General features: G+C 39.1%; 7 protein-coding genes across 14 annotated transcripts; 3 read left to right on the top strand and 4 right to left on the bottom strand.

Annotated features, from left to right (window-relative positions):
• Nucleotides 1-27818: 27818 nt before the first annotated feature.
• On the top strand, nt 27819-37466 carry CSTA (cystatin A). Its single transcript, XM_036883478.2, has 3 exons — nt 27819-28054; nt 34438-34539; nt 37239-37466. Exons 1-3 carry the CDS (start codon nt 27989-27991, stop codon nt 37365-37367), a joined length of 297 nt encoding a protein of 98 aa, XP_036739373.1. The 5' UTR covers nt 27819-27988; the 3' UTR covers nt 37368-37466.
• An 11336-nt stretch (nt 37467-48802) lies between these two features.
• MIX23 (mitochondrial matrix import factor 23) lies at nt 48803-66495 on the bottom strand. 3 transcript variants are annotated; one of them, XM_036883470.2, is made up of 5 exons: nt 66367-66495; nt 60823-60948; nt 55900-56046; nt 51271-51330; nt 48803-49096 (listed from the first exon to the last, which is right to left on the bottom strand). In XM_036883470.2, the coding sequence occupies exons 1-5, from the start codon at nt 66415-66417 to the stop codon at nt 49046-49048; spliced, it is 435 nt and encodes a 144-aa protein (XP_036739365.1). In that variant the 5' UTR covers nt 66418-66495; the 3' UTR covers nt 48803-49045. The 3 variants fall into 3 exon arrangements, with proteins under 3 accessions (XP_036739365.1, XP_036739366.1, XP_036739367.1); XM_036883471.2 differs by lacking the exon at nt 66367-66495 and adding an exon at nt 66082-66326; XM_036883472.2 differs by lacking the exon at nt 60823-60948 and having other exon boundaries at nt 66367-66450.
• A 780-nt stretch (nt 66496-67275) lies between these two features.
• On the top strand, nt 67276-95680 carry FAM162A (family with sequence similarity 162 member A). The gene is made up of 5 exons (XM_036883398.2): nt 67276-67515; nt 87575-87697; nt 90093-90201; nt 92895-93003; nt 95419-95680. The coding sequence occupies exons 1-5, from the start codon at nt 67482-67484 to the stop codon at nt 95509-95511; spliced, it is 468 nt and encodes a 155-aa protein (XP_036739293.1). The 5' UTR covers nt 67276-67481; the 3' UTR covers nt 95512-95680.
• A 2085-nt stretch (nt 95681-97765) lies between these two features.
• On the bottom strand, nt 97766-99192 carry WDR5B (WD repeat domain 5B). The gene has a single exon (XM_036883397.2). It carries the CDS (start codon nt 99190-99192, stop codon nt 98203-98205), a length of 990 nt encoding a protein of 329 aa, XP_036739292.2. The 3' UTR covers nt 97766-98202.
• Nucleotides 99193-105868: 6676 nt separating this feature from the next.
• On the bottom strand, nt 105869-196436 carry KPNA1 (karyopherin subunit alpha 1). Of its 3 annotated transcripts, XM_036883352.2 has the most exons (15): nt 196249-196436; nt 188965-189020; nt 172773-172906; nt 136541-136648; nt 133898-133997; nt 132038-132132; nt 126197-126328; nt 125141-125229; nt 124668-124767; nt 122996-123159; nt 121487-121565; nt 117545-117670; nt 115793-115920; nt 110638-110816; nt 105869-109235 (listed from the first exon to the last, which is right to left on the bottom strand). In XM_036883352.2, the coding sequence occupies exons 3-15, from the start codon at nt 172899-172901 to the stop codon at nt 109048-109050; spliced, it is 1617 nt and encodes a 538-aa protein (XP_036739247.1). In that variant the 5' UTR covers nt 172902-172906; nt 188965-189020; nt 196249-196436; the 3' UTR covers nt 105869-109047. The 3 variants fall into 3 exon arrangements, with proteins under 3 accessions (XP_036739247.1, XP_036739246.1, XP_036739248.1); XM_036883351.2 differs by lacking the exon at nt 188965-189020 and having other exon boundaries at nt 196249-196435; XM_036883353.2 differs by lacking the exon at nt 188965-189020 and having other exon boundaries at nt 196368-196396.
• A 15431-nt stretch (nt 196437-211867) lies between these two features.
• PARP9 (poly(ADP-ribose) polymerase family member 9) lies at nt 211868-246330 on the bottom strand. Of its 4 annotated transcripts, none has more exons than XM_036883510.2 (11): nt 246188-246330; nt 242671-242723; nt 235546-235576; nt 232892-233739; nt 230487-230714; nt 229154-229372; nt 225157-225217; nt 221459-221848; nt 217572-217708; nt 216795-216969; nt 211868-212646 (listed from the first exon to the last, which is right to left on the bottom strand). In XM_036883510.2, exons 2-11 carry the CDS (start codon nt 242683-242685, stop codon nt 212270-212272), a joined length of 2481 nt encoding a protein of 826 aa, XP_036739405.2. In that variant the 5' UTR covers nt 242686-242723; nt 246188-246330; the 3' UTR covers nt 211868-212269. The 4 variants fall into 4 exon arrangements, with proteins under 4 accessions (XP_036739405.2, XP_057359262.1, XP_036739404.2 ...); XM_057503279.1 differs by lacking the exon at nt 246188-246330 and adding an exon at nt 245972-246180 and having other exon boundaries at nt 221459-221839; XM_036883509.2 differs by lacking the exon at nt 246188-246330 and adding an exon at nt 245972-246180.
• Nucleotides 246331-246355: 25 nt separating this feature from the next.
• DTX3L (deltex E3 ubiquitin ligase 3L) lies at nt 246356-252776 on the top strand. The gene is made up of 5 exons (XM_036883513.2): nt 246356-246539; nt 247304-247482; nt 248283-249806; nt 250225-250442; nt 251006-252776. The coding sequence occupies exons 1-5, from the start codon at nt 246356-246358 to the stop codon at nt 251073-251075; spliced, it is 2175 nt and encodes a 724-aa protein (XP_036739408.2). The 3' UTR covers nt 251076-252776.
• The last annotated feature ends 35582 nt before the right edge of the window (nt 252777-288358 follow it).

The raw sequence follows: 288358 nt of genomic DNA on the forward strand, positions 1-288358 counted from the left end.
CGCGAGGGCACATGCGTCAGCGTTGTCCATCAGCATCTTCCATCTGTGCCTAGCCGTCCAGGCAGCTACACCTGTGCTCCCAGTGGGCATCCCATCCGAGGGCCACCTCGTGTGTTCCCTGGAGGAGGATCTTCTGGCCAGAGCCCCCAGGACGGCCACCGTCATCTCCCACAAGCCTGAGACCAAGAAGACCCGAGTGAAGCTGCCCTCGGGCTCCAAGAGGTCATTTCTTCAGCCAGCAGAGCTGTAGTCGGTGCAGAGGCCGCAGGAGCTGCACTGACAAGCCCATCCTGAAGGCCGGGGTGCCTACCACAAGTATAAGGCAAAGACGTCATGCGTGCAGGGTATGGCCATGAACCCTGTGGAGCATCCCATAGGAGATGGCAACCACCAGCACCTTGGCAAACCCTCTGCCATCCTTCGAGCCATCCCTGAGCTGCTGAGACTTGAAAATTCCCAGTTGGAAAGCCCCCCAAAACTTCTCCTTTCTGCCGAAACTTCTCCATTTGTCCATGATCCACTGGTAACATGATCTGGCCGCAAACTGGGGCTCAACACAGCCCGCCGCTCTGGGCACCTCCAGGAAACTAAGACTCGCAGAAGAAAATTGGGAATGGTGGTCTCAGTAAGTTTGTCCTCCTGCCACTTAAAAAATAAAAAATAGCACACACAGAGGAAACAAAACCTTATAGAAGGAAATAAGGATTATAAAATGACCAATCTCCATAAATATGTTTTTCCTATTAAAGAGCCTCACCAGAAGAGAGAATGACCCTGGGGGCATGAACACCAAGAGCCCAGGTGAGCCAGGGCCCTTGCTGCCTTCTGTCACATCACCTCTCAAGGGACCATCCGCCATGTGAAGACTAGCACCCTTGGCACACGTGAGGATTCAGGTGTAGAGGTTTAACCCACTTACCTCAGGTCACGGAAGTGCCAAGAAAGAGTTAAGACTCTTAATTCACACCTCCCCAGAAAAGAAGTTATCCTTTCATTGCATTTGTCTCTATCATATCTATTAATCTATCTACCTATCTCATAGCCACATCTCTTCCTTATAAAGCATTAGGTCACCTATGTTTGAATAATTAAAGTCCCCTGAGAGTTAGTTGGCCAACCAAATCAGGTTAAGACTTCAAATCAAAGTCACCCACTGGGAACTTACCAGGCAATATAACCTGCAATGTTCTCTGTCCAGATTTTATCACAAATCTGGTTATGAGAAATGCTATTTTAGCATGATACTCAGAGAAAATAGAGCTTGTACTCTGAATACTCCCAAGCATGACTCAAATCGAGCCAGAACATTAGAGACCTTGATAAACCACTATTTGACTTTACCGAATTATAAAACATGTAACATCATTAACCTTCACTGAAAGTTAATATGAAAACTAAGATATACTTCTAAAGTTCTAAAGCAAAAATTCTGAAGTGTCTGAATATTATAAATTGATTCTTAAAATGCCCAAATTATTACTTCATTTCTTTGATATAGTGTGAAGGAAATGTCATATATTTTTAAATAACTTATGATATATCAGAATTTGCATCGATTATGTCCCACAACTCTGCCCCATAAAGCTTTCACGCCCTGTAAAAATATGCTTAGATTTGAAGCCACATAGGTGAGAATGAGACTGAATCCCATTAATATTCCTGTTAGGGTTTTCTGAGCATTTCATTAATTTCTACAGAAAATAAAAAAGTGAATTATAGTGAATATAAATCTCAAACCATAAGCCCAAGTATCAAAGACATATAACTTAATTTTCTGTATTTCTGTTTTGAGCTCTCATCTCACAGGGAAACAGCCTTAATTCTATGGCCTAATTCTTCCCCCTCACTCTTTTTGGGTTGCGCCATTCTTCGGAACATTACACGGTGCAAAGATGGGGTCACAGTCTGGTTGCAAGTCTCAACTGTATCCAGTTTGCAGTGGAGAATGTCCACCATTCCAGTCAGCATGCCGTCTGCTCCCACCCTACGCCTGGGCACAGGAATCTCTGTGAGGCTGCCTAGGATCCCATATGTTTGGATGCACCTTGAAGCTACTTCCTGTTAAGGTTTTGCTATCACCCTCCTTTGCTCCAAGCCCCAGAGATCTCTGTGCATTCATCATTTCCCTTGCCCTTACCTGGAACAATATTTTCAAGTCTCACTTCCCTACTCTAGAATTTAACCTCTAGAAATAGAAGCCAGAAAGTCTTGCAGACTTCTGCTAACATGCAACATCCCTCCCTTGAAGGATGGACAAGGATAAGGTGACCACTAGCTCAAATGGGCAGGGGAAAAATCCAATAAGAGTAAAAATATCTGAAATATTATCTGGCCACACTTTTATTTTTCAGTATTTACATGGGTTCTTAGATATATTGCTTGCTTAATTTTGTATCTATTATTATTCCTGCTAAAAAAAAAAATAGTTTTACTTTCTACTTCTAACCCCAATTTCCTCAATTGAGTATTTCTCTCTGCTGTGGCCCTGTGTTTCTGTGATAACAAGGATCCTGAACTTGAAAGTACAAAATCTGACCACAAAATCAGGGCATCTGATCATCTTCACTAAGGAAATTGGGAATATGAGTCCCTATGATAGTACCATCCTCTAATCAATAAACATATGTGGGCAGCAGTTTATATAGAACAATATTTATGGAGCATTATTTATATTAGCAAAAGATTGGAAACAACCTGAATTGTTGAATAATTGTTTAAGTAAAGATTGCATGTTAAAATTCTATGCAGCTGTTAAATGTCAAGTTGTAGAAGAACATGTGATATAGGAAACTACAATAAAAATAAGGCAGTAGCAACTGTACAATCACAATTTTATAAAGCACATATTTGAATAGAACCTTTAGAACTTGGAAGTTCTTCACCAGAATGTAGAAGGTATCTCTGCATGGTGAGAGTATGAGTGGAATTGTTCATGATAATTATTTTCCTTCCATATTTTCAAATATTTCTCCAATATGCTTGTTTCATTTTCATAATCAGAGAAATAATGTTTTTTTAGATGAATAAGAGCAAGGATCTTTAGCAACAAGGAAGAAAAGAAACATCTCTTGAGATCATCTAAGCCCTGGTTATCTTTCCTTGCTCACTCTCCGGAAAATGTGCTGATTGTTTTTAATTCTCAGATATTAATTTGCTCAACGAGAGTATTTTACAAATCACATGTATTTGAATTGCTGATCCAAAATGGAGATTTTGTACTATAATTGTACTATCGCTGCCGGAGTCCAGCTTCAGCAGGGGGGTGTGAAGCCCAAAAGGATGAGACGGAGTTGGCGCACGGAGAGACAGGACACAGAGTTAGATGGAGGTGGTCTCTCGACAAAGTGCCGATGACAGCTTTATTTATACCATTTTGCACAAGGATATGATTATTTTTTATTGTTCTGATGATTAATTAGTATAGGCAGTTGATTAATAAGTATAGGCAAGCTTTTTCTTTCTTCTTCTTTCTAATCTATTCATGGTTGGTCAAGTGTTAGACAGGTGAATGTTTTTCTGTTCCTTGACCGAAACTTTTCCTATCAACATGGACTCTATTGTGTTTTACGTTTCTATGCAACGCAGTTTCTAAGTAGTGCATGTGACCGTAGGAACGTGCAGTATGTAGCAGCGACTATGGAGTCTATCAGCTCAGGGTGAAATAAGGTCACCTAGTGCCACAGTTAGCTAGGATTCTTTCCCACAAAAATATTCTTAGAAGCTTTAATAAATTTATAAGCAATCTAAAATCATAAACTCATATTTTCACCTTATACCCCTTTATAGGGCACAGTAGACAGCAAACTAAATTTCCCCTTCTTATCTACATTTTTCTTTTTCTGTGTGGATACCAAAATCTCCCTGACATATGCTACACAGGTCTCCATGACTCCACTACTGCAGGGACTAAACAAGTTCTTACCTGGTGAACAATGCAAGGGCATTCATATCATAGAAACTGTTTCTGTTTTAACTACAAACCTTAAACTATAAACAATCAAGTCAAATATGATGTATGATTATTCATTTGATTTTTATACTTTATATGTGAATCCCACATTATCTCCTTTATGTTTCTAGTAAAATGCTGAAGTAGTAGGTAGATGCAAGATATAGATAGAAAGCATGATTTAGTGCTGTAAGAAGGCAAGTGTAGATGATCAGGTCTGTGCCTATAGACTAGGTATTAATCCAAGCCGAACAAGGGCAACAAAACATCCACGGATGTAGACAATTTCTCTCAAAACTGGGGGGATGAGGTTCTAAGCCTCACCTCTGTTGACCCCCATTTTCTCACCTAATGGCCCCCCTGTGACTGTGCTTGTCTTAGGTTGTTCCTCCCTTGAGGAATCATACCCATCTCTGTCTAACCAGCCATCTTATGGTGCCATACAGGGAGATGTAAAGCTGGTAAGTGAGAGAGAAGTAATATTCTTTGCAAAGGTTAGTTTTTCACTTCTTTGCAGATTTATGCCCCATGGCTTCTATGCCCAGCACTTGTCTTGAGGTATCTTTACTTCCTGGAAAATTATGGTATTTGGTAATCTCACATATAAGGCACACAGTTTAGTAAATGGCTGTAATTAGGAAAGAAGAAAAAAAAACTATAGAAGTAGCAGAGGGAAGAAAACATGAGAAGATTAATTAAGTGTCAGACAGGGTTATTCTATTCAACATTCTCTCATAACTCTATTTCTAGAAAACTTTCCATCACTAGTTTCACTAGCATTGTAATAATAAAAAAGGGGGGTAATCTCAGTGGAAATGGGGTGGTCAATGTTTGACTAACTAACAGTAGGTTTCGGTACTTCATGCCAAGATCGCCATTTGGCCCCTGCGTGTTCCATTCTTCAGGAGCACTGTCCTGAAAAGCTCCTGGGAAACTTATGTTCTCATCCTTTCCACACTGCTCAGCAAAGGTTAGTTAACCCTTAGCAAAAAATGCAGGTAAAAGCAAAGCCAATAGTATAATAGAAAAAGCAAAATCAAGGTGGGTAATAGGGGGAGCCAGTCGCGAAAGCCCCTCCTTTGTGGGGGTCTTCTTCCAGTTTGAGCTTCGCTACACAGCTTGAGTAGCATGGCTCCCGGAATATCGCCCCACAGCTGATTGCAGAACCAGGAAGTAACTTGAATATAGTATACAGATATTGAATGTACAGTTCACAGGCTAAATGAATCATCTAGAATGTATTGGGTAAAAATCTGGTGTGACTACTTGTTCTGCGCTTCAAAACTCCTGACCCCGCCCTCTGTCTCCAGGCTCTGCTCTGGCTGACAGCCCCACCTACTTGCATCCACTTGCAGGTAAGATGAGGTAGAGCAGTGGTATGCAGAAGGAAGAATGGCGCTTGACCCAGGCATGTCTGGTGAAGAATTATGAACGTAAAGGCTAAAACCCACTTGCCAATGCTCAATCCAGACCTGACGTCAACTATAGCTACTTAATTTTTCTTCCTATATCTGAATAAATTATCTGTAGCTCCATTTGGAGTTACAGAGTGTTTGTGCCAATCAATGAAGCCCTCCTCTGCTGTGTTCTGTTTGGTTTCAGGGTTGCTTTCTAACCAGAGTGATAGAAGGGAGATGATTTCTATGATTTGTGCTGAGAACTATAGCTGGTTAACATTCTTTTAACAGATCTCTAACACTGGAAATTATATCCTGGTCTCTAAGTGACTTGTGATTGACATTAGTTTAACCTCCAGACTTTTTACCATCCTGCATTCATTCATTCATTCATTCATTCATGCAACTATTTATTGAACATGTAAGACACCTATGCAAGGCACTGGGAATAAAATGATAGCAAAACACACATAGCCCCTGCCCATGAAGCCTATGGTTTAGATAGGAATTCAAACCAAAAAAAAATAAGCAAAATAAACATTTTTTTTTTAAGAAAAAGCAAAACAGGCAATTGCAATACACTGTGGTAAAAGCTCTGATAGAAAAATAGTTAGAAAGTGCTACAGGAGTATGCAGCAGAGGCACATGATGTCACAGGTGGGATGGCATGAGAAACAACATCTCAGCTTAGGCCTTGTATTATTTTGCTAGGGCTGCCAGAATAAAGTGCCACAACTAGGTGGCTTAACCAACAGAAATTTGTTTTCTCACAATTTTGGAGTCTGGAAGTCTGAGATCAGAGTTGGTTTCTTCTAAGGCCTCTGTCCTTGGCTCTCATGTGGTCATCTTCTCCTTTCTTCTTGACAGGGTCTTCCCTCCTTATGTTTGCATCCTGACTTCATCTTATAAGAATACCAGTCATTGGATGAAGGCTCATCCTAGGGACCTCATTTCAATTCAATTGCATCTTTAAAGGCCCTATCTCCAAATAGAGTCACATTCTGAGGTCCTGGAGGTTAGGACTTCAACATATGAATGTTGGAGGGACACAAAGAGGAAACAGACAGGCAAATGGAAGCACAGAAAAAGGTTTCCAGCATGAGCAGAGAGGCAAAGAGAAAGGCTCCCCAGGAGAGCTCAGCAAGAACCCAGTCCGCAAGGGCTTGTAAGCCATATTGAAGAGTGAGTACTGTTTCCTGAGGATAATAGAATGTTACTGAAGGCTTTTAATTGGGGAAACAATATTACAAGATACACATTTTAGAAGATATATTCGGCTGTTGGATTGAAAAGGAGCATGATCAAAGGGAGAGACCAGGGGAAGCTACTGCTGTTATTCAGGAAGGGATATCATGGCCTGAGCAAGGGTGCTGCAAGCTAAATGGAAAGATGTTGATGGAGTCCACCATAACTGACAGCAGCTGGGGATCCTGGAAGAGGGGGCTGGGAGTGGGTGACAAGTGGAGGATAACATCCATCTTTCTATGGGTGAGAAATGGGGGGAGGCCAAGGCATGGAACACAGAAGAGAACCAGAAGGTGAAAGGGTTGGTCAGAAGTAGACCCTGGAACCGAGACCATCCAGCACTACCCACCCAATATCGCCACTGAGGACCACACTTTATATCAGGAAAAGAAAGAAGAAAAGATGTACTTAGATACCCAGCCTGGTTTGGTTGTAATAATGAGACTTTTTAGCTCACTTATTTCAAATATTAAAAATTAATCCAAAAATCCAAATGCATTTTTCTATCCTGTTTCATTTTCTTCGTCTCTCTCTACTTTTATAGATCCTTCAAGATGCAAGTGAGGATGCAAAACCTAAGAATGTTTACAAGGTTTTCTGGAAACAAAAGCTCAACTAGTTTCCACTTATGAAACAATAAGTATACATATGCCAGACAATGAGTGAAATACTCTACAGACATTTTCCATCTAATCCTCACAGTCTTGTGAGGTAGTTTTGATGTCAGATTCTTGATCCCAGCCATCTCTGACTCCAAAGCCCATGATATTAATCACCATGCTATTCTTCTCCAGCTAGCCTGTCTTTTACAACTAGGGTGAATTTAAACCCATCCCATTAAAGCCTTCTTTCCCTTTACATATATTTTTACTGCAAAAATAAGAAAATGCCCTTGGTAAAACATCCACAAACTTGAGCTCCATTTTAGAATACTGTATGAATGATGCTCTTGAAATTGTGCAACCTAGTAGCCCTGTAACCATACTGGCATGGATCAAACTACTAGGCCTTAAGCTTAAATTCAGACCAGGCATACAGACTGCCAAACATCCCATTTATAAGGACAGATTAGTGGAATGAGAGATTAAACTGTCAGCCCTTGGTCAACAGTGTGGGAAACCTGAAGCCCAGCTAATAGTCAAAGGGTATATAACCTTGAATCCTGGATGCCCATCTGTAGGAAATGATGTTTATGGAAGGCTGCCTAAAGAGATCCAGCGAATCCGTTTATCTGGATACTTTAGATTTCATCCTTGAATTAAGTGAGCTTAAGAGATTTTTTACACTGTTCATTTTACCACTCAAAATTGCTTTGTCTGAACTGTCCTTCAGTCAGTGAGAAACAGAATTTCTAAGTCTTCTGGAGCTTGCATGTACAGTGAGGATGTGTTGAAGACAGTCCTCACTGCTTTGCATATGTCCTCTTTGCAGGACAGAGGAAGAAATGTCCACCAGGCCTTTATCTCAGGGAATAGCTGTGTTTATCATAAGAAACTAGTTTGTTTTTATTTTCTCTTTTCTAGGAATTGTGTAAATAAACTTGATTCCTTCTTTGCTTTGGCTCCAAGGACCTTAAAAGTCAAATTTTTAGCTTGCCTCTGGCAAGTCACCCTACCTTAAAAAGGCCAACATGGAGTGTAATAACCTCACATTGACTTCAATTTTTATTTCTTCTTACTTTTCTTTTCTTTCCCTCCTCTATTTCCAATTTCCTCAACTACATATGGTACAGGTTTATATTGTTGCTGTGTTTTAAGCACCTAGGCATGCTGATTCAAATCCTTTTTAGAATATTGCAGAATAGGAATAGATAATCAATTCAAATCAGAAAACTGAAGGTTGTGATTAGGGTTGTGTGAATTATATTTAAACCCAGATATGTAAGGAATGATAACCACGACTGAGGAAGGAGTACATCTGCCATTCCAAAACCCACTCCAGGTGTTCCATGGGTTTCTCAGTTCTGGCCTGCTCCCTGGCTTGTCCTCAGTCACTGCCCGTGACCGAGACCGCCAAGGCTCTGGCTACCCACAGCTGGCAGGGGTGCTCTGCTTCTCCTGAGAGTAAGCTATTTGTCTTTCCAGAGCACAGCCATTTTTACATGAAAATACAGAAAATATTTTCCATCTGGAAAATATAAGCCCAGCTTATCTGTATGAAGAAAAAAAAAGAAGTTTGCCTTTACCATTCTGGAATACACAGAACTATGTTTTATCATTAGAGAGACACAAATAGGCAGAAGGACACCAGAAGGTATAACAACTTGCTAGCAAAGTGATTGACCAGAACCTATTTTGGATTCCTAAGAAAAGACCACTTAACAGGTAATTTAGTCCCAGTCCTATGATTAACAAACACCATGAACCCAAATTCATCCTCAGTTCCTCAACAACAAAATGGAAAACTTGACCAAGATGTCTTCAGCCAATTACCTTCAAAGACTCCAGAAATCTACATAGGCTAGTTGTCCCCTACTCCCAATAAGAAAGGGTATGATCCTATGAATTCACTCACACATTTGCCAGGCAGCTGCTCGGTTTGATGGTCAAGGAGATCTGAGGGGTAACAGCCAAGACAATAGTCTCTACCCTGGAAGAAATTACAATCAGATCATGGAGAAGACAAACAGAATGCAAGTGCAGAGACAACAGGAATACGCAGTGCAAACCAAGAGCTAAGAGAAAGCACAGAAGGCCCTGGGCAGGGTGGTTTTGTAGCAGTACAGAAGGCAGATCGATGGAGGAGACAAGGGGCTACAACCCTGTCAAGGGGCATTGGATGTGCAGGAGGACAGAGGCAAAAATGGGAATGAGGAAGAAGTGTGAGAGACGCTAAGGAGACCCAGCTGGAGGGGAGCTGTGAGAGAGAAGGATGGCTCGGGAAGAAACTGGGGTCTTTGGGAGCTATTGCTAAGAATTTAGAATGAATTTGATAAATGACAGGATGTTCCCAAAGTATGCAGCACCAGTTTTTAAAAGTGTATGAGAAAGAGTTTGGCTTTCAGAAGGAACAAGGAGGGTGGGACCCAGTCAGGAATTGTCAGCAATAATCCCAGAAAGGGATGATGAAAGCCTTGACTGGCCTCTGTGAAAACAGCAAGGAAGGGTGAATTTGAGAGACCTTGTGAAATCCTAGTTCCCAGTGTATTTTAGTAATCCCCAGCAATATTGCCCCTGGGTTTCTGTGCAATGAGCTTTTAAGTTGGAAGTTTCCTGAATCTCAGGAGTACTATGCCAAGATCTCACTTATTTGGTTTAATGTAAGGTTTGGTTTGCTTACTTGAATATTCTCAGTCTTTATAAAGCCCTTTATAAGAATACAGTATTTCTAAATATTAACAGATATAAAATAAAAGAAGTTTTAAAGATTAACTCTGCCTTCCCTTCTTTCCCAGGGTAGCTGGACCTGTGCAAGGGAAAAGGAACAGAAGAAAAGTTAAAACAGTGTAGTATAAGCCCTGACAGTAGGTTTTTCTTCTTTTTTGTAATTCAGATGTCTGACTTAACTTTGATTACCAGGCATCCACTTAAAAAAGCATCCACTTCAAAGATGGCTAACTCAAATAAACACATTGCCGGCCACTTGACTACATGAAGTGCACTCCGTCCCCCTTCTGTTTTAGAGAGCTTGGTTGATTTCAATAACTGACTGTTTATGCTGCATTGTTTTTTCTCTTCCAATGCTTTAAATGCTTGCTCTGTGTTACAAACTCACCAATAAAGAGTGAGCCTGAGAAACCACCATCTACCACAATAAAAGCAGAAACCCTGGCCTGCTCACTCTTTCTCTCTCCACCTGCAACCTTGCTGTTTGGCCCTCAATGTGCCATGTAACTTCCAGGACTTGTAAGTAATAAACCATTTCTTTTCCTGAGGGCTATTGCTGAGGGTGTCCTGCAATCATAATAAGAACCACAGGGGCCAATCCAGCCACAATAAAGGTGATCAGTAGGCTGAGTCTGGTACAAAACAAAGGGAGACAACACCAAATGCAAGGGACCACACAAGTTGAGGAGAAATATTGATCAGTTTGGCTTTTGACTGACCATGTGGTGGTGCTGTGGCTATCACCTGTCCTCTGCTAATTAATGAGTTCCATCTTCCTAGGCCCAGGACTCACAGCTAGGAAAGGGCCAGGGCTTGCGGAGCACATTACATGCCCCCAGCTGCATGTTCTACAACATGAACCAACTTGCATCTATATGAATACATATTACCAGTATTTGTTTTAATTCTTTCCTTAGGCTGTTTTCATTTGTTTTCTCTTCTTGTAAAAATGGCTTCCATCCAGCAATGGACTTCTCTTCCACTTTTTCACCTTTTCACCTCCCAACTGCATCTCTAAACTTAAGATACCAACCTTGTAAATTGCTAGGCCTCTAAATTAAATGCACACAAGAATCATCTAGAAAGCATTTTTAAGATGCAGATTATAGGGCTCCCTCCCATAGGATTTTAGTTTAATACATGTGGCTAGGACTCAGGAATCTGCATTGAACAAGCATCCTGGGGTGGGGGAATTTTTTTGTTTTTTAGGTTAACATCTTACACTTTATAACACACTCCCATTTTTGCACAAATTTCATGTTTACAAGTACAAAATAACAAAGAACCTCAAAGAATCAAAGTAACTGCAACATTAACTACATTCAATAGAGTTGCCCCCATTCTCCATTTTCTAATCCAGGAGGACACAGTAAATGCTGCCCAATGTGTGGCCTCCTCCACTTCTAGAAATTGGAGACTGTGTAGTTCCACACAGGTCTGGGTTCCTACAGAGCTGAACTGAGATTCCATAGTGTTCAAGGCCAAATGGTCAGAAGAAAGTCATCCATTTCTCTCTGAGTTTCATTGGTGGTGAAGAACAAACTGCCCAGGGTTTCAAAGACAGAATTTATGGTCTGCGCTTCTATACTTTCAACTGAACTTGGCTCTTCTACAGCAGGAATGTTTTTAGCAGCAGAGATTCCTTCAGTTCAGGCCTTCTGTGTCAGAAGAAGCAGTACTCATGGAAAAGCTGCAGTGTTTCAGAATACTTCCCAGAGGTAGATGAGGGCTACTGTCTAAAAGGAAGTTTAAGTCTGTCTGTGTGCATCAAACATTTCAAGGCCTTAGACGTTAGAATTTCCCTGACAACTGTAGGACTGGGCAGAGGTGTCTGCAAATAAGGACTTGGTTTGGGTCTTTATGGCCAGCGAATCCAAGACTGGCCCTGTGATCTTGGGGCTTAGCTCACTCTCTTCAGTTTGAGCCTGCATATTTGAGGCAGAAAAGGCCTTTTTGATATCCAAATTGACTGTGGGATTCTGGGTTGGGCCAGATGGGAGCTGGATGTCAGGTACAGCATATGTGTCAGAAAAAAGACTACGACTGTCCAGTGTCCCAGCAGGCAGATTACTGGAAAAGATGCTTCCTAAATCACTTAATAAGTCTGTGGTTTGAGTCTAATTATTTGTCATGTTCTGTGAAGAAAGCATACTATTCTGTGCACTCACATTCATAATGGGTGCAGATTTCTCATTTTCTTGATTGAAAGTCTTAGAGTGGCTCTGAGGTAACAAGCTACAATTTACCGTCTCTGCTACTAAACTGCTGTTTATAATATTGTCTGTAGAAACACCATATGATGAATGGACATTCTCAAAAATGTCTCCACACGTTACAGCTTGGTGTGGGTGGTGCCCAGGACATGGTTGGGAAGCTCTGCTAAAGAGAACCAGCAACACAGTTAATCCATACCAAAGCCAAACTCAAAAATTGAGATTTATCAAGAAGCCTCTGAGAGCAGGGACCTATGTTTATGCTTGAGCTCGTTTTTCCCAGGGTATATCCTCACACAAAGTCATGCTGGGAGATGCCAGTGATCCCAGTGTTTGTTTCGGGCAGAAACAGAATTTCCTCCCTAGGGAGAAGTGCAGTAACTTGATTGCATAATATTACTCCGCCCTGGCATTTATTATTAGTCAAAGAAACTGACTGAGTCAATTCCAGTGTTGCCAGGTCATCTGATGAGAAATCAGGGTGGATAGACCCCTACAGCAACTTTTCCTCTTCCCTCAAAGGGCAAAAGTGCACCCTCAACTCACAGACCAGGCTACTGAGCAAAAGTCTGAATGGTGCCTGAGGTCATAAGAGCTTTTCTACTGTGTTCTGAGAGTACCCAAAATTCTTCGGGGTTGTTGAGGCCATCAGCTCCTCTATCCGGTGGAGTAGGGGTAGGGAAATGATTGCTGCTACACTTACTTTTGAGATGAGAAAAGCTGCAAGTTGATGAAGGTTTATTTGTGAAAGATGTTTGACAACCTTGTTGTTTCTACAACCCTCCAAACTATGTTCCCACCCTCACTCTTCCCATCCTGGCACCCAGAGGGTGCCCTGGGACTGGCATGGCACCCAGACTTGGTGGCTTGAACTGCATTAGTCCCACCTTCAGTGTTAGCATATCTGTATAAGCCTCTTTGAGGTTAGCCAAGTCATGGACCATAGAGCAGATATGGCTCAAACAGCCACCTTACATTCCAACCTCAACCTTTACCACCACCACCCCTCATTGATTCTCCATCCCTAACCCACTGCAAGATACTAACCTCTATGGAGGCTCAGAAATCACCTTTTGGGGATCTCCTTGGGGCCTCACACTCTGCTTGTTACTGGCAACCACCCCCAATGGAAAGTAAGAGCCCTCTGTGGCCAGAACTTACTTTTCTTTGCCTTGCCTTCGCTAGAATTTTTGTGACCTTTTGCAATGGAAAAGTTTTTCTTGCAGTTTCAAGAAATTTCCATGGCCAGAGAAGTCAGGGATGTCCAGGAAACCAAGTGGCTGGGATGCCATGTGCCAAATAATTAGGATATAGTTGACTTAGAAATATAAATAGAAAAAAAACTTTTCTACTTTAAAAAAAACTGGCTTCAGCTCAATTAATTATAATCATTGAACATCATACTCATTGGTGAAAAGCTGAAAACTTTTCCTCTACAATTAGGAAGAAGACAAGGATGCCCACACTCACTACTTTCATTCAATACAGTACTAGAAGTCCTAGCCAGAGCAATTAGGCAAAAAATAAAAGGCATCCAAATTGGAAAGGAAGAAGTAAAATTGTCTCTGTTTGCAGATGACATGATATATATATAGAAAATCCTAAAGGTTCCATCCGAAAACTGTTAGAACTAACTCTACTGAATTAGTTGCAGGATTCAACATCAATAAGCAAAAATCAGTTGCATTTTAGTACACTAAAAACAAACTCTTTGGAAAAGAAATTAAGAAAACAATCCTATTAATAGTATCATCAAAAAGAATAAAGTACTTAGGTATAAATTTAACCAAAGAGGTGAAATATCTGCACACTGAAAACTATAAAACCCTGAGGGAAGAAATTGAGGAAGACACAAATAAATGGAAAGATAACCCATTTTCATAGATTGGAAGAATTAATATTGTTCAACTGTCCATGTTACCCAAAGTAACCTACATAGGCAATACAATCCTTGTCAAAAGTTCAATAGCATTTTTCACAGAAATTTAAAAGGCACTCATGATCACAAATCATCAGAGAAATGCAAATCAAAACTATAATGAGATATCACCTCACACTTGTAAGGATGTCTACTATCAAAAAGACAAGAGATACAATGGAATATTATTCAGCCATTAAAAAGAAGTAAATCCTGCTGTTATGACAATATGACGGACTTCTAGGGCATTATGCTAAATGAAAATAAGTCAGTCAGAAAAAGACAATCTATGTGGAATCTAAGAAAAAAAGGAACTCATACAAACAATAAAATTAGTGGTTGCTCGGGGAGATTGGCGGGAGCAATGGGTGAAGGTAGTCAAAAGATACAAACTTCTAGTTATAAAATGAATCAGCTCTGGGAATATAATGTACAGTATGGTGACTATAGTTAACAACACTGTAGTGCATACTTGAAAGTTGTTAAAAGAGTAAATCTTTAAAGTTCTGACCATACACACACACACACACACAGAGGTGATGGTTGTATTAACTAACCTGATTGTGAGAATCATTTCATAATACATATGTATATCAGGTCATTACATTGTACTTCTTAAAGTCATACAATATTAAATGTCAATAATATCTCAATAAATCTGGGAGAAAGAAAAGACAAGAGATAACAAATGCTGGAGAGGATGTGGAGAAAAGGGAATCCTATACACTGTTGGTAGGAATGTAAACTGATATAGCCATTATGGAAAACATTATAGAAGTTCCACAAGAAATTAAAAATAGAACTACCATATAATCCTGTAATCCTACTTCTGGGTATATATTCAAAGTAAAAAAAAATCTCTATCTCAAAGACATACCTCTAGTCCTATGTTCACTGTAGCAATAGTCACAATAGCCAAAGTATAGAAACAGTCTAAGTATCCATTAACAGATGAATGGATAAAGAAAAGCTCATTTAATAAAAAATCATCAAAGAAAATAAAATGCAGACACTTACCAACCACTAAATTGTATATTTAAACAGAGTTTATATAAATTTAAGAAAATATAAACACCTGGGCATGATTAGACACTTCTTTTGTAAAGTTTTCAACTCTTCAATAAAGTGATCCAATCCAACATCATTTTCCACATATTGTGAAACTACCTCCTCTCTTGTGAGCAACTTGGGCCAACTTTAGACTGTTGGGCTGGAGAGAGGTGGGGCCCTGGAGAAGGATGGAGATAGAAGAGATGCTTGTGATCTAATAGTCAGAACAAGTTTTTGAATCGAGGAAACACCAACATGTAAAAAAGGGAGGTGATCACTAAACTGAAGTGATTAATAGATACTATCAATGCTCTACTTCCCACAATGTATTTGCTCATCTCATGCATAAAATTTCACCATGGGATTTCTTCATCTCAAAGCACTTAATGCCAGCCACATGTTGATACGCTGGAAGATCTTGGTTAGTCATTTGTGCTTTTTTGTGAAAGATTTGCAGATTCTTTCCTAAGAGTACATTATAATAGATGAGTCAAGGAAGTAGGCAAGTACAGTAACACCTAAGGGGATTGGGGAAGGGGCAGAAATCTGAGAGCCTCACAATTTTGACTATAGCACCCCCTAAATCCACATAACTTGGTTACAAGCCTGGCATTTAATGCCTTTGTCAACAGAAGATCTATAATACAATAGGAATATTGTTCTTAGGGGCCAGGGAAGGATAAAGTTAACAACCATATATACCATTTCCTTCCACATGTCTTATTCTTTAGATCTAGACTTCCTTGGCAAGATACCTAATATTTGCTGCCTTTTTCCCCTTTCTTGTGGCTTATCAGGCCCTGGGGGGAAAATGCACTTAATAAGTGCATAGGCCCACATTTATACAGTCAATTTATTTTCAACAGAGATATCTACCAATAAAATTCAGTACTACTTACTGGAAAATAATTTTCTTTCACTATTGATTTTTATTGAAAAACAAAAGAAATTTAACCTCCCTCCCTCACATACCATACAAAAAAAAACCCCACCATACATTGAAATGTAAAAGCTAAAACCATATAGTATCACAAAGAAAATGTAGGAAGATATATTCCTGAATTTTAAGGTAGGCAAATATTTTTAAAACATGTCACAGGCAACAACCATGAAAGAAAAAAAATGGACTTCATCAAAATAAAAATTTCTGCTCATCAAAAAACAGCCATTATGAAAATAAAAAGACATAAGCTACAGATGGGAGAAAGTATTATGTGAATAGATCTGATGAAGAACTCACATCTAGAACAGATAAAGAACTTTTCCAATATAGAAAAAGAAATGTGTGGGGCAAGATTTGAATAGGCACCTCATGAAAGAAAATCATCCAAATGATTTGTAAGTACATGAAAAGGTGCTAAAAGTTATTACTCATCAGGGAACACCAAATTAAAATCACATTGAGATACACTATACACCCACAAGAATGACTAAAATTAAAAGGACTAACACCACCAACTATCAGTATGGATGGAGCAACTAAAATTCTCATGAGTTGTGAATGGAGTTTAAAATGGTACAACCACACTGAAAATATTTGGCAGTTTCTAATAAAGTTAAGCATACACCTTCCCTATATATTCCAGGATTTCCACTCCTGGGTATATCCCCAAGAGAAATGACTTATTCATAGCAGATTTATTCAACATAGCCAAAGACTAAAACCAACCCAAATGCCCATGAGCAGGAGACTGATTAAACAAACATGATATATTCATGGAAATGGAATACCACCCAGCAATAAAAAAAGAACAAGCTTGATAAAAGTAACAACATGTGTGAAACCTCTAAATCATGCTGAGTAAAAGATGCCAACCACAAAAGGACATCTATGTATGATTCTGCTTATTTGAAGTTTAAAAACAGGCAAAACTAGTGGTTGAGCAGAACGGAGTGATTGGGAAGGAACATGAGGAAACTTTCTGGAACGATGGAAATATTCTGTAACTTAAATAGGTCTCTACAACTGTAAAAATTTAAGCACAGAGGCTGTGCACTTAAATAAAATGTGTTCATCTTGCCAGTACAAGTTATGCTTCAATTTTTAAAAAGAGAAAAAAATCCCACCTGGAACCCCAAAAGATGTGTAAACCAGATGGGAACTGGGAACTCCCCAGCCAAAGAGATCGGGATAGGACTGCCACAATCTCCAGTTTGGAGATGGGAAGCTCTATGCTTCCCTAGGAATTTGGCGGAGCCCTAGGACCTTACCTACTGATTCCCTTCTGTTCAGTCTGTTTTACTCAACAGCAATCCAGGCATGAAACTCAGACAGTGCACCCCTGCTCAAAAAGGGGTGGGGGGAAGAAATCCACTCATGCCAAGCATTTTGCAAGTTTAGTCAACTTTCTTTAGGTTTGCAGTCACAGGAAAGGGGTGTCACCATGGAGCACAGGCTGCCCTTCCTGCCACCTAGCTATCTGAAATGTCTCCCCTCCCTCTAAATGCAGAAAAGTGCTTTTCTCAAGCCTTAAAGCCAGCCAACACCTAGGAGAAGTGGTCTCAGCTTGCTGGCTGAGGAGGCTTGACAAGAATATTCTTTTGTAAGAATAGAGCGGTCCTTCTAAAGGAATTCTGGGAAATATAGAATTTCCCCCATCTCCTCTGTGTGCAGCCAAGCCACCTGGGGTTGAAAGCAAGGAGCCAAAGCACAGCCTCTGTGGGCAGCTAACTCCATTTCCCCTCCTGTATATCCTCTTACCCTTCACCTCCAGGACACAGGGGAGCTCTAAGAAAGCTTTAGAGTCCCTGCAGGGGAATCTGTAAACCACTGTACTAAGGTTTTGGAGAGAAAAGACCATGGCAGAAATGGAGTTTGAATGGAGTCGAGAGCAGCTGGAGCCATAGTAACTGTAGTTACTGAGTGTACTTGATGATATTGCATGCTTGGGATCTGCTAAGGTCGCAGAGAGCCACCCACTAACCGCCTCAACAGCCCATGTGCATATCTGACTTACAGAGACAGGGACCATGGGCTTAGAGTAGAGTGAGGAAAAAACAAAGCAAGATAATCCATTGTGAAATTTGCTTTGGCCTGCTGGAGGGGCCAAGCTTACTTATCTCACTTTACCCAGGTGCTGCTTTTCTTCCTCCAGCCCTAATCAAGTGATTTGCAACCTGGGCAATTTAACAAGGAAGCCCAAAACAACATAGTAAAAACAGGAGGATTCCATCTTGAAAATAAGATTGCATTTTAAAACCCAATTAGTTAAAAAATAAATTACTTAACATACTCTTAAACAAACAGACAATAACTCAGCCCACCTTGGGAGCAAAGCAGGCAGTCTTGAATGATATGCTCCCAGACCAGGAAGCTGCTATCCTGGGAGGAAATCAGAGCAGTAAATTTCTTGTTAAAAATCCAGAAGACTAATAAGAAACTTAATGTCTCTTCAAAGATAAACATTTTGGGACCACTTAGCAGGTGTGCATCCCTAGCTCTTTGTCTCTCAACCTCCTATAAAACTCTTAGACAATGCAACACCCTGGGACTCTCCTGTCCCCTCCTGGCATGAGCCAGGAGCTCTGTCCTCTTGCTTTATCTCTAAATAAAAGCCTCTGCCTTGCTCTCCTACCTTGGGTGTTTGCGAAGTACATTCTTTGACTCTGCAAACAAGAACCCGGGCATCAAAACGTCCAGCAGGAAGGGGCTGCTGGCTCAGGAACTCCCCTTCCCCTCCACTGAGGGCCCCCCTTACCTTCCTCTCTTCCCTTCTTCCCATGGTCACAGCTTTCCTAATTTAGAGTCTCAGTGGCAAAATGGAAGAGGGAAACATAAGGAAGAAATTGTTGGGGGAAAAACTTTATTGTCGATGTCTATGATTATGAGCCAATTTTTTAAAACCTAAAACTATAAACATAAGAACAGAGGTAAACCTTTAGGCAAACATTTCTTAGATATGATACTGTTGTTGGGCAGCTTCATCTGGGGAGGTCTCTCCCTGCCCACTAGGTGAAACTTCAGCTTGAATGGGGGTCTTGACTCTGATCAGGAAAGCATTCATGAACAGGCCGGATGAGTGTAGGTAAGGAAGGAATTCATTAAAGCAAGAATGAATGGCAGCAGCCATACAGGTTGTAGAGAGCAAGGAAGAACAGAGGGAGGAAAGGGAAGTTCATTGAACTCCTGCTTGGCCTTGAGCAAATCCCTTGGTAATTCCTGAAGCCAGCAACTCATAGTGTCCAGTGTCCTCTTGAATCTGCATGGCCTGGGAAGTAAGCCCCTACGGCCCCAGGATTTGGGGTAGCCACAGAGCACTGGATGGAGTGAGCTTATGTTCTGAGAACTTCCCAATGGCAAAGAAAGGAGATTTCAGGCAGGCTAGGAAAGAGCATGACTGTGCAACTGCAATGCTGTCCAGGTCACCCAGGTAATGGGAACTTTCAACCCCAAATCAGAGATCACAGTAGCCCTTACGTACGTGGTTTAAGTAGAACAGGGAGAATGGAGACTTCTGCTTAAGTCTCAAAAAATTGACTGAAATAGCACAAAGTAACAAAGACCCTTACCACTGGGAAAAAGGTCTCTTTTTAACCTCCCAAGAGGCTTGGAAGAGTGCAGAGACAAAACGGAGTAAGTTGAGCAGCAAGAAGTCTTTATTTAAGGCAAATTGCATACTTGAAGAAAGGGGAGTGCAGGCAACCTCAGAGAGGATGCACCCTTAAAGGCTTAGGATTAGTGTCTTTCAAGGATTTCAAGAACAGGGCAAAGGGCCAGGGGACATAGGCTTGACTTTTGGTCTGTCTCTGATGAGAGACAATCTGTCACCATCCATAAAAACTACCGTAGGTAGTTTTTAAAATAAATTTAACACGAATTTATTGATCCTGTTCTCCAAGATAGTGGTTACCCTCAAGTAGTGGAAACACTATTTAGGACTGCTCGCCATGCCTTAAGATAAAATATGTTAGGAATCTTACCTCCTAACTCCCTGGTTTTTAAAATGGAATCTTAGCCTTAAGATGGAGTCCCTCCTGGTCTTATTATACTATTTATATCTTGGCATTTTTTATCATAGGCAGAAAAATTTAATCATGATGCTTGTCCCATGTCCCTGCTCTACCTCAATACCAATAGCAGGAGACATAAAAAAAATTGATCAATTAAACTTCATCAAAATTAAAAATGTCAAAAGACACTATTAAGACAATTTTTGAAAAGACTAGTCATAGAGTGAGAGAAAACATTTCATAATCACATATCTGGAAAAAGACTTGTATCCAGAATACATAAAGAACTCTCAAAATTCAGTAGAAAGAAAATAAATGCCACCCCCTACCCCTAAAAATGGGCAAAATATTTTAACAGACCTGTCATCAAAGAAGATACATGGGTGATAAAGAAGTAAGTAACAAGGTACTAAACTAGTCATTAGGGAAATGCAAATTAAACCACATTGAGATATTACTCAAAAAAGAACATACTGTATGATTCTATTTATATAAAACTAATTCATGGAAACTAATCTGCAGGGAGAAGTAAACTAGTGTTTGCTTACAGAGAGACATGGGACAGAGGGATGGGCACAAGGAAACTTTTGGGTAATGATTTTGGTATATATATGTGTATGTATATATATTGATATACATATATACATCAAAAGTTACCAAATTGAACATTTTAAATAAGTACAATTGATTGTAAGTCAATCATACTTCAATAAAACTGTTAAATTTAAAAAATTTTAGATAACAGCTAGAGAATCTCAGAACTGGATACCAATAAGGCTCAGATCAAGTGTCTTCTCTTCTTAAGTACCTTCCTCAACCCTTCAGGCAGGGTTAGTCCCAGTTAAGGCACTAATTGTGCTACAATTGTAGGCATTTTTCATATGTCCATCTTCCTCTCTGAACTATGAGATCTATCTGGAACAGAGTGGGAAAAACAACCAATAAGTGTGTTTTTTCAATGATATTTGTCTGCACAAGGCAGACACATTGTGAGTTAAATGGGTTTGACAGGCCAGCTTAGAGGTCACCAGACAGAAGGCATTTCTACGGGAAATGCCAAGTTCCATACAAATGACTTACAAGCAAACTTTATCACCAGTTGAAAACAACCTAGTTTTGAATATATGCATTGGTCCAACAATTAAGTTAGAGCACGCAGAGCTGCTGGTCATCCTCTTACAGCGAATTCCCCAGCCAGACCCTATCAGTGCAGATGAAAACCACCACACTACACATCAGTTACTCTCCAGATATGCTCACCCTGGGCCCTGTGTGTACAATGAGGCTCATTCCTGCTGAGTAGAGCAGCAGCTCAGGGCTCTGTCTCAGCTGGTGCCCAGCCTCTAATGCTGGTTGATGGACAAAGGGATGGTTTGAGTTCAACAGAGTCTATCTATGCCCCAAAATCACTCCAGAAGGGTAATTACCCTTCTGTCTTCATGTGTACACACAAAACCAAACCTTCCTCTAAGCCCACATTTCAAGGTTACAGGTCATAGCCAATAACCCTCAGGACAGGACAGAGAGTAGTACCATGAGAGATGAGGAGGTCCAGTCGGGAGACCACTGAATAGGAATCAGTTGACCTGGACACTCCAGCCCAGATCTGTCACTGACGAGTATTGACCTTGACTTTGCCTCTCCTGGCTTCAGTATCCTCATGTGTAAAAAGAAGGGCTTTGTTTGGATTGTGGTTTATAAAAAAAAAAAAAAAAAAAAACAGAGAGGCTGGAGACCTCCTAGCTTATTTTTATGCAGAACCATAGTGTATATAAGGCAAATAAGAGTTGCTCCAGTTGAAATAGGGATGCGGATCCAGAGCCCCACTTCTCTGCCTCTTTGCTCCATCTTCTCCCAGGCGGACTCTGGAAAATCTAGTTTCCACTCTCCAAATTAGATAAAGATTCATTGGATAGACCCAAGAACAATCCATATGGAGAGCCTGAATGCCATTCATTCAACAAATATTTATTGAACATTTACTGTGAGCTGGGCTTTCTTCTAGGCAGCAGGATGACAAGGAAACAGCCAGCCAGGGATCCTGCCCCCGCATAATGCTTACAATGGAGGAGAAAGACAATTAAATAGGCAACAATTTATTCATTGAATAGACATTTATTGAACACCTACAGTCTGCCAAGCATTGTTCTAGGCTCTGAGGTCTGGGTATGTGGTGGTTATTCCAGGCATCAAAGAGTACAGAAATAACCAAAATAAGCACAAACTGTGAATAATGCTGTCAACAAAGAAGATGATATAATAGAAACTAGTGGGAGATGAGAGACGCCTCTGTTAGAATATGACATTACTGCTGAGATGTGATGGGGAAGACTCAGTGCAGAACCTGGGAAAGAGCATTCCTCACTCACAGAACATAAGTGCCCAGAGGCATGGGTGGGGAAGAGCTTGGCATATTCTGGAAACCAAATGAAGCCAGTGCATCCAGAAAGCATCAGGTATCATGAGATGAAGTTGGAAAATTGGGCAGAATTAATTATGCAAGGCCTAGTGGTCCATGGTAAGGAGTTTGTATTTTTCTTTTTTTTTCTTAATTCAGTGGGAAGATTAAAGGAATTTATCCAGGGGAGTAACACCATTTAACTTGGGTTCACATCACTCTGTCGTGTAGAGAAAAAAACAGCATATAGTGTATTTTGTGCAAGAAATTTTTTTTGTGCAGAATTTTCTGATGGATTGTATTTGGAAATAAGGAAATGAAGCATGTGTTCACAGCTTCTGAACTGAGCAGCTGGGTGGGTGGCAGTGCCCTTTATAGGAAGGCAGAAGATGCAGGGAGGAGGCCTCAGCTGCCATGCAGGGTGATGGCTACACTACAGCCCTGACCAAACAGAAAATGATTCACAGCCAAAGCCACTGCCTGTGGCCAGATCTTGGTGACCTTAGACCTAAAGTACTCCAGGAAACTCCTGACTATAAGGCTTGCTAACATAAGCTCCCTGCCTCTCCCCACCGTGGTCCTCCATGATTTTAATTTTAATTTTCGATTGTGATACAATAAAAACATACACACATGTATAAAATGTATCATTTTAACCATTTTTAAGTATACAGTTCAGTGGTATTAAGTACATGCACATTGCGGTGCGACGGATTTTTATTTTTGGCATTTCATGATCGTCATCCACTTCCGCCCTGCCAATCTCGGAAAAAACTGCAGCTTGGATCCTACTCCACTTACTGTCTTACTTGTATGACAAACTACAGGGAAACAAAAGTTGATATTGAAAGTTTGTCAAACAGGCACTTAAAACTTTTACCCAGGAAGGGAAAAGGGAATAATCAAATCCTTACAATTTGTAGTACAGAGGTTTACAAAAACAAATCACCACAAGATAGCAGTTATTATCATTTGATTTAGCAGAACATACAATTTTACATTTTTATAATTTTTAAGATCTTATTGGAAAAGTAATAATTCACCATATCCATAATCAGTGTAGACATTTTAAGCAGTTCAAGTTAATCAGGCTTTTTATAAGAAAGTAACTAGTTATTTTATGAGAAAATAACTAGGTTCGCAGAACAAGTCTTAATCCTATTACAGTTCATCAGAAAACTGGTTAAATATTTTATCAAGAAAGCTAATTTCTTCCCAGGAATAGTTTATGAGTTTCAGCATACAAAAGGGTTCTGTCCTAGACCATATTTGGAAAAGAAATTATATTTTATAGTAGGTAACATTTGTCTGTTACAGGAGAAATTCTTGCACTTTTTAGTAACAAGACACAAATTTAAACTATTGATGACATACAAAGATGGAATCCATTCCAATTAAGCAAGACCTTGACGTATCCATCATTGCTTTCTGCTCTGTGCCCCAAAGTTCTTTGGTATGTTAATGTTCTCCTGCCTTCTCTCCTTCCTCATTTTTACCTAAGATGATAATAGCTAATCTAGCATTTTTTATTTCACAAGACATTTTATGAAATATGATTGAAAATTACATTTCTGTAACTAAGGCCACTGAACTATCAAGGCCATTATTTCTGATTTCATCATTACATTAGTAGGGCCTTGATTAAATTGTTTTGCTGAAGTCTTCATTCTCCCCAGGATTTGCCTGGAAAAAAAAGGGAGTCGTGGTTTTCTTTTCCCACTTATATCTTTATATTTTCAATATTGAACAACTCGTTTAAACATGCTCTTCCTCCTGTAATCCCAAATCCTATTAATAAATTATCTTCCTAATCATTCAAACAGAACACCTCCCTCAGCCACCTAAGTTCCTTTTCTTTGTCCTGCCCTCCCTGCTAATACTGTCGTTATTAAGTTGTCATACGTGCCCCATTCCTTTCCAGTCCATTTGATACACATTGGATCAGGATTAACTTTTTATTGTTCCATTGTTATAAGTTCCTAATCAATCTTTCCGTCTCTAGGATCTTTTCCTCCAGTCCAGCCTACACATGGCTTCCAGTTTTATCTTCCTAAAGCACAAATGGTTTCTGTGCAGCTCAAAATTTTTAGTGACCTCTATTACCTAACAATTAAAGTAAAAAATCTTCTGCCTGCTCTCCATGACCTGTCCTTCCTTCCTACTTTCCCCCCCACCATAAGCATAGCCAAGAGAAGAGCTTTGTCCTCCCTTTGTGGACACACTTCAAATGGGACCTTTCCAACCATTTTTAAGGCAACACATTGATGCAGTGATAGTTAAGACTCAAATGAAAAACATTAATGGAAGTTATATAAAAGTAAGATCAAGAGACACATAAAGAAGGTGTTTACAAGGTAGTTTATCCCAGTTTTTTGGGGGTGTAACTTACATACAATAAGGCTCACCCATTTTAAGTGTACAATTTGATGAGTTTCGGTAATTGCATACCATTGTGTAACCATGACCACAGCCCAGATATAAGAGTTCCATCTCCCGGAAACATTTCCTTGCAGCCCCCTTTGCGGGCAATCCTGCCTCCCACCCTCAGCCCCAGGTGATCTCTGCTCTGTTCTGTCACTATAATTTTGCCTCTTCTAGAGTTTCATATGAATGGCATAACATAGTACATAGTCTTTTGTGTTTGACTTCTTTTACTTGACTTCTTTCCCACTGACTTGTTTATGAGATTCACCTATGTTATTGAATAGATTACTATTTTCTTCCTTTTTGTCATTGAGTAGTACTTGATAGTATAGATATACAATTTTTAAAATTTACTCCTCAGTTGATGGATGCTGGGTCATTTTTAGTTTGGACTATTATGAATAATGCAGCTATGAGCATTTGTACATAAGTCTTTATGTATACATATATTTTCACTTCTCTTGAGTAAATACCTAGGAGTGGAAACAATGGGATGTCTAGTAAGTGAGCATATCCATATATTTACCCCAGCCATAGGTGAAATCAGTTAGCTAGGGAAGTCTAGCGCCCCCGACTTGTGCCAAAATCTGGAAATAAACCCAGATTCTGAGCATCTTCATAACTCAAGAGTCCTAAGCCAACAGCAAACTAAGATCTAGTTTGGGGCCTGTGCATCAATCTATATAGCCCAGTAGAGGCAACCACTCCATAGGAAGGCCCACACCCTACCTCCCTACAAGGGAAATCTCTCATAAAAAATAATTCCTATGAAAGATGAGGTCACAGACAAAAAATATAAAACATATGAGAATGTTCAGTTCCATATAAATAGCCTAGATAATTGATACCAAAACAACAATATCTAGTAGAGCAATCTTAAAGGTACTTAAAAATAAATGTGCATTTAATTGTGTGTTTAATTAATTAAATAATTAACACTGAAGTATTCAGTGTTGAGCCTTTCTTTCCTCCACTCTCTTGTATGTGCCTCTTCCCTTGTCAGTCAGAGGCATTCATGCTACCTTGAGAAGAACTAGGATATTTTAGTAGGAATGCAAAGACAAAAGCAGTATTTGCTGTGGAGCAGTTTTTGCTTTTAAAAGAAATGATTGAGAATCGAGAGGGAATACCTGAGAAGATCAGGGCATAGACTCTAGAAAGAGAAAGAAGATACGCTGCTCAGCCTCTGCCTCACCATGTGGGAGATTGGATAAGGATCACAGGGACTCAGTGAACAGAGAGGTAGAAATGGAATGTTCCTTGAGAAAAGTTGGAGGTCTGGCTCTGAGAGAACCTGACTTGGGAAAGTCACAAGACATCAAGGATTATCTGTGGCCAGAGCTGAGTCAAAGTCTTAAAAGGACTTGTGGCCTCTTGAGTGAGTATCACTTCTCAAGTGAGCACATGTGCTCTCTTCTCAATACCTGGTGAAGGCATGCCATGGGCAGCCATCTGCATAGATTATCCAGGAAGACACTGGCCTATTTCTAAGAATTTGTCAAGCACCTTCCAAGCCTTATAAGGAATGAAGCACCTTTCTGTGTAATAATATAGAATGATCTCCAAAATACATTGTTAAGGCAAAGTGTATAGTAGTTTACATGGTAGGGTACCATTTGTACCATTTATAAAAGAAAAATATATACACATGTACATGCATGTATGTGTGTAGTTAATTATATGCTTATATCTATAAGGAATATCTCTGAGGGATTTAAGGAGTTGGTGACCCTAGTTTTCTCCAGAGATTAGAAGGATGGCTGAGGAATACAATGGGTGAAGAGTCCTTATATTGTAAATTCTTTTGTTCCTTTTGAACATTTTTATCATGTGTATATATTACATATTGTAAAAATTGAATAAAATAATACAAATGCAAAAATATTCACACAAAGCAGCAATTTTGCTTGTGGATAATTTGCCTGCCAAAGCCCCAACACATGTTCAAAAAGAAACAATGCAATATTGTTTATATGGGCAAAATCTAGGAACAACCAAATTTTTCATCAGTATAGGAATAAGTTTGTAAAATATGATATAGCATATAACAGGTAGAGAGGAGAAATGGAGAGATAGATGACAGATGATAGATACAGATAGATGATAGATATAGATAGATAGATAGATAGATAGATAGATAGATAGATAGATAGATAGTAGATGATAGATAAATAGATAGATGATAGATAGATATAGAAGGTAGATGATAGATACAGATCTATTCTAGAAAAGCAGTTAAAGGAAATGAACTAGATTTGTCTATCTGTGTATCAACATGGAATGATTCAAAAACATGTTCAGTAGGGAAAAGGTATAATATAGAATATATGTTCAGCATACAATTTCAGTAGATTTTTTAAAACACACAAAGTAAATGTATAAAAATGGGCTAGAAGGATACCAAACTCACAATGTAGTTTACCTCTATGGGGAGCAACATTGTGGGGGTCTGAGTCAGGCAGGGGGGCCTATACTATTTTATTTCTTGAAAATAACTACAAAAGAAAAAGTTGGAAAGCAAAAATGACAAAATGTGAAAAGTTTTTGTTCTGGGTGATAGGAATATAGATGTTTGTTGTTTTATTCTTTGTGTTTTTCTGTATTTTACACAGTTCTAGAACCATAAATGAAAGTAAAATACAAATACCCAGCCAAGGTTCTCCAGACAGAACCTTCTACTTTCTTCATAAAGTCAAGTAAATTCTAAACAATCAGCCTTAACATTATTAGTAAATATACCTTTAAAAATAAAATTTTGTGTAAGTGGTTTTGAAACATTGGGAAACCAGTTGTGGCTTCAGAGTTCATCCTTCAGATGAAACGGGTGGAACCATCGTCCAAGAGAACACAGAGAAGTTTGACTCCGGCGACAGCAGGATTCCTCATGCATATCCAGTTACTCAGCACCAGCCCTCATTCTTCCAAATTCCTGTAGCATATTCTGTTGAGGAATCAAAAGGCTTGCCTCAAGGCATACTCGTTTTCCCGGTTCCTTTTTGCTTTGTGGAAATAAAACATTCTGTAGGCGGAGCTTGTGACCAACATCCTTTAAAAACCGGAGTCTCCACGCTTCCCTGATCACTTCAGTTCCAGCATCTTGCCCAGCAAATTAGCCAAAATGATGCCCGGAGGTTTAACTGATGCCCGACCTGCCACTCCAGAAATCCAGAAGATTGCTGATGAGGTGAGTGGATGCATCCCATGAGAAGGTTTGATCCCGAATCTTGGTTCCTAGGTTGGCCCCGTGTGAGGTGTGTGGGTGAATATGAAACCAGGACACTGGGGAAGGTGTGGCTTTGCTCAGGCTTATTGCCAACTAAAAATCTTTTCAGACAAAACTTCTAATAATCCCCACTATGAGAGTGATCTTGAGCAAGTCACATTTCTTCCTGGAGCCCCAGTTTCCCCATTTGTAAAAGAAAAGTTTGAATTGGATCATCTCTAAAGCTCATACAATGTATGGTTCTAGGATTACTAATTCAGTTTCTGGTGAAACTTTTCTCATCTTACCAAGTGGAGCCAACATATAATTAAAGACTGAAGTTGTTAACAATTTGACAAACCAGACTTCAAGTGCACTACAAGGAAATTTATTTTAGTGGGTTGAATGAAGAACAAGAACAGCAATCTACTTACAAACGTCCTACAAATTTGACTAATTAGATGGTATTTGAGTCTTTTAGAATTTAGAAGATGATTAAACTAGTAGAGAAGAAAAGTGGCATAGTCTGTGGTGATTCCAAAATTGATTACAGTGAAAATAGAATTCGTCATGTTTTTAGCAAGTTAATACATTTTTCTAAGTGTTGTTTTATTAGCTATCAACTATATAATAAAAGTTATATTGCATATTTTATGAAAAGAAAATATATATAAATTACTTTTAAGTTTGTACCTTGTTGCCCTATTTTCTCTTATCATTCCTTCTTGTTTTTTCTCTGAAACTTCATTCTGAGGCACTGCTTGGCAAATAAGATCAGCTTCTTGTATAAGGGGAAGAGATGAGATCCTCTCTATATTAGAACACTGGAGAGCTTTGTAAGAGATCAGATGCCTAGAATTCTACCATTCATTCTTTGGTAAATAAAAAGCCAGATATTTATTTCTCTTTCAAGAGTTCTAAAAAATAAGTATCTTGGAGCTTTTCTCTTGGATGAATAATATTAAGTCATTAATACCTTCATTTGAATCCTTGTGTCAGGTTCTTAAACTTGAATATCACCAAGAATCACCTGGGGGTCTTGTTAAAATGCAGATTCCGACTCAGCAGGCCTGGGGTGGGCCTGAGATTCTACATTTCTAACCATCACTCAGGCTGCTGTCCAGGACCTCACAGGCCTACATGACAGGAGATACATAATATCCTAGGAGGCTTATGGGAGATGGGCTTTCTGAGATCAGAGTGCTGCAAGCAATACTCAATTTCATTTGTAAAATGAGCAAAACACCTCTTGCCCTGCCCATCTCAGAGCTGTAAGGACTAAATGAGATAATATGCACAAAACGACTTGAAAATGAGAAATTAATATGTATAGGTGAGGCATCACAGTTGTTTGCTTCAACCTTTTGCCTGAAATCATCCCTGACCCTAGAAAATCCCTGAGACTCTTCAGGGACCAGAACTGTAAAGGGGTTTGGGAGAAACAGAGATTGGAAGTACAGAGGGTGCAGAAAAGTTTAATGATTTTTTTAAAAGGCTATCTCAGCAAGAATAATTTTTTTTAAATAAGATGCTTCAAAAAGGCCTTGCTTTATTAATAACACCCATCTATGAAACACATCTTTAATTACAAATTTAATTTAAAAGTCTTTTCTTGCTGCTTACCTCAGGTTCCAACTCTGTCAAAGAGGTAGAATGAGCGACAGGTTTTAGCAGGAGTTACCTCACCCCTGTCCTCCACAGGACCTGAACACGTGGAGGAGACAGGGAGGCAGACTTGTCTTCTCTGCAAGCAGCCGGCCTCAGATTTAAATCAGTATGAGAAATGAATATCAGTGAATCATTATCTGAATATCTCTTAGGTGTCCAGCACTGTGTCAAATATTATAGAAAGTATATAAGGACTATATGACATGGCCCCTGCCCTTGAGGAGTTTGCGGTCCATTGAGGGAAGTCAAGATAATCTGGAACATAATATAAAATGATCTCCAATTAAGCAGTTTTTCATAATCATAGGTTTTGGATCAGGATGGACATTGGAGGTAGCTTGTCAAACCTCTTACTTGCAACTGAACCATTTCTGTGGTAGAACAGCTTCTCCAGTGTTAAACTCCCTATTATTATTTATCTCCTCTTTCTCACAGGGGAGAACCTCAGGGGACAGTGCCCCTTAAGTGTTAGAAAACAGAGCGATGGTCAGTTTAGGAAGTACTTTCCCATCAATTGTATCATTTATTCTGCCAAAAACAATCCCAAGAGACAGATACTCACTTTTAGGTGAGGAAATTTAATGAATGCCTCCAAGATTATAGAATTAGTCCCCAGGCAAGGCCCGGCAAGTGGGTAAATCATCACACACCTACTATGATTTGAGGGGGTCCAGGGAGGACCACCACCACCCGCCACTAACCTTGTAGTTTTATTTCTTTGATTCTTTGCTATATTTCTCATTTTAAAAATCACCTGTTAAAATGCAGGTGTTCTTAAAGGAGCTGACATTTATCAGCCTTCCCTGTCCTTATCCAAGAGATTCTTAGTGGAATGCCAACCGAGGGAAAAGCTACGTTAGGGAGGGAGGAGAAGGAAGGAGAAGGTAACCCCATGGAAAGGGTAAAGCATCAAAGGAAAATAACTACAGGTTCAAGACCAGAAAGAGAAGGAAGTCAAACAAAGGCCTTGCAGTCGAGAAGACGAACATTTTTGAAGACAGTAGAGTTTTCCCATTCTGAAAATAACAGACTGAATACTAACTACGGTACCAGGTACTGAAGGATGTAATGGTGCATGTGTTCAAAGTACACATGAAAGAAACCTTCTTCTCCAAGACTTCCTACATTAATTGAGTGTTTTTGCTAAACCCCTCTTCTCTCCTCTCTCCTATCTGGGGAGACAAGTTGTCACGAAGAAAAACAACCCTGGACTTTTCATTCAGAAAACATTATGTACCCAGTACTGTGTGAGTTGCTATAGCAAGAGAAGGGACATAAAAATGGTCCCTGTCCCTTAGGAATTTTTCAAATTAGATTGGAGAGAAGAGATACACACAAGGAAATAGAGAGCCATACATGGCCCCATCCATGAAAAGTCAAAATAGTGTAAATAAGAACCAAAGGAGTGGCCCTACCAGCAAAAGCCTCTGGATCATTACTGCCGATCCATTATCTTTTATCATATATAACAAACCACTGGATGGGAATTCTGAATATGTTTATGGGCAAGAAAGAAATATTATCTCAATAATTTTAGAAATAAGGGTTATTATTACATGTGCACAGGGACACACACACACCCCTAAGTCACACCTGATTGCTGACTACCATTTCTGGCATACACACAGGTCATGAATATTGTCTGCCAGGACACCGTACAAACACCCCTCCACATACCACCATGGACACTCCTGGGGCTTAGCATTTCCTGGCTCTCACTCACACACAGCTTTGCGTTCACCTCTCCCACCGTCCCACACCCAGGGAACCTGCCACTCAGCCACACCGGAATCCTTCAGGCACTCACCCGCCCGTCTTCATCAGAGCATGCCTAGGCCCACTCCATCTCTCATCTCTCCCTCCAGTCTAAGACTGTCCTCCTTTCTTCAGCCAGCCCCTCCTCTCTTAGGCCAGGTGCCATCATTTCTTGCATACTGGGTGCCTTACCCCATACTTCCCTCTTCTGCAAAACAAAGACCACAAATGTCCTTAAGTCACCTCTCACCAGCTCTGCTGTACTTTCATGCTACTACCCAAACTCTCCTTCCTTACTCTGTAAAACTTCCCTAATATGGCCTATCCATTAGCTTTCTCTCCATTCGTTCCTAAATTACACACAGCCCAGTGTTTCTGCAGAGTGATTACAAATAAGGGAATGCCTGATTGTTAGGTGCAGTATGGCTCAAATCCTTAGATTCCAGAGAGCTAACAACTCACCAAGATTCATGCCCTGCAGCCATAGGAAAAGGTTGAACAGCTGTGGGGTAAATGTATTTTACCAGGTGCTCCTCCCTGGTAGCATCCTTCCCCTGGCTGGGGCCCAAGTGACAAACCGCATTATTTCTAACAGCGCTTCAGCCACCACCATGCATGGCAGGCTGAGGAAGGTGAACGTCAACTCTGTTCAGCTGAGGGTCTGTCTGTTTACCTCCAAACTCCAAATGATCACGCCCAGCTGGCCTGCACCCTCGTAGGACCCAACCTGGAGGGTCTTTCAGCACCAAGCTGCCTTCTGAAAGTTAAGGTTTCCCTGATCAACTCCCTTCTCCTCCGTCCCTTTTCCTGCTTCTCAGCTTAAATCTCAACACCAGGTTCATAGCATCCAACATTAAGGCAGTACAAGTCTGCTTCTATAGCAAGGCCACAGGTTATAAGGATGGTGAATCTGAAATCAGGGCACATAGTCTGAAATCAGGTACAAGTATACATACAGAAACAAACAGGACAGTTGAAATCATCTCATGGAAAATTCTGGACCTGTGGATTGCATAGATACAATGGAACGATTACAAATTTGGATCTCTTTCCAGGACAGATAGAAATAAAAACTTATGTTTCATGGTTAAACAAGAAAAAAAACGACCAAAAGACTGGAAACCAGAAGGAGTACAGATCACTGCAACCAATAAACCAGATACTGATCAGGCAAGGCATTTAAAACTTCAAATAACTATAATTCATCATTGTTCAGCCTTATATTCTCCTCACAGCCTCCACTTCCTCATTTATAAATTGAGGTTTAAATAGATAATTTGGGGTTTAGTGTAGAGATGAACCCTTTCCAACTTAGCTTCTAGCTTGACTGGTACCCAGTGTTGGCCTAAAAGGGTTAGGACGGGGGAACAATAAGTCAGTAATCCCTTTCCTTACCCAACGCCTCTGCACGCTCATCCACTTTTCTCTTCTCTTCCCATTTCTGGCTTTTTTCCCCTTACTCTTGTCTTCTCCCTTCCTTCACTTTGGAGCTTCATTTTCTGTCTCAAGAAAGCAACTGCATTTTTCCCATCTATTGTAAAGTTATAGGAGAAATGGATGGTGGTCCATGAAGTGTTCACTCCTCGAAAGCGTCCTAAGAACTCACAAGAGTCTGCGCAGGCCTGTGTCTTTGAGAACAGCTCTGGTGCCCAAGCTGGAGCACCGAGAGCAGAGGGTGCACTGTCTCTTCCTACCTGGGGGGACTGGATGGCCAGGGGGACCCGACGTACACCAGAAGCCTGGCGGCAGCTGTATATACATATGACATGCTTTAGTGAAAGGCAGGGAGGCAGCTTCTCTATGAACAAAACATATCAAGCACATACATTTATTTCCTTTTCCCTCTAAATAACAGGAAAAGACTGGGGGGGAAAGGGGGCACAAACCCACAAATACAAAGACAACCAGAGATAAGCAAACACCACCTCAGAGATATTAACAAAACTTCGGGAACATGGAAAACAGATGAATGATGGACAATGGCAGCCATCTGGACAGAGCCTAAGCCACAGAGGGGAATGCAGAGCCAGAAGTAAGCAGATTCACTCTGTGGACCTCCACAGTGGCTCACGCACCAGCCGCACCAAACCAGGGCAGACGAGAGTGAGGAGACAGCGGGCTAGAACCTGAGGAGTGACGGAAGATCGGTGTGAGGAGCAGCGGGCTGTCTATCCTCCAGCCAGGCAGACTTCTGGGGCTCTGCTCTCAGCGGACATTGAGTCAGAGAGAACTAAGTGGACACTAGGGTCTCAGGCCTAGCTGAAGGCAGGAATGAAAGACCTGTATTGAAAACTGGTGGATTCAGTAAAAGTGTACATATTGAATTTGAGTCTCTCTTGCTCCCTGGTCATGTTTGGTTTGTGAATGCTGGCATCCAAGTGGTATTATCCCTCTGAGGTAGACAGAATGCGGGCCCTCCAAACAGATCCACATCCTAATCCCTGAATCCAGTAAATACGTTACTTTACATGGTAAAGAGATTTGCAGATGTGATTAAATTAAGGATCTTGAGACATTCTCTTTGCAACTTTGAGTCTGAAATCATCTCAAAACTTTAAAAAATTTAAATGAAATAAATTATTGCTCCCCCATTTTTATCAACCAGACTGTTATAGTATTAAATATTAATCATAATATTAAATATTAATATACTATGAAATAACTATTAGAGCTTTACCAGTCAAAATGTGACTATATTGCCATATTACCATATTACACTGACTTGATGTAAATTCAGCCTAAGGCCACAAAACTTGACATTTTACCTAGCCCATATAATCTTAATAAAGATAGATTTTCCATTCTTTGAAATACTGAAAATAGCTTGCAGATCTCATTTATCACCTTTGAGGACTTTAAGGAACATGAGGTTCTCAGATTTGTAAATCACATAAAAGGAGTCTAATATAAGCTTTGATAATTTGTTTCTCTTTTCTCTTAAGGTTAAACCCCAGCTTGAAAGTAAAACAAACAGGACCTATGAAGAATTCAAAGCGGTAGAATATAAAACTCAAGTGGTTGCTGGAACCAATTACTACATTAAGGTTAGAGTTAAACATTCGCTTGGGCACTAAAAGATACTGTAGTTCTCGCTTTATGGGATGTTCCCAGTCACACCTACCATATCATTTGTTCCATCCAGTCGTCCTAAATGCCTATCTTGCATGCTGCTTCCCAAGTCCCAAATTTGGCAGATGATGGTATATTTATACCATCTTTTTCTTGTGAATTTAGAAAGCTTTCTTATGTTGATTCTTACCTTAATTTTTGGATTTTGTATAGAAAAAGATTTCATAATGGTTCTAAGCATGTTTAATTTGTGGCTATGGCTGCTTCTTGTGTGAAGTAGGAGGGTGATCTCTCAGTTGCCTGAAAGTGTGGGGCTGGACCAGACCAGATGCTATCTTGAAGCTTACTATGAAACCTCAAAGTTTTGTGATTCTGTGTGTCTATATTAAATGAAGTTAAGGAATGATTTAATTCATTAGCTGTGAAAATAACTTAAATCACTTTTGCCGCTTAAATAAACATTTTGATTAATACAATTTAAGTAATTACTTTTGCAGTTGAAATAAGTCGATTCAACTGGGGCACTGTAGATGTAATTTAAAGCAATGGAGCATTTTAAATATTTTTAAAATTAATTTTATAACTGAAAAAATTAAATGATGCACTATCCAGCTCTAATTGAAGAAAATGGTTGTGAAGTTACTGAGAGGGAACCAATTCAAAAAGTCAACCATGAATATTTGGGAGCCATTTTTGTCATTTCATATTGAGAAGACAATAATTATGATGTAATGCATAACAACAGATATTCAAATGTATTCACTTAATCCTTACTAAACCATTTGACCAAGGCACGGTCCTGCTTATTTCTCTTTAACAAATAATTACTGAAGATATAAAATTGCAATGTTTTCAGCAAAAAAATAAATAAAGCGGTGTAACCAGCTTAGCATGAGAAAATTACAAACTGGGTTATGTAAGTGTATGTAAGGTTATGTCAGCTCTGTCCTACCAAACTTGAGCTCCTAGTGTATGCCAAGCCCTGGGGACGCACGAATGAGATCCCTCCTGACCTTTGGCAATGGCTATTTCCTCATTTCTCAATCTGCTTTCTTTATAGCTGGAAAAGAATGATTTCCAGTTAAAAATGATTTTGTTCAAAAATAAGAAACATTCCATTATAATTGGGATCATTATTTTAATAATTTAGGATTAATCCAAGTACGTAAATTTCACATGTTAACCAGCTTGTGTATATCTTAAAAAGTTCATCAGAAAACTGTCTTGAAAACTTCTGCCCTTAAGACCACCTAGCTGATTTTAACCACAGTTTCTTCTCTCCTTCCTTCTGCTATCAGATTTCTCCTATTGAACTACAGCCACTGACCCCAGTTGCCTCATTACTTCCTGGTGGTCTTTGCTCTGAACCTCTCTCTACATTTAAGGTCTTTCTTACTGTTGGCCTAAAGTTTTGGTCTTGACTTCTGTTTTCTTTCTCAAGTATCTCTCAAGAGGCAGATGGTGGAATGCAAGGATCCCTTGCAGGCTTTGCTGTCAGACAGTCTTGGATCTGAATGCTTGTTGGACTTGTTCTACTAGTTAAAACCTGTGTGATCACAGCTCTTCATCTTCTCTGAGTCTTGATTCCCTTATATGCACAATGTGGGTATTAACCTATTTTTCAAGGTGTGTGGAATAAAATGAACTAGAAATTTACTGTGCACTTACAACATGCCAGGCACTGTTCTAATGGCTAGGCATGTATTATCTCATTTAATTCTCTCAACAAATCTGTAAAATAAGTATGATCATTTCCCTTGTGTTAGAGAGGAGAAAATGAGCACCAGGATGTAAAGTAACTAGTAAGTTCACATAATTATAAGATTTAAACCCAAGAAGTCTGATGCTCAACTACTGGCTCTGCTGCCTCTAATAATGTAAGCAAAGGCTGGTGCACTGAATAAATGCTATTAAAAGGTTACACCATAGAGTGAAAAGAATATAGATTGATGGAGGCTATATTTGCATTTTGGCTCTGTCACTTATTAGCTGAGCAATGTATCAAAAATTACTTAATATCTCTTAATATGCTTCTGCATCTGTAAAATCATCATTGTTCTACCTTTAGGCCTAATAAAGGCCTATTAAGTAAACATAATCATATATATAAAATGTTAATCATAGTATCTGACTCATACATAGTTATATGATAAATGGCACTTGTTAAAATTAGTTTTGAAAGGGACATCAGAACACAGTAAATATTATTCTAAGGCGTAACTTTCATTGTCTCAAACAAGAACAAAAGTAGAAGTTCTTACCATGATTTTCTAGGCGCCAAATTCATCCCCAAACTACCATTACAATCAATCAATAAAGTGTCTCAATTTCCCAATTTCCCAAATTTCTCAATTTCCCAAATCTCCCAACAGGAGCAACTGAAAGGCTTTGTTTTCTTGCTCTTGTGCATCTTTGAAAATGAAATGCAACCCCAGATTTTGATTTGTGGTCAGATCATAGCAAAATGTAAAATGAAATAAACCTAGGACCTATGCCTCTGCCCTTTCTCTCATAAAATGAGGTGGTAGATTTATGAAAGCCAAGGGCTAAGGATACTGGTCTAGGAATACTCTTCCAGAAAAACTTATGCAATAAAATATTTACGGGTCTGTAGATCTTTCATGTGACGTAGATCGATGTGAATAAATTTCTTTTCCCTTTTTTCACCTTTTAGGTGCAAGTAGGTGATAACAGTTACATTCACATCAAAGTATTTAAAAGTCTTCCTGCAGAACATCAGACTCTGACACTTACTGGTTACCAAGTGGGCAAAAGCAAGGACGATGAGCTGAGTGGCTTTTAGTAGCAAGTTCCAGAAGTGGTCTGCTATCTTCTTCTGGCACCTGATGAATGATTCCTGCTCATAAATGTAACTATCAATAAAGAATCCCTTATGAAATAAGTTGATGTCTTCAACTATTTCTTGTCTATTGTGTTAGAGTCATTGCCTTTTCTTTCTCAAAATTGATGTTACTGCTTTAGAGTAGAAATTCCACACAAATCGTCAATTGGATATTTTGAAAAAATTAGTCAGGCATAATGCAACTAGCTAAAGGGTAATACCACCACCACCACCACGACTCCCCCTACAGGCAGGCTAGATCATGGGCCATCAGTGCTCTGCAGTTGAGGAAAATCTAGTATTCCAGCTCTACCCACACACTTTGCAATTAAATCAGGTATTTTACAAAATAAATTTATATTTTGAAACAGTCTCAAATTTACAGATTAGTCACTAAAAACTTTTTTCCTGGACATTTGAGAGTACCTACAGCGATACCCCAACACCAGCACTTTGGTGTGTGTTTCCTAGAACAAGTGTATTCTCCTGAATATATGAAATACAACCATCAAAATCAAGAAATTTTCATTGATACATTTGCTAGCATCTAATCCCCAGACATTAAAATTTCTCCAGTCATTCAAAAAATGTTCTTTACTGCAAAAAGATCCAATCCAAAACCATGTGTCTGACTTAACTGCCATTTTTCTCTTTAACACCTTCATTGAGATATAATTTACATATCATATAATTTTCACCCAATTAAAGTATACAATTCAATAGTTTTTAGTATATTCACCAAAGCCAATTTTAGAACATTTTCACCTTAAAAAGAAACCCCATATACTTTAGCTGTCAATCCCCATCCTCCTCCACACCTCTACCCCTAAGCGACCATTAATGACTTACTTTCTGTCTCTATAGATTTGCCTATTCTAGACATTCTATATATATAGAATCATATCATATACATTTTTTTAATTGGCTTCTTTCACTTACCACAGTTTTCAAGGTTTATCCATATTGTAGCATGTACCAATATTCATTCTTTTTTATAGCCAAATAATATTCCATTTTATAAATATACTACATTTTGTTTAGTCATTCATTAGTTGATGGATATTTGACTTGCTTTCACCTTTTGTCCATTACGAACAACGTATAAACATTTGTGCACAAGTTTTTGTGTGTACATATGTTTTAGTTTCTCCTAGGTATATATCTAAGAGTGAAATTGCTGGTTCATATGGTAATTCTATATTTAATGGATCAAGAACTTACAGACTGTTTTCCAAAATAGCTGCAGCATTTTGTCTAACTCAAAGAGAAAGACAGAAAATACACTCTTGTCTTGCAAGGGTGAAGCAATCAACCCTAGCTCTCTGTCAGGGTACTTCCAGAGTCCTCTGCCACAGACCTTGTGCTTAAATGACCAGTATTGGGCCAAGAGAAGATTCAGAAGGCATGATTCTGACCAAGGTTGTAGGCAAAGCCTACTCTGTTCTGTTTTGGGAAACAGGTTTCTTCACTTACCTGAGGGAGTGGATTGACCATTTTCTGTCTGGTTTCTTTATTTAGAAGAAACCCTCGGAGGTTTCCCTTGCTGAAATTTGAAGTTCAGATGCAGGTTATCCATCTCAGGCACTGAGATCCACAGCACCAGGCCTCAAACATTGGTTGGGGAGAGATAAACAGGCAACCAAACAGTGTCATAAAAATCATGACAGAGGGATTGATCGTGGGAATACATAAAAGGGACACCTCATTTGTATTTGAGAAGCCAGGAGAGGCTTGCTAACAGAAGTGGGCTGAGACATGAAGCATAGGAATTGGCCAGGGAAGAGTGAGCATATAATGAAGTTCCGAGGTGGGACTGGGTCTTTTCTGGGAACAGAAAGTAGGTCCCTATTGGTGGAAAAAGGAGTGTACTGTAGAGAGAGAAGGTGGAGGTAAGCAAGAGCCAGAGAACAAAGGACCTCACAAACCCTTGTGCCCACCACCACCACATCTTGGTACTTAACCATCAAGGCAATGAGAATCACTGAGGAATTTTAAGCAGGAAACAGATTTTGCTTGGCAGTTTTAAAAATTGGAGGGGAAAAGTCATTCATTTATAGCAATTATGCACCAGTGGATCTGCTGCCCCTTCTTAATGCACCGTTAGACCCACAAATTCACATAGGCCAAGCCCATTCTCATTTTACAGAGGTACTCCAGCTGGCCACTGCATTCAGAAGCTGGGAGATGTTTCTGCTTTAACCCCTTACTAGCATCTTGGGTTTCCTCCCCAACATAATGCTTTGGGGTAAATTAGGTTTCTTCTGGAAATACTCCCCCTACTAGGAGTAATCACTTTTTGACTATTCCTCAATGTTTATGCCCAGGTATGGTTTCTGTTTTTTGTTTTTTACAATTTACTTTTTTATTTTTGTGTCATTAATATACACTTACATGAGCAACATTGTGGTTACTAGATTCCCCCCATTATCAAGTCCCTCCCACATACCCCATTACAGTCACGGCCCATCAGTGTAGTAAGATGTTATAGAGTCACTACTTGTCTTCTCTGTCCTATACTGCCTTCCCCATGCCCCACCAGCACCACATTATGTGTGCTAATCATAATGCCCCTTATTCCCCCTTCCCACCCACTTTCCCCAGTCCCTTTCCCTTTGGTAACTGTTAGTCCATTCTTGGGTTCTGTGAGTCTGCTGCTGTTTTGTTACTTCAGTTTTTGCTTTGTTCTTATACTCCACAGATGAGTGAAATCATTTGATACCAGGTATGTATTTTTAAGAGTCAATTAAAGCTTAACACTAAGTACACATAGAAATCATGTCACCTAAGTAATCACTAACATAATTGATTAGATCATGTAAGCCTAGGGAATAACATTCATTTTTCTTGATTTGAAATGAGTCCACACATTAGACTAATATCCCAGTTTATGCATTATTCCTGGATGGTTTTAAATAGAACACTTGGCCCATAAGCAGAGACCCCTGCAGCAGCACGAGGCACATTATCTCTCTGTTTCCCAAACTGGTGTCTTTAGAGCTAAACTTAGTAGAATATTTCCTTTTTATTACTGCAGTTATTTGGTTTATTTCAGTCCCTATTTAAATTGGCTTTTGAAAAACAAGGCCATTATAATATTCTCTAAGAGCTGGGAACAGTCCTTTGCCACCCTCTCCACTCCCCATTCCTGATTCCCTGCTTTCCTTTGGGCACAGAACTTCATCACCACTTAGCATACTACATAATTTATTTCTTTGCCATTGTCTGTCTCCCCTCACTACATGTCAATAATTTTTCTTTTTGTTCAGTGATGTATTAATAGTGGCTATGAGTGCCTAGAATACAGAAAACTTTCAAATACTTATTAAAAGAATTTATAAATAGATCATCAGTGTTTCTTCTATTGACTATTTTCTGTCCTGCTAAGAAAAGGCCAAACTCATCCCTGAACCTTTGCACATTGTTTCTTCTCTTTTTTGGTTAAATCCTCCCTATCCTCAACAATGAATTGTTAAGGCAGCAATTACATGCAAGACATTAGGAGGCAAATCAACTTTCAGGAGCAATGAGCCATCCATTTCTTCATATTTGAGGCTTTAAGTGCCATTGACCACAAACTAAACATACTAATATTCATTTATATTAAAAGTCACTCCTCATTCCCAGAATTGCACATTTTTAATAGTATGTTATATTGAGATGATTCAGGCATCCTGTTAACATAATTGGGTTGGACAGTGTAATAGCAGACCTGTATTTCTGGAAAGGCTATGAATCCTTTCCAAGGATTGTTTCTGAATTCCCTCCTGAGCCTCAGGAAGATCTTTGTTGAGTCTTACTCTTATTCTTACATGTATCCTTTCAATTCACTCATCCATCCAATAATTATTAAACATCAATTTCCTGCCAGGCACCATTCATTAATAGGCAAATCCTATACAGAATCTTTACTGCTGGCCCTAGGAAATTTTTCTTATTGATAAGACTAAATTATCATCTCCACTAAAGCAGGTCATGTTTATTGATATGCCCAACAACTAAAACAGTATCTGAACCAGTTAAGTGCTCAAAAGTTGTGTTTAAAGATTAGTGAATACTTCATACTTTACTGCTCGCTACCCAGTGTGTTAAGTCTGATGCAGGTCAACATATTGAACACATAGGCCTACCCACGACCCAGTCAATCTAACTTTGCCAGAGCCAGATGGCTTATGTTTGAAGCATCATGATAGAATCCTAAACTGACTTTCCAAGAAGCCCACTCTAATCCACCAGACTGTGAATAAGAGACATTCCATCTGTGATGTTACATTACCTGGCAAGAGATTTGCAGATGTAAAATGGAATTAAGGATATAATCAGCTGACTTTGATTTATTCAAATATTAAAGACTTAAGCACACAAGATCCTTTAAAAGCACTTTGGCTGATAGCAGAAAAGGAAGTCAGAACCCAAGAATGAGGATTCGATGCACCACTCACTGCTAGTCTGAAGAGGGAAGGAGTCTGTGTCAAAAAGTGCGGTGGCAGATTAAGATTAAAGAGACGTGAGACAGAAACCTCCTCCCAAAACCACATATAATGGGAAAATATAGCGAATACATCAAATCCTGAAAGGGTAACAGGAAAGAAGGCTGCAGCAGACTGTCTACACCTGGGTAAACCAGCAGACCTCAAGGAAAATGGTAAAGTACTAAAGCTGTGATGTGGAGGAACCCATGCCCTTCCCCCACCCCAGCTCACAGGACAGAGGAAGAGAAATGGACCGGGGAGGGGGTGGAGGCCTAGGATTGCTGAACACCCAGCCCTGGAGATCTGCTCTGGGAACACGAACCTACATTACATGGTGCTCTGGAGATTAGTGGGATTGGAAAGCTAAAACAGGTGGAATATCCAGAGAGAATGAGATTCCAGCTGCTTGTGGAAAACGAGGATCCATATCCAACTGCTAGGAGACAAAAGAAAGGCAGGCAGTCTGAGAGACTACCTAACAGCGAGAGGGCTGCTAAAGGGACAAGGATTTCATAGAGCTGGTTGCTCAGAAGAAAGAACGATTGGACAAAATTGTCCTGGTGCACTCTGCCCAGTGGGTTGGGAACTTTCAGGAGCTTCAGGCACTCCCTTCCCCTGGCTGGCTACGCAGCTCCGAGGCCCCTTACCATGATTCACAGCCTGCTACACCTTCATCCCAGCTGGCACCTGCTCGCAAATCAGCTGCCCCCACCATTGCACCAGACCAGCCAGAGGGCAGCCCCACCTACAGCAGCTACAAGTACAAAACAGAGAGGCTTCTCCCTGCACGCTTGGCCCAATGGCCCTGGCAGTGGAGACAGGTACTGCAGCCGGGAAACAGGAAAGACCTCTTTCTTCCCAACAGGCACTAGTGCCGCTCGCCTGCAACCCCATCCAGGGACTGAGCAGCTCCAGAGAGTAGAGCTTCTGGGCACTAGAGGGTGCCACATACAAATATGAAATGTCAAAGGAACCTGGTTCAAACCAAAATCCCACAAACATCAGAAAGAGGGCCAAGTGAAACTGAACTCATCAATCTTCCTGAGATTTCAAAATAAAAATCATAAACATGACCACAGAACTACAGAAAAACATTCAGTAACTCAAGGAGGAATTCAGGAATGAGATAAATATGTTGAAGAATACAGTATCTGAAATGAAACACACAATAGAGGAATTTAAAAGCAGATTCGATGAAGTAGAGGAGATGCTAAATGAAATAGAAATTAGAGAACATGAATAAAAAGAAGCTGAGGCACAGAGAAAAAAGGATCTCTAGGAATGAAACAATATTGAGAGAATTGAGAGGACAAATCCAGACAGAACAATATTTGCATTATAGAGGTACAAGAAGAAGTGAGAGAAAAAGTGATAGAAAGGGTCTTTGAGGAAGTAATTGCTGAAAACGTCCCCAATCTGGGGAAGGAGATAGTCTCTCAGGCCATAGAGGTGCACAAATATTCCAAAACAAGGGACCCAAGGAAGACAACACCAAGACATATAATAATTAAAATGGTAAAGATCAAGGATAAAAGAGAACTGAAAGCAGCCAGAAAGAGAAATAAGATCACATACAAAGGCAAACCCATTAGGCTATCATTAGACTTCTCAACACAAACCTTACAGGCCAGAAGGAGTGGCATGATATATTTAATGCAATGAAGGAGAAAAGCTGAGAACCAAGAATACCCGGCAAGATTATCAGTTAAATTTGAAGGAGGGATTAAACAATTTTCAGATAAGCAAAAGCTGAGATAATTTACCTCCCACAAACCATCTCTACAGTGTATTTTGGAGAGACTGCTATAGATAAAAGTATTCATAAGGCTAGACAACTATCACCAGAGGAAATAAGACCACAGTAAAGAAAGTAGACCAAATAATTACTAAGCAGATGCAAAATCAAACCAACCACCCACAAAGTCAGTCAAGGGATAGATAAACAGTACAGAATATGATACCTAATATATAAAGAATGGAGGAGTAACAAAAAGGAGGGGGAAAAAAAACTTTAGATTGTGTTTCTAATAGCAGACTAAGTGAGTTAAATTAGACTGTTAGATAGTAAAGAAGTTACCCTTGAACCTTTGGTAACCACGAACCTAAAGCCTGCAATGGCAATTAAGAACATACCTATCGATAATCACCCTAAATGTAAATGGCCTGAATGCACCAATCAAAAGACATAGAGTCCCTGAATGGATAAAAAAAATAACAAGACCTGTCTATATGCTGCCTACAAGAGACTAACTTCAAACCCAGACATACACAGACTGAAAGTGAAGGGATAGAAAAAGATATTTCATGCAAGTAACAAGGAGAAAAAAGCAAGAGCTGCAGTACTTGTATCAGACAAAACAGACTTCAAAACAAAGAAAGTAACAAGGGACAAGGAAGGACGTTACATAATGATAAAGGGGTCAGTCCAACAAGAGGATATAACCATTATAAATACATATGCACCCAACACAGGAGCACCTACATATGTGAAACAAATACTAACAGAATCAAAGGAGGAAATAGAAGGCAATGCATTCATTTTAGGAGACTTCAACACACCACTCACTCCAAAGTACAGATCAACCAGACAGAAAATAAGTAATGACACAGAGGCACTGACAACACATTTGAACAGATGGATCTAACAGACATCTACAGAACTCTACACCCAAAAGCAGCAGGATACACATTCTTCTCAAGAGCACATGGAACATTTTCAAGAATAGACCACATACTAGGCCACAAAAAGAGCCTCAGTAAATTCAAAAAGATTGAAATTGTACACAAAGGTATAAAACTCAGATCACAAGGTATAAAACTAGAAATAAATTGTACAAAGAAAACAAAAAGGCTCACAAACACATGGAGGCTTAACAACATGCTCCTAAACAATCAATGGATCACTGACTAAATTAAAACAGAGATCAGGCACTTTATGGAAACAAATGAAAACAACAGCACAATGCCCGAACTTCTGTGGAACGCAGTGAAGGCAGTTCTAAGAAGAAAGTATATACCAATCCAGGCCTATTTAAAGGAAGAACAATCCCAAATGAATAGTCTAAATTCACAATTAGTGAAACTGGAAAAAGAACAACAAATAAGGCCCAAAGTCAGCAGGGGGGACATAATAAAGATCAGAGAATAAATAAATAAAATTGAGAATAAAACAACAGAAAAAATTAATGAAACCAAGAACTGGTTCTTTGAGAAAATAAACATAATAGATTTACCCCTAGCTAGAATTACCAAGAAAAAGAGAGAATCTACACACATAAACAGAATCAGAAATGAGAAAGGAAAAATCATGACAGACACCACAGAAATACTAAGAATTATTAGAGAATACTATGAAAATCTATATGCTTACAGCTGGATAACGTAGAAGAAATGGACAACTTTCTAGAAAAATACAACCTTCCAAGACTGACCCAGGAAGAAACAAAAAATCTAAACAGACCAATTACCAGCAATAAAATTCAATCAGTAATCAAAAAACTACCAAGAACAAAGCCCCTGGACCAGATGGATTCACAGCTAAATTTTATCAGAAATGTATAGAAGACATAATACCCATTCTCCTTAAAGCTTTCCAAAAAACAGAAGAGGAGGGAATACTTCCAAACTCATTCTGTGAAGCCAGCATCACTCTAATACCAAAACCAGGTAAATACACCACAAAAAAAGAAAACTACAGACCAATCCCCCTGATGAACATAGATGCAAAAATACTCAACAAAATACTAGCAAACTGAATTCAAAAATAAATCAAGAGGATCATACACCATGACCAAGTGGGATTCATCACAGGGATGCAAGGTTGGTATAACTTTTGAAAATCCGTCGACATCATCCACATCAACTAAAAGGACAAAAAACCACATGATCATTTCCACAGATGAAGGAAAAGCATTTGACAAAATTCAACATCCATTCATCTTAAAACCTCTCAACAAAATGGATATAGAGGGCAAGTATCTCAACATAATAAAGGCCATATATGACAAACCCATAGCCAACATCATACTTAGATGTGAGAAGCTGAAAGTTTTTCCTTTAAGATCAGAAAAAAGACAAGGATGCCCACTCTCCCCACTTTTATTCAACATAGTTCTGGAGGTCCTAAACATGGCAATCAGACAAGACAAAAAATAAAAGGCATCCAGATTGGTAAAGAAGTTAAACTGTCACTGTTTGTAAATGACATGATATTGTACATAAAAAAACCCTGAAGAATCCACTCCAAAACTACTAGGTCTAATATCTGACTTCAGCAAACTTGCAGGATACAAAATTAACACACAGAAATTTATTGCATTCCTATACACTAACGATGAACTAGCAGAAAGAGAAATCAGGAAAACAATTCCATTCACATTTGCATCAAAAAGAATAAAATACCTAGGAATAAACCTAACCAAGAAAGTGAAAGACCTATACTCTGAAAACTACAAGGCACTCATGAGAGCAATTAAAGAAGACACCAATAAATAGAAACATCCTGTACTCATGGATAGGAAGAATTAGTATTGTCAAAATGGCCTAAAGCAATCTACAGATTCAATGCAATCCCTATCAAAATACCAACAGCATTCTTCAACAAACTAGAGAAAATTGTTCTAAAATTCATATGGAACCACAAAAGACCCAGAATAGCCAAAGCAATCCTGAGAAAGAATAAAGTGGGGGAGATTATTCTCCCCCACTTCAAGCTCTACTACAAAGCCACAGTAATCAAGACAATTTGGTACTGGCACAAGAACAGACCCATAGGCCAATGGAACAGACTAGAGAGCCCAAATATAAACCCAAGCATATAGGTCAATTAATACATGATAAAGGACCCATAGATATACAATGGGGAAATGACAGCCTCTTCAACAACTGGTGTTGGCAAAACTGGACAGCTACATGTAAGAGAATGAAACTGGATTATTGTTTAACTTCATACACAAAAGTAAACTCAAAATGGATCAAAGACCTGACTGTAAATCATGAAACCACAAACTCTCAAAAGAAAACATAGGCAGGTATCTCCTGAATATAAATACGAGCAATTTTTTACTGAACCCGTTCTCCTTGGGCAAGGGAAACAAAAGCAAAAATGAACAAACGGGACTACATCAAGCTAAAAAGCCTCTGTACAGCAAATGACACCGTCAATAGAAAAAAAAGGCATCCTACAGTATGGGAGAATACATTTGTAAACAACATATCTAACAAGGGCTTAACATCCAAAATAAAGAACTCACATGCCTCAACACCCAAAAAACAAATAACCCTATTAAAAAATGGGCAGAGGATATGAACAGACAATTCTCCAAAGAAGAAATTCAGATGGCCAGTAGGTACATGAAAGATGCTCCACATGGCTAATTATCAGGGAAATGCAAATTAAAATCACAATGTGATTATCACCTCACACCAGTTAGGATGACAAACATTGAAAAGACAAGAAACAACCAATGCTGGTGAGGATGCGGAGAAAGGGGAACCCTCCTACACTGTTTCTGGGAATGTAAATTAGTTCAACCATTGTGGAAAGCAATATGGAGGTTCCTCAAAAAACTAAATATTGAAACAGCATTTCACCCGGAAATTCCACTCTTTGGAATTTACTCAAAGAAAACAAAATCTCAGATTCAAAGACCTATGCACCCCTTGTTTATTGCAGCACTATTTACAATAGCCAAGATTTGAAAGCAACCTAAGTGTTCATCAGTAGATGAATGGATAACGAAGGTGTGATACATATACACAACGGAATACTATTCAGCCATGAGAAGAAAACAAATCCTACCATTTGCAACAACATGGATGGAGCTAGAGGGTATTATGCTCAATGAAATAAGCCAGGCAGAGAAAGACAAGTACCAAATGATTTCACTCATTTGCGGAGTATAAGAATGATGCAAAACTGAAGGAACAAAACAGCAACACACTCAAGAGACTCCAAGAAGGGACTAGCAGTTACCAAAGGGGATTGAAGGGTATTATGATTGGCACACAGGGTGTGGGGGGACCATGGGGTGTAGCACAGAGAAGACAAGTAGTGACTGTGTGGCACCTTACTACACTGATGGACAGTGACTTCAATGGGGTATGGGCGGGACTTGATGATGTGGGTGAATGTAGTAACCACAGTATTTTTCATGTGAAACCTTCATAAGTGTGTATATCAATACCTTAAAAAAAAAGTGTGGTGGCTTTGAGTAGTTTTAAAGTGGTCCATAACAGCAGCCAAGGAAAGGGGGACTTGTCCTACAACTGCAACGACCTGACAAACTGGTGAACTTTGAAGCTGATTCCTCCCCTGAGACTTCAGAAGAGACCAGCCTGATGGACTTGGTTTCAGCCTGTGAGACCACATGCAGAGAACCCAGCCGAGCCTGCCTGGACTTCTGACCTGCAGAACTGTAAAATAATAAATAGGCATGATCTGAAGCTGTTACATTGTGATAGTTCATTAAGTATCAATAGAAAACTAATACAATCATCTTATAGTAGAAAGTGCTTTTTTACAGTTACCAAATCCTGGAATTACAGCAGGTTTTTTATTGACTCATTTGAATACTATCACAGAGGCCTTCCTCAGGTTTTCTCAGATTTGTTCTACTGCTGTCCTTTCCTTGCCCATGGAAATATTGCCCAGGAAAAAAACTGCACTCAAAATGAGTTATTGTATATGAAAACAAGATAAGGTACCCAGAGAAAGCTCCTTTGGATAGCACCCAGCCTATAATTCTGCCCTTTTACTTAGGAGCAATAAACCCACAAGGATAAATGGGTAAAATCATCAGTGACCAAAAAACTTGTAAAAATCAAAAAGGTATAATACAAATCAAATCAAATACTGAAACTGAATAAAGATTCTCTTACAAGAACTGACTGTAGAGACTTGGAAAACAAGTAAATATGTACACTGAGTCAGAAAATTATTTTAATAGTTATAAAACATTTTTTTTTTATAGAATCAGTATAAAACAGCAGTTGATTTCTCCATAATTATCAGAATTATTTATATTTGAGGTCTTGGCTAAGTTGGGCTGAAATCAACAAAAGGTCTTGGACTGTTGGCTCAGAAATCATCCTAGGAAGCCCGCCTTGTTGATATCTGTCATGCTTAGCTCTTACGAGATGTCCCAGTCCTTTTAAAAAAAATTAATCTTTTTATTCATTCTTTGGAGGCTTGAAGTGAATTCGGCAGCGTTCATTAAACACCTAAGATATTTAAACAGAAATGAAAGTCACTGAGTCTTCCTATATAAATCAGGGCTGGAACTAAGTTAAATTTGACATGGTTCAGGAGTAACTGTTTTTGTCCCAGGTCAACAGATTTAGGAAACAGGAATTTCCTCAACCAGTTCAAACTGACTACCAGGTGCTAAGGGCATGCAAGGCCTTAACATCCACGTATAAGAAAATTTTGATATTCTAATAAAATTTAAATTACTCAAAGAAAAAATAATCACAAACTAGCTTATTTAGATTAACTACATTTTAGTTCTATATTCTGAACATAGTTTGGACAGTTAGACAAAAATATCTAAAATAAGTTTATGAGAAAGCTCTTTTCCTCTTTTTATAACATAAATTTTATTTAGCTATCTGCTGTGCTTTGCTTTCCAAGGAGTGCCAGGTCCTTCTCACAAGCAGATATATACTTGAAAGGAGGCCAGTCTTTTGCTAAATTGTGTAAATTTACATGTTTTGTTCTATTTACCTCGCTTCCTAAAAACCTGAACAAACAATATATAAATGTTAAAAGAACATTCTATGACTAAGTGTCTGTCAATACGAGATTCCTAAAATAAAAATTTTGGTATAGCCATTCCATGGAATAAAATGCAAGCATAGAAAAAAATAAGGAAGCTCTTTATGTTCTGATTTGTAAAGATCTTCGAGCTATATTAAGTGGACAGTTCACTTCCACTTCTGTGACAAAGGAGGAAATGTGTGCATACACAAAGAAAAATCTACAAAGAAGCTTTTTAGGTACAAGTACTACTCAATTTCATAAGTTGGGTGGTAGATAAATGTTCATTTTATTAATATTCTTTAAATTCTACATGTTACATATTCTTTGACATATGTATCTCACAATTAAAAGAAAACATGTAGAATATATAGACTCTTTCTGGTCCTTTCATCTTGTAGTTCATTCCATGTCAGGTTCCCAGGCCTGACATTTTCCTGAAGTTTCCACTGCTCAGATCAAAGGAGGCTTCAGATTAGGGGGCCAAGACCCAGTGGTTGGGATGGGATTTAAGACTTGGCAGAGCATTTCCAAGTCCTTTTCCTAAATGACTTCCTAGTAACTTTTGCTAGTGTACTGCACCGTAGCTACATTTTGTTCTTTTTAAAACAAGTGGGGAACCTTGCTTTCCACAGAGTGGATGGAGCATATTTTCTTTAAAACTAGTATCAAATCCAAAAATGTCTCACTCTCACTCATTTTTCATACATCAACTTCTGCACTGGGTTTTTCAAACAAGATATTCATTGTAGCCTTTCCAAACCTAATTCCAACAGTAAATATTATCTCTCCAGAGAATATAAATGGACAAATACTGCCAAAATCTTTCAAGCTGCAATCATCTTACCACCTTTATTCAAGGCTCTGCAAGTTGGTACATTCTAATTTTTGGTTCAGTTAACATCTCTGGATTTATCCCCATTCCACTGGTTAATTTCAAAGGATTTTCAGTTCAGTCTTTCAGATTTAATAGATTTGCCCTTTAGAAATCTCTGAAGTTTAAAAGGGGTATATAATATACCTTTTCAAAAACTAGTGAGAATTCTGTCATTTTTGACTACATATAAAGTCCTGGGATCTTGGTCCCCCCATCTAATTCCTATTTAGAATTATGCAGGTAGCAATAAGAAGGATGTAAATCTAGAAGCTGTAAAATAGCCCTATTATCAGATACCAGTAAAGCTATGTAGAAAAACAGTTTCATGAGCAGATATGTTAGACAATAAAAAACTGTGAAGGGTAGCTAATGATGTGGAAATTTATGCAAAGTAACTGGGCTCAGAAAGGCTAATTTTAAAAAATAACTTACTTGAAGATTCTGAGTAATCAGTAAAAACTCTAGGAATCAAATATGTCCATAATTAGTATTAGGAAACATAGAGAATATTTCCAATTCTGTTATCATGATAGGTCATAAAATTTCACTATATGACTGTAAAGCTAATTTTTAGAAGAAGGCTCCACATCTGGGTACTATCCCCACCTCTATGTCAAAAAAGTAAAAACCTTTATTTGCTTATAAAGGAAGGACCTCTATTCTTCAGAAGAGCCCCAAGGCACTCCTTACTCTCCCTCCCTTACTTTCCCTTTGTTAGTTCAGTTTCCCTCCTCGTTCCCTCTAAGAAACAGCATTTTATACCTTCCAGCTCCTGTCATTTACCACTTCTTCAACATTCAGTTCTGACTGCATCCATTTCAACTGCAAGAAAGTGGGGGAAAAAAACAAATAAACTGAGGTTATGAAAACTGAAATTAAAGAACTAAAATCAAACTCTATGTTTTCCCAACAAAACCAGCTGCTGCCTCTGCAATCTCTACCAGTGGTTATTACCTAGAGTTTGGAGCCTTCTTTGACACAGCCCATCCTCCCCATATTTAACCAATTATTAAATCTTATACAGCCATGGTCTGCAAGCTTTGCTGCATACTAGTCACCTCGAGAGCTATAAAAAAAATTTTTTTTAAACTCAAATGCCCAGATGGTCCACCTAAGTATAAATGGCCAATAAACATATTTCATAAATGCACAATCTTAACTTGTGAATAAAGAAAGGCAAATTAAGTCATAATATGACAAAAATGTTTTCAAATGAAGTCTGTGAGTCTGATAGAACCTAGTATTACTGAGGGTATGGGAAGAGAAACACACATTGTGAGTATGAGTACAAACTTGCAACTTCTATGGAGGGCGATTTGGCAAGACTTATTAAAAAGGTAAAATCACATGTCCTTGAACTCAGTAATTCTACTTTTAGTTATTGATCCTACAATACACATTTGCAAAGACAGCACAAGGAATAAAAGAAAGAAAAGGAGGTGACAAACTGATTTGGATAATGAAAAAAGAATCAGGAAGAAAACAGAGAGATGGGAAGGGGAATATATAAGGCCCAAGGGGTCTAGAAGGGCATGAGTGTTCCACACCTTGACCGCACAGCCAGAGATCTGAGGTTGAATATGCTAATGTCTTTCCAGCTTTCTTTATAACTGCCAGCCTAATGACTTCATCAGAAAAGCAGCCAATTCCATCAAAGGCCCAAACAGCAGTGCCCATCATACTCCTAACTACCTCTGTTCAGAGAGACTTGATAGGAAAGAAGCGAGCTAGTTTGAGGAAGAGGGCTTGAAAATATTCAGCAAACTTAAAGAGAAAAAGCATGAACTATAGGTTGAGGCAGACAAGAGGTTAAAACCAGGATGATTTCTTTAAGCCAAAGTCAAGAACCAGGCCAGAAGATTTGGGAACAAAATGCCAGTGAGCTAGCCAAGATCTGGGCAACGATGAGTCGGGCATCCAGGCCAAAGAACCTGACCAATTAGTAGTACAGTTTAGGCAGGAGGTTTGAGAAATGTGCATGTAACATTATTAAGACTGGAACCTGTCACGATCCAATGGTTCCTTGTAAACTCCCTTCTTAGATGCAGAACTGATGTCAGAGTGTAGACAGGCCCACAGGACTCCCTCTGTGGGAAAGGAAGGACTGCCCTTCTGACGGCTGGTACTGTGCTTGGCACTAAGTCGTGACAGGCCTAAAGATGCCCGCCTGCCTACACCAAAGTAACTTTGGTCTCAGACTTTGATCAGCTCTGTAGACCAGAAACCATTAAAGCTTCATTGCTTTAATCTAGAAGGGCATGAGTGTCAGAGCCGGGCCTGACTGCCAAAGAGGTAACAGCTTCAGTCAAAGAACAGTGTCACAACATGCCACAAAAGTCTTCATAATTGCCCTCAAATATTTAAAGGGATGTCATGTACAGACATGTCCTATATAGACTTATCTTATATAGCTCTAGAGGGAAGATTTAAGGAGCAGTAATTACACATTACAAAAAGGCAGATTTTCACAATGTGTAAGAAAATCTTGGAACGATTACGACTGTCCAAAAAGAGAATGCACTACCACAGAAGACTGTGAGTCCCCCTGCCCCCGTAAGTAATGGTTAAACAAAAGGTGGACACCAGTAATTGGGGGATACTGTAAAGATTAATGCAATAAATATGTGATCCCAGAGACTCAAAAGAAAAGAAACTACTACTTCATATCAGCCAATATGCTAGCTCTACACACATTAGAGAATTTAATCCTCACCAGAAAGAAAACATAAGTTATTAACATATCAACTCCATTTTACAAACTAAAACTCAAAAGTTTTAGAACAGTTAATTTACAAGGTTACAAAGCCACCAAGTGGTAAATGGATTTATTTCCTTGCAGCTACCTGCCTTTAGAATCCACATTTTTTGCTTCCTGAGCACTGCAGGTGTTATTACAGCCAACTTCTAGTATAATTTCAGTGCTACCAACAAAATGCTGCTGTTGAGATGATTGTTTTTGAGGCTCTGGGTCTTAAACAGGTAAATTTCCTCTCAAAGGCTACTAACAGGTGACAGCAGTTATATAGTTCCAGGAGGAAATGTGCTTTTTTCTAAGTTAAGCATTCAGGTAAAGAAGTGGGGACTTTCAGACTGCCATCTGTGTATATAAAAATAAGTTCAATAAAGTAATCAGAATTTGAATATTAGTCACAGCTTAATGTGAAAACACTGAATACAGAGTCAGAAGAGAGGAGTTAAAATCCCAGTTGACCGGTTACCAGCTTGTGACTTTGGGGATGTCAGCTTCTCTGGGTCTCAGTTTCCTCGTATAGAAAATGAAGAGGTAGAGCTGGAACAGCTCCAAGAGCTGTCTTTATGATTCCACAATCTTTATAGGAAACTTGAAAAAAAAAAAATTCAAAGTTCCTTATTTGCTTAAGTACAACTCATGGATATGCTCTAGTCCTATAAGCTATAAGCTTGGCAGCTACCCGTCCCAGCCACTGACTGCTTTCTCAACCTCCTCCTGTGGCAGTCGTCCTGGTGAGTCTCTCTGGGCCCTAAAGGCTTGGGGCAGAAATGAGGGAGGACTCAATCGCCTGCCGTAGTCATTCCTACTCAGCACTCTCTGGACGTCACTCTCCTTTAACAAGAGTCACTCTCTTCTTTGTTTGACTTAATTTGCAAATAGTGATTTTTCAGTCTGATTTAACAGCCCTGCCCTGTAGTTTCCTTTGTCAATAACTTTAAGAGTCTTTTAAAATACAAAATCCCAAAATACTAGATTTTAACCAGCTTTACATAAATGATCTATCAGCTTTCATAAACGGTGAGGGTAGGATAAGATGACCATTAGAGCATAAGTTCACCATCTAAGAAACCCACCACTGCCTGATGAATAGGCAGGCACAGAATACAGGGCTGAAGCAGGAGTCACTGAGAGAGAGCAGCAAAGACAGTGGACGAGCCCTCTACCCAGCGGGACATACTGTGTCAGTGGGACAACTGAGAAAGTACACACACTCATCTGTGTGCAGCTGTAAGAACAAAGGCTTGCAAGATGACAAGGGCCCCTTTTCAAAGTTTGGCTGCATCTACTAAACAAAGGGCAAACTTCACAACTGTTCAGTATGAAAAATAGGATTCCATCCCACAAAGGATTTTCAGTCACTTGGCATGCAAGGATCAGTAAAGTCACCCACTGTGCCATCTTAAAATACAGGTGTGATTTTAGTAACTGTATGGTAGTCATGTAGAAGAGCCCCCTGTTCTTAGGAAGTAACCAACATACTTGGGGGTAAAGGGGCACAATGTGCCCAATATACTCTCAAAATGGTTCAGGGTAAAAACAGTGTGTTGTGGGGGCACAGAAGAAGTCAGGCAACGAGAGAGGGAGGGGGGTTAGAAGAGAGGGTGGGAAGAGTGACTGGCAAAGCAGGTGGGGCAGAATGTAAACAAGAGGTGAATACAGGTAAAGGGTACACAGGAGTTCCTTGTACTATTACAGAAACTTTTCTGTAAGTCTGAAATTATATCAAAATAAAAAGTTACCCATTAAGCACCCACTGCTCAAGAAAGAATATAGCAAGCAATGCATTCCACATAATAAAATATGGTGCATGGATCAACTGTTTTCTTGACATACCGCATTTAAGGGCTATAAAGAAACAGTTCTGCTTCATTAACTGTACTCAGAGGTCCACACCCTATCTACATTACAGCTGACTTTGTGAAAATAAGGAGAATCAGTCAGTGGACACTTGCTGTTTTCTTAAAAGCAAAAACTGTAGGGATGGGAGATGAAGTGGAAACAAAGGAATGCACAAAACGAGCCAAAGACCCACAGTGACTTCCATCAGAGAGAAATAAGTTATAATGAGGTTCCAGTGTCTCTGGTTATATTAAATAGTACTCTATTTTTTATGGCTGATGAGCGTAATATCCTGAATTTAAATATCTATATTACACTTCAGCAGATTTCTACAGATGAAAATATTTACTTCCACAGGAATGTAAACATAGTTTTTAAATGTAAGTATGTAAATATATTAAAAATGTAAGTTATTTTTTAAATGTAATATATTAAAAAATATATTAGAAATGTTTCTTCCCAAGTTAAGCTTCACAACATAGATGTGACTTTCTGATGTGATATTAATCTATATTAATCCTTTCATCAGTAGAATACATAAAGGAATAGAAATATGATTACATGATTCTTTTAGCTAAAGCTACTATTGTTCTTTTGTTCATGAAATGCACATTAGTGTACCAATGAATATCTAAAAGTAATAAAATAAAGCCCACTATAAATGAGTATTTATCTCCTGGTCACTATTCTTTAAAGTGATGATAATATCTTACTCTAAATTTTTCATATTAAATACTGCCTTTATTTTCAAGGCAAAGTATGGAAAAACTTTGGCTCAGAAATGTAAATCTTCAACTTACCTTTGTCTGTTCTTTTCTAAGTTGCTTTAATAACGTTAAATCATCCAAATTCTTTTCTCTCTCTTCTCGGAGGTGTTTTACTACTGATGAGGTCTGAGCTATACAATTTTTTATGACTCTGTCCCTACTGGCATGAGCCTCCATCAACTAAAAGAACAAAAGAATGAAAAGAAAAGTCATACTAATTTATTGCACTTTAGTGTTTTAAAAAAATCCTTAGACTACAGAAATGTAACAATTTCTAAAACATTTTTTATTTCAATCTACAGAAGATTGTGTTGAATCAGCTACATCACCTGAAAACAGATCAAACAGATGCACCTCCTCCGACCAGGGAAGGTAAGAGGTCAGGGTCGTCTTTCTCCCAGGAGTGCCCACTCCTCCTGCATTCCCTGCCCTGGGCTTTTCATTTCAGTCTCCTCCCTACATCCCTTTCCCTCCCACTATTTCACCCATATGTTCTTCTACCCTATACCCAGCCTCACACACCTTCTGGGTCACTTCCTATGGCTATTCTTCCTCTCTTTTTCTGTACTTTCATGTTGCAACCAAGTGCAAGAAGATAAGCCCTTCAATACAATGAAGAAAAACAAAGAATGGTAAATTTACCTATGTAAGACAGAGCCCTTTTCAAGATTTTACAGTTGAAGTATTAAGGAAAAATCACGTATGAAGTACAGATTATTGATTCCATCAGTAGTGTGTGCTGACTGAAAGGCTATCCAACAAACAATTCTCTACTAAACTTCATCTTAATGCAACAAGTCCAATATAATAATTCGCATCTATTTTCTGCCTTGATTCACAAGGTCTGATGGCCATGTTCCAAACTCCCATGATCATAGCCAAACTGTGATGACACCCCAGAAATTTTGGGAAGAGGAAAAGCAAAACACTAAAATAGTATGTAACTGCCATTATATAACAGCACATAAACAATGGTGGTCCACTTCCAACTAAAATTTAACTGTTACTTGCTCTGTGTAATCACGTTAGTATTCCTTCTTCCCTCTAGAGACTATCCTACTATTATGTGTGGTCTTTATAAGAGACCTAACCTAACCATTATACTTATATTCACATAAAATGCAGGACTAACTTAAACGTTCTATAAGCATTCTTCATAAGTTATTTGAAATATCTCTCTTAAATGATTATATCAGGACGCTATGGTTAAGAACTACTGGTCTACTTACTATATGCCAGGAAAGAAAAAAACCTTTGCATTACTAGAGTGTGATACTAAAGGTGCATCAGTTATAAATCTTACCTATGTGAACAGAAAGAAATTAAACTGCCTAATAGACATTAACCCCACCTATAGTAAATTTCTCCAATATGATAATTTTTTTCAGGATTCACAAGAACAGCCTCAAGGCCCATATTTCATTGGCTAATATGCTGCTTCAGTTATAACTACAAAGAATTAAAGGAGCCACTGAGGGCAGGGATTTACGCAAATCTCTTTGTTTACCCAAAACAGAGTAAGAACAGAACCATCCTTAGAATTAAGAGGCTCTCCTGTAGCTGTATGAGACTGGCTAAATAATGAGCATCAACTTTTGTAAAACTATGGATTATGAGAAAATATCCCTGATAGCCTCCCTAGATATCTAAAATCTAGGGGCAACATAACTCAATACACGGCTCAGATGTCAGATGCTATTCAGTCACTTTGATATTTTTTCTAACCACCCCCAACCCCCAGCCCAGCAACTGATTAAACAGCATTAGCAGCAACTAGAAATCTATCACAACATTCTCATTTTTCTATCTACATTTTAAAATCAAACTCAAATTGTGTACATTTTATGAAAATGTTTGGTATTTTCCTTTCAGTCTCTCACCAGTTTCCTTCCTTGGTTGGACTTTCCTCCACTAGTTCCCTCTTTAACTTGGCCCCCTTCGCGTGGATGCACTTCTAGCTGCAGACCACCCTCCTGCCCTTAAACTTGCTTTCCTTTCCTTCAGATTAGCCCCACTATGAACCCATTCTCATGTGGACAGAAATTACTCCACAAATTGTCTTGTAGTCTGTATTATCAATTACTGTAGTTGGGTTTTCATGGCCATCCTTCAGTAAAATTCAGAATTAAGAGCCATATGCAAGAGGAGTATGTATAGATTTCTGTACATGTATGTCAAAGAAATGAGGACGCTTGATAACTAGCAATAGATAACTGTGTGTGACATGAGCTTATCAGAGAAAAATAAAGCACTAAACCAGGTGTATTAGCTCATTAGTAGTTCAGATCTTAAAGACTTGCTCACATGAGAACTGTTTCTGATACATAAAGTGCTATCAAAGGAACTAAGATAAAATTCATTAAGAAACTAGGTAAGGTAAAAGGCAAGGCTTTTGGTTAGAGAAGAAAAATTGTGAATGACAACTATATCATAACCATACTTCCTTTGATTTGGGGCAAGCACTTTTGAAATGAAAGCATTTGGAATGTGGAAGGGAATGACTGAAACTAGTCTCAAGGGGGCATATCTAAGACTTTCCAGTTTTTTTTTACCAGAACTTTGAGAACTTTTTAGTCTAAAATTTTCACCTACTATCTTTTAGTCATTATTTTAAAACAATGCTTTTTTGCCTTTAAGGGAAATATAATGCCAACAGTTTTCCTGATTACAGATTTTTGGTGTTTTCGTTCTAGAACAGGGTTGCTTCTAAATTAAACTAAACTCTAATTTCCCAACGATCATTTGAGAATCCTGACAATGACCCTTCATTTAACTATCATTAAAAAAACAAAACTTGTTCATCACTGCATGATTTGTTTTAAATCTTCCTGTAGAACTTCTGATAAAAAGATACAAGGTGAAGCATACTATTTAAACATACAGTCCAGAAGTTCATTATATTAAAGAGATACCTCTAAGAATTACCCAAAAGCACTATGACACTAATAAGAGCTTTGCATTTGTAAAGCACTGTCCCAAGTTCACAGACTTTTTATTGTTCAGTATTGACTTTTATGTTAGAGAATAAACAATATAAAGCTAGAAAAACTTTGGATTGAAAGCACGTGCTCTAATAAGGGTATCTTGCTAAAATTAATTTTTATGAAGAGTATACTTTTAAAATTTAGAAATTCTGAAATCAGTGCTCCATATAATTTGCTGATCATCTGCTATGATTTGTACTCCTATCATTAAGAGAGTACAAATATTCCTTCATTGGTTATGGAAGGAAAGGGGCTAAATAAGTCACAGTGACCATACACAACTTGGGTATTTCAGAGTTCCACTTCCTAACTGAGACAGTTTTTAAGGGGACTCAGTGGTACTCAATAGCATGGGCACTCTTCCGCAGGCCAGATCCTTGGCACAAAGCTACTGGATGAACAATCCTTTACATGATGTTCACATTGCTGCATCCCTACAGGATACAGACCAAAACACCCAAGCAGATACACTAGAATATACCAAACTGAAAGGTTCCAAATTACTATGCAAGGTTATCCTGGCTTAACAAAGGGATAAATAGTAACAACAGTAAGAGAAGCAGCAAGCATTTATATTAAATCATTTAGTATAGCAAGCCCAGCCCTCTGTATTAACTCAGTATTGACTTTTATGTTAGAGAATAAACAATATAAAGCTAGAAAAACTTTAGATTGAAAGCACGTGCTCTAATAAGGGTATCTTGCTAAGATCCTAACTAAGTCCTCTAACAAACCTGTGAAGTAAGTACTATTATGATTCCACTTTACAAATAAGGAAACTGAGGCAAAAGGTTATATAACATGTTCAACATTACCCAGCTAGGAAGTAGCAGAGGTGGGATTTAATCTAGATCTAAATCCATGTCCTTAAGCACTATAAACCTTTAGCTTCATAAAGACTGTAAATGGAAACAATTGAACAGATTACAGAGATTATATGGACAGCGGCGGGGGTGGGGGGAGTGGTCACTAATATGATCAGAAATTTCTAGTTCTTTAAATGGAGCTACCCAAAGAAACTTCATGAAATGTCAAAACAACCTCACAATATTTTAGGACTTGGACCCATGCTACCTACTTCCAATACTGGATTCTACTCATTAAAGCCCACAACAATTTTCTCAAGCCACAAGAATTACCTTACCATTCAATAAAATACTGTACTTTCACATAAAAGCAGAACACAAATATCAGAAATTAATGCTTTCAATTTAATTGATATGAATAAGCACATCCAAAACTGTTTTTCATAACTTTGGGTTTTGTAATACCTTCTTTATAAGACTATAAATACAAATAGCAATCTTGTGGCAGATCCTAAAAAAGCAAATGCCATTTTGAACAGTAGCTTCCAAGTTCATGAAAAGATACAAGTAAACTATAAAAAATACTTAGCTACATCAATATTTCCCTTCTTCTGGAAATTAAGAAAAATAAAGGGCATCTTTAAGAGGCAATGACAAAATATACACTTGAGAAACCAAAGCCTCAGGAAAAGACTATTTGTGGCTTTCTTTCTCTCCCAACTGCCTGATGCTTTTTTCCCCTTCCTGATGAGTGAGGGAAAAAAGATGGAGTAAGTGTGAAGGGTTTTATCTTCCTTATGTCTGCTGTCTGGCTTCCCAGGGTTATTCATTCAAAGCCCTTGTTTCACTCCATTCCTTGACTATTTCGCTCTCTCCTTCATTCCTTGGTGCATAAAGTTTCCTCAAGTTAAAGGCTGCCAGTAAGGGCGACAAAACAACAACTGCTCTTGTTCTCAGAACTGTCTCTTTGCAGCCATGTGCATACGATCTTACATTTTCTTTAATTTGTAGAAACCAGATCAAAACTTACACACACACTCAGGAGTGGGCAAGAAAACATGGAGATATTCTTTTATCTGCAGCTTAATTGTATGTCCATTTCTTTCTTATTTTGCCTGCAAAGAAAGGCATAAAAGAAGCACAAAAGACTCAAAAGATACACTTACAGACTCATAAAGTTGTTTACAGGTTTGGCTGGCATCAATTTTCCCTGCAAAGGAAGCTGTTGGAACCGTAGTGTTTAATTCATGTACTATTCTGTCATCAATCGTCCTCATCACCTTGAGTAATTCCTATATATATTTAAAATAAAAGAATAATAACCTGAATGGAAAGTTACGTGACAAAAAGAAGCATTTAAACAAAAAATAAATAAATGAAGAAAAGAAAACAACCAAAAGAAAAGTAATACCAAAGGGCAGGGGACTTAGAAAGACTGATGGATCCACCCACACAGCAGGACCCCTTCCGCCCACTCTGATTAGGGTACTTCCTTCACCAGTCCCAGAGAGAAAGGCTGGGCATCAGCTACATTGTCTCGACATAACATAAACTCTAGAAATTATTCCTGGCAGTATACCTTTCTCTTTCTTTTTTAAGTGTTTCTTAAATTCTCTCCCCCTAACCTCTGCCCCACCAAACAAAACATGACCACTGCAAAATCATCAAGAAAATAAAAGTATGGAATACTAGGAATATGATTACTGAAAACATCCAACAAGTTAACATTCAATATTAATTGATAGCAAAAGCAACTTTGTTTGATCCTCTATCTCCCTCAACATACCAACCTATTTCTTTCCTTTTTGGCAGATTGAAATCCGTCACTGTAACCAACTCCTTCATTTCTTTCTTCATCCATTTGTTAAAATAAAAACTTTTATTATAATTAAAGCACTACATAATCACTTTAGAAATTAGAAAAGGACTTTAAGTAAAAATCATCCATAGTTAACCATTATTAATATAAGATGCCCCTTTGGTTTTTTTCTATACACATCTATGAATATTTTTACAAAATCAAAGTACTATACAACATTGTGAAGTCCTGCTTTAGGACAATACTATCATGAGCAGTTTGCCCTTGTTACTAAAAATACCTTTAAGACATTTTTAATATTTGCATAAATATTCTATCCTGTGGGGGTATCACAACTTATTTGGTCACTTCCCCAGGCATGAACATTTAGGTGTTTCCAAGTAGAACCATTTAGGCCATTCAGTCTAAGTCTGCAGTCTGGGTTCTGTTTCTATCTATTGATCTTCCTGAGTAACGTAATGGCCTTTTCTAGATCTTAATCTAGAAATAAAACAGCTTATGGAAGGATATAGTCTAATAAAACACACAGGCAAATGGCAGGCTTAAAATCAACTTCATTATCTTGTTCCCTCTTCTTGTTTTTGTCAGTAGTATCATCATTCTCTGTAAACTGGAATTCTTAGGGTATAATCCCAACACATTCACTAGGCAACCACCAATAATATTTTGTGAACAGTGGTGAATACAATGGTAATAAGTGGCAAATTACAAACAAATAGTGGCAGCATGATTTAGAGTCAAAAAGAGCAGACAAGGGCCTTTCTTGCCAACTTTACCTCACAACTTGTCCATTAAAAAATTTTTTAAGCCTCTTTTAAAATCTTAGTCTTCTTTTTCCTTATCCAAAGCAAACTGATCTTTTGAGGCCAAGTATGAAGTTATACCTTTTAGATAAAGCTCTCTTTGGCTGAGTAGAGTCCTCCGCAATCTTTCTTTAAGCATAGGCAGCACTTAGAGTACCACCCAGTTCACTCATTGATTAACTCAGTTCACTCACTGATTAACTCACTCTTCATTCACAAAATATTTAGTAATGTCTAGTATGTGTCAGGCACCATTCTAAACACCAAGGCTACAGTGGTGAGTAAAACTGAAAAGGTCCTTGCTCTTATGGAGCAAAATTCTACAAGGGAAGACAGACAAAAAACAAGTACCCCCAATAAACCAAGATGATTTCAGTCCTGAAAAGTATCATGAAAAAGACAACAAACTAGAGTAACGGGATGAACAGTGACTAGGTGTGGCCGAGGGACTTATACTTCAGATAGTATATGAGCCAACTAAAAGAACATCTGGGGGAATAAGTCAAAAATAATGAGGCAAAAATAAACTTTGGGGTTTTTGAAGAACTAAAAGAAGGCAAGTGGGCTGGGAGTGAATAAGGGGAAAAGTGGTATCAGGTGAGTCACAGGAAACAAGAGAGCAAAGGACAATAGAGACCATGAGGACAACTAAGGACTCAACTCTAAAGGAGAATGATAGAACACGATTAGCTTTTTAAATGGTAACTTCAGCTGCTAAATGAAGAATGGACTATAGTGAGGAGAATGCAAACAGGTGACCATTTAGCAGACTACTATGGTGGTCTAGGCAAGATATAGGTTGAGAGGTAGCAGTACAATTAGGAGAAGTTAGCTGGGTTCAGGATATATTTTGAAGACAGAGCTGATAGAATTTGCTGATGAACTGGTGGGGTGAGGGGGAATGACAGGAAAATAGGATGACTTTTAGGTGTGAGGCCTGAGCAATGGAATGGATGATAAAGCCAATAATTAATGGTGGGGAGAGACTGTGGAAGGAAAACAACTGGAAGGAGTGGGAAGATTAAGAGTTTTATTCTGATTCACAGGATGTTTGGTGACATTTAGGGTTATTGTTAATTTTATGTGATACTGGTACTGTGTTTAAAATTGTAATATTTTAGGGATACAGATTGACATATTTACTAAAAAAATATCTGGGACGTGCTTCAAAATAATCTGGTTAGGAAGGGGTGAATGGTAGTATATAAATGAAACAAGAGTGTCCATGAATTGATTGCAGAGCTGAGGGATGGGTATATGCGGACTCGTGGTACTGTCTCTTCTTTTGTGAATATTTGAAATTTTGCATAATGAAAAGTTTTCTGGGTTTTTTTTTTAAGTTCTGTTTGGGATACATTAAGTTTGAGATACATATCAGATGTCTAAGTAGAAAGTTGAATATACCAGTCTGACACTGAACTGGGCTAGATTTGTATTAACAAATTGATGTTACTGGAAGCCAGAAACAGCGATCAAGGTGACTGTAAATGAGGGAGCTTAATGACCAAAAAGGAACTCTAGCATCTAAAAGTATAGGAGGAAGACTGTGATGTCAGACATCAGAAGAAAGGTTTCAAGGAGGAAACAGTCAACTGTGTTGAATGTTACTGGGAAGTCAAGTGGGCAAAAATAACTTTGAGATTTAGCAGGATGGAAATTATGGGTGCTCCTGACAAGACTCATTTAAATCCAGTTTAATGGACTGAAAAGTTAAAATGGCTTAAATACAGAGTAAGAGAAAACAGTGTACCATGAGACCCTCATTTTAGGATTTTTGTCTTTTTCCTGAGGGCAGTGGAGAATTAATGAATTGTTTAAGTACAGTGGGGTTACATGATCAGATTTGTATTCTGAAATGATTGCTTAGTATATTAAAATGTGGAAAATGGATTAGAAAGGAACAAGAGTAGATGCAAAGAGATCAGTCAGGAGAGATTGATACAGCAATCCAGATGGAAGATTATGTAGTTTGACATTCTCTGCTTTTTATTTATTCTGAACTTTAAACAGTTTGGAGTTTGATCATTAACTATATAGCCAAATATCCCTCCAATAAAACAATTTGAACATATGGTTAAGTTCCTTACAGTTATCTGCATTAACTAGGTAATGAATCAATCAGTTTCAATCTTACCAATGGAACCTACAAATGTGGATATTCAAATACATCAATTCTTCTCTGTGTACTACAGAATTACCAGTATCTGATTTAGAACCTGGCTTTTAATATGGTAGACACTAGCCATATGAGGTTATTTTAATTAAAATTCATTAAAATTTAAAACTTAGTTCTTCAGCTGCACCAGCCACATTTCAAATGTTTAAGAGCCACATGTTGCTAGTGGCTACCATATTGGACAGCATAAATTTCCACCATCACAGAAAGTTCTATTGGGCAGTGCTGAATTTGAGAAAATATGGTAGTCTCCAAACTGATCATGTACTTACTTGTTCAGGGATTGCTGAGAACAATAAACTATTTTTAAATGTCACCGAAAAGATACTAGAAAAGCTAAAGATAAGTGGGGAAAGGAGGGAAAGATCCAGAAAGGAATTTCTTTCAAGACTGCAAAGGAAGAGGAAAAACACTATAAATCACCTCACTAGGCACACATTTCCTTACAGTGCAAAAAGTGCCAGAGCTCTTTAAACTACTCCGAGAGACTCTTACAGAAAGCGCTGGGCAACCCTCCCAGACTGAGAGCAAATGAAGGTTAATGCAGGCACGAAAAGTGCTGCCATTAAATCATGTGTATCATCCACAAAGCGTAACTGACTGCCTATCTGATGACTAGCTACAATGGCATACGCTCTCTCTCACAAACTGACCAAGAAAACATACAGATTCAAAAGTCAATTCAAAAGGAGTTATGTGATTAGCTTAAAGCTCCAAAGCATTAATGCCAGAAGCAGTACTAGAACCCAGAACAGCTAAATTCCCTGGCCAGGCCTCTTTTCAATAAACCTTAAGGCTATCACTGTTCAATTATCCGAGCTCATTAACTCAAGTTAAATCATAGTACTACTGTGACAAAACCATGACCACCAATGGGCCAGTAAACCTTAAACAGGCCATATTCTTTAGAATCCAAGTCTTTTTTCTTTCTTAAGACTTCTGCAAGTATTTGAATTTGTTGGGCACTTTGCTCACATTTGAAGTTGGCTGCTGTCATGCTGATCTAACCTGAGGAGCAGCAGAAGTGAAGAGTACAAGTAATAGTGGCAAGATCCCACGTAAACATCTTCCACATCACGTTTGTCAAATAATTCAGTCTGTTGAGGTTATCTTCAAGAACACCACTCCTTAAAAGATGTCTCAAAGCACAAAGCTTATGCCAGTTAGATTAATGATAGATGAAATGATTTTTCAAATCTTTAGTTAAAAATACATTTGTAAAGTCATTATATTTAAATTCAACTCGACCTAGACAGCAGCACATTTATGCCTACATTGGAACAGATAACTTTCATAGCAACTTGGTCAAAATCCAAACCCTTGTTCTTTATGTGCTGATAAACTAGTCTTAGACCTCTGGTATTTGAATATATAAAAGATACAGCCTTTTTCATAACTGCTACATTTTCTCTAATGGTTTGGAAGGCAGTAGCAAGAGCATTAATCGCCCCTCCAAGGGTACAAACATTTCGCCCCATCAAATAGTAAAACTTGTGCCAAATTTTTTATCAAGTAAATACACTCTTCCTCACTTTCTTCTCTCCTACAAATGCTCAACTTAGAGAAGGAGGGGAATGGTAGAGGCTGCGAACTGAGTTCAGGAGAGGTAGTTACAATCCCTACTCACCAGGCCCGAGCTCGGGTTCGCCACCGCAGGGACACCCGACTTTCCCGGTGCGGGTACTCACGGCCCGGGCAGCGGCGGCAACGGCGGGGGCACCGTGACCCCCACTAAGAGCCTTGCTCCCTAAGGCCACGCCTGCGCCCCCATGACCTCCAATGGCTCGAAAATGGAGCCTTGAAGTGCCCGCTTCATCCACAACTGGTCCGCACTCCCTCCCAGACCAGAGAAGGAACAGGGTCCAGGGACAAAGGGAGGGTCACGCCTGCTATATGAGGAAAACCCCATCACCTGGAACTCTGCGAACTCCTCACAGCTCACACCGCCACTGGGCGCCGCCATATTGGACAAGCACGAGGCCCCCACCACGAGCCAATCACCGCGGAGCAAAGGTGTCCGAGGCGCCGCCTAACCAAGAATTTTCGGAGAAGAATCTGAAAAGGCTTGAGTGCGGGGTCCGTGTTTTCGTTGGTCTTCATCCACACAGGAGCGTTTATCCTGCTATCCTTTTCATTCCTACCCCTTTAACATCTGGAACTTGCTCAGATGCGTGGGTCGAAATGTCGGAACTTAAAAGAGATCGTTTTGCCCCAATCCCATTTTCTTACAAAAAGGGAAGCGATCCTCAGTAGTCGCATCAACCATATCGTTCAAGAAGGAAATTTAAGAGAAGTGAGGTTTTCTTAACGCTCCCACTCCATTATTTACCTCGTCCTTTGTTCGTGAAGAGGGGCCTTTGTTCGTGAAGAATTTGGGACCACGAAGAAATGTCAAGAAAAGACATTTTTGGCAGTGTGGGTTAAGTGTTGACTAAGGTGTTAAGGTGTAAAAAATAACATGTTTAGTTTTATAAAAATGGACAAATGGAAGACAAAATAGGAAGCATATATGTGAGTTTCTCGGGCACCTTGATACTCCCAAAGCCAGTAAGATAGAGGGCCACTTGTCAATGTGTTTTTTTATAAAGCGTAAATTCATTGCAAATCTGGAAAAACAGCGTATTGAAATCTGGTTTTTCTAAGCAGTGTCATTTCGGGGTCTACAGTTCACAAAAACTCTACAATGAGCACATTGCTTTTGTAGTTTAAACGGGCACCTCCTTACGTGCAGGCAACCATACAGCAAAGGGCTACGGTGCCCACACCCACAGGGGCAGCCTTAACTAGGGACGCCTCCGCGACGCGGCCCCCTCCGGGCGAGCGGGCACGGCGCCCGCGCATCCGCCCGTCACGCACGTCCCACACGCCCGCGCGCCCCGCACGACGCGCCCGCCCCGGCCGCAGGGCCCGCAAGCCCCGCCCTCTAGGGCGGCCTTCGCCCTTCCCCTTGCTGCGCCCGGTGACATTAGGCGCCCTCGCGCCGTCGCCGCATCGGTGGCGCTGTGCTGGTCGGCGGAGAACGCGGCCATGGGAAGACTCCGTGGCCTGCGCCTGGCGGCGGGTGAGACGCGGGCCAGGCTGGGGGAGGGCGGGAAGCCAGCGTGGCTGCGGGAAGTGGAGGAATCCTGCAGCCTCCCCGGGCCTGGTGGTTGCTCAGTTCCATCACGCACTCCCCTCAGGTTGCTCTAATCCTACCCCCAAGGTAGAGCAAGGGCTGAGTGAGCAAGTATTCTCAGACACAGGGGCCGGCCCGGAGTGAACCTCGCACCCAGCTCCCACCGACTTAACGACCTCCTGCTCGCCGACCCCTCGCCCCAACCCCATTCCCAGCCTCCTCTGAGCTCAGTTCTTAAGGCACCTGCCATCCTTAAAACTCTCCCATTGCCAGACTCAGCTTTGCACCCTAACCTCTCCCGTCGTTACTCTACTTGAGAACTGAGTCTCCGCCCGCGGCCCCCACGTCTCCCCTGCTCTCAGAAAGCCTCGAGTGTGAGGTTTCCTACCTATTTAGTTTCTGATTAGGAAAGGGATTTAGTATCCCACAGAATAGTAGTAGTTGTTTTCTTAAGAAGGGGGGTGCATTTAAACAGTTCTGCAATGAAGTGCTTTGAATTTCTTGGAGAAAAGTGTTAGGTAAATACAGAATCTGCTGTTTGTTTTCCTAGTAGACGTTTGTGTTGTGCCTATTTGGAGTCAGCTTAATTCCCCTCTTGGAGAACTAGTAGAGCCTTTGCTCATAGGGGCTGAGAAATGAGGCTGTTTGCCTCTTGGCTCTTTTCTAGGCACAAGGGCAAATCACTCTTTTGGTCACCTTTATGAGTTTTGATAGGATGTAATGATCTTTTTATTCCTTGGTTTCAAATTACCAATAAGTTGTTCGATTCAAATTTTAAAAGAAGAATCGGCCCAAACTTGCCTACTGAAATAATATAAATATACATTGCAAATGTAAATGAAGTAATGTGTAAAAAAAAAGTTCTTTTACATGGCTTATTTTGAGTTCTAGTGGAGAATGGACTGGAAAATGTGTTTCCTACTGAAGAATATTATTTGCTTCCTTTAAAACAAACACCACCTCCACTAAGAGAGATTGATTTCACTGATTTGTTCAGCTTTGTTAAACCAGTTCACCTAAAATCTTTTGTTAACCTTTTCAGCAAGGTAAGTGAAAGAATCCTTGGTCTGTAAAAAAGAACAGACTGCGTGAAAGGGACTTTGACTACATAAGAATGAAGACTGAGTATTTTGTAAGTAGTTATCCTTTTGCCATGAGAATATATTTATGCATTATAAAGATTCCAAAGCCTGTCTGTAGACTTTGGTGTTTAAGAACTTCACTGTTGGGTGTTCAATCAAAGCAAAACTCCTTGAGCAATTTAAGAACAACTAATTTTACTAGGTAGAACCACTAAAGACGTTATATGAGCAACTCTTTCCAAAGAACCTTCTCTGAATGTCTTGATGTTTTGTGAGCAACTTGAAGCAGTCTGCTCTCTCACCCACTTTTGCCCATTTTATAGCTAAATACTTGGGCCTAAATTATTTTACTTGGTTGATTTCTCATAGTAGCCCCCTTAGGAAAGTCTTACCATCCCCTCTCCATGTTACAAATGAATAAACATAGGTCAGAGGGTTAAATGACTTGTCCAAGCTCACTTTGCCATAAAATGTTAGAGCCAGCAGATGAATCAGGGCCCCCTAATTCTGGAACCTCTGCTCTTTGCTGTGTTCAAGCTGCTTATTGAGGCTATGTGTGTATTGTATGTGTATTTGTCAGGGCTCATTTGGGTCTCTGATGTGATTGAAATGCATGAAATGCAGATGTACTTGTGAAATGGAAGCACACATTCACGTGCAGATGGATTTTCAACTGTGAATACTGATTTTAACAGTCAGTCTTAACCAAAGGAATAGTAGCTTAAATAGGAACATAATCTAGGCTTACCTCACTTATCCAAAATATTATTTTGAATAAGATGCTCCAGATGAGTGAAATTTCAAGCAGCCAAAGCTTTTCCTTTAAATGATGGACATTTATTTTTTAATTGTTTCTTTTTGAAATCTTTGCTATACTCCCTTAACAAACAAAGCATAGGCTTTTATGAACTCGTTCTTTATTGTTTTGCAGATGTAGCTGTAGCTAAGGTCATGGTTGGTAACTTGCCATTCTTGGATCCTTTCACAGAGGAGAGGTCCTGTGAACCTCTGAAACTATATTCAAATTCTTATGATTATATATACCTGTGTTGGGAAGAGAGGGTTCGTAGCTTTTATCCATTATTCAGAGCAGTCTATGCTAACTTTAAAAGCACTGATACAGTGATTTGAAACTAAATGGCTGCTGTGGGTTCCATGAGGGTGAAGCCTGAGTCTATTTTGTTCTAACTAATTCCTCAGCACTTAGCAGTGTCTAGCTTATGGTTTAACAGATGATAGATATGTTTGGAGTAATTACTTTTAATTATTTTAATAATTACTTTTAGAAATCATTATTTTAAATTATTTTTAATAATTCTACAGAATAATTACTAGGTCAAAGGAATGGAATGGCTTTCCATTACACCTTCAGGATAGTTTTACTGCCCTAAACTCCTTTGACTTACCAGCAGATTTTTAAATGAATTTATTATTATCATTAGTATACAAAGGCAGTGGACCATGGGCGGCCTCCTTGTTAGTTTAACACACATTCCATAACATAATCATTAGAAGTCCTATAGTCCAGGCTTCTGACTCTACAGATAAGGAAACTCAAGGCCCCAGAAGGGAACTAACTTGGTTAGGGCCACACAGGCACAAAGCTGGGCATAACTGCTCTCTCCTGGCTACTATTTTGGTTTTATTTCCACTGCATTCTGTGCCTTCATTGTTCCTTTTGTTTGTTCTTGCTAAAAAGTTTGTGGTATCAACAAGGTAAAGTATTATCTGATTATGAAAAATGTGTATGTTGTATATGAATATAGGAAAAGGTCTGGGACAAAATATACCTAAATGTTATCCTTGGATAGTGTGATCATAAGTGCTTTTATTTTTCTTCATACATTGTTTTAGCTTCCAAATTTTCTGTAATGAGCAAGTGTTACTTCTATTACGTAAAGTTTTTTTTTTTTTTAAGAATGGGGAGACGTCGTTTGGCAAGAAAAGGGCAGTGAAAGGAAGAATCTAGAGGATGTGAATTAAGTTTGGTACAACATCCCTCAGTAAGAGGGACCACAGACGAAACTGGTCACTAAGTTCAGAATGAAAAAAACACTAATATTGTTCCAAGCCTATGGGGAAGGATGAGAAAACAGATGGGGAGGTAGGGAATCTTTTTCTGTCACAGAGCCAATTTAGGTCAACAGCTAAGGCTGAGAGAGTTGCAAGTTTCCATTCCGCAAAACGGGAATGGGCTGAATGTTGATGGAAGGAAAAAAATACCAAGTAGTAGCCCCATCTCATTGAAGTTTGGCCGCCAGATACATAGAATTGCAAGACTTTTTTCCATAGTTCTCCCGCATTTTAAAAACTGGCCAGGTTCCAAAGGTTTATTTGGAGATCTATTTTTTGAACTCTAAAATTTTTTTCCCATAGAAATAATTCTGAAAATGGTGATTAGGGTTTTAGCCAGCTCAGAAAGCTCATAATGTCAATCTGTCTTGCCCGTTTTTCCTCCCTAGTATTTTTCACATGTCAGGTCTCTCCATTAGGAGCCCACTTAAACTAAGTGTGGCACTGCCTAAACGGAGGTTTCCATATTCATGTCTTCCCACTCCCCCTCCCTTCACCCTCTTCTACCTGCACTCAGGTGATAAAATCACTATTGTTATTGTTGTTTTCCTGCTTAAAACTTCTATCCCTGTTTCCCAAATCCGTTTTGGAGTGTGGCAGACAAAAGGAATCTTACTGTGGAGGAGCATGGGTAAGCACAATACCAGCGCCAGAGTGAGAGCCAGTAGGCAATATCATCACTTAAATCCTGCGCCCTAGAATGTCAGCATGGGCCTCATGAACTAGGCAGTTAGGCTTGTGGGCACTGCTGGCCTGGCTGGCAGATTCAGAGGGCTATGTCACGTACCAGAGCTGGGCAAATCAGTTTGAAGCCAGAAAAAAATCCATCCCTTCTCAGAATAGTTGCAGACAAGGGAGTATCCCTGTCCAGTCTAATCATTGAAAAAAGCTCAGAGCAAGTTAATATTTGAGTTTTTTTGTTTGTTTTGTCACCATCAGCCTTTAGGGCAGCCTAGCTTTGTTTCTAATGTGGAAACTAAATCAGTGGTTCCCTCTTCTAAATGAACTATGGAGGGAAATGAGTTCTAACTTAGGTGACATGGTAACCCTAATTTAGTCATTCTTCTTTCTGTAAGGTCTACTGAGCAGCTATAAACATTGGACATACTATTCCACTGTGATTATAAACCACAGTATTGCTTAGACAGTGTATGTGTATGGACTTTGCCATCCTGGAAATAATCATACATTTACTGATTCACAAAACAAACTTCTTTCAGTGTTCCTTTCTCTGACTTGCCCTTTCTTACCACAGCAAACAGGTTGGGACTAGCAATATTTTATTTGAATTTGAAGGGCAAACAGGCATTTGTGGGCTAGCATGAGAACCACCTAAGTATTTAGAGTAAAAAACCTTTCTTTGGGACATGAAAAAGCAACATTGTTGCCCCAGAAACAGGCTGCTTGTCCAAGCTGAGGTCATGGTAGCTGCTGGCCTGGAACACCAGGGAAAGAGAATGAGGTGGTTGGGCCAACAGTCTCCCAGCCCTGCGGAAGGGTCAGCTCTGTGAGCTCCACGTTCATTGTGAAATAATCAGACGGTGGCTGTGTACCCATGAGGCATAGCAAGCTGCTGTGGAGGAGGGCTGAAATACAGCCTTTGCCGCACGGGTTGAGAGGAGGAGGTAAGGCAATTGTAGGACACTTCACACTACATGTCATCAAGTACTGAGTGGCGTATCAGAGACTCTGTAAACTCTGAAAGCTGTGCATATTTTAATACATTCCGCAGGGATTCCAAACTTCCAGTGTAATGAGTCACACAATATTAATATGCAGATGTTAGAAATAAAGTAGAGCTTTTCTGTAGTTTAACTGTCGAAAGGGATTTTTGAGCCCCGATACAGATACAGGTATTAAGCTCTGCAGGTTGTGCCCTGGTTATTCACATAGGTTCAACAGGGACTCTAGCTGATTATGTTGAAGAGCAATGATCTTCAAACATGACAACACACCAGAATCTCTGAGAGTTTTGATTGAAAAGTATGCTGCCAGAGTGGGATTTCACTGGGAAGCCCCTGTACGTTGTTTTTGTTGTTTTTTTAAGGGACTCTGGTGATTACAATCTGCCAAGTTTGAAATCCACTTCTCTAGAGCAGTGCTTCTCAAACATTGGTATCTATAAGCATCACTTGGAGTGCTTATAAAAACATTTTTCTAGACCCCACCCAGGAAATTTGGGGTGGGGGGCAATCTGAGATTTTGTATTTCTGTTAAGTTCCCAGCTGAAGCTGAATAGCACTGTTTTAGACTTTAGAGTATGTGGTATTGGTTTCCATGTGTTTGGTACAAAGTAAGTACTCATCAACTGTTGAGTGAATGGAGTGGTGTCTGTTAGCTTCTTGAAATCTAATGCTCATAGGAATCACTAGGATATCACATTAAAAATGCAGATTCAGGTTCTCTGGTCTAGGGTGGGAACTGAGAGTGCATTTCTAATAAGCTCCCAGGTGATGTCAACCACGTTGGAGAATAGCAAGGTGTGACAATATCTATACCATTGTGTAATTTTTTTAAAAATCTCATTTCCACCAAGGTACATTAGTTAGATGACTTTTATCTGTCCATCTTTGGTCTCCCCTGATTGGGAGAGGAACTCTTTTCTTTTTCTATCCTATTCCAAAAGCATATTGCAGTGTGAGTAAGAGTGGCATTTTTTATAAAGGTAATATCAAATTCTCTCTTTTTTAAATATTCAGTTTCAAGTAAATATAAAATATTCATAAAATATGTATAAACTAAAAATAATAAGATATAATTAATACCTAAATAACCATGTTTTAAAAAATATTCTTATTTTGGAATAATTTTAATTTAAAGAAAAGTTGCAAAGATAGTACAGAGTTCTGTAAACCCCTCACCCAGAGTCCTCTAGCGTTAACATCGTATATAAAACCACAGTACATTTGTCAAAATGAAAAATTAATATTGGTACATTATTGTCAACTACAGGACAGACTTTATTCAGTCTCACCAGTTGTTCTACTTCTGTCCCATTTTCTGTTCCAGGATCTTGTCCAGGAAACCACACTGTGTCTAGTCGTCATGTCTCTACCTCTTCTGGTCTATGACAGTTTCACATTCTTTGATTTTCATGATCTTGATAGTTTTGAAGAATAATGGTCAGGCATTTCATAGAGTGTCTCTCAATTTGGGTTTGTTTGATGCTTTCTTGTGATAAGACTAGGGTTACAGGTTGGGGGAAGAATAAATAGTGCCCCACTTATCATCATACTGGATGGTATATGATGTCTACATGATTTATGATTCCTGATTTTCACCTTGGCCAGTTTGTGTCTTCCTTTTAAAGTTACTATTTTTCTCTCTCGTACTCTGAAGCCAGCCACTAAGTCCAGCCCACACTCAAGGGGGAAGGAATCCAGAGGGAAGAGTATCTACATTATTTGGGATCTTCTGTAAGGGAGATTTGTCCCTTATCCCCCATTTATTCATTCATCTAGTTATTTATATCAGTATGGACTTGTGTGTTTTATACCTTAAGTTATAATGTTATTACATTTTTTATTTTGTTGCTCAGATTATTCCAGTATAGGCTCTATCAGGTCATCTTCTGTGGCCCTTTACATGCCCTCTTCCTTTGTTTTTTTTTTGAGGTGTGTTCCATCATATACAGCAACAATAATAGTATTATACACAGCAGTAATAGTAATATAACTCCATTTGGGTTCCCAGAGCTGATTCCAGTGTATGTACCTGATTAGGTATGTGGGAGGGGGGGTCTTCCCACACATTACACCAAGCAATTCTTGAACACCAGCAGGGTGTCCGAAAACTCAACTCAATTCTGCTGCTATCTGCCCAGACACAGCATCAGATTCCCCAGGTTAAGGGCTCCATCCTACAAGACTGCCCTCCACCCCCAACTCCAGATGCTGGTCACAAGCCCCAGGCTGTTGCCTGTGCTTCTGACCTACCAACTACAGATGGGAGATTCTGTTAGGAAGGAGTTTGGTTCCATGATACAGAGAAGTCAGATAGAATGAGACATGAAACTAAAGAAAGCAAAGCAAGTTTTACTACACTCTGTAACAGAGCAGGCCCTCACCTAGTGTCTGACAGGCCCCTCATATTTAGGGAGATTTCCTTTTCATGGGGATTGCAAGGGGTTTTTAGGAGGGGTAATGTTCTACAAACAACTGTTGATGGATGGGCTGGCAGCGATGTAAGCTAATTTTTACTGAGCATGCTTTTTCCCAGAATTCTGATTGCCCATTAAGGGGCCCTAAACTGCAATGCTGATTTATTTTAATAACTTTATAGTGAGGAAAAGTAACTTCAGGACACCCCAGGAGCATACCCAGTTGGACTCCACCTTGTGTTATTTCTTTGTGGTTTTACTCCTCCTGCTAGGAATTTCCTCATTGGTGGAAGCTATCTGTAGTCTTGACCTCTCTCTGTAGTCAACCCGACCTTTCCTCCTGCTTATATCTGGCTTCTTGCCTAACAGTTCCAGTGACCTCCCCCTTAGGTTCAATTAATTTGCTAGAGCAGCTCACAGAACTCAGGAAAACACTTAGGTTTACTAGTTTAACAAAGGATACCATAAAGGATACAAGTTAACAGCCAGAAGAAGAGATCCATAGGACAGGGTCCCAAATAAAGGAGCTTCTATCCTCGTGGAGCTTGGGGCCTGGCTCCATGGCACATGGAAGCATTTTGGTCCCCTAAGCATAGCTCTTCCTGAGAAGCAGGATCCAAGACAGCAGAGTGATAAGCTCTTCTTGGGTTTTTGTGAGGGCTTTGTTGCATAGTCGTGATTGACTAAATCATTGGCCACTGGCTGATTCAGCCTCCAGCCCCCACCCTTGGGTGGGTCCAAAGGTCTCATTAGCATGACAAGGTACTCTTTTCCCCTTTAAGACTGCAGTGTTTTCAGAACTGTGGATGAAGACCAACTATACCTGGGAAATATATAATTGGTCTTATGAATGACCAAATACGTATTTCTTAAGACTCATTATATCGCATTTTTTAACACTTCATTACTTTCTCGCACTACAGGGTGCCCCAGATTCATCCTGTATTTTCTCTGTCCCAGCTTAAAATCAGCCATTTTTCTCCAAGGAGTCCTTATTCCTTTTATTGGATAATGGTATTAGAAACCAAGATCTGGGCACTAAGAATGCTTGTTGCTAGTGAAGTAGCACTGAATCCAGGCCCTCCCGGTGGGTAGAGGTAGGAAATACATGTATATATATTAACCCATGTGTACACACATACTTCTCATTATGTCTGTATCTATCCAATCTCTTATTTCTCTTTCTAAATATATGTTACATGTATATATTAGAAATACATGTATGTAAAGCTAAAGTAGTTCATACTGAGCTCTCTGACTGATCCAGCCTCACATTCGCTCCAGCTTTCCACCCTTACTTTTGGAACGTCTTTCTCTGACCATGAGAAAGGTTCTGTTTTCGTATTGTGAGCCCCCGGACCAACCGTGTAGCATCACCAGGAAATTGTCAGAAATGCTAATTCGCAGGTTCCACCCATATTTGCTGAATAAATGGAGTCCAATAATCTGTGTTACAAGTCCTCTGGAGGATTCTGATGCACGCTACCGTTTGAGAACCTCTACTCTTAAGATTACCTGGCTGTTTGCCAGTCAGATCCTTACAGGCCACAGTGAGGCTTCGTCTTGACTTACTGCTGGGCCCCGGGGGATGTGGACCTGGTCAGCGAGAGACAGGCTGTCATTGCAGCAAAAGGATTAAAGGGCTGTTCTTTTGGGTTGTATGTTTGTTTTTAACTGTGATCCACCAGAGGATAGAACATTTCTGGCTTGGATATCTGGAGCAGTGTATTCTATCTGTCTTGAGATAGAAAAAGAAGTCTTAATAGTGATTATCAAAACTTTTTTATGGTTTTTTTGTAATGCAAAATGAAAAGCAAAATCACATCAAGTACTCCCTAATTTTTTAGTGATGTTGGTTTTTTAAAATTATTTTTACATTTGTTATTTCTAATATGCATATCATTTTTTGTATTTGTTTTAGTCAGCATTTATACTTAGGTAAAAATTACTGGCATACAGTGTGAAGTTGTAATAACAAAAAGTTGGAAGGTATTTTCTTACCTAGGTGCACCTCTCATGCTAGTTCCCTCACCTCCTCCAGAAGTGGCATTCTCAAAGAAAACTTTACCTGCTACCCTGTCTAAAATTTCACACACACACTCCCATTCCAAACACAGAAACACTTCATGTCCCCGTTGTTGATTTTCTTTCTCTGGCATTTACTATCTAACCACGTATATATACTTTCTCTCCAATAGAATGTAAGTTTACTCGGTTGTTATTTGTTGAATGAAGTAGTATCTCCAAAAATACACTTAATGTGACTGATGGTAGGTAGGTGTACATGTTAGCATTTTTGCTTTATCATTACCAAACTGAGCTGAGAGGCAACTTGTCTTCTACTAAACTGTCTCCATTCTATTCTCCTAAACTGCCACTGTTCTCATTAAAAGGGATGGGGAAAGGCAATAATACCTAAGGAAAAAAACGAATTGATCCCTTTTCTGTTTCCGGTTCAGACAACAGAGTCCTCCTTGCTCACTGCCAATTAGCCGTGCCCCTCTCTGTCTCAGTGCCCACCAGAAGGGAACAGGGGAGGATGGTGTGATGGGGCCTTGTAGGTCACATTAAACCATTGGTTCTCTGGGGAAGATGAGAAAGCCCTAGAGATGGATGGTGTGATGGTTGCACAACTATGTGAATGTTCTTAATGCCACTGAATTGTACACTTAAAAATGGTTAAAATGGTAAATTGTATGTTATGTGTATTTTACCACAGTTTTTTTAAAAAAATCCCCAAACACAGTGGTTCTCAAAGTGTAGTTCTGAACCAACAGTAGCAGCTTCTAGGAACTTGATAGAAATGCAAATTCCCAGCCTCCACCCCAGGACTATTCTGAAACTGGAGGTAGGTGTGCCCAGTGATTTGTGTTTTAAAAAGCCATTCAGGTAGTTCTGATACACACTGAAGTTTGAGAATCACAGTGTTAAATAATTTTGTTTTAATCCTGAGAGCTATGAAAAACTATTGAAGTGGTTCATAGAATTTCCTCATGTGTTGGTAACTACATAAATTTACCTTGGTCAGAAATGCAGACCACCTTTGGGTAAAATTGAAAAGTGCTCTGAAATGTTTTGCAGATTAATGTTTTAAGTAGTGTTTCAAACACACACTTAATTTGGAGTGCCTGCTATGTTTCAAGCATCTCACCACTCATATTTGTTTCTCTACTTGACGCTCAAATCAGCCCTGGTGAAGTGCATTCTACATCCACATTTAAAGTGAGGAAACTAGCTGAGATCAATTATAATTCATCAACTTTCCTTATAATGGACACTTGCTGCCACTAGGTGGCACTGATGGTGTGGTTACCCAGACTCAGGCAAAGCTTTCTGGGATTGCAGACCTAGAAAGAGGACTGCAGATAACCACAAATTTTTACACAAATAGAGGTTCCAACATCTGGCATATAAGAGTTAGGTCCTCTGAAAATCCACTCCTATATAAAAGCAATGAAAACTGCCAAAAATTCTTAAAAGTCAGCTTTTTCAGAACTCTAGAAAATAACCAGAAGCTTGTGACAATCTGAGTACCATTTTTCATTCAAAAATGACTTAATCACAATAAGAACAGCAAGCTTTGTGGAGTTTTAACCGGTTCCTCTCTCCTCAGCCTCACAATAACCTTGAAAACTAATAGCCTCACAATTACAGTAGCTGTAAAAACCAGCTGTTCAGCAGGCACTGCAGAAGACAGAATAGATTTGGAGCTTCCCCAAACCCCCAACCCCAGAGAATTGTTACTATTTGGCCTGTCTGGCAGTTACCCTCTCACACCATAGGGCTTGCCCCCTTCCCTTTTTTTACAATGTGACTCAGAGCTAATTTAGTGGAACAGCTCCCCCACCCACCCCAGAGGATGCCCAGATCCCTTCATCAAAGGCTGGCAAACTTACTGGTGGAAAGCAGTTAAAGAAGTCTCTGTCCACTTATTAGCTGACCACTAAGCTAATACAGACTTCTGTGTCAAAACACAAGAAGGAATACAAGGGAATATAAGTCAGTTGAATAGAAATAAACCCTCACATTTATGTTCAGTTGATTTTCTACATAGACCCAAAATAATACAATAGGGGATAAAATAATCTTTTCAACAGATGGTGTTGGGAGACCTTGATATCCACATGGAAAAGAATGAATTTGGACTCCTTCCACATACAATAGCTAATATTAACTCAAAATGGATCACAGACCTAAGTGTTAAAGCTACCCTATAACATTCTTATTTGATAACCTAACAGTAGTCTTTGTGAACGTACATGACACCAAAAGTTCAACAAAAGAAAAAATGAATAAGTTGGACTTCATCAAAATTAAAAATTTCTGTATTTAAAGAATATTAAAAAAGTGAAAAGACAACCCATGAAATGGGAGGAAATTTTCTGTATCATATATCAGACAAAGAACTTGTATCTAAAGCATATGAGGAACTCCTACAATACTAATGCAAAGAGCCCAGTTAAGACATGAGCAAAGGAGCAGAATGAACATTTCTCCAGAGAAGATACACAGATAACCAATAAGCACCTGGAAAAATCCTTAACATTACTTAGTAAGAAAATAGAAAATGAGATACCACTCACATACACTAGGGTGGCTTTAATTAAAAAAACATAGTGTGGGCCAGGATGTGGAGAAATTTGAACATTGCTGATGGAAATGTAAAGTGTTGCAGCTCTTGGAAAACAGTCTTGCACATCCTCAAACAGTTAGGCACAGAGTTACATATGACCCAGCAACTTCACCTCTTGGTGCGTATATGCCCCCAAAGAAAGGAAAATAGATATTTATTCAAAAACTTGTACATAATGTCCACATCAGAATTATTTATAATAACCAAAAAGTGGAAACCACCTAAATGTCTATTGACTGACTAATGTATAATTGAAACCTTTGATATCTATGCAATAGAATAAAATCTGTCAGTAAAAAAAAAAATACTGATAAGTGCTACATGAGTAATCCTCAAAAACATGCTAAGTGCACAATGAACTAGCAGAAAGAGAAATCAGGAAAAGAATTCCATTCACAATTGCATCAAAAAGAATAAAATACCTAGGAATAAACCTAACGAAGGAAGTGAAAGACCTATACCCTGAAAACTACAAGACACTCTGAAGAGAAATTAAAGAGAACACTAGCAAATGGAAACAAATCCCATGCTCTTGGCTAGGAAGAATTAATATTGTCAAAACGGCCATCCTGCCTAAAGCAATCTACAGATTCAATGCAATGCCTGTCAAAATACCAACAGCATTCTTCAATGAACTAGAGAAAATTGTTCTAAAATTCACATGGAACCACAAAAGACCCGGAATAACTAAAGCAATTCTGAGAAGGAAGAATGAAGCAGGGGGGATCTCATTTCCCAACTTTAAGCTCTACTACAAAGCCACAGTAATCAAGACAATTTGGTACTGGCACGAGAACAGACCCACAGACCAGTGGAACAGAATATAGAGTCCAGATATTAACTGAAACACATATGGTCAATTAATATATGATAAAGGAGCCATAGATATGCAATGGGGAAATGACAGCCTCTTCAACAGCTGGTGTTGGTAAAACTGGACAGCTTTGTGTAAGACAATGAAACTAGATCATTGTCTAACCCCATACACAAAAGTAAATTCAAAATGGATCAAAGACCTGAATGTAAGTCATGAAACCATAAAACTCTTAGAAAAAACATAGGCAAAAATCTCTTGGACATAAACATGAGCGACTTCTTCATGAACATATCTCCCTGGGCAAGGGAAACAAAAGCAAAAATGAACAAGTGGGACTATATCAAACTGAAAAGCTTCTGTACAGCAAAGGATACCACCAATAGAACAAAAAGGCATCCTACAGTATGGGAGAATGTATTCATAAATGACAGATCTGATAAAGGGTTGACATCCAAAATATAAAAAGAGCTCACGCACCTCAACAAACAGAAAGCAAATAATCCAATTAAAAAATGGTCACAGGAGCTGAACAGACCAAAGAAGAAATTCAGATGGCCAACAGACACATGAAAAGATGCTCCACATCCCTAATCATCAGAGAAATGCAAATTAAAACCACAATGAGATATCACTTCACACCACTAGGGACCGCCACCATCCAAAAGACACACAACAAATGTTGGCAAGGATGTGGAGAAAGGGGAACCTACCTACACTGCTGGTGGGAATGTAAACTAGTTCAACCATTGTGGAAAGCAGTATAGAGGTTCCTCAGAAAACTAAAAATAGAAATACCATTTGACCCAGGAATTCCACTCCTAGGAAGTATGCTAAGAACGCAGCAGCCCAGTTTGAAAAAGACAGATGCACCCCTATGTTTATCGCAGCACTATTCACAATAGCCAAGAAATGGAAGCAACCTAAGTGTCCATCAGTAGATGAATGGATAAAGAAGATGTAGTACATATGCACAATGGAATATTATTCAGCGATAAGAAGAAAACAAATCCTACCATTTGCAACAACATGGATGGAGCTAGAGGGTATTATGGTCAGTGAAATAAGCCAGGTGGAGAAAGACAAGTACCAAATGATTTCACTCATCTGTGGAGTATAAGAACAAAGAAAAAGCTGAAGGAGCAAAACACCAGAAGACTCACAGAACCCAAGAATGGACTAACAGTTACCAAAGGGAAAAGGACTGGGAAGGACGGGTGGGAAGAGAGGAATAAGGGGGGGGAAGAAAGGGGGCATTATGATTAGCATGTATAATGTGTGGAGGGGAGGTACGGGAAGGGCTGTACAACACAGAGAAGACAAGTAGTGATTCTAAACGTCTTACTACGCTGATGGACAATGACTGCAATGGGGAATGTGGGGGTAACTTGGTGATGGGGGGAATGTAGTAAACATAATGTTCCTCATGTAATTGTAGAATAATGATACCAAAATAAAAAAACATGCTAAGTGAAAGAAGCCAGTCACAAAAAGCCACATGTTCTATGATTCCACTTTTATAAAACATGCAGAATATGTAAATCCATAGACAGACATTAAATAGTGGTTTCCTAGGACTGAAGGGAGGAAAAAATGGGGAATGACTGCTAATAGATGCAGGGTTTCTTTCTAGGGTAATGAAAATCTTCTGGAATTAGTAGTGTTCAGCATACATCTTTGTGAGTAAGCACTAAAACCACTGAGCCCTACACTTTAAAAGGATGAATTTCATGATACGAGGTTATGTATCAGTAAATGTTATTTTTAAAAAGAAGAGAAGAAAAGAGGAAATCGTGTTTCTTACCAGCTTTGGAAGGTCCACCTCTGTAACCATATTTCATCCCTATTACGTCTCCCGTCTCTCCTACTGCTCCAAACTCTGGAGCTATAAAGACAGCCAGGTAGGAATCTGCAACTTTAAGGTATAGGCTATTTGTCCACTTACAACAAGATTTTTTGGAACTACTTGAACTCTCCTGTGAGCTTTTAACCACAAAGCTGTGAGGGTACACATTCTGTTGCATTAAAGACAAGCCTTGGGCATTCCTGTTTTTGTCACCCAGAGCATCATGAAATGCCAGGACCCTGTCAGATTTTTTACTGTGTCTCTCCAGCTTGATTTTGTGTTCCATTCTTCTTAAGAGTGCTCCCTGTCTTCCATGTCCTACAGCCCTTAGGCCTCTTGTGGTCTCCTGACTGAATCCTATATGGAGCCCTGGTCTTTCTTACACAGTGACCTCCATATTCAAAATTACCCTCTTTTCTCCCACCCTCATCAAAACTATTTCAGTCTGACTCCGCTTTGATTTCTGGTTAATTACTGACTTATTAACAATTTTCACACTAAAGCTGAAGGTGAAAATTGCTAACGAAACTCAGTTCTTAAGCATACATTTGTTTTACGTAAGAGTGTGTTTCTTAGCTTTGCTCACCGAAGAGGCCTGGAAACAATGGCCAACCCATAACAGTGAGCCTCCCTAAGGCATCTCTAAAAATATTTCCTCTTTAAAGGAACCAGGGCACATTGGAAGAATGTCTGATTCCAGATCGGGGGCAGGAAGCATTCAACATGAGCCCAAAATGTCTTGTCATAGAGTAAGGAAGCTACCAGGGATCACTCACCACATGTTGAAAGGACTTAGGAACCAACTTAGAAAGATCCCCAGTGACTAAATGTGGGAATAGCTGAGGATCAAAAAAGAAAAATAACTGACAGGACCTAGTATGTCACGTGTTAAAATTCAAGAGGTCCTTATGTTATTTTTAAACAAAAGGTCACCTTTGGAGGTTGCAGGGACACTAATTCATTACTTTGAAAAGTACCAAGTAATGGGAAAGAATCAAGCATTTGTTCCACATTTTCTGTATGACTTTTATCTTAGGATAACCAAATAGCTAATGTAAAAAAGAATACTACCCTAATTTTTTGCATCCCCTGATGAAACAGTAGATCTAAGTAACAATCACTAATGTCGGCTAAAAAACATTAAATGAAAGAAAGATTAATGAAGAACTTTATAAGGGATGAGTCAGACTGAGCATCTGATCAATCTTAATATCACAATAAAAGACAAAATTGATGTATACCTCTTGTGCTACAATAGGAAGGACAAAGTACCATCCATGACATATTCTTGCTAAAAATTCTAACTTCAATCTGATGAAATCTCAAAAATCTGTTTATAAGAAATAAGTGAGTTAGAATATGTTAACACCATGGGGATGCAATCAGCAAAATCTAAAATAAGGAAAATTCTATAAAACTAATGACCTAGTTTCTTCAACAAATAAATGATGAAAAAAGAAGGGGGACCTATACAGGATGCGTCAACCTTATTCAATATGTGCACCTCTTTAAATCAACTGTCAACCAAGAAACAGCAGGCAATACTGTAAAAGAAATAAAGGCCTTTATTTGGGTCTCAGAATTTTAATCTGAGGAGCACAGATGCATCAACCAGGAAGTATTCCACCTGCACAGGGAAATGAGGGGTTCTTGTAAGAAAGAGGAAGTAGGGGCAATTATATGACCTGGATAGGGAAGGAGGAGGAGAAAAAGAATTATTGACTGGCACTAACAGGCCGATAACAACTGTTTGTTAGCTCTTTGGTGTACTGGTATGCCTTCACTAACTGCCCAATCTCCATAAAGCTTTTTCTTTATGGTCTCTGTTCAGATACCTATTGCCCTGTTGATTTTACTAGCAATTACTTGGTAAAAAAAAAGAAAACTGTGTTTCTGGCACAGTTCAAAAGTTCATAAGTAGAAAGGAAAACGGAGCTTCAGAATGGAGTCTCATGTCCAGAGATTTTACACAATTTTACTCAACTGTAGTAAAAAGTTTTTTGAGCCCACTGGGGAATTGAATCATATATTAACATAATGTACCAATATTAAAGAAATATTTTTAATTATATTAATGGTTTTCTGGATGTGAATTTGATAAATTTATGTTTTGAGATGCACACTGAAGTATTTATGGATGAACTAATAGGATGCTTGGGGTTTGCTTTAAAATAATCCAGTAAGCACCCAGTAACTCCATTCCTAGAGTTTACCTAAAGAAAACAAAATCCCTGGTTCAAAAAGATATATGCACCCCTATATTTATTGCCACATTACTTACAATAGCCAAGATATGGAAGCAATCAAAGTGTCCATCAATAGAATGGATAAAGAAGATGTGGTACTCCTGCCCAAAGCAATTTACAGATTCAGTGCATTCCCTATCAAAATACCAATGGCATTTTTCAGTGAACTAGAGCAAAAAATCCTAAAATTCATATAGAACCAGAAAAGACCCCAAATAGCCAAAGCAATACTGAGAAAACAAAGCTGGGGGGATTACCCTCCCTGACTTTAAGCTATACTACAAAGCTACAGTAATCAAAACTATGGTACTGGCACAAGAACAGACCCATAAATAGTGGAACGGAATTGAGAGCCCAGACATAAACCACACATATATGGTCAATTAATATACAATAAAGGAGCTATGAATATATAATGGAGAGAAGACAGCCTCTTCAATAACAGGTGTTGGGAAAACTAGACAGCTACATTTAGGAGAATGAAACTGTATTATTATCTAACTCTATACACAAAAGTAAACTCGAAATGGATTAAAGACCTGAATGTAAGACACAAAACCATAAAACTCTAAGAAAGCATAGGCAAAATCTCTTGAACATAAGCATGAGCAGTTTTTCCTGGACACATCATCTTGGTCAAGGGAAACAAAATAAAAAATGAACAGGTGGGACTGGGTCAAATTGAAAAGCTTTGTACAGCAAAGGACACCATCAACAGAACAAAAAGTCAACATACAGTATGGGAGAATATATTCATAAACAGTTTATCCAGTAAGAGTTCAACATCCAAAATATTTAAAAAACCTTAATGCTTCAATAAGAAAAAATCAACACAATTAAAAACTGGGCAGAGGACCTGAACATTTCTCTGAAGAAGAAATACAGATGACCAACAAGCACATGAAAAGATGCTCGACATCACTAATCAAAAGGGAAATGCAAATCAAAACTACAATGAGATATCACCTCACACCAGTCAGAATGGCCACTATCCAAAAGATAATAAATAACAAGTGCTGGTGAGGTTGTGGGAATGTCAATTGGTACAGCCACTGTGGAAGGCAGTATAGAGGTTCCTCAAAAAACTAAAACTAAAAGTACCATATGACCCAGTAATTCCACTCCTAGGAATTTACCTGAAGAAAACAAAATCCCTGATTCAAAAAGATATATGCACCCCTATGCTTGTTGCTGCATTATTTACAATAGCCAAGATATGGAAGCAACCAAAGTGTCCATCAATAGACATGTGGATAAAGAAGAGGTGGTACATATACACAATGGAGTATTACTCAGCCATAAAAAATTCTGCCATTTGTGACAACATGGATGGATCTAGAGGGTATTATGCTAGGTGAAATAAGCTAGGCAGAGAAAGACAAATATCATATGATTTCATTTACTGTGGAATCTAAAAATAAAATGAACAAAATAGCAGTAGACTCACAGACACTGAGAAATGATGGGTGGTTACCATGCGGGAGGGTTTAAGGTGGGTGGGGAGGGGGATAAAAGGGCACAAAAATCTCAGTCATAAGTTGGTCACAGGGATAGATGTGCAGCATGGGGAATGTAGTCATTGGTTCTGTAACATCTTTCTATGTTGACACATACTAACTGCACTATAATAATTGAGTAGCTGTTGACTCACTATTGTTTATCTGAAACCAATATAATATTGTATATCAACTGTACCTCAATAAAAAAATTGAGAAGAAAAAGATTCGGAACCATACAATCTTTCATGGAGCCAGGACAGAAGTCACTTACTTGCAGTGCCCTGTCAATGTCGTCATTGTGGCATTTGAATCATTTCCATGCTGACATAGTGGAAGATGCTGCAGGCCAGTTGTCAGCCCCTTGGGCTCCTGTCCTGCCTCTGTGACTGAGTTGTGGGGGCCCTGTCCTCTGGCTGCACTCTTGGGACTTGAGGAGGAGGCTAGAAAGGATGAGTTTTGACACTCTTTGTAGAATTCTAACTTTTTTTGTATTTTAATGGGACTGGGGAAACCAGACTCTATTCCCATCCTCAGTGCCTCTGCCAGAGTTTCTTTTGTTGTTCTTTATGTTTTTAAATAAATTTTTCACATGGAAGACAATGTGAAGGCTGAATTCATCTGTACCTCCCAGACCTTTTAAGCAATGCACACCTGGGGCAAATCTGAAGTGGTACTGCTGGTTCCCATAGAGAAGGGAGAAGTTGAGTGAGTTAAGTCTTGAAAAGACACTGAAATTCATGGCATCCACTTCTGCCATGCTTTCTGATTTTTCATGAGAAGCGACCATTTTAAAATTGTACAGGACCTGAAGGGGATGACCTCACTTTTTGAGAGTCCTATTTCCTGTTGAATTACGACAGCCCTCTTGAAAATAAACATAATTTTAATGTTTGTTGGTTTATGCAAATAAAAAGCTTTTCCCCCAACCTCTCCTCACATTAAGAAAGTGACAACGTACACTGTCCTAAATTTTAAAATGTCATTTGTTGGTTTATTGGAACAATAAAAAGTTTTAGTCTGAGGAAAAAAATATTCAGTAGGAGGCAGGGAGTGAGTAGGATTCAAATGAAAGTGTATTTATTGGTCATGTATTGATAATTGCTGAAACCAGGTGTGAGTACATAGAAATTTGTAGTATTACTGTAGGTGCTTAGAATTTAGACTGTAAAAATAAACTATATATATAAAATAATAGTTTTATACTTTTATATAAATATATTATTTTAAAATTACACATAATTCATGACTACATCTAAAGTTGATTTCTAATTGGAGAATTACAGCTTAAAGGAGCAAGGCTTCCTAGAGCACCTTGCTAGCCATTGCAGCCCCCTATCCTGAGTTTACAAGAACAGTACTGACAGCCAGGCACCTTGGCTTGTCACCTCTGGGAGCTTCTAATCTTTGTTTACACAGCTCAGTGCCATAATATGTATTATTTCCACCATTATTGTTATGACAGGACACATATGAGAAGTACTTCTCTAAAACAGCAGACGAAATATGTTGTAAATGACTCATTTTCTAATCAGCAAAATGTATTTTAAATCAGCACCAAGCATAGCACCTTAAATGTATGTATAGCTTACGTAGAGAGTAGTATATTTTTTAAATGACTTAATTTTTATAGATGAAATATATACCTTGCAGGCATTTCTCATTTTGAGACAACATCAGATTTTCCTTCTCTGAAATATTTTCCCTCTTTTCTAGGAAGTTGCTTTAGGTTATGTGAAAGAGATGTTTCCTCATCTCTAAGGCTTACCAGAAACACTGATTTGAAGAGCATGCGTGGATTTTGCACTAAACCACAGGAAACTTCAAAAGCTCCATCCTGTAAGTTTTTATTAGTTTTTCCTGGTACGACAAGGGAGCTCCCAAAGAGCTTGGAATCAAAGGAACCTTGGAATCAAAGGAACCTAAAAGAGAGGTGGTCACAAGTTCTCCCCATCATACCCTACCAGGTAGTTCAGGCCTCCCAAATTGTATTTATATTGGTTGTGCTCACAAATAACAATGATTTCTTCATTTTCCTTGTGTCATTTTCATCTTCTGCCTCAAGGATTAGACTGGAGCTTTTTTGTAGGAGAATAGATGTAAGTAGTAAAATATCAAAGTAAATAGTGGTCTAGAAATTATCTTTCAAGGAACCCTAAAGATGAAGTACAAGAATGCTGTTTTCAGTAAAATATAACTAGGGCTAAGCTCTGCATTGGCCATTAATTTCAGCCGTGTTTAGTCCTGTCCCTAGCTCAAACTTGTCACCATCACCACCAGGGAAAGAATGAGCATAATATATAAACTGTAGGGTCTCAGGAACTACTTGGTTGTTGTTTCTTCACGGGCGTGCCCTAGGGCCAGCAGGTCTGGGGGAGTGGAAAAGAACTGTCCTCAAAGAATTTCTATCAAGAGCTTAAAAATGTTTATACCCTTTGACCTGGTATTTCACTTCTGGCCATCTATCCTGAGGAATAATTCCTCCATGTGGGAAAAGCTTTGAGTGTAAAAATGTTCCCATTTTTTATATATAATAGGAAAATGGGAAATAAATCTAAATGTCAAATAATCCAGGAATGATTAACATATTATATATGTTAGACCTGCTTGATGAGATTTTGTAGCTGTTAGAAATGGTGCTTATAAATACCTTGTACTAGCATGGAAAATATTTGTCATGTTAATGAACAGAGCAGGTACAAAATTTTATATTGCATTTAAGCGCAAGATGATGTACATGTAAATTATACATAAATATGTACTTAAATCAGGATGAGACTTATAAAATACACCAAAATAAAAATATAGTGATTATGCCATGACAATGTTTATACTTCCTGAATTGTCTTCAAGGGGTATATAGTACTTAAGGTTTTTAAAAGAGATAACTGTAGAGAGTTGTGCCAAGTGCTGGAAGGGTTAAAAGGTAAAACTACAGCAGTACTATTTGTAAACCTGTTTTCTTGCCTTTGGTTCTCTAGAATTTTTTCCTGGTGACTTGCCTTTTGCTGTCGCCTTCTGATGAAGTGGAAGGCACAGCGTAGGCAAAGGTGTGGAGGCAGAAATGAGTGTGGTGTGTAAGTGACAGTCAAGGACATGGTCTGTCTGCAAGAAAGATGTAGGCAGTACATAGAAGTAGGATGAGATTATCTGCAAGGTCCCTTCTAGCCCTGGCATTCTGTGATTCCTTTTCTGCTCCCCATCTTCAGTGACTCCCTGTTTTTGAGAGACTTGTGCACTCTGAGGTTCTGTACCTTTCTTGTTCATCTGCCTCTTCGGCCACTCCACTTTCCTTGCTGCCTTTCTCCTGTCCCCTTGTGTGGGTCACACTCCAAGGCTCAGCCCTTGGCCTTCCACTCTTTTTTATTAACCACCCTGGCTCTCCCTTTGATGTTTACCTTTGTTGGTTTGATGGTTATCTCCACTTCCAACTTATCAGTGAGACCTACTCAAATTCATAAATTTAGGGTCTCATGGCTCTGAAGTGATAATCATGTTCTTTCCTTTCCTAAGTGGTTCTTTTCACAGTCTCCTTACTTGGGTTAACAGTACTGCTTGTCTTAGTCATCCAGGTTGGAGGTCCTTCAGGATTTCTTCATGGTCTCTCTGTTACTCTCACATTGACTTGTTTCTCCTCCCACTGTTTCGGCTCCAGGTCACACGTCCTGCCTCACCCTGGTATCACAGCCTCCTGTTTGGACTTGTTGCCCACTCTGTCCAACCAAGCTTTCTCTCCCAGACATTGTCTTTCAGATTAATCTTCCTGAATCTTTGTGTTCCTTGCTTCAAATGTACAGTCATTCCCAAGTGAAGTCTAAAAACTTAGCCTGCATTCAGGGTCTTTCATAATCTGATTTTACCTTAAGAAGTTTTTCTTTTTCTACTGAAGCCAAACAAGCTCCTCACTGTCCTTCTTTGTTCATCTTTACCTTTATATCTTCATTCATTGTGTTCTTTCAGCTTTCAAAGGCTAGGGCTTATATTGGGAAATAATGCCTTTATTTAACCTCAGTCCTCACAAAATTTTGGAATCTCATTTGAGAAATGAGGCATCCTAAGAAATTGCATTTAGTAGTAAGCTTGAGATTTCTCAGTGGTTCTGTTTAGTGAGTAGCTAAAAAGCACAAATGCCATTTTCCTATTGCTAAATTCGATAGTCATTATCTCAAATAAGAAAGATATCTTGTCTTGATTTTTCAAATAAGAAAGATACCTTGTCTTGTTTTTCTCACAGACACTTATAGCCACAAAGTGCCGCTACACAAACCTACGGACTGGGAGAAGAAGATCCTGATATGGTCAGGCCGCTTCAAAAAGGAAGGTGAAATCCCAGAGACTGTCTCGTGAGTGCTCAACTTAGGGTTGTAAGCTGCTTTTATTTCTGATGTTTTAAAGGAAAAGTAGTTTCTCTGAGTCTACTTAAAACCTTGCAGCCAAATTTTAGAACAGTTTTCACTTCTCTAAATGTTTGCTTTGTGGCAAATACCTGGAATAAAAACAGTGCAGGAAAAGCTGTGTCTTCTCATTGGAGTTATGTAGAGCCTGATGAAAGCTGTCAGGTGTTCGGAAGTCATCTAACTTGATGTCGTCTCCTAACTACAGAAATGGGACTAAACAGTGATGTTCACTGTTTTTAGTTTGTTTTTATTGTGAGTGTATTGGTTAGGTACCAGTGACAATAACTGTATTCCATTAAAATTTTCTCAGGTATTCAGCCGTAAGTATATAAATATTTAAATCAACATATTATCTTTCTAGTGTCCAGGAAAGAGTGGCTCCTGTCAACAGCGTCTTAGACCCAGCTATGGCTGGGACTGTGGGACTGTTTCAGTCTGTAGGTGACGAGCACAGATTCTGCTAACTCAGGATTTCCCAGCCTCAGCACCGCTGACATTTGGGCCAGAGCATTCTTTGTTGCAGGGCCTGCCCTTTGCATTGTAGGCGTTTAGCAGCCTCCTTGGCCTTTTTGCCACTTAGATTCCAGCAGCAGGTCATTGTGGCAATCAGAAGTGTCTCCAGACATTGCCAAATATTCCAAGGAGGTGGGGGGCAAAATCATCTCCCAATTAAGAACCACTGCTCCAGCCTGATGTCAAAGACCCTGACAGGTTTGCATCTTGGCCTAGAGAGATTTTGAGAAATAGTTGCCATCTCCTCTGTGGGGCATCCTTCTCTCCAGGGACAGGGACTTGAGACAGAGCTCCTGGAAACATACCCTTCTAGTGAGAAACTGTTCCTGGAACTTCTGGCTTCTGGTTTCAGGTGATGACTGAAAAAGAGCTGGGTTCATTCAGAACATCCTTTTCCAGGAAGATAAGTAGTATTGGCTTTCTGTTTACAACAGTCTTAACAGAGCCTGAATTTGACTGCTTCTGGAGTCCTAAGAGCATGCTGGAAATAACAATGACATCAAGGTCTTGCCTGTGCCCTAATTTCTTCCTGAACATCCCAGCAGAAAACAGTGGTATATACTCGTGGCCCTACTAGGTGCTATGTGGACTTTGCTGTGGAACACTTTCCTCAGTCTGCCATGTAGGTGATTTCCAAGATATCCTCAAGCCGAAAGTATTAGCTAGTGAGTCACACTTAGAAGGCTCTTCTCTCGGCCTGGGCAGCCATTTATCCCTGGGCTGGCAGTCCCGCACGGGTGCTGAACTTGCTCATCTGACTACTCCCTGGAGGATGGAGGGCAAGTTCTTGGCTGTATTCAAACACATTTTACTTTTGAACACTCCCTCATATGTAAACTGTTGTCACTTTTCATGAGGATCACAGCCCTTCAGTTGAAAATACCAATTCACATAAAATATTGTCAACATGAGTAGTTAGTTTATGGTTGGCGGGATCTCAGATGCTCTTAATAGAGCATCACCATCCTTAGCAGTTGTCCCTAGTTCTCCTACCCTGTAGGCCCAGCTTCGAAGAACTCTGTCCACACGGCTGCCTCACTTGGTCCCAGCTCTTACACGCAGCGCATGTACTTCTGGGGTTCTCCTGCCACCTGCCATGTGCCAGACCATGTGCCCCCTTCTAAGCATTTTTGAAGTACTTTATCCCCGTAATTTCAAAAGCACTATGTGCTAAAAATCGTCTAAGGATATCAGTTCTATTTATACCCTTACTGAGTAGACCAGTTCTCCATCCTGGGCCTGTTAGGACTCTACATGCTCTTCCCTGAGGCTTTGCCAGATACTCAGGTAATAGAGCTTCGACTTGCTGCTTACCTACAGAATCGTAAGGTGGAGCGGCCTTCTCGTTAACTCTTCCTCCGTTGGCCTCTTAGCCTTCCCATAAGCATGATGATCCAACCTTCAGTACTCTGCTAAGGCACATGGGTTTGCATCAGTGGGCAGGTTAGAAGAGGCACTTGCTAATAAAAGCACAATCTCAAATTCACTGTCACTCAATTTTAGCAAAACATTAGTTAAAAGGCAAACATTAAGGGAGCACTGCTTAAATGCTCTTACTGCTGTTGCAGGTATTCTCGGATCTCGTCCGGTTCAGGCAGAGAGCAAAAGCTGGGCAGAAAGAGCACATGTTCCACTTTCTCCTGTGTTTGTTTTCGGTCTCCATTGTGTTTTCTGTTGAAGCTTGTGAAGCTCATTGCAATATCTGTTTTTCAGGCAATCATTATATCACATATCTTCTTAAGAACCCCAGGGAGAAAGAGCAGCTGGTCTCCCTGTTAGCATCGGCTGCTCATGTGACACCTGAGAGCCTAAACTGAAGTCTACCCTGTCAAGAGTGGATTAACATGCCTCGCTTTTTTTTTTTTTGCTTTGTTCCTGGCTCCACTATCTTCACACTCTTTTTCTTACTTTAAATTTGTACTGTCTTACTGTATTTTATATGTAAAGTGAGTTGTGAAAATGTCCCATCCTCCCTAAGGTCCTCCAAGATCTCTAGGCCCCACCTCCTTTTTTATATTTCTAGGCACCACTCCCCTTCTGATCTGTAGTACAGTGAGTTTTATATCCTGGTGGCAGCTTTACAAAGAGAAAAGTTAACTTTCTCACATGACGCCATTGTATTGTAGGTTTGAGATGCTCGATGCTGCGAAGAACAAGTTTCGGGTGAAGATCAGCTATTTAATGATTGCCCTTACAGTGGCAGGATGCATCTTGATGATTATTGAGGGCAAGAAGGTGAGCGTGCACTTCCTCTATTATCTCTGTTTTCCACAAAGGATCTTGAGGAAATCGGGGGTTGACCCTCATATTTATTCTCTGAGAAGAGGAGGCTACTTTCTACACAAGAAATGATAAGAAACAAAGTAAGATGTAGTAGGGACAAACCTGGGATGTCACGCCCAGGATAAATAGCAAATCCTAAGGTGAAGGACTAAATTAGTTTGGTGTAAAGTAAAAAAATGTTTAGTTATCACAGATGTCATAAATAATGCAAAAGAAGGAACGTGAAACAATAGATATAAGAAAATACCACCTTGTAGGGTGCTAGTTTCACTTACTTGGCATAAATACTGGTATATTTAATGATGGCTCCTTGCACATCTATAAAGCTCTCTCAGTACGTGGGCATATCTATCCTTCCTCCAAGTGCCTTGATTCTGGTGAGCATTCTTACCAGTCTTTACTTGAAGCTCACCCAAGCTGGGCCATATGTCTGAGAACCACAGCTTCCAAGCAGAACATAACAATGCAAGTATGAAATGTTTTAACGTAGATCGTTATTAATAGCTATCACTAATTGAATACCTAGCATCTTCCATGTAGTTGCTGTTACCTCATTTGAACTTCCCAACAACACTGAAAATAGATGCTCTTATTAGGACCTCATTTACTGATAAGGAAACATAGCTTAGGCTTTAGTAACTTACCCAAGGCCACACATCTTCCTGATAGCAGAGTCAGTTTAAACCTAGACCTGAGGTGACGGTAAAGTAGCTCCCGCTCATTGAGTGCTTATTATATAGCATGTACTGTCAAACTCATGTCATCACCAAAGTAACCCTGAGAACCTAAGAGGTAGGTTCTCTTATTGTCCATGTTTTATAATAGAGGAACCTGAATGAGCAGGAGCAACTTTACCATCACCTCAGGTCTAGGTTTAAACTGACTCTGCTACTAAGTGATGGGGTATAAATTTAAAGCCAAGTTTACAAGTTACCAAACTTCATACCATTCTATTTTGTGATTAAAATAGGGTTATTTTTATTTTTATGTGCAGCAGCTCTGGTCACACCATCATTTTAATACCATGTCTAATTCTATAAATCACAGCTTATGTGTGGTAAGAGATGCCTGGTATCTATTATCAAATATTAAAAGGTTCTTTCACAAACCCAGTAGTAACTGACTTATCTCCACTGAGTCCAGAGTAAAAGGAAATGAACTTATGGCGCTTTCTCAAGTCTTGGAATGGAAAATACCAACCCTTTAGGCTGACCTGGGAGTCCAGTGGACAAGTGTGCAGACCTGGGTGACATTCTCTTGATGAGTCTGTTCCTGCCCTGTTGCAGTTTTTCTCCTGTCTCCCTCTTTGCCCTCTCATGCTTAGTTCTCAGATTGAAAACTGCAGAAGCAGTTTTATGCATACAACACAGGGGTTTCTAGAATTCTGAGAAATCCACATTTACGTTGTATACTAGATTATACTGAGTTTAAATACTCCAGAAACAAATTACTTCCTGGGATCTCATCTAGCCTTATCCAAAGGGTATACAGCATGTAATTTAGAGGCATGCTCTACACCATAAAATTTTATCATTTGTCATATGTGGAACTATCCATTTCTAAAAAGCTGGTAAATGCTACTGGAAGAGAACTTTTGAACTTACTGCCACTTAGAAGAGAGAAGTAGCCATTGTGTTTTGTCCTCACCATCCACTTATCATTCCCATTCTCCCCACTTCCCAGCACCTATTTCTTTACATGTGAAATTAGATGTAGAGGGTGCTCGTTTCACTTACTTGGTTTAAGCACTCTGAAACTGGGCTGTTAACAGAAGCTTTACAGTAATGTGCCAAGCCCCCCGGAGGGGAAGGCAGCAGATGGTTGCCCTCCCCCACTGCTGTGGTTCTCAGAGGGTGGAAAAGTAGGACAGATACTGCTGGAAGTCATCAGTGGGAGTACTTGGTCAAGTCTTGGGTCCCCAAAGCTGAATGTTTTTGGTAAAAGAGGAGGAGCCAAGAGTGCAAGTGTACCAATGAGTTGAGTCAGGAGAAACGGTGGTAAGGAAAGAGAGGAGGAAAAAGGGATAGATACGGAAACAAGAAGGTATTTAACACTAAAGGGAGGGCGAAGGCAAAGCAAGGGGATAAATTGCAAAGGAAGAAGAGAGGCAAGATTTGAGGAAAGCAGCAGAAAGGAAGAGAAGGTAGAGGTGTGGCCTTGTGTCTCATACTTGAATGGCTGGGCTACTGTACTGTGAAGCATTAGAGGGAGCAGAGGGTGCACGGAGGGGCTGCTGTGCCCCGGGTGCAAGCGGCAGACCGTCCCATGCCTGCACTGTCCTAGTCCACTGACTGTATCAGTGGAGGATAATGATGGCCTCCCCAGACTGGCACAAATAATCATGGGTTCAAATTTGTTTCACTTTAGGCTGCCAAAAGAAATGAATCTTTAACAAGCCTGAACTTAGAAAAGAAAGCTCGTCTGAGAGAGGAAGCAGCTATGAAGGCCAAAGCAGAGTAGCAGAGGTACCCTGCTGGCTGGACTTTGAAAATCCAGGAATGATGTGGCAGCAAACAAGCCTGAATGAAAAAATGTGATGAGGATCCAGGTCACAAATGTACAGTTTGCACAAACTTACAGCATTTCCTAGTTCTGCTCTAGAGGTACAAATAAATTTTCTTAAGAGAAATGGCTTATTCACATTTTTGCAGCTTTGATCCAGGTTAAACGAAGCCTCTCAGCTCTTTCAGAGAAAATGAAAATAGGAAAAATGAGACAAGTTTGATATTAAAGAATATTAAATACTAAATAAAAAATACTGAAGAATATACTAAAAAGAATATTAAAGAGTCAGTACCACATTTTACTTTGATTCCCATTACCACAGTGCCATGGCCCGAAAAGCCAAAATGGCTTCTAGTTCTGCTTCCCTCTCCTGTGTACTCATTCCTGAGACAGGAAGGCCAGCTGAGTACACTGCCCAAGTGCATCTCGGAGAGCTAAACTCTCCAGAGGCCGTGGTGTTTCTTAGAACCCTGGGCAGCAGCCAGCCATACTCTGCCATCTTCAGGTGTCATGGCAGATGAGGCTTTAGGAGAGCAGTCTTTGCAAAAGTCCTCGAAAAGTGCACAGTGATCAGAGTGGTCTGGCCGCAGGTTTCTGAGGACTTGGAAATCCCTGCATCGTGGAGTTCCCTGGGGCCAACCAGGTCGCCTCTTCTGTTCCAGGGCTTAGAATTCACAACTGATCCATTTTCTTCTGCTTTATTTACACTGAATTTCTCAATTATGAAAATCTATTGGATGCATGTTCTTATTAAGTTAGTGTTTAGAGATAAGCATTTGTATCTGGTTTGTATCTCATTTACACTTTGACTAGAATGCCAAGTTCTCTTGAAGTTAGATATGGATGCTAGTTTCTATTTAAGTATTTCATTTATTCTCACATGTCCTGAATATTAATGGGTAAGTCCTTATAGCCATCCCAACCTGCTTCTCCCCAGAGGGCTATAGCAGATTAAAAAACATATGCAGCTGTTCAGGAACTTGGCTTAATAAAATACTCAGTAATTTGAGTAAATTTTAGAGTATTTGACCTTCACTGCTTTTTAGATATCAAGCTCTTCAATTTTTATCACTTGGAAATTTATCATCAGAAAGCATTGTTTCTTACACATTTTAGCAGATTGCTTTTCTCAGTTATTTTGGTACACTTATGTTACATCTTACTTAATGTTTTAAATGGGTAAATTTTAATCTTTTTAAAATCTTCATAGAACACTGCCATTTTTTAACTTCTAAAGAAGCATTTTAAAGTATTGTATCTTGGAGATTTATTGTAAAAAAAAATATTCATTAAACCAAATCTCGCAAGTGTAACCATGCAGCAAGAACTTACACAATCATGTCTCATTTTGTGTCATGCTCCTATTTAAGTAGCTCATAGTGACTACCTCTTTATGGGTTAAATTTAAGTTTCTTGGCCAGAATTTCAGAACTGCCCCTAATTCCACACCTCCCAGTACTTCATATACTTAGCTGTCATCCCCTAATAATTACTCTTAATATCTCATATTCCTCAGAACCTGTCAAGCAAATCAGATTTAATGAGCACTACTACAAAGTACTGCAGAATACAGAAGAATTAAGATAGTTTGCCCTTGTTTTATTGTCTTACCTTAATTTCTAACCTTTTTTCCCCATGTTTACCATGTCTCTAGGTAATGTGGGCACAAACTTCCCACTGTTTATTTCCTCTAAGCCCTGTTTGAATAAAGTTAGTATGTGAGACTGTGATCGGGTACCTTTAATTTCAATCAACAAAAATAATAGTATGGGGGACTGATTCCAAAAATTTACTGAAAGCAGGTAAGGAAGGAAGGAATGAAGCTGAGGTGGTGGTATAATTCATTGTCATCACCTTCCATGTACAAAAACAGAAAACATTATGAGCTCTTGACCCCCGAGAGCTCATAAATGACTGGAAACAGGGCCCATGAATCTATTACATAACAAACTGATAAATGATGTATTTTGGACTTTGTAACAGAAGCTGTAGAAAGAAGCAAAAAAACTTAGCTGTCAGCTGTGGTAGAAGTCAGGCAGGCAGTAATGGCTCCACAAAGTGGTGATTTCTGAGCTGAGTTTGAAGCGTGGGTAGGAGTTAATAGGTAAGGACGCATAATGAAAGAGCAGCTCTCCGTTCACTTAGCTTGCCTAAAGACCATGAGAGGGCACAATCTGACAAGGTAGTGAGAGGGTCTTTAACTAAAATGCCATTTATAATGTTTTGATTTTTAGTTTTTACCTTGATAAAAACTTAGTATCTTAGACACTCAGAACCAAACCATGACTTATTTTTCTCAATTTACAGACTTGATTCCATGGACCATGTCTTATCCCATCATGTAGGCTATTACCTGAAAGTGTGTGAGTGGCATCTGACATACATCTCCAGTCCGCCATGCCAGGTTTTTCTATTCATCTGACCTCCCAAACCCAAGACCTTGGAGTTATTCCAAACTCCATTGTTCCCCTCGTTGAATCAGTCATTTTGTCTTGTGAACCTTACTTCTGTTTATTTCTCAAATACACTGACACTCTATAAGCCACTGAGAGAAACAGAAAGGGAGTCTGTTCAGGGACAGATGTAAGAGATTAATAGACCCATATCTGATTCCTTTTGCCAACTTGGCTTTGATTTCTAAAGGGTTTAGTAGTTACTCATCCACAGTTTAATTGTTTTGTCATTTCCTAATGCTGCTGATGCAATGATATTTTCTGTAGGATGACATGCTGCTGAGATCACAACATCTGTGTGACCTTGCAATTTCTGTACAATCTCTTTAGTCTGAAGGTTCCAAATGTAAACCATGTTATCCTCTGAACCAGACACAATCCACTTTCCACCAGTAATGGAAAAATTGGCAAATATGCAGTATTTCTCATTTTTATGACCAGTGTATGTCTTCAGGTATCTGCCTCTGCTATAATCCCATAGTTTAAGAGTATTGTCCAAAGTTGCAATTAGAATATATTTACCATTTGGAGAAAACTTTACAAATGAGATGGGGGGGTTCTCATCATCAACAAGTGTTTTTAAGCACTGACCTGATGCAGCATCCCAGATTCTACAGGCACCATCATAGCTACCTGACACTATTAAGGACCCACTACAATTAAAATGAACAGCAGAAACTGGGTCAGAATGAGCAGACAAAGTCTTGAGGCACTTTCCTGTTTTCACCTCCCAGATTTTCACACTCTCATCAAAAGATCCTGAAATGATAAGACTAGATGGTGGATTGAAATTACAGCAAAAAACGTAGTTACTGTGACCCGTAAGGGTTTTTAAACATTTCCCAGATCTCACATCCCAAATCTTTAGCGTTTTATCATCTGAGGCAGAAACAAGACGACTGGAATCTGATGACCAGGCAACATCTGATATTTCCAGGCTGTGGCCATAAAGTGCCTTCTCGTATTTTCCATCATAGGCTCCCCAAATTATAATTACTTTATCAGCAGAAGAACTTGCTAGCCATTCACCATTAGGACTAAACTTAACCGAGGACACTGCTTCCGTATGTCCCACAAGAGTACACTTCAGCGCATAGTTTGGTTTTTCAGGCACAGGTTTGCTCCGCATGGCTGATGAGGGGGCCGGCTCTGCGTTGGCATCTCCTGACTCCTTTGTCGCCATGGCTCTGAAGCTCCAAGTCAGCAGGCTGGCTAGGCGTCTGGCCCTGAACCTGGCAGGCCAGTATTTGGGCTTTCTGCCCAGCCAAATGAAGATAAAAACATTGAAATAAAAAATAAATTGCCGTTTACTTCTGGATCATCTTTCAACTACGATATACACTGGTTCAGCACCACGGCTTGGACTACATCAGTTTTTCCCGCTTCCTTTTCTGTAAACAAATACTTGAAAAATACTATTAGGTCCTGTGTGCTGTCGGCAAATAAGGTATTAATTTTGGGTCTTCTGCGAATGTATAAAGCTGTCCAAAGCCGCGCGGAGCGGGGGGAATCTCCACAGACAGTAATTTTCACCGCGGCTCCCCACCCGCCGCCACCAGGTCCGAAATGTTTGGGAACACAGAGCAATCCTACCAGTCAGACAGACTTCAGGTGCTTGAGCATGAATGAATCACCGGTTTAAACAGATTTCAGAAGGTAGGAGAAAACCTGCGTAGGCACCGCTACTTGAGGTCGAGCCCGAAGGCTGCATTACGCAAATACACAGCCGTACTCAAGCGCGGAGGGAGCCCTCTTGACCACAAACACTTCCGGGCCGAGGTGACCAATAGGAGGTGCCTATCTGCGCTGGCGCAAAAGGAGGCACTGGGGTTTCCTTCCGGTGCTCTTCGCCCCGCCCTCCATTCACAAAGGCCAGGACTGCGTTACTGGGCAGGGAGAGTAAACCCGGCTTCCTCCAGACCTGAGTGGCCAGTGTGGGAAGCGGTGGAAATTTCAGTAAGAGTTCATTTCTTTTTGAAAACCGTGTAAGGATAAAGGAAGGAATTTCCCGCGCGTCTGGCCTCAGGGTTAACCCACATTTGGCACGTGAGTTGCCCAAACGGTTTGCGTTTCTGAACGTGGCTAACGTCTGTCCACCGACGCTGGGAACTTCGTGAAGCCTGCTTGGCCAGTGGCTTTGGTTCTCGCTCTACTGGTGGTGTAGAACCTGGTGGCGTGTGCGCAAGGGTGCATATAGGCAAGGGGTGCGTAGCCGAGTTTATGCCCAGATTGTAAGATTTACGGTTTGAAAGTTTTACCGAAACGTTTCAGGAAGGATAAAGAATATGTGTTAGACACCTTTAAAGGCCGGTATTCGGCTAGTTTGACCTTAGGATGCGGAGGCAGAACGCGCAAATGTGTTTTAGCACTTCCTTACGGTTTACATTTCCAAAGAAAATAGAGTTCAGATGTGTACGGCTGCTTGAGACGGAAAAAGACGAAGTTGGTGGACTAGGGTAAGAAATGTGTAAGGTTACTCTTAATCAGGCTCTGGAGAGCCTTCCCTAGTTTTAAGAAATGGTTGATGGCCTTGAAAGTATTACGTAAACGACGCGTGTCTTTCAGATTAGGTTTCTCTTTAAACACGAATAAGTTTACCAAAAAATTGTAAGCTAGTGATTTCGTTTCTCCAAACCTGTAATTGCTCAGTAACGAGTGCCAGAGAGAGGCAGTTAGGTGTTGTTTAAAAGGCCTCCCCACCTAGCCGAGTTAAAGCGTCAAATACATTTTGTCAGTCAAGGATTAAAGCATTTGGAAACAGAATCTGTCATGTACTTGTTAACGGCTGAAAGACTTGCTTTACAAGGCACAAAAGCACAATTATCACCTATAATAATGATTACTATAACTTGATAATATGGGTAAATGTGGTAACCACAAGGTTGCTCATGTGAAACCTTCATAAGATTGTGTTTCAATGATACCTATATTAAAAAAATAACTATAGTAAAAACCTCACTACTTTTAAGACACTGCTACTCTAGTTTGGAATTTAGACAGGGACTGGACAAATAGTCTGAGCTCGTGCAAATTAACGATATAACCACGAGGAGTTTGGGAATGGGAAGAGCATCTTTAAAACAGGCTTGTGACATCCATTATATACGTTAAATTATGAGTAACGGCACCATGGAACTCCCCTTTGTAACACTTAAAAAAAAAAAACTTTTTTCCCTTTAATACATCTTAAAGTTCAATTCTGGTTACACCCTGCCTCCTCCGCTCTATATCCTATCATTAGCCTGGATTAGTGTGGTTTTTCCTGGTAAGCTTACAAACACTAAATTCTGAATCAATAGAAACTTTCCACTTTAAGGCACTTCAGAGAACAAAGTATAGGCTTTGTTCCAAAAAATTTAAGTACATCTGTGTCATGACTTCATTCTAGAACACAAAACCAGTGTTGAATGCACTAGTAAAGAAGAAAGTAAACAAGGAAAACGCATGACCTGAGGGCTAGGATCCGGTGGTGCTGGAGTATATTTAGCCCACTAGAAATATCACAAGTGTGAGAGAAAGGGGACACACAATCAGAATGTGTTGATAGGAATATCAGGTTATGGTATTTCTTCAGATTTTCCCAGAATTTGACTGAAGAAATTTCCAGTATTAAAATTCATTTCTCAAGGTCTGGAATTTTTTTTTTTTCAAATAGTACCCGGAACCTGTGTAAAAATAAAATTAAAGCTACAACTAATACTAGTTAAATCTTTATTCACTAGTCGTGTTCTGATACTAGCATGTACTCCTAACATTGTAGTCCTCAGGAATTATGATTAAGAATTCCAGAATTTACTTCCTTGGTAAGAAGGAAGCATCAGCAACTGTGGAGTATGCAGGAGCAGGGAACCACACACAGGTAAATCCAAAGTGGCAGAAACCATAAATAGAGATTTGCATTTGGGGCTCTCAAGTCCCTTACACTATCCATTATTTTAAAAACAATTTCTGGGGTTTTTTTGCTGCCCATAATCGTCACCTAGGTAGTGACTTTTAAGTTTCCTTCCCTGTAGAAACCTACTTGTTTTCTTTAAATTTTGCATAGAAGTCTTAGAGCTCAGTCTAACCTGTGGTTAAAAAATTTACTCCCCTAGTTCAACCATTGTGGAAAGCAGTATGGAGGTTCCTCAGAATGCTCAAAATAGAAATACCATTTGACCCAGGAATTCCACTTCTAGGAATTTACCCTAAGAATGCAGCAATCAAGTATGAGAAAAATCAGTGCACCCCTATGTTTATCGCTGCAGTTTACAATAGCCAAGATATGGAAGCAACCTAAATGTCCATCAGTAGATGAATGGATAAAGAAGAGGTGGTACATACACACAATGGAATATTACGCAGCCATAAGAAAAAAACATCCTACCATTCGCAACAACATGGATGGAGCTAGAGGGTATTATGCTCAGTGAAATAAGCCAGGCGGAGAAGGACAAGTACCAAATGATTTCACTCATATGTGGAGTATAAGAACAAAGGAAAACTGAAGGAACAAAACAGCAGCAGAATCACAGAACCCAAGAATGGACTAACAGTTACCAAAGGGAAAGGGGACGATGGGTGGGAAGGGAGGGATAAGGGCGGGGAAAAAGAAAGGGCATTACACTTAGCATGTATAGTGCGCGGGGGGCACGGGGAGGGCTGCGCAACACAGAGAAGACAAGTAGTGATTTTACAGCATCTTACTACGCAGATGAACAGTGACTGTGAAGGGGTATGTGGGGGGGACTTGGTGAAGGGGGGAACCTAGTAAACATAATGTTCGTTCTGTAACTGTAGATTAATGATACCAAAATAAAAAAAAATTTACTCCCTTCCACTCGCCTCCTCTCAGTTTGCAAGTACAGCAAATAGAAATGTTGCCACAAATGGGTCATTTTATTGTTTTTTTTCTAACTAAAAACACCTTTTTTGTTATGTGCATCAGACCTAACCATGGCCTGGAATTCATTCATTAAAGAATGTCTTAACTGGCTTCCTTTCATAGCAATTCCAATTACCAAATCCAGTCCTCAAAAATCAAGAATAGAACTATGTAGAGTTGCTTAAGACCACTAACAATTTAAGTAAATAAAACTCCAGTTTGGCTGGATTGGGGTCACACTGTAACTTAACTGAACCGACAGATCTTATAGTCAAAGGGGCAGTAAAATAATTAGGTGTTAACTGATCTAAAAACAGACTGCCCCCAGCCGACTACTATGTCACTGCTGACTTCCCAAGGACTCCTCATGCTCACAATTTAATCTTGAAAATTCTACATTTTATATGGTAGCTTACAGCCCAGCGTGCCCAGATTGCTCTCAAACCCAGTGACTGTTCTCACTAGTGTGGTCTTCTGGGTCTGTTTCCTCCTAACTCATCACTCTACATAATGCTGGGCTCAAGTGGTTCTGGTAAGGCAGTGATCCATATTAAAGACACCCACTGGACTCCTAGTGGCTAAATGAGTATCTAGATAAAGGGATTTAACTTTATTCTTTGCAAAAGCATTCAGTATTACAGAAATGACCATTTATTGATTTTAAAATTAGAAAACAGTAACTTTTTTGAAATGGCAAATGAAATAGGGTCAACAGTCATCTAAGCTAACTTTAATAAACTCGTAAACCTAACAGTTTTGCACTATAGATGACAGTGTAGTCTGTAGGAACTATAGTTGTATTTTGCTGAGATTTTTTCAGAAAAAAAAATCAGAGGAATCTCTCAAAAATAGAGAAGTAATCATGGAATCAAGAAATACAATCTTTGTTTCTACTGATCTGTCACTTTAAGTGGAGGACTGGATAAAGAAAATGTTCCCATACAGCAGTACATATATGTAAAACTGAAAAATCCCTATTTAAAAGTTTATAGCAGTAACCAGCTTCCACATTGATTTAATTTGCAAAAAAAATTTTTAACTTTATAATATGCTAGAAATGACTGATGAGCTATTTTTGCTATACACAAACATATGGGGTTGGCTGTAATTAGTTATACTGTAAAATTAATCACTTTTTTCAGAAGGCCTAAGTTTTTTTGTTTTTATATGATGGGCCTCTTGTATGACAACGTTTGCTTTTGTAAACTTCAGGTCAAATTATGTCCCCTGATAGCAGCATAAAGGAATTCTTTTGAACTTTCTTTTGGAACCAAGCACCCTTTACTAGTATCACATAGATGCATATTCCTTCATTTAGTAGTTATTGAATGCCTACTATGTGCCAGACACTCACCCATGGCTTGACCAGACCCTCCCCATTCAGGTACATAAAGTCATTACAGCTATGCCAAATCAAAGTGTAAGAACACTTTGAAAAAGGACATAAAGTGGTCAAAATGATGAAGTAAGCAGCAATATACTTAACAATATACATTAAAAGGTGATCTTTTGAACTTAGGACACTCCTTGGATGATATTCTTTTAGGAAGTCAGCTGTGTGAAATTCACATCTGCAGGTGGAAGTGCTCTCTAGGGCAGTATTCTTCACACCAAAACCTTTCCTTCTGTGTCAATACTTTCTACATTGAGTTTGAATGGCAACATGTTTGAGTTTAGTCATTATACTACTAACTCAAAATCAATCATTTGCATATGCATATATTTTTAACTTTGTCATCAGAGGATTTTAGTGCTACATTATGGGAAGATGTTTGCGCTGAGGGTCTACATACCAGAATATGTAACCCAAAATCAATTTACACCTGGATTGAGTCACTGGGTGCTGGTGACGAGGAAGAGTCAGAATGGTCCAAGAAAAACGAGCTGGCCCAGCTGTGGCTGCTCTAAGAGACTTCTTGACCTCCACTGTTACCGTCTGTCTTCTAGACCCATAATTTGCAAGGCTCTTCCCCACCTTTGGACACTGTCTAAGGGTTGTGACCGTAGGGCAAAGTAAACTCTAAGTCATGATTTTGTCACCAATAACACAGTGACAAGTATTTACCTCAAAGAGCAGCTGGAGGATGAAGCTAGAAGTTAAAGTCCTTAGGCACCTGGCACACAACAGAGACTAGCTGCCTTTATTTGACCTGCAGGAAAACAGGCTGGGACTTATTTGTCTACCCTTAATTGAAAACAGAATGGAATTTCACCTACACTTAATCCTTTCTCCTTACCCCAAACTTTCCAGATGCATTTTATATCCAGTGTAATTTGATAATCTTAAAATTAGCATATAGTGCTATTTTACTTTCTCACACTTTCTTCTGATGTCCTGGTAGCCACTGTTACTACCTATCCTTTTCTGAGAAAACATGTTATAGAATATTCTTCATATTAGAGCCGGCTTACTGTACTAGTGCCACATTTGGTCTTCAATTAAACTTTTCTTTTTCTTAGAACTTTTAACTTTTGATGACCAAAAAGGTAGCCAAAAATATTTCCCAACTGAGCAGATTATACTCTGTTCATCCCACAGCAAAAGAAAATGGCTGTTAATTTCAGATGGCAAAAAATCCAGACTTAAGACTTTAATAGGTAAGCCTATCTCTGCAAATGCACACATTTTGCGTGGTATATAAATATGGAAAGCAAATAATACCCCTCTCTAAAAATGGATCCCTTTCTTTACTGAACATCATCCTTAGACATCACAACTTCTTATACAAAAAGCCATAAGCCCTAAAACAGCTATGACTCATCTATTGATACAAAAAGGTTCACAAAACTAATCAAGAAATCCTTCAACTGCATAAAACCCTTTGATAATGCAACCCCAAATTGGGAGCTTAATTAACTGATATGTTTATTTAGCACTAGAGGAGTCAATTCAAAGTTACCTGTGGATGGCCACATAGAATAGAGAATTGAGTTGACAAAGTTTGGTTTATAAAATATATTACATATTTTTTCTTAGGCAAAATCAGCAACAATCTGGAATAATTCAGATTTATTATGGGATAATCGTCAATGTTTATATCTGTGACAATATGAAAAATGACCCAGAGCCCATCCAGCTTTATCTGAACAGATGTTAAGAAACAATTGTAGGCCAATACTTTGCAAAAACAGTACAGCTAACAAAGTTTAAAAGGGTCCTGATTACTTTTAAGAACATGAATTAAAGTGTTCCATGAAGAACTTCCATCTCCTAAATCTCACTACTCTTCATATCTTATCACCTCTACCTTTCCTGGTATTTCTCAATCTAACCATATCTACCTGCTGGCCCTTCAGGTACAAGGTGCCTTTACATCCTAAATACTCAGGTTTTTTTCCCCATCAAAGTTCTCATTTCAAAAAAATTTTGAAAGTTTGGAGCAGGAAAAAAAAGGGGCGGGGGAAGGAAAATCAACCCACTTTCTCCCTGATTAGCATACTAAACTGCCTAAGTTTTCCTGTGTTGAAATTAACATGCTTTGTAATGAGTAACACCTTAGTCACAAGGTAGTCAATAAACTGAAAGTGAATTAATAGAATCTCCCAAGCAGAGAACTAAAAAAAGGACTTACATAGTCACCTCCTAAAATGTCATTTCCATTACCAAAAAGGCTGTTTCATCAGTTCTAACAGTACGCTGAGATCTAGCTTTTAGTCAATTCCAAATTTCATATCTAAAGAACAATTTATTGCAAAAAAAGTTAGCTAGTTATGGCTCATGAACTTATAGGATAGGAGCAAGATAAATTCCTGTTTCAGACAGAAAATAAACCACAATAGTTAGATGGGCTTTGTTTTAATTCATTCATTGAGACACCTGCAGTTGCTAGCAAAAATTCTCAGTGAACACTATTCTTATAACTTGGGGAAACAACTGTGTGTGTGCTTTATATTTTTTCCATTCAAAGTGGTTTTATCAAAATGAACTGTAATTTTTTAAAATTATCCAACAGAAGGTACATAATTTAAAACACCCTAGAGAAATGATGTTACCAGTAATTTACAATTTAAAAAAACTCAGCCAGAAAAAAAGTCAAAGCTAAAAACAAGGTTTTTACTATGAATCAGTGCTTCTATTATCCTTCTGAGAGAAGTTAGTTTAATGTGATGTAAAGGCAACATTGAAAGTTCTTCTTTAAATTAACCACCTAATTTGTCCCTAAAATTACAAAGAATCAAAGTCTCTTACAGGTCAAGTGCAATAAACTAAAATGTTCTTTCAGCACAAAGCAGCACTAGAGAAAGTAACAGTTATAGAAGGGAGTTGACTAGTTTTGCAGTGGCTGCTCCATCGGTAACAGATAGACATCAGACAGTATCCATCCAGAGCACAGACACAACTACAGACTAGATTCGAAGAATGCATCACACGCTGGGCTGATAAATGTCCTTTGTCTTTGTATCTTTCTACTTTGAATGAAGTGGATTTTTTTTAATCAGGTCGCATAAGTTGGTTGCTTAAGTAACATGATGAGGTATGAAAGCTCTGAATATCCCTAACATTCAGCAGGATTTACCAGAGATGTATAATAACTTGTCAGGAGAACTTCCAAACAGTTATACTTTGGGGTTAAAATGAATGCTAGAAGAGGACAAAATTAAAGAGGTCTGAAAGGGTATTTTCTAAAACAGAAGTAAGGAACTTTTCCTTCAGAATTCTTTTTGAACAGCACATTGACAAAAAATCTCAGATAGTGTGTCCCAACATTGAGTCAAGATGGCCAACTAGCACCAAGGAGTTGTATTGAACTCAGCTGCAGTTCTCTTGGCAATTTAAGCTTATTTTTTTGTTCAGTCCAAGCACAAATGTAGATCACCGAAGACAGTACTGGAAGCGCCATTTGCAGGTACAGATTGCAGTCATCATTAAATGAGCCAGAAGGTAGGAACTGTTTTAATTTAATGGGGAGACTTGACTGGGCAGTACTAATAGGAGATGAAATGAAATGATTAAGGAACAATAAGGTTATAAGAAAGGATCACTGCTCTTATCTGGGTTCAACAGGTAATGTTGAGAAGATAGTTATGTAGGGTAAGGATGCTACATTAAAGGGATCATATATGCAGCATGACTACATTTGAATCAAGCTCACCCAACTAAGAAAGAAAACTTTCCTTAAGTAACCTTTAAAAGTATGTTATCTGCCAATCACAAAGGGGAAAAGCACCTAGGGTGAACTCCAATTTAGTAAGTACCTCGATCAGGACCACAAAGCCTGAAACATTTGTTTTAATGCAGAAACACAGCCTTTCCGTCACACTGGTTGAGTTTGGGAAAACCAAAGGGTTTTTGTTTGTTTTCACTTTTTTATTGAATTAAGGATATGGTTTTCTTACTAAGGATTCTAAGTCTTCTTACCAGCATAAGAATTGAACCACTTCCAAATCCTAAGACACATAAGATCAAAGAGAAGCGACAACCATACAAATTACTATGTGCCCCTCTCCTTTCTGCTCTAAGGGAATCTTCAAACCAGTATCACATTTAAGAGTCAAAATGTTAATTCTTCAGCATTCCTGACAACTAGAAAGCACATTCACTGAAGGCTGAAGGTGAGGGAGCGGATGGTTTAACTTTAATATCTGTGAAGAATGGCGCCAATACAGGAAAGAAACCATCCAGTCTCAGTAAGGATTAATGCAAATTTGGCTAGAAAAAGCCACCAGGTAATCCAAGGGTTCACTGTGGAAGAACTCATGAAAAGTACTCTGAAGTATACACAACAGGTCTAAACACCTCCCTTGTTGCAAGTAGTTGTATGAAATTCAAGATAAAGGTTTAGTCCCATCTTTTTAATATCAGTATTTTTCCCCACTTTAAAGGGAATGAGGAGGAGTCCTCTTTTTTCCCCCACAAAAAAAGGGAGCCACATTAATAAGTGTATATTCCCATGACTCTTATAATATTTAAGTGCGGATCTCCAAAGCCTAGGGATTTTCCATGAGAGAGTGGGCCGTTCTGGTTACCCTTTTTATTAGAAGGGTATTCCACAACAGAGAGCCAGAGGTTTTCCAGATGTGTGTAAGAGAGCAGGTGCGCAAGGCAAGCAAATGAGCGCAAACAGTATTATGGAAAACATTTGAGAAGTTAGCTCCATGAGGACTGCGGGCTCCACAGGAGGACTTGACTGGGTAGCCTGGTCTGACACAGGAACATGAAAGCAGAGTATTGCTTCAAAGCTGGAAACCTTCCATAGGAGCCTCACACTGCTGGAAGATATACTGCTGCTGGCTAAGGTCAACCTGGGGTGCAATGCTGCTGTCCTCATCCTCCGTCCCGAAGTAATGCTCAATAAGATCAAAAGCCTTCTGATAGATCTCCTGGTTTTCATGACTCTGTAAGAACTCAATTTTATCCAGACCTAGAAAGAAGAACAAAGGCAATATGTTGTATATCTGATGGAAATTCCAATGCAACTATATTTTGCCATGTCTTCTTCCTTGATGTAATAAAGGAAGGTTCCTTTCTCTGCTTGCATCTCATAAGTATTTTGTAAAAGCACACAAAGTATTGCTGGGATAACATCTGAATACTAGTGGTGTAAACTGACACTTTAAACATATAGGCAAGCCACAGCCAGTCCCCAGAAGCAGCAATTTCTGTAACAGTCACAATGTCATCCAGTGCCTAAGGCGCTAGCATAGTATTTCTACTGGAGTGTATCTATGGCCTAATTTATTCCTGGCTCTGGTTCGGTCTAGGCTCTGAGCTATCCAATATCATTTCAACAAATATGCAATATCAGTATCCTTAAACCATTCAGGATCAAATTCTATTGCTTAAACTAAGAAGTCTGACTAGAACAATTAGCCAACACATTCCCTGTATTAAATTTAATAAGTTCATCTCAACTGGGCTTTCTTTTACTTGCAGCCATAAGCAACCTAACTGCTACAGCAATACTAAATAAATGCTAACACTGCTCAAAGGAAAAAAGACATATTCACATACATCGCCATATTAAAATATATACATTACAAAATTAATAACAGTTATCTCTGTGGAGCAAGATGTCCAGGTAGAAGAGTATTTTTCTCTACTAAACATTTTTAAATTTCTTATACCAAGCTGGTATATCTTATATAATCAAGTTTTTTTTAATGGTAAATTGTTAAAATCATTCTGGAAAACAATCTGCATTATCTGATAAATCTGAAGATGAATGTACCCTATGATCCCTAATTCCAATCTCGGCAATAAACAAACCCTAGAACAATGATTTCCAACCCTGCCTACACATTAAAATCACTTAAGGAACTTAAAATATTAAAATACACAATACATGATTAAGAGTACAGTTAAGATTGAGACTGGAAGAATAAGGAAACCAAAAGGTAGATAGTGACTCTTGAAGCTTAAATTCTTAGAAACCTTTAGAGCCAGGAACACTTTAGGAACAAGGGACTTGGGGATGCAACTGAAAATCAGAACTCTGACTCTTAAAAGAGAATAGCAGTCATGCATCACCTACAGAAATGTGGACTTCCTGAGACTCAGACGGACTAGTAAGAATACAAAGGTATCCATAAGGGCCAACAGTCAAGGAACTGGGAAGAGTCTTGGAGCCAAGTGTAAAAATAACTACTTGTTCTCTTCACACCTGTAATGCATATTCATTTCCAGTTCTGCACACTAAGCATTATTATTCATAAGAACACATTTTCGTACAACTTTGCTGTCAATGACAGATGTAGAAAGATCAGAAAACCAAGGAGAAAAAGAAAAAAATAATTTCAGGACATCTTATTAACACTTGATCTTACCATAAGCTTCTTCAATCAAAGCACAGTAAGGGTTAATGCCAGTGCCATTCCTCTTGGCTTCTTGTTCTCCAAGCCTCAGGATATTTTCCAAGCCATTTAGGGTAACCTGTACAATCTTAGAGTCCATGACTGTGAGGAGATCACAGAGTGGCTTGATACAACCCAGTTCTACGAGGTACCTATTAATACAAAGAACAATTTAGTCAAAACTTTAATTTCGTAATTTATAGGAAATTGGTGGTAAGGTTATCCTCAAACTCACTGTAGATAAAAATATGCACCCATTTAACCATATGAGCTACACTTTATCACAAAGCAAACTACAAAAAATTAAACAAAACCAGTTCTCTGGCACCATCTCTATTCTTATTTCCCCCCACAATTACTGGACTCCAAGAAACTGAAATACTCTCTTGCTTTGAATAGGAGCAACTCATCAAAATAATATACTTTTCCCTAATCTCATCTTTGTTTCTGTAGGTAATAACATCTCTGAAACAGGACACCTTTGGTACTATAAAGCCAGCATAGGCCGAACAGGCCAATTCTATTTTACACAAAGAACTATTAAAACTCAAACTACTAAAATAAGCAACTCAATTTAAAAATGGGCAAAAGATATGAACATACATATTATGGCAAATATGTATATGAAAAGATGTTTGACATCACATCTTATGTCATGAGGGGACTGCAAATTAAAACAATGCCACTATATACCTGTTAAAATGGCTAAAATCCAAAACACTGACAATACCAAATGCTGACATGGATGTGGAACAACAGGAACTTTCATATTTTGCTGGTGGGAATGCAAAATATGATTAACAGCTTGACAGTTCTTTATAAAGCTTTCCATATAACCCAACAACCACAGTCCTAGACAGTTACCCAAGTGAGATGGAAACTGTATCCACACAAAAACCTGTACAAGAATATTAGAGCAGCTTTATACAAAACTCCTGAAAACTGGAAGTAACCAAGATGTTCTTCAACTATCATACCCAGACAATGGAATATTATTCAGCCATAAAAAGAAATATCTATCAAGCTATGAAAAGACATGAAGGAACCTTAAATGCATATTGCTAAGTGAAAGAAGACCATCTGAAAGACTCCATACTGTATGTGACATTCAGGAAAAGACAAAACTCTTACAAAGACAATAAAACAATAGTTACCAGGGTTTTGAGAGGCGGGGAAAGGAAGCAGTTATGAATAGGTATAGGAGAAGGATTTTTTAGGGCAGTGGAACTATTTTGTATGATATTACAATGACTGAAAACATTATCATGCATTCATCAAAATCTACAGAGCTGCACAACACAGAGTGATCCTTAATATAAACTATAAACTTTGTTAATAATGTATAGTATTGGTTCATTAAGTGTAACAAATGTAACCCCACTAATGCCAGATGTTAATAACAGAGTAAACTATGCTATTAGAGGAGGAAGTATACAGGAACTTTGTACTATCATTTCAATTTTTCTGTAAATCTAAAAGCTCTGGTTTTTTTTAAGTAGTTTCTATCATATTTAGCTTTATTACTCAGAAATGAATTTCCAAATTTGGAAAACATAGAAAAGTATAAAGAAAAATAGAAAGTATCCAGAGATAGCACCACTATTTTATCCCAGCCATGCTACATATAAACTGGATGACTCTGTCTCCATTTCCTCAATGGAAAAATTTGCATTCCTCAAATTCAAAAGTTTGGGAACCAAAAATTAACAAGTCTGTCACTCAACTGCAGCAGAATTTTAATTTGTTAATTAAACACATGGCTTACACATCATCTACACTTAAACTTCACTGTCCTGTATGGACATATCTATTGACACCAGTTGGTATTTCAGAGACTTGTTCAGCATCTTCAGATTGTCTTCAAACTTGTTCCTGGTCTGCTTTTGATGTGATCTCTTCTCCTCACTTGAGATCTTGGCTCAATGACCTCTAATCCTTACATTGCCTTTAAAAAGCTCACTTAGTTTTACAATACTATATAGTTGTAGAATCTTATCAAAACTTGCCTGAGGAATAAAAACAAGTTTTAAGGTGGCTTGAGAGTTTCTAGAACGTGTATATAATTAGTAAAAGGAATAATTTAAATATAAACTGTAAGGTTACTGATCAAAAATTTCTTATAAAAAACTCTACCAAAAATGAGATAATAAGTGAATCCAGGTTTTTGAAGATATGAGATTTTATTTGCAAAATATTATATCAGTACTTTATACTCTGGCACAATGCATTTAATGAGTTCTGGGTTCCCAGTTCTAGCTATTTAAATTATTTTAACACAGTTTACTAGAAATAGGCAAACAGAGCAAATGGCAGCTTTCCTTTCAAGAATGTTATATACTTAAAAGCTCTGCTTTTACATCAATCATGGCATCAACCAGTTAGCTGATACTATTTCTTAAACACTTTACAAAATCAGGAATTTAAGGTGGTATTTTCTGATGCAACCACTCATCTCTGGAGATTTAAGACCACCAGGGTTGTACTTCACTACTGATGCAAGTTTCTCCAAAAATTAACAGTTTGCACCTAAAAGCAAAACAGGTGACCAGGAGACCTTGATTGTGTAGGTGAGGATAAGCTGTAATATTCTGAGAAAAGCACTACATAAAGGAATATTTCCTCAGAAGTTTGAAGACTTGAAAAGAGGACTGGAAAACAATCAAAATGTTCTGATGAAAATCTGGGAGTGGTTCCTATAGGTGGTATATTTTGAACCATCAGGATAAAGTGATCACTTGGTCATCAATGCTAGCTGTCTTTTGTGGCCAAAAAGGTAGCTATTAAAATATTCTGGATGAGGAAAATTTAGTCCAGAAAAACAAATTATCTGTAAAAGTGAGTTATATTTCTCAAAATTATGTTACTATTTCAAACCTGAGAGAGCTATAATTTACATTTAGGAGTTCCTTTGGGAAGGAGAAACTTATGGGGAAGAAATCTAGACTCTGGAATGGAAGAAAGTGGGTTTTGAGAAACTGAATTGATAAAGTCAGATTTCTTTAGGTGGGCAACAAATTCACTGTGTCTAAAATCATCTCCTTCAAATAGAATTTTGCTTCCTGTGTATCCTAATTTTTATAAAGAGCAACACCATTACCCTAAGTCATCTTTGACTCTTCCCTTTCCTTTCCTTTGTTAACTATAGCCTGTCACCAAGTGCTACCGATTCCTTTCCCATAACTCATGCAACAGTTAATATCTTAATCCTGGCTGTCACTGTATACTTAACCACTCTAACAGCATCTTAATTGCTCTCTTCTCTCCAGAAACTACTTCATATTACTCCAAAGGTTAAAGATGCTCCAAGTCTTCCCAATATCCAGACTAAGGCCTTCATCCCAGTTTTTGAAAAGTCTACCAATTACTTAATTCCTCATCGTTGCTAACGAATAAACTATACCAAGATTGATTTGTCGCTTCCAAAAATATATTTATGATATACATCCCTTCACTCTTCTCCTTGTGCTGCCCTCCCTACTTCAAAATAGCCAAATCTCTACCCACATGGCGTCTCATCTCTTTCATAAACTTTCTCTAATTCCAAACAACATTTCTTTATCCCTTTCTTAACAACCACTGTATGTATTAGCATTTGATTTTTATTTAATCTAATGAATATTTCCTAAGTTTTCCTAAGTAGTTCTTGCATCTAAATCTTGTCTCCTCAACAAAATAAGCAGAAGCCACAAAACTGTCTTTTATCAGTGATAAAGTCAATTTATTTTCTTAATGTGGCCTATAATATTTTTGTATTAGTTTCTCAAGAAAACTCCTCATCTGGTTAAGAAGAAACTGTTATGAGGGTTAATAATTATTACAAATAGCTATACCAAATTTTAAGAAAGGAGAGAGCCATTCTACTCTTAACAGAAAAAAATACCCCTGAATACTTTCTGATGAGAAGATATCACAGTATTTTAGAAATGTTTTTTAAAAAGTGTGTGTACAGTTTAACCACTTTAATTAAGAAAATATATTTGGTGTAAAATGTAGAAACAAATTATAAATCTGAATTTGAACAGAAAACTTGACTATCAACTCTTTTAATAACTTCTACATTACTTCATGTTGCTGCCATCTGGTGGTGGCATGCTTAGAATCATAGTTCCCCAGAAACACATTCTTGGTGGTTGAAAAAGAATTAATCTCATACGAGTAGGCTTCTGAAGACCCCCTGAAGTCTTCTGTGAATAGCCTACGATGAACTTTACTGAAATAACTATTGCATTTGTTAATCTATTCAAATTGTATTATTTCTGGTACATACTCCATATCTCTGTACCTGATCAATTTCTAAACTATAAGGACCACTTTGCGTTTTCATTCCTAAATTCCCAACAGAACACTAAAAATTAGCATTGGTTGAATGCCTACATTTAACCCACAAAGCAACAACATGAGAAGTAGCAGTTATTTCCCAAAAGTTACATTAAGGGGTTAATGCTTTAACACTCATTCAAAACCATCTGCCTCTCATCTGAATTTCCCATAAAGGGCAGCTAAGAGTCTAGGTTCCATTTTTCTTTTTATCATTACTCTTTTTTTTTCCCATCTGAAATACTGGATATCCATAATTTTGACTGATTCCTATCCCCATTTATGCCTTCTCTAGCCTTTAGGATTATAAGCTGCTTCCCAAGGGGCTATTTAATAAATCTCAACCTGTAACAGAACTCTCCAATTACTGAAAAGCACAGTACTTTAGGAAACACCTGCCTCTACTGAATTTGGCAGTTTATTCTAAGAATATACCTTTCAAGTCTGGTCTAGTTATACTAGTAAGACATCTAAACTAAAAATAACAAGGGTAGCAATTAAAGTTATTAGCTCTAAGAATTCTAGAAGTACCCTTCTAGACTACCCAAGAAGTTTCTGACCAAGCAGCTCCATAGCAGGCTGAAGCCACCCCTATAAACAGTTCTATTGCCACAAACCTCAACTATGCCTTATTTATTATATCCTAGAATTATTTTCAGCAAGAGGGAGTGGGGGCAGTATAAGAAGTTAAATGCACATTTGAGTCTAACTATGAGTACAATCTTCTAAGCGGCTAGAATTGAGCATTCTTAACTAGCAGACACATTAATTTTTCCTTTTATTTATAAGACCCTACCTGATTAATACTTACTTGATCTGTTCAGCTGACCCTCCAGAAATTGCATTTGTGATGGCCCAAGCCGCTTCTTTCCTTATCCGAAACTCTGCGGTTTGTAATATACTAATGAGGGCTGGAAAAATGTTGGCATCTATCACAGTCTGAAGTTAAAAAAAAATTAAATGGAAAGGAAAGTTACAAGATTTGTAAAAATGTTCATGATATTATCACTTCTAAGCTAGCTTCACTAATGGTACCCTCCCCCACTTAAAAATTACTGTAAGAAGTTAAATCTGCATTATCCTTAACCTTTTGGCTATACTTGGTATAGCCCTGATATCTCTGATAACACCCTCCCTGGAGTCTGCAACCTTAAAATCTAGTTTTCTCCCTGAATTCTTTTTTATTGTCCTCTCTTGTTCTACCACAACAGCAAATAGTAAAAGTCAACCTTCTGTTCCTCTGCTATGCTCATTTCTCCCCTGGCACCCACCCTGACATGTGCTGTAACTCTCCAGTCCTCATTTCTCATGGGCTCGCCCTAGCTGAGGTGGCCAGCAGCTTACTTATAGATCTGCTAATCACCTCAAATGTATCATCTGCCCTCCTTATCAGGCTTCCTTCCAAACTTCTCTAGTTCTACAACATCTCTTTTAGTATTTACTTATTTATTCAAACTTAGTCACCAAGTCTCCTTTACATTCTCAATTTAAAATGTCCTGAGTCCATCTTTTCCTTTCCTTTAACACTGCTGCCATCCTATTCCAACCACCTCCCACACAGATTACCAGTATAGTATTCAGCTGGACAGAGTACTTCTACTCAAACCCTCTTATATACTAACACTAAAGCAATCTTCCTCAAATTACTATCATCCTGTTTCTCCTTAACGCAAAAACAAGGTGGGTTCATATAATTTACTGTATCAACAAACTGTGAAGTTCTAAGTAAGAACCACGTGGTGACAATCACCACAGCTGAACTCGCCTCATATGCATGCTGTAAACTGCTATGCTATCATCCTCGGTCCGACAGCATCCTAGGTATGACTAACCGTGCTTCCCTGGTCAAGAACTCTATTCCATCAGTGAAGGAAGTCAGCGAGGTTTACTGGAAAGACACTTCATCTTGGCCCTGTCATTACTTGAGGTGCCATTGAGCAAATCACTTTATTTCTCTGAGCCTCAGTTTCATCCTTAAATGAGAATGTTGGATGAGTTGACCTCTATGATTCCACTCAGCTCAAAGTCCCATAAGTCTGTGTTGTATCTTTTCTAACCAGCTGTTCTAGTCTTTCTCATGGCCTATGTTGAACCATTTGGCTCACTGCTTGTCTTACACTTGGGTTACTCTCCCACTAATACAAGGACAAAAGTAAAGGGCAGATAATCATTTAGAGAAAAATGGGTCCCCAAGGGCTCATGAAAAATTAAAACAATCCAATATATGGGGTTCACTAGAATATAAATATTTGGCTTTACAAATCTGTTCAGCATAAAGTCTATCAAAATATTTTGAAAATACTAGACATAATTTTCTTGGGTCTTGGCAAATAATCAAATATTAAAGGCAAAGGGAAAAACTAAAAAGGCCTAAGTGTAAGATTCAAAAGACTCAACTTCAATAAGTTAGCATCGAAAAGGAGACTAAGCAAAACAACAACAGTGGAAGTTAGTGGTGTCCAAGGCAATATGAAAAAATACATATATAATTTTAAAGGCTGATTGAAAGAAACCTTAATTATCAATAAAAATCTAGAAAAAAAGACAGGTGCTATGAGATTACCTGGATCTGTGCCCTATTTCCAGCTGTGATATTAGATATTGTCCAACATGCTTCCTTTTTGATAGATTCCTTTGGGCTACTCAGTAAATGCAATAAACTCTGCAGAGCTGAGCAATTCAAAATTACCTAAAAGAAAAAGGTTGAAAATGTTATTTATTTTACTGACCCAAATAAAAGTAATCTTTAACTCAAAGACTTTATTTTAGGGAAAATATAGGCAAAGAAATAATGGCTCTCTTCAATATTTTAGAAACAACTTTATATATGTAGAAAACTATTCACTGCTAATAAGAATTAGTTTCTAAGATTATCAGAAAGTTTCATTATACATATTCACAACTGCTAAAACAACTGTACTTAATAAGACACAATAATGTATTAGTCATTCACATTCCTCTCCCTATAGCACATTAAAATGTCTTTTGGGTGGGTAAACATACCAAGCACCCAGAAAATTCAAAAGTGGTCTCAGATTTTTATATCATCTGATAATTCTCTACCTGGTAGTTAATGAACCAACTCATACTTAATCAAGTATACCAGGTGCTTTATAGTATACAAAGATAAACAAGACATATAATGATTAAAATAATATGTGGCAAGCTCAAGAATCAATCCCCAAACAAGAGAATAGATACTTTAGTTCAGAAACAAATGCACATATTTCCAAAGAACTAAATATATAAAAAAGTTAATCTGCTCTTCCTCCAATGTCTGGGAGTCTTAAGAGCTAGTGCTAGAATAAATGGTTAAGTAGTTGAAAAACATTTTTCAAAATCAATTCTTAATCCCAGTTACCAAAGTAAATATGCAGCCCATTTAAAGAATAAACATAGAAAGGAAACCATAAAACAGAAGAAAAATATCAGTAAATAGCTGGTTTGGGGGACAGTGAAGGACTTTCCAAATATAAAAACAATGGAAGAAATTATAGGGGGAATATAAAAATATCACCAAATAGAAAATTTTCCCTGTCAAAAAATTATACAAAAATCAAAATGCACACTACAATGTGAAATGATATCTGCAATAGGTAAGAGGGTTGCTGTCCACAATATATAAATTGCTAAGAGAAACTACAATTGTAATAAGAAAATTACCTCACAAGTAATGAAAGAGATGCAAAAGGAAATGAAGCCACATGTTGCCTACTAATACAGCTGAAAATAAACTAAAACTAAGCCGTGGCTGAACAGGTACAATCTTTCTAATAGTACAGAATATGTCAGAAAGCAATTTTTTAAATGCCAAAGATGTGGTTTAGAATAAACATGTCAGAAGTTGAAGATCATACTTGGGAAGGAACAATCAGGAAGGAAATGACTTTTGGGAGTGGGGAAACACCTAGAAATAAATAGAATTTCACAAGCAAAGAAGCAAGAGGACAGCAGACAGAAAGACTGGAAATGAAAAACTGCTAAGACAGGCTACCACAAAGTACCAAAATAAGCAAAAAATACACCAGTGAGGCTATTAAAGGAAGGGTTCTGTTCCCCAAAAATTAGCAGTAGCCTAGATATAAAAATGAGAATAAATATTAAAGTAACAAATTCCTTCAAGTCTTTCAAGGTTTTTTGTCTCATAGACATTAAAGAAGCTGTTTCTAAAAGGAAAGTAATATAAACAAGTTTGTTTTAGGAAAAATTAAGCTATATTAGAATAAACAGAGGGTAAATGTTGTGAGAGAAGGAAGATAAATCAGCAACCCTTGTGTGTGAGAAAACAGGGACCACAACTAAGGTAATCAGACATGGATCTAGAAACACTAAGACTCAACAAGACCTGATGACCTGCTACTCAAAGTGTGAAAGATGGAAACACCAAATATGACAGTAAAGTTTCAAGTGTGGGTGAACAGTTATACCATTAATTGAAATAGGAAATTAGAAGACTTGGGACATGCTTTGTGGAGGAAGAAGATAAAACTGTGGGACATGCAAGCAGAAACATCTAACAGGCTACTGGAGACAAGGGACAGGAACTTGAGAGAGGCTGGAACTAGATGTAGAGATGCAGAAGTTTTCATTTGATAAATAGTTTGACTCCCTATACACTCTGCTAACAACTGTAAGATTACAGAAGCACAAAAATGAACAAGATTAACACAATTCCCCCTCTTTAAGTTTACAATCTACTAAATGAATAGTCAAGATACAGTGTGATACGCACTAAGATGGATGAAACAGAAGAAGAGCACCTAACTTAAGAGTCTGGGAGCAAATAAGCCTTCTAGGAGAAATGTTAACAGCAAGCCCTGAAGAATGAGAAGACATTGGTGGCAAAGTGTGGATTCATATAAGGAAGTGGTTCTAGCAGGGATGGGGGATGGAGGTCTATGTTCCATTCAGAGGGAAGCAAGCATGTGCCAAAGCTGTGAGCTGAGTGTGGCCATAGCTAACTCCAGGAATAAACACAGCAAAAGCACAGAGTGCAGCATGGGATGGGGAGATGATTTAAGTGGCAATTACACAGATAGGGTTTAAAAATTCAGAAAATATAAAAGAACTGTATTAGCTTAAAAGCCTCCTTTCCATTCCTATACCCCAGCCGCCCAGTTCTCCACAGATAGGCAGTTATGTTTCCTGTGTATCCTTCCACAGAAATTTAACACAAACACAAACATACCTACCGTTTTCTTCTCCTCTCTGCCCACCCCTCTTTTATACAAGTAGCAATATATTCTATATACTGTTCTGCCCCTTGTTTTTCTTTTTAAATAACATAACCTGGAGATTTTTCCATATCAGTGTTTAAAGCTTCTTCATTCTGTTGCACAGCATTCCTATTATAAAGGTGCCAGATTTTACAGGATCTTAAATACCCTCAAAGGACAATAGGTGGCCTATAAAAATATTTTAAGAGAATTACATGACCAAATTTGCATTTCACAAGCATCCTTGTGGTGATATGGCAATGATACATGAAATGTCTGAACTCAGCACTGCAACAGCTGAGTAGAGGTGGTACTTGGTGACTGATGCAAGAGGTAAATGAGAAGGAAGAATCAAGCTAATGTCCAGGTTTTTGGCTTGGGAAACTGTTGGTGATACTCACTGAAATGAGGAACATAAATAAGCAGAGGTTTAGTATACCAGGGAAAATAATGAGCTCACCTGTGCATAGAATAAATTTAAAGGAGAGTTGGAAGACACCTGAGGGAACAAATCCAATCTCCCTAATTTTAGAGATTAGAAAGTGAAGACATCAACTGTCTCGCTGAAAGTCAGAGCTGGTTAAGAAAGAGCTAAGGCTAAAACCTAATTTTCAATTCTCAATCAGGGTGCACAAGGGTGATGGATGAAATAAGATCAGTGAATGAGTATCTCCCCCAGAGAATAATCCCACAAAGAACAGGGAAAGGAGAAATAAATGGTCGGTGAGACAGGAAACCCAAAATACTTCATATCCTACAGAAGCCTAGGAAGATCATTTTAAAGATGATTACCAATGCATTTGAGAGATCAAGAAGGAAAATGGCTAGAATAATTCCCTGTGAGTGATGTATCTTGATACAGAAGTTGAATGTCATAGATTGGAATGACATTAAGAAGTAGAGAGGAAGAATCCTCTTCACATAGGAAACTTACTATGTACGAACAGAAGGAAGCTGTCAGAGATGAGATGAAGAAAGAGAAAGGATGCTACTGGAGGCTTCCCGCGCTTACAAGAACCAGTTCAAGTAGTAGTAGTGGGAAATAAACATGACTAACCAAAAAAGTAAGTTACATCACGGGATGACCCACAACTGCTACAAGCAACAAGTCAAGACAGCGACAGTAAAGATATTAACAGTAGTTGTTTAAGCCAAATTTAAACAAATTGTAGTGAAACAAACTGTCAGTTCTCCCCAGTAATATAGATTTAAATGCAATAAGAGAAACATAATCCTGGGATTCAATGTACTATTTTTGAAGGAAAAAAGTTATTAGCACTTACTCATACCTGTGTCTGAATATCATCCCCTGTGACAATATTTCCCACAGCCCGCAAAGCAGGAGAAACCACTTTATAATCATTATGCCTGCAACCATAAAAAGAAATGTTAAATCTAACAGTTCTATCCTTAGTCTCTTTCCTTAGGACTGAAATCCAAACCAAACAGTGTGATAGGATTTTAGAGCAGAAAGGTACCTATGGTGGTTATTAAGGGAACCTATCATGGTGATGGAAAGTTTAGTGTCTCCTGTAAGAGCTGTTTTTTCCTTTATTTAGTATTTTTTAAATAAAAAATACGTATCTTTCCTAATAATCTTCAGGTATTCCATCACCTAGATTCCAAGTTTTCCCTCTCATTCTTTAATATAGTTTTCACTTCTCATTAGTTGGGTCTCTGTGGTTGCTGAGATAATGGAGAGGAATAGTTAACATTTGTACAGCCCTTCAAAGTTTTATAAATTGTATCATTTTCACATAGTTGAAAATATGTCAACAGTTGAACTACTTGAAAATGAGAGCCAGGCTTCACACTGCAAATAGTGAACTTTTTCTGTTAAACTTCAGCTAACTAACTTACTGGTCAAAAAAAACCCCTCCAACAAAACCTGTTATATATTTGAAGATAAGACTTGATTTCAGGCTAAATAAGTTAATATCCTTTAACTTGCCTTAAAAATCCTATTTTTACTCTTCTCAAAAGAGTTCCTTCACATTTATTTTAAGATCTGATGACTAAAAAGAAATGACTAAAATATACTAAAGAATACAAAAGATTACTTCCCAGATTTCAAATGCTTTACTTCGACTCTTGCAGTATCGCACTATGATTCACAATAGCATTATGCTGCTGATCTGTACCCAGACTATGGCCAGCTATAATCCCAGAATTTTGTATTATGTACATTATACTTATCCAATCTATCCCACATGTCACCTTTGGGGCAATGTCTCCTTGCATCTACTTTGCACTTACTTCAATGAAATTTCATATGGTTTCTAACTACCATTTCCCCTTTATGTTATCATTCTCATTTTTTCTTCTATAGTATCACCTACAATTTTGATTAATACAATCTCATGTTATTTATGCCATAAATAAATAAATTCCACTCCATAAATCAAAGGCATCACAAAGAGATATAGCAAAATAAAATTCAAAGTCTGATACCAGTCTAGATTAAGCTCTAAATTGTCAGTAATATAAGGAATGACTATTTTCAGTGGCAATATGCCTTTTGCTATCCAGTGGCTGGTCTCAGGTCATTAAGCATGAACTGGATTACACAGATTAGTTTTCCAAATGTTTCTGCTGAAGGACTGCTAAGAGCAGAAGAGTGAATGGTTCTTTACAGGCCTCAATACCAACAAATAGACTTGATATCAATATAAACAAATAACAAAAGACAGCAGCCCAAAGCACAATAAATCAGTACAACATTTTAATTAATATAAAATACCAGCTCCTAGAAAACTAACATAGGGATAAAAGAATGAACTTCCTTAAAGATATCTTACATCAGCAGCTCCACAAGTCTCCTACATACTCCTGCGTCAATGACTGCTTGAATTTTATCATTGGGTCCATCTGATAAATATGAGAGAGCCCAGCAGGCATCAGCCAGTACATCGGTGTCACTGACAAACAGCAACCAGGACAGGACATTGAGACAGGGGGAAACCTGTAAAGGGAAGATGACATGATTATGAAATTCAAAAGAATAAAAGCCAGAAGTGAGGGGAGAAACTCCAGAAAGCAACCAGGCACACACTTGGTGATTAATACTTCTGGAGAAAGAGTAGCAAGTGGCCAGTGTGGCATTTCCATCTTTGGTTATACTGTCAGTGGCATGATGAGGTAGTCAAGAGTCCAAGGAAAATAATTTCAAGGGCCAAGTTTAACGTATGCCAATTCTCAGAGTGAGATTGCTTGTCAAAACACACTCTATGTGGACCAAAGAAATTAATAAATTTCACAAGTGCTAAAACTAGGAAATTCTGTATTTTAGATACTTTTTTTGAACAAAAAAATGCTGGGTTGTACGATTAATTCAAAGCTTTTAATATAAGGCACTGAAAATTTATCCCAAATGAACACAAAAACAAGAAAAAGCCCTCTTTCTCTAGAAATAGATAAATTCTAACATTTTAAATTCTATCCAAAATTACCTTTCTATTCACATTAATATTAATAATACGCTCTTTTAATTGTACTTTTTCCGCCAATTTCCCACAAACATAATCCTTATGCGATATGAGTCATAAGAAATACACATTTAGTCATTCAGATGAACAAATACATATTTCCCCCTTATATTTGGTCTTCATCCAGTTCCTGAAAACATTGCAGTCTTAAAGGTTGAAATGGGTGTTTTGTCATGTTTATGAGATACTTTTGGACCCCCACCCAAGGGCAGGAGCTGGAGGTTCAATTAGCCAACTGCCAATAATTTAGTCAATCATGACTATGCATTGAAGCCCTCACAAAAGCACCTGAGAGGAGCTTATCACTCTCAGCTCTGCTCAGTTGGATCCTGCTTCTCAGTTGGGGAGAGATCTTCTATGCCTGGGGAACCAGAACTATGCCTCCACCACCAAGCCAGACCCCAAGCTCCATGACGATAGAAGCTCCTTTATTTGGGAATTTGCACTATGCCCCTCTTCATCTGGCTGTTAATGTATATCTTTTATTAAACTGGTAAACATGTATAAGTGTTTTCCTGAGTTCTGTGAGCTACTCTTGCAAATTAATCCAACCTAAGGGGGAGGTCATTGGAACCTCCCATCTGTAGTCGGTAGGTAAGAAGCACAAGTAAGGGCTTGAGACCCACGTCTGGAGTAGGGGGTAGAGGGCAGTCTTGCAGGACAGAGCCCTTAACTTGGGGAATCTGGTGCTGTGTCTGGGCGGATACCTTCAGAATTGAGTTGAGTTTTTGGACACTCTGCTGGTGTTCGAGAATTGTTTGGTGTTGCATGTGGGAAGATGCCCTCCCACATACTTACACACATTGGAATTGGGTCCAGGAGCCTGAATGGAGTTATATTACTACTACTGCTGTGTATATTATCATTACTGTTATATATATATTGTTATATATATATGTATGTAGGAAAAAAATACACCATTGTATTTGGTGTTGGAGGAGTGGGAATAACATTTGGTGTCAGAGGAGTGGAAATAGTACCTTACCTTTGCAAATTCTGGAGGTGGACTTTTCCCTCTACATAGATTAGACAAAGCCCATACTGCATTCCGGGTCATGGTCAGGCGGTTTTGCTTTGAAAATAACCTAGAAGCATGAAGATACAATGGTAAGCTATATAATGGACATTAATGCTCTAATGGCATAAGATAAAAACTAATCCTACGATACTGGTAGGTTTTTTGATAGGAAATTGCTATTAATAAACAGATATCTTTAAATAGCTTTTCTCCAGTACAATAAAGTTGCATTAATTCTAACACAACTAATTCAGAATTTTGGCCCTGGAATAAGAAAGGATGCCTGAAGAAAATAACTGAAAAAGTTAGTGAGAAAATATCTGTAATGAAAATAACACTAGGAAATCTAAACGATTTCCAAAAATGCACTTTTTTCTGCAGAACTGCCCGTTTTTATTACTCAAAATAAACATAGAAATAAAAAAAATTAAGAGACTTACTGCAAAAGAGGGGGAAGAATATTGCAGTCTAAGACATAGTCCCTGCACATGGTACTATCTCCAGCAATGTTGCCAAGAGCCCAGACTGCCTGTGAAAGAATTGTTCATTAGTGACAGACTGTATAATTTTAACTCATAGCTCTTTCAAGAAAGATGCCAGCATATCACAATAGCTCTTTATAAAATTATACAGTAGTTAACCATGGATATTAACTATTAACACTCCTAAGTTCACTCTAGAGGGAATCAAATGAAATAGTGGGACTGGGGAAAGCAGATCAATAACGTTAAATGTATAGGTGAACACTTATGGCAGTAAGCTTTTTAAAGAGAGGAACCATTCTTACACATATTCTTAACCTTAGGGGACTCCAATCCTGGGTAACATTCCTTGGTACAAAGCAGAGTTTCAAGTGGCTTAACTCAGCTGATTAAAAATGGATTTTGAGCTTGCTTACAAAAGAAAACAGTGAACAAAGAATTTAAGAGCAAGCAAAATGCAGAGAAATTTATTAAACATTTGTGGGTGATAGATATATTATCTTGATTGTGATGGTGGTTTCATAGGTATATATGTATGCCCAAATTTATCAAATTGTATAATTTGATATACACAGTTTATTGCAGGTCAATTACACCTCAATAGAGCTGTAGAAGAACATCATACTGATTTGATAAAGTTCACTACAATAAAAAATTCATATTTTCTAGGTCTTTTTCTGTATGAAATTGGCAAAGACCTGCTACCTCAATCACACTAGAGATGCCTATAAGAAAAAGCTGGTAACTGCTTACGTGGTCTAAAAAGTATACCTATAGGGCTAAAAGAATTTCAGGATTGGAAGGGGAAAAATGCATTTAGGTTTCTAGGAAAAATTACACCTAGATTCACTATTAAATTTTCTACTTTGGTTACGTTTAGATTTCTAAGCCACTTCCTGTGATAAACCATGGATTATCAAAAGGCCAAGTAGTGAAACTGAAGCTCTGAATATAAGACCAAGGGGAAAAATGATATTCTTTTCCTGAGCCTCTCTTATCTGTTTCATTTTTTACCTGCTCTTGAACATCTTCAAACTCTGAGCTGAGCAACTCTATGAAGATAGGCACAGCTCCTGCCTGAATCACAATCCGGGTCTGAAGAGAATTTCCGGAAGCAATATTTGTCAGTACCCAAGCTGATTCAAACTATAAAGATAAAAATAATTTCATTATCTTATTAGAATTTAATAGCTTGTTTGCTTCTAACAATAAGGTTTTCTGTACATGAAGAAAAGAATCTAAAATCATTATTTGCATATATCTATCAGGTGAATTATACATTAATTTTAAATGGAGAATTCTACATCAGCCTAGAGGAATATTCAGAGTGTCTAAAATTTCAGTTCAAGTTACAGATGACATAAAACCAAAAAATAATGAGGGAGTGCTTCATATGCTGATATGGAATGATCTCTCAAGATATGAATGGAAAAAAGAGAGAGAAAGCAAAATGGTTTACATTAATATGGCATCATACTATATTTTCTAGAAGAGTTAAGAAGAAATATATGCATTAATTTACTTATTGCACAGAATATCTCTGTAAAAAGTCACAAGAAACTCTAAATATTGTGTTGTTACCTACATGGAACAGTCAGGGTGAATGGGAAACAAGGATGGGAAGAAAAGACACTGCTCACTGAAAGACTTGTGTATCTTTTGGCCTTAAACCATGTATATTACCTAATAAAAGCAAAATGAAATAATGTCTATAGGATGGATAAAGTGAAGGGAGAGGACATTACTTTAAATGTATAAAGTACAAGCAAAAGTAAAAGGCAAAAGATATTTTAAGTGTTAAGTAGGCCAAAAGAAATTAACAAGCATACAATTAATAGAAAAGGCAACTTTCAAGCTTAAGAGCTTCTAATAAATGAGAAGGCCCCAAACCAAGACACAGAGGTAAGATTTAAAGGCCAATAAACTGGTTAACAGAAGGTATGAAAGAAATTATGGCCAAGAAAAATAGAGCACCTTACTTATTCTACCCATCTCTACAGTAACATGACTCTTAGGCTAATAAGGAAAAATCTGAGAATGAACACTGAAAATTCTATTTAGCTGAGTTCTTAATTAAACTTTAGTTTTGTTTTCCTTCTCTCATTCTGTCTTCTACTTATCCTTTAATGAAGCACATATGCAGAAAAAAAATTCAGTGGTATGCTTCTTGAATGAGAGATCAATACAAGTCATCAAAAGATGAAGCTGTGACTCTTCTAAGCCTTTGGGTCAACTGAAAGGCAGCTGTCACAAGGAAAAACTAGATCATCAATCTCACTGGGGGTGAGTACAAAGGCAAACATTCTTACGAGAAAGCAGGATCAAAGTTCACTCAAAAGTTGTCAGAGAGTAAAGAGACCAAGTCAGAGAAATGGAAATCACAAGGAAAATAATCTATAAAAAATAAGATCTGCACAAACACCAATCTACATGAAGGAGAAAATGGATTGCAGTGAGATTCTGATTTAAAAGAAATGCTCATGTAACCTGAATAAAGGTTATATTAAAGAGTAATCAAGGAGAAGAAATTAGAATACTTATTGCTGCCAAAGTCCAAACTACTTGTCTGGAGAGGTCTCACAAAGAAATGAGAGGGAACTCCAGATGCTGCTGAAGTGAATCAAAATGGAGAAGCAAAACAAAATACTGACAATGATTAGGAAAATGGAGAGTAAGTAAACAATAGGCTGAACATGGATGGAAGAAAATTGGAAATTGTGACATTTCAGCAAAAGAATGTACCAGAGTTATGTTTATCAGTAAGAGTACACAATGATAACCTCTGAAAGCAAAGAAGATACAAGGTCTCTTGGTAAGAACAGAAATCCCAAAGTAGTTGCCATTACTGGGGACAGAAATAGATGAATAACTATAACTAGACAGCCAGTGAAAAGTCCATCATATTCATGAATAAATAAGGCATTAAAACACACACACACACACACGGTAATTACTTTGATGTTTACCTTGTAAAAACTCAAGATACATCTATGCAATTTTCTATACCCACGTGTGTATGTGTGTGATATGTTATGTATGAGTGAGAGAGGAGGAGGGGGATGGGAGAGTGAAAAGGATGGGAGAGTATAGGCACCTGTTGGAAGCAACAGCTGTCAAATGTGTTTAATATCTATGTTTAAATAAAAATGGTTGTACTTTGAACTATTTAACTTCTCTTTCACTGGGTATTGCAGTGGGTTTTTTTGTGGGTGTTTTGTTTTGTTTTGTTTTCTAATGTTTCGGCCTTGGGCCCCAGTTAGAATTTAACATGAAAGAGGGTCATGAAAGGAGGGAGCCCTGAGTTGACAGCAAAAACAACCGCATGAAGTTATGACAGATATGGCCAGAAAAAGTAATTTAAGCAACCATGCAATTCAAGAAAAAAATCAGTAACACAGAGAGATGAAAAAAATCTTAAGAAATGGTATCACCTGGAGCAGTAAATGACAGCCAAAAAAACGACCTTTACTTCCTCTTTGTTGTTTTAAATTCCTGTGTTCTTAGTGTTTCAAGAATGGCATTATGCAAGGAAACAACCTGTCATGCATCCACGCTTGCTTATACATTGTAATTCCACTATTATTTTTCACTTTCCACAAACTCACTAAATAAGGCTACAACTGAAATCTGAAGGGAACACTGAAAATTTGATGTTTTCTCTCTTCCCTTTCTCAGTCTCTACCTTCTGGTGCTCAGTTCCTTAAATAAGGAAAATGAGAATCCAAAGCTGAAGTACTTCTGACCTCCTATCAAGTTTCCCACTCCAGGTTGAGGTACGCCTGGTTCCCTTTCTCCATTTGGATCAGGACTCTGTTGCTGGCCACTTTGCCGGGTCCACTCTGGTTCCTAGCAAATGCCAGGCTCACCTGGAGAGCAAGTGAAAAGAAAGGCTCACATCAGAAAAGTAAACCCAGATATCAGACTCTGCAGGGAACAGTGCCTGAGTCACCTGAGCAACCTTTCAAGAAAGGTGCAGGAATCAATGAGAATGGGAAAAGATGGAGGAGGATGAGGGCTTACTGCAGTTTATCACACTTTAAGCTTTTAGAGGGGACAAGAAAGGCAGGAATGGGGAAACTAAAACAATTTAATTCAAATTCATAACTTTAAGAACAGCTATCTAATGAGGCAATTTACTTATTTCTGGCTATTTTTATAAACCTCTGTAAGAAGGTTTGGGAACACACCATCTCAGCACTGTAAAAGACAGTACAATGATGCTGGGTCTGGACTCAAAAAAACAAACAGTGGGCGCAGGGAATTTTCTGTCAAGCATACCAATCTCATGTCAAGGGCTCAAGCATTTCTGAGGCTTACGTGTCACCGAGCTTGAGAATGCTCCTAGCTAAAGTGGCATGGCACTATTTGCTTCCAAATCCTAGATTTCACCCATGTTCACCTCATTTGAGGGCAAGTGAATAGCTGAGCTGCACTGCCCAAAGCAGACATGTTTCTCTCTCTGGTCTGAGGTACCTCACTGATTTGTGGATAAGAAAAGCCAGAAAGGAAATGAAGAGACCCTTTACTAGGATTCACAGTTCTTTATCTATGGAATGATGGGATTAAGTCTCTCCACAGGATATGTAAGTGAGTTTAACTATAGTATTACTCTCTGGAAGAAAAATGGCAAAAGAACCATTACAAAGTTACCCTCTTCAAATTTCTAGTAAGTGGGTGGGAGTTATCAGGGACAACTTACATCTTAGTGCTCTCCAAGAAGAGGAGGAAGGAATACTCTCCAAGCTTCCCAGAGCACATCTCATTATTTGAGCATGAAGCTTCCTGGCTCTACAGTCTCCCTCAATCTACCTGCTCCTCCTGCTTTTGGTAGTCAAGGTTATCTATTAGTCACACTGGAGAAAGAACATCATATTGTGCTTAAATGTACACAGAAGAAAAGCCAGGGATGCTGACCTTTAGCTAATAAACAGACTGGTTATTTCCGAGTCTTAGACAGCTAAGGTGAAAATCATGAGGTAGGCACTTTCAGAGGAATCATTTCTCAATCTTTTGGCTTAATTATTAATATACACAAGGGTGGAATCTGGGAATGTAGATGTATGTAAACTACAGAGTTCTGAAGGCTTTCATCTTCAGATGTGCTGAGATAAAAATTCTAGGATTACAGAATAAAAAATGACATAGAATTTACATATGTTAGCCAGGAGAGGGCACTGTCTGGAGAATGTGGAGATGAGTAAAGACCCATTTGTCTAGCTTTCTTCATTTTAGGCCTACAAGGTTATACCATCTTTCTTTAATAAGGAACTGGACCTCTGCCAACACCTATTAAATTAGAATTAGATTACAGGAGCAAATCCACTATCTCTGAAGTACTCAGGATAGAAAGGTATTTTCACAAGAACAAAATGATAATTCTCCCTACCTCCCTCTTCCTACAAAGCTTTTCAAATGATAAACTGCAGTAAAGCTCTCCATTTGGTCCCTCTGGTTTTCTTGGCAGGTTGCTTAGGATTTCAGGCTCTGTCCTCAGCAGTGCTGATTGTCTGGATTTCTTTTTTTCTGAGAAAAGTCTCTCTTTCCCTTGCTCTCTAGGTGAACTTGATTGTCTTTTCAGGTGTCTGATGATCCTGGCCTTAGATGGGGACCAGAATTACAATCCAGGAGGCAGCTAGCAAAACAGAATCCTAATTCAAATGAACTTGGGGATTAGTAAATGTCAAACTGGAGAAGAAAAAGTGATTGGACATTGAAGTACTCTACCTTTTCTGGATTTCTTGTTTTTCCTCTGGAAGGAACTCATCACAGGAACAAAGAGAGTAAAAGAAGGAGAAAGATGGGATGAGAGGAAAGGAGAAAAAATATGAAGACAAAGCATCGAGTCTCCTAAATTACCTATAATGCTCTGTACAGTAAAGAACCTGGGGACAGGGGTTGCTGTCATTTACAAAAATGTCCAGCCCCTATAGCCTTAGAGTAAGACAAAAGCAAACAAGTGGGTGACAGTTAGTTATCTTTAAGATTAACTTGCTATTGGCAAATATTTACTTTGGGAAATAACCCCATTTTGTGATCTGCTTGGCACCTAACCAATCTTTATAGTTGCAGTCTCTCTCTAATGGGTCTGAGTTCTTCAGAATAGATCCTACAAGTGACAATTTAGGTATCAGAGATACTTGTTCAAGAATAATAGAGAACTTTATTCAACTGGTTACAAGTCTAACTACTGAAAGATTATCAATGTCCTAAAAATTCAACTTTATTTAGGAAAAAAACAGCATTTTAAAATTTCTAGATAACTCCCAGGATAAATCAGTTGACAACTGGTTCTTTTTACTGTGAAAATTATCCATGCCAGAATTCCGTCCTGGAATCCCTAGATAATACAGTATTAATAGACTAAGTTAAGATAGCAAAAGGCACAGAGATTTCCTACAAGGTTATCTCCTTGTCAGCTCATGAGGCAGAGGGGAGGACTAGTTAGGACCAGGTTTGGGGATTAGTGAGTCTGATCTAGTTTGTATTACACAGCCCTGAGAAAGCCAACAAATAATCTAAAAATCTTTCACAACTAAATTTCACACATAGCACATAATTAGATCCAATCTATAATGGTTCCTCTACTACAAACAATTCTCCATTAGATAAGTATTACCCACAGTCACCATAAAGTAAACTTTATTACTTTATGACTAAAAATGGTGAGAATTCTAAAGAGTGAAAACCAAGGATCTGGATGGTAACAAGACTATCAAAGCAGCTTACAATATGCTTGTCAGGAACATGATTATCAAAAATTACTGTACAGATTAAATTTAGTGACAAATCTGTATATAAAATGTAACTTTGCAAAGGGAATTAAGATTTAAGTCAAGAAATGAAAACAGTACGCACCTGAAGTGTACAATTCTCTTTTCGTTTGAGGAACTCCACAAACCTGGCCACTACTCCTGGTGTGCTGATGACTTCATCAATAGGAGGATTGGGTTCTGTCTCCCCATAAAATAAAAGGAAAGAAGAAAAACAATCCTTTGATTTCAATGCAAGGACTTTATAGTTCAAACTTACTTCATAATATCCCTCCCTCCATTTTAGCATCTTTCACTGTTGGAAATCTAAAAAAGAAAAAAATATGTAAAATTGAGTTTAGTCACTTTGAGACTAAGGTAGCTTGAAAAGGTTTCACAGGAAGCTAAACCTTAACATGAAGGCTGGAATTCTTAAAAATTAAAACTACTGCCTCTATTATTTCAGAAAACTTAGAAAGTGGGGGGGAACATCCAAAGACAACCACTGTTACTATTTTGGTATACTCGCTTCTAGCCCTTTCTCTGTGTATGGGTTGTTAAGCCTGTCAATTTTGAAACATAAATTGTCTTAAACAAAAAAAAAAACGGATTAGGAGATTCTGAATGTGCTTGCAGGATTTATTTTTACAGTTTAGTGACAAGAGCGAGCAACCAAGAAATGGATGACTTGCCAATTAATCTCATTTTCATTTATAACAATAGAGTATCCTACTATCAACTATTCACATAAACAAAACAAATAAATTCGGTGATTACAATAAAAATGAATTAGTTAATATGCTAGATTATAAAAACAACATAAAGAAAGAAAAATAAGCCAAAGTTCGTAATAAAACAACATGGATAAAGCAAACTTCAGCAATTGAATTTTTAAGAAAGCAATTTAAAAAAATCCACAGGACTTCACAGACAAAACCTAAAAACAGTTGATGAAGGAAAGTGCTAGGGAGTTTAGACTGCTGCAAATACTATGTACCATCACTATATGCCATGACTACCAAACTAAATGATGCTATCTTGGAGCACATAATTGGGATGTACAGTCTCAGGACAGGAAGGCAATCTCTTGTAGTAAGAACACATCTGGAGTATTGTACTGTAGTTACAACATTTTTAAGAGGGATGGCTGGCAAACTAGAACACAGGTAGCAAAGTAGTGGTGAAAGGGCTTAAAAAGCCACATCAGGTGAGAAACCCATTAGGCTCAGCATGCTGAAAAGGGATGACATTTTAGAGGGGCGAGAATGGTATACATGATAATGGCCTTCAAATATTTAGTAAGTTGTCATGCAAAAAAACAATTTTTTGTATGGTGGTAGGTTTTTATTCCACTTAACCTCAAGGGAATCTATTAATTTATCACTAATGGCTCCAAACAACCGTAACTTATTACTGGGGTAGGGGGTACGGGTTAGCTGTTTTAAGTATTTACTATCAGTGTTTAAATATGGTCCAGAGTTTCAGAGTTCTTCTTACTTGCCCAGGATAAGAAGCATCACATTCCTACCCTAACTATATAAAAAAAGGAAGTTACCCTACCCACCAAACAAAGCTGAATTCAGTAAAATTTCAGTGATAAACCGCTAACATTACAATCAACAATCATTGCTCTTTCAAGTGATATTTTTAAAGATTTTCTTAAAAAAGAGTGGAGTTTCTCAATTTGAATTAACATGAAATATTACCACTGTTATCACTTTAAGGTCTTTCTTAAGATAGCTCAGAAATGAGAATGCTGCTTTCTGGTCCTGGTAAGATTGCCTACATCAAAGGAAATTCAAAAGACAGCCATGGGTCAACAATTATACATATGTCTATTATGTGTCCCTTTATTCTCTTGATAGACATACTCCAAAGCAAGTTGTTTGTGGTATGAAAAATAGATTATGGGAAAGTTAATATTTTGTAAATAAATTTAAAAATCAACTTCTCATTCAGAACTCACCTTTTGAAAGCAGCTTTCTGAATTTCTGTGTTGCTGAAAGCTGTTGCTCTGGGCTATTAGAAAATATCATTTCAATCATGTCAGACGTAATAACACCACCCTGAGATCATAAGCAAAAGGCAAATACAATTATTTTAACTTTAATTCCAAGGAAAACAATATAAACTGTGAGCAAGTTATTAAATTAATGATGTTTACTTAGAAGAGTTACACAAAGGTAGGATCATCTTTACATGAGGAAATGTATGAGATGATTAATAATATGATGAAGCCAAATTCTTTGTCTGTCATTAAAAAGCAATCTTAGTAAATACTTAAGGCATTTATTTTTCTTCCTCTCCTTGCTCATCACAAGGCTGGTTGTTCCTTGTCATTCAGATAAAATGCTAAATTCTAAACAAAGACTTTTCATGACCTCCAAATCTAAAGCAACCATGCCATCTCTATCATATTACTCCATCTTCATCTAGTGCCCAGCCTTTTTCACTATCAGATATTTTACTGGGCTATTGTTTATTGTCTGGGTTCCCCTCAGATACTATAAGCTTGAAAGCCAAAGACTGTCTATTTTATCACTCCATAACTGACCTCTGGCATACAGTAGATGCTTAGCAAGTATTTATAGAATGAGTATAGTCTCATAATAACCAGAGATTCTAGCCACTGCCAAATTCACCAGCTCCTTACATTTATTTAAAATTTCTATTTTTTGCTTTACTAAAACTTTTCAGTTCCCACTATTTTCTTTCTTTATGAGAACTTTTCCATTTCCTACTACAAGCCATCCCCAGCATTAGCAGTTAGTCACCTTCTCAGTAGCATTTGTCACAATGAAATAAAGTGCTTTTCATCCACAAGATGAACTGTAAAGAAAGCTGCAGAGTTATAAATGCTAGACAGTTGGTAAGCAACACCTAACACATGAGAATCCCCATGGGGAGTATGAAGCATTCTGCTCTTCAGAGTCAGAAATGTAACTTCGACTCTTACAAGACTAATTCCTAAATAAAGTATCCATGTAATTGTTATGAATGTTTGCACACACATCACATACACATATACATATATACATACATAAACATTTTCTTCCCACTCTAACCCCCTTTACCATTTAACATAGATGTACTGACATTACATTCACGGTATTTAAGTATTGTTAACTTTACACCACAGTATTTAAGTTACAGAACATCAAAGAGAGGTATGAACATCATCCAAGGACTTTTTGTATCCTCTTTTGGAGAAAAGGTTAGTGCGTTTTCAGTTGTATGCAGGAGAGTTATATCATGTTACATGTAGGTATGACTTTGTTAGTGTCTTTATCTGAGACTCGGTTTAGTTTAATGAATTGTGTTTGGATGCCAGGTTGACAAGGAGTGAACTGTGATGGTTAATTTTTTGTGTCAACGTGATTAGGTTATGGTACCCAACTACCAGGACAGTCTCGATGCTGCAGTGAAAGTTATTCTTTAGATGTGATTAGTATTTAAGTCAGTATACTTGAGTAAAGCAAATTACCCACCAAAATGTGGAAAGGCCTCATTCAATCAGCTGAAGGTCTTAAAAGCAAAGACAGGTTTCCTGAAGAAGGAATTCAGCCTCAAAATAACATCAACTGTTATCTGAATTTCCAGGCTACTGGCTTGCCCTATGGATTTCAGACTTAACAGCTCCAACAAGTGCATAAGCCCATTCCTTAAAATCAATCAATCAATCACTCTCCTACTGGTAGATTCCTCTATAGAACCCTGGCTAATACTACAGTCCACAAAATACTTCATATTCACTTAACATCCACTTTTTAAAAATGGACAGCTTTACTAAGGGCCTAAAAGAATTCACACAAAATGATTGGATAGTTTACAATGTCTATATAGGTTCCAAAGGGATTTAAACTGCTCCTCTAAATCCAAAGGAAACTGAGTCATAAAATTCGGAGATCTATGAAGTGAAAAAAAGAAAAATCTATAAAATACTGTGCATAATACTCCACCATTTGCAAAAAAAGGGGAGTATTTCTTTTCTTGAAAATTAGTAAGACTCTATTAGTGGTTGCCAGTAGAGACAGAAATTCGGTGACTGAGGTAAAAGAAATGTGTTTCAAAAACCATGTATATATATATATATATATAAAAGATCTATTAAAACATTATATGATTGATTATAATAAACTGGAAATCTAGATAGGTATAATCTTATAAATACAGCATAATTTTAATGTTTATGTAACCTCAAGAAAGTTACAAAATGGGTTACAATAGAAAATTCCAATAATTGTAATGTGAACCAATTTTAAATCACATAAACATGTCCAACTTTGTAACAGAAATGAGTAACAAATTCAGATTTCTTTTAAGTATCCCTTGTCATTCAACTTTTAAGGAATAATTTAATTATATCATCTTTGTTTTAATAGCTGAATTAATTTTCATAATTTGTTAACTTTGTTTTGTTTAACTAGATGTTATTCAAAATATAATAAACATTTTATGAACCATGAGATTAAGTAAATGGCTTCTTTTCAAAAAAAGAAATGTCAAGAATTTTTTGTAGCTAACCTATTATTTAAATCCCAAAAGAGATCTAAGCCTCCATCTTTCTCAGAAAAACACTAAAAAGAGTTTCTTTCATTATCTTACTTACTGGTGCCATCTCCATGTTATTAATCTGAGCCTCATGAAAGCCTCCATCTGACATAACATCTTCTTCTGTTTCTTCTTCTGCTGTAGCAACATTTCTTCGCTTGAATAACTGAAAAATAATAGACTGTTACTGAAGTAATCGTAACACAAGGGAGTTAACCCAAACACTAGGCACCCCACTTAAAAGGCAATAAAGATGGAGTTTTTTGAAAATAATTTTTAAAATTCTAAAATTTTTAAATTAAAAAAAGTTTGTGCCATTTTCAACCTTTGCTGATGACAAACTATTTCAGAATTCTCCAGTCTTATAATCCAATGCAATTAACTATCACAATACACTGTTACCAATACCTGTTGAGGTAATACTTACTAGGGAAGAGCTGACACTACATGATACATATAAAAGGTAAGGTTGAAAAAGGAGCCTGGGGCAGCATGCTTGGCATTTCCCTCTTCCCCTGAAGTAGGTGACAGGATAGTCTTATCAATAATACGGAGGGGAAATGAGGATAAAAATGACATCAGAATGATTAATGCTTCTGACTTAAATCCTCAAGCACAGTGGATTGAGGCTCCCTGTCCTTCCCAACCTGTCCAGCAGCCAGTGACAAGTGACTACTTCTTGAACAGTACCTTTAAAGCATTCATTAATTTGTGTAGGAAAAGGAGACTGGTTCTCTCCAAAGGCAGCCCACTAAGGTGCCTCTGTGACATCCCGGAGAATCTAGGCAGCACACTTGTTCATCAAGTTATGATGCCAATAACAATAATTTATTTTCTCACCCTATGCAGCTAAAGCAGCACACAAAATCCATAACTAATAATAGTTTTCAGCCACTGGACAAAAGGCAGCACACACTGGTCCTTCAGAAAAGAAAGAAAAAATCAGCTCTGTAAATTGCCTTAGATTATTGCCTGGCCACAGTTTCCAGGCTACAGCCACAGAGAGTGAACCCAAGTAGGGCCTAAAAGCTCCCTCAGTTGAGAAGACAAGAGTTCAGAACTGAGGAGACCAAGACAACTAGAATTCACAAGGCAGAATACTGGAAAGAACAGATCAATACAGGGGGAACTCCAAAAATCTGCAGAAGGTTCTTCTTTAGTCTACCTTAACAGTGATCACAGATATAAGGAAAAGACCCAAAGCTGGGAAAAGAACCACCTTCAAGAAGCATGCAGAACAATTTCAAAGATCACACAGGTCAAGGAATATTTCATGTTTTAACCAGCTCTGGAATAGAAAAGACCTTCTAATATATGGAGCAGTGAGTAAAATACTCAGAATACTGACTCAGTAGTAAGGCTAAATCAGCCCTGGATTAAAGGCTGTTGTGGACCAGCCCAAAGCAGACGGACTCCAAGTAACTTAACTACATCTAAGGACAAATTCCAGAATTATGCATATAAAAGAACACAGAAATCTTCAACACCAAACAAAGTAAAATACATGCTTGGAATTCAACTGATAACTATGAAGCATGCAAAAAAAACAAGACAAGACTACCCATGAGAAAGAGAAAAATCAATCACATCTATCAAATTCTAGAATTAATCAATCAACCCAGAAATGGCAGAACTAGACAAGAACACTAAAATGGTTGTTATGAATACATTCCACATATTCAAAAAGTAGAAGAAAGTGTAACCACAGGAAGGAAAAGTAGGAAGCCATGAAAAACCAGCTAATCAAACATCTAGATGTTGAAAATACAATTTTTCAGATGAAAAGTATGTTGGATGGGATTAACAGCAGATTAGATATTGTAGTAGATTGGTAATATAAGGACATAGTGCTGGAAGCACTCCAAAATAAGTGATGGAAAAAAAAGCTGAGAAAATATGTACAAATGTTTGTCAACTTCAGGACATGAAGTGGCCTAATATACATGCATTTGGAGCACCAAGGTTGGGGTGGGTAAATATATTTGAATAATTAATGGCCAAAGTTTTTTTCAAGTTTTCGAAAAATATAAACCCCCATATCCACAATCTCCAAGAACCCTAAGCAGAATATGAAGAAAATATGAAAGAACTCCATAATCTAGCTGCTTAAAATCAAGAATAAAAAGATAAAGCAGCCAAAGGAAAAGACATCTTATGTGCAGAAAACCAAAATATAAGAACAGCAGCAGCATGCTGCTGGAAACACTGGGAACCAGAAGAGTGTGGGTCAAATATATTTAAAGTATCAAAAGAAAAAGACTTAAGAACAAAGGTGAAACAGACCTTCTTCAGACATACAAATGCTGACAGAATTTATCACCAGCAAACCAGCTCTGTAAGAAAATGTTAAAGGATGTTCTTCAGACATAAAGAAAATGATAGCAGATGAAATATAGATTTATAAAAAAATAATAAGCACCGGAAATAGTAAAAATGTAAAATCTCCTTTAAAATCTCTAAACTTTTAAAAACTTCTCATTTAAAAAAAGGTCTTTAAAACATATCCACTTATCCACTAGGAAAAAAAGAACAAGTAAGTTTTGGCATGGATGTGGAGAAACTGGAACCTTCGAACATAGCTGGTGGGAATGTAAAATGGTGGAGGCTTTTTAGAAAACAGTTTGGCATTTCCTCAAAATAGTTAGCAGAGTTACCATACAACCCAGAAACTCCACTCCTAATATGCATTTGGGGATTATATAGCCAAGAGAAATGAAAATGTATGTCCACACCAACTTACACACAAATGTTCAGAGCAGCTTTAGTCATAACAGTCAAAAAGTGAAAACAGTATAAATGTCCATCAACTGATAAACAGAAAGTGGTATACCCACACAGTGGAATATTATTTGGTAATAAAAGGGAATGAAGTACTGATAACATGTTTTCATATGGATGAAGCTTGATAACATCTGCTGTGGGAAAGAAGCCAATGACAAAAGTTCATATATTGCATGATTCTATTTTTATTAAATGCCCAGAATAGGCAATCTAAAGACAAAAAGTATTTTAGGTAAGCAGGGGAGAGGTGGGGAGAGTCAGGGGATAAAGAATGACAGCTTTTGGGCAGTGATGAAAATGTTCATAAATTCATTGTGGTGATGTTTGTACAACTCTGTGAACACTCTAAAATCCACTGAATTGTGAACTCAAAATGGGCGAATTGTATGGTGAGTTTAGCAAACTGTCTTTAAAAAAGATAACTGGCAATTTAAAACAGAAGTAATAATATATTGGGGGCTTAATATATGTAGAAGCAAAAACCATGAATCATGACATGGTATAATATCAGTTAAAGGTAGACGAAGTTAAAGATATAAACCTAAAGCAATCACTAAATTGTACACATATAAATAAAACTATATGCTGCCTACATGAACCAATTTAAATATAAAGACAGAAACATGTCAAAAGTAAAAAGGTAGAAAAAGGTTGCTAATGCTAATCAACAATGCTAAGGTTAGTAAACAGAAAGCTGGAATGACTATATCAACATCAAAGGTGATTTCAGAGAAATAACTATCAGAAATAAAGAAGGGAATTTCATAATAATAAAGGGGTCAACTAACAAAACGTCAGTATTCTGAACAGTTATAATCTACTGAACTGGAAAAAAGGAACTGTGTTGAACTAAGGGGAGCTAAATGAAAGATTAATTACTCTTCATCTAAGATTAGGTATAAGGTATGTTGCTTTCACCTTTTCTATTCAACAATGCACTGTATAAGGTGCTAGTCAGTGCAGTCAGGCAAGTAAAAGAAATACAAGGCACCCAGACTGGAAAGGAAAAAGTAAACTGTCCTTATCTATAGTCAACACAATTATCTATATAAAAAACCCAATGGCATCTACAGAAAAGCTTCTAGAACTAATAAGGGAGTTTAGCAAGCTTCAGGATGAGACTGACATTCGAAAACACTGTATTTCTAAATATTAACAATGAACAAACTGAAAACTGTAATTTAAGACACCATTTATAACATCAGAAACTATGAAATACTTAAGGAAATATCTGACCAAAAAGTGGAAGACCTACACACCAAAACTACAAATCAGCTGAAAGAAATTAAAGACCTAAATAAATGAAGAGAAACACCAGGCTTATGAGTCAAAGACTTATTATTGTTGATATCAATTCCCACCACCACCCCCCAAGCTTATCTACTGATCTAACACAAACACAGTAAAATTCCCAGCAGGCTTTCATGTCCATCAAACTGACAAATTGATTCTAAAGAAAATGCAAAGAACCTGTAATAGCCAAAACAATTTTGAAAAAGAACAAGGTTAGAGCGCTTACCTACCTGGTTAGAAAGCTGATTTCACGACTCATAAAGGTAATCAAGGACAGTGTGGTATATAAGACACACAAATACACCAATGGAACAGAGAAGTCCAGAAGCTGACCCACAGAGATATGGTCAGTTGATTGTAAAAGGTTTTGGGCAACTCAATGAGAAAAAAACAGTCTTTTCAACAGATGGCACCTGAACAACTGGATAGCCAGATGAAAAAAAAATGGCCCCTTTACCCTTACCTCATGTTATATACAAAAATAAAATACAAATGATCATGACCTAAATTTAAGCCAGAACACTAAACTTCTTAAAGAAATCATACGAAAATCATTAAAGAAAAAACTTCTTAAAGAAATAGAGTAAGTCTTAAGTGACCTTGGATTTCACAGATTCTCAGATTTGACACACAAAAGCACAATCCATAAAAGAAGAAAACTTGATACATGGAACTCCAAAATAAAAAACCTTTGCTCTTCAAAAATCACTTCTGAAAATGAAAAGGCAAGCCACTGACTGGGAGAAAGTATTTGTAAAACATATCCAACAGAAGATTGTATGCAAAAGACAACTCAATTTTAAAAATAAGAAAAATATTTAAACAGACTTCTCTAAGTAGATATACAGATGGCAAATAAGTACATGAAAAGATGCTCTCAACATTAGTCATTAGAGAAATGCAAATTAAAACCATAATGACATAATACACACACTTCAGAATAGGTAAAATGAAAAAGCCTGACCACACCAAAAAGTGACAATGGTATGGAGCAACTAAAACCCTCCTATATTGCTTGTGGTAAGCTAAAATAGCACAATCCATTTAGGCAAACAGTTGGCAGCTTATGCATACACCCACTATACAACCCAGCCATTTGCTCCTACATAACCACCTCAGAGAAGAGGAAATACATATTCTTACAAAGAGGTGCCCATGAACATTCATAGCCACTTTATTTGCAATCACCAAAAAGTGGAAACAATCCAAATTACCAGCAACAGGTGAATGGATAAACCCGTGGTTTATCCATTAAAAGAATACTACTCAAAAAAAAAAAAAAACAAACAGAATAAACTACTGATACATACAACGTAAGTGAATCTCAAGATTACTACACTTATTGAAAGAAGCCAGACAAAAAAGAATACATATTGTATGATTCCATTTATGCAAACTAGTCAGCGGTGACAGAAAAAAAGATCAGAAGTTGCTTGGAGGAGGAGGAGAAGGGTAGGAAAAAGATGTGCCAGTAAAGTTTGGGGAGAGATAAATATGTTTACTGTCTTTTTTGTGGTGATGGTTTCAGATATAAATATATGTCAAAACTTACCAAATTGTACACTTTATTGTCACTATACAACCATAAAGTTGCTTATTAAAAATGATACAGAAGAGTTATAACTGAAATTACCTGAAATATCTATGTTATGTTAAATACTATGTTCCTAATATTAAAACACACTCACACTTTACTGGTTCTTCTGGTGGATTCCAAGGAACCAAAGTATTATTTTGGAAACAAATAAAAGAAGTCAGCTATTTATCTTTTCTATATGATTACTAACTCAGGAAAACCAAATATTCGAGGAAAAGCTGTTCTTTAGAGTGACATGCCAGCTAATAGAAGGAATATCGTACAGAAGGAATGACAGAATGATCATTCCAACTCCTCGGTTAAGTAACAGATTCAGGCAGTGACCATCAAAGGCTGCTAAACTCAGAAATGAAAAACTGACAGATATTGATTAAATGTGCTTGGTATTACGGAACTGTTACCTTTTTAAACTATGATAACACTGCTCTGCTTTAAGTCTTTATCTTTAGAGATGCATACTGAAGTATTTATAAACAAAAATAATTTGATGGCTGGGATTTGATGCAAAGTAATCCAAGGCATTATTTTAGTTCTCCCTAAACGACACTCTTTAACATTGCTTGTAGTGTAGATCTGGCGGTGCTGAATTCTTTCAGTTTTTATATGCCTAAACACGTCTCTATTTCACCAGCATTTCTGAAAAATATTTTTACCAGACAGAATTCAACTGTGATCATTTCTTTCCTTGAATACTTTATGAAGATATTTTTCCACTGTCTTCTGGCTTACATGGTACGCTGCCAATGAGAAATTTGATGTCACCTTTATCTTTTTTCTTATTCCCTTAAACTTGTTTTTTACTGAAGTGTTGTTGATATACATCTTACTATGTTGGTTCCAAATATACAACACACAGTGGTTCAAGTAACCCACATTATTAAATCCTCATCCCCTCTAGTGCAATTACTATCAGTGTAGTAAGATGTTACAGAATCATGGACTATATTCTCCATGCTATACTACCATCTCCTTGACCAACTTACATTGTGATTGCAAATTATTGTTCCCTTTTATCCCCTTCACCGTCCCCCCAATCCTACCACAACCCTTCCCCCCTGGTGACCACTAGTCCCTTCTTGGTGTCTATGAGTCTACTGTTATTTTGTTCCTTCTGTTTTGCTTTGTTTTTATACTTCACAAATAAGTGAAATCATATGATATTTATCTTTCTCCACGTGGCTTATTTCACTGAGCATAACACCCTCTAGCTCTATCCATGTTGTTGTAAATGGCAGGATTTCCTTTATTTTTATGGCTGAATAATATTCCATTGTGAATATGTACCACCTCTTCTTTATCCACTCATCTGTTGGACATTTAGTCTGTTTCCCTATCTTGGCTACTGCAAATAGTGCAGTGATAAATATAAGGGCGCATATGTCTTTTCACATCAGGGATTTTTTCTCCTTCTGGCAAATTTCTAAGAGTGGAATTCCTGGGTCAAATGGTATTTCCATTTTTAGTTTTTTGAGGAACCTCCATATTGCTTTCCAAAACAGCTGCACCAATTTACATTCCCACCAACAGTGTTGGAGGGTTCCCATTACTCTGAATCCCCATCAGCATTTATTTCATGTGTTTTGGATAGTGGCCATCCTAACTGGTGTGAGGTGATTTCACCTCATTGTGGTTTTAATTTGCATTTCCATGATGATTAGCTATGTGGAGCATCTTCTCATGTGCCTGTTGGCCATCTTAATTTCTTCTTTGGAGAAGTATCTGTTCAGGTCCTCCACCCATTCTTGAATCGGGTTATTTGTTTTTTGGGTGTTGAAGAGTATCAATTCTTTATATATTTTGGATGTTAACCCTTTACCAGATGAATCATTCTCCCATACAGTGGGATGCCTTTTTGTTCTGTTGATTGTGTCATGTGCTATACAGCAGCTTTTTAATTTGAATGCAGTCCCACTTGTTCATTTTTTATTTTGCTCTCCTTGCCCAAGTTGATGTTTACAGGAAAAAACTCCTCATGTTCATATTCAAGAGATTTTTGCCTATGTTTTCTTCTGAGTTTTATGGTATCATGACATATTCAAGTCTTTGATCCATTTGAAGTTTAACTTTGTGTATAGAGTTAGACAATAATACAGCTTTATTCTCTTACATGTAGCTGTCCAGTTTTGCCAACACCAATTGTTGAAGAAGCTGTCATTTCCCCATTGTACATTCAAGGCTCCTTTATTATATGTTAATTCACCATAGATGTGTGGGTTAATATCTGGGCTCTCTATTCTGTTCCATTGATCTATGGATCCGTTCTTGTGCTAGTACCAAATTGTTTTGATTACTGTAGCTTTGTAGTAGAGCTTGAAGTTAGGGAGTGTAATCCCCCCAGTTCTGTTCTTCTTTCTTAGGATTGCTTTGCCTACTCAGGGTCTTTTGTGGTTCCATATGAATTTTAGAACTATTTGTTCTAGTTCACTGAAAAATGCTGTTGGTATTCTGATAGGGATTGCAATGAATCTGTAAATTGTTTTGGGCAGGACAGCCATTTCGACAATATTAATTCTTCCTATCTACGTGCATGGCATAGATTTCCTTATTGGTGTCATTAATTTTTCTCATGAGCATCTTGTAGTTTTCAGAGTACAGGTCTTTCACCCCCTTTATTAGGTTTATTCCTAGGTATTTTATTGTTTTTGATGCAACTGTAAATGGAGTTGATTTCTCTTTCTGCTAGTTCATTACTATATAGGAATGCAACAAATTTCTATGTATTAATTTTGTATCCTACAACTTTGCTGAATTCAGTTATTAGTTCTAATAGTTTTTTAGTCGATTCTTTAGGGTTTTCTATGTAAAATATCATGTCATCTGCAAATAATGACAGTGTAACTTCTTCCTTACCAATGTGGATGCCTTTTGTCTCTTTATGTTGTCTGACTGTTGTGGCTGGGACCTCCCATACTATGTTGAATAAAAGTGGTGAGACTGGGCATCCTTGACTTGTTCCTGATTTCAGAGGAAAAGCTTTCAGCTTTTTGCTATTAAGTACAATGGTGGGTATGGGTTTGCTGTATATGGCCTTTATTATGTTGAGGTATGTGCCCTGTATACCCATTTTACTGAGTTTTCATCATGAATGGTTTTTGAATTTTGTCAAATACTTTTTCAACATCTACTGAAATGATCAGGTGATTTTTATCTTTCTTTTTGTTAATGTGATGTATGATATTGGTTGATTTACACTTTTGTACTATCCTTGCATCCCTGGAATAAATCCCACTTGGTCATGATGGATGATCCTTTTGATGTGTTTTTTTATTGTTTGCTAATATTTTGTGAGTATTTCTGCATTTATTTTCATCAGGGATATTGGTCTGTCATTTTCTTTTTTTGTGGTGTCTTTGTCTGGTTTTGGTATTACAGTGATGTGGCCTCATAGAACACATTTGGAAGTATTCCCTCCTCCTCTACATTTCAGAATACTTTAAGAAGGAGGGGCAATAGCTCTTCTTTAAATGTTTGGCAGAATTTGGCAAATGTGAAGCCATCTGGTATTGTAGTTTTATTTTTAGGTAGTTTTTTGATTACCAATTCAATTTCATTGCTGTTAATTGGTCTGTTCAGGTTTTCTGTTTCTTCCTGGGTCAGTCTTGGAAGATTGTATTTTTCTAGAAAGTTGTCCATTTCTTCTATGTTGTCCAATTTATCAGCACATAATTTTTCATAGTATTCCCTAATAATTCTTTGTATTTCTGTGGTGTCCTTTCTGATTATTTCTCCTTTGTTTCTGATTTTGTGTACACTCTTTTTTTCTTGATAAGTCTAGCTGGGGGGTTATCTATTTTGTTTACTTTCTGAAAGAACCAGCTCCTGGTTTCACTGATTTTTTTTCTATTGTTTTATTCTTCTCTATTTATTTCTGCTCTGATCTTTATTATGTTCCTTCTTCTACCAGCTTTGGGTTTCATTTGTTCTTCTTTTTCTGGTTTTATTTGTTTAGACCGTTTATTTGGGATTGTTCTTGTTTCTTGAGGTAAGTCTGTATTGCTATGTACTTTCCTCTTAGAACTGCCTTCACTGAATCCCACAGGTTTTGTTTTCATTTGTCCCCATGTATTGCTTGATTTCCGTTTTAATTTGGTCATTGATTCACTGATTATTCAGAAGCATGTTATTTAGCCTCCATGTGTTTGTAGGCTTGTTTTCCTTGTGTAATTTATTTCTAATTTCATACTATTGTGGTCTGAGAAGTTGCTTGATACAATTTCAGTCTTTTTTAATTTATTGAGGCTTTTCCTGTGGCCTGGTGTGTACTCTATTCTGGAAAACGTTCCATGTACATTTGAGAAGAATGTCTATCCTGCTGCTTTTGGGTGGAAAGTTCTGTAGATATCTGTTGAATCAATCTGATCTAATGTATGTTCAATGCCTCTGTTTCCTTACTTATTTTCTGTCTGGTTGATCTGTCTATTGATGTGAGCAGTGTGCTAAAGTCTCCTAAAATGAATGTGTTGCAGTCTATTTCTCCTTTAATTCTGTTAGTATTTGCTTTACATTTAGGTGCTTCTATATTGGATGCATATTTATAATGGTTATATCGTCTCATTGGACTGACCTCTTTATCATTATGTCCTTGGTCTCTTGTTATTTTGTTTTGAAATCTATTTTGTCTGATATGAGTACTACTACTACTCCTGCTTTTTCCTCCCTATTATTTGCATGAAATATCTCTTTCCATCCCTTCACTTATAGTCTGTGTATGTCTTTGGGTCTGAAATGAATCTCTTGTAAGCAGCATGTAGATGGGTATAGTATCCTTATCCATTTCTGCCACTCTTATGTCTTTTGATTGGTGCATTCAGTCCATATATATTTAAGATGATTATTGAGAGATATGTCCTTATTACTATTTTATTAATTGTTCTCTGGTTGTTTCTATCGCTCCTGTCTGTTCCTTTTTTCCCATCTTATACTCTTGTTATTTGATAGATTTCTTTAGAGCTGTAATTGAATTTCTATTTATTTGTGTGTGTGTGTGTGCGCGCGCATGCACACGCACACACACACACACGTGCGCCCATCTATTGTTGGCTTTAGTTTTGTGGTTACCAAAGGTTCAAAGATAGCTTCCTTACTATATCAGTCTATCTTAAATTGCTGATTATTTCAAACACCATCTAGAGGTACTTTTTTTTCTTCTTCCTCCTCCACATTTTATGTAGATGGCATAATCTGCATTTCTTGTATATCCCTTGACTATTTTGTGAATAGTTTATTTTGCTTCTTTTAATTTTGTACTTGCTTGGTAATTAATTGGTCTTCTACCTTTATTTTGGGTTTATTTTCACTGGTGAAAGCTATTTAACCCTTAGGAACATTTCCATCTACAGCAGTCCCTTTAACATATCCTATAGGCTGGCTTAGCGGTGGTGAATTCCTTCAACTTTTATCTGAAAATTGTTTAATCCCTGCTTCAAATTTAAATGATAATCTTGCTGGGTAGAGGATTCTTGGTTGGCGGTCCTTCCATTTCACTACATTAAATAAATCATGCCACTCCCTTCTATAAGGTTTCTGCTGAGAAGTCTGCTGATAGCCTGATGGGATTTCCCTTTATAAGTATCTTTTTTCTCTCTCTGGCTGCTTGCTTTCAGTACTCTCTCCTTATTCTTGATGTTTGCCATTTTAATTATTATATGTCTTTGTACAGTTGTCTTCCTGGGGTTCCTTTTGTTAGGGGTCTCTGTGCTTCCATGACCTGAGTGCCTATTTCCTTCCCCACATTGGGGAAGTCTTCAAAAATTATTTCCTCAAAGAGACTTTGTATCCTTTTGTCTCCCTCTTCTCCTTCTGGTACCCCTATTATGCAAGTATCATTCCATTTGGATTGGCCACACAGCTCTCTTAATATTCTTTCATTCCTAGAGATCCTTTTTTATTTTTCAGCTCATTGTTTTCCTGTTCCCTAATTTCCATTTCTTTCATAGCTTCCTCAACCTGCAATAATCTACTCTTAAATCTCTCTATTTTATGTTTCATTTCACTGTATTCCTCAGGTCTGAGTGGCTTTTTCAGGTCTCTTTGTGAAGTCCTCCCTGAGATCTTCAATATTTTTCTATAGATCCATGAGCACATTTATGACTTTAACTTTTAAATCTTTATCAAGAAAATTGGTTGATTTCTGTCTTATTTAGCCCTCTTTCTGGTGTCATTGTGTAGTTTTATTTGGAACATATTCCTCTGCCTCCTCATTTTGTCAGAGTTTCTGTTTCTTCCTTTGTATTAGATGGATCTGCTGCTTCCTCACCTATGGAGTAATAGCTTTATGAAGGAGGCATCCTCTGGTGCCCAGAAGCTCAAGACTCTTTACTCTACAGAGCAGGAGCCACAGCTGTTGGATGTACAGTGGGCAGGGATACCTGTCTGGCTTCTGTAGTAGTCTGAGTGTGGGTAGGCAGTTTGCTTTGGCTGTACCTTTGTGATCGTTGCAGAAGTCTCTGCTGGAGTCACTATGGGCAGGGCCACCTTCCGCCTGGCCTGCAGCAATGGCGGGGCTGCTGGGTTAACGGGGCAGGCAGGCTAATGTGTGGTTCTGCCCAGGCAGGACACTCAACACCAGACTTGGACACCCAGAAGGAGGAAGGAGCACTTGGGGCTGGCTCCTGCAGGGACCTCCCCAGTTGACTTGAAACAGAGCTGAAAAAGCTGGGAGGGTCTCCCTCTGCCTACCAGGCAGCAAAGTCTGACACTACTGCCTGCCAAGAGGGTTGTCAGCTAGCAGAACACGCAGGGAGGAGCCTCGGGGCTGCATTGCCAGCAAGGGTAATGCAGTCTGGGACTCCTGAGAGTTCCCAAACTGTTGAGCCAAGGACGAGCTGGGGAGGTATCACCCACCTGCCCTTTCTCTAAGAAAAGAGGCCCATCCAACACTTGCCCTTCTGGCACCCCTCCTGCTGCTGGTAAGTCTCTCAAACTGTCCTCTTTGCTTTTGTCTCAGGGGGACCAGTGGGTCATGCCTGTTCTCCACAAGTGGCTGGGATCTCAGCCTCCCTGAGTGTTCCACCTGTCCTTGGTGCCCATCCCTGCTATTACCAGAACACCATGTAATATGGGCTTGTGCTCCTGAAGCAGATCTTAAAGGCCCGGTGTTCAGTGATCCTGGGATCTTCCCCTCTCCCTGCTGTTCTCCTTTCTCCCGTCTGTGGGCTGGGGTGGGAGAGGGCTTGGGTCCTACTCAACTGCTGCTTTGTCACTTTACCCCTTTCTGTGAGGTCTTCTCTTCTTCCCCAAATGGAGGTAGTCTGTTCTGCAGTCTTTGGGTAATTTTCAGGTTTAGGGATATTTGTACTTTCATGTTTTATTGTGTTTTGGGGAGGATTTTATGTGTTTTATGTGTTTTCCGCCTTGCTTTCCTACTCCGCCATCTTTTTCTCTGTCACCTTTATCTTCTCTGATGGAACATGTCTATTTTCTCTGGGTGTTTTTCTTTCTAGTTTTGAGAAGTTTGGTCATAACATGCCATGGTGTAATTTTCTGTGCCTGAGATTCGGTTTCGTGGATCAGTGAGTTTATAGTTTTCATTAATTATGAAACATTTTAAGCTATTATTCTTGAAGTACTTTTATCTCTTCCACCCTCTCTCCTCTCCTTCAAGGACTCCAAATTTCCCTGAAATAAATGTTTCTTAAAAGTTGTCCTACAGCTCACCAATGTCTTCTCATGAGAGTGTGTGTGTGTGTGTGTGTGTGTGTGTGTGTGTGTGTGTGTGTATTCTTTAACCTCCTTTCCATTTTGGATAATTTCTATTCTTATCTCTTGAAGCTCACTTATCTCTTCTTCTCCAATTTCTAATTTATAATTGACCCTATCTGTGAATTTTTGTTCTCAGACATAGTATTCATCTCTAGAAGTTCAATTTGAGTCTTTAATATTTTCCATGTCCCTACTTAACTTTGGAACACATAGAATACAATTACAATACTGTTTTACTGTCTTTCTCTGCTAATTCTAATGTCTGCATTAGTTCTGAGTCAGCTTCAATTTATCATTCTCCTTATTAATGGTTGTGTTTCTCCTGCTTTTTTGTACACTTGGCAATCAGACATTGTCAATCTGACTTTGTTGGGTACTGGTGATTTTTTTGTACTCCTATAAATCTTGGGCACTGTTCTGAAATGTAGCTAAGGTATACAGAAACAGTTTGATCCTCTTGGAACTTGCATTTATGATGTTAGGTAAGTCTGGGGCAGTACTAACTCTATGGCTAAACTCCACTACTGAGGCAGGAATCTCCTGAATACTCTACCTAATGCCCCATGAATTATGAGTTTTCCCAGTCTGCTTAAGGGAACAGGCATCATTCTCAGCCCTGTGTGTCAGGCACTGTTCCCCCTAATCCTTTTGGGTGATATTTTCTCTAGCCTTGGGTAGTTTCCTCAAGCACACATTTTGATCAGAACTCTGGCTAAATATTCAAAAAAGCCCTTTGAAGATCTCTAGCCTTCTCTCTCTCTATATATAGGTCTTTCCTTTCTGGTATTCCATAATGAACTTTGTTTGCCCAGATCTCCCTAGACTCTCAGCTCTTTCTCAACTCAGAGAGGCTGTGGGTTCTCCCTTGGTTCCCCCTCCCTGTGTTGAAGGTAGGAAACTTTAACATGCAGTAAGCTGAGGCAAGTATACGGTTGACCTTCACTGCTTGATATCCGGTTTCTTGAACTGCTGTTTCATATGTCTTGTCTGTTTATTCCTGGTTTTTTTTTAAGCAGAAGAGTAAATCTGAGCCTTGATATTCTACTTTGGTCCTCAACCCTTACTGATACTCAAAAATACCCCACTTTTGGCTAATGGGAGCTTATTCAAAGCTATCTCCTCAGTCTTTTCAACACAATTTCAATGTTCTTACACAACTTATGTTATGGAAGACTATCACAGGTTCATCTTGAATATTTCCTATCTTTTAATCAAGACTGTCTATTTTTCAAGGAGCCTTATTCCTTTGAGAGAAAAATTCTAATGGCCACAATCTCAGGGTACTAGCAGTGCTCACAGCTACAGGTATTTCACTATTTTTAGGCAGTTTTAGGACAGAGCTGGGTTTTTGTATGTTGCTGTTGTTTCCAGAAAATACATCATGAATCCCTAGTGATATTACCAACTCAAATTTATATAACTTCTTTGATTTTATATTTCCATGTTTTCTTAAGCTAAAAATCCAGGTCCCTAATATTAACGTAAATACTATTTGCTACATCCATACACAAATATAATATCAGAATAACTATAAGTCCTATATGATTATTAAAAGCAGTTGAAAATTTATTTATACTTCTTTTTGCCCTTAAGATATATCCCCGGGGAGGGGCGGAAGATGGCGGCGTGAGTAGAGCAGCGGAAATCTCCTCCCAAAACAACATATATCTATGAAAATATAACAAAGACAACCCTTCCTAGAATAAAGACCAGAGGACACAGGACAATATCCAGACCACATCCGCACCTGAGAGAACCCAGCGCCTCGCAAAGGGGGTAAGATACAAGCCCCGGCCCCGCGGGAGCCGAGCGCCCCTCCCCCCAGCTCCCGGCGGGAGAAGAGCAGGCAGAGCAGGAGGGAGACGGAGCCCAGGACTGCCGAGCACCCAGCCCCAGCCATCCGGGCCAGAGTGCAGGGCCCTCGATACTAGGAAAACAGGGCAGCAAGAACAGTGAGCGGGCACTAGAGGCCGGGCACCGGAGGATAAGAAAAGCGCGCGACCATTTTTTTTTTTTTTTTTTTGCTTTTTTGTTGTTTTCCTTTGGCGAGCGCTTTTTGGAAGTCTTAAAGGGATAGGGACCCCAATACTAGGGAAACAGGGCAGCAAGACCGGTGAGCAGAGGCCCGAAGCTGGCACCGGAGAATAAAGAAAAACGAGCGACCACCTTTTTTTTCACTTAAAAAAAAAATTTTTTTTTTTTAATTTAAAATTTTTCTTTTTTTTTTTTTTTTGGTGTTCGTTGTTTTGTTTTGGCGGATGCTTTTGGGAGTCTTAAAGGGGCAGGGCGGGTCACTTAATCCAGAGGTAGGGAATCCGGGGATCTCTGGGCACCCTAACCCCTGGGCTGCAGGGAGCAGGGAGGCCCCTTACAGAGATAAATAGCCTCCCAGCCGCTCCTGCTCCAACGCGACTCCACCATTTTGGAGTAGCTGCCCGAGCCAGGCCACGCCCGCAGCAAGACTGGAGATAAACTCCATAGCAGCCGGGCAGGAAGCAGAAAACCTGTCTGCGCGCAGTTGCGCACCACAAGCCACTAGAGGTCGCTGTTCTCCCAGGAGAGGAGGGCCACAAACCAACAAGAAAGGAAGTCCTTCCAGCCGACACTCATCCCAGCTCTGCAAACTATTCGTATCACCATGAAAAGGCAAAGCTACAGGCAAAGATCACAGAGACAACACCAGAGAAGGAGACAGACCTAACCAGTCTTCCTGAAAAAGAATTCAAAATAAGAATCATAAACATGCTGACAGAGATGCAGAGAAATACGCAAGAGAAATGGGATGAAGTCCGGAGGGAGATCACAGATGCGAGAAAGGAGATCGCAGAAATGAAACAAACTCTGGAAGGGTTTATAAGCAGAATGGATAGAATGCAAGAGGCCATTGATGGAATTGAAATCAGAGAGCAGGAACGCATAGAAGCTGACATAGAGAGAGACAAAAGGATCTCCAGGAATGAAACAATATTAAGAGAACTGTGTGACCAATCCAAAAGGAACAATATCCGTATTATAGGGGTCCCAGAAGAAGAAGAGAGAGGAAAAGAGATGGAAAGTATCTTAGAAGAAATATTTGCTGAAAACTTCCCCAAACTGGGGGAGGAAGTAATCGAACAGACCACGGAAATACACAGAACCCCCAACAGAAAGGATCCAAGAAGGACAACACCAAGACACATAATAATTAAAATGGCAAAGATCAAGGACAAGGAAAGAGTGTTAAAGGCAGCTAGAGAGAAAAAGGTCACCTATAAAGGGAAACACATCAGGCTAACGTCAGATTTCTCAACAGAAACCCTACAGGCCAGAAGAGAATGGCATGATATATTTAATACAATGAAACAGAAGGGCCTTGAACCAAGGATACTGTATCCAGCACGACTATCATTCAAATATGACGGTGGGATTAAACAATTCCCAGACAAACAAAAGCTGAGGGAATTTGCTTTCCACAAACCACCTCTACAGAACATCTTACAGGGACTGCTCTAGATGGGAGCACTCCTAGAAAGAGCACAGCACAAAACACCCAACATATGAAGAATCGAGGAGGAGGAACAAGAAGGGAGAGAAGAAAAGAATCTCCAGACAGTGTATATAACAGCTCAATAAGCGAGCTAAGTTAGGCAGTAAGATACTAAAGAGGCTAACCTTGAACCTTTGGTAACCACGAATTTAAAGCCTGCAATGGCAATAAGTACATATCTTTCAATAGTCACCCTAAATGTTAATGGGTTGAATGCACCAATCAAAAGACACAGAGTAACAGAATGGATAAAAAAGCAAGACCCATCTATATGCTGCTTACAAGAAACTCACCTCAAACCCAAAGACATGTACAGACCAAAAGTCAAGGGATGCAAAAACATATTTCAAGCAAACAACAGTGAGAAGAAAGCAGGGGTTGCAGTACTAATATCAGACAAAATAGACTTCAAAACAAAGAAAGTAACAAGAGATAAAGAAGGACATTACATAATGATAAAGGGCTCAGTCAAACAAGAGGATATAACCATTCTAAATATGTATGCACCCAACACAGGAGCACCAGCATATGTGAAACAAATACTAACAGAACTAAAGGGGGATATAGACTGCAATGCATTCATTCTAGGAGACTTCAACACACCACTCACCCCAAAGGACAGATCCACTGGGCAGAAAATAAGTAAGGACACGGAAGCACTGAACAACACAGTAGAGCAGATGGACCTAATAGACATCTATAGAACTCTACATCCAAAAGCAACGGGATATACATTCTTCTCAAGTGCACATGGAACATTCTCCAGAATAGACCACATACTAGGCCACAAAAAGAGCCTCAGAAAATTCCAAAAAATTGAAATCCTACCAACCAACTTTTCAGACCACAAAGGCATAAAACTAGAAATAAACTGTACAAAGAAAGCAAAGAGGCTCACAAACACATGGAGGCTTAACAACACGCCCCTAAATAATCAATGGATCAATGACCAAATCAAAATGGACATCCAGCAATATATGGAAACAAATGACAACAACAACACTAAGCCCCAACTTCTGTGGGACACAGCAAAAGCAGTCTTAAGAGGAAAGTATATAGCAATCAAGCATATTTAAAAAAGGAAGAGCAATCCCAAATGAATGGTCTAATGTCACAATTACCGAAATTGGGAAAAGAAGAACAGATGAGGCCTAAGGTCAGCAGAAGGAGGGACATAATAAAGATCAGAGAAGAAATAAATAAAATTGAGAAGAATAAAACAATAGCAAAAATCAATGAAACCAAGAGCTGGTTCTTCGAGAAAATAAACAAAATAGATAAGCCTCTAGCCAGACTTATTAAGAAGAAAAGAGAGTCAACACAAATCAACAGTATCAGAAACGAGAAAGGAAAAATCACGACGGACCCCACGGAAATGCAAAGAATTATTGCAGAATACTATGAAAACCTATATGCTAACAAGCTGGGAAACCTAGGAGAAATGGACAACTTCCTAGAAAAATACAACCTTCCAAGATTGACCCAGGAAGAAACAGAAAATCTAAACAGACCAATTACCACCAACGAAATTGAAGCGGTAATCAAAAAACTACCAAAGAGCAAAACCCCCGGGCCAGATGGATTTACCTCGGAATTTTATCAGACATACAGAGAAGACATAATACCCATTCTCCTTAAAGTCTTCCAAAAAATAGAGGAGGAGGGGATACTCCTAAACTCATTCTATGAAGCTAACATCACCCTAATACCAAAACCAGGCAAAGACCCCACCAAAAAAGAAAACTACAGACCAATATCCCTGATGAATGTAGATGCAAAAATACTCAATAAAATATTAGCAAACTGAATTCAAAAATACATCAAAAGGATCATACACCATGACCAAGTGGGATTCATCCCAGGGATGCAAGGATGGTACAACATTCGAAAGTCCATCAACATCATCCACCACATCAACAAAAAGAAAGACAAAAACCACATGATCATCTCTATAGATGCTGAAAAAGCATTCGACAAAGTTCAACATCCATTCATGTTAAAAACTCTCAGCAAAATGGGAATAGAGGGCAAGTACCTCAACATAATAAAGGCCATTTATGATAAACCCACAGCCAACATTATATTGAACAGCGAGAAGCTGAAAGCATTTCCTCTGAGATCGGGAACTAGACAGGGATGCCCACTCTCTCCACTGTTATTTAACATAGTACTGGAGGTCCTAGCCACGGCAATCAGACAAAATAAAGAAATACAAGGAATCCAGATTGGTAAAGAAGAAGTTAAACTGTCACTATTTGCAGATGACATGATACTGTACATAAAAAACCCTAAAGACTCCACCCCAAAACTACTAGAACTGATATCAGAATACAGCAAAGTTGCAGGATACAAAATCAACACACAGAAATCTGTGGCTTTCCTATATACTAACAATGAACCAACAGAAAGAGAAATCAGGAAAACAACTCCATTCACAATTGCATCAAAAAAAATAAAATACCTAGGAATAAACCTAACCAAAGAAGTGAAAGACTCAATACTCTGAAAACTACCTACAAGTCACTCTTAAGAGAAATTAAAGGGGACACTAACAGATGGAAACTCATCCCATGCTCGTGGCTAGGAAGAATTAATATCGTCAAAATGGCCATCCTGCCCAAAGCAATATACAGATTTGATGCAATCCCTATGAAACTACCAGCAACATTCTTCAATGAACTGGAACAAATAATTCAAAAATTCATATGGAAACACCAAAGACCCCGAATAGCCAAAGCAATCCTGAGAAAGAAGAATAAAGTAGGGGGGATCTCACTCCCCAACTTCAAGCTCTACTATAAAGCCATAGTAATCAAGACAATTTGGTACTGGCACAAGAGCAGAGCCACAGACCAATGGAACAGACTAGAGAATCCAGACATTAACCCAGACATGTATGGTCAATTAATATTTGATAAAGGAGCCATGGACATACAATGGCGAAATGACAGTCTCTTCAACAGGTGGTGCTGGCAAAACTGGACAGCTACATGTAGGAGAATGAAACTGGACCATTGTCTAACCCCATATACAAAAGTAAACTCAAAATGGATCAAAGACCTGAATGTAAGCCATGAAACCATTAAACTTTTGGAAGAAAACATAGGCAAAAACCTCTTAGACATAAACATGAGTGACCTCTTCTTGAACATATCTCCCCGGGCAAGGAAAACAACAGCAAAAATGAGTAAGTGGGACTATATTAAGCTGAAAAGCTTCTGTACAGCAAAAGACACCATCAATAGAACAAAAAGGAGCCCTACAGTATGGGAGAATATATTTGAAAATGACACATCCGATAAAGGCTTGACGTCCAGAATATATAAAGAGCTCACACGCCTCAACAAACAAAAAACAAATAACCCAATTAAAAAATGGGCAGAGGAACTGAACAGACAGTTCTCCAAAAAAGAAATACAGATGGCCAACAGACACATGAAAAGATGCTCCACATCGCTAATTATCAGAGAAATGCAAATTAAAACTACAAGGAGGTATCACCTCACACCAGTAAGGATGGCTGCCATCCAAAAGACAAACAACAACAAATGTTGGCGAGGCTGTGGAGAAAGGGGAACCCTCCTACACTGCTGCTGGGAATGCAAGTTAGTTCAACCATTGTGGAAAGCAGTATGGAGGTACATCAAAATGCTCAAAACAGACTTACCATTTGACCCAGGAATTGCACTCCTAGGAATTTACCCTAAGAATGCAGCAATCAAGTATGAGAAAGATCAGTGCACCCCTATGTTTATCACAGCACTATTTACAATAGCCAAGAATTGGAAGCAACCTAAATGTCCATCGATAGATGAATGGATAAAGAAGATGTGGTACATATACACAATGGAATACTACTCAGCCATAAGAAAAGGGCAAATCCTACCATTTGCAGCAACATGGATGGAGCTGGAGGGTATTATGCTCAGCGAAACAAGCCAAGCGGAAAAAGAGAAATACCAAATGATTTCACTTATCTGTGGAATATAAGAACAAAGGAAAAACTGAAGGAACAAAACAGCAGCAGAATCACAGAACTCAAGAATGGACTAACAGGTACCAAAGGGAAAGGGACTGGGGAGGATGGGTGGGTAGGGAGGGATAAGGGGGGGGGAGAAGCAGGGGGGTATTAAGATTAACATGCATGGGGGGGGTAGGAGAAAAGGGAGGGCTGTACAACACAGAGAAGGCAAGTAGTGATTCTACAACATTTTGCTATGCTGATGGACAGTGACTGTAAAGGGGTTTATAGGGGAGACCTGGTATAGCGGAGAGCCTAGTAAACATAATATTCATCATGTAAGTGTAGATTAGTGATACCAAAAACAAAACAAAACAATAAAAGGGCAGTTCCTGTGTGGTAACTTCCAATGAGTTCTACACAAGGGTATAAAGGGCATATAAAAGTGTAGGCAAAGGGTCTGTTTGCGTTTATACAGAAGATCAAAGCCTAATAGGGCTACCCCGAAAATGAACTAAGATACGATATGAAAAAGAACTTCCAACATCAGCACTCTCTGGAAGACTCATGCCAGAAGATGATCATCAAAAAACCCCAACAAAGATCCACGCACTGCTACAGCTGTAGATGCACTCATCCCACCAGCTCCTGGACTTGCGATGGGAATGAAGGAGATATCTAAGCTGGCCTGTGCATACAGTAAAACAACAAATTTGACTGGATCTATACTGTTGGAACTCAACCAAGAATTTGGAGAAGTGCAAATTGTAGCGCTCCAAAGTCTTACAACTACAAACTATTTATTGTTAAAAGAACATATGGCATGTGAACAGTCCCCAGGAATGGGTTGTTTTAATTTGTCTGATTTCTCTCAGACTGTTCAAGTTCAGTTGGACAATATCCACCATATCATAGATAAGTTTTCACAAATGCCTAAGGTGCCTAACTGGTTTTCTTGGTTTCACTGCAGATGGCTGGTAATTACAGATATGCTTTGGTTATGTAACTATACTCCTATTATGTTAATGTGTGTGTGCAATTTAAGTAGTAGCTTAAAACCTATACATGCTGAAGTTACTCTACAAGAAGATATATCAAAGAAATAATCAATCTTCCCATGTTTTCTTCCGCCTGCTACTTCTATAGCTTTTCTTCTTCCTTCCTAATTACAACCCTTAAATAGAATTCGTGCCTCATATCAAATTTACCGAGTATCATAATTCTTCCAAGTGGTAAAGATACCTCAAGACAAATGCTGGGCATAGAAGCCACAGGGCATAAATATGCAAAGAAGTAAAAAGCTAACTTTTTCAAACAATAAGGCTTCTCTCTCACTTACCAACTTCACATTTCCCTGTATGGCCCCGGAAGATGACTGGTTAGCCAGAGACGGGTAAGATTCCTCAAGGGAGGAACAACCTAAGACAGGCACAGTCGCAGGGGGGCCATCAGGTGAGAAATTGGGGATCAACAGAGGTGAGGCTTAGAACCTCACCCCCCCGTTCTGAGAGAAATCTTCTGCATACGTGGATGTTTTATTGTCCTTGTCTAGCTTGGATTAACACATAGTCTACAGGCACACACCTGATCATCTACATGTGCTCTCTTACAACACTAAACTATGTTTTCTACCTTTATCTTGTATCTACCTACCACTTCAGCATTTTATTAAAATTAATAATAATAAAGAGAGAAATGTGGTATCCACATATAAATCAAGTATAAAAACCAAATGAGTATTCATATTTGAACTGACTGTTTAGAGTTCATAATGCATGAGCAAAACGGAAAGTTTCTGTGATGACTGCCCTTGTACTGTTCACTATGTAGCTTATTCATTATGTAAGAATTTGTTCTACATGTAAAAACTTGTTTGTTATGCCTCAGAAGATTGGAGACTGACAAAAATTAGGCTTGGTGTGGATTAATGATTGTGCATTGAGCATTGACTCCCCTATACAGAATTTTATTGTCGTTAACAACCATTTGATCAATAAATATGAGAGATGCCCTCACAAAAAAAAAAAAAAAAAAAAAAAAGGACAGACTTCCAATGGTAAAATAAATTAGTAACCGGGATGTAATGTATAGCATAAGGAATATAGTCAAGATATTGTAACAGCTTGGTAGGGTGATAGCTGGAACCTAGAATTATGTATATAAATGTTCTACCACTGTGTTGTACACTTGAAACTCATGTAATGTAATACTGTGTGTCAACTACCCTTCAATAAAAAATAATTATTTAAAAAAAAAATGTCAGAAGAAAGGAAGTTTGGTGGCAGAGATAAGCTTGAATTTCAGTAAGAATTTATCATCTGAACTTTTTTAAAAAAGCACTTATCAAGTATAGCTTTGAGTTTCATTTGAGGAGATGACACACAATTACTTTTTCAATGTTTGCCAAAGCTATTTATTGATTCAGAGAGCCTTAGTTGAACACCAACAGTCCTTCAGACACTAGACCTGGGAATCGTGTAAGTGGGTGGGTGTGGAAGCCATTGGGTGTGGATGGGATTACACATGGGGGCTCTGAAGGGAGTGGACACTGAAAGCAGAGCCAGGATTCAGGGTGTTTAATCCCACCTCCACATGTAGAGAGGTGACTGTGGCAGTGTGCACAGAACAGGTGCAGGAGGGCACTTATCCTGAACACAGGAGTGAGAAAATAGAGTGACACTTATCTTTTAAAGGAGATTTATAAGAAAGGGCTCATGGAAGTTCCAGGCACATGATGAACATTTATAGAAAGGTAGCTGTCACATTATTTCCCATGAAGCACTGGGCTGCAAGTCAATAGAACACCATTCTGTCCCTTACTTTGAAGGTGGCCTTCCATGTAACACTGGGCGCATGAGCACAGCTTTCCTGGGATTTGGTCACCTTACGAAGAACCCCACCCTAACCCTAACCCTGGCCCCTGAACCTAACCCCTCGCTGTCACCATCAATGTCACCCATCACCTCTGTCTATCCGGGATCACCACAGGTGGAGTAGGCACACAGTTTGGTATGGCTTAATGGTACAATTTAAGTCTTTCCTCTCAAGAAAGTACCTTGATTTTAGACCTCATATCCCTATTAAATATAAATGTCTCTGGGATGTAGAACAGATCAAGCTTCATCGTTTTTTGAGAACAATAACCGTATGTTTATGAAGGACTTGGCATTCCCTAAAGTGCTTTCACACCCCTTATGCTATTTTAAACTTGTAACAATCCCATGAGGTGGTGAATAGAAGCAGATCTTATCATTCCCATTTTACTGTTGAGAAAATGAAGATTCACTCAGAAGTGGCATTATGAGTTCAACCCCAGTGGCCTCTCAGGTTGAAGCTAATCACTTCTTACTATTATCTTTTCAGAGTCTGGGGCTGACTGTGCTCCTGAAGGCAATCGCCCTCAGGGGCTTTCAGGTGTTACTCTTTTTTCAGTCTGAGTTCATATTTGACCACATCTCTCACTGCTCACAGGATTGGAAAAAAAATTGTAAGGTAGAATTAGTAAGGACACTGAATTTAATAAAAACAAATTTAGATTGTTAAGAGCAAATTTTGCTATACCATATGATTGCTTAGTTATAGAAAGCTTGTAATCCCAGGTGGCCATGTTATATTTCAAGTTACTACTTTGAAAATTTAATCCAACTGATTTGACAGGATTATGCTTGTGCAGAAGACAGAGTTAACATAGCAAGCCTGAAGAAGTTATCCTTTGAAAGGCCTGCTTGCATGGGTGGCCCCTGGCTGGCAATTGAACCTAGATTTGGGAAGGGACCCCCCAGTTCCTTAACTGATAAGAGGAGTGGCTCAGAGAGTGCCTAAGTTGTTTGTACAGACACCATGGTTCTTATTGATCACCTGCTCTCCTTCAGGGACTCTGGAATTTTGGTACCTGCTTGGCAGAAGCTGTATACCTTCAACTTTCTTGATAGACAACATTTCACGTGCATCATCACAGTTCAGTGCTGAGGAGTGAAGCACACCCGGTGCGACCCCACTGGGAGAAGACCCCTGGAAGCCCGAGTCTAGTTTCCTCCAGACTTTTCCCCAAGACCTTTCCCCTCTGCTGATTTTGCTTTGTACCCTTTCACTATAATAAATCACATCTGTGAGTATGAGTGCATGCTGAGTCCTGTGAGTCTCCTAGAGAATTACTGAAACCATCTTGGGGGGAGGCTTGGGGATCCCCAACACACTGTTGTCATTGCACATGTAATTAAATCAAATTTCTGTCTGGCAGTCTACATGTGTAAACTGAGTTCTCAATCATGCTTTTTCCATAATGAAAGCCAAAAATAGTCATATTTATTCAAAATTAAGTGAATCAAGACTTTGTGGTTAATATAAAAGCAAAGGATAGATTTTAAGGGCTAAGTATGGAAACAGTTATATCCTCTGTTAGCCATTTCCATAGAACTGATTCAATCTGGGATCAGGTCTGTCCAAGAATTTCAGTAGATTTTCTAAGGAGCCCCAGAAAGAAGTTTTCATCTCACCATTCCTTATCACCCCTCTTCTCAAAGGATTCAAGCAGTACTAATTGGGTGAAACCAAGAGCTGGTTCTTCGAGAAAATAAACAAAATAGATAAGCCTCTAGCCAGACTTATTAAGAAGAAAAGAGAGTCAACACAAATCAACAGTATCAGAAACGAGAAAGGAAAAATCACGACGGACCCCACGGAAATGCAAAGAATTATTGCAGAATACTATGAAAACCTATATGCTAACAAGCTGGGAAACCTAGGAGAAATGGACAACTTCCTAGAAAAATACAACCTTCCAAGATTGACCCAGGAAGAAACAGAAAATCTAAACAGACCAATTACCACCAACGAAATTGAAGCGGTAATCAAAAAACTACCAAAGAGCAAAACCCCCGGGCCAGATGGATTTACCTCGGAATTTTATCAGACATACAGAGAAGACATAATACCCATTCTCCTTAAAGTCTTCCAAAAAATAGAGGAGGAGGGGATACTCCTAAACTCATTCTATGAAGCTAACATCACCCTAATACCAAAACCAGGCAAAGACCCCACCAAAAAAGAAAACTACAGACCAATATCCCTGATGAATGTAGATGCAAAAATACTCAATAAAATATTAGCAAACTGAATTCAAAAATACATCAAAAGGATCATACACCATGACCAAGTGGGATTCATCCCAGGGATGCAAGGATGGTACAACATTCGAAAGTCCATCAACATCATCCACCACATCAACAAAAAGAAAGACAAAAACCACATGATCATCTCTATAGATGCTGAAAAAGCATTCGACAAAGTTCAACATCCATTCATGTTAAAAACTCTCAGCAAAATGGGAATAGAGGGCAAGTACCTCAACATAATAAAGGCCATTTATGATAAACCCACAGCCAACATTATATTGAACAGCGAGAAGCTGAAAGCATTTCCTCTGAGATCGGGAACTAGACAGGGATGCCCACTCTCTCCACTGTTATTTAACATAGTACTGGAGGTCCTAGCCACGGCAATCAGACAAAATAAAGAAATACAAGGAATCCAGATTGGTAAAGAAGAAGTTAAACTGTCACTATTTGCAGATGACATGATACTGTACATAAAAAACCCTAAAGACTCCACCCCAAAACTACTAGAACTGATATCAGAATACAGCAAAGTTGCAGGATACAAAATCAACACACAGAAATCTGTGGCTTTCCTATATACTAACAATGAACCAACAGAAAGAGAAATCAGGAAAACAACTCCATTCACAATTGCATCAAAAAAAATAAAATACCTAGGAATAAACCTAACCAAAGAAGTGAAAGACTCAATACTCTGAAAACTACCTACAAGTCACTCTTAAGAGAAATTAAAGGGGACACTAACAGATGGAAACTCATCCCATGCTCGTGGCTAGGAAGAATTAATATCGTCAAAATGGCCATCCTGCCCAAAGCAATATACAGATTTGATGCAATCCCTATGAAACTACCAGCAACATTCTTCAATGAACTGGAACAAATAATTCAAAAATTCATATGGAAACACCAAAGACCCCGAATAGCCAAAGCAATCCTGAGAAAGAAGAATAAAGTAGGGGGGATCTCACTCCCCAACTTCAAGCTCTACTATAAAGCCATAGTAATCAAGACAATTTGGTACTGGCACAAGAGCAGAGCCACAGACCAATGGAACAGACTAGAGAATCCAGACATTAACCCAGACATGTATGGTCAATTAATATTTGATAAAGGAGCCATGGACATACAATGGCGAAATGACAGTCTCTTCAACAGGTGGTGCTGGCAAAACTGGACAGCTACATGTAGGAGAATGAAACTGGACCATTGTCTAACCCCATATACAAAAGTAAACTCAAAATGGATCAAAGACCTGAATGTAAGCCATGAAACCATTAAACTTTTGGAAGAAAACATAGGCAAAAACCTCTTAGACATAAACATGAGTGACCTCTTCTTGAACATATCTCCCCGGGCAAGGAAAACAACAGCAAAAATGAGTAAGTGGGACTATATTAAGCTGAAAAGCTTCTGTACAGCAAAAGACACCATCAATAGAACAAAAAGGAGCCCTACAGTATGGGAGAATATATTTGAAAATGACACATCCGATAAAGGCTTGACGTCCAGAATATATAAAGAGCTCACACGCCTCAACAAACAAAAAACAAATAACCCAATTAAAAAATGGGCAGAGGAACTGAACAGACAGTTCTCCAAAAAAGAAATACAGATGGCCAACAGACACATGAAAAGATGCTCCACATCGCTAATTATCAGAGAAATGCAAATTAAAACTACAAGGAGGTATCACCTCACACCAGTAAGGATGGCTGCCATCCAAAAGACAAACAACAACAAATGTTGGCGAGGCTGTGGAGAAAGGGGAACCCTCCTACACTGCTGCTGGGAATGCAAGTTAGTTCAACCATTGTGGAAAGCAGTATGGAGGTACATCAAAATGCTCAAAACAGACTTACCATTTGACCCAGGAATTGCACTCCTAGGAATTTACCCTAAGAATGCAGCAATCAAGTATGAGAAAGATCAGTGCACCCCTATGTTTATCACAGCACTATTTACAATAGCCAAGAATTGGAAGCAACCTAAATGTCCATCGATAGATGAATGGATAAAGAAGATGTGGTACATATACACAATGGAATACTACTCAGCCATAAGAAAAGGGCAAATCCTACCATTTGCAGCAACATGGATGGAGCTGGAGGGTATTATGCTCAGCGAAACAAGCCAAGCGGAAAAAGAGAAATACCAAATGATTTCACTTATCTGTGGAATATAAGAACAAAGGAAAAACTGAAGGAACAAAACAGCAGCAGAATCACAGAACTCAAGAATGGACTAACAGGTACCAAAGGGAAAGGGACTGGGGAGGATGGGTGGGTAGGGAGGGATAAGGGGGGGGGAGAAGCAGGGGGGTATTAAGATTAACATGCATGGGGGGGGTAGGAGAAAAGGGAGGGCTGTACAACACAGAGAAGGCAAGTAGTGATTCTACAACATTTTGCTATGCTGATGGACAGTGACTGTAAAGGGGTTTATAGGGGAGACCTGGTATAGCGGAGAGCCTAGTAAACATAATATTCATCATGTAAGTGTAGATTAGTGATACCAAAAACAAAACAAAACAATAAAAGGGCAGTTCCTGTGTGGTAACTTCCAATGAGTTCTACACAAGGGTATAAAGGGCATATAAAAGTGTAGGCAAAGGGTCTGTTTGCGTTTATACAGAAGATCAAAGCCTAATAGGGCTACCCCGAAAATGAACTAAGATACGATATGAAAAAGAACTTCCAACATCAGCACTCTCTGGAAGACTCATGCCAGAAGATGATCATCAAAAAACCCCAACAAAGATCCACGCACTGCTACAGCTGTAGATGCACTCATCCCACCAGCTCCTGGACTTGCGATGGGAATGAAGGAGATATCTAAGCTGGCCTGTGCATACAGTAAAACAACAAATTTGACTGGATCTATACTGTTGGAACTCAACCAAGAATTTGGAGAAGTGCAAATTGTAGCGCTCCAAAGTCTTACAACTACAAACTATTTATTGTTAAAAGAACATATGGCATGTGAACAGTCCCCAGGAATGGGTTGTTTTAATTTGTCTGATTTCTCTCAGACTGTTCAAGTTCAGTTGGACAATATCCACCATATCATAGATAAGTTTTCACAAATGCCTAAGGTGCCTAACTGGTTTTCTTGGTTTCACTGCAGATGGCTGGTAATTACAGATATGCTTTGGTTATGTAACTATACTCCTATTATGTTAATGTGTGTGTGCAATTTAAGTAGTAGCTTAAAACCTATACATGCTGAAGTTACTCTACAAGAAGATATATCAAAGAAATAATCAATCTTCCCATGTTTTCTTCCGCCTGCTACTTCTATAGCTTTTCTTCTTCCTTCCTAATTACAACCCTTAAATAGAATTCGTGCCTCATATCAAATTTACCGAGTATCATAATTCTTCCAAGTGGTAAAGATACCTCAAGACAAATGCTGGGCATAGAAGCCACAGGGCATAAATATGCAAAGAAGTAAAAAGCTAACTTTTTCAAACAATAAGGCTTCTCTCTCACTTACCAACTTCACATTTCCCTGTATGGCCCCGGAAGATGACTGGTTAGCCAGAGACGGGTAAGATTCCTCAAGGGAGGAACAACCTAAGACAGGCACAGTCGCAGGGGGGCCATCAGGTGAGAAATTGGGGATCAACAGAGGTGAGGCTTAGAACCTCACCCCCCCGTTCTGAGAGAAATCTTCTGCATACGTGGATGTTTTATTGTCCTTGTCTAGCTTGGATTAACACATAGTCTACAGGCACACACCTGATCATCTACATGTGCTCTCTTACAACACTAAACTATGTTTTCTACCTTTATCTTGTATCTACCTACCACTTCAGCATTTTATTAAAATTAATAATAATAAAGAGAGAAATGTGGTATCCACATATAAATCAAGTATAAAAACCAAATCAGTATTCATATTTGAACTGACTGTTTATAGTTCATAATGCATGAGCAAAACGGAAAGTTTCTGTGATGACTGCCCTTGTACTGTTCACTATGTAGCTTATTCATTATGTAAGAATTTGTTCTACATGTAAAAACTTGTTTGTTATGCCTCAGAAGATTGGAGACTGACAAAAATTAGGCTTGGTGTGGATTAATGATTGTGCATTGAGCATTGACTCCCCTATACAGAATTTTATTGTCGTTAACAACCATTTGATCAATAAATATGAGAGATGCCCTCACAAAAAAAAAAAAAAAAAAAAAAAAGGACAGACTTCCAATGGTAAAATAAATTAGTAACCGGGATGTAATGTATAGCATAAGGAATATAGTCAAGATATTGTAACAGCTTGGTAGGGTGATAGCTGGAACCTAGAATTATGTATATAAATGTTCTACCACTGTGTTGTACACTTGAAACTCATGTAATGTAATACTGTGTGTCAACTACCCTTCAATAAAAAATAATTATTTAAAAAAAAAATGTCAGAAGAAAGGAAGTTTGGTGGCAGAGATAAGCTTGAATTTCAGTAAGAATTTATCATCTGAACTTTTTTAAAAAAGCACTTATCAAGTATAGCTTTGAGTTTCATTTGAGGAGATGACACACAATTACTTTTTCAATGTTTGCCAAAGCTATTTATTGATTCAGAGAGCCTTAGTTGAACACCAACAGTCCTTCAGACACTAGACCTGGGAATCGTGTAAGTGGGTGGGTGTGGAAGCCATTGGGTGTGGATGGGATTACACATGGGGGCTCTGAAGGGAGTGGACACTGAAAGCAGAGCCAGGATTCAGGGTGTTTAATCCCACCTCCACATGTAGAGAGGTGACTGTGGCAGTGTGCACAGAACAGGTGCAGGAGGGCACTTATCCTGAACACAGGAGTGAGAAAATAGAGTGACACTTATCTTTTAAAGGAGATTTATAAGAAAGGGCTCATGGAAGTTCCAGGCACATGATGAACATTTATAGAAAGGTAGCTGTCACATTATTTCCCATGAAGCACTGGGCTGCAAGTCAATAGAACACCATTCTGTCCCTTACTTTGAAGGTGGCCTTCCATGTAACACTGGGCGCATGAGCACAGCTTTCCTGGGATTTGGTCACCTTACGAAGCTCAAACAATAAGAACTTTTCAAACAATAAGGCTTCTCTCTCACTTACCAACTTCACATTTCCCTGTATGGCCCCGGAAGATGACTGGTTAGCCAGAGACGGGTAAGATTCCTCAAGGGAGGAACAACCTAAGACAGGCACAGTCGCAGGGGGGCCATCAGGTGAGAAATTGGGGATCAACAGAGGTGAGGCTTAGAACCTCACCCCCCCGTTCTGAGAGAAATCTTCTGCATACGTGGATGTTTTATTGTCCTTGTCTAGCTTGGATTAACACATAGTCTACAGGCACACACCTGATCATCTACATGTGCTCTCTTACAACACTAAACTATGTTTTCTACCTTTATCTTGTATCTACCTACCACTTCAGCATTTTATTAAAATTAATAATAATAAAGAGAGAAATGTGGTATCCACATATAAATCAAGTATAAAAACCAAATGAGTATTCATATTTGAACTGACTGTTTAGAGTTCATAATGCATGAGCAAAACGGAAAGTTTCTGTGATGACTGCCCTTGTACTGTTCACTATGTAGCTTATTCATTATGTAAGAATTTGTTCTACATGTAAAAACTTGTTTGTTATGCCTCAGAAGATTGGAGACTGACAAAAATTAGGCTTGGTGTGGATTAATGATTGTGCATTGAGCATTGACTCCCCTATACAGAATTTTATTGTCGTTAACAACCATTTGATCAATAAATATGAGAGATGCCCTCACAAAAAAAAAAAAAAAAAAAAAAAGGACAGACTTCCAATGGTAAAATAAATTAGTAACCGGAAAAAAAAAAAAAAAAAAAAAAAAAACCAAATGAGTATTCATATTTGAACTGACTGTTTAGAGTTCATAATGCATGAGCAAAACCGAAAGTTTCTGTGATGACTGCCCTTGTACTGTTCACTATGTAACTTATTCATTATGTAAGAATTTGTTCTCCAGGTAAGAACTTGTTTGTTATGCCTCAGAAGATTGGAGACTGACGAAAATTAGGCTTGGAGTGGATTAATGATTGTGCATTGAGCATTGACTCCCCTATACAGAATTTTATTGTCGTTAACAACCATTTGATCAATAAATATGAGAGATGCCCTCACAAAAAAAAAAAAAAAAAAGGACAGACTTCCAATGGTAAAATAAATAAGTAACTGGGATGTAATGTATAGCATAAGGAATATAGTCAAGATATTGTAACAGCTTGGTAGGGTGATAGCTGGAACCTAGAATTATGTATATAAATGTTTTATCACTGTGTTGTACACTTGAAACTAATGTAATGTCATACTGTGTGTCAACTACCCTTCAATAAAAAATAATTATCTAAAAAAAAAAAGATATGTCCCCACAGAGATACTTGATCATATTACCATATTTTAAAGTGTATTAAAACAATCCTTTTCCATGTGGCTCAGCCACAAGCATGACACACAGGGCCATCTAATTTCTATTTACTTTTCAGAATTTCTTCCCTCACTTTGATTTAATTCTGCTTTACAATTACTTTAAACATTTACATGACTCCAAAATCAAACCTGATCACTAAAATTACATCTACTGGTTTGCAAATGTATATCCATAGGCAGTGTCTTTAATATGCTATATTGTTGATCTTTAATTACTTTGGGCCATGAAAAATACAACTGTTGATGAACAAATGGAATTTCAAATTTAGAACATGATACCATTTAAATCACAAGGATTATGACAAGAAGAGAAATAAGAAATTCCCAGCAAAGGGAAGTCTTACGACTACAGCTATACAGCAAGAGCCCACAGTATAAACAATACTGATTGGAGCAAGACAGAAAATGTAGGGTGGAAGCCTCCTGAGGAAAAAAAATGGAGCTGATAAATTATCTGAGAAGTTTAACCAAGTAGAAAATAAGACAAATAATTTAAACAAGCTGTAGGAGAGAATGAAAAGACAGCCAGGAAGGAATTTGAAGAAAGCAAGCAGGTTAAAAATAATGAGACAATTAATTCAAGGAAAAACAAGCTATAGGAAAGGAAATGTCACCAGAGTATACTATTCAGCTCAGCAATGAATACTTCCACATTATAACTATACTAGGAGAATGGATTAAGAGGAAAAGTGATAAGAGCTTAAATCTTTACCTATTGCAATAGAACATCAATAGATAGTATTTTAAACTGATAAAGATGTATAGTCACATACACACAATACTTAGAAAGGTAGCAGTATACACCACATTGAACAGCTGAAAGTGGTTTACTTGGGAATGACTCCAGGAACATGTTGGTTTAGTTTCAAGTATTTTAGTACTACTTAACTTTTCAATTACGTGAATGTACTACACAGGAAAATAGATTTTAAGAAAATGCCATAACAATTATGATTTATATACTTTAGACTACATGTTGTCTGAATTTGCCAACCAAGTTAATAATGGGAAAAGTTGCTGTCTACAAACTTACCAACTTTCTCACTTCACAAGATATTTCTTGTAACTAAAAACATCAAGCAAGCCTCCATTCTTCATTGCTATGGTTTTCAGGACCTTTTTAGGAGCTTTGTTACCTACTCACACTGAAGTAGCAAGAGTCTTCTTATTTCAAAATATTTTAATAGAAATGCAAAGTGTTCATCTTTTTATACATGAAAAATCACAAGTATTGGATCAATCAGAATAACATCAACTAGCAAAATTTTTTACCAATAAATTTGTTTGGTCTATTGGTGCTGAAGGGACAGGTCTCTGGAAAGGTGCTGCCTAGTTAACAGATATGTAAGTGCTAGTCTGCTAAAAGGATAACCCTAAAACATGCAGTTATCTTCTGTGTACTTGCATCAACTCCATATGTACTACCCTCAAATCTAGATGTTCAGCTGGCCTAAGTCTGTGACTTTCTGATAGATGACAAAGCAATTGTGGAAACAGAAATAGCACCTAAATGAACCTGTACTTTGCTGATGTTCACAATTTTACAAATTAGGCATGAAACAAGTACTGTTATAATATTTAAAAGCTGGATTAGTTTTACCAGTTCTCTCTATATTAAGATGGCACATACGAAATGATAAAATTAAGATTTTAAATGGAGCATTTTCCAGAAACTTATTAAAGCCCTAGCATAATTTCAGATCTCACACAATGAAGGGAATTTCACTACAAACGTTTTCAGTCAGATATGTGGGGCCATACTTGCCACTTGATACAGTGAGTATGAAAAATCTATATACATTATAACTATGAAGTCTAATTACATGAATTCACCCATTGCCAAGGAGAGAGAATAAAATGAACACTGTTAATGGTAGAGTGTCATTACTACATTTTCAAATGGTTTTATGTCAAATATGATGTATAAGCTATTGCATTCAGACCTATACTGTGTTCATGTGTATACATACATGTATTCACATTTACATATGTAACAATGCTGTTATAATTTCTGAAATTAATTCCCAAAAAAGAAGCTAATATAAAAGCTCATACAAAGAAAAGTTTCCACTTCAAATGAGACAAAGAGATGAATAAAGGCAACAAGAAGCCAAGAGAAACTCATCCTTTTACGAGATAAGTGGCTACTCTCAAAGACAATGTAGAATGTCAGGCCTGGATTCACAACTGAATTTGCTGCACTTAATACAAACTCTATCACAATATTACAAACTCTCTTTGTCCAAAAAAAACTGTAGGGATAATAATAATAAAATGTTTGACTCAAACACTTGAGTCCTAACAAATAAAACACTGAGGCTGTAATGTTTTCTTAGTCTTCATCTAACTGGATTATCTAATGCAGTTATGTAACACAGTGTATGTTGAGAATTACTCACTATAACTGCATAGTATCTATGACAAATTACCTTATTTCTCAGGTATGAATAGTTCTAACTCATTTGCCTTTTATGGAGCTTTTGTAGTGTGGAAATCAAATGGTCCTTCCCAGTTCAAAGTCTCTCTTTAGCAAAACAGTCACTGAAGTGTTATGTCTTTAAATTTCATTGCCAAAAAAGTGATAGACCATTTGTCTTAAGCATTTTTAGAAGAAGGTAAAGTGAGGGTGAGTCCATATTCTCTTGTAGATGTTCTCAGGTTAAAAACGATAAAAAATCAATGTCCTAAATATCCTTACCAATATTACAGAATTAAAGCTGACCCCTGAACACACAGGGGTTAGGGGAATTGGCCCCCACACAATAATCTACATATATTACTCCCCAGAAACTTAACTACTAATCACCTACTGTATATATAATGGGTCAATTAACTGCAGATGCAATAAAGAATAGAAAAGTAGAAAAGAAATGGCAGTGTTGTAGGGTCCAAAAGATGAGAAAGCAAGTAGAGAGTTAATTAGCTGCTGTATTGGTCCTTGCCAGGGTAGACACCTGCCTGCAGGTAGATCAGGCCAGGGCTGATCAGGTCACCTTTTCAAAAAGCAAAGGTTTGCCGCCTCCTTCCTGAGTTGCCCAACATGGGCAGCTCCTCTGCTCTTCTCACATCGTGGGGTTTCCCTCTGGTTCAGATGTTGGCCAGTTAGCTCAGCTGATTACAGTGTGGTGCCGATAACACTAAGGTCACAGGTTTGATCCCTCCCTGTACAGGCCACTACATACAGCATTTTTCCTTTTCCATTCCTATTATCTGCTGTGGAATCTGCTGCCTTATATCCATTTACAGATACTGTATATTTATTGAAAAATATTCACATATAGGTTGACCCTTGCTGTTCAAACTCAAGTTGTTCAGTGGTGAACTGTAATGTACGGGTGAAAACACATATTCCTTGAGATTCTGCTTTAAAATACCATATAATAAAGAAATATAAGGATAGACATGAATCAAGTATGTCAAATTGTTGACAATTACTGAACCAAAAAGATGGGTTTATGAGGTTCTCTATTCTTATTTTTGTACATGTATACAAACTTTCAAATTAAAATTTATAATGAAAAGCAATGTTTGGTCACTTGAGAATACATTAGCAAACATGCACATAAAATCTTAAGGAAGTTGCAACATTAGCAAAGTAAAATACACTAAAAGTGAGTAAGCCAAAATATTCAACAGTGGTTATATTGGGAACATAAGAATCTGAAAGATTCCTTCACTCTGGTATTTCACTTTTCATCACTCCTTTCCCCCTCTCCCAAAACATGTTGATTTTATAGTGGGGTGTGGGATACATATATAGTAAATGTTAAAACATAGTTAAAATTAAAATAAAGGAAGGTGGCTTCAGGCTTAAAATAGAACAATAAATTATTTAAAAGAAATTACTAAGGGTGAAGGACTTGCCTGCTCTTCTCTTTTCTGCTTGCGTAACTGCAATCCTTCTTCCTCTCTCCTTCTTCGCATCTCATCAGGATTCAGGGACTTATTTTTGTAACTTTTCAGGCGAAAGTTCTCTTTTCCTGGGGTAGTCATGATTTCTACAAAAATAAAAGAGGGAGAAACAAAGAATTTAGCTTACTGTGTAGAGTTGTTACTCTCACAAAGTATTCCTTTCAAATACACATGCCCAGACACCCCACAGGGACATGGGAAATAGTTACCTTTTTAAACAGCTTTATAGAAGTACGTAACTTAATGGTTTTTAGTATATTCACAGTTATGCGCAACCATCATCACAACCATTTTAACATTTTCATCACCTCAGAAAAGAAACACTGCATCATTTTGCTACCGCTCATGTCTATTCTGGACACTTCCTATGAATAAGAACTATATGTGTCTACAGCAAAGGACACCACCAATAGAACAAAAAGGCATCCTACAGTATGGGAGAATATATTCATAAACGACAGATCCGATAAAGGGTTGACATCCAAAATATACAAAGAGCTTACCCACCTCAAAAAACAAAAAGCAAATAATCCAATTAAAAAATGGGCACAGGATCTAAACAGACACTTTTCCAAAGAAGAAATTCAGATGGCCAACAGACACATGAAAAGATGCTCCACATCACTAGTCATCAGAGAAATGCAAATTAAAACCACAATGACATATCACCTCACACCAGTAAGGATCGCCACCATCCAAAAGACAAACAACAACAAATGTTGATGAGGTTGTGGAGAAAGGGGAACCCTCCTGCACTGCTGGTGGGAATGTAAATTAGTTCAACCATTGTGGAAAGCAGTATGGAGGTTCCTCAAAAAACTAAAAATAGAAATATCATTTGACCCAGGAATTCCACTCCTAGTTATTTACCCTAAGAATGCAGCAGCCCAGTTTGAACAGGACATATGCACCCCTATGTTTATCGCAGCACTATTTACAATAGCCAAGAAATGGAAGCAACCTAAGTGTCCATCAGTAGATGAATGGATAAAGAAGATGTGGTACATATACACAATGGAATATTATTCAGCCATAAGAAGAAAACAAATCCTACCATTTGCAACAACATGGATGGAGCTAGAGGGTATTATGCTCAGTGAAATAAGCCAGGCGGAGAAAGACAAGTACCAAATGATTTCACTGATCTGTGCAGTATAAGAACAAAGAAAAAAAACTGAAGGAACAAAACAGCAGCAGAATCACAGAACCCAAGAATGGATTAACAGTTACCAAAGGGAAAGGGCTGGGGAGGATGGGTGGGAAGAAAGGGATATGGTGGGGGGGAAAGAAAGGGGGCATTATGATTAGCATGTATAATATGGGAGGGGCATGGGGAAGGCTGTACAACACAGATGGACAGTGACTGTAATGGAGTATGTGGGGGGGGGACCTGGTGATGGGGGGAGTCTAGTAAACATAATGTTCTTAATGTAATTGTAGATAAATGATACCAAAAAAAAAAAAGAAGAAATCCTAAAAAAAAAAAAAAATAAGAACTGTATGTGTGATCTTCTGTGCCTGGTTCTTTCACTTAGTGTATTTTCAAATTCATCCATATTGCAGCATGTATCAATACTTTATTCCTTTTTATGGCTCAACAGTACACTACTGTATGGATCTACCCTACTGTATATATCAACTTATAAGCTGATGGACATTTGGGTTCTTTCTCCTTTGGCTACTATAAGTAATGCTTTCATAAACATCTGTGGACAAATTTTTATGCAGATGTATGTTTTCATTTCTCTTGGGTATATACTTAGGAGTGGAACTGCTGGGTCACTGTTAAAGTTTGAAGAACTGCCAAATTATTTTTCCAAAATTACTGCACCATTTTACATTCCCACCAGCAATGTACAAGTATCGCCAATTTTTCCACATCCTCACCAACACTTGCTATCACAACTTTTTGATTCTAACCATTTTAGTAGGCCAGAAGTATTTTCACATATTTATCTGCCAATTGTATATCCTCCATTAAAAAATGTCGACTCAGATTCTTTGCCCATTTTTAATTTGGGTTATATGTCTTTTCATCATTGAGCTGTAAGAGTTCAAGACAGAAGTCCCTTATCAGATACATGGTTTGTTAGTACTTTCTTCCCTTTTATAGGTCTTTTCACTTTCTTGATTGTGCCCTTTGAAGCACAAACATTTTGAATTTTGATGAAGACCAAATTAACCTATTTTTCTTTTGTTGCTCATGCTTTTAATGTCATGCTTAGGGATCCTTAACCCTAAGTTTTCTTAAAAGTTTTAAAGTTTTAGTTCTTATATTTAAGTCTGTCATCCATTGAGTTAATTTTTGTATATAGTATAAGGTAAAGATACAAGAACCATTATTTCTCCACTGAATGGTCTTGACACCTTTGTTGATAATCACTTGACCACAGAGACATGGTTTTATTTCTCAATTCCATTGATCTATGTGTATCCTTGTGCCAATTTCATACAACCTTGATTACCATTTTTTGTGGTAAGTTTTGCAATTAGGAAGTGTGAATCCTCCTATTTTATTCTTTTTCAAGAGTGTTTTGGCTCTTCTGGATTATCCTGAAATTCCATATGCATTTCAGAATCAGTCTGTCAATTTCTACAAAGTTAGCTGGGGTTCTGTTGGGCTATACTGAAGCTGTAGATCAATTTGGGGGCACTGTCACCTTAACAATGTTATATCTTCCAATCCATGAGGACAGGATGTTTTTCTATTTACTGCTTAGATCTTTATTTTCTTTCACCAACGTCTTAACATTTTCAAAGGGTTTACAGTTCTTTTGTTAAATTTATTCCTAAGGATTTTAATCTTTTTGATGCTATTGTAAATGAAATTATTTTCTTAACTTCACTTTTAGATAGTTCATGACAAGTCTGAAGAATACATTTTTGTATACTGATTTTCCTAAACTTGTTTATTAGTGCTAATACTTTTCTACTAGATTACTAAAGATTTTCTACATATAAGATCATCTCATCTGCCAGATACAGTTTTGCTTCTTTCTTTCCAATACTGTTGCCATTTTTTTTTCCTTGCATAATTGCCATGGCTGGAACCTCCAATACTATGTCAAATATAAACAGAGAGAACAGACAGTTTTGTCTTATTCCTGATTGCAGGAGAAAGCATCCTGTCTTTCACCATTAAGTATGTTACCTTTGGATTTTTCATAGGTATCTGTATCATGTTGAGGATGCTCCCATCTCCTAGGCTTTTGACTGTTTTTATCATTAAAGAGTACTGGATTTTGTCAGATGTTTTGTGTGTCCACTGAGATGACAGTATGACTTTTGTTTCTTATTTTACTTTTACATTAATTGGTTAACTTTATACCAGCCTTGAATTTCTGGGATAACGCCACTTGGTCATGATGTATAGACCTTTTCATGTACTGTTGAATTCTGTATTCCAGTATTTTGTTGAAGATTTTTGTGTTCATATTTGTAAGAGATACTGTTCTGTAGTTTTCTTGTGATAGCTTTGGTGTAGGGCAATACTAGCTTCATAAATAAGTTGGGAGATGTCCCTCATTTCAAGTCTTTGGAAGAGTTTGTAAAGAATTATTATTAATTCTTCTTTAAATATTTGATAGAATTCAGCAGTGAAACATATGGCTGTGGGATTTTCGTTTGTGGGTTGTTTTATGATTAATTCAGTCTCTTTCTTTTTGTCTATTCAGATAGTTTATTCCTTCTTAATTCAGCTTCAGGAGCTTTTGTCTAAAAATTTGTCCATTTTACCTAAGCAGTGTAATTTATTGGTATACAGCTCTTCACAGTATTCCTTTATAATGCTTTCAATCTTTGTAAGGTCAGTAATAGTGTTCCCTCTTTCATTCCTGAAGTCTAGTCATTTGACTTTTTTTTTCTATGTCAATCTAGCTAAAGATTTGCTCATTTTGTTGACCTCTTCAAAGAACCAGCTTTGGTTTCCTTAATTTTGTTTTTCCACTCTCTAGTTCATTAATTTCTACTCTAATCTTTATTATTTCCTTCCTCCCGCTTATTTTACATTCACTTGGGTCATCTTCCAGTGACTTAAGGTAGAAGAAGGTTAGGTTACTAATTTGAGATTGTTCTTTCTTAATATAAAGGCTTATTGTTACAAGTTTCCCTCTAAGCACTGCTTTATCTATATCCCTTAAGTTTCCTTAGGTAATAAGTTCATTTTTATTTACCTCAAAGTATTTTCCAATTTCCTTTTTTATTTCTTCTTTCACCCAATGGTTATTTAGGAGTGTATTGTTTAATTTACACATATTGGTGAGTTCCCAAAATCTGTCTATCGTTGATTTGTAATTTCTTTCCAATGTTGTCAAAGAACATCCTTTGTATTATTTCAATCCTTCCGAATGTATAAAGGTTTGTTTTATGGCCCAGCATATGATCTATCCTGGAAAATGCCCCACATGGACTTAAAAAGAACGTATATTCTGCTGTTGCTGGTGTGTTCTTTAGATGTCTGCTTGAGTCTGCTGGGTTTATAGTTTTGTTTCTTTGATGATTTTACACCTGTGGTTTCTGTCCACTACTTAAAGTGGATTACTGAAGTCTCCCAAACATTACTGTTGAATTTGTCTAGTTCTCCCTTCATTTATGTTAGTTTTGCTTCCTGTATTTTGAGGGTATTATTAGATACATATATATTTATAACCGTTTTATCTTTCTAGTGGACTGACCCTTTCATCATAAAATATCCCTTATCTCTAGTAACATTTTTTGTTTTAAAGTCCATTTTCTCTTATATTAATAGAGTTCACTCCAGCTCTCCTATAGTTGTTTATATCTTTCTCCATCCTGTACTTTTCAATGTATTTGCATCTTTAAACCTAAAGTATGTCTTTTATAAACTGCATATAGTTAGATTGAGTCTACCAACCTCTGCCTTTTTAGGCAATGGATTGTTTAATAAATTCATATTTAATGTTATTGATACTGTTGGATTTATGGTTTTCATTTTTTGTTTTCTGTTTTTCATGTCTTTTCTGTTATTACTCTTTTGCTGTTTTCTTTTGCATTAAGTATTTTCTAATGAAGCACTTAAATTTCTTTAGTGAGCTTTTCATTGTGTTTTTACCTTTTTTTCCCCTAGTGGTTGCTTAATGGCTTACCGATACCCTAACTCATCAGAATCAGCTTTGGAGTTATACTAGCTTAATTCCAATAAGATATAGAACTGTTATGCTTTACAACTCTATTCTCTTTTCCTCCATTTTATGGTATTGTTGTTATACACATTACATTTATTACTGTTACAAACCCAACAAAAGTTATATTACTTTACCATCTATAGTCATTTCCTTGGCTTAACCTATCTTCGCTTCCACTCACCATCTCTGTGCTATTTTTGGCAGATAAGCTAAAAATACATTACACTGCTATATATTACAGGCCCTAGGATGCACTACATACATATTATTTTACACAGCTGCTTTTTAAATCAATTTTAAGAAAAAAGGAGAAAAATATGTGGTTATAATGCTTTTACTGGTACACTCTGTGTGGATTTGAATTATCATCTGGGGTCATTTGCTTTCAGCCTAAAGAACTTTCTTTAGCATTCTTGCAAGGCAGTCTGCTAGTTAACAAATCTAGTTTTTTTCCTTCTGGGAGAGTCTATTTCACCTCATTTAAAAAAAAAAAAGTTTTGCTGTAAATAAAGGACTTCTGGCTGATAATATCTGTCTGAGTACAGTTGACCATTGAACAATGTGAGGTTTTGGGATGCCTACCTCCGTGCAGTCCATAATTTGCATGTAACTTTTGACTCCCCAAAACCTTAACTACAATAATCTACTGCTGACTGGAAGACTTACTGATAACATAAACAGTTGATTAACATATTTTGTATGGTATATGTATTATATATTGTACTCTTACAAGAAAGCAAGAAAAAGTTTTCAAATTGTCACAAATCTCCAATACACTTACTGGAAAAAAAAATCCACATCTAAGTGTACCCACACAGTTCCACACTGTTCAAGAGTGAACTAAGTGTATATATATTCCACTCTCTGTCCTCTGTTGTTTCTGCTGAGAAGTCAGCTGTTATTTTTATCAAGTTATTATCTTCTTATGAGGATTCCCTTATAAGTAACTGGTAGCTTTTCTCCTGCTACTCTGAAGATTTTCTCCTCTTTAATTGTCAACATTTTTACACTGATGAGTCCATTTGTGGATTTTCTTGTATCAATCCTAACTAAAGTTCTTTGGGTTCCCTAGATGTATAGGTCAGTGTTTTTCAATACATGTGAGAAATTTTCAGCCATTATTTCCTTGAATACTTTTTCTGCTATTCTTTTCTCTCCCCTCTTCTACTGCTACTCATTATGTGTGTTGTGGTGCACTTACTTAATGGTGCCCCACATTTCTCTGAGCCTCTTATAATTTTTTTCTTTCCTTTCCTTGCATTTCTACCAATCTGTTGGCAAGATCACTTTTTCTTCTACTAGTTCAAATCTACTACTGAGCCCCCTAATTCATTTTTCATCAATTATGTTACTTTTCAACTCTATTATAATAATTTCCACTCAGTTCTTCTTTAGAATTTGATCTTTTTTGATAGTCTCTATCTGATATGTTGTCATAATGCCTTCCTTTCTTTAATCAAGGTTTCCTTTGACTCTCTGAACATATTTATAATGGCTACTTCAAAGTCTACCTGTTAAATCCAATATTTGGTCACTCTCACAGGCAGTTTCTGTTGTCTGCTTTATCCCCAGTGTACTAGCCATACTTTTCTAGGTTTTTTGCTTGTCTTTTATTTTTGTTGGAAACTCGACATTTTATATAATACTTTGTGGCAACTCTGGGTACTAATGTTCCCCCCAACCAAGGTTTTCTCTTATTTGCTTATTTCTTTAGTAGTTTGTGAGCCTATTCCCACCCCCACCCCTGCAGCATTAAGCCCCTGATGTTGGTGCTCAGACAGGCGTATCCTATATATGCCCAGTCACCTTCCCATAACAAGTTTGGCAGGGCTCTCTTTCCCTGACCACTCACAGATGCTAATCTCCACTAATTGCCAGCTGATTGCTATACTGTTTTCAACAATGGCCTCCAGCATAAACTGCTCTACAAAGGAATCCAATTCAGGCTCCTTTGAAGGACTAGTTCCAGAGGTCAGTTTTTTACTTTCACTCTGACCCATGAAGGATCCTTCCAGCTGTGGCTTTATCCTAGTTCTGTCCTGCAAACTAACCAGCCTGCAGTTTAGCTGGTATTTTCTCAGGTCTACAAGTTGAGGCAGGTGTTAGTGGGATGCAGGCAGATAGAGTTCGAAGCCCCCATAAGTTTCATGGTCCTGGTAAATTACAATCAGGAGGGACGTAGCGTCAAGGTTTCACAGTAAACAAGAAGCCACAACCTGGACATCTGGAAAACTCAGCCTGAAAAACAAGGGTTTTTTTCTTTTGAATCCAGCTCAACCCTAGCAACAAGCCCCCAATCATGTGAATTTTTCCATAGTTTCCTAGACACTGCAGCTCCAACAGCATCCTCCCAGGAAGCCCGCCTGATTAGCAGGAGCCCTTTTCTTTTCACTTCTCATTAAAAACTTTGCTGGTTGCTCCATACTCGTCCACTGGCTTCATTTTTCATCACCTCCAAGATACGATTCTGGGAAAAACAGCACCTCGGCCATTAACAAAATCTCCCAACTTCCTTCCACCACAATCTCCATCTCCACTGTTCTTAAGAGCACCCTTAGGTTTTAACTTCTCCAGCTCTCTTGCAAGTGAAGTCAGTTCCCTGAGAAAAAGATCAGGTGCTGTTTTATGACCTGCTTCTCCCCCTTGTCCCCAGACAAAATCTCTGAACCAGCTATCTCAAACTGGGAATGTAGACAACAGCACACTTCTCTGAGTAACAGCCCCTTTAGGAGCTGAGTATTTGGTAGGGGTAGGCAGTAGCCTGAGGTGTTCTCAGCTGGTCTCTCCCAATGTGAAACCATCACCTTGCAAGGAGAAAGGTGATCTGTTACCTAATACTCTCAGTAGCTCTGCACCCAAAGCAGAGCCTCTGTTCCACATACAGGGACTCGGCAGAAGAGAGTCCCCAACCTTTCTACTACATTTGCCCAGAACTTAGCCTCCCAGCAGCAGCCAGGGGCAGGTGAGAGATCTTGAGGCCCTGCTCCTCCCAAGAAGAAAACTTCCTCTCCAACTGGAAGCTCTTCAATTACTGTATACCCTAAGACCATACCCAGAGGCTTTATATAGTAGTTTTAACAGCCTTCCACAGTTTTACTAGGAAGTGGGTTCTGTGCTGAGCTCCTAATACTGTCAGGCTGGAAGTCACAAGAACAGCTATTTTTAAGATGATCTTGATGCAAGCCTTGGTTAATAATCATTAATTTATAATGTGTCAAATCACCTATTTTACCTGGCTCTCAATCAACCTATAGGGCAAGAATTATTATTTTCATCCTTTATCAGTAAGGATTCAGGAAACTCAAGACAGGTTAAGTGACTTGGACAGGGTTACATACTTAATACAAGACAGGGCAAGGATATAACCTCTAGATTATAAACCTGGTGCTCTATTGTTATGGACTGAGTTGTACCCCAACCCCCATATTCATATATTAAAGCTATAACTCCCAGTGTGACCATATTTAGATCTAGGGCCTTTAAGGAGGTACGGTTAAATGAAGTCATAAGGGTGACCCTAATTCAAATAAGACTGGTGTCCTTATAAGAGGAGGAAGAGACACCAGAGATATCTTTCTGCCTATCTCTCTCTACATGTGCACAGAGAAAAGGCCATGTAAGGACACAAAGAGGTGGTGGTCATCTGCAAGTCAGGAAGAGAGGCCTCACCAGAAACCAAGCCCCCTGTCACCTTATCTTGGACTTGTAGCCCCCAGAACTGTGAGAAAATGAACTTCTGTTGTTTAAGCCACCCAATCTGTGGCACTTTTTTACGGCAGCCCAAGCAGACTAATACATACGCCCAGTAATTATTCTGTCAGACTGGGCTTTATTACTCTGAAAGGTGGGTGCAATACAGATGAGACTTTGCAAATAATTCTGAAGGAATCATATTTAACAGTGCTGAGAAATAATAGAGGGAAAAGAAGTATGCGGCATGTTGGCTCTGAAATGCCACAATATAGCATAATAGCAGTGCTGCAATCATGATCCAAATTCAAGAATCAAAAATCTTAGGTCAAAGGAAAGAAAAAGCCTTTAACAGGGCAAGACCTGGATACAGTTTAGTAAGACCAAAAACCAATTTGATTTAATTGGAAGCCTGTATTCAACATGGAGCTGAAGGACCAATCATTAAGGAAAGGCACTGTTGGGAACACAAGTACACATATACAGAGAGAAAGAATAAATGATAAAACAAATGGAGTAAAAGATAAAATGAACAGTTGGGGAAGTGGATGAAGGGTAAACAGGTAATCTTTGTACAGTCCTTGAAACTTCTGTAAGGTTGAAATTACTTCAAATAATTTTTTTAATTTAAGAAAAATTCCTTTTCTTAAAATGACTTAAGAAGCAAGTCCAAAGAAGGTCTGGCCTTGAAGCCCTGTTTCCAAATAAAGTTCTTAGCACAATGCTGTAGGGAAAGCAGTAAACTTTTATGAATCTTGGTATCCTCATTTACACAGTGGAGATGATAACCTTAAGAGGTGAAGAGAACATATGAAGGCATACCTCCCTGTCTGGCCCGTATCCACAGCTAAGTCTTAGTATTTGTATAATGAAGAAATGCCTATAAATAGTTCTGAAAGGGTTCAGAATAAGGCCTTTTCCAACTAAAGTTATCAGCAATGGCTTCATAAAGATGGTGTTTCAGCTAGATTAAGAAGGACAGATAGGATTTTAGCAGTTGAGGCTGGAAGAGAAACACCCACAAAACAGAGAGATGAGTACAAAATAAAGGAACAGACATTACAAAGAACAACTGATGAGGAACAGCAATAAGGCCCATTTGATCAAAGTCACTGTTCTTCAAAAGGAATAGGCAGATGTGAGAAATGCCAGGGCCTCTTGGCTTTATTTTTCTTTCATACATTTTTGTTATATTCTGGTATCCAAGAAGTTACAAATGACTCCAACACTCAAACTAAAAATTTCTACCATCTATACAGTGCAACTTGTGCCCCTGAAATAGTCTTCCCTATGAAAAGGAAAACAATTTCAAAAATAATATAAATAACATGGAAGTGTATAAACAGAAAAATGACATGTGCCTCCCCTGGTTTTTAAAGGTAACTACCATAAAGTTATCTATATACTTTAAAAAAATTGGTTATACAAGTATACACATATCCTTTTGGTTTTTCTCATACACTGATAATTATACACATAGGTCTACACTTAGCTTCAATTTTGGACAACTTTCTATATCAACACCTATTCAGTTAATTCATTTTTTAACTAATATAGTAATTAATTTTTGTACCATAACAAGACCCCACACATCACTGATAATCAGGCTTGTCTCCAATTTCGATCACAAAAAATGCTGTAATTAATATTTTCATGTATTTGCACATATTTTGCAATTATATCTATAAGTGAATTCTAAACAGTGGAACCTAAAGGTCAAAGTACATACACTTAAAATTCTGTTACTGTCAAACTATCCCCTAAGTGTACCAGATTCCCACCACTATGACTAACCCATGACTCAAACTTTTCCATATCTGACAATACATGTGAAAAAAAATGCTTCTCATGATACAACTAAGATGGTATTTGCTTTTTTCACTTTGTTGTAATTTTTCACAGGCTTTGTGACATGATGGCATCATCACTTCTTAGACACCTAAAGGAATGTGCACTGTGTACTCCTGTGTTTTAAAAATTGGTTTTAATTCCTAATACAGTAAATATTAACAGGTACAAAACAATAACATAAACGTAAGTTATTTGGGATCCTAAATAAGTTAAGAATGGAAAGAAGTTCTGAGGCCAAAAAATTTGAGAACCCTTGGTCCAGGTAATCTTTTCTTTGCTGTTAAGAAAAAAAGTCCTTTGATATTCAGATAGCATTCAATGCCCATATTAAAGAAACTTAACATCTTTACAATATTGAGTCTTCTTAGTCAAGAATTAAATGTTTCCATTTATCTTCTGTGTCACAATAAATGTGAAATCCCCTTACATCATATTCTAATTGACTTATTCTTACACATATGAAAATTACTTATTACCATATATTAAAGCCAACCAGTGAATTAAATCAGCTACTAAACTGTTTGATACTTAAAGGTGACATTCTTATCATCTAATTATCTCTAGAAAAAAATAATCTTTGGCTCCTCCATTCTGTTTGTATGCCATTTCACCTCCCATCTTAAAATATTAGCTAGTACTTCCCAAACATCAAGCAGTAAGTTAGAGTTGGCATTTTTATCTCATTTCTAATTTCGGTCTATGTCTAGTGTTTTACCACTAAGCATGATACTGGATTTTTTTTAAAGTCAGGTTTATTGAGGTAAAATTTACATATAGTAAAATTTACCATTTAAGTAAATACCATAATTAATATAGAAAAGATTTTCTTTACTACAGAAAGTTATGTCAGGTCCCTTTCTGGTAAATCCACTCCCCTCCAAACCCAGACAATTACTGACATTTTCTGTCCCAATAGTTTTGCATTTTCAGAAGTCAAATACATAGAACTACAGTATGTAGCCTCCTGAGTGTGACTTCTCTATTAACTAATTTGACATTCATCCATGTTGTTGCATCTATCAGTAATTCATTCCTTTTATTGCTGAATTGTATTCCACTGTATTCCACAACTTACCTATTCACCAGATGATAGACATTTGGGTTATTTGCCAGTTTTAGTGATTATGAATAAGCCACTATAAACATTCACATACAGTTTCTGTGTGGATGAATGCCTTCATCTTTCTTGGGTAGACACCTAGAAGTGAGACTGCTGGGTCATATAGTAAGTATATGTTTAACTTTATAAGGAACAAACTGTTTCCTAAAGTGGATGTAACCATCATATATTCCTACCAGTTGTGTTGCAGTATTGTGCAGATACCCATCTATACCTATTCCACTAAATTTTTTTTTTTATTCTTAGGTATCATTGATACAATCTTCTGGAGGTTTCACATGAGCAACACTGTAGGTGTGGTTACTACATTCACTCATATTATCAAGTCCCCCACACACACCGCAGTCACTGTCCATCAGTGTAGTAAGAAGCTACAGAGTCACTACTTCTCTGTGCTATGTTGCCTTCCCAGTGACCCACATACATTATGTGTTAATCATAATGCCCTTTAATCCCCTGCTCCCTCCCTCCCTCCCCTCTTCCCTTTGGTAATCTCTTCTTGGAGTCTGTGAGTCTACTGCTGTTTTGTTCTTCAGTTTTGTTTTGTTGTTACACTCCACAAATGAGTGAAATCATTTGGTATTTGTCTTTCTCCGCCTGGCTTATTTCACTGAGCGTAATACCCTCTAGCTCCATCCATGTTGTTGCAAATGGTAGGATTTGTTTTCTTCTTATGGATGAATAATATTTTATTGTGTATATATACCACATCTTCTTTATCCATTCATCTACTAATGGACACTTAGGTTGCTTCCATCTCTTGGCTACTGTAAACAGTGTTGTGAAAAACATAGGGGTGCATATATCGTTTTGAATCTGGGATCTTGTTTTCTTCAGGTAAATTCCTAGGAGTAGAATTCCTGGGTCAAATGGTATTTCTATTTTTAGTTTTTGAGGAACCTCCATTATTGCTTTTCACAATGGTTGAACTAGTTTACATTCCCACCAGCAGTTTAGGAGGGTTCCCCTTTCTCCACATCCTCGCCAGCATTTGTTACTCCTAGTCTTTTCTATGTTGGCCATCCTAACTGGTGTGAGGTGGTATCTCATTGTGGTTTTAATTTGCATTTCCCTGATAATTAGTGATGTGGAGCATCTCATTATGTGCCTGTTAGCCATATGAATTTCTTCTTTGGAGAGGTGTCTGTTCAGATCATCCACCCATTTTTTAATCGGGTTATTTGTTTTTTGGGTGTTGAGGCATCTGAGTTCTTTATATATTGTAGATGTTAACCCCTTGTCAGATGTCATTTATGAATATATTCTCCCATACTGTAGAATGCCTTTTTGTTCTACTGATGGTATGTCCTTTGCTGTACAGAAGCTTTTTAGTTTGATGTAGTCCCATTTGTTCATTTTTGTTTTTGTTTCCATTGCCCGAGAAGATGCGTTCAGGAAAAAGTTGCTCATGTTCATATTCAAGTGATTTTTTGCCTATGTTTTCTTCTAAGAGTTTTATGGTTTCATGACTTACATTCAGGTCTTTGATTCATTTCAAGTTTACTTTTGTGTATGGGGTTAGACAATAAACCCCATTTCATTCTCTTACATGTAGCTGTTCAGTTTTGCCAACACCAGTTGCTGAAGAGGCTGTCATTTTCCCATTATATATTCACGGCTCCTTCATCATACATTAATTAACCATATATGCTTGGGTTTATATCAGGGCTCTCTATTCTGTTCCATTGATCTGTGAGTTTGTTCTTGTGCCAGTACCAAATTGTCTTGATTACTATGGCTATGGAGTAGAGTCTGAAGTTGGGAAGCATAATCCCCCCAGCTTTATTCTCCCTTCTCAGGATTGCTTTGGCTATTTGGGGTATTTTGTGGTTCCATATGAATTTTAGAACTTCTACTTTAGAATTTTGTTCTTCTACTAAAATTTTTAAAACCTGACGTGTGTTGAATTCTATCAAATGCCTTTTTGGCAGTTATTAAAATGTTCGTTGTTTATCTCTTTTTCCTATTAAATATGAATGACAGACTTCTTAATAATGAATGATTCTTGATTCTAGGAACAAACACACCTGGTCATGGCTATCATTCTTTTAAATTCCATCTGTTAATGTTAAAAATTTTTACACTTGTATCCATAAATGAGATTATTTAGTGTATCTTCCTCCTCTTCTCTTTGTGAGTGACAAGGGTATTTTGTTTTTCACAGAGAGATTTTCAAAAAACATGTGGGTATGCTTTCAATTTATATGAATTCATACTGGAAGAGGCAAAACTATAGAGACAATTAAAAGATCAGTGGTTGCCAGGGATTTGAGGAGTAGAGGGATGTATAGCAGAGCACAGAGGATTTTTAGGGCAGTGAAACTATTCTGTATGGTATTAAAATGGTTCATACATGTTATTATACATTTTTCAAAACCCACAGTACACACCCAGAATGAGCCCTAATGTAAACTATGGACTTTTGGGTGACAATGATGTGTCAGTGTTGGTTTACTTATAACAACCGTACCACTCTGATGCAAATGTTGATGGTTGGGGAGATTGGCGGAGGGCTTTCCATTCAATTCAGCTGTGAACCTAAAACTGCTCTAAAAAATAAAGTCTATATTCAAAAAAAAAAATCTTAAAAAGATTTCTTCAGCATTCATAAATGAGATTGGGTGGTTTCCCTCTTTGTGGGGGAAAGAGGAAATTATATTTGTCACACATGGAAGAGCTTTTTGAAGAACAGCTGCCTCAACTGTCCTACAAAGAACTTGATTACAATAGGTCTAAGGCATATACAAACTCTCTAGTGTTCTGTTTTATCTCTTAAAGATTCCCAAATGACTTATGATATGCATCTGCAATTGCAGATCACTATAGTGGAACAAAAGTTTTGTTGTAAAATAATGCAAAATTACAAATGAAATGTAGGCTTAAGATAAACTAAAGAGAGTTTTGATAACAAAGAAATGAAGTAAAATCTATAAGGTTTATGAGAGGAACAACAAAACAATAGTATGAGAAAATTATATTTATCCTAAGCAAATATGTTTAGGATACTATCACCTAGCAATTTAAAAACTTAATTATCAATAATTTTTCAAAGTACCCTCCCAGGAAGCAGAAGACTTTAAAATTAAAGCCATTATGCCTTATTTTTCTCTCGTCTTCTAGAGTAAGGCAAAAAAGCAATGAACTTAAAAACAAGATGCAAACTGGTGGTGAAATAGAAATGCAATCTGCTCTTGCAAAATAAGATCTTCTATTATCTCCTTTATATCCATGTAGTTAAGTATCAAATTTTGCTTATTATTCCATCCAAAGTTTTGGTTTTATCTATTCCTATCTATCCTCACTGCCACCAGTCTGGTCCAGGTCCTTGTCATCCTATAGATAACTGCAACAGCTCTAACCCACCCTTCCTCAACCTCAGATTCTCTGTTCTTCAACTCATCCTTCACACAGCTCTCAGATTAACCTCAACACCTTTTTCACTGTATTACCTAAGGACCCAGAATGAATCTTTAGCACTTAGATCAGATCTTAACAACTTTGTCCTACAAGATCCCTTGGCCTTGATTCATTCAATACTCTCTCCATTCTCCACCAATCTATACCCAACAAACTGAGTATAGATCTTTTTATATTTTTATTATACTGAAGACAGTATATATTCAGTGTGCTGAGTCAATCCACCCAGTCAGTAAATCCCAAACACGAGCTAAACATTCAGTATTTAACATTCACAATATTCTTTGTGCAACACCATAAAATGCTAATACATTCAATTCCATCATATAAAGTAAAGTAAGCACAATTTTATTAGAAAACATGACATGCATTTGGTATTAAAAAACCAAAACTGCAAGAAAGCATGACAAAATGAGCAAGTTATATAGTTAAAATCTAAAAATGAATTTAGGTCATCTGTAAAAATTAAGTATCAGTGGTGATCAACTTCTAGTTAAGTGGTAGCAGGCCCTTTTAAAAGATTTTAATAAAAATCAGAGTAGAAAAATAAAATGGAAAATATCCTACCCATTTTCTTCTTGTAAAATAATTAAAGTACCTTTATTTTAGTGACAACATTCTAGCTATTCAATGGGGGCAAAATTTGAAAAACCCTGACATAAGCCACCCCTATGACAAATCAATGCTGCAGATATGATTCACAAGTGCCCATCTCTGGTTACATCTTATAGATCTAACCCCATTAATCTAACAGAAACCTCTATTTTCTCTCATGCCCCAACATCAGACTTTCTTCCACTGAGATGTAACTATAACCTCGACCTTCAATTCTGACCTCACCTTCTAGTACCTTTGGGTTACCAATTTGCTAGGCTCCCCAAAGACCCTGTCAATATCCAAACATTTAAGGGAAAATATTTACCAAGGGTTTTAGGAATCCACACCCTAGGATGCAGTAATTCCACTTTTGGAACTCATCTAAAAGAAATAAAATCAATAAAAAAGAAAAAAATTAAATCAGCAGTATGTATAAAAATGTTCACTAGCATGTAACTGATTAAATGAAAAACTGTAAAAGCAAAAATTCCAAAATGAGGGCTTAGGTATGGGAAATGAACATAATACACTGAGAAATGAGAAAAACAGGACACTAACATATGAAAAATCTGGGTACTGGGAACAAAAACCCAACTTATATTTTCTCCATACTTTTTAAATTTTCATAAATTAGAATACAAAAACTTTGAGTGGACATATTTTTCCTTAGCTTCCAATTTTCTACACTAAGCAATATACAAATTACATAGTAAGAAAAGCTTTCAAAAAGTAGAGCTGAAAGCGTATGTTCACTACAAATGAAGCTTCCTACCCTATCTACAACACTGAATCTATTTTTGGCTAGAATTTTATCAACTCAACAAGCTGTTATTTCATCAAAGTTCTGATTGTATACTTTAGGTTTTTATGAAAGAGCAAGACTATGTCTTCCCTTATAGTTGATGTTTTTTAATATATAAATATCTTCCCCAAAATTGGCATAAACGGTTCCATAATGGTTAAAAAAATGCAAACTTGTCTTTATCTGACTCACAGTCATTACTGAATTTAATAATTTCTGTAATATATCTATTACATGTACACTTATAAGGGTTTTAATATTTCAAATTAAGAATTAGCACATACAGGATGTACCTTTCTTCCCAAATTATATTAAATACTCAAAACTCAGAAATTTAATTTTAATCTTCAACACTAAGCATAGTACTGAACATACAGCAGTTGCTCAAATGCTATGGAAAGACTGAACAGACCAGAAAATAAAGACTTTATATAAAAAAATAAAATGGTGGATTTAGTAGATTAATCCATCCTAAAATTATAAATTTTTTTAAACGAATGAACCAGAAAATAGATCAGGAGAGAATCACAGATGATAGATGAGAAGTCAAAACCTTTTTAGAAGCTGTAAACACAGTCAAATGGTATTTTACTAGCAAAGTGGAGAACTCTAAAGCCTAAGTACCTGCAAAGAAGCTGACTCACACTGCCCACAAACAGGAGTCTTCACAGACCCAGAAGCTCCCCAGGCATTTCTGAAGAATGGGATTCAAAACTGTAAAGTTAGCTGAAAGTGTACAAAACAACCATTACACCCAGATTTCCTCACCCATTGTGCACAGCCAGGCAATCATCCCTCCTCAACCCCTACAGATGTTGAGAGGATCACTCTTCAGTAACTAAATTAGAGGGGCTCTAAAGTGGGGACTCCAGTACAGGAGAGAGTGGAGTGAGATGCTATATAAAAAAACAGGATTACATGAACACAATTAACAGGTGAGAACCCCAGCTCTTTTCCTGAGATGAGTTTTCAAAACATAGCAGCCAGGTATATATCCTCCAGGCCAGAGATTGGAAGCGCTCTTTTTCAAGAAAGCTGACCAGGCCAAGAGAAAAGATGAGTGTCCCCTCTGCCCATAAATGGCCGCCCATTACCCTGTTCATCCTTTAACAAGCCACACTTATACAGCTTCCAATTTGGGTTTTTAGCACTTCATTCTTAAATGCGAATGTACAGCCATAATGTTACCAACATCTAGAAAAGCCTCAATAGAGAACAGACAGTAATGGAAACAAAAGGAATTTGAAAGAAAGATAGCAATGAGGGGAACAAAATTAAACTAAAACAAAACTAAACTATTATTAATATCCTCAGAAGGATTATAGTATCTATGAAACAATATAAAGATACTACATTTTACGTATAGCTAGAAATTAAAAATTCAATAGAAGGCTTGGAAGTAACACTGAGAAAATCTCTCATGAAACAGAAAAGACTAAGTGATAAAAAATAGGGAAAAGAAAATTAAAAGAACAACCAGAGTTCCAATACCCAAATAATACAAATTCCAAGAAAACAAAAAACTGGTAAGGAAGAGATTATCAAAGAAACAATGGATACTTCACACTATCCACTCATGAAAGACACCATGTGACAAAATTAACATAATTAGAGAAGATACTTTCCCAGTCTAAAATCAACAGACCATTTCAAATATAGCCTCCACCAGGAACTTCTACAAAACAGAAAGGAAGAAAGGAAAAACCAAAGAAAAGCTAGACAAATAACAAAATAGATAATTATCAAAAGGGAAAACCTGAATGGATCCAAAATATTCTCAAACTCATCAGTAATCAGAGAATGTAAATTGAAACAATCAGATACCACTTCATATCTATCAGACTGGGAAAAACTGGTGGGAAAAAACAAAGTACCAGCAAAGATATGGGCAAATGAGAACCCTCCTGCACTGCTAGTAGGCACATAAACTAGCTCTCCTATTCTATGACCCAGGAACACCACTCCTGGGTACATATCCCAGAGAACTTGTCACACAGGTCCATAAAGATGTACAAGTAAGAAGAGTATATTTACCATAGTGTATTTGTGATACCAGCAAAGCAACTCAGGTATCAGTCATTACATACATACATACACACCCCACTAAATATTACATATTGGCTCACCTATAATAAAAGAATGTATCAACCACAGTGCTGTGGGTGCCTCTGCTGGAAAGGGTAATGGAAGCAGGGCTCAGAAATGAAAATTTTAGACAACCTTGTATGGTCTGACAATAGTGTGTCAAGAACTTAGAAGCATAACTAAGTCAAGCTTTTTTACCTAAAGTCCAAAAAATAGTAACAGTAATAATAGAAGAAATTTCCCAGAACTAAAGGACATGAATTTCCAGCTTGTAAGTGTTCGCAGAGCACTTTTTGTAAATGGAAAAAAGTCACATATAGGCACATAATAATGGAATTTTAGGGGTTAATAATAATATCCTAAAAGCTTCTAGAGATTAGAAGACAGACAGCAGGAGATCATATATAAATGAAGAATCAGAATGGGCCTTGGACTTCAACAGCAATACTGGAATACAGAAAAAGAGTTACGACTTCCAAGTTGTTTAAGCCCAGAATTTTATATACAGCCTAATTATTGATGAATGTTAAGGAAGAATAAATTTTTTTTTTCCCAATCATGAGAGATCTCAGACAGTTTTTACTTCCCAGATACCCTTTCTCAGGAAGTTAAGTAAATCTGGGCAAAGGACCCCAATACAGAAGAGGGGCAAAGAGAATTGTAAGGATAACATAAAGAGGAATTCCAGTAGAACAGCTGTGAAATAGGCCTAGAAAGAAACCAGCAGCACCAAAGAGAGAGCTCCAAGACAGCTGTCTCAGGAAATGAAAGGGAAAAATATTAACTCCTGGAAAAACAAAAACTGGTTAAGAGAAGAAATGTTATCATACTACATGGTTCAGCTGTAATTATTACATAGTTATAATATTGTAAGCACATTAAATATTGATTTAATAAATATCTATGACAACTATAATGAGAGGATGGGAGAGGCAGTATGCATATGTGGAGGAAAGTCAATAGATAATGTCTAAAATTGTTCTATCAAGAAATAGCAATAGGAGCAAGTTACACTTACCTTTGAACAACACAGGTTTGGACTGTTTGGGCCCATCTATGTGCAGATTTTTTTCAGTAAGTATACTGAAAACATTTTTGGAGATTTGCAACAATTTGAAGAAACTCTTCTTTCCTCTGGCTTACTTTAAGAATATAGTATATAATACATACACAAAATATGCATTAATTGACTGTATTATCATTAAGGCTTCCAGTCAACAATAGGCTATTTACAGTAAAGTTTTTGGGGAGTCAACAGTTATACAGGAATTTTCAATTGGGAGGTGTTGGGGTTAGTGAACCTAACCCAGGCTTTGTTCAAGGGCCAGCTGTGTTTATTATAAGTATATAAGAGTAAACACCTAGAAGAAAGAAAATGGTAGTCTCTATAAAGTGCAGAGGCTGGGACAGGAGACAGCTGTTTTCCAGATATTATTCTAATTTAAAAATTGTATTTTTTTAATGGCAATAAAGAACCTGAATAGCCTTTCAGCTTTTAGTAAATTAGATCTTCACAGCAGCATTTAATACATCTAGTTTTTTCTGCTGCAGAGACTGAACTGCAAACTAAAACAAAATCAAGCTTTAGTGATTAATGTGAACACAGCACCAACAGCCATGTTCAAATCCCAGCTCTACCACTTACTATATAAAGTAGCCCAAATTACCTATCCACCCTGTATACATAAACCACCCCCTCAAAGCGGTTTTGCAAGGACAATTAAGTGAAAGTACCTGAAGTAGTGCTTGACCCATCAATAGATGTTAGTAACCTTCTGCTCTCTTCCTGCTGCCTAACTATAAATTCCCATTCTGACCCCACACTGCCTTGTTGAAGAGTAGAGACTCATGAACACTCAGCACATACCCCTCCGCATGCTGAATCAATCATGATGAGTAAGCAGACTTATCTTTGCATACATACGAAGGACAGCATTATTCTTGTTATGTGACGATCATCCCCATTATCCACATTCTGGATTACTGCCTGCTTTCAAGATCTGTCCCCATTAGTCTACTACACTAAGTCAGAACCAATTTATCATTTATGTCTGTTTTGTATAGTAGTAACATTTTTAAAAACAAACAAACCAAAAAAACCCTGTACATTCCATAAGTCTTCATCGCTGTTGTTTTCTAATGCAAACCTCATCTGGCCTCCCTGTTGACCTGGGGCCACCTCCTGCTTACTGCAGCAAGAATAGAGTGAAATCAGCCCAAATCACCTAATTGAATTACCATTTCCAATTTTTTCTTCCGTTATTATGGCAGAAGTCATAATGCCTGCAAAGTACAGATTTTAAAACAGAAAGAGTAATAGGGAAATATCTTTCTCACTAGGTCAGTCATCTTTACTTGCATGGCCAAAAGTTTTGATTTATTAAAAGTCTTCATACATACTTCTAAAAACTGACAGACTTAAAAACACAAACATCATAAATTATCAAGACTTTACCATTAATTCAAACACCAGAGATAAAAAGAGTAAGATATAAACTACTCTCAAATGAAAGGGGAAAGGTAAAATCAAAATCAAGAGCAAGAGAGAACAAAGGAAATAGTCCAGGAGACAATTGAGAGCGATTCCAGACAATCTGATATAATTTATAACACAGTTGAGGCTAAGGAAAATTATAAAAATTGGACAAAGCCCTGAGCCACCTGACAGTCAACGTGTAAAGAGAAACAGGATGGCTTACAAAACATAAATGACTTTTAAGAGCAGTTTGTTTATAAAAAAAGAAAAAGGCATTATCATTGGGGTCTTAAAAAGAATTTGCCTCTAGCATCTCTATAAGGATCAATAAATTATAAACAATGTCTCAGAGAGTAATGAAGATCTGTTCCTATGTTGCCTGCTTTTATGTACTAATTCCTAGATAAAATTCAAGGTGCCTAATATTAAATCACGGTTCTGTAAAGAAACTTTTATGAGGGCCTAACATAGAATAACACAAGTATACTGACTTCAGATGAGGCATTTATTTCTGTCATTCAGTTTAGTCTAGGATATTATAAACACGGGCTTTGTTTCCCTAAACTGTAAACCCCTCAAGGTTTCTGTGGCCTGATTCCATTTGAACTTCCTTTGTTATTTAGTAGAGTACTTTACAGTTTCTGCTCAATTATAATGAGTGATAAAATGTCATGTAGTCAATATTAATATTATTTGTTAGTCTTCCCCTTTACACTATAAAGTCCAGAAAGACATGAAATCAAAACAGTGTCTTGATCATGTCAATACCCTCAGTCTCTGGGCACATGATTACTCGTTGAGTATTCACTGAAGGAATGATTAAAGAAAGAAACCATAACCATTAAGTATGAAAGGAGAGGAGAAATAATTCTTAAAATGGCAGGGATTGTTCTAAGGCTGGTTTCAAAAAGAGTTGGATGACCTTAGGGAAGTTACTTAAAAAGCTTTCATTGGTAGAATAGAAAAAATGTACATGTACTTCAGTTACTGTTAGCATTAGATGTTTTAACATAATGTGTTTAGCATGGTACCTGGAAAAGCAGCTCAATAATTAACTCCTTTACTCTTCCGTGTCCTCTATCTTAAAAGGTACTACACATAAAACAGTGCCTTCTAAGAATAAACCACTCAGTAAAAATACAACAAAGTTCATCATCACTTCCCTTTGAAAAGTTAAAATTTCATCTCTCCAATCTTTAAAATACAGTGGGGATAATAACTTGATTATTTTCAAAATATTACAAATACAGGAACAAGTTACGGGAAATGGCAATGCCAAGACTGAGCCTTAAAGCAAGCAACAAGAAGGGGGAAATCACTTTCTCGTCAACTGCTAAGAAACAGTTTGAAGGAACTCTCTATTAAAGGAAAATGGGATTGAGAAACTAAAGAATTTATTAGTATGTTTCAGAAAAAATGCTTAAAATGTTATTCTTTAAAAACCCTTAAAAATCAATTATTTTGAAATGTTTCGGTTAAAAGTGGGACACTGAATACTTCCACTCAAACCTAAAAACATCCCTTATAACAACTTCCCTGACCCCAGTCATCCCTCGGTTTACCCCTCCCATTTTAAGCTAATACTTCACTGTTTCCCTCACATCACCACTTACACACGCTCTGTGCAAAGTTGTCATTCCTATAATTACCACGCCCGTCAGCCGCTTCAGGCCCTTGTTGTTATGACATCTGTAAACTGCAGTCGCCCGTCTCCACCCCCGCCGCCTCCCGCCAGGCCACCGGCTCCAGCTCGGGCCGCAACCTGCGAATTCCCGAGACAGTCCCTCCCCGCCTCGGCCAGGATTTTTACACGCCCCCCACCCTCCGCAAGCCCTCTCCCGCCTCAGCCGCGGCGCTCGCGCTGCCCACCCCCGCCCCCCGCCCGCTCGCCCCGAGCCGCCGCGCAGGCTCGGCGCCCGTCTCCTCTCCGCCCCGCTGCCTCGGCGCCCCGCAGTCCCCGGCGCTGCCTCCAGCCCCGCCGCCGCCGCCCCGCCCCGCCTCTACCGGCGTTCCCGAGGGCGATCACACCAGCGCTCCCCGCCCCCACTCCCCGCCGCCCGCGCGGCCGCTAGGACAGCCGGGCCCGACACACGGTTGCGCCGCAAGCGCCCGGGCCCAGGAACGCGAGCTCGAGCACAGGCGCCCACCCTCACCCCGGGCCTCTCCGGGGTCCCGCGGAGGACTACCGGATCTGCCGGCGGGAGGGGGAGGGGCCGGGGCCGAGGCCGCGCAGCCCCCGCACTCACCAGGCTCCAGGCAACCGCCCCCGGAGCCAACGCTGGGGCCACTTGCTTGCTCGCCCGCCCGCCGAGCCTTTCCCCGCACACAATCTCGAAGAGTCGGCCCGCGCGCCCGCGGTGCTCACCAGGCCTCGCTTTCGCCGCCGCGCACCCAGCAGCGAGACCCAGCTCAGCGGGCTCTCTCTGTGCGCCTGCGCGTGGGGGTCGGCCCGCGCGCCTGCGCACGCGCCTCCACCGCCCTGCTGCAGAGGCTGCCGGGAGACGTAGTCTTATAGCTGTCTTTCCCTGTGAGCTCTGGCCGGCTGCGAACGAGCAGAGTTGAGGTTCGGAAGATCGCTGAAGAACAGGTTCGCTGTCATTGGCAAAGGTCAAAAAATCGTGGTGGAGTGACCATCAGACTGTACTTCTTAGGCTGAACTACAAAGTTATGTCCACAAACCAGTCTTCGAATCTCTTCCAGGGCGGATGGATCCTCGCCTAACCTCTGCGTATACGTAGCGTCTAACATGGTTGGTACGTTTATTGAATGAATGATGGAATGAATGAAGACTAACGGAGTATTACAAAAGAGTTAAAAGTCAGCACCTCAGGTCTAAAGCATTCACAGGCAGCACGTTTGAGGAGCTTCTGGGTAGTCGTTTTTCTAGTTCTCTCCCATCCCCTTTGCCTGATAATATATGAGGAGTATCAAAAATCATTAAGAAATTAAGTAAAACATAAATACTTGTTTTACTCTCAATAGGTGCTCTAAAACAAACATTTTGGGTGAATAACTGTTACTGTTAAATTTGATGGAATTCTTCTGGGAGAATTCTTTTTTTTTTTTTGTAGATAATTATTTTGTATTAAAGGGTAGTTGACACACAGTATTACATTACATTAGTTTCAGGTGTACAACACAGTGATTCAACCTTTACATACATGATAATTCTAGGTACCAGCTATCACCATACCAAGTTGTTACCATACTTTGACTATATTCCTTATGCTATACATTATATCCTGGTTACTTATTTATTTTACAATTGGAAGTGTGTACTTTTTTTTGTTGTTGTTGTTGTGAGGGCATCTCTCATATTTATTGATCAAATGGTTGTTAACAACAATAAAATTCTGTATAGGGGACTCAATGCACAATCATTAATCCACCCCAAGCCTAATTCTCGTCAGTCTCCAATCTTCTGAACCATAACGAACAAGTTCTTACATGGACAACAAATTCTTACATATTGAATAAGTTACATGGTGAGCAGTACAAGGGCACTCATCACAGAAACTTTTGGTTTTGCTCATGCATTATGAACTATAAACAGTCAGTTCAAATATGAATACTCATTTGATTTTTATACTTGATTTATATGTGGATACCACATTTCTCTCTTTATTATTATTATTTTTAATAAAATGCTGAAGTGGTAGGTAGATACAAGATAAAGGTAGAAAACATAGTTTACTGTTGTAAGAGAGCAAATGTAGATGATCAGGTGTGTGCCTATAGACTATGTGTTAATCCAAGCTAGACAAGGGCAATAAACATCCACGTATGCAGAAGATTTCTCTCAGAACGGGGGGGTGAGGTTCTAAGCCTCACCTCTGTTGATCCCCAATTTCTCACCTGATGGCCCCCCTGCGACTGTGCCTGTCTTAGGTTGTTCCTCCCTTGAGGAATCTTACCCGTCTCTGGCTAACCAGTCATCTTCCGGGGCCATACAGGGAAATGTAAAGTTGGTAAGTGAGAGAGAAGCCTTGTTGTTTGAAAAGGTTAGCTTTTTACTTCTTTGCATATTTATGCCCTGTGGCTTCTATGCCCAGCATTTGTCTTGAGGTATCTTTACCACTTGGAAGAATTATGACACTCGGTAAATTTGGTATGAGGCATGAATTCTATTTAAGGGTTGTAATTAGGAAGGAAGAAGAAAAGCTATAGAAGTAGCAGGCGGAAGAAAACATGGGAAGATTATTTCTTTGACATATCTTCTTGTAGAGTAACTTCAGCATGTATAGGTTTTAAACTACTAATTAAATTGCGTACACACATTAACATAATAGGAGTATAGTTACATAACCAAAGCATACCTGTAATTACCAGCCATCTCCAGTGAAACCAAGAAAACCAGTTAGGCACCTTAGGCATTTGTGAAAACTTATCTATGATATGGTGGATATTGTCCAACTGAACTTGAACAGTCTGAGAGAAATCAGACAAATTAAAACAACCCATTCCTGGGGACTGTTCACATCCCATATGTTCTTTTAACAGTAAATAGTCTGTAGTTGTAAGATTTTGGAGCGCGACAATTTGCACTTCTCCTAATTCTTGGTTGAGTTCCAACAGTATAGATCCAGTCAAATTTGTTGTTTTACTGTATGCACAGGCCAGCTTAGATATCTCCTTCCTCATTCCCATGGCAAGTCCAGGAACTGGTGGGATGAGTGCATCTACCGCTGTAGCAGTGCATGGATCTTTGTTGGGGTATTTTGATGATCATCTTCTAGCATGAGTCTTCCAGAGAGTGCTGATGTTGGAAGTTCTTTTTCATATCGTATCTTAGTTCATTTTCGGGATAGCCAAATTAGGCTTTGATCCTCTGTATAAACACAAACAGGCCCTTTGCCTACACTTTTATATGCCCTTTATACCCTTGTGTAGAACTCATTGGAGGTCTCCACACAGGAACTTCCTTTTTTTTTTTTTGGTGTCATTAATCTACACTTACATGACGAATATTATGTTTACTAGACTCTCCCCGATACCAGGTCCCCCCTATAAACCCGTTTACAGTCACTGTCCATCAGCATAGCAAATGTTGTAGAATCACTACTTGCCTTCTCTGTGTTGTACAGCCTTCCCCTTTCTCCCACTCCCCCCATGCATGCTAATCTTAACACCCCCCTTCTTCTCCCCCCCTTATCCCTCCCTACCCACCCATCCTCCCCAGTCCCTTTCCCTTTGGTACCTGTTAGTCCATTCTTGAGTTCTGTGATTCTGCTGCTGTTTTGTTCCTTCAGTTTTTCCTTTGTTCTTATATTCCACAGATGAGTGAAATCATTTGGTATTTCTCTTTCTCTGCTTGGCTTGTTTCACTGAGCATAATACCCTCCAGCTCCATCCATGTTGCTGCAAATGGTAGGATTTGCCCTTTTCTTATGGCTGAGTAGTATTCCATTGTGTATATGTACCACATCTTCTTTATCCATTCATCTATCGATGGACATTTAGGTTGCTTCCAATTCTTGGCTATTGTAAATAGTGCTGCGATAAACATAGGGGTGCATTGGTCTTTCTCATACTTGATTGCTGCATTCTTAGGGTAAATTCCTAGGAGTGCAATTCCTGCATCAAATGGTAAGTCTGTTTTGAGCATTTTGATGTACCTCCATACTGCTTTCCACAATGGTTGAACTAATTTACATTCCCACCAGCAGTGTAGGAGGGTTCCCCTTTCTCCACAGCCTCGCCAACATTTGTTGTTGTTTGTCTTTTGGATGGCAGCCATCCTTACTGGTGTGAGGTGATACTTCATTGTAGTTTTAATTTGCATTTCTCTGATAATTAGCGATGTGGAGCATCTTTTCATGTGTCTGTTGGCCATCTGTATTTCTGTTTTGGAGAACTGTCTGTTCAGTTCCTCTGCCCATTTTTTAATTGGGTTATTTGTTTTTTGTTTGTTGAGGCGTGTGAGCTCTTTATATATTCTGGACGTCAAGCCTTTATCGGATGTGTCATTTTCAAATATATTCTCCCATACTGTAGGGTTCCTTTTTGTTCTATTGATGGTGTCTTTTGCTTTACAGAAGCTTTTCAGCTTAATATAGTGCCACTTGTTCATTTTTGCTGTTGTTTTCCTTGCCCAGGGAGATATGTTCAAGAAGAGGTCACTCATGTTTATGTCTAAGAGGTTCTTGCCTATGTTTTCTTCCAAAAGTTTAATGGTTTAATGACTTACATTCAGGTCTTTGATCCATTTTGAGTTTACTTTTGTATATGGGGTTAGACAATGGTCCACTTTCATTCTCCTACATGTAGCTGTCCAGTTTTGCCAGCACCATCTGTTGAAGAGACTGTCATTTCGCCATTGTATGTCCATGGCTCCTTTATCAAATATTAGTTGACCATATATGTCTGGGTTAATGTCTGGATTCTCTAGTCTGTTCCATTGGTCTGTGGCTCTGCTCTTGTGCCAGTACCAAATTGTCTTGATTACTATGGCTTTATAGTAGAGCTTGAAGTTGGGGAGTGAGATTCCCGCCTACTTTATTCTTCTTTCTCAGGATTGCTTTGGCTATTCGGGGTTTTTGGTGTTTCCATATGAATTTTTGAATTATTTGTTCTAGTTCATTGAAGAATGTTGCTGGTAGTTTCATAGGGATTGCATCAAATCTGTATATTGCTTTGGGCAGGATGGCCATTTTAACGATATTAATTCTTCCTAGCCACGAGCATGGGATGAGTTTCCATCTGTTAGTGTCCCCTTTAATTTCTCTTAAGAGTGACTTGTAGTTTTCAGAGTATAAGTCTTTCACTTCTTTGGTTAGGTTTATTCCTAGGTATTTTATTTTTTTTGATGCAATTGTGAATGGAGTTGTTTTCCTGATTTCTCTTTCTGTTGGTTCATTGTTAGTGTATAGGAAAGCCACAGATTTCTGTGTGTTGATTTTGTATCCTACAACTTTGCTGTATTCCGATATCAGTTCTAGTAGTTTTGGGGTGGAGTCTTTAGGGTTTTTTATGTACAGTATCATGTCATCTGCAAATAGTGACAGTTTAACTTCTTCTTTACCAATCTGGATTCCTTGTATTTTTTTGTTTTGTCTGATTGCCATGGCTAGGACCTCCAGTACTATGGAGAGAGTGGGCATCCCTGTCTAGTTCCCAATCACAGAGGAAATGCTTTCAGCTTCTCGCTGTTCAATATAATGTTGGCTGTGGGTTTATCATAAATGGCCTTTATTATGTTGAGGTACTTGCCCTCTATTCCCATTTTGCTGAGAGTTTTTATCATGAATGGATGTTGAACTTTGTCAAATGCTTTTTCAGCATCTATGGAGATGATCATGTGGTTTTTGTCTTTCTTTTTGTTGATGTGGTGGATGATGTTGATGGACTTTTGAATGTTGTACCATCCTTGCATCCCTGGGATGAATCCCACTTGGTCATGGTGTATGATCCTTTTGATGTATTTTTGAATTTGGTTTGCTAATATTTTGTTGAGTATTTTTGCATCTATGTTCATCAGGGATATTGGTCTGTAGTTTTCTTTTTTAGTGGGGTCTTTGCCTGGTTTTGGTATTAGGGTGATGTTAGCTTCATAGAATGAGTTTGGGAGTATCCCCTCCTCCTCTATTTTTTGGAAAACTTTAAGGAGAATGGGTATTATGTCTTCCCTGTATGTCTGATAAAATTCCGAGGTAAATCCATCTGGCCCCGGGGGTTTTGTTCTTTGGTAGTTTTTTGATTACCGCTTCAGTTTCGTTGTTGGTAATTGGTCTGTTTAGATTTTCTGTTTCTTTCTAGGTCAGTCTTGGAAGGTTGTATTTTTCTAGGAAGTTGTCCATTTCTCCTAGGTTTCCCAGCTTGTTAGCATATAGGTTTTCATAGTATTCTCTAATAATTCTTTGTATTTCTGTGGGGTCCGTCGTGATTTTTCCTTTCTCGTTTCTGATACTGTTGATTTGTGTTGACTCTCTTTTCCTCTTAATAAGTCTGGCTAGAGGCTTATCTATTTTGTTTATTTTCTCGAAGAACCAGCTCTTGGTTTCATTGGGAGAATTCTTTTTGAGCAGTAATTTCAAAAAAAGGCTGAAGCCAGACAAGTAGAGGTCACAGTAGTAGAAAGTATCACATGTGACATGGGTTAATCAAATCGATTTGAAAAATCTGCCAAGGAACAAGGTGAAAGAGATGGTGTAGCTTCATACATTTAAAAGAGAGGAACATGCTGCCTGAATCCTAGCCTATGCAATGTTCTCTTGTCCTGGATATTGCTCTGCTGCATCAGTATTCCGCTCTGATGGTGTGTTTCCTAGGACATGTTAAGTTTGAACAAGCGGCCTGGAGAAAGGGAGGTGTTCTAAGGGAGAGATAAGCAAGTATACCTGACCACAGCTAAACAGAGGACAGATAACTTGGGGCCCAAGATTCACAAATTCTCACCGCCATGGTAGCTTTTCAATGCCTTGATGTTTTTTTATATTTTATCCAGATGATCTTAATGGAGGGAGATGGTGGGATTTGTTCAAGACAACAACAGTAGGCCATTGCTGAAGCAGAATTTCTATATATCTGCTACTTTTTCAGAATGTTTTCATACCATACATAGATGGTGTTTTATTATTTCTTATTTTGAGAAATTTTAAAATTATAGAATGGTTTTGCTATTACAAATGATGCTGCTATAAAAATTCTTGCACATATCTTCGTGTGTACAGGAAGTCTGCTAGACCCTAGGAACCTGCATCTTTAACTTAACTAGATGTGGTAGGCAGAGTTCTAGGAAGGCCCCCATGATTTTGTCCCTGGTGTTGCCCTGTGTAATCCCTACCCTCAAGTATGGGTAGGACCTTTGACTTACTTCTGACCAGCAGCATATGGTAAAGATGATGGGATATCACACCCATGATTATATTTAACATATAAGTCTCTATCTTTGCACACTGGAGCCAGACAATTTTCTGCTGGACTTGAAGAAAGGAGATGTTATGTTGTGAACTGGCTCTGGAGAGGGCCACATGACAGGGACCTATGGATGGTTTGAACTGAGTACAGCCTCCAGATGATAACCAGGAAGAAGCTGGGGCCCTCAGTCCTACAACTACAAGGATTTGTAGTTCTGCCAAGAACGTGAAAGCTTAGAAGCAGACACATCCCCAGTCAAACCTCAGATAAAAAGACAGCCTGATTTATATCTTGATTGCAGCTCTGTGAGACCCTGAGCTGAGGAGCCTGCCAAGCGAGGCCTCTACCTTTGCCCACAGAAACTGAGACAATATGTTTTAAATCACTGGATTTCTGGTAATTTTTACACAGCGATAGAAAACTAATATACTACATGTCACTGGATTATTCCACAAAGTCATTATATAAATTTATACTCTACAAGCAATACATAAGATTCTCTTTTCTAAACATCCTTTTTAACATTTGGAAATTTCTGACTTTCTTTTTCCTAATAAGATGGGTATGAAAACAAATTATAATATGTGATAATTATATATGTTAGTACTTTAACATGAAGACATGAACAATAGGTATTTACTTACAATTACATATTTTGTTGTATTTCTGTGGATAAAATGAGAGTTCCTGTGGACAGGATTCTCACCTGGCGTGGTTGACTAGCTCACTGCACACCTGTGGGCAATACATGACTGTTGACTCTATAAAAAGAGCTCCGCCCAGTGCTATGGGTGCTACATGGTGGAAGGGCTGCAAGGCTACAGAATAGCAGAACAGAGGCTGGAGTGGTGGCAGCGCCGAGGACATAGGCCCACAGGACGGCTTTGTGGGACGACTGTGCAGAGAGGCCTGGAAGACGGCTGTGCCAGATGGCTGTGCGGACAGAGGGGCCCAGAGGCAGAGACCAGCTTGCTGCCTGCAGACTCACTCTGAGTGAATGGGATTTTAGTGACTAACCTGCCACCTGAAATAAAGTTGGGTATAACCCTTTCACCCCAAGAACATTTTGCTGTCATTTTCTTTGGTCACACTGAATCCATAGCAAACTTGCCTGGGGCTGAAACCCATTGGCAAGACAATTTCTTTCCTATTTCATAAATGATATTACTTAAAATAGCAACAGGAAAAGCCAAAATGGCAATTAGTACTAATTAACAGAACTAATTTAGCAAAAAATATGTGTGAAGAATATAACACTATATTTAAGGCAGAATATTTTTATGTTTCTTTCCTCTGGTACAGCAATTTTTTTAACCCTTATGTGCATATTTAAATTTTGTTGGCTGTGTTATTCTGTACTTTTAAGATACATAAATGTAAGGGATATTTTAAGGACAATGTAAACATAATAGAACAAATTAAATAGATATTACCTATGTTAAATAAAAAATACTGACATGTTTCTTTCTCTGGTGATACCAGAGAGATATTTTCATTCTTTCCGTTTCCAATTCAACTAATACTTCTCTGAACTGCCTGGACTCTTTAAGACATCTTTCTTTTCTTGTACGTAATTGAAAAATTGAATACAGTGAAGTGTAAAATTAATTTGACTTTCAACTGTGTTCTACCTGCACTGCACTGATTCCTGTTGTCAGTTCAAATGACATCAAACTAAATACTCTGTCAACAAAGTGTTTGAACATAGGGTACTTGGATTTTATACACCAGACAGAAGGTTTCTACAGTTAATAGGGATTCATCTCCAGTTCTCCAAAATATGTACCCAATATATAACAGACTTGTTGTGGTGAACCAGCTGTTCATCATTCAGGTCCTTCAGCATATAAGTTAACCATGTAGGTTCTCCATATCTAAAACACCCATCATTTTTTAAACACTTTGAAGTCATCATATAAAGTCACTGTATGTCATCATAAGTTAAATCTCTCTTCCCTAGAGAAAATGGTTTTAAAGCACAGAGAATATTTGAACTTGTGAAATTGAAGTTAAATGTCAAGTAAGTTTGCATTGTTCTGTTTAACTCAGTTGCCTTTCTCTAGGGACATTGCTTTTTAAGTTCTGAAACAGCCTTACTTCCAAAAACAGACTTTTTAAAAAAATATGCTGGAGTTTTTGTTACAACATACCTATAACATTGAATAACTAACTCAACTGCAATTGGGTCATTCTTTTCTAGACTCCTTTTGGCTTCTTCAAGGATTATCAGAGTGTCTTAAAGAACTGGAAAGTTTATAGTCTTCTCCATTCTCACCCTCAACTTATTTCCAGATTGGAGGACATTATTCTCATTCCACACTTCAAAAATAGTATTTTTATGGCAGGCCATCATTTAACATGTTTTCTGTGCCTGGCAACAATGATAGCAATCTCACAGGCACATGTTTAAGGAAGCTATCTCCTTCCATTTCTATGAAGTCAAAATTTTCATTAAATGCTTCTGCATATTTTGAGGAAACTGAAATGCCCTAAACTCTTTTACTATGAAAACCTCCATATCACATGTAAAGAGATCACACCCCTCTTTTAGCAGTGTTGTGTATAAGGTGTTTAGCAGATGAGATTTTCATTTTCTTTCATAAGAAACTTAGAGACTGCTATCCTGCCTAAAGCAAACTACAGATTCAATGCAATACCTATAAAAATACCAACAGCATTTTTCAACAAACTAGAGCAAACAGTGCATATGGAACCACAAAAGACCACGAATAGCCAAAGCAATCCTGAGAAGGAAGAATAAAGTGGGGGAATTATGCTCCCTGACTTCAAGCTCTACTACAAAGGCACAGAAATCAAGACAATTTGGTACTGGCACAAGAACAGAACCATAGACCAATGGAACATACTAGAGAGTGCAGATATAAACCCAAGCATATATGGTCAATTAGTATACAATAAAGGAGCCATGGACATAACGGGGAAATGACAGCCTCTTCAACAACTGATGTTGGCAAAACTGGACAGCTACATGCAAGAGAATAAAACTGGATTATTGTTTAACCCATACCCAAAAGTAAACTTGAAATGGATCAAAGACCTGAATGTAAGTCATGAAACCATAAAACTCTTAGAAGAAAACATGGGCAAAAATCTCTTGAATATAAAAATGAACAATTTTTTCCTGAACACATCTTGGGCAAGGAAAACAAAAGCAAAAATGAGCAAATGAGACTACATCAAGCTAAAAAGCTTCTGTACAGCAAAGAACACCATCAGTACAACAAAAAGGCATCCTACAATACAGGAGAATATATTTGTAAATGACATGTCTGACAAAGGGCTAACATCCAAAATATATAAAGAACTCACATGCCCCAACACCCCAAAAGCAAATAACTGAATTAAAAAACAGGTGAAGTATATGAACAGACAATTCTGCAAAGAAGAAATTCAGATGGCCAACAGATGCATAAAGAGATGCTCCACATCACTAATTATCAGGAAAATGCAAATTAAAGCCACAATGAGATATCATCTCACACCTGTTAGGATGGACAGCATCGAAAAGACTAGGAACAAATGGTGGTGAGGTTTTGGAGAAAGGGCAACCCTCCTACACTGTTGCTGAGAATGTAAATTATTTCAACCATTTGTGGAAAGCAACATGGAGGTTCCTCAAAAAACTAAAAATAGAAATACCATTTGATCCAGGAATTCCACTCCTAGGAATTTACCTGAAGAAAATGAGATCCCATATTCAAAAATATATATGCACCCCTATGTTTATCACAGCACTATTTACAGTAGAAAAGCGATGGAAGCAACCTAAGTGTTCATCAGTAGATGAATGGATAAAGAAGATGTGGTACATATACACAATGGAGTATTATTTGGCCATAAGAAGAAAACAAATCCTACCATGTGCAACAACATGGATGGAGCTAGAGAGTATTATGCTCAGTGAAATAAGCCAGGTGGAGAAAGACAAGTATCAAATGATTTCACTCATTTGTGGAGTATAAGAACAAAGCAAAACTGAAGGAACAAAACAGCAGCAGACTCACAGACTCCCAAGAAGAGACCAGCAGTTACCAGGGAGTGGGGAGGGAGGGAGAAGTGGATTAAGGGGCATTATGATTAGCGCACATAATGTAGGTGGGTCACGGGGAAGGCAGTATAGCACAGAGAGGACAAGTAGTGACTCTATAGCATCTTACTATGCTGATGGACAGTGAATGCAATGGGGTGTGTGGAGGGAGACTTGATAATATGGGTGAATGTAATAACCACAATGATGCTCATGTGAAACCTTCAGAAGATTGTATATCAATGATTCCTTAAAAAAAAAAAAAGAAAGAAAAAAGAGAAAAGAAAGTCTATTTGGTTTTCATCCACATTTCCTGAAAACACTGCATAGTCTTAAAGGTGAAAATGCGTATTTTATCACATTAATGAGAGGCTTTTGGACCCCCACCCCAGGGACTGGAGGTTGAATCAGCCAATGGCAATAACTTAGTTAATCATGATCATGCAATGAAGCCCTCACAAAAATCCCTGAGAAGAGCTTATCTCTTCTCCATCAGTTGGATCCTGGTTCTTAGTCAGGGAGAGCTCTAGGCTTGGGGAACCAGCACACTTCCACGTGCTACCCAGCAAGGCCCCAAACTCCAGGAGGATAGAAGCTCCTGTATTTGGAACCTTGCCCTGTGTATCTTTTCATCTGGCTGTTACCTTGTATCCTTTACGGTATCCTTCATTAAAATGGTAAATGTTAAAAAAAAAATTGGTTGTATTCTTTATCACATAAATTCTGACTTTCAAACAGTACTTAGCTTCTAATTGCAAATATTTGCTGGAAAAAGTTTAATGTACCATAAAATATTGACCATAAAACCTGTAATCTGAAAAAGTGCATCATAAATACTATAAAACATTTATATATTTATTATATAAGGTGTAATGTATAAATTCGAGAGATACATGTATCTCAAATAGGCATCTTTATAAATTTATGTATTATATACTTCATCTATAGAAATACTTATATATTTGAGATATATATATTTAAGATATATTTTTTTTCAAGTATATATATACCTTCAAGATACATATATTGCCAATTTTCCGTATTGGCACAGATCTGTTTTGGAGCTGTCCATTCTATTCAGTTGGTCTGTTTGTCTACCTCTGCACCATAACACATCCTAATTACTGTAGTTGTAGAGTAAGTCATGATATGTTGTCAGCCAAGTCACCTCCGCTTTTTCTTCTTTAAATTTGCCTTGGCTCTTCTTGGGCCTCTCTTTTTTTTTTTTTTTTTTACTTTTTCTAAATTTTATTTTATTATCATTAATCTACAATTACATGAAGAACATTATGTTTACTAGGCCTTTTTATTTAATATAAATTTTCTAACTACTCCATCAATTTGTATGAAGAATATCTGTTATGATTTTGATTGGAATTGCATTGACTTGATAAGATTAATTTTGGGGAGCATAGACATTTCTATTATATTAAGTCCTCCTCTCAGTGAGGGTATATCTTCCCATTTAAGTTTTCTTTAATGCCTTTCAATAATGTTTTGTAATTTTTTTCATGAAGTTCTTATGTATCTTTTGTTAAATTTCCAGTTGCCTTATTTTTTTTACTGCTGCTATTGTAATGGTAAAGAAAAAGTCATTACATTTCCTGTTTCTTGCACAAAGGAATGACATTGATTTATTTATAACTTCTATTTAGAACCTTGCCAAATACTTTTATTCTAATCATTTGTCTCCAGATTTTCTTGGCTGCTTGCCTGATTAATTTCTGCCTTTATTTTTTCTCAATATAAGCTTAAAAAGTTATGAATAAGCATGATTTTAGCTTTATGTCAGAAAATAAGTAATATTTTCATTATCACTAACTTCTAAATATTGATTTAAGTTTTCAGACCCATGAGATGTTATTTTGAAGTGTACTATCTAATTTCCAAATGTATTCATTTTTAAGCTATTGTTTATTATTGATTTCTAAATTAATTACATCATAGGTGGTGGTCAGAGAACTTGGTCAACTGAAAATGTCTTTAAAATTGTTGAACTTAGAATATGGGCAATATATACATAAGTGTTCAGTGTGTACTTGTGAAAAATATGTATTCTCTAATTGTGGGTAGAGGGTTCTAAATATTTATATTAGGTAAAAACTGTTCAAATATTCTGTAGTCTTACTAAGTTTTTTACTGTGTCTTCTACTAGTTACTGAGAGATGTATTAAATATGATAGATTTGTCAGGTTTGCCTGTAATTTTGTCAGTTTTTGCTTTATATAGTTTGAGGCTTGTTATTACATGCACACAGGATTATCATTTTATCTATTTTTGGTTAATTGAAGCTTTTGTTATTACCAAATAGTCATCTTTACCCCAAATAACACTCTTTAACTTAAGGTCTATTTTGTCATTACTAATATAACTACCCCAGTTCTCTTTTGGTGAGTACTTGCTAATTACATTTTTTTCCCATCTTTTCAATCTTTATGTATTTTAATGATGTTGCATCTCCTGTATACAGTATGTAATTGCATTTAAACAAAAAAACAATCTATCAGTCTGTGACTTAACTAGCAAGTTTAGCCCAAATTCTACATATTATGATCATTTATGTATTTGGACTTAAGTCTACAATTTTGTGCTGTTTGTTTCACTTTTTTTTCCCCCTAATTCTTTTTTCTTCTTTCCCTGCTTTTTCCAACCTTTTGGGGATTTTTTTAAATTCCATTTTTCTGTCTACTACTCAGAAGTTAGGTACTTTCTCTTCTTTTAGTGGCTACCCTTAACTTTTAATCTGCATAATAAACTTAGTAACACTAATCTCCTTCCTCTTAAATAACACAAGGATTTTGATTCCCTTTGGTTATACTCACTGCTCTGCCATATAACATGGTTCATTTTCTTGGGGGTGTCAGTTTATTTTATTCCCCAAATTAGACATTCCTATTACTGTTGTTTATTATAATCAAGGATTGTTTACATGTATCCATATATACTATTTTTTTGCTCATCAGGTCTTCCTGCAGCTTAGATTTGTTTTATCCCTCCTTCCTGAAGTACATGCTTTAAATTTGAGTTCCCTGTGGGCCTATTGTTGACAAATTCAGTTTTTGATAGTCTAAGAGTATCTCTATTCAAAAATTAAGGCAAAATAAAATTTAGTTAATTAAAGAATTCTAGGTTAATAGTTAATTTTTCTCAGCCCTTTGAAAATATACTAATGTCTCTAAGGCTTCCATTGTCATTATTGAAAAGTATATTCGTTTTCTGTTACTGCCATACAAATTACAACTTTAATGGTTTAAGACAGTACAAATTTACTGACTCACAGTTCTGTAGGTCTTAAGTCAGGTATGGATCTCACTGGGCTAAAATCAAACTATTGGCAGACTTCACTCCATTTTGGAAGTTTTTGAGTCCATTTCCTCGCTCACTCAAGTGTTGGCAGGTTCAGTTCCCTGCAGCTAAAGGACTGAGATCTCAGTTCCCTTGCTGGCTGTCAGCTGGGGACCACCTTTACCTCCTAGAAGCTTCTCTGGTCTTTGCACGTGGCCTGCTAGAGCCAGCACAAGTCATCAAATCCTTCCTATGCTGCCATCACTTTGACACAGCTAGGAAAGGTTCTCTACTTTTAAAGACTTAATGTGGTAGACTGGGTCTACCTAGATAATCCTGGCTGATCTTCCCATCTGAAGGGAACCTTATGTCACATCTGCAAAGTTCCTTCTGCCACACAAGGTTAACATATCACAGATTCGGGAGATTGAAGTGTGGGTATCTTTGCAATGGGCAGGGGAGGACATCATTTTGCCTACCGCAGGAAGTATGCTGTCAGCCTGTCACTCCATTGTAGATGATGTAGCTGTTCTCTCTGATTGCCTTTAAGATCACCTCTTTAGTGGTCTATGGTTTCACTACGATGTTTCTTGGTATGAATTTTCCTTATTCCTGTGAGCATTGCTTTTCCTCCATTTTCTTTTCAAATCCCCATTAAACACCTGCTAGATCTTTCAAATCTGTCTTCTCACCCTCAGTTCTGTTCCACAGGCCTCATGCCCATATCCAAGGGCAGCCTTCATGTCCAAGCCTGATCCTTGCAAACGGTCACCCATTGGTCATTCTTGATGCAGACTGTGGCACAGGCCACCCTTGGAAGGAGAGACCCGAGAAAGAGGACCATCAGGCCTTGAAAGTAGATGGGAACTATTTAGGCAGGAAATTTGGGGATACCAGCTACTCGGTGGATGATTTAGGAGTGAGGTGTCTTAAGCTTTAAATGAGTATGTTCTTTTGACCCTGTGAACTCCTCAAACTACAGGTCCAAGGCTGGGCTTCTCTTCCTATATCCAAGGCAGCAACATATGAGACAACAAGCATGCCTTTTCAAAAGGAAGAATGCTGGTACGGTATGGTGAGGAGGAATTATTCAGTGCAAGAGGCCAGGAATGTGAGGGTCAGCACCTCTGCACTGCAGAACTCTCAAGTGAAATTTGGGCTCAGTCACATTGGCTGCAGCCCTTACAAGGGCTATTCTCAATGCATGAAATATTATTCTGATTCTGCTGCCTATTTCCTGCATTCCTTATTTGCCTCTTTCAAATTTCTCAGGTCTCAACTTGAGTTTCACTTTTAGAAGGCCTTCCTATGAACCTTTAATTACTTTATCCTTTTCCCCCTCAAATTTTCCCAAAGAATCTGTACTTCCTCTTTTGTTATACCTAATTACATTTGTTAAGTTGTCCACATCTGCCTTTCTGATTAGTCTGATCATCAGGCTGAAAGCTTTATGAGGACATTTGTTTTGTCCATCATCATATCCCCAGCACCCAAAAGGTGACTGAAACACATCTGGTGATCAAAAACTATTTGGCGAATTAATAATTTGGCCTCATGGTGTGTGAGTAGCCTTGCTTAATATGGCTGAATCCAAACAGGATATCAGTAGAGTATCAGCCTTTTGATGTCTGTCCATTTCAAATAATTTTACTTTATACATTATTTTTCAAAGCCAGTTACTCAGACAAATGTGATTTATTTTGATATCTAAAGCACTACATAAGATTCTCTGGAAACTCTAACATCATCCTGCTGTTCTAATATGTTACACTATCACTGTTTTAGAAAATAAAAGGCTTGGATTATGCACTAGAAAACCTCTTCATTACATGTAAAATGTTTTCACTGTAACCTACAGGAAAGGAAATGAAAGGACAACTTGAAGGAAAGAGGATGGTTCTGAAAGTGCTTTAGTTGCTATCTACTCATTCACCCCCAGGAGATAAAGACAAAGAAACTAAGATGCCAGTATGTTGCTGGTCCACTCGACATATTCAACCACTCTGAGTCGTTGATGGTCATTACTTGGTTGGTTCCTCCAAAGTAAGGACATGCCAGGGGTTAAAATGAAGTGGAGGTTATTCAACAGGGCTGCCACTTGGCAATTTCCTCCAACGCTGCTCTGGAGACATCACTGGTCCTGATGAGTAGTTCTGTGGCTGTACATGATCCTGGGCGCAAGTCCACAAATACAGGGGCGCAGCCTGCAAGCTACTAAAAATAACAAAGGTTTCAGGGCTGGAGACATTGTCGACCACGCTGTCATGGCTCTCTATGACTCCAGGACTCAGTGGTGGGGGAACAATATTTAAGTGATGACCCTGACAGAAGGAGCCTGTGAGGACTTCGGCCTCAAACACATAGATCAGCTTGTCTGTGGCAGGTGTTTTCTTCACCTGGCATGCTAGGTTTATGAGGTTCTTGGTGAAGTATATGCCAGCTCCATATTTCGGGTCTGATGAAATAAAAAAATTAAAAGATTAATATGAGTTGATGAACATACTGCCCATTGGGGTACTAATATGTATTCTCTCTCTAGTCTTCTAAGTAATCGTTATCTCTTGGTCCCCAGTCCCTGTGTCTATAGCAAAGACACCTTTAGACAAATTATCACTGATATATTAACATAATAACAGCTTACATTTAAATATATCTTCCTTTTTGTTTCTTTCCCTTCCTCCCTTTTTCTTTCTTTACATTTATTTGGGACTTAACAAGGTTCAGGTTCTAGAGCAACACTGAACAACGGATACACAATGTGGACCACATATGTAACTTTAAATTTTCTAGTAGCCACATTAAAAAAGGTAAAAAGAAACAGGTGAAATTAATTTAATATTTTTATTTAACCTAGTATACCCAAGACATTATCATTTCAACATGTATTCAATATAAAAAATGTTGAAGGAGGTATTTTACATTCTTCTTTTTGGTAGTGATCTTTAAAAATCCAGTGTGTATTTCATACTCACAGAATATCTCAATTCAGATTAACCACATTTCAAGAGATCAATAACCACATGTGGCTAGTGGGCACCATACTGAATAATATAGCTCTAAAGCTTCAAAAATGACTAACACATCATTCATCCTTAATCTGAAAAGTTCACAAAGGGGAACTCCCCACATGCAAACAGTTAAAACATAGCACAACTTTATGTGGCAAAGAAATATTATGAGATAAAAACCAAAGATTTATTTCCTGGGAGTTTCTTCTTGCTTTTTGTCCCTACACCCATTGAGTTCTTGCTACTTATTAACCTCAGGGGAAAAACAGAAAGCTTAGAACAAAATCAATGGAATATAGATATAATAGACATAAATATAGTTATTTTTAATCAAAGTAGAGTATACAGTCTTAGAAAATATGACTTTCAGAGTTAGGTTTTCTGAGCAAGGACAATAGTTGTTTCAACCATTCAGAGCATGGAGCCTATACCATGTATGACAGAGGAAAGAACACAAAATATTTGAGGAACAGTTTTCTCACTTTAAGATAAATGACATTTCTGCCATCCAGATGGTGGGAAGAGAAGAATCAGAGAGGGCAAGACTAAACTTGTGGGGACTCTGAAGAAGGGGCTCCCTTCACTGTCCCACGGCCTCAAGAGAACCTCAGAAGTCTAAATGCAGCAGAATAGAAATCTCAGAAAAACTGGGGGGACCTCCAAAGCAGGAGGGACTATTTCCTGACTCCACTGCGTGCAGTGCCCTCATCCAGTCTGGCACCTGAATGCCAGAAAGCAGCAATGGCTGGGGAAGACGTCCAGAATTGGTGAGGACTGCCACATAACACTCTACTTTTCAGCTGAAGAATATGCACACGCACACATTTCCTGTGCTGTACAACATGGACTGGAAGAGAATTCCCTCGGCATAAAAAAGAGTGCCCTCTGTAGACACTGTCCAAGAAGAAAGAGCACAAGGAAGTTCAGCACAGCTAATAGCCAAATCCCAGGGTAGCTTATCTGGCAGAGAACCACCAGAAGGGGAACCTGAACTAGACCACCCTCCCAACAATGCCTGTCCCACTATCTAGAGCACTCTCAGAGAGAAGAGGACAAGAGGGGGCAAAACCTTGCAGGAACTGAGTTTAAACCCCAAAGGGTCTAAGAAAACTGAAAAACGATTGAGTTTATCTTATCTGTCAGGATGGAGTTTTCCACATCTGCAGACAACGGGAGCAATGAAAGCTTGGTGAAGTTCAGTTACAGAGCCATAAAGAGAACAGCCCATGTCTGAGTTTTGTGGGACTATAAATGTTCATACTTGTTAGAGAAGTAACGAAAGAATGGAAAAAGTGCAGGAGCACAGGGGAGGAAGCAATTCACTGAGCCTGCAGAAGCAGGAGAAGGTGTCAATCAGAAGATGCCATTTGTGCTACATCTTCAAGGAGTAAGAGTTTGCAAGGCTGAAAAGGGTGAGGAGGGAAGGCATTCCACACAGAAGGGCACATAGAGGCATGAAAGCATACAGCATATTTAGGAAACTCTAGGAAGTTCAAGGTTAGGGATCACGGAGGAACGTAGTGAGTGATAAGGCTGGTGAAATAACATGGGACTAAGGTCTTATATGCTCAGGTAAAGAATCTGGGTCTTTACATTGTAGGCAACTAGGAATGCAGAATTGGCTGGAATGCAAGCAAAGTAAAAAGAAAAAAAATAAAGCTTTGTTAATAGAAGCTCCCTCGGCCTCAAGGTGGCCATCTTAATTGACTGAGAGTTGCTTGAAAGGACTTGGAAACTTGGAGGGGAGAAAAAGCCAAGAGCCTTTGTGCTACAGATGAAAACTAATTTTTAAAAAATGAGCTGCAAAACAACTTCAGTGGTGATAAAATTGATGTCTCCTGGCTTCTCAAGCACCTTCACCTATGTGTTCTCACCAGACACATGGACTTCCTAATGAGTCTGAACTGCCCAAGGGCAGTGGCTGTTAAGCTATGGGCAAGGGAAATGGGTAGAGCACAGAGATCAGCAAGTGAAAGACCAGAACCCTGAGGATTAAAGACTAGATGGAGACAAGATCTTTGGCTAAATTATAAAGACACAAACTTGACCAGAAGCAAACTGCCTCATGCCTGCTGACTTTTTAAACGAATTGTAAGCCGGAGAAACTGCAAGCCTGGCTGTCAGCAGCCTGAGAGCCTTCTAGTTCCTGAGCCAGTCCTTGGACCCCTGGGTGGCAGTGGGCCTAGAAATGACCAAGGGAGGGTACATTAGGAAGGTTTTTCCAGAGTGCAAAACAAGTGTCTTTTCCACTCCCAGAATAGAGAGTCATCGCTATTCCTGTCCAGCAGCATGTGATCTGTTGTGGACGGGTGACTTGGTTGTTTGGCTTCTCCCCTTTCCAAGTGGGAGTTTTTACTGCAGTTTGGCGGCTCCTTCCATGCATCGTTATGAGAGTCTGTTAGGGCAATTCCATTGCCTTTATGCTTTGAGAGAGGACTGCCTGGGCTTGAGACTGATGATGAGACAGGATGAGATGTTGGAGAAGGATGGTGGGTGTCTTAGATCTTTTGGGAAGAAAGATGTGTAGAGATGTTAGGTAAGTGATTAGCAGGTGTCTACTGCAAGACTGAAAAGAGGGCACTTGCTGAATATGGAAAACAGGAGAAAAGAGATGATCTTAGAATAGTTTAGGTAGGAGGGATGGGGTGGGAAGAGGAGCCCATTGCAAAGGTAAGTTGTGAATTTTTAAGACTTTAAGGACCATACTGATCATCACTTTCCTCATTCCACTCAAAAGCTTCTTAGTGAGGATTCATTTATCAATTTTTATCCCCAGGAATTGCCCATGTTCAATTTTTACCCCAGGTATTGCTTATATTCTCTTTGGGGCAAAGAAAAAAGAATTTCCAGGCCCTTTGTTTTCTAGACATCTGGACTTGGAGTTGGCTGCACAGCAAAGATCATGCTTCATACATTGACAGGTAAAGATCAAGAGCCACATATGAAACGGACCAGGCAAATTCAAGCTACACGGCTAGGTATCCTCTATGATCATGATTAACTTCTTAGCCTCCTTTGGACAGCTATCAAAGGGGCAATACAGCAATTTAGTGTGCAATATTTTTGTACAGCTGAAGAGACACAGAAGCTACACAGTGAATTCCATAGCTCAGAAGGATCTTAAGAAGTTATTCACTTTCCTGCCAGATAATATCTAATTCATTCATCAGCAGACTACAGGAAATGAAGAGGATGAAGAGAAAGGACCAACTTTATTAAATTCAGGAAAATGCCCTTTTAATTAAGTGATGATTTGATAGTGTTGATAATAATTTTGTTGAGACAAGCCAAAAACCAAAAACCAAAATCTCTAGGTTCTCTGCAGGTAAAATGCATAAACACAAAAAGAGAATAGCTGGGAACCGCAGATCTTACGGCTAACTGCTTCATCAACATAAAGCCCCTCAGCAACAAAATATATTAAGGGAAAATAAAAAATATGATCTTTCCCAAATGACTTCACCTCTAAATGCCAGTCAAATGACCCTCTCCCCACAGGAACAAACGGCATTTTATTAGTGGTGCATCATCTGCAGCAGTCCTGCTCACCAATTCCCACACACAGTAGCCCCAGTTAGGAGGGGCTGCCACCTACCGCAGGGCCCCGAGTACATTCTTTGAAAGCCAACTCTGCATACCACTTTGCAGAACTGCCATGGGACTTGCTGAAACAACCTGTGGCTCACAGGTTCCCTAGGAATTCTCTCTTCCATCGTTATTTTCTTTCCTTGGAAGGCAGCCATGAGAACTGCATTATCTATCTTCTCCACCTATAACCCAAGGAAATGAAAAACTGAAAAAGATACAGGAGAAAAACTGCTACCTAAATCGCCTGGCACTCTGCTTCAAAAATAAAGGCACTTAACAGGCATATAACCATGCACACAATTTGCTTTGTCTGTTCTTTGATTAATTCATTTAATAAAAATTTACTGAGTGATCACTGTGTGCCCGGCACTGGGAATGAAATGGTCAAAAATGTAAACACAAATTTTGCCCTCTTAATGCTCGCAGTTTGTAATATGTAGTATTATTTATCATAATATATGTAATGTAACATGTATTTATTATATATCAATTATAATACAGTGTAAGAAATGCTATTCGATTTCTTTTGTTTTGCTTCATGATACACAGATAGCTTTATCCTGAGTCCTGGTCTATGCGTCTGTACATCCTAACATCATTTCTGCCTCGTGATTCCAACCATACCCCTCATACCTGCCCATACCTGCCCTTCTTCCCATTTTATTCCTAGGATTCCAGGTCAATGAGCAGCTAGCTTAGAGCCATCAGGAGGTGAGTTTTTCTTTTGGCTAATAGAACCAAGTGGTAGCAAGATGAATCAAATCCTGCCCTTAATTAAGTATACCTTTATAACCTGTAAACCACAGCTTTCAAACTGTTTCTTCTGATCCTGAATTTCTTGAGCTGAAAGCATTAGGCGTTTCAGAAATGTATTTTCTTTCATTTCATTCTGGATTTTTGGTTGCTGAGCAGTCCACTGTCCTAAAAATGAATATCACAAAACTTTGTCTTAATGCTCTGTGCAAGAGAAAAGGTGTGTAAAGAAATTAATGAAACAAATTATAGGAATTTGGAGGAATCAATTAGCCAGTTTAAACTGTATGCTTCATATGTTTAGGCCATGCAAGGGGAGCTAGGATACTTTAAGAAGCCACAGAATAAAAGAGGGGGTCCTTGGATGATTTGGATTTTGAGGCTAGGGGGATCAGAGAAAAAAGAGCATTAGTATATATGCTGTAATAATGATATATAAAATGTGTGGCTAATAGGAAGTGTTTGTATTTCTAGCCAGGCTGCCCATCAACAAAAAGAGACAGAGATAAGAAAACATTAAGGAATTATATGGAAAACAGAAGACATTTGTACAAAGTATTAAGATTTTCAAAGACTTCTTATCTTTCTTTACCTCATTTGGTTACTATACCACCTCCACTGAAATAATTAACATACTTTTACAAATAACACATACAACTTAGAGAAGTTAAATGATTTGCCCTGTAATGCACAGCTAATAAATACAGATCCAAGATTATAAAGTTGGCTTTCACCAATGTTTTCTGTAAGGCACTAAGTGAACTACTTGGTATATATATCACTCACATGCCACCCAGCCACAGAGTAAAATTTGGATATTGAGAGTCTATGGTGTCGTATCTTTCCTCCCTTCCTTCCTTTTTTCCTTCCTTCTTTCCTTCCTTCCTCTCTTCCTTTTCTTCCTTCCTTTTTTAGATTTAAGGGACAGCCTGTTATTGCCTAAAGGATCTCCTTATTGGAGTAAACATAGAGGTGGACAAAATGGAAACCCCACAAAGGATTATTTTCTTTTAGTTTATTTTCAGTTGGACTTAAGACCATCTAAAATGACCCAATTCCCAACACATTATCCAATTGAGCAAGCTCAATTTAACCACATAAAGCAGATGTTAGATCCAGAGAAACTTGCTAGAGGACCAAGTTGTAAATCTGGAAGGCAGGAAAGACAAAACTCCATAGCAGAGGAATTCCAAAGCCAGGAAATATTAAAGGAAGAGACTGTACATAGCTGACATTTACAAAGTATACTCTTAGAACTCAGTTCACTTCTTGAGTTCAGCAAATATTGACTGAGCTCCTATTACATACATGTCAGGCACTGGGCTGGGTGCCAGAGACTCAAAGGTCCACAAACTCCTCTCAGAAGCACTTACCAGGAAGGATAAAAAGAGCAACATAAAAGAGGAGACACTTAAATTCTGTTACTTAAATTTTACTGTTCTGATGGGTAGTTGATCTTCCCAGTACTAACAACTCACTTCAAAATTATTCATTTTGTTAAGGAAGATCTTAATCTGATTATGAGGGTGAGTCTGTATGAATCTCTGAAATGCTGCTGGGAATAGTATGCTTACTCATAAATGACCAAATATGTCACCTTGTAACAGAACAAGGGACTTGCATGACTAAATGGCCAATAGCTGAGAGACTGGGTCAAACTTATATTATGAACACAGTTAAAAATAATGCCACAAGCTTTACAGGAGATCAATGTTTGTCTCTTGTCCGGTTGAGAAGTATTGGCGTCAGTTTAAACATCCAGTCATTACATTTCAAAAGCTAAGTAGAGAGCATATCTCCAGTCTCATTCTTGTTTATTATTTTTGTCCGTGGTTTTTGGCACGGGGTTTTCTAGGAGTGTGGATACATTTATTGCCAACTCCCACTCACTTTGACCATTTCTGCCCTAACTATTTCTACAAACACATGGTGAAAATAAGGTGCCCTTTGAAATTTTGCATCAGAATTTTTGTACCAAACCTGTCTTTCACATTACAGCTAGAAACCTTTCTAAAATAAAAGTTTAACTTTATCTTTGCTTAAACTCCTTCAAGGCTCCCCATGGGTTTCAAGAAAAACTCTGAACTCTTTCATGTGATTTATAAAGTTTTGCATGATCCAGACCCTGCTATGGCCTAATTTCTTACAGTTTCTTTCTTTGCCTTACTAACTTCTGCTTATTTATTCTCCATTCTCCTTTTATGACCCTTCCTCTGAGAAGCTTTCTCCCTGACCTCCCAAGTGTGGGTTAGGTGCCTAAACTGGTGTTCTGAAATCAATTCCAACGTGTGTGTGTGTGTGCACGTGTGTGGAGGGTGTGCCCACACATACAAACAAGCAATTTTTTGGACACCAGCAGGGTGTCTGAAAATCCAGCTCAATTCTGACGCTATCTATCCAGAGATAGCATCAGATTCATATGTTAAGGGTTCAGTCCTACAAGACTGTCCCCTCCCCCACCCAGTCACAACCCAGGCTGATATCTTGATGCACTTCCTATAAATCAGAGGCTCCCATTATTTCCTCCTTTGTTCAATTAATTTGCTAGAGCAGCTCACAGAACTCAGAGAAATACTTTACTTACTCGATTACTGGTTTCTTATAAAGGCATATAACTGAGGTACAGCCGCATGGAAAACATGCTTAGGACAAGGCATGGGGAAGGGGGCAGGGCTTCTAGGCCTTCTCCCAGAGCTCCACCTCCCCCTAGTCTCCAGGTATTTGCCAACCAGAAGTTCCCTGAGCCCTGTCCTTCCTGATTTTTATGGAGGCTTTGTTACAGTCATGATTGGTTAAATCCTCAGCCATTAGCAATTGATCCAATCTCCAGCCCTCTCCCCTCCTTGGAGGTCAGGGGTTGGGACTGAAAGAGCCAGCCCTCTAATTTCATGGTTGGGTCTCCAGGTGAATAGTCCCCATCCTCAGATGCTTTCCAAAAGTCACCTCATTAACATAACAAAAGACAGCTTCCATTCCTAACACAGAAAATTCCAAGAGTTTTGGGAGCTCTGAGCCAGGGCCTGTGGACAGCGACCAAATATATGCAACAAATATGTTCTGATCATCTGAATGGCCAAATACAAATTCCTCATATTTCACAATATCACAGTGCCTCTTCCAGGCACTTGCAGCCCAGAGCACTTTTCATCTTCCTCTTACATAACTTATCTGCTGACTTCCCAGTATCCCCAATTAGATTTTGAATGCAAATAATGTCCATCTTACCACTGTATCCCCAGCACCTAGCACAACATTTGGCAATTTCACGGATGCAACATACATTAGTTGCATAAACAAATGAAATAAGCCTCTGTGTTTACCAAGGCGGCATTTTCAATGGGAGGATTTCCTAGTCAGCTCTCAGGCTGTGTTACAAGGATCTCTCTCCAGACTCAAATTCCTAGTCATCCTGATGGGGTTTGCCCCACTGAATGGGTGACACTTGAGTGTTCCTCACAGTATGAATGAGTAATTTGCTTTGGTGAGAGGGCTCAAAGTAAGTGATTTTAGGGTTCCTAATGTTGCCAGCAACAAATTAATAAAACTCAAATAAATGAATTAATCAAATGGAATGTGCTTACATTTGATTGCCCCATCTTTAGAGGTAGGGATGTAGTTTATTTCCCCAGAGGTTGCTCTTGGGTTACCCTAGGCTTTCCATGTAATTGCCTCTTAGGAAATCCACCTCACCATAAGTATGTGCGTGAATGTGTGTGTGTGTTTATTTACTAATAGTTAACCCTGCTGGTTAGGAAGCCACAATATGGTTATGAAAGTTTATGGCCTAACACAGAAGCAGCATGGTTTCTCTCTCCTCTTCCAGTCCACCTCTCACCCACCTACACACATGCAAGCTCACACGGGAAAGAAGGAACAATTGGGAGAGTTGACTCTTCAACTTAATAGAAAATCACTCACCTGACAAGCTCCAAAGGGCTTGCTCCTTTTCTCTTGCCAGTTCCTCTTGAACTTTACACAGCATATGCTCGATATTCAAAACCACTTGAACGAGGTCACCCTGGGCTCCTTTAATCTCTAGCATTGCCTTTTCTGGACTGATGATCTCTGAGATAGAGACGCTTGAAGTTCTCTGAAGCTGAAGCAAAATATCATGTTCCTTTTTCCCCAGGTAAAGGATATGATTATTCTCAATGATGTGTTGGTCCTGGAGTGTCAGTATCTTTTGGATCCATACTTGGGCCTCACGCATGCTCTCTAGGTTGAATCCCATCAGGCCAATGGCAGGAGATCGAACTTTAAGCCCATTTTCTCTTTCTTCCTCTCTGGTCCACTGGGGGACTGAAAAGACTAAGATAAGCAACCACAGAAGACAAGTGGGTTTTAAACCAGAGCAAAACAAAACACCAAAGCAGTGTTTGCCTGGAGGATATTGTCACCATCATCAGCAGTAGCAGCTCCAACTAAGAACCTATTTCTGAGAGCTCAGCTGGGTACAAAGGAAATCTAAACATATAGCTTACAGTCTCTTGAGAAAACAGAATTTAGCTTGTAGTGGGTGGGCTCTAACAGGTCTTGCCTCTGCTGTGTTGAATTTGTCAATTCACAGGTGAGTTCAACTTGTGATCTCACCCTGGATGTTAAGCCACTATTATTTCCTGCTGAATGGGATTTGCATTAACCTCTTGCTACTACTACCCAGTTTAAAATCAAACTCTGAGAGCTGTAGAGCTCAGAGAGTGAAAATTCTGTAAAAAATAACAAAAAAGCATGTATTTCTGATTATAAGAATATTTTATTATTGATAATTGGGATCAAAGTACAATAAAAAGAAAAAAACATCACAATTTCACTACCTAGGATTCCTATTTATATCTTATCTGTGTGTGACAGGCCATTTTGCACCTCCACAACAAAATCTGGGGCTTAGCTGCTGCTTAACATAGTATATTTCATCATGTGCCCCTCTCTACAACCCCCTTCCACAAGAAGTAAATATATAAAGAAGAAGAATCTAATGTATTAGAATGACTCTGAACTCAAATTGCAAAAAGAAAAAAAAAAAAGGTGGGGGCTGGGGTATGCAATGGACTAGCTGAGAGGGATTTTTGGGTGGCACAGTTTCTAGAATGTATAAAGAATTCCCTCAAATCATTAAAGAACCCAGCAGCCAGCTGGGCAAAAGATTTCACACAGAAGGAAATACAAACGGCCCATATATATGTGAAAAGATGTTTATCTTCATTGGTAATCAGGGATACGAAAAATCACCCACCAGTCTGACAAAAAATCATTAAGTCTGACAATATCAAGTATTGGGAAGGATGTAGAGCAACTAGAACTCCTATATATCCATGAGGGATGTAAAACTGGAACACCCACTCCTAAAATGATATTATTTAAAAGAACTTTTGCACATGACTATCAGATGTGTGCAAGAAAGTTCACATCTTGTTTGTAACAGCAAAAAACTGGAAATTATGCAAATGTCCTTCAACAACAGAATATTATAGCAATGAAAAGGAGTGAGCTTTAGCTACCTGGATAAATCTCAGAGACATATTTTGAAGGCAAAGAGCAAGGTGAGCACTTGCTATGTTCTAGGCATTGTTTTAAGTGCTTTATAATGTATTATTTTATTCAATCCTTGCCACCCTACGAGATAGATACTACTAGTAGCCCCACCTTAAAGTGAGGGAACTGATTCAAAGAGTTATTAAGTAACTTGCTCATAGTTATAGGACTCGTAGAGTGGTGGCCCTGGAGCCAGTGGGTGTGCAGCAGTCTGACTCCGGCACTCCTGTAATTCTGCCTCCCAGTGAGTGATCCCAGCGCGATAGTGGTAATTAGCATCTTTCCCCCGATGTGGTAGTTGGGTGGTACCAGGAGCTATGACAAAGTGCCAGGACAGACCTAGCAGAAAGAGGGAGAGGATGGCCTAACGAAAGCCAACAGTGAGAATTGACAGTGCTCAGATGGGAGGCATAGTTTTTTTCCTGTTTTAACCCTTATTCTGCCTGGAAGCTTCTATTACTTTTTAGGAGAAAAATTAAAACAATACATGATAATACTTCATTTATTCATTATTATCAGGGAAGAAGAATAGGTAACTAAACTGTTCAGATCACTAAGGATACTCTTCTAGCACCAGAACATATTTAATTCTAACTATTTATTAGTGAAATATTTTAACGGAAACACATTCTCCTGCCTTCCTAGTTTAACTTTTCCTTGATAATCTGAGATTATCATTAATTAGTAATGTCAATTATTGTCCTGTGCTGTAATTCCTTTACAGACATCCTCAAGAACTACTGGAGCAAATGGCTAATGCCTGGCCCTATTACTCAGATTAATGACACAGAGACATTAGTACGTTTCCTTTCCATACTATCGTCACCTAAAACTTCCTATCTAGCTTTCCTAAAGTCACTGTGGTTCCCCAAGCATGCACTGCATTTGATTGTTCCTGTGGGTTTTCTTTACCTTGGGCTCCGCATACCACCAACTCTAGCCATTGAAAACCTTGCCATCCTTAATGCCCAGCCTTAGACACATCTTGTCTGTGAAGCCATTCTTGACCCCTTCCAGTCAGAAAAAATTTCTCCCTCCTCTGGGTCACCTGGGGAGTTTGTTCATTCTTTCTTTCATTATTTATCCTCTGGCAGTTGTTTAATGCTTTAGTTTCAAGAACATTTCCATACACAATCTCCAGTTATGCTCACAAAAGTCTGCCATTATCATTTTACAGATAAATAAACAGGTTCATAAGAGGTGCAGTCACAGACCACAGCTCTTAAACGTGTCTTCATTTCATAAGTGAACTCTTCTATTAAAGGATATAAGCAAATCATTTTGACCCTAATGGGAAATATCCTAACAGTTTCTATTGCTGGTTGAATGCCTAGTGTTCTTAACATCTATGGAGTACTGTAGATTAACAGACTACATCAGAAGAGCACAGCCTAGTAGTCATGAGGCAACTCCATCCCAGGCCACCCAAACTCCACAAATAGAAAGGAGTTACAAGACAAAGTCAATCCTTCTCCAGCAACAACCAGTATTGGTTTAGTCCAGTGATCCCCAAACATGGCTCAGCAGCAAAACTGACTAGGGAGCACTGAAAAATATACATGCTTGCCCACACCAGAGCTCCTGAGTGAGAATCTGTAAAGTTGGGGCCTATACATATGTTTGTTTCTTTGTGTTTTTTTTTAAGTTTCCATCATGATCCCAATGATTACTGTTTGGGCTAGCATTGTGTTAATCCACTTACTATTATCTGGTATTATTGAGATGTGTTTTCTATGATTCATAATGAGTGACACCACTTAGATGAAACCTATTCAGACCAGGAAAGCTTGTGTCAGCTTATGAAAGGCAGAACTTTTTCTTAGAAAAAAATTATAGATAGCTATTTGTGAATGAACTATCTACCCCAAGGCTTACCTACTGCAGCTTAGCCCCTCTTTTTTCATATCATAAAACTGCAAGTAAAAAATAGAATCATGGCTAAGTATAGAGCATGGTATCCAAGCAGGAGCACAGTTAAATACATTTGGTTTATTTCTTCTCGCCTCCATTAGATCAGATGATCAAGAATAGAATGAGCCTTTGGTGAGAGATTCTACTTCTAAGCCCATGAATTTCTTACTCACCACTGTCATTGTTGAAATCCTGCAGCTTGGACATACAGTTTGCCATTTTAGCTTTGAAAGCCTACAAGAAGCAAAACAGAGCAGAGAGTCATAAGTGGGGCTTCTTGCCACTGTCATCAAGGCCCTCTCTCTACTTGCACACAGAACACTTGACCTCCTCCACTCTGTCAATCCTCATTTCCAGTGCCCTGAATCTAAAACAGCCTTTCTGGAAGCCCTAGGGAACAGCAAGTGCAGCACTACAACTATTAGAAAGGTAGAGGAAACAAGTATAGGAAAAATGGAAAGAAAATCAAAATCTGGTATAAAAAAGATGTATATCCCCAAAATACAGTAATTTATTCAAACAGCCTACCTTACTTATTGCATATCAGGCACTGAAATAAACCTGTGAATATGTTATTGAAGAAGACAAGTATTTAAGCAGATGCTCTTGTAATTCATAAAACATAAATTCAACTTAAAATGTTTTATATACCCTATGTTTTGTCTGCAGTTTGAATAAATGTTCAATTCCTGTAAAGTGCTTAAAATTGTACCTGGCCCATTATAAGCATTCAATACATGTTAGCTATTACTGTAATTATTATTATATGACAGTCTACAAAGATTTGTTTATGTTGCCATGCAGATCCTTTATACACAGTGTCTATTCAAAAAAACCTGTCTCCCAGGGTTTGGAACCACCATATCCAGAGTTTCCTTATTTAAAGTTGATTCAATTAGGAATAATTGCTTCATTGAAAAGATGGTAAATAATGAGGAAAAGAAAATTTTGCTTTGTATCTGAACTTTAACAATGAAATTTCTTTATCTTCATAAACTGTATTTGCAGCTTCTATTTCCAGAGCAAAAAGCCCTCGACCATACCATATAACTACCTGAAGCGGTCATGACAGCGTACTTCCCTGCCATTCCTGTCTAAGAACTTGGAAACAAAACAAATGAGATCTCATTATCTGATGACAAATTGACTGATAATAGGTGTCATATGCAAAATGATAAAAACCAGCTCCCTCTAGAAGTCACTTTAAAAGTCACTGTTTATTGCAGGGTTAGAAATCACCTAGGCAAAACTTTTGATGAACTGTGAAAGAAAATTGTACCTTAATCAGGTTCAATAACATAGAAAGTGTGGGTAACAAGCAGATGGTTGGCAAGGAGTCAGGAAAAGTGGACCCAAATGGCAAGAATTTGGTATTTTTTCCCACTCTGTCCACAAATGACCAACACCTAATGTAGGGATGTCAGAGGCATGATCCTAGAGAAGGTGTTCGCTATTCTGAGATACAATATCTGGCACAAGGTGGACATGCAATAAATATTTCTTAGATAACCAAATGAATAACTATCCATTGCCTCTTACAGATACTCAGCTCTACCAGGACCCTTATTATTGTGAAATACTGGTGAAGACAACTATTTCAGTCAGCTGGGGAGTTTTTTACTCACTGTTATTCATGAATTGGAAAATTCATGAGTGTGAACATATAAGTACCACTTATTGTGAGTTTAGTGTAGGCTGGTCTTCCTGAGTCAGGTCAACTCTGAGGTCTGAGCAACCAACTTTCTGGCCTGCAGGGACCTTGCCAAGGTAATGCCCCCTGTGAGGAACTGTGTACATTGTCCTCTGATCTCTCTGAACATACCACCCTCATTGAAAGACTTATTTAGGAAGAAAAGATGTGCTTATCAGAAGGCCCAAGGTATATACACATGTGTACACACACATCGTATTTCCATGTGGATATAACATAGTGTTAATATTGACAAAAGCCTGAAGGAATAGTCAATGCTGAGAGTATAATGTAAATCATTGTGTAAAATAATCCTCTCTTTTGAGTTATAAAACTGAAAGATGTATCATCTCTGAAGTTATTTCTGTGTGTTTTGTTCAGTACTTGAGAACACAGGTTTTGGGGTCAGACAGACAGACACAGGTGGGAACCTTGGTTTGGCCACTTGACTAGCTGTGCATATATACTAACTTCTGGGTTAAGATGCTTTTTTCCCATTTATAAGATGGAGATGACAACAGTGGCTTCATTACAGGATTGAGGGGAGCAGGACATGAGACAGCTTCTTAGCACAGTTTTTGGCCAACATGATATATAAGGTGGCTATTTTTATTATTAGTCTCTAGGGGAGCCCTCAGACTGTGGTTATCTTTTATTTTTATTGTCCTGCTATATACATTTTTGCATGTGTATTGGAGAGAATGAACCTTCTTTTCTAAACGTGATTAATTCCTCTCGTAAGAATATTGTGAGAGTGGTGCAGGGATGCACTCAGGGCACCTATCTTGCCCAGTGACAGTCCTCTGCTTTGTGGAGAACTAGTGAACTTCATTTGAAAGACAGGATGATTCATTTTGTCTAGAAGGTGAGCTACTCCACTGTAATTCACCACCACTCGCAGGTCAGCTGTGACGAGCCGCAGCGGTGTACTGGAGCCGGGTCATCGTGGCTCACCAGAGCCCCTGTGAACATCACTTCCCAGCTCCACCTCCAGTGACATCACACTGATAGCTTGAAGGCAGCAATGGAAATCAGCAAACACTATAAACTTCCTTGTGGCTAGGCAGGCAGCAAAAGGAGTAAGAACCTTTACTTGTTCTAGGAAACAGCAAGCTAGTATAATTTCATTTTCTTGTAGGGAGAGAGAAAATGGCAACCATCTACAGAGAGGAAGGCTGGGAGGTGAGAAAGTGAGCAATGAGAGGACTAGTGCTCAGAGCCACTCTCTGCCAGGCACTGAGCAGGGCGCTTTACACCCCAAACCCAGACACATGCCTGGGAATCACACTAGCATGTGGATGTTGCTGTTGGCAGAATGAGAAACCCACATCTTGAAAACCTATTTTCCGGTGCTGTATCTTACTTCTTTGCCTTTTCACTTTTCCTTAACATCACTGAAATCCCTTTTGAAAATGCCAGCTAAGCAAGAATAAAGCAGAGAGAACAGCACAGCAATGTAGGCTAACTCCACTGACTAGATTAGAGACCTGTTAACATGTTGGAAACTCAGCTAGGTTGGGCCACTCTAAAACAAAAGGTGAGATGAAGGGGAAACCAAAAGAGCTGGACACACAAATCTCTGCACTCAGACACACAGACACACTGCCCAACAATCACGTCTCCCCATTTTGTAAGAGATCACAGCTGATTTCTCTCTGAGGTCACCTACGCAGGAGTTAAGAAAAAATAGACTGAATTTGGGGGCAGTACTGGGGACGTGGCAAAAGTAGCCAGATATATTCCTGCCGTTAAAGAACTTATAACCTCACTGGGGAAAAAAAAGGTAACAAACAATTCATTTAATCAAGTATTTGGTTCAGCACTCAGTGGACTACAGCTGAATTAACAATCGCTAACCTTCAAGGAGGGTTTACTGTGTGTCACGCACTTTCCTAAGTGTTTTATGGGTATTAACTCACTTAACCCTCACAATAGCCCCATAAGATGGTAGTTACTATCCCCATTTTAAAGATGAGGAAACTGAGGCACACAGATAAGGAAATTCACTCACCCAAAGAAGCTCACTGACTGAAGAGGAGAAGACAAAGAATTTGCTTTAAATATGTTGGATTTAAGATGACAGTCAAATATCCAAGTGGAAATGAGAGAGAATTGGGGACGTGCTCTGAGAGTGGCTCAGAAGACAAGACTTTGCACAAGTTATGAGAGAGGTTGTAATAATAGTTGTGTTCTTGGAGGGAGAGAGAAGAGAGAGGAGCAGAGGACCCCACACTGAAACTATAGAGTGCTCACCTTTAAGAGCAAGAGGAAAAATAAATGCCGAAAAAGGGAAAGAGAGAAGCTGGGTAGTGGAGTAAACGGCTTCTTTGATGACATTCATTCCTAGGTCAGAGGTGGGCAATTTATAAAAATTAAATTTCACCAAATTAGAACATCACCATGTTGTAGAGTCCTTAGCCCTGTGTCTTACATAGAGATATGAAAGAGCTGTTGTTGAATGAATGAATGAAGTATAGTACCTTAAATGTGTCCAGTTCTTCTGGAAAGATCACAAACTTTACAGTTAATTGTTTTTTCAAATGGTGCTTGGCAAATATTAAAACTTCATCAAACATAATCTCTGCTGCTGTACTCTTCCATTTACCAAAGCTTTCAGTCCCAAGGGCAGGAAAGGAAATGGAAGTTTTATTTAGCTCCAGGCATTTTTTCAAACACTTCTTCATTGCATTTTTCAGTATCTGTAAGATAATCAGATTGGCCTTTGAGTCGAAAATAAGACTCCACTTACCCCTTGCTCTTGCCCACATTTTACAGTGCCAACCTCCACCCTTCCTCAGGTCATATCCTTGCCTACTCAGAGTCAGGAAAGGTCCCACTACAGCTATAAGGGTAGATGATGAGAAATGAAAGACTGAGGAACTGGGTGGTCCATTCTGTGCCATGCAGGACCTTTGGGCACCGTGATTTCTCCCAGGTTACATAGCCTTGCCCACCTCCCCAGGTCACAGAGCCAGCCATCAGTTTCTCCTCATGCACTGGCCACTTCCAGGTCAACATAAAGAGCTCTTGGAAGTTTAACAAAGGATGTAGAGGTTAACCTAAGTAAGCAGCAGTTTTTCAATGTCTTCAGGATCTGCCAAGTAATTTCTCCTTGAAAAGTGATAGTATATTTGGCAGATTTAAACTTTCCATCATTTCAAAATCCAAACTGAATACTAATACAGGAAGGTTGTAACTGAGGGGTAGAGAGTGACTGGAGAATCAATTTGGGATTAGTGGGCCAAAAATGCAGACAAAATAAAGATAAACAAAGACAAGGAGGGGTATTAAGTTTCCCTCTCTCATTCTTTAATGCATTTAGTTTATGTGCCTTGGGTGTAGAGTTCAGTCAGAAAGCCAAATCTCTACGGCAGGCACAGGTGGGAAGGTGCCACAGGGAAGAGATCTGACTTGAATGGTGCTGGAAGGGAAATCTCAGGTCCTCCTGGAATTTAACAGATGGGAGGAAATATGGAGAGGCCGAATGCCAGGCCCACTTAGGAAAGGGCCTACAGGGTCATGGTGTGGTGAGGTGAATGGGTATGCAGACTCATAGAGCCCTGATGGTTCTGTGTCTACTTGTGGTATGCCCACTTAAAATTTAGATATGGGTGAGATAATATTTTAAATTAAACTTCTTAAGATAACTGTGACAACAGCACTTGTTCAGTATTTCAGGTATTCACAAGGAGTGGTAGAAAATGGGGACTATACCATTTGACGATATTTCATGAATATAATGACATGATGGAAATTCAACAAAGGCTATGTAGACTATGGAGTTACATAAAGGTAAATTTATTTTGACCTTACCATATTTAGTTCATGATATCCTGAAGGCCACAACACATGGAATACATATTCACAGGGCAATTTAAATCCTTCTGTGACCAGGATCAACTGCGAATCTTGAGATACCTTAGCCATTTTTTCCCTGAATTCCCATTCTATTTCATCTCCTGCTTGTTGTAGAATTGATTTCGACACAGTTCCAACTCGAAGACCACCACATGGATGTACAGAATTAACAATTACATCTGTCTGAAAGTGGAAAAAAATGACAGGATTCATTATTAAATTACTTTTTATTAAATATATTTCCAGGAAGAGCTTTGAAAAATATCATTAAAGACCCTAAAGCCCCAAAAATACCACTTAATAATGGATAGAAACTCATATTTCCAAACTCATTCGATTGCTGTGCGTCTGTTCGCCCTCTTCAGCAATTTGGCCAAGTACCTGAATGATACACTTTTACGGCAAAGGTCTGCTTACCCTGCCCCACATACTCCCAGACTCTTAGCATTTCCTGTGATTTTTTTGAAGCTTTATCAATAAATGGTTTCCTTCCCAGCCCCAATGTCATCACTTTTTACTATTTCTCTGTGAATTTTGTTTTGTTTTGTTTTACACAGAGTGGAAATAAAATTTCTCAGGAAATTTCTATCTTCTAATGCTCTTATTTATTTGTTTAGTTATTTTTAATGCTTTTTTTTTCAAGGTGAGTAGTACATGGATGAAAAAAGCACAAATGAGACAAAGAAGTCGTTAGTGAAAATAGGCCTCTGACTTGGTGGGGTCCCTAGCTCCCCCACTCACCCACCTATTCTATAGGCAACCACTTTTACCAGTTCTTCATTATTCTTTCAGAAATAGATCATACATATACATGGGCTATATTTTAAGTATCACCTCCTAGTTAGCCCTCAGAGGTATGTGAAAGGGAGTTGTATCCTTCTTTCCTCCCATGCCCAAAGCCCCCTAAATCATCCTGATGGCACTGGCTCTCTTTGTGGGTGGCACTGGTACTTCTCATGGGTGTTAATGAATGCTTCACTTTGAGAGTACACTCAGAATTTGGGAGCACTGAGATGCTTTAAAAGTTTTAACGTTGGCAATAAACAAATACGATAAAACTTTAAAGGGATATGTTTTTCAACTAAGATGTTTCCACTTTAAATTGGCATCTTAATGACTTATCACATAAATATTTCATTTCATCAGGTCCCCTCAGTCTTTTTTCTAATTGTCTTGTAGGTGATAAGTGGTATTTTTCCCCTAATGATCAAGTCTATTTGATTGTGGCCACAGAAGTGTCATAAGTGTGACATCACTAACCCCCCCAAAAAAAGAACATGGCCTTACATTCTTTCTCTTCCTCTGTTGCAACCTCTGCTCCCTGATACCCACCTTCACTCATTCATCAATAATTTGCTAAATACCTAGATGCATACCCAGATCGGGCCCTGGGGCTACAGAGATGAAGAAACCATGACCCCACCCCCCCCCTCCAGGTGTTCCCTGCCTGCCAGAGGAGCTACACTAACCCGGAAATATCTAATATCTAGGTTCTCTTACTCTGACTCCATCCCCTCCTTGCCAGGGCCTCATCTTTGTGCCCAATGAACCTTGGCTAAATGTTGTGCTTCCCTTTGTATTCTCCATAGCTGCGGGCTCAAAGCGATATACTCAAGAATACAACTTACACATCCCCTAGGCCTCCTGATCACTCCAGCCCATTATTTTCAGTTTGTCTGTGTCTCTCTGATCACGTCATTCTAACCACACAGGACTCTCGTCCTGCCAATGCATTCCTATCATAAGCTGAGATCAGATTCAAAGCTTACATCACCCGAAATAATCTTTCCTGGTCCACTACACTTCTCTCTTGTCACAAATTGATATACTCTTAAATATTATGAATTCATTTTATATTAAGACTTGTTTACTATTGATAGGTTTCTGTAGAAATGTTCAGATGGTTGATCTCCCCAGTAAATTTTTCGAACAGAGGCTTGTTTACATAAAAAGAATATAATAGATTTCAAGTTCCTTGAAATCAAAGTGTGCTCTATTTCCTCATGGTACCTAAGAATAACAGTAATAATAATTACAAATGCCTACCATGTGCTAAGCTCTATTCTGAGCATTTTAAGTGTACTGAATCCTGCTCTAAGATATAAGTAATATTATTACTCTCACTTTACACATGAGGAAACTGGGACCAAAAGGTAAAGTGACTTGATTCAGGTCCCCCAGTTTGTAAATGGCAAAGCTAATATTCAAATTCAGATGGTCTGTCTCTGAAGTTCATGTTCTTATCCTTAACAAGATGCTTTCTAAACAGTTTGAGATAGTATATACTAAAACATACTCAATAGGTAATAAACAGTTCAGGGATCCCCTTTCAGTGCAAGAGAATAGAAACAAAGACTTACCTTCTGCAGTTCAATGTGGCCGTGGACAACCTGGAGGGTCAGGTTGTTCGCAACCATTGTATTGATAGGAGGGGTGGTTTCTTGAGTCACTGAGGATCCCAGCTTGTTCCACCCTAGGAAGATTTCTGCAGCAACTTTAAAGGCAGCAACAGTATGGTCCTCATTGCTTACCAGGTGAATTTCCTTCAAATTCTTGGCCTGTTGATTTCCTTGGAAATAAAACCTGATAGTTTCCACAATGGTCTTTGTACACAAATCCACAGGGAACTGGAAAATCCCAGAGCTCAGGGCTGGAATTGCTACTGTCTCAGTGTTTGGACTGGAATGGGTGACATAGTCCAGAATATTTGTAATGGTACTTTTCAGCTGATAGATACATCTACAATTCTCTCTTGCCTCCCACCGAGGTCCAACAGCATGGATAATTAATTTGCAGGGAAGCCTCCCTGCTCTTGTGAAAGCTATCCCACCAGTTGATATTCTACCAAATTTAGAAATATATGCCCTGCTCTCCTCTTGGATTTCAAAGCCACCAGCTTTCACCAGGGCGTGGGCCAGGCCTCCCCCATGAATAAGTTCTTCATTGGCTGCGTTCACCAGGACATCAACAGCATGTCTGGTGAGGTCATCCTTCCAGACGGATACCTCTAGCCAAGGAGTCACCATTCCTCTGAAGACTTGCAGAGAGTCACTGTGACCCTCCTGGCCTGGAGGGACCAGCGTAGCAATACAGTCAAATTTATTCTGAAGGACTTCACACAGTTGACTCTCACTATTTTTAAAAATTTTGAAGTCATTGCGATTAATGGGAATTTGCCAACTTTGGTTTTCTTGAAGGGTGTCAGTGTCTGGAAGAGGAGAGAAGATAATAAAGAAACGAGCAAGGACTTCTTTAAAAAGAATGTAATTCCATTTCACACCAGGAGGCTTAGTTTCCTACGTGCAAAAGAGACATGAACTTCCTTTAGCCCCCCTCCTGATTCTCCTTCTCACCAGGCATGTAACTAGATCAGGGATATCCAAGAGTTTTTAACGGTGGGTCACCCATAAAGTGCTTAGTTTTGTGCCTGGCATATAGTAAGCACTCAATCAACAGAAGCTACTGAGTGTATGGATGGGGGCTTGTGAATTTTTTTTATGTAAAAATGGTGAGTTCAGGAACACCTAAGCTTAAGGCACAAGTATCCAAAAGGAATTAATTATGAGTCAAAAATTTGTGGAGGTTTTATTCATACTTGTTTGCTTTTTGTCAGTATCTTTGTTTATGTTCCTTAGAAGCAGACTCTGAGATGAGGATTTGAGTGTAAGTTTATTTGGGAGGTGATCCTAGAAAATACAAGGTGCATGGGGTGGGGAGGACAGAGTGGGAAAGTAAGAAAGGGAAAGAAGGGAATGAATAAAGGGTGTGTCAGGAAGCATATGAAGCTTGACTCCATAGGGGACAGTAGGGATGTGTCTCAGAGTTATGTAGCACCAGAGGAGCTGGGATATTCACCAACTTCTATCAGCCCTTGGCTAAGGATGCTCCTGCCAGGGCAGGGTCCAGAAAATACGTGGAGAGCTGAAAGAGCTACAGCAAACAATTCTTCATCGTACTCTAGTTTCATGGCATAATTTTGGTGGCATTAAGCCTGACTGACTAAAAATTATTTACTGTATGTGACAGACAAGATGTGCTGCTCAGATCCTCCTCCACTGTGGTTATGAAGGAGGGATATGGTTGGCCAGCAGCTCCAGTCGTTGTCCCCTCAGGGTCCATTTCATTTCAGCTTTCCAGCCAAGGTCATGCTTTTCTCGGGGTAGCCCCCGTCAAGGACTGAGCAAAGGCATTTATGTCCAACGTGGGACTTCTGCAATGGGCTCTCTCCGGCTGGCAGAGCTTTGTCAGGTCTCCACTGCAGGCCAATGGCTCCACCTGCCCAATCCAGTGTCTCCTCTTTTCCTTTCATAATAAGCCTTTGCACTCTGAGCCCCAGCTCAGTTTCTGCTTCCTGGAGAACCCAACCTGTGACACTACTCATGAAGCCTAAGGCACCATTATTATATACCACTGAAAAAGGAAAAAACGATGCCAATCACACCATGGCACTCTACTGACTGACAGGGGGGAACCTTATTCCAGAGATGGGAAAAAAGGTGTGTCCTAAAATGGATAAAATGTGGTAATTAATTATATTTTACTTCATCCCATTTCTAATCTGAGCTCCCTAGACAGACCTGTGGTGTTCTCCATTACCTAAATGCAGCAGCATGTGAGTAGCCAGACCCAAATGGCCTGCGCTTTGGTTGAAAATCTCTAGTGGGCCCCCCCTCAGGTTAGGGGTATGCCATTTAGCTCTCATAGCCCTTGTTGAGCAGACTGACAATCAGTGGGTCACCTCTTCTGGCCAACTTCAGCTCTAGGGCTATGGTCAGAGGAGTCACATCTTGTGGGCAAAGAAAAGATCAATGCTAGACTTGAGAACATGCCCGCTGCTGCCCCACTGCCTTGGCCACAGTCTCCCTTCTGGGGCACATGCTAGGGCAACACAAGGCCCTGCAGATCACACCCCTGGGGGCTCGTGGGAGGAGACATCCTTCTCCATTCCTCTTTCCACTGAGGAAATATCTGAGCAAAAGTTTTCTGAAACAAGAGTGAGAATGAGATGTCCTACCTGACTTCTTGTACACTGCTGCTCCAGCAACCTGTAATGAATGAAAATGGTTGAAAGAAAAACTGAAAACAAGTGACCACAGCTAACCAATAACAAATACAGCAAAGAGAGGCGAGAGAAATGCTGATGGGAGTTCCAGGTTGGAGGGGGAAGCAGAACACGTGTTTGTTTAATCTGTGTATCTGAAATACTTGAAATACTAAACATTCCAGCAAACACTGATCCCACCCCACAGCTCTAGAGGCCAACACACTTCCGTTCAGGATGAGATGAAGGGATGCAGATGAGGACTTGAAAAGGCCCAAAGGTCACAGACTCAAGACTCTCAGACAGGCCTCCTATCTTCAAAAGCTTTCAGGGTTTCTCTAGATGGAGAAGACCTGGGAAAAAGAGCTTCATCAGCTCCAGTTCCCTGTCTACCAGTCTAAGGACACTTTTTTTTTTTTTTGCTTATTTCATGACACCAACCTGAAATAGGAATTTTCAGATTAAACAAATGAGGTGCCTTGTCTTTATTCCCTTGTTTTTTGTTTGTTTAATGCTATATTTATTAATTAATTTATTTATTTTGGTATCATTAATCTACAATTACATGAGGAACATTATGTTTACTACACTCCCCCTATCACCAAATCCTCCCCACAAACCCCATTACAGGCCCTGTCCATCAGCGTAGTAAGATGCTATAGAATCACTACTTGTCTTCTTTGCGTTGCACAGCCCTCCCCATGCCCCCCCCACATTATACATGCTAATCGTAATGTCGCCTTTCTTTTTCTCCCCTGCTTATCCCTCCCTTCCCACCCATCCTCCCCAGACCCTTTTCCTTTGAAAACTGTTAGTCCATTCTTGGGTTCCGTGATTCTTCTGCTGTTTCGTTCCTTGTTTTTCTGTGTTCTTATACTCCACATATGAGTGAAATCATTTGGTACTTGTCTTTCTCTGCCTGGCTAATTTCACTGAGCATAATACCCTCTAGCTCCATCCATGTTGTTGCAAATGGTAGGATTTGTTTTCTTCTTATGGCAGAATAACATTCCATTGTGTATATGTACCGTATCTTCTTTATCCATTCATCTACTGATGGACACTTAGGTTGCTTCCTTTTCTTGGCTATTGTAAGTAGTGCTGCGATAAACATAGGGGTGCATCTGTCTTTTTCAAACTGGGCTGCTGCATTCTTAGGGTAAATTCCTAGGAGTGGAACTCCTGGGTCAAATGGTATTTCTATTTTGAGCTTTCTGAGGAACCTCCATACTGCTTTCCACAATGGTTGAACTAGTTTACATTCCTACCAGCAGTGTAGGAGGGTTCCCCTTTCTCCACAACCTCACCAACATTTGATGTTGTTTGTCTTTTGGATGATGGCGATCCTTACTGGTGTGAAGTGATATCTCGCTGTGGTTTTTATTTGCATTTCTCTGATGACTAGCGATGTGGAGCATCTTTTCATGTGTCTGTTTGCCATCTGAATTTCTTCTTTGGAGAACTGTCTGTTCAGCTCCTCTGCCCATTTCTTAATTGGATTATTTGCTTTTTGTTTGTTGAGGTGTGTAAGCTCTTTATATATTTTGGATGTCAACCCTTTATCAGATCTGTCATTTATGAATATATTCTCCCAAACTGTAGGCTGTCTTTTTGTTCTATTGGTGATGTCCTTTGCTGTACAGAAGCTTTTCAGCTTGATATAGTCCCACTTGTTCATTTTTGCTTTTGTTTCCCTTGCTGGGGGAGATATGTTCATGAAGAAGTCACTCATGTTTATGTCCAAGAGATTTTTGCCTATGTTTTTTTCTAAGAGTTTTATGGTTTCATGACTTACATTCAGGTCTTTGATCCATTTTGAATTTACTTTTGTGTATGGGGTTAGACAATGATCCAGTTTCATTCTCTTACATGTAGCTGTCCAGTATTGCCAACACCAGCTGTTGAAGAGGCTGTCATTTCCCCATTGTATGGCCATGGCTCCTTTATCGTATATTAATTGATCATATATGTTTGGGTTAATATTCTGGTAAATTCTGTTCCACGGGTCTGTGGGTCTGTTCTTGTGCCAGTACCAAATTGTCTTGATTACTGTGGCTTTGTAGTAGAGCTTGAAGCTGGAAAGCGAGATCCCCCCTCCACTTTATTCTTCCTTCTCAGGATTGTTTTGGCTATTCGGGGTCTTTGGTGGTTCCACATGAATTTTAGACCTATTTGTTCCAGTTTGTTGAAGAATGCTGTTGGTATTTTGATAGGGATTGCATTGAATGTCAGGATAGCCATTTTGAGAATATTAATTCTTCCTAGCCAAAAGCATGGAATGAGTTTCCGTTTGTTAAGTGTCCTCTTTAATTTCTCTTAAGAGTGTCTTATGGTTTTCAGGGTATAGGTCTTTCACTTCCTTTGTTAGGTTTATTCCTAGGTATTTTATTCTTTTTGATGCAATTGTAAATGGAATTGTTTTGCTGATTTCTCTTTCTGCTAGTTCATCGTTAATGTATAGGAAAGCAACAGATTTCTGTGTATTAATTTTGAGTCCTGCAACTTTGCTGAATTCAGATATTAGTTCTAGTAGTTTTGGAGTAGAGTCTTTAGGGTTTTTTATGTACAATATCATGTCATCTACCAATAGTGACAGTTTGACTTCTTCTTTACCAATCTGGATGCCTTGTATTTCTTTGTTTTGTCTTATTGCCATGGTTAGGACCTCCAGTACTATGTTGAGTAACAGTGGGGACAGTGGGCATCCCTGTCTTGCTCCCAATCTTAAAGGACAAAGCTTTCAGCTTCTCGCTGTTAAGTATAATATTGGCTGTGGATCTGTCATATATGGCCTTTATTATGTTGAGGCACTTGCCCTCTATACCCATTTTGTTGAGAGTTTTTATCATGAATCGATGTTGAATTTTGTCGAATGCTTTTTCAGCAGCTATGGAGATGATCATGTGGTTTTTGTCCTTCTTTTTGTTGATGTGGTGGATGATGTTGATGGATTTTCTAATGTTGTACCATCCTTGCATCTCTGAGATGAATCCCACTTGATCATGGTGTATGATCCTCTTGATGTATTTTTGAATTTGGTTTGCTAATATTTTGTTGAGTATTTCTGCATCTATGTTCATCAGGGATATTGGTCTGTAGTTTTCTTTTTTGGTGGGGTCTTTGCCTGGTTTTGGTATTAGAGTGATGCTGGCTTCATAGAATGAGTTTGGGAGTATTCCCTCCTCTATTTTTTGGAAGACTTTAAGGAGAATGGGTATTATGTCTTCTCTGTATGTCTGATAAAATTCCACGGTAAATCCATCTGGCCTGGGGGTTTTGCTCTTGGGTAGTTTTTTTAATTACCAATTCAATTTCATTGCTGGTAACTGGTCTGTTTAGATTTTGTGTTTCTTCCTTGGTCAGTCTTGGAAGGTTGTATTTTTCTAGGAAGTTGTCCATTTCTTCTAGGTTTTCCAGCTTGTTAGCGTATAGATTGTCATAGTATTCTCTAATGATTCTTTGTATTTCTGTGGGGTCCATCATGATTTTTCCTTTCTCATTTCTGATTCTGTTGATGTGTGTAGATTCTCTTTTTCTCTTAAAAAGTCTGGCCAAGGGCTTGCCTATTTTGTTTATTTTCTCAAAGAACCAGCTCTTGGTTTCACTGATTTTTTTCTATTGTTTTATTCTTCTCAATTTTATTTATTTCTTCTCTGATCTTTATTATGTCCCTCCTTCTGCTGACTTTGGGCCTCTTTTTCCAATTTTGATAATTGTGACATTAGACTATTCATTTGGGATTGCTCTTCCTTCTTTAAATAGGCCGGGATTGCTATATACCTTCCTCTTAGAACTGCTTTCGCTGTGTCCCACAGAAGCTGGAGCTTTGTGCTGTTGTTGTCATTTCTCTCCATATATTGCTTGATCTCTATTTTAATTTGGTCATTGATCCATTGATTATTTAGGAGCATGTTGTTAAGCCTCCATGTGTTTGTGGGCCTTTTTTATTTCTTTGTACAACTTATTTCTAGTTTTATACCTTTGTGGTCTGAGAAGTTGGTTGGTAGAATTCCAATCTTTTTAATTTACTGAGGATCTTTTTGTGGCCTAGTATGTGGTCTATTCTGGAGAATGTTCCATGTGCACTTGAGAAGAATGTGTATCCTGTTGCTTTTGGGTGTAGAGTTCTATAGATGTCTATTAGGTCCTGTTGTAGTTTGTTGTTCAGTGCCTCTCTGTCCTTACTTATTTTCTGTCTGGTGGATCTGTCCTTTGGAGTGAACGGTGTGTTGAAGTCTCCTAAAATGAATGTATTGCATTCTATTTCCTCCTTTAATTCTGTTAGTATTTGTTTCACATATGTTGGTGCTCCTGTATTGGGTGCATATATATTTATAATGGTTATAGCCTCCTGTTGGACTGACCCCTTTATCAATATGTAGTGTCCTTCTTTATATCTTGTTACTTTCTTTGTTTTGAAGTCTGTTTTGTCTGATACTAGTACTGCAACACCTGCTTTTTTCTTCTTGTTGTTTGCATTAAATATCTTTTTCCATCTCTTGCCTTTTAGTCTGTGTATGTCTTTGGGTTTGAGGTGAGTCTCTTGTAAGCAGCATATAGATGGGTCTTGCTTTTTTTATCCATTCTATTACTCTGTGTCTTTTGATTGGTGCATTCAGTCCATTTACATTTAAGGTAATTACTGAAAAAGAGATATACTTATTGCCATTACAGGCTTTAGATTCGCGGTTACCAAAGGTTCAAGGGTAGCTTCTTTATTATCTAACTGTCTAACTTAACTCACTTATTAAGCTATTATAAACACAGTCTGATGATTCTTTATTTCTCTCCCTTCTTATTCCTCCTCCTCCATTCTTTATATGTTAGGTGTTTTATTCTGTACTCTTTTGTGTTTCCTTTGACTGCTTTTGTGAGTAACTGATTTTATTTTTTGCCTTTAGTTAGTATTTGGTTGGTCTGCTTTCTTTGCTGTGATTTTATTCTCCCTGGAAACATCTATTTAGCCTTAGGAGTGCTTCTATCTAGAGCAGTTTCTTTAAAATATACTGTAGAGGTGGTCTGTGGGAGGCAAATTCCCTTAACTTTTGCTTGTCTGGGAATTGTTTAATCCCTCCTTCATATTTAAGTGATATTCATGCTGGATACAGTATTCTTGGTTCAAGGCCCTTCTATTTCATTGCATTAAATATATCATGCCATTTTCTTCTGGCTTGTAAGGTTTCTGCTGAGAAGTCTGATGATAGCCTAATGGGTTTCCTTTGTAGGTGACGTTTTTTCTCTCTCTGGCTGCCTTTAATACTCTGTCCTTGGCCTTGATCCTTGCCATTTTAATTATTATGTGTCTTGGTGTTGTCCTCCTTGGGTCTCTTGTGTTGGGAGATCTGTGGGATTCCATGGTCTGAGAGACTATTTCCTCCCCCAGTTTGGGGAAGTTTTCAGCAATTATTTCTTCAAAGACACTTTCTATCCCTTTTTCTCTCTCTTCTTCTTCTGGTACTCCTATAATGCAATATTGTTATGTTTGGATTGGTCACACCATTCTCTTAATATTCTTTCATTCCTAGAAATCCTTTTATCTCTCTCTGCCTCAGTTTCTCTGTGTTCCTGTTCACTGATTTCTATTCCATTAATGGCCTCTTGCACCTCATCCAGTCTCCTCTTAAGTCCTTTCAGAGATTGTTTTATTTCTGTATTCTCCCTCCTAACTTGATCCTTTAGCTCTTGCATATTTCTTCGCAGGTCCATCAGCATGGTTATGGCCTTTATTTTGAATTCTTTTTCAGGAAGATTGGTTAAATCTATCTCCCCAGGCTCCCTCTTGGGGGTTGACTGGGTAATTCTGGACTGGATCAAATTCTTCTGCCTTTTCATGGTGATAGAGGTAGTCGTAGGCAGGTGGCATGTGTGTCAGCTGGGAGAAGAAAGTGCCTTCCTGCTTGCTGGTCGCCTTGCCCTTCTCCGCTCCCTGTGCCGGTACCCGCACATGGGGAGAAGCTTCGGTTTTATTTCCTGAGCTGCCGTGGGTGGGGCAGCCGTCAGGACAACCCAGAGCCCTGTGGGGAGTGGCAGGCATGCCAGGTGTGCTCTCCTGCAAGAAAGGTGACTCTTTGCACCCTGTCCTGGCTTCCCCTGTCTGTGCTGGGCAGCCGCATGCCAGCGGGGCCTCTGAGTCTGGCCCGGGCAGCTGCGGAGGAGGCTCTTCGTGGCTGCCGTGGGCACGGCCACTCTCAGGCTGCTCCCCTGCTGTGGCAGGGCCACGCGGGAGGGGGAATGGACGGGAGGCTGTTTATTGCCATGAGGGGCTTCAGAGATACGCTGCTGCCCCGGGGGTTAGGGCGCCCGAAGTTCCCCAGGATTCCCAGCCTGCTGGGCCAATTGTGCCGGGATGATTCCATCCAGCTGTGGAGCCCCTGTCCCTTCAAGACTTTCAAAAAGCATTTGCTTTTCTTTTGTCCCAGGGGAGTCAGCTGCAGGGACCGCTTGCAGGTTTTACTGTTCCGTTTCCCTAATATCCAGCACACCATGCACTGTGTGTCTGCACTCCATGTGGATGACTAGGGCTGGGTATTTAGCAGTCCTGGGCTCCCTCTCCCTCCCCGCTCCAGCTTCTTTCCTCCCGCTGGTGGGCTGGGGTGGGGGTTGCACTCAGGTCCCGCCGGGCCACAGCTTGTATCTTACCCCCTTCATGAGAAGCTGCATTCTTGAAGATGTATATGTAGCCTAGCTGTTGTACTGTATCTTCTGGTCTCTCTTTTAGGAATAATTGTATTTGTTGTATTTTTAAAAATATATATGTTTTTGGGAGGAGATTTCCGCTGCCCTACTCATGCCACCATCTTGGCTTCTCCATATTCCCTTGTTTTTATTTCCCCTTCAACCTCCTCCTCCCAGAATCCTGCAAAAAGGACTGCTGAATGATAAAAAAATCATCCATCCTCATGTTGACTCTTTTTTTTATTAGGTCAGCATATTCCTGATTCCCCATTTCTCACAGTACAAGAAGAAAACTTTTATAGGGCTGTTAAAACCAAATAAGAATGCCAGGTAAAACTGAAGACCCCGGATTTCCTGCTGTTACAGGAAGAATTGTTCATGTGCTGATCAAGGTTCATGATTTATAAAATGTATGCTTTTTACCTTGAAAAAGTCCATTCTCCAGGTCCCTGGGGTCTTTCAACGGTGGCCTGCTCCTGGAAATGAACAGAAACGATACAATAAGCATTGACCAGTGTCTGCAGAAATTTGGTAAGAATACATCATAGGAGGACTAAACATGATTTCTGATCTTGAGTATTTTTTAAAATTTCATTGAAAATGCAAACATTGTTTTGCCACTCTTGTTACTGAATCTTCTATCCTTTACAAAGAGGTTCCTATTGAAACCATAAGGACATTCAGAAAGGGTGTACAGTAAGCAGCAGGGGAAGCTTTATGGAGAAGGGGAGTCTGCAGCCAGGCCTTGAATGATGGAGCAAGCCTTTAGATATTTAGAAGAGCAGGATGGTATGAAGAAGTAAGATGGAGTGCAGCATTCAAAGAACAATGGGGAAAACCAGCCTTGTAAGTAAGTGAAGACCCCGGACAATGTTGGAAGAAAGTGGAAACTGAACTTGTGCCTGTGAAGGGTGTGTGTTACTGAGTTTGTGATAAATATCCTTGACTTAATTAGAAAGAGGAATACGTGGATAAAAATCAGAAACTCTGGGAAAACATATTTTAAAGATTTTCTATCTAATCAGTAGGAATTAAGGACTATGAATTTTTAGGAAAATGTTAAAAGACACAGTTGCCCACGTAGCTTATCTGCTTCAGGCCTCTGAAATGATGTCTAACGCCTTTGTGAGAGAAACATTTCGTAGGACTATACAGCATCAGAGCCCTTTCACTCCTCCTTGTCAGGAGAAGAGGCAAGTCTAGCACTATCCTAAAATGCAAGGACAAGACGACGAGCTTTTGTCTCCAGAGGGCACTGCTATTTCCACAAAAGGACACCTCCGGGGTCGGCTTCAGCTGTGTGTTGCTGGCTGGTCTTTCTTTGCTTTAGATGGTGGTGTACTTTTTTCCTTCATACCAGGAAAGGCCCTAGAGAGAAAGGCAGTGAGGATGGCATTCACTGAACCCCAAAGAAACTAGAAACAAGGAATATATTGGCCACAACATCCAATCCTTCCATTTTAAAAACAACAGTGACAAGAAAAGCCTTCCCAACTTTCCATCACTGTTTCCTACCGCTTTTTTCTCTTCTTGCACAGCATAAAGGAGCTGCCTCTTCTCTGCCCACCTGCCCGCTCAGCACACTGTAGGCTGGCTCCCCACCTCACCCAGTGCTCCTCCATGTGGCTAATCCCAAGAGCCTATCTTCTGTCCTAATCGCTACCTGACTGCTCTCTCTACAGTGTCTCATCTTTGGATTCCTGAAACCCTGCAGTCTTGGCTTCTCCTAGGTCATCTTCCCTTAGTCCTTTTGTTACCTATCACTCTGCCTTTATAGGCCTTTTCCCTAGATTCACTTCCACAGTCCACCCCTTAATCACTTGCCACAGGATTCTGTTTGAGAGGCACTGCTCAGCTCAGTCTACCTACCCTCCAAGGGTGAGTTCATCCACTTCCATGGCTCCAATTCACCAGGTGCAATTATGACTCCCATTCCTGTATCCCTAGGCTATGATTTTCCTGAGCCTCACTCTTCAATTCCTTCTGGATGTCCCAAAGTCCCCTCAAACATAGTTTCTGCAAAACTGGACCCATCATCTCCTCATCCCCACTCCCTAGCCCCTTACACTCTCAACTCCCTCCAAAATCCATGTTTTATTTCCTGGATACCATAGCTCAGTAAATGGTATGCCATTCATCCACTCATGTCAGAAATCTAGAATTTTCTCTTTTGCCCCAAATCTAACCCCATCATTCATCACTTTCAAATATGTGCCTATCCTCCTTGCCCACTGAGACCACCTCACTTCAGGATTTTAACGCCTCTTGCCTGAGCTATGGCAATACACTCTTTTTAAAGATTTAAATGTATTTAATTTAATTTTATTGTTTTAATAGGTATTATATTTACTACTTCAAATTTAGAAAGTGTAAAAGGCTTCTACTCCCTCAGTAAATTCCCTTCCCAGAGACAGTCCGTGCTATGAGCTTTTCCTCTTCTTCCACAGGCATTTTTACCCAAAATACAACATCTTGCAGACACTCTTTTGCATCTTGCCTTTTTCATTTAATGTATCCTGGAGATCTTTCCAATTAGCAGATAGAGAGCTTCTTCATTCTTTTGACTGCTCATTGTATTCCACTGTATAGATACACTATAAGTTACTTAACTGCTAGTCTCCCTATTTATTTGTGGACATTTAAGGAGTTCCCAATCTTGCTATTACAATGAAGGTTGTAAAGAACAACTTTGTACATAGGTCACTTCACACAGACACTAACTGATCACAGGGACAAATTCCAAGAAGTGAAACTGCAGAATCACAAAGTATACGCAGTTGTAATTCTTAGAGTATTGCCAAATTGCTCTAAAAACGACTCATTTCCAATCTTACCAACCATGTGCAAAATCCATATCTCTGGCCTCTCTGCGTTCACTCATTCTTGAATGGAAATGTACCCTCTGTATCACCGTCAACATCAGCTTTCCAGAATGCACATCTGACTCATCACTCCCTTGCTTTCCCTGCTTATAACCATTCCCTTTCTCCCCACTTTCAAGACTTTTCACCACCTAGCCCTGCTGGACCAATAGCCACACGTAGCTCTTGAGCACCTGAAATGTGGCTAGTCCCAACTGAGATGTGGTTTAAGTGAGGCAAACACTGTTGCAAAGACAGTATGACAAAAAAGAATATAAAATATCTCATTTATAATTTTTTTACATTGATTACCTGCTGAAATGATTAATTTAGGACATATTGAGTTAAATAATCTATCGTTAGAATTAATTTCACCTTTTTATACTTTTAAAACCACGGCTACTAAAATATTTTAAATTGTGTGGCTCCCATTTTATTTCTCTTGGACAGCGCTAATCTGGGCCTTTGTCATCATCCTCACCCATCCCAGCTTCTGCAAGGCCTCAGTGCTTCCTCTGTGCTTCAGACCAGTGGTCCCTGTGCCTCGAAAGCTTGCCCCACTTTCATTTCCCCCTCTCATTCAGATTCTGCTTCAAACTTGCTCTTGGAAGCCTTCAAAAGATTTTGCTTTATTTACAGGTCCACACCCCTTCACCAGCCCGTGAGCTCATAGCCTTCACTCTCATCTTTACTTCCCAGTCCACAGGGCAGCACGCCGTTCAGTACTGTTGTCCAAATCAGGCACCGAGGGCAGGAAAGCCCGAAGAGGCAGCGGAAATTTTAGAGTGGGAAGGCGGTAACTGGAGATACGTCATCATATAGGTGGACAAATTCAATTTTTAAAAAGTTCAGTTAAGTCTCACCTGAATTCAGAATGCGATTACATTTTCGCTGCAAATAGCAGTAACCACAACAGTAAGAGTCCGAAGGAATCATAAACACTTGACTTAAACCGCTGACCAGTCTCCACCCTCACCGGGCGACGCCAGGCCCGCGGGGCCGCTGCTGGCCCGTCCCGTCCGCCGGCTGGACCGGAGAGCGGGAGCCGGGGACGGGGGACTGAGTCGCGACCTACTCACCGGACAAACGGCGGCCGGCAGCTCGGCAAGAACGGGGCTGCGGCTCAGCCGGGAACGAGGAGGGGCTTCCGGGAAAGCGAAACCGAAACGCTGCGGCCCGAGGTGGCGGGGCGGGAAGTACCAGCGCCACCGTCCCGGCGCCGCCGCGCCAGCCCCACGCCGAGAACCATGGCCGCGGAAGGAGACCCGCCATCCCCGCTGCTCGTGCGCGTAAGGGAGTCCGTCCCGCGGCTACCGTGGAAGCTGGAGAAGTACTTCCAGAGCCGGAAGGCGGACGGCGGGGAGTGCACCGTCCGGCGCGGCGGCGACGGCGCCCAGGGCCCCTTCGAGGTGCAGTTCAGGGAAAGGGCAGGTGAGCTGCCGCTCAGGGGGCGCCCCGACCCGGTTCAGGCTGACCTGGGAGAGGGCGCGGGACACAGTACGGCACCGTCCGGTGGGGGACGGGAGCCGGGGCTCCCGCTGCCCAGAGGCGCAGCCCGACTGCGGAGGCCGGGGGCCGCCGGAAGTGCCTGGTGCCTGATGCGCTCTGACAGCGGTTAGACTTGACGCTTGCCAGGATCCTCTCCTGACTCGTATTTCTTAGCTCTTAGAACACCCTTCTCTCCCCCTGAGCCTCGCAGGTACCTCGTCTTTTAGGTATTCCACTTTTATGTTTTAAATAGTTATACCATTGATTTATTTTTGAGAATGACACGAGACAAAAGAATAAAGTCACCTGGAGATAAAGAAGGTGAACATTTCAGCCTATTTTTTTTTGCAGCCTTTTGCTATGAATGTCAGTCAACATATATTTACAAAGTTCTGAGTCTGCATTTTTGATACCTGCTTTTTCCACTTAACTTTATATATGAGTATTATTCCATATCATTGTAATGGGAAACTGGACAGTTTCAGATACAGGGCTTTTAGTGAGTGGATGACATTCCATTATCCGGCTTTCATTTCTACAGTAAAACTTCAGCTGCCCACTGTAGAGTTCGAATAGGTCCCTGACATCCCCTATCACCAACCCACCATTCCAGGATGCAGGGAGCAGGGTACGGATGCATGTAAAAGGATTATTTGAAATCTCTCCCATTCCTATGTGTATGTATGTGTTTACTGTCTCCACTGAAGCTAAGGAGAGAGTGTTGAAAAAAGGAACTCACCAAATGGAGGTTGATAACAAACCTGTGACTATTATCCTGGAATCCGTTGAAAATCTCTTGGCCCAGCCAAGAGAAGGGGCAAAGTCTGACGAGAAGCATCCAAACAAAAAGCATATTCCTGTTGCAGAGGAGTGCTGTGTCCAAAAGGTGAGTATTGACAGAAGCGGCTGGTGTGTTCCGGCAACTTTCTCTCCAGCCACCGTACCTTTCATTATTGGTCCAATGACCATTTGCCAAGAAGAGGCTAGATTCAGTAACTATTTTGAAGGAAGATCTAGATGTTACACGGGGGGGAAATAGCAGTGCAGACCTTGAGAGGAAGCACAGCTTTAGAAATCTCCCCTCTGTTACATTCAGTTTACTTCTGTCCTTGTTAGCCTAATCTGGGGCCGTTGTCTTATATTTGAGCTTCTGAAGGACAGGGTTTAGAAGGCCCAGCAACATTGCATACAGTTGGTTGTTTAAAAAAAAAAAAAAAAGGAGGGGGGCTAAAGAGAAAAAACGGTAATAAGAAAATAAATCCTCCCCAGATTTATGGCTCCCTTGCAGGCTCTCAGACTTTTGTGAGAACCATACATAGCAACTTGCCCAGAAAGAAATGCCTTCCCTCCACCTCATTCCCCAAGGTCAAGCAGAGAGCGACAGCTCTAGAATCCAGACTTCTTGTGGGTGGCCATTGAGTTTTAAAAAATGCTTATGCCCAGGCTCTAAATTTACAACAGAATCTCTGAAGCCTAGGCTTTAAAAAAAAAAAAACTCCCCAGGGAAGTCTACTGTGCAGATGAGACTGTAGCATGCTGCCACAGCTGCAAAAAGGGTTTGAAAGAAATTGTCCTCTGCTGAGGGAAGACATAGTAGTCATTTCTTTAGTCTCTAGACATGCTCCTGAGAAGAGACCATAAGCCTGGATGTCTGAGAGATGTTATTTATTCCTTTTAAAATTTCAGATCTTTCTTGGTGTCACAGCTGACCTGAACTGTAACCTGTTCTCTAAAGAGCAGAGGGAACACATAACCTCTCTCTGCCCCAATATCAAAAAAATGGAGGGCAATGATGGAATTGAGAAGGTGTATGGTAACTTCAGAGATATTGAAAAAATACATGAATTCCTGATTGCGCAGCTCCTGAAGAGTAAACAGAAACATGACTCTTCACCTGTGACAACACAGAGAGAGCCCTTCCATCTGCAGGACAGGTGTGTTTCTCCCTCTGAGCAAAAAATCACATTAGCAGAGAAAAGCAACCATTATGAAGTTTCCTTGCCTTCACTTGAATACTTCAGATATATTTATCCTGATAAAATAGACTCAATAGAGAAAAAATTTGGTATAAAAATAAAAATTCAGGAGACTTCTCCGAATATGGGCTATGTAGACTTCACCTCTAGTCAAGCAGGTGACCTCAAAGCAGCTCATGAGTCTTTTGCCAGTGAATTTCAGAAGAGTGCAGGAACTCTGAATCAAGTTTGTATCACCTTAGCAGATAGTCAACAGGCAAAGGAAGTCAAACAACAGTTGAATCACCAGTTTACAAAGCTCCTTATAAAGCAGAAAGGAGGAGAATTAACTCTCCTTGGGCCCCTAGATGACACCTCAGCTGCCAAACATTTTTTTGCCTCCAAAATGACTGAAAGTCATGTCAAGGTACCTATGAAAATATTGACCCCCAGGCACATGATGAATGGAATCGAGGTTGACACTGCTCGTTATAAGCTTTTAGAAGCTGAATTACTCCCGGCGATATCAGAGATTGAAAAGAAGTATAACACTCAAAGGAAGATTGTGGGAAAAGCTCAGAAAACCTGCATTCTATTCGAACCAAAGGACAAGGAGATAGATCTGTCTGTGCATGCTTATGCAAGTTTCGTCGATGCCTATCAACAGGTCTCATGTCAGCTGGTGAGAGAAGTTTTTTCACTTTTGGGCAAGGAGACAAAGCACCTATCTGGGACCAAGTTCACTGACGACTTTAGAGAAAGGCACCCAAATATACACTTCGCACTAACTCAAGAGTCAGTTGTTTTGACTGGGTTGCCAAATCACCTTGCAAAGGCAAAGCAGTATGTCTTAAAACAATGGGCAATGTCTCCATCCGCTGGAGAGAAATGGAATGCAACGCCCATGGACCTTGATAGTACTGATTCAAAAACAGCTTCCCCAACATTCCAGCACTTTGCCAGTTCTGGGGTGTCAGGAGTAGATAAGGAAGAGGACACATGTGTCATCTGTATGGACATCATGAGAAACAAACGAGTGCTACCAAAGTGCAAGCATGAATTCTGCACCCCTTGTATCGACAAAGCCCTGTCCTATAAGCCGACCTGTCCTGTGTGCCAGACTTCCTATGGTATCCAGAAAGGGAATCAACCAGAAGGAACAATGAATGTCACTGTCACAAAACACTCACTTCCAGGTTATGAATCCTGTGGCTCCATTATGATTCATTATAACATGAAAGGAGGCATACAAACAGTAAGTGTTTCTGAGGTTCGTGGGTTTCTTTCCAGTATGCTGGACTTACAGGAGTCAAAGAGGCTGTCTATTGCCAATTAGCGTATTTCCCAGGGGATTATTTCTCTGGTCACGTGCAAGTGCACTACATTGTGCTAAAAGTAGCAATGTTTGCTGTAACTTAGGGACCTTTTGTGTTTATTAAGGGAGAGAGAGGCTGGGTGGTGATTATGTGTTAGACTGGGGGACATCAGGAAGATGGATAGTGTTCCAAGTTTGAATTTAGGGGAAGAAGAGAAATACGACTTATTGGGAATATGAGCAAACCTTCAATACTTTTTTTGCTTTAGATTTGCTCTCTCTGCAAATGAATATATCTGTTCATACAGTCGTACCTAAACCCAGGAGCATTTTCATGTGACATCTTGTCTTCATACAGGAAGAGCACCCAAACCCAGGCAAGATCTATCCTGGAATACAGCGAACTGCATACTTGCCTGATAATCAAGAAGGAAAGGAGGTTTTGAGATTGCTTCGTAGGGCCTTTGAGCAAAAGCTTGTCTTCACAGTGGGGGACTCTCGAGTATTGGGACTCTCAGATGTAATTACCTGGAATGATATCCACCATAAAACGAGCCGTCAAGGGGGACCAGAAATGTGAGAGCCTTTTGAAACATAATGGTTGCTAAACAGAATTTATAGGTTGTAAAAATCTGGCAGTTTGAGGATGTGACTGAAAGGATACTATTTACAGCAGTGGAATTGGGTAAGCTAAAGTATTTTGAGAGAGGCTTATCTGGAGGATAATTGCAAAGGAAGAAAGATTGTTTCCTATCACCTTCTATCCTCCCAATCACAAGGTATCATATGGTTACATGATTTTGCATCCAAGGGCAAGGGACTTCAGAATCTGAGATGAATGGTACCTAAGGTGATTTAATTTGGAGTTTCTTGTGAGGATGTAAGGCTTTGTGAGAGTCTCTGCCTATCACGAGCTGAAAATAAAAAGCCTTGTTGGAAGGAAGATCCTGGGCAGACAGCTAGCTAGGCTCACTTACTAGTTAAAGAACTCACATCTGCACAGTTACAAATGATTATAAATCATTTGCCTTCTGGATTCCTTATGAATGTTTGCAACACTGATTATTAATGCCAGGGATTCCTGTAGAGACTCCTTAAAACCATTTGTGATGAAGCTGAGGGGTTTTTTCCTTCTGCAGGTATGGCTACCCTGATCCTAATTATCTGAAACGTGTCAAACAGGAGCTGAAAGATAAAGGAATTGAGTAAGAAGACTACTGGAAGATGTCTTGAGCCAAGCTTCCAAAAGACACAGTTGAAGAAGCAGAGTAAATGCCAATCTAAATCCTTATGTAGAAACACCTGGAAAAGTTTTCATCTAAGAAATGGTTTGTATAAGAGTAAGGATCTTCAGTTGAAACACTAGTTGCCAATTGATCCTCTTTTTATTGCTATCTCTGGGGAAGATCCTTTAGTTTTTTTGTTTGTTTGCCCATTAAGTATCCTAAAAGCAAAATCCTAGTGTGAATGGGGGAGAAAAGGGCTATGGTTATGGTTCCCCTCCATCCTTCATGGCCAGAAGAGTGGCCCAGAGCAGAGATCAACCAACCTTTGGAAATAAAAAGGCTGTTGTTTTTCACAGCACAGAACCCGGTATACAGTTGGTACTTCATAAATTTTTGTCGCTTGACTCAGGTTGCTAGTAACCCAGAAGAAGGATATATGCTCCCTGAGTCTTTGGCACAGGTAGGATAAGGGAGCCATTTCTGGAGTCCTCACCTCTGATTTGCAAAACTGAGCTTCTTACTCCAAAACACTTGGCCTCTGAACTCTGAGCAGGCCTCTAACTTGGTCCTTGCTTCCCCCTGATCCTTGTAATGTGCCATATGGGGTGTACTTGCCCTGCTAGTAATGCCGCACATCTCTGAACATTTTTACTCTGGATACCACTGCATTTTTGATACCCTGCTTCTGATTTTAACAGACAAACAACCTTACATTAGTTTCCATCGACTGTCATTTTCTCAGAAACCACGGCCCCCACAGTAGTAGTTTTTCCATCCTTTTACTAAGTCTCACCAAGTCATGTTTTCTCCCTTAAAATCTTTATCCCTGATACTCTTCTTTGGGAAGAGAAAAGGTAAATTGGGCCTACTATGAGGAATATATGACATGTGAAAATTTACTTTTAAATGGTTCTCCAAGTGAAAAGAATGTTATAATAGCAAATTATCTGGTTATTCATGTCCAACCTCTCTCCAAAATGATGAACAAGATTCTGTTCGCAAAGATACACATACACACATACACAATTTTTTTTTGTGAGGCAGCTGTGGCTAATACTTATTGTGGACTTATTTGTCCCCTTCTTAAGAGCTTTATATCTATGTGATTGATGCTATTAGTATCCCCATTTTATAACTGAGAAAAATGATGCACAGAGAAGATAAGTACCTTGGCAAAGGTCCATCTTTAATAACAAGAAGATGATAGTCTGGCTTCAAGGCTCTGCCTCCAGAGCTAGACTGCCTCCTGCAGTGGGACTTCTCCATGGACAGGCCGAGCAGTTCCCATTATCCTGGGTTTCTCTCAGAAATGGATTCCTGCTCATTGCTCAAAGCAGATTTCCTCTGAGGAAGTCCTATTTGGAATCTTTTCTTTTGTCTAGCAAGTTGAGCAAGCTTAAGCTAAATGATGTCTTTTTTTAATCAGATTATGCATCTAGTTTTTTGTCATTCATTAAAGTGTTTACCATTACGATTGTTTTGTATCTGCTGATCTTTTAGCTAAGCTTGCCTCAAAAAAGCAAAAGTTTGGTTCCTGCTAAATTCTGGATCCTTGATTGCAATGTGTGTGTGGAGGCAAGTTTCACAGTGTGAGTGGTCAGTGAGCCTCTGGATTACTGCCTGTGCTCTGTGGAAGGTACTATCATTGTGTCTGCTTTAAATAAAGTTGTGTCTGTATTAGGAACAGATTGTCTGAGTTCTTTTCCCACCCCTTTTTTCTTTTTCCTTGGGTTGAGATTCTGGGTGTTTCCTACAGCATGTACAGTGTACAACAATATACCATGTGCAGGAACAGCCATAAAGAAAATGGAAATTTCTGACCAGGATTCCTGCTGCCTGGCCTTAATAGTGTCCATTGTATGTATATATAGGAGCCTGCTTTGCATACTTATGAGAGAGGCAGGATGTTTACCAGGGACAGAGCCGCTGGTCAGCCGCAGCAGTACGGACGCAGGGAGGGGTGGAGAGGAAACACCCATTCTCTCCTCTCCTCCGTTTCTGGTACATAACTGGTCAGGCATTGCCAGTCTCCACAGAGATCTGACCACAGAGTCCAACCCAGTGCTAGAGGACGGGAGTAGAGGGCCAGGAGAGCGGGGCGAGAGTGGTGGGAGTGTGGGAGCATGGAGCTTGGAGAGCAGAGAAGGGAAGCCTAGAGTAAGAACTAGGAGAGAAGGGCAGCTGGCATACGGAGCTGTGGAGCCCCAGTGCTGGGAGAGGATTAAGCCCACGCTGGGGCGCGGGAGGGGGCAGCGCCCAAGCCAGGAGGGACTGAGACCTTCCGCTGTGAGAATAAACGTGGCATGACCCCCTTCTAAAACTCCCAGCTTCTTGCCCTTGTCTTTTTTTGGTCTTACCGAATTCATAGAGAACTTGGCCCAGGCAGGGATCTCCTCCTCCTTCGTGAGCAACACAGCTTTGGTTGATTTTACGTGTAGCTGTTTGCTAAGTATCAGAGTAAAACTTAACTACTATAGACTCCACTGCTGCTACTTTCAGCTATGTAAATCACACTTCTTATTATGTCTCTTCTTTAACACATAGGTTATTACAAAGATAAAAGTTGCAGGTTTCATCTCTTCTCTCCTAGAGAACACATACAGTACCTTGTCAAATCTTCTCCTTGCTTCTAGGGTTTCTGTTTCACCCTTCCAGTGTCAGTGCTGGATTACCCAGATGGCTCACTGGACACAAGCAAATCAGGGCACCCTTCTCTCCAAAGAAGAAAAGATAATTGAAATTGAGATATTTCATGTTTTCCTAAAGATACTAAATTTCTGCACCCAACTCCAATGTGTTAGTTTTTTCCCCACACATTCCAGCAATTCTCAGACACCAGCTGAATGTCCTACAATGTACCTCACTTCTGACACCAGCCCGAGATGTCATTAGATCCCACAGTTCAAGGGCTCAGTCCCATAAGACTGCCCTCCATTTACGCCAGAAGCCACTGGCAAGCCCAGGCTTCTACCTGTGCTTCTGACTGAATGCCTATAAATCTGATGTTCCCATGACCCCCTCCTTGGGTTCAATTAATTTGCTAGAGCAGCTCACAGAACTGTGACAACCAGTTTACTCACTAGATTATCAATTTATCATAAATGGATGTAACTCGGGAACTGCCAGGTGTAAGAGATGCATAGGGTAGGGTATGGGGGGGCAGGGGACAGAGCCTCCATGCCCTCCAAGGGCACAGTATTGTCCAGATCTCCACATTGTTACTAACTTGGAAGCTCTCCAAATCCCACCCTACTTTTGGGGTGGGTTATGGAGGCTTCATCACAGAGGCATGATTGAATAAATCATTGGACATTGACGACTGAACTCGATCTCCACCCTCTTTCCCCTCCCCAGAGGCAGGGGGTGGGGCTGAAAGTTCCAACCTTCTGATCACTGGTTGGTTCCTCTAGCAACCAGCCCGCATCCTTAGGTGCTTCAAAAGCCACATCGTTAACATAACAAAAGACATCTTTAAGCTCTCAGCATCTACGGCCCTCCCAGGGTTTTAGGAGCTCTGTGCCGGAAACAGAAGACCGAATACATATTTCTTATTATAAATCACAACATCACAGAGCATCAAAGCAGTCATTAGAAAAATCAGACCTTTGTTGGGCTTCCTTACACTTATCTTACGGTTCAGAACTGCTTGGCTTTGCTTTCCACCTGGGAGCTGGGAGCAGTTTCCTTTTCTATTGATTAGGTTCTGAGTCCTCTAAAACGTAGAGCTGTAGGCAAAGATCAAGATGTTAACAGTTTGTTTGGGAAGTGCAAGCCCAGGTCAGTGAAAGTAAGGACAAACAAAAAGGCAGGCAAGACAAACTCGGTTGGGATGCAATCAATGCAGGGTGTTAAGTCCGGGCAGAGGAAATCCCGGGGCAAATACCTCTAAAAACTGAAATCAGTCAAAGGGAGAAATAAAGTTTAAAGTCCGTTTATTGCTTACAAACTGGAGTCTGTGGCCTTCTCTCTTTCCTGCTCCAGCAGCAACAAAACCAGCCCTCCCCTCCCCTCTCAGGTACAGATAAAGTCCTCCTTTGCCCAGGTAATTACCCTTTGATACGGGGATGGACCTCTCTCCACCCCTGAGGAATGATGCAAATGCACTAAAGTCATAGTTCTTTCCACCTCTGAATGCCTATTGATACGCAGATGTACTAAAGCCAGGCGAGGTACTCCGGAAATATTACAATTTTACCCACACATGGGTTACCACCCTGGCCACCTCCTCACAGCCAGACTTAAAAAGACAAAGCTGGTCACTCAGCAACTTTATATGCTTGGCATATGAGTTGAAAAAGACTGCAGAAATCATCTTGTTGAAGTGTCTTTTTTTATACAGGAGGAAAATCAGTCTCTTTTTCCTGGGAAAACAGGCTATGTAAAACATATTACATTTATAGCGTATTAAAATGTGGCCTTGTGGCACCTTCGGCTTCTGCCTCTCTGCATCCTGCACATCCATTGTCACCAGTCCTGCCTCTGCTTCTTCACTTCAAATCTCACTGCTCATTTGGCCTCTTCATAGTTCTCTCACCAGAATGAATAAAATATCCCTAAAGACTCTCTCTGTCCCCATCCCTGCTCCTCTTCCCACCTCAAAGTACCTTTTGAAAAAGCAACTCTGATCTCTTCACTCCTCTAATAATTAATATGCCTTCAGTGACTCCCTGACATCTAGAGTGGAGCTTCTCAAACTTGATCTTGTGTTAGAATTACTAGAGGGCTCCATGAAATTGGCAGAAATTTAGCAGATTGCTAAGACACCCCCCCCAGAGTTCTGACCCTGTAGGTGTAAGATTGGGCCTGAGAATCTGCATTTCTAAGAAGTTCCCAGGTGACACTGATAATGCTGGTCTGGGGACCACATTTTGAGGACCACTGGCCTAGAAAATAAAGGCCAAACACTATAGCATGGCCATCACAGATTTCTACTTCTACTTTGCTTACCTTGTGTCCCTTTGCCACCAAGACTGGCATGGTGTAGTCATAACTCCCAGCTTCTCCAAACCGCAGCTATACCTTCATTCATCTGACCTTTGCCCTACATGTTTTCTCTCTCTGGAATGCTCCGCCACCCCATTCTCCTCTTAGAAATTTCCCACTCATCATTCAGGTTCTCACTCAAATGCTACTGCTACAGGAACTTTCCTTCAATATGTTGGGGAAGAATTTGGTTCAGAGACACAGGGAAGTCAGACTACAAGGTGAGGAAGGAATTCGTTAAGGTGAGAATAGCAGGGAATAGTAGCTGTCTTCCAGCAGCAGAGAGCAAGGAAAAACAGAAGGAGGAAAGAGAAGCTTATTGAATTCCTGCCACCCCAGGATTTGGGGGAGTCATAGAGCACTGGATGGAGTGAGATTATTTTCTGAGAGCTTCCCAAAGTAAAGAAAGGAGATTTAAAGGCAGGCAGATTGTACAGCTGCCGTCCTATCTGGGTCACCCAGGTGACAGGAACTTGCAAGCCCAAATCAGAGCTCTCAGTAGGCCCTGCCTACTTATCTGGGGTAGGACAGAGACAGAGTGAAGACTTGTGCTTAAGTCTGGAAAATAGAATGAAATAGCAAAGTAACAAAGACACTTATCACTGGAAGAGCGCAGAGACAAAATGTGATGAGTTGAGCAGTGAGAAGTCTTTATGTAAGGGGAAAAGGTTCGCACTTTAAGAAAGGGGAGTGTGGGCAACCTCAGAGAGGAGGCACCCCTAAAAGTTTAGGGTTTGGAGTTTTATAGGGATTTTTGGGTAGAAGTCAACATAAGGCATGATGTATACAGGTGATTTATAATTCCTTTGAAGTTTTGTCTTAAGAATAGGGTTATTTAGATGACTGTGTTGGTTCAGATTCACAGCATTCTTTATCCACATAGATTTATTTACACTTTGGAGGTCTATCTCATGCCCTGGTTACAAATTTAGTTGATTACAGGTCTGGAAGAAGAGGAAGAATAGCATATAGATTTAGTTAAAGTATAAGCTGGGCCTTTTTGCAGGCCATGTATATTTTACAATGGCATGATCTAATCGGTACAATGAAGACATGGGCTGAGCTCTGATACTTTTTTTTACCTGGGGAATATCTGGACATTCCAAGTTGCTCCTGGTCTTTGAAACTTCAACTAATTAACTAATTAACTCTATGAGTCCTTTCTGGCTCTCTGGTTTTATCTGGTTAACTCTTTGAGTCCTATTTAGTGGGCTCCACTAGCCTTATTCTCCATCCACACGCTCTTATCCTGTCTTTCTGCCTAACAAATCTTGTCTCCAAACTATTAATCAGTTTATTTCCCTGTGTTCCTAATACTTTATATGTATCTCTATTAGAGTAGATGTGATATCAAAATCCACTTACCCTGCTTTCTATCTTAGCCTTAGCGTGGTGCTGAGCATCACCTCTAAGCATCAACTCCATTTTCATGCCTTCTGATTGCCCACTGGGTTCAGCAATGGGAAGTACCAGCAAGAGATTGGAGGGAAGGGGGAGAGAGTGGGTGGGCTACTTACTCCACTTGCTGTCTCCCAAAGCAGCCACGGGTCGCATTAAGAGCCTCCTCCTACAGGCATGGCTTCCCCTCCCTTGCCGCTTCAGACTAGATGCTGATTGGAAGATAGGGTTGCTTTGCCATTTCTCACCGTCTCCCTTAACTCTCTGTCTACATCTAAGCAATTCCTTTATTACACACTCTTCAGTTACCGACTTTGAGTACACAGGTATCTGCCACTTTTAAAAAGTTTGAGTTAACACCACTTCACTTTTACAAAAGACCTACATGGTACTTGTTTTTGCTCACAGAAAGAAATCGAAAGAGGATTTTCACTTTTACGAAGAAAAAGCAAATACAGCATTCGGCTCTGGTTGCTTTGCAGCAAGCCCTTCCGGAGGCTGCGCACACCCAGAGCAGCCAGAGGGGCGCCGCCGAGCTCCTTCCCTGGGAACCGCACTCCGCATCCCTGCATCAAGCCGCCAGGGCTTTCAACGGTCAGGGAGCATCTGTGATTAATCACGATTTATTTTGTGCGTGTGTTAGCAAGGTGTGTCCTAAGGTGTCAGAAACCTAAGAGAGGTTGTTTTTGGGTCTGGGAACGCTCAAAAAATTTTTTTCTTACAAGTTCATGGTAATTGCTTCTTCCCTTTGCTATTTTGGCTTACAGAACGTTTCAGTGGAACAGTCTACTTTCGGATGTGGGAGGAGGGGAGTCCTGCAACCAATACTCGGCCAGGACCTTTCATATTGCAGCTGTAAATGTGCATTGGTCTATTTGTGCTTCTCCTCCCCCTTACTTCCACCCTCACCCCTGAGGGAAGGGATCTGTTTAATGTATCTTCATACTTTTAACACTGTAAGTTAAATTTTAGCCGAAATAAGCAGGCGAAGAGAGGCAACAAAGGGCCAGGTAGTTTATATGAATGCCACCCCCGGGTGATGTTCCCGCGGCCTGGGTACTACAAGCCGGAGAAGTCACACCCAGCAGGGCAGGCAGCAAGTTTTTAAAGAAGGCAGGGGGAGGGAGAGCAAAGGTGTACATTGGCGCGAGGATTGGCTCATCTAGGGTACCTGGGGGTCTCTCATTGGCCTTTAGCCAGGTACTGGAAAGGTACCACTAATCCTTTAGCTTGGGGGAAGGGCTCTAGTTGGGAGGGTTATCGATCAGGCTCTGAAATGTTGTCAGATCGGAACCTGTTGGTCTCTTTGCCTCGTTTGGTGAGGCCTGAGCTTGTCCATCAGGCTCACCCCTTCCCCTGATGCCTGCAGCCTAACATTCCAGCCTTTTGGTCATAATGGGCAACGACTCGATCTGGCTACTTCCGGCTAACAAGGGGCGTCTTGGGGGTTTGAGGCTGGTATTAGGCCGAAGGAGGGGGCTCAGTGGGAAGAGGTGTGTAACGGTGAAGTAACATCTGGTTGGTGGCGACCTGGGTCATCTGGGTTAGCCGCTGTTGGAGGAACCTGGGGACACAAGGGGCAACTAAGAGTAAACCACAAACTGTTATTAAGGGGCCTAGTAGGGGCATTAGCCAGGCCATTATGGGGGACTGGAATTCTGGATTGCGTTTACAAATACAATGCTAGGTGTATCGAGAGCCTTCAATACATATTAGCTGGATTTAATCATGTCTTGGCAGTTTTGAGCCTTCTAGCCCTGTCTTAGGGAGCACAAAAAGGTTGCTGTGAATTCTTCTGAAGATGGGTGTGTATGGAAAGTGGGGCGGGGCGGGAATGGGATGCCTAGCAGAAAGGGAAAGTGCCACTGATTTTTTTCTTTAAATGCCAGGCATCCGTCAGACATTATCTCTAATCCTCTAATCCTGTAATGGTATCATGGAGTAGTTATGGCTGTCCCTTGCAGAGATACAGCCACTGAGGTTATATAACTGATGAATTGCAGAGTGCAGGATTTTGACCCAGAATTTGTGTGACAGAAACGGCTGTTCCCAAAGGGTGGCAAAAATCCGAGGCAGTTGCTTGCTACCTCAAGACCACAACCTTTGGCAGAAGCAGTTTTCAGAGAAATGAAAGCGAAAGGTGATGGCATACGCCTGTTGGGTAGGGTGGCCAGAGTCCGGGCAGAGCAGAGCCGGGGACGGCTGCACCAGGGCCCTCTGATGCTGGTCTGACAGTCCTGGGGCCCTGAGGCCCCAACCTGCCAAGAACTTGCACCCCACTGCAGCCCAGGGCTGCGCAGAGACCCCACGCCCGTCAGGACCCTCTCCTCTGGCCTGGCGCCTACCACCCTGGCTTGTCTTGGAAGAGAGCAGAGTGCAGGACTTCCCGTAGATTTTTTTTTTTAATTGCCTTCCCTCCAAATTGTAAAACTTCCTTATAAATTAGGGATATTAGTTCTTTGTGAAGTATGTTATTAATATTTCATTTTACTTTGTCATTTGTCCTTTGAGTTTGTTTATGGTGGCTTCTTTTTCTCCTATGCAAAATGCTTTTATTTTTATGTAGTAAAATTTACTAATCTTTTATTTTATTGGATCTGGACTTTTAGTCGTATTTAAAAGCTTTCCTCTGTAAGGTTGGAAACACTGGGGAGAGGGGTGAGCACGTCAGACACTGATGACGTGCCAAAGTCCCCGGCTGCTGCCCCCTCCCAACCTGAAAAATGTGCCTTAGGCTAGCCAATCCTCGCGCCGCTGTAAATCTATGCTCTGCCTCCCCCTACCTTCTTTAAAAACTCGCTGCCTGCCCTGCTGAGTGTGACTTCCCCGGCCTGTGATAACCAGACCAGAGAATATCACCCGGGAATTGCACTCAAATAAACTGCCTGGCCCTTTGTTGCCTCTTGTAGCCTGCTTATTTCAGTTAGAATTTATCTTACATTTGGTGCTGAAATCCCAGGAAGGAGCGTGAGCACAGGGCCCTGACCAGCCACTGGTGGCCCCATCCTTTCCTTCCCCAACCCGGGACCTCAGCCTGCTCTCCGCTGCGTGGACTATTTTCCGGTGAATCCCTCAGTTTCCCCTGGTCTGTTTCCCTTCCTAACTTCGTTTCACCTGATCCGTCCAAAATCATACTTATGTCCAGGTCTGGGCATCCAGCCCATCCACTGCGGGCATCTGGGATACCCACCCCTGGCCCTGCGGTGTGGGAGACATCCCTCACCCAGGCTCCCAGGCCGTCTCCCCTGACTTGGCGCGCTTGGGATGCTGGGCGCTCCTCTCAGCAGGATTAGTTGAGAAGTGGTGCAGACATGGGGAACCAGCCCTCAAAAGCAGAGGCTCAGACTCCACTGCAGTGTCTCATTTCTAATTTAGCTACTCTATATTTGTCCCAGGAAGTTTGCAAACGGAAGCTAGTCTTTCTTTGCTCTGAGGCCAGGCCTCAGTATCCCTTGGACAATCAATCTCGCTGGCCCCCTGAGGGAACTTTCGATTTTGGCCTCCTCATCTACTTGACTAATTATTGCCACTGGAGCGGAGAGTGGGGTGAAATCCCATATGTGCAGGCTTTTTGGACTTTGCGCTCCCGCCCAGACCTTTATGTTAAGTGTCCAACGACTCAGGTTCTCCTGGCCCGATCTCCAGTTAAAGATTGTCAGCCTCTTACTCTGCCCAGTCCTTCTTACTTTTCAGATCCGCCGGCGAACCTTAGTCTCCCACCTCTCTCAACTCGCTACCCCCACCCCTCTCCACCACCATCTTTAAGTTCTTTGTCCTCCCCCGTGTTGCTGCCATCTTAAAGTCCTACATTCTCAACCATGCCGTTATCCTGCTCTCTTCTTCTGGTGGCTGCACCACCCCCTCCGCCTCTCCTTCCGCCTTCACTGCCCTCTTCCCCCACCAGAACACGCTCCTCCCGCCCTCCGGTTCTGGAAGCCATGGACAAGAAGCTAAAAAGAAAGAAAGCAATTAAATATCAGTAACTCAACTCTTTATGTCACTTTTTCTGTCTGTGTATATGTTTTTATACGAGAAGTGTTGCTAACTCTAGTCGTTATGTCTCAGTCTGTATGTGTGTCTAAGCGTGTAGATGAAAGATTTCTCTACCTCTGGATGGTATTAATAAAATTGATTTAAAGACAAGCACTTGTGAAAATTGGGCATTCTAAAACTTCCAGAGAATTCTAATGGAAAATATTAAGCATTAATGCTAATTTAAGTTTAACTGAAACAGACACATCCTTATAGTTATCAGCTGCCAAAATTTACTTAAAGTCATTTAAGTTGATGTTATCTGTTAAACATTTCAAGAAGATGCTTAAAAAAAAATGCTTGACTTTGTCTAATGTTTAGTAAAAGTTTTGTAAGTTAATCTAGCATGGTTGCTAAAAATAAGTAAACAAGTGTAGCAAATAAACATCTTAATAATAATACTGTATTAATGTATAACAGTGATATATATGCAAACAGCCTGAGAATTTTTGTGGTAACCAAAATTCTTAAAGTTTGCTAAGTTATATAAACATATTTTGTGCCTAATGAGAAATTGTGCTGTAAAGCACATTTCCAAAAATGATAATATACGTTCATAGATGTATCAATCTGAAGAATGCTAGTGTAACAGTTTACAGTGGCCTATTTTTCAGTGTTCACTGAAGGTTAAAGTAATCGTTTTAAGTTCTAATTAAAACTACTTAAAGTAATAAGGAAAACATTTCTGCATGCTAAAGAATGTGTCTTTTGATAAAAGAAAGTAACTTTGTTCTAAAGTACAGCTGTTTATTTAGAGAGAGAACTCTAAATATAAAAAGGTTGTAGAAAGTTTGTAAAAGAATTTAATATGGTCATGCTATATAAAATTAAAGCAAATGGGTCTCGGTATCAAGGACACAGCAAAATTAGAATTTTGTTTTCAGTTAAAAAGGACAAAGTTTTCTTAACTGTTAGTCTGCTCTTAATATTAAAAAATTGCAATGGGTTCTCTAATTGTTTTATCAAGGCAGTTTAAAGTCTCAGTGAGTTGTCAGAGTATCTAAGAAAATGAGATCTTAATATTAAAAAAACTAAAAGCTAAAGTTTGCTAACAACTATGTAACCTTCTTTATTTGCCTTTGAGGTATTTTGTTGTCATTCTGGTTAAATAGATAAGTATTGCTTCATAGCAACCTATAATCCTATTTAAGCAAGTGCCAAAAAAAAATCAAATTCAAAGAGGTACTTTTACCTCTAGTTAACTCTGATATTTTCCAGAGGGCCCCTAGAATATGTCAGAAGAACTTTTTCTCATTAGATAAAATATTTAGCTAATTTGGCTTATTTATCTGATATATAATTACCTGCTTAATTACCTAGAAAGCACTGTCAAAAGGAATAATGCTAAACTTTGTTACTGAATATTTTGTGTTATAAAAATATCCAAATTTCCTTATGACAACTGTCTTACAGTAAGCTCTCATCAGATCTTTAACCATTGTCATTTGTAAGTCTTTTGTCATTTATAATCACTATTTTATTACTCCTGGACTAGTAAAAAACTGAATTTCAGCAGAACAGGTATTAGTTACATAAGATTGAGTAAACTGAAGAGGATAATTTTTGTGTTTTTTTGTTTCAAATGTTATTAATAAAGTGTTTTAAGCTTTTTCTCTTAATCTGACAACAGTTTAATAAATGACTGCCTTTATCAGCAGAATTGAAACTTTATCTTTCTCTCTACCTGATCCCTCCAGAATTTAAAAACTCTCAGTAACTATTTTTATATTTCATGGCAGTATGTTTATTTGCACAAGTTCAATAAGAGTTTGCTTTCCTTGTAAGAGGACCAATTAAAAGCACTAGTTATATTACCAAGGCTTTGACTGGAACATCATACCTGAGAGACATGTGTGTAAACTCAGATATGAACAGACAGCTTTAAGGAACTAAGACTGACTTTATAAAGCCAACAAAGCCCCTTAGAAGAACTGGCCCGCTGCCTTGCTTACAGAGTTCCCAGCAGCCTTACCAGGTGAGTAAAGAAGGGCACTTCCTGGCAGGTGCAGGAATGTCAAAAATGTCTTGGGAACCTCAAGAAGAGAGTAATTCACCCAAATGTACAGGTACTGCAGGCACAACCTGATGGCAAGTCTGGATTAGCTGTCTGGCCTCGAGAGGCCTTTAAAAGTTCAATCTAAAATGCCTTACTTACAAAAAGTTCCAGCAAAGCATATTTAAAAGAACCAATGTAATCAATTGTTCTTCTTGCTGCACTTATGCAAATAATTAAGCCCAAGTGTTAATTATTTTCTTAACCTGGTTACTTCTAATAAAAATGAGGGTGATTTTAGAGAAAAATATTATTTCAATAATGCAGTCTTATCTATACTAAATCCTAATACTAGTCATTGAAATGTAAACTCAATCCAGAATTCTAGTTTCCCCATAATACCTGGCTATGATTCTCAATTAAACTCTTCATATTTCTAGTCCTCACATTCAGCCATGCATTCTTAATCTCATCAAGTTTGTCCTTCCAGAATAGAAGCGCCAACCTTCTGAGGCCCTCTCAACTGACCACTGATGGAGACCTAATTGCACCCTTTATGCGCCCCCTCTCAGCATGAAGCAGCCAGAGCGGTCACCGCCTCTTTTCCCTAGCAGCAGCTAGAGTCTCTATCTGTAGAAGAGAAAATAAGACAGAAACCATAAGCTTAGACAGAATAAATTGAGAGCCTCTGGAGAAAGCAAGGCAGGATGTTTGCAGTCAGAGCAATGTAACTACATGCTAAGAAACCCCCCCGCACCCACAACGCCCCTTGTCAGCCAGAAGTAGCCAGATCAAGTCATCGCCCATTATGACCAAATGGCTAGAATGTAAGATTGGAAGCACTGGGGAGAGGGGTGAGCACGTCGGACACTGATGACGTGCCAAAGTCCCCAGCTGCTGCCCCCTCCCAAACTGAAAAATGTGCCTTAGGCTAGCCAATCCTCGCGCCACTGTAAATCTAAGCTCTGCCTCCCCCTACCTTCTTAAAAACTCACTGCCTACCCTGCTAAGTGTGTCTTCCCCAGCCTGTGATAACCAGACCAGAGAATAGCACCCAGGAATTGCGCTCAAATAAACTGCCTGGCCCTTTGTTGCCTCTCGTCGCCGGCTTATTTTGGTTAGAATTTATCTTACATCTTCTACACCCAGGTTATAGTCATCCATGCTTTTTTCCATCTGTAATGCTTTATTTTTCACATTTAGATCTCTGATACATTTAGAGTTTATTCTTGGGTAGGGTTTAAGGAATAGAACAAATTTTATCTTTTTTCCAAATGGGCATCTAGTTGTCCCAACATCATTTATTAAAAAGATTATCACTGCCTCAGTAACTTGAGATAGCACCTTTATCATACACTAGATTTTTATATGCATTTGATTATTTCTGGAGCTTCTGTTCTAGTCTATTAACAAGTTTATTCAACCGCTGTAGAGAGTGTTTGTAATGTATTTTCATGTCAGGGCTAGTCCTAGTCCCCTTACAGAGTTCTTCCTTCCCTGTATTTTCCTAGCTATTCTTGTGTGCTTGTTTGTTCTTATGAATGTTAGGATTGACTTCTGATTTTTTATCAGCATCAGGACAATCTCACTGGGATTTTTATTGGGACTGCATTAAATTTACAAATTGAATTACAGAGACCTGACATCTTGAGATGGTATTGAGATAGTCTAAGAACGAAAGATGCCATTTCATTCGTGTCTTTAAAGAGTGTTTATCATTTTCTTACACAGAACATTTCTTGTTAAGTTTGTTTCTAAAGACTGTACCTTATTCTTGCTATTGTGAGGTTTTTCATTGACTATATCCTCTAAAGAACTATTTGTGTATATGAATGCTATTGACTTTTCCTTTCGTTTCAAAATTTAAGGTATGATTTACATAAATCAAATCCATACTTTTTAATATGCAGTTCTGTGAATTTTGACAAGTGTATATACAATAGGGTAATAACCACATGATATAAAAGATACAGAAATAGTGATATAGTGTGCATGCAATATTTTATACACTTCTTAAAAACTACAATACAACATAAAAATATTCATATTTTATATCCCAACTGACATCTTACATGAAAACAAAAACATTTGGAGAACTTTGGGAATAAAAGCTTTCTTGCAATATGTGCATTTCTTACTAAGGAGTTGGTGTACTGTATTTTCTACTCTATTCTATTCTCTCTCTCTCTCTCTTATATATATATATATATATATGCATGTATATATTTTAACAACTTTTTGTTAAGACCCTTAGAATTCTTACTGTTGACATAGTGGCTAGAGATTGGCTTTCAACAGTGACTTTGCACAAAGGACTGGGGATAGGGGTTGTAACCTTACATGTAACCTTATGTAACCTATCTCCACTGGTCTGCCTCTTCAAGCTATCCTAAATAAGCATACGATCTGTGTTAGTTTTCCATTGCTGCATACCAAATTATCCAAAAACTTAGTGGCTTTACATAACAAACACTTCTTATCTCACATCTTCTGTGAGTCAGGAATGTGGGAGCAGCTTAACTGGGTGATGCTGGGTCAGGATCTCTCATGAGGTTGCTGTCAACATGCTGGTTGGAGTCATCTGAAGGCTTGTTGGGAACTGGGGAATCTAAGCTCACACACATGGCTGCTGCCAGAGACCTCAGTTCCTCGCCATGAGAGCTTCTTCCTTGGGCTGCTCCTGATGGCAGCTGGCTCCCCAGAGAGTGGAGTGATCTGAGGGAGAGAGGACGCGGTGGGGTGGGGTGGGCTCTAGTGCCTCTTGTAACCTAGCCTCAGAAGTCAGTGACATAACATCACTTCTGCTACATTCTATTGGTCACTCAGAAACACACCCTGACACAACATGGAAGGAGCCTATACAAAGACATGATCACTGGGTGCCATCTTACTCACACAATCCAAGGAAAAATAGCTTCAAGACAATCTCCCTTCACCACCCCCAACTTCTAAGATTCTAGTCACACCTAAGCTTTCTGTATAGAAATTATAGAGCACCTCTGGCCTTTAAAGACCCAAGATATATGTATTTAAATTTTCCTAGAATTTACAAGCTGGATAATGATGGCAGAGTTACTTTCTGATTCTCCTTTTCTTCATTTAAAAAGTGGAAGTAAAATCTATCTCACAGGGTCGTTGTGAAGATTAAATTAAGTGGGATAATATTTGTAAAATATCTGACTTATAGCATGTATTCAATAAATAAAGCTATTGCAATGATCAAATTAGGAAAAATGGGAAACACAAGTCACTAATTTAATGAAGAATAATAGATATGAATTGTGTTTTAAATAGTTCTATATGCTGCAGCTGGTACAGGGATAAAGTGCCATTATTAAATGATGTTTGAATACTTCAATGTCCTTCACTTCTAATGTTAATACATCTGACATAAGAGTACTGTAACAAACTATTTCTACTGGGTAAAATGTATTTGAAAGTAAACTAGTGAATTCAGTTTAAAAAAATACCTGCCCCCTCCCCCCACACAAACACAAAAGCAAAACAGTTACCTTAGATGTGAAATGGGACCACTAAGTGACGGCCATCTTCTACTTGGCTGGGAACTCACTGTCTCCTAAGTTGATCCATTCCACATTAGGATAGTTCTAATTATTTTTTTAACAATTAACATATTAAACCCAAATATGTTTTAAGGTAGTTCTGCCTACTAGTTCCTGTTCTTCCTTTTTAGAGTTGTGGAAATAGATCCTTTATAAGAGAGCCCTTCAAATGTTTAAGGACAAGTATTAATGTCCTGCTTTTGGCATCCCATCCCACCCATTATCTCTACTTTTGCAAGTTAAAGATGCCCAGTTTCTTTTATATATCCTCACGTGACATGGTTTACAGTCTTCTCATGGTATCAGTTTCCCTCTTCTGAACATAGTTTTAGTTTTCATAATCCCTTTGCAAAGTTTGGCACCTTGTACTAAGCACAATACCCCAAACATTGCTGTTTTTACCAGTGAAAAGTAGAATATAGTTATTATTCACAACATACATTCTCGTGACTGTGTTTCTCTTATTATAGCCTCAAATCTCATTATCTTTTGCTGAATAGACTTCATTTTTACAGAAGTTTTAGGTTTACAGAAAAATTGAGTATAAAGTAAAGAGAATATTCTGTGCCCTGCAGTTTGCCCTACTATTAACATCTTGCATTAGTTGGTGCATTTGTTACAATAGGTGAACACTATTGATACATAATTATTAACTAGAGTCCATTGCATTAGGATTCACTCTCTGTGTTGCATGGCTCTGTGGGCTTTGGCAAATGCTTAATGTCATGTGTCCACAATCACAGTTTCATGCAGAATAATTTCAGTGCCCTAAAAAATCCCCTGTGCTCCACCTCTTCATTCCTCCCTCCCTCCCTCCTCAAACCCCTGGCAGCCACTGATATTTTTACTGTCTTCATAGTTGTGCCTTTTCCAGAATGTCATAGGCATTCTGTTGGACTCATGCACTGTGTAGCCTTTCCAACCAGCTCCTTCACTTAGTAATAGGCATTTAAAGTTACTCTGTGTCTTTTCTTTCTATCTCTGAATAATATTCTATTTTATGGAAGTACCACAGTTTATTTATCCATTCAGCATCTTGGCTGCTTCCAAATTTTGGCACCTACGAATAAAGCTATAAACAATCATGTACAGGCTTTGTGTGGATGTAACTTCTCAACTCACTTGGGTAAATACCAAGGAGTTCAAATGCTGGACATTTTGTTTTATAAGAAACTGCCAGACTGTCTTCCAAAGTGGCTGTACCATTTTAGGTTCCCACCAGCTTGAGTGAGAGTTCCTGTTGCTCCACATCCTTGCCAACATTTGGTGACCTTTTCTTTTCTTAAACACAGATCCGTCACTGTTGATTCATACTGAGTGTACTGTCAACCAAAACCCCTTAGATGGTTTTGCATGGCTTAGTGGTTAAGTCACATTCCCTTTCTCCCAAACCTATGTGGTCATTCTCTGGACCTCCCTGAGTGTTCTTCCTTCCTTCAGTGCCTCTCCCAGATGCACTGGCGCTCTTACTGTATTAGGTGCACTTAAAAGCCAATTGCTGTGAAGGACTCCCACTTACAATCTCTCCAGAGGATTCCCTTTGGGAGACTAAAGGTCTGGAGCCTGGAGGTGCCGGGGAGTATTTAGCATGCATCTCCTGACCAGAATGGCCAACAGACCATAACAGACTTGTATGGAGGTACAAGAACCCAGCTTCCTTGTCTCAAGATTGGGACCACACTGTGGTGTGGCTTATATACTCCAGAGGTCCTTGTGGGATCGGGCAGAAGCCAAGCTTAACCTAAACTACATTCTCTATCTTCATCTCTCACTTCCTACAGGTTTCTCCTGAGGACACACTTTAATAAATCACTTGCACATGTATTCCCATCTCAGGCTCAGCTTTTAAGCCTAATTTTATGACTTCTCTTCATTGCCACACACAATTGTTTTTAATAATTTTGGCTATGGTAACTCTTCCTTTTAAAAATGGTATTGGCTTTACTTCTAAAAGGTTATTTTGAGTTGCTCATGCATTGTTTGTATTTACTGACTCTCTAGGGGCCAGATATATATTTTTTAAGTCACTTCAATATCAATGAGAAAATCAGATTCATTTTACAAAACTTCACTGCAGAGTAAATATGAGTGGAATAGACCTACTCCATTAGATGAGCATTAGCTCCATTGCATTCATGAACGTCACATCTTTCATTGAGCTGCTTGACAGGGGTACCATTTCAGGATGACATACTATTTCAGAGTCTTGCTGGTATCAGGATTTCTTTTTGCACCAAAGATTTTGCCTGGATGATATTGACCTTTTTCTTTTTCCAGTGGTGGGTACCAGCTTGTCCTAAAAGCTTGACTTGAATGAAAAGCCCATCTTTGTGTTTCCTTATTATGTGTCTTTGGGCCCAGCCTCGTATGGAAAGAAGTTCCTGAGAAAGTTACTGGCATCATTCCTACGGGTCCTGGATCCTTTCATATGGAAGATCTTGTAGATAAAGTATCACCAGACTGGAAGGATATTATAAAATGGGAAGGTATCACTGACAGGTAACACAGCCCCCAGTGACCTGTAAAGGACTAGAGTAAAGCCACGTAACTCACTCAAGGAGGAACAAAGGTCAATGTCATCAAGACCTGGATAGATGTCTTTAAAAAATTCTCCCACTTCATGTCTAAATGTCAAGTCACCAAACTAAATGTGAAGCCAGAGGTATGGGAAGAGAGGAAAAAAGCAGAGAGGATGATAGGATTCTGACTGAGTCTGATATGTCCAAGAAGATGGTCATATTAATAGGTTGTTTGGAAGTTGCAAAAGGAATTGTAACCCAATTAAAGACACCAACCAAAACACCAAAAAGGAAAAAACAAAATTTGTCAAAGCACGTGACTGGTTCATCTGGAAGGTTTTCTAGTCTTTGGAAGAGTATAGCCACGGAATCCTCAGGGCTGGAGTTTATGATAATGCTTACACCAAATATACGAGACTACGTGCAAGAGAGTATAAAGTGAAGAATGAAATTCCTGAACAAGTGAAAAGGATTACTCAAGAAGCCCATTTGCAGTCCTTCTGGAGTTTTCTGTTTATCATAGAAAGTACTGTGAAAAATTATCTGAGACTATTTTAAGCAAAGACAATTTTTGAGTTTGATCAGGCATGGAAACACATTTCATGGCTTACTTCTGGTCAAATGATAGTTGTTGCCTGGAGCTCTATGTTGAGAAAGATTCTCAGACTGTCTGGGTTGATTAAAAAAGGGTGCTGACACGTTAATAATGTCTGTCAGAGGGGCAGGAATCGGGTGTGGGGTGTGTTGAGGTGTGACATGTGCCATGTTTTTATGATTCTCACCAAGTGTGAAAATGCTGTCAGGTAGATGGGATTCTCTTCCTTGATTCTCTGAAGAGCAGATTCAAGTATTGTGTCCTTCATTGGCTAGTAGTTTGAGCAAATGGCTTCATCTCTTTGCATGCTGGTTTAATGAAGTTTCTATACTGGATGATCTGTGTTGACCCTTTAAATAAAACTCTATGACTGATTAATAGTCAAACTACAAATGCATTATTGTGGAGAACTGACAGGTGTGTCTTAGTCTGGGTTCTCCCAGAAATGGACCTGAGACAGGGTCCAAGTGCAAGTGATCTTAATAGGGAAGTAAAGGACCCTGGTAGGTTGCATTTTCAAATCAGTGGGAAACTCAGAGTGTCCTATCAGGGAGGCAAGGTTGCTGGGGTGGTTTTATACCAGCTCCTGTCAATTATTGGATGAGGGCTCGAGGGGGTAGGAGGATGGCTTAATTTACTTGCATTTCCATTCTGCTATAGCAGCAAACAAACCAGGCTCTGGCACTATTGGAAGTCCTCAGGCAAGAAATAGTGTGGGAAACACAACCAGGGTGCCCTCAAATATCAAGAGCTGGAGGATATGGAGAGGGTCTGATGAGCTAGGATTCTTGAGGGAATAAGTAAAAGAGCTCACTGGCATGTAAGGTATTAAATACAGTTGACATTCAAACATTGTGATAATAACTTATTTGCTTTTGAGTCTTAGGGGTGAGTTGTAGACTGAGTCAGAAAAGTCTGTAGAGTGTAATAGTTATTTCCTGTTTGAACACCTATAAGGAAAGGCTTAGATAGCATTGCCTAAAATGCTTTTTACTGTTTTCTCCACAGTCAAGAGACCAAGTCAGCTGGAAAAACCATCTTTCAAAGAGTAATGTCGTGGCCTCAATCCAAACCAAAGGTCTGAACATGGTGTTGATAAGTGGAGATGTTTTACATGTTTGGGTGAATGGTGTTCCTTAGAAAATCCACCAAGGAACAATGCAGTTTAATTAATTGGTTTTGTGATTTAAGGTCAAAGATTAAGATCCTACAAATTTGAGAAGTTAAACCCACCTGAGGTTCAAGCAGGGCTGTACTTAGCATCCCCTGTATTCTTCTACGTGTACTCATGGGAAGAGATACATGTTTAACCACAAACCAGGGTGGGCAAATGCACCTCTTTTATGTCTCCATAATTTATCTTGATCTACTGTCAGCCTGTTTCTGTTTTTCTCTATTTCAGTCAGCATTTATGAGTAAGACACATGTTCATCACATTATAATATCACCCTTCTCCAACGCACCCCGTCACTCCTGTCTGAGCATTTTCCGACAGGCTGAAGGAAGAGGAAGCAAGGGTCCCAGTAAAGGTACTAAATGCTCAGCTTGGCTCTGGCCGGTCCCGCCCTTCCTGTCACCTCCTTTCCTTGGAATCACCAGTGAGCAGGAGATGCGAGCCCTGTGTTCTGTCCACAGCTGACGTCATGATACACAATCCTGGCTGCAGAACAGAATCCTCTGCAAAGCTTTAAAAAATATGGATGCCCAGGCCCCACCCTTAGAGATCCTGATTTTAACTGGTCAGGTATGTGAGCTAGGTGTTAAGTTTTTTAAAGCATTCCAGGTGATTCTAATATGCAACCAGAGCCAAGAATCACTGGTTCGGAAGCTTCCTCAGCGTTCTATAGCCCCCACCAGTTTGACACTTGATACTTACCCTCAGATGGCACACATTCAAGACTAATGGAAAGAGAACACTTTTGAGAAATTTGGAGACTCTTAAGGATTATGCACTCCTGGAAATATCCTGTGCTTTAGCTGCAGCTAATGAGGTGGCGGAGGGGAGGCAGCTGGCCACTTTCTTCATGTTCTGTAGAATAGCTGAAGTCCTTAGGCTCCTTCGTCATGTGGGGTCAGGACCTTGTTCTCAGATCTGCAGGTTGAGATGTTGAATCTTACCTTCTTACCCAGATTTGGTAACTGTCTTGCCAATGGGTTTCAGTTCTGGTCAAGGTCATTACGGATTCAGTGAGACCAAAGAATGACAGTGAAACGTTCTTGGAGTGAAAGGATTATACCCAAGTTTATTCCCACGGTGGCAGGTCAGTCACTAGAATCCTGTCCACTCAGAGGGAGTCTGCCTGCAGCAAGCCGCTCTCTGCCTCCGGGCCTCTCTGCCCCCACAGCCATCTCAGTCTCTGTCCTTGGTGTCCACTCTGTCCTTGCCACCACTCCAGCCTCTGCTCTGCTCTCCTGCAGCCGTGCCACCATGTCGCCCTGAGTACTGGGCGGAGCTCTTTATATAGAGTCAATAACAATGTATTGCCCACATGTGTGTAGTGAGCTAGCTGACCAGGGCCAGGTGAGAATCCTGGCCATAGGAGCCTTCACTTTTTCCACAGTAACTAATCACACCAACACTAATTAAATTCAAAACACTTATTATAAAACTGGAGTTGTAATTACTTAATTTGCAATGAGAAAGATAACTGCCGTGGCTACCAGTAATAATGAGGTGTGTAGCTGACTGTTTTGAGGTTGCTCGGTGAGTATAATCAGACCAGAAAAGAACTGGATAACATAAAAGCACAGTAAGGTTCTTTTTCACTCTAGGAGTAGGCATAGTAAGCCAGTTCTGGCGGGGTTCAAATCCCACTCTACCAATGACCAGCCATTGATCATCCCCCTTATGCCTCAGTGTCCTTATGTATAAATATGGATGATGACTGTATTAAGGTTGTTGTGAGGTGTAAGCAAAATAGTTAATATAAAGCACTTAGCACCTTCCAGGCACAGAGTAAAGATTTTTTAAATGATAGCTATTATCATTATCCCTTTATGATGGACCCCTTTAAATTTTACATCACCCAATTAGTACTACAATCTACCTGAGAAACATATTACTTACCTTCATCTTACAGATGAGGAAAAGGAAGTCTTTTCACTACATAATCTGTTAAGTTGATTATTAAACTCTTGTCAGCTCATGTCAGGGTCCCTATCCTCACCGTCGAGTGGTGCTGTATAATCTTTGGAATCCTCTTTAAGTCTTCTCTGGACCCCTTTCCCTACCCAATTAGTTTCCAAGTCTCCTTTCACAACGCCCCTTGTACATGCCCTTTTCTTTTCATTCCCACAGTCAACTCTCGCTTCGCATCCTCCAAGCACCCCTTAGTACTAGCCCAGCCTCCTTGCCTTGAGTCTTTCACCCTCCAACTTGTCCTCCACCTTGCTGTTTGGTACCTACTCCAAAAATATTGTTTTATCAGGGGCTCCCTATTGCCTATAGGATAAAGTCCCCAAAAGTGGGGATTTTCAGATCCCTTTATCATCTGACCCCAAATTTCCTCCAGCCCTGTCTCTCCCCATTGAAACTCTCCTTTGGCTAAATTGGATTCCTCTCTGACTTTTCTCAATATGATTTTCTTAGCTATTCACCCCCCTAGAGTGCCTTTCGGCCTTCTTTCTCCTGTCCCAGTTATATCCCTTATCCTTTGTACAGACTTTACTAACCAGTCCAGTCTAAAGGATTCCTGCCTTTTTTTGGAAATTCTATAGCAATGAATAATTGTATATTTAACACAGAGTTTCTTTTGATTATATTGAAATGATTTAAGCATGAATGCTATTTTACTTTTTTACATGTTAATATATTGCTTCCCCAACATGTGTAGGAATCAGTAAGTAGAGAGTGAGGCTGCGAGGCAAAGTGGGGCAAAAGTGGATCGAGTCTTCGGAAGGCTCACTCACTCTTGTCCCTGAAGGGAGCTTCTCCGGGTCTGAGATTTGTTTATGCTAATTAGCATCATATGAAACTGAGCCGGACCCATGAATGCTGCTTATTAGCTGAGAGTGACTATTATGTGGCCCAAAGACATGGACACCTTTTAATTTATAATGAAGAAGAGCTCCCAGGCAACCAAAATATTGAAAATCCATATGATCAGAGCATTCTCCCTTCCAAATTGACCATAAAATTGGAATAGGTGGAAGTGGACAAATTGAATATCTAACACCATTTGGCATCAGGCAATGAGCCCAACCCTGCTAGGGGTGGCCTCAGCCCAGACCCTGGAGAGCACAGTGCCCTGGGACAGGCTGGCAAGAACACTGCCTACCTTCACTTCAGTGACCTTCCTTTGTCCAAGCCTTCAGGGCTGACCCAAACCCCCTTCAGATGGACCCATTCTTTTTTCAGGTATATTGATAAAGTCAGTTACTCTCTGTTCCTGCCGGCCTCAAAGTAGTTCTCCCTTTTCAGTCTCTCTCAATCTTTCTGCATATTTTGTCTCACTCTCTTCCTTTCTCTTCCTGCCTCTACCTTTCATGCTCACATTCTTTCTTTTCTCTCTCTGTCTCTGGTCTCTCACTCACTTTCATAACTCTGCGGTGACTCACCACATGTTGACAGTAGTGTGTAGTATGTTTCCTTAATTTCTAAGTTTTGGGGACCCCCTCATTTTGGTGTCTAAAAACTGACAATAGATCATAAGCACCTTGAGGGTAGGGCTGAAGGTCAGTACTACAGCTCAATGTGTCTTGTGCATTATCCCATAGTCCTTAGCAGGAAGTAGGTGCATAGTAATTATTTATTGATTTTATTGCTAACAAACTGTTGGTGTGTTCCATAAGGCCCATGTCGTTGTCAACATTGTCTGCATGAATGTTTGGCTTGGAGGCAGACCGCTATCTCAGGCTCTTTGGAAGAATGCCGGGCCAGTGCTCCAGAAAGAATGACATGCCAGCAGGCAGGGAGCTGAGGAGAGAGTGGGTAGCATATTCACGACAAGTGGCTGTCATCCAGACTGCAAACTGTGCTTAATGTCATGGCTCCATTCTGGGATAATGGCTCAGGGTCTTCTTGGCAGGTAGAGAAAGTCCTTAGTTCTCCCCTTCATTTGATAGCACTGGTGATCTTCTGGCATGGTATAGCTCTGTGGTTCTCAGCCAAAGTGAGTTTATTCCCCAGGGGACAAGTGGCTTGTTACAACTGCTGCTGGTAGCTGGGGGTAGCGGCCAAGCATGCTGCTAAACATCTTAACAGCACACGCCGGACCCCACAACAACGAATTGTCTGGCCCAGGTTGAGAAACCATAGTATTGGTTGAACCCTATTTTTTGAAATCTTTATATTCCATGAAGAGTCCATCACAGTTACCAGTTATTTCAGAATAATTGACCCTCAAAAGTAGTAACAATCACTGTGGGCTCTCCAGGAATGGTGTCTGAAGGGTTACTTCAGTGTAACAGAGATGTGGGCAGAGCTGCGGTAAGGAAGGACGAAGTCCACAGCCTTCTTTTGATGGCTTAATTCTCATCTCTACTCTCAGTTTAACCCCTAAGTAAATTTTGCTCAGGATATAAAAGTAATACATGTATATTGCAAAAAATACAGAAAGTACAAAAATAAAAGCCATAATCCAGCCACCTAGAAATAACTTTTGTTAACATTTTACTATATTTCCTTCAAGTCAATTTTATACAGATCCATTTCTTAATTGAGATTCCTTTGCAAACATTTTTTAATCCTGACGTTTTTTACTTGATGTAAACATTTCCCCATGTTGTTAGAAATTCTTCCTAAACATCACTGTTAATTGCAATAAGATACCATTGTTCGAATGAGGGGCAGAAGATGGCGGCGTGAGTAGAGCAGCGGAAATCTCCTCCCAAAACAACATATATCTATGAAAATATAACAAAGACAACCCTTCCCAGAATAAAGACCAAAGGACACAGGACAATATCCAGACCACATCCGCACCTGAGAGAACCCAGCGCCTCGCGAAGGGGGTAAGATACAAGCCCCGGCCCTGCGGGAGCCGAGCGCCCCTCCCCCCAGCTCCCGGCGGGAGAAGAGCAGGGAGAGCAGGAGGGAGACGGAGCCCAGGACTGCCGAGCACCCAGCCCCAGCCATCCGGGCCAGAGTGCAGGGCGCTCGATACTAGGAAAACAGGGCAGCAAGAACAGTGAGCGGGCACTGGAGGCTGGGCGACAGAGGACATAAGAAAAGCGCGAGACCATTTTTTTTTTTGCTTTTTTGCTGTTCTGTTTTGGCGAGCGCTTTTTGGGAGTTTTAAAGGGATAGGGACCCCAATACTAGGGAAACAGGGCAGAAAGACCGGTGAGCAGAGGCCTGAGGCCTGAGGAGAATAAAGAAAAACGAACGAACACCTTTTTTTTTTTTTTTTTAATTAAAAACTTTTTTTTTTTTTAATTAAAAAAAATTTTTTTTTTCTTTTTTTTTGGTGGGCGTTGTTTTGTTTTGGCGGGTGCTTTTTGGAAGTCTTAAAGGGGCAGGGCGGGTCACTTAATCCAGAGGTAGGGAATCCGGAATCTCTGGGCACCCTAACCCCTGGGCTGCAGGGAGCAGGGAGGCCCCTTACAGAGATAAATAGCCTCCCAGCAGCTCCTGCTCCAACGCGACTCCACCATTTTGGAGTAGCTGCCCGAGCCAGGCCACGCCCACAGCAACAGCAGAGATTAACTCCATAGCAGCCGGGCAGGAAGCAGGAACCCTGTCTGCGCGCAGCTGCGCAGCACAAGCCACTAGAGGCCGCTGTTCTCCCAGGAGAGGAGGGCCACAAACCAACAAGAAAGGAAGTCCTTCCAGCCGTCACTCGTCCCAGTTCTGCAGACTATTCCTATCACCATGAAAAGGCAAAGCTACAGGCAGACAAAGATCACAGAGACAACACCAGAGAAGGAGACAGACCTAACCAGTCTCCCTGAAAAAGAATTCAAAATAAGAATCATAAACATGCTGACAGAGATGCAGAGAAATACGCAAGAGAAATGGGATGAAGTCCGGAAGGAGATCACAGATGCCAGAAAGGAGATTGCAGAAATGAAACAAACTCTGGAAGGGTTTATAAGCAGAATGGATAGAATGCAAGAGGCCATTGATGGAATTGAAATCAGAGAACAGGAACGCATAGAAGCTGACAGAGAGAGAGACAAAAGGATCTCCAGGAATGAAACAATATTAAGAGAACTGTGTGACCAATCCAAAAGGAACAATATCCGTATTATAGGGGTCGCAGAAGAAGAAGAGAGAGGAAAAGAGATGGAAAGTATCTTAGAAGAAATAATTGCTGAAAACTTCCCCACACTGGGGGAGGAAGTAATCGAACAGACCACGGAAATACACAGAACCCCCAACAGAAAGGATCCAAGAAGGGCAACACCAAGACACATAATAATTAAAATGGCAAAGATCAAGGACAAGGAAAGAGTGTTAAAGGCAGCTAGAGAGAAAAAGGTCACCTATTAAGGGAAACCCATCAGGCTAACGTCAGATTTCTCAACAGAAACCCTACAGGCCAGAAGAGAATGGCATGATATATTTAATACAATGAAACAGAAGGGCCTTGAACCAAGAATACTGTATCCAGCACGACTATCATTCAAATATGACGGTGGGATTAAACAATTCCCACACAAACAAAAGCTGAGGGAATTTGCTTCCCACAAACCACATCTACAGAACATCTTACAGGGACTGCTCTAGATGGGAGCACTCCTAGAAAGAGCACAGCACAAAACACCCAACATATGAAGAATCAAGGAGGAGGAACAAGAAGGGAGAGAAGAAAAGAATCTCCAGATAGTGTATATAACAGCTCAATAAGCGAGGTAAGTTAGGCAGTAAGATACTAAAGAGGCTAACCTTGAACCTTTGGTAACCACGAATTTAAAGCCTGCAATGGCAATAAGTACATATCTTTCAATAGTCACCCTAAATGTTAATGGGTTGAATGCACCAATCAAAAGACACAGAGTAACAGAATGGATAAAAAAGCAAGACCCATCTATATGCTGCTTACAAGAAACTCACCTCAAACCCAAAGACATGTACAGACTAAAAGTCAAGGGATGGAAAAACATATTTCAAGCAAACAACAGTGAGAAGAAAGCAGGGGTTGCAGTACTAATATCAGACAAAATAGACTTCAAAACAAAGAAAGTAACAAGAGATAAAGAAGGACACTACATCATGATAAAGGGCTCAGTCCAACAAGAGGATATAACCATTCTAAATATATATGCACCCAACACAGGAGCACCAGCATATGTGAAACAAATACTAACAGAACTAAAGGGGGATATAGACTGCAATGCATTCATTCTAGGAGACTTCAACACACCACTCACCCCAAAGGACAGATCCACTGGGCAGAAAATAAGTAAGGACACGGAAGCACTGAACAACACAGTAGAGCAGATGGACCTAATAGACATCTATAGAACTCTACATCCAAAAGCAGCGGGATATACATTCTTCTCAAGTGCACATGGAACATTCTCCAGAATAGACCACATACTAGGCCACAAAAAGAGCCTCAGAAAATTCCAAAAGATTGAAATCCTACCAACCAACTTTTCAGACCACAAAGGCATAAAACTAGAAATAAACTGTACAAAGAAAGCAAAGAGGCTCACAAACACATGGAGGCTTAACAACACGCTCCTAAATAATCAATGGATCAATGACCAAATCAAAATGGAGATCCAGCAATATATGGAAACAAATGACAACAACAACACTAAGCCCCAACTTCTGTGGGACACAGCAAAAGCAGTCTTAAGAGGAAAGTATATAGCAATCCAAGCATATTTAAAAAAGGAAGAGCAATCCCAAATGAATGGTCTAATGTCACAATTATCGAAATTGGAAAAAGAAGAACAGATGAGGCCTAAGGTCAGCAGAAGGAGGGACATAATAAAGATCAGAGAAGAAATAAATAAAATTGAGAAGAATAAAACAAGAGCAAAAATCAATGAAACCAAGAGCTGGTTCTTCGAAAAAATAAACAAAATAGATAAGCCTCTAGCCAGACTTATTAAGAAGAAAAGAGAGTCAACACAAATCAACAGTATCAGAAACGAGAAAGGAAAAATCACGACGGACCCCACGGAAATGCAAAGAATTATTGGAGAATACTATGAAAACCTATATGGTAACAAGCTGGGAAACCTAGGAGAAATGGACAACTTCCTAGAAAAATATAACCTTCCAAGATTGACCCAGGAACAAACAGAAAATCTAAACAGACCAATTACCAGCAACGAAATTGAAGCGGTAATCAAAAAACTACCAAAGAACAAAACCCCCGGGCCAGATGGATTTACCTCGGAATTTTATCAGACATACAGGGAAGACATAATACCCATTCTCCTTAAAGTTTTCCAAGAAATAGAAGAGGAGGGGATACTCCCAAACTCATTCTATGAAGCTAACATCACCCTAATACCAAAACCAGGCAAAGACCCCACCAAAAAAGAAAACTACAGACCAATATCCCTGATGAACATAGACGCAAAAATACTCAACAAAATATTAGCAAACCGAATTCAAAAATACATCAAAAGGATCATACACCATGACCAAGTGGGATTCATCCCAGGGATGCAAGGATGGTACAACATTCAAAAGTCCATCAACATCATCCACCACATCAACAAAAAGAAAGACAAAAACCACATGATCATCTCCATAGATGCTGAAAAAGCATTTGACAAAGTTCAACATCCATTCATGTTAAAAACTCTCAGCAAAATGGGAATAGAGGGCAAGTACCTCAACATAATAAAGGCCATCTATGATAAACCCACAGCCAACATTATATTGAACAGCGAGAAGCTGAAAGCATTTCCGCTGAGATCGGGAACTAGACGGGGATGCCCACTCTCTTCACTGTTATTTAACGTAGTACTGGAGGTCGTAGCCACGGCAATCAGACAAAATAAAGAAATACAAGGAATCCAGATTGGTAAAGAAGAAGTTAAACTGTCACTATTTGCAGATGACATGATACTGTACATAAAAAACCCTAAAGACTCCACCCCAAAACTACTAGAACTGATATCGGAATACAGCAAAGTTGCAGGATACAAAATCAACACACAGAAATCTGTGGCTTTCCTATATACTAACAACGAAACAACAGAGAAATCAGGAAAACAACTCCATTCACAATTGCATCAAAAAAAATAAAATACCTAGGAATATACCTAACCAAAGAAGTGAAAGACTTATACTCTGAAAACTACAAGTCACTCTTAAGAGAAATTAAAGGGGACACTAACAGATGGAAACTCATCCCATGCTCATGGCTAGGAAGAATTAATATCGTTAAAATGGCCATCCTGCCCAAAGCAATATACAGATTTGATGCAATCCCTATGAAACTACCAGCAACATTCTTCAATGAACTAGAACAAATAATTCAAAAATTCATATGGAAACACCAAAGACCCCGAATAGCCAAAGCAATCCTGAGAAAGAAGAATAAAGTAGGGGGTATCTCACTCCCCAACTTCAAGCTCTACTATAAAGCCATAGTAATCAAGACAATTTGGTACTGGCACAAGAGCAGAGCCACAGACCAATGGAACAGACTAGAGAATCCAGACATTAACCCAGACATATATGGTCAATTAATATTTGATAAAGGAGCCATGGACATACAATGGCGAAATGACAGTCTCTTCAACAGATGGGGCTGGCAAAACTGGACAGCTACATGTAGGAGAATGAAACTGGACCATCGTCTAACCCCATATACAAAAGTAAACTCAAAATGGATCAAAGACCTGAATGTAAGCCATGAAACCATTAAACTCTTGGAAGAAAACATAGGCGAAAACCTCTTAGACATAAACATGAGTGACCTCTTCTTGAACATATCTCCCCGGGCAAGGAAAACAACAGCAAAAATGAGTAAGTGGGACTATATTAAGCTGAAAAGCTTCTGTACAGCAAAAGACACCATCAATAGAACAAGAAGGATCCCTACAGTATGGGAGAATATATTTGAAAATGACACATCCGATAAAGGCTTGACGTCCAGAATATATAAGGAGCTCACATGCCTCAACAAACAAAAAACAAATAACCCAATTAAAAAATGGGCAGAGGAACTGAACAGACAGTTCTCCAAAACAGAAATACAGATGGCCAACAGACACATGAAAAGATGCTCCACATCGCTAATTATCAGAGAAATGCAAATTAAAACTACAATGAGGTATCACCTCACACCAGTAAGGATGGCTGCCATCCAAAAGACAAACAACAACAAATGTTGGCGAGGCTGTGGAGAAAGGGGAACCCTCCTACACTGCTGGTGGGAATGTAAACTAGTTCAACCATTGTGGAAAGCAGTATGGAGGTATATCAAAATGCTCAAAACAGACTTACCATTTGACCCAGGAATTGCACTCCTAGGAATTTACCCTAAGAATGCAGCAATCAAGTTTGAGAAAGACAGATGCACCCCTATGTTTATTGCAGCACTATTTACAATAGCCAAGAATTGGAAGCAACCTAAATGTCCATCAATAGATGAATGGATAAAGAAGATGTGGTACATATACACAATGGAATACTACTCAGCCATAAGAAAAGGGCAAATCCAATCATTTGCAGCAACATGGATGGAGCTGGAGGGTATTATGCTCAGTGAAACAAGCCAAGCGGAGAAAGAGAAATACCAAATGATTTCACTTATCTGTGGAATATAAGAACAAAGGAAAAACTGAAGGAACAAAACAGCAGCAGAATCACAGAACTCAAGAATGGACTAACAGGTACCAAAGGGAAAGGGACTGGGGAGGATGGGTGGGTAGGGAGGGATAAGGGGGGGAGAAGTAGGGGGGTATTAAGATTAACATACATGGGGGGGTAGGAGAAAAGGGAGGGCTGTACAACACAGAGAAGGCAAGTAGTGATTCTACAACATTTTGCTATGCTGATGGACAGTGACTGTAAAGGGGTTTATAGGGGAGACCTGGTATAGGGGAGAGCCTAGTAAACATAATATTCGTCATGTAAGTGTAGATTAGTGATACCAAAAACAAAGCAAAAAAAAAAAAAAAAGGGCAGTTCCTGTGTGGTAACCTCCAACGAGTTCTACACACGGGTATAAAGGGCATATAAAAGTGTAGGCAAAGGGTCTGTTTGTGTTTATACAGAGGATCAAAGCCTAATTGGGCTACCCCGAAAATGAACTAAGATACGATATGAAAAAGAACTTCCAACATCAGCACTCTCTGGAAGACTCATGCCAGAAGATGATCATCAAAAAACCCCAACAAAGATCCACGCACTGCTACAGCAATAGATGCACTCATCCCACCAGTTCCTGGACTTGCCATGGGAATGAGGAAGGAGATATCTAAGCTGGCCTGTGCATACAGTAAAACAACAAATTTGACTGAATCTATACTGTTGGAACTCAACCAAGAATTTGGAGAAGTGCAAATTGTAGCGCTCCAAACTCTTACAACTACAGACTATTTACTGTTAAAAGAACATATGGCATGTGAACAGTCCCCAGGAATGGGTTGTTTTAATTTGTCTGATTTCTCTCAGACTGTTCAAGTTCAGTTGGACAATATCCACCATATCATAGATAAGTTTTCACAAATGCCTAAGGTGCCTAACTGGTTTTCTTGGTTTCACTGGAGATGGCTGGTAATTACAGATATGCTTTGGTTATGTAACTATACTCCTATTATGTTAATGTGTGTGCGCAATTTAAGTAGTAGCTTAAAACCTATACATGCTGAAGTTACTCTACAAGAAGATATGCCAAAGAAATAATCAATCTTCCCATGTTTTCTTCCGCCTGCTACTTCTATAGCTTTTCTTCTTCCTTCCTAATTACAACCCTTAAATAGAATTCGTGCCTCATATCAAATTTACCGAGTATCATAACTCCTCCAAGTGGTAAAGATACCTCAAGACAAATGCTGGGCATAGAAGCCACAGGGCATAAATATGCAAAGAAGTAAAAAGCTAACCTTTTCAAACAATAAGGCTTCTCTCTCACTTACCAACTTTACATTTCCCTGTATGGCCCCGGAAGATGACTGGTTAGCCAGAGACGGGTAAGATTCCTCAAGGGAGGAACAACCTAAGACAGGCACAGTCGCAGGGGGGCCATCAGGTGAGAAATTGGGGATCAACAGAGGTGAGGCTTAGAACCTCACCCCCCCGTTCTGAGAGAAATCTTCTGCATACGTGGATGTTTTATTGCCCTGGTCTAGCTTGGATTAACACATAGTCTACAGGCACACACCTGATCATCTACATGTGCTCTCTTACAACACTAAACTATGTTTTCTACCTTTATCTTGTATCTTCCTACCACTTCAGCATTTTATTAAAAATAATAATAATAAAGAGAGAAATGTGGTATCCACATATCAATCAAGTATAAAAACCAAATGAGTATTCATATTTGAACTGACTGTTTATAGTTCATAATGCATGAGCAAAACCAAAAGTTTCTGTGATGACTGCCCTTGTTCTGTTCACCATGTAACTTATTCATTATGTAAGAATTTGTTCTCCATGTAAGAAGTTGTTTGTTATGCCTCAGAAGATTGGAGACTGACGAAAATTAGGCTTGGGGTGGATTAATGATTGTACATTGAGCATTGATTCCCCTATACAGAATTTTATTGTCGTTAACAACCATTTGATCAATAAATATGAGAGATGCCCTCACAAAAAAAAAAAAAAAAAAAAAGGACAGACTTCCAATGGTAAAATAAATAAGTAACCGGGATGTAATGTATAGCATAAGGAATATAGTCAAGATATTGTAACAGCTTGATAGGGTGATAGCTGGAACCTAGAATTATGTATATAAATGTTCTACCACTGTGTTGTACACTTGAAACTAATGTAATGTAATACTGTGCATCAACTACCCTTCAATAAAAAATAATTAAAAAAAAAAAAAAAAAAGATACCATTGTTCATGTAACTATTCTCATACTGTTAGACCCTCCCCTCATGCATGAGTTTGAATCTCCCTGGAAATCCCTCTTCCCTCATCTTGTTTTCTCCTTCTGACTCCCCAGGCCTGAGAAAGCCAATGACAGTGCAGAAGGCCTAGCCAGAATTGCTGGAGCCATAGCTCTTCTGCTTTCCACCAGCTTGAGCCCTAACTTATGTAAACATATTTTATACCTTTCAGATAATGGCAAACATAATCAAGAAATGTTTGATGACTATGGAAGAGCTATCTTTTTCCTCAGTCACATTTCCCCCATAATTGGAATAGGAAATTTGAAGTTTCCCAAAGCTATTTTTGCAGAAACAATCCTCTCAGAAGTGTTCACATTTAGCAGCAGTGCATAGATGAAAACCTTACAAGAAGTTTACTTTCTGATACACCCAGGTGATGATACAAACCAGGTATGCTTACATAGCTCTTCTGGTCATTCTGGCAAGTGAATCTAAGTGCAGTCAGAGCAACGTCTTCGTAGACCTGTAAATAACAGTGTTTCCTACTTCCCCGCCCATAAGTGTTGGTTGCTGATGGGAGGTTGTCATATGGCTTAACTCTGAGATAACCCTGATAACCCACACTGTCCTGCCTAGACAGCTCATCAGGAGATAATTTATAATAAACAGAGTCCTTGAAAGAAGCAGAGTGTTAATGACATAAAAGTGGCCTGCACATTTTAACAGCACTAAATTAAAGCTAAGCCATGGCTTTATTTATAGGGAAAAGGTGGGATGAGAGAAGCCTCAAGAATTTGGTTATGTGGATAAAATACAGACAGTCTATACATGTCTGTGAGGGTCTAAAGCTAGAAATACCTGTACCACATTCAGTAGTAGAAACACTCAAAGTGCAGTGACCAAGGACTGCCCCCCCATACTGCCCTGGTAGGTGGCGTTCCTTGAGAAGTACTCCTTAGCCAACTGGCCCACTCAGTACCAAAGTCTGTTTTCTGCTCTTGAAAAAGTCCTATTGATTTTATACAAATTGTGCATAGTCATAGCAAAAATGCAAACAATGTAAGAGTAAAAAAAAAAGAAAAGTACATTTTGGTGTGAATCTTGGTTTTGCCATTCCAGGGTTGAGTGAAGTAACCTCTCTAAATCTCAGTTTTATCATGTGTAAAATGAGCAGGGCAATAACACCTCTCAGAGTTGATGTGAGAATTAGGAGATGATGTGTGTAAAGGGTTTTGCATGGTCTCTAGCATGGAGCAAGCCTCAAAACTGGTTGCAGAATTAGTTATTACCACCTTTTTATTTCCTGCTTTAGGGCAACTGCTACACTTTACAACTTTACACTTAACACTTTTTACACGTTATGATTTACTAATTCTAGCCCTTTAAAAAGATATCAAATATGATTTTGTTTTCTGAGTTCTCAGTTATTCTCAGGCATTTGAGATAGACATGTGGTTTTCCCATGAAATCAAGTGACTTGGCACTGGTATTTATTGAGAAAATGCCTAGGCTGACATGCAATCCTTTAACTAAAAAGTCTCTGAGGTAAGAGGAAATCTATGGAAAATGATTGGCTATTCTCAACTAATCATCAACTAACTGATGTCTGATGATCAATGCTCCAAAGAAATGGATTGATATTTCTACTGAACACTGCTGTGGTCAGCAATTGTTTCTTTCTGTTTCCAGGCACTTTTAGATGCATTCACTAGATGGTCCAGTGGCAATCCCAGCAAGGACAGGATTCTCACAGCTGGAGGGACCCAAGTTCTGGCCAAGTTGTTTTGCTGAGGAAATGTTCCCCTTAGTAACTCTTTGGTGGTAGCTGAAGTCCAACAGGAGACAAAGCTAATTCACAGGAGGAACCAGTGATGGAGGAGGTGCCAGAGCAGGTTCCAGGGCTGGGCACACAAAGAATGAATCATAGTGATGTGAGCCACATCATTGGCAGTGAGGCCAGAGTTTCTGAGATGTGATAATAAAAGAAGAGGCTTGAGAAGTGGCTGTGTTCTGGGAGCCCAGGACCAGTGGCTGTCCTGCTGCCACCATGATTACCCCTTTGCGCTGCTTCACCTCCCCCAGTGGGGGGTCTGCCTGGGGCTGCTGCGGGCTGGGTTCAGCAAGGGGGACGTTTGGGAACATGTAGGCCTGAAGCTCTACTGCTGTCACTGTGTGCTTCTGGCCCTTGGGGATCTGATGAGGAAGCTGCTCAGTTACGCGCCTCTGGAGGAGTGACTGCCGGAACCCACCCGCCGTGCCAATCACAGGCCGTCAGTGTCTTGCCCAGAGTCCACTCCACTGTGGGTCACTGGGAGCAATGCCTGCCCACAGGCGCGTGGGCCTGTCACCTTCCACTCTGGGAGGAACCATCCAGGGAAGGTCTTTGCAGAAACTGCCCCCTACACATGCACACACACACACGATAACTAAAATGTGTATGGCACACTAAACTTTACTGGTGGCTTTCAGATACATTAAGTTATTTAATCTGTGCAATGACCCCATGGGCAGCTGGGTCTGTTGCCCCTGTATAAATGTGGAAAGGAAGATCTAAAGAGTTCAAGGGATGAGTAGAAATGGCACACCTAAGTTATAAAGCCTCAGGGTGTGGAGTGGACAGTAATAGGCCAACATGTTAAAGGTAATTTCCTCAGAGCAGGCTTGATATTGCTACTCTAGCGGGATGTGAAGTGGCAGAAGAGCTCATGTTTTGCAGTTAGTGAGCTATTGTTTAACATTGGCCGAATGACCTAGTGATGCTGAGACCATTCGACAGAGATGAAAATGGTAATAAAATAATCGCCCACAGGTACAAGTTTTCAGTTACAAGACAAATAAGCTCTGGACACCTAATGGACAACATGAGGACCATAGTTAATAATAATGTTTCCTATGCTTGAAATTTACTAAGAGTGGATCTCAAGTGTTCTCACCACAGGCACAAAACAGTAGCTATGGGAGGTGATGGGCGTGTTAATTAGCTGGATTGTAGAATTCACTTCACAATATATCTGTATATCAAAACATCACATTGTAACCTTAAACACATACAATTTTTATTTGTTAATCATACTTCAATGAAGCTGAAAAAAGAATCTCCCAAAGATGTTGTCAGCAGAACGTGAAGGTGCACTTTGCCTTCTCCTCCTTCCTTTCTTGTGACATCACAGCAAATGGGTGATCTGCTCGGATCATTTGCAGACAGATGATCCAATCAGATGTTTCTGCCTCATCCTATTTAACTGAGAAAATGTAGATATGAATACTGCCACAAGCATTATTTTCAAATTTCCTTAAAAAGGAAAACCCAGCATGGTCATGTATGGATTTATGTCAGGGGAAAGAAAGAGGACTGGGAGGGGAATAGCCCCCATGTTGTTCTTCCACTAGCTATTTTTTCATGCATTTTCTTTCTGTCAGGCATCTTCGGGACTGTCTCTAATGCTGGGTTCACAGAGTATGAAATGGGGATTGGTCCAATTACTTTCCAGGTTTTTACTGGTGATAACACCAAAAAAAAGGCAGATGTTATTGTAAACTCGACAGCAAGGACATTTATCTGAAATCTGGTACTTTATTTTAAGCCATATGCTTGATTATAACTATTAACATGGCTAATGTCAGGGAGAGAAATTGTGACTAATGTTGCCTTGAGTAGACAGTGTTGTAGAAAATATGCAGGCCTGGCATCAGAAAGACCTGGGTTTGAATCCCAGCCATACAACTTACTATTGTGTGGCCTTGGGTAAATTTTTGGAGCAGTTTCTCTGCCTGTCAAATGTTGTCTGTTTCCCAGAGGAGCATTAGACAGGGTGTAACTGATATAAAGGTGAGATGGTACTGATGCAAAAATTTAATTTACACCTGCTGTCATCCTCTTTGAAGCTCTAAACTATCAAAATGCCACACTTATAATTTAGTAGCTTTAAGTTCTTCTGCTTTTATTTCCCTTTTTACATAGCTCAGTTGGCACTCATATGTTGCCTCCTGTAACTTTCCTGTACACTACACTGGCCCAGAAATGAAATTCAACCCCTTTGTCTTGATTTTTCCCAAACACGTTTGACCATGCCCATTGATGTAAAACTTGAGCACGCCCTCCCCATGTCTATTTATTTATAACATATACATATACTCTTATGCTATGTATTTTTATATTATAAAACATTAAATCTGACATTAAAAGGGTACAATAAAACATAACTAGAAATATAAGGTTAGATATTTTCTAAACCGCAAATATTATGGAACTTCTTATGCAA

Source organism: Manis pentadactyla, chromosome 1 (genome assembly GCF_030020395.1).
Source record: "Manis pentadactyla isolate mManPen7 chromosome 1, mManPen7.hap1, whole genome shotgun sequence".
NCBI lineage: Eukaryota > Metazoa > Chordata > Mammalia > Pholidota > Manidae > Manis > Manis pentadactyla.

Coding starts and splice junctions, on each gene's coding strand:
- WDR5B (XM_036883397.2), bottom strand. CDS start 99,192: ATGGCGACAAAGGAGTCAGGAGATGCCAACGCAGAGCCGGCCCCCTCA.
- CSTA (XM_036883478.2), top strand. CDS start 27,989: ATGATGCCCGGAGGTTTAACTGATGCCCGACCTGCCACTCCAGAAATC. Junction 28,055..34,437: donor TCCAGAAGATTGCTGATGAG/GTGAGTGGATGC, acceptor TTTTCTCTTAAG/GTTAAACCCCAGCTTGAAAG. Junction 34,540..37,238: donor GAACCAATTACTACATTAAG/GTTAGAGTTAAA, acceptor TTCACCTTTTAG/GTGCAAGTAGGTGATAACAG.
- PARP9 (XM_036883510.2), bottom strand. Junction 230,715..232,891: donor GCCACATTGAACTGCAGAAG/GTAAGTCTTTGT, acceptor TTCCACTTTCAG/ACAGATGTAATTGTTAATTC. Junction 217,709..221,458: donor AGCCCTTTGGAGCTTGTCAG/GTGAGTGATTTT, acceptor ATTCATTTTTAG/GACAGTGGACTGCTCAGCAA.
- MIX23 (XM_036883470.2), bottom strand. CDS start 66,417: ATGGCGGCGCCCAGTGGCGGTGTGAGCTGTGAGGAGTTCGCAGAGTTC. Junction 60,949..66,366: donor AGGAGTTCGCAGAGTTCCAG/GTGATGGGGTTT, acceptor AAATATATATAG/GAATTACTCAAGGTGATGAG. Junction 51,331..55,899: donor TTAGAAAAGAACAGACAAAG/GTAAGTTGAAGA, acceptor ACTTTCTTGCAG/TTGAAATGGATGCAGTCAGA.
- KPNA1 (XM_036883352.2), bottom strand. CDS start 172,901: ATGACTACCCCAGGAAAAGAGAACTTTCGCCTGAAAAGTTACAAAAAT. Junction 133,998..136,540: donor ATAACATGGAGATGGCACCA/GTAAGTAAGATA, acceptor TTATGATCTCAG/GGTGGTGTTATTACGTCTGA. Junction 124,768..125,140: donor ATTCTTCCCCCTCTTTTGCA/GTAAGTCTCTTA, acceptor TCATGCTTCTAG/GTTATTTTCAAAGCAAAACC.
- DTX3L (XM_036883513.2), top strand. CDS start 246,356: ATGGCCGCGGAAGGAGACCCGCCATCCCCGCTGCTCGTGCGCGTAAGG. Junction 246,540..247,303: donor GCAGTTCAGGGAAAGGGCAG/GTGAGCTGCCGC, acceptor TCTCCACTGAAG/CTAAGGAGAGAGTGTTGAAA. Junction 249,807..250,224: donor TGAAAGGAGGCATACAAACA/GTAAGTGTTTCT, acceptor GTCTTCATACAG/GAAGAGCACCCAAACCCAGG.
- FAM162A (XM_036883398.2), top strand. CDS start 67,482: ATGGGAAGACTCCGTGGCCTGCGCCTGGCGGCGG. Junction 90,202..92,894: donor GAAATCCCAGAGACTGTCTC/GTGAGTGCTCAA, acceptor ATTGTATTGTAG/GTTTGAGATGCTCGATGCTG. Junction 93,004..95,418: donor TGATTATTGAGGGCAAGAAG/GTGAGCGTGCAC, acceptor GTTTCACTTTAG/GCTGCCAAAAGAAATGAATC.